The 259475-nt window shown below is 35.0% G+C and overlaps 1 protein-coding gene and 1 long non-coding RNA gene across 6 annotated transcripts; both read left to right on the top strand.

The window, feature by feature from the left end:
• Positions 1-14118: 14118 nt before the first annotated feature.
• LOC123383987 lies at positions 14119-73277 on the top strand. Its single transcript, XR_006594454.1, has 3 exons — positions 14119-14680; positions 20998-21085; positions 73057-73277. It is a non-coding gene; the product is annotated as an uncharacterized LOC123383987 (long non-coding RNA).
• A 9759-nt stretch (positions 73278-83036) lies between these two features.
• On the top strand, positions 83037-219879 carry TFEC (transcription factor EC). 5 transcript variants are annotated; one of them, XM_019825731.2, is made up of 9 exons: positions 83040-83170; positions 84119-84367; positions 169897-170145; positions 181996-182082; positions 200607-200721; positions 202889-202945; positions 206527-206602; positions 213015-213162; positions 214046-219879. In XM_019825731.2, exons 2-9 carry the CDS (start codon positions 84170-84172, stop codon positions 214424-214426), a joined length of 1311 nt encoding a protein of 436 aa, XP_019681290.1. In that variant the 5' UTR covers positions 83040-83170; positions 84119-84169; the 3' UTR covers positions 214427-219879. The 5 variants fall into 5 exon arrangements, with proteins under 5 accessions (XP_044908571.1, XP_019681290.1, XP_019681292.1 ...); XM_045052636.1 differs by lacking the exon at positions 202889-202945 and having other exon boundaries at positions 83037-83170; XM_019825733.2 differs by lacking the exon at positions 181996-182082.
• Positions 219880-259475: the final 39596 nt, after the last annotated feature.

Genomic DNA, 259475 nt, shown 5'->3' with positions numbered 1-259475 from the left:
GACTCATGATAAGACACTGCATTGAGGGAAATCAAAATTGAGTGGAACAGGGCAGAACAGATATAGGAAAGTAAAAGGCTAGAGGAGCACTCTCTAATATGGTAGCCAGTAACCACATGTGGTTTAATTAATTTAATTAACTAACATTAATTAAAATTTAAAATTCAGCTTCTTGGTCACACTAACCATATGTTAAGTGCCCAACATCCAGAGAGGGGAACAGAATCAAGAAATCCCAAAAGCACTGCTGTATTTTTTTAACACTTCATAAAAATGAGGAAAGATGGAGCTCTCTGAATTGGGACATAATTTTCTGAACCCTGCCTCATTGTAGAAGTTTAGGAAAATTAATATCACATAAAAACGAGCAACAGTAAATTATCAAGGTCGAATTCAATACAACGTTATCATAAGAAAAAAGAGAAAATGAAGCAGAATAACTTCCCTACCAATAATGAGAGAACATCAGAAAGATGTGTCCATGAAACAGAACACAACTGTAAGCTGTTATTTTAAAACAAGCTAAAAGACATTAAAAAGTTAACACATGTCGGGAAAGAGACACACAAAGGAGAATTAGAAAAACTCAGAAGAGAGGTGATTAGAACTCAGAAAGGAGTTAGAAATGAAGAAAATAATGTTACGTAAAGACTAAGCAGAAAAGAATACAAAGGCAAAACTGATGATACCTAAGAAAAATAGGTAAAAAAGAAGAATTTTTATTTCTAAAAAATCAAAAGGAAATGAAGAAAAAAAGAGAAAATATTCTAGAGACAGTAACAAACTGTAATTGAGAAAACTTTCCTAAATTAAGAAATATATATTTGGAACTGGATACTGACAGATCATACTGTACCCCTGAATTAACTCAAAATAACTGACACTAAGACATATTTTTGTAAAATTCCTAGACTTTGAAGAATAGTGAGAAAAAATTCCTTGGGATATGTAGATTTAAAAAGCACAGGACTTACAAGGAGAAGAAAATTATATTATCATCAGAATTCTTCTATAGAAATCTAGATCAGAAGAAACAGTAACATATTAAAGATATTCCAGAAAGATTGTGTGAGCCAAGGATTTTATATGAAGTGACTTTCAAGTTTAAAGGTCACAAACTTATTAACATAGAACCTAGGAAATGTAGTTCTCATGAACCCTTCCGGAGGAATCTTCACATGGCTATTTTCTGTGTGTGTGCGTGTGTGTGTGTGTGTGTGCGTGCGCACCTCACTCTTCTTTCTTTTGTGAAGGCATTGGATTTAGGGCCCACCCTGATCAAATATGACTTCATGTTGACTAATTACAGATGCAAAAATCTTATTTCCAAATAAGATCACATTCTGAGGTTTCAGGTGGATATGAATTTTGGAGGCACACTATTTGACCTACTAAGGTGGGGAACAAAAGCAACAGGCCACAATAAAACTCCTACTTGGAAAACAAACAAACAAAACCTATCTGTGGCCATTGTTCCACAGCAAACACTATTCCCGCAGAAGTGGGAATACAATGATTTTACTGTTAGCAACTTTAAGTTTACTTGCATTTCAGATACAGTGGATTATTGTTTCTGGGAGGCTCTTCCATATCCATTGTCCCCTAAGGTGAAATTCTTAAAAGGCATTGTTTAAGATATTCTTTCTGGAGAGCTGTCCTACCATAAGAGCACCTTTGTGGAGGATTGGAGTATTTAGGACAACATAAGGGAAGGAGTGATAGGGCCCTTTTGTCAGACTTATTTCAGGGGAACTTTAAATCAGTATTTCTCAATCATGATACCAATGACATTTGGGGCCAGATAATTCTTTGTTGAAGGGGGCTGTCCTGTGTATTGCAGAATGTTTAACACTATTCCAGGTCTTGACCTACTAGATGCTAGTACCACCCTGCCCCAGTTGTGACAACCAAAAATGTCTCCAGATACCGCCAAATGTCTTACGTGGAGCTAAATCATTCTCAGTTGAGAACCATTTCTTTCAGTGATTCCAGAAATCTATTATTTACTGTTGTACAACAAGCCACCCCAAAACTTACTGGCTTCAAACAATAAAAAACATTTATTTTGTTTACAAATCTACAGTTTGAGCAGGAAAGGCAAGGGTCCTTTGTCTCTGCTGCATATGACGTCAGCTGAGATGGCTGAACTGGGGCACTGCAAGATGGCTTCACACGACTGGCGTGTTGGTGCTGGCTGTCAGCTGGGACCTCAAAGACATTTGTTGGTGGGAGGCCCCAGTTCCTCTCTAGCTAGGCCTCTCTCAGCTGCTTGGATTTCTTTACAATCTATTGGCTGGGTTTCAAAAACTCATGTGTGGAATCTAAAAAACAAATAAATGAATAAAGAAGCAAAAGGGAGAATCAGAACAATAAATACAGAGGGAAGGAGGATGGAGGGTGGGTAAAATGGGTGAAGGGAGTGGGAGATACAGGCTTCCAGTTATGGAGTGAATAAGTCATGGAGATAAATGTACAGCATAGGGAATGTAGTCAGTGCTATTGCAATAGTGGTGTATGATGACAGATGGTACCTACACTTGTGGTTAGCACAGCATAGTATATAAAAAAGTTGAACCACTTTGTTGTATATCTGAAATGAATGTAATGCTACGTGTCAACTATACTCAAATTAAAAAATTAAAAATAAATCAACAGCAACAAAAGCACCACCAACAACAAAAGCAAGTGTTCTAGGAGAGTGAAGTGGAATTTACAGCTTTTTAATGATCTGGCTTGGAAAGTCATACAGTATCATTTCCATCATGTTCTATTGTTTGAGATAGTTGCAAAGATCTGCCTTTAGTTTAATGGCAGGAGACATAGACCCCACCTTGATAAGAGGAGTGTCAAAATCACAATTTAAGAAGAGTATGTGGGATGGGAAATCTTGTTGCAATCTTTGGAAAATATAATCTTCTACCACCTGCCCTATTGTCACAAAAATTCACATCCCTTCCACATGCCAAATATAATTATTTCACCATCTAAGATCTTCAAGGCTCCTCAGTTCGAAGTCCAATATCTGGTTTAGTCTAAACCAAGTCCAGGTGTGGATGATGCTCTGCAGGTGTGGTTAAATGATTATAGCTCTTTGAATACTATTCTTGTTCTGAAAGACTCTGGATTAAAGAAACAAGTTATCTGTCTCTCACACATATGCAATATATAGTTGGGCAGTCCTAGAATATCTGCTATAGACAATTCTTTTAAAAAATGGTTAAAACAGAAAGCACATAAACAGGCCCTGTTCCATAGCAATTCTGAAATTCAGCTAGTCATGTGTTGTTACTTTCTTGATTAGGACTCATTTCTACTTGTTATTCTTCGCAGATCTTGACTCCAACTTCTGAGATCTTGGTCCCGCTCGCTAAATCATTCTTCCTTTTCATTAAAACTAATTCATGTTTGCTTCTGTGTCATTTTCACAACCTGCTCCCTACATGCAAAAGTTGGAAGTCCAAAGCCTTCTTTACATTTTGTACTCACACTGTCCCTTTCAGCCCAGGCTTTTATAACTTGGAAACCAAGGGTTTAGGGATTCTCTCCTAGCATCCAGTTAGAGTCAGTCTTATTTTTGGAATGTGCAGGGCTTGAACAACTCAGGTCTGCTGGATTATCCCTCTACTCAGCACAAGGCTAGTTCAGAGAGATGTCATGCATTTCCACTTTGTTCTTTGCCATCTTAGAATTCAGCTATCATGCTGTGCGGAAGTTCAAACTGGCCCTGAAGAAAAAACACATGGACAGCACATACATAGATATTTTTAATGATAGTTCTGCTCAAAGCTATCATCAACCAAACACACTGAAGCATTTCCAGAGGGTTTTGACCCCAAGCCATTTTGTAACTCCCAACCTTCAATGCTTCCAGCTAAAGCCCCGGGTATCATGGAACAAGAGTCTCCCATTATTATCTTTCCAAATTCCTGGCCCACACGATTTCTAAACCTACTAAAATGACAGTTTTATGCCAATAGCTGTGGGGTGGTGTGTTATTAAACAACAAATACTACATCTGCTTTTGAGTAGGGTGCTGCTAAAAAATCAATAACAACAACAAACAATAAAAACCCAAACTATGTGGCGTTGGCTTTGGGCAGAAGTGAGAAGAAATTCAAAGGGACTTGAGGATACTACTTGAAAATCTAATGGGCTTCTAGGAGACAGTAGAAATTAAAGGACTTTAAGAAGGCCATCAGCAAGGGCTTAAAGAAAAGTTTGCAAATCTTACTAGAAGCTGGAGAAGAGGGAGAAATTGTTAAGTAGTAATAGACAATTTGCCAAAACTGTTGTCTGAAGTAATGCATAAAATAGAAAATACCTAGAACTTGGTGACTGCAGAATACTGAAAGTGCCACCTGGCTTCTTTTTACTGCCTACGGTAAAATATGAGAGGGGAGATGAACTAAAGAGACACTGATGCTTTAAAAAGGACTGGTACTTCCTAGGTTAAAAAGTAAAACTGTTTCTTGTATCCAGCATTTCCATATGGCAAATGATTTTTAAATTGAGAATTAAGAGAAGACTTCTAGAAAAAAGATCAAATCCACAATGGTGTGTAGGAACCTTTGTTAAGACCTGGCAGAGTGATTCAAATATAACCTTTTACAGAAGAAGGCCCCCTAAGGATCTTAAGATTATGCTTCATAAATCTTCTGTTCCATTATGTGTGGAGCTTCTGCTGGAAGACCTGAAAACCTCGGGGTGACTCAATGGTTGGGAGCTACAATCATCTGAAGTTACCTTCATCTGTCTGGTTGGTGATGGCCATTGACCAGAACTATCAGCAGGAGCATCTACAAATGGCTTCTCCATGTATTCTTTCAGCATAGGTTAGTTTGAAAGGCTTCACATATGGAATCTGGGTTCCAAGAATAAATATCCCAAGAGAACAGGGTGGAAGTGAATAGCATTTTCTGGACTAGCCTCATAAGTCTCATGGCATAACTATGATTAAATTCTGTTGGTTAAGGTAGTCACAAAGGTCCACTCAGGATCAAGGGGCCATAGACCTCACTATGCAATAGGAAGAATACCAATATCACATAGTAAGAATGTAGCATGGAAGATACTTTTGTGGCCATCTTTGGAAAATACAATCTGCTATATTTGTCATGTAAAATCTTTGTATCTCTAGCCTATCGGCACAGATTTTAATCCTTAGCAACCAGTTTGAGTCTTTACCCACTCTATCCTCAATTTAATTGCCCTTTCTGGGCCACTGTCTTAGAATAGCCAGAGATAGTAAAACCTTCACCCTGTCGCTGGGCTGATTTCAGGTTACTGTATTTTGAAATGAACATTTTGGGGGCACATGGGTGGTGCAGTTGGTTAAACATCTAACTCTTGATCTTGGCTCAGGTCATGATCTCACGGTTTGTGGCTTCGAGGCCTGCATTGGGCTCTGCGCTGATGGTGTGGAACCTACTTGGGATTCTGTCTCTCCTTCTCACTGCCCCTCCCCCATTTGTTCCCTCTCTTTCTCCCTCTCTCTCTCCCTCTCTCTCAAAATAAATACATAAACTTAAAAACATTAAAAAAAAGAAAAAGAAATGAGCAGGCAGTCAGGCAGGGAGTACACAGCAGATCATTTGGTGAATCGTGGGAGATTAAACCTCCCCCTTTTCTCTGACTCCTCTAAAAGCACCACTCCAAGCCAACAAACTATTTAGTAAAAGACAAAATGTTCAGTCTTCATAATCCGCAAAACATGATTTTTTGACCTTCTAGTACATTAGATTTCTGGCCACTGGTGGAAAGGGCTTCTCTTAACAAAACTGTTGCTTGATCCCAGTGAACCTTTTTCCTGTCAGATGAGCCAGCTTGAATCTTAGCTTGTTTCTGTCTTGTAACTTATTGGAGGCTGTAAGAAGTCACCAACACCCTCCAATACCCTGACATTTGCTATGAAATCCTCCTAAGTAACAGCTTTGGTGTACATGGCCTGTGTCCTAACAGAAAACTGGAAAGAAGAATTTAACGAAATCTCTCTTTTTTAAAAGTTTATTTAAAGTTTGAGAGAGAGAGAGAGAGAGAGAGAGAGAGAGAGAGAGAGAGAGAGAGAAAGAGAGAGAGAGAGAGAAAGCAGGGAAAGGGCAGAGAGAGAGGGAGAGAGAATCCCAAGCAGGTTCCTCACTGTCAGGGCAGAGCACAAAGTCAGGGATCATGACATGAGCTGAAATCAAGAGTTGAATGCTTAGCAGACTGAGCCACCCAGGCGCCCCTAACTAAGCCTCTTAATATCATTTTCAAAGGATTGCTATCTCATCATAGCATCCCTTGTCCAGCAGAATCACATTTTAAGGTTTTCCTTTGCGATACCACACTTTTGGATAGTAGCTTCTCAGTGTCTTGTCATTTTCTGGTTGCATATGACAGAGACACAATCTGACTAGTTTAAGCCAATTGGGTTTATTGACTTTATTAGAATCCTCCTCTCTCTCTCTCTCTCTCCTCTCTCCCTGTTTCTCTCTGTCTCTTCCCTTCCACATTCTCTCCACTCTCTCTTTCTCTTCTCTCTCTTTCTCTTTCTCAAGACTTCAGATTCATTCTCTCGGACCACTTTCTCCATGTCATGGAGGACATGGCTACAGACAGTTCCAGGTCACATCTTTCATAACCAAATAAAAGCAGGTTCTTCTTTACAAATTCAAGTTTGGAAAACCCTGGAGTGATCTGTGATCAATTGAGTTTTCTCTTTTTATTAAAATGAGGAGTCATAGGTATCATTATTTCTGTTCTTTATAATATAAACTGAATACCGACACAAAAACACTCATTTTCATAGTCTAGGAACAAAACTTTTGTTGTTATTTTGATTGAGAAAGCTCCATAATAATGCAGGAAATATAGTAAGATTTATTTTCAACCTAAATCTAGATCACTGAATAATCCTTTTTGAATTGCTGGATGAATTTAGAAATGACGTAAATAGTAGAAAGGAAAGATACGGTCTGTTTTTCCCACAAGTCACTGTGAAATGTTAACAATAATGGTAAGTATGCTCTAACTACTTTCCTAGGCAAACAAGGAAAATGTGATGTAAAAAATAGCATTGTAAAATAAAAGTATGAGACTTTATAGCATTGCAGTTTATTGAGGTAATTGGCTAGGAATCTCTGTGTGTCTTGGGATGGAGAATTTCACATCATTTTTAAAACAAATATTTCCTTGTGGGCAAATGCAGGGAGTGCTGAGTGATATTTTTGGAATGATTGTCATTGCAGCCTGCTCCCTGGGTAGAATGATACCTTTTAGGAATAAGCAATTAGGACTTTTTTGGGGTTGCTCATTAATCAAAACAGCTATAGAAACATTCTGTGGACAAAGAATCATGAGCACTGCCACAGATTGAATGTTTGTGTCCCCCTAAAATTCATATGTGGATACCTAATCTCAGTGTGATGGTATTAGAGGGTGGGCCTTTGGGAGGTGATTAGGTCATGAGGGCAGAGCTCTCATGAATGGGATTAATGTCCTTAAAAAAGAGAGCCCAAAGAGCTCCTTTGCTGCTTCCACCATGTGAGGACACAGAGGAAAAACTATTTTTTTTTTAATTTTTTTTTTCCAACGTTTATTTATTTTTGGGACAGAGAGAGACAGAGCATGAACGGGGGAGGGGCAGAGAGAGAGGGAGACACAGAATCGGAAACAGCCTCCAGTCTCTGAGCCATCAGCCCAGAGCCTGACGCAGGGCTCGAACTCCCAGACTGCAAGATCGTGACCTGGCTGAAGTCGGACGCTTAACCGATTGTGCCACCCAGGCGCCCCAGAGGAAAAACTATTAACTACGAAACAGAAAGCAGGCTCTCACCAGACACCTAATCTGCCAGTGCCTTGATCTTAGGCTTCCCAGTATCCAGAACTGTGAGAAATAAATTGTTGTTTAAGCCACCCAGTGTATGGTATTTTTGTCACAGCAGCCAGAAACAACTAAGATAAGCACCAGGAAAAAATTAAGCAAATATCACTCTCTTAAATTCTTTTAGCTATTGTAGCAATTTGTTTTCTAAACAATGCAATTAATGTTTTTTTCTAGTAAGTAGCTGGTGCAGTGTTGTAGTATAGAAAAAGAGAAACTGGGACACCTGGGTGGCTCAGTTGGTTAAGTGCTTGACTTTTAATTTCCGCTCAGGTCATGATCTCGCTGTTCCTGAGATCAAACCCCATGTTGGGTTCTGTGCTGACCACATGGAGCCTGCTTGGGATTCTCTCTCTCCCTCTTTCTCTTTCCCTCCCCCATTCATGCTCACTCTTTCTCTCAAAATAGATAAATAAGCATTTTTAAAAAAAGAAAAAGAAACTGACTTGAATGCGAGACACAGTGCTATGTACCGTTCCTACAGACTCCAAATTCATAGACATTTTTTAAAAGTTTATTTATTTATTTTGAGAGAAGACAGAGAAAGAGCTCTGTCAAGGCAGCTCTGTTCTTGCTCTGTCAAGGCAGAGTACAACACGGGGCTTGACCTCACAGACATGAGATTATGACCTGAGCAGAAATCAAGAGTAGGACGCTTAACCCACTGAGCCCCCCAGGTGCCCCAAAGTTCATAGACATTTTAATTTCACATTAATTATAACATAACGCCTTACTTTAATTACTACTTAATAGTAAAACTGTAATTTTACTTTATAGTAAAACATTCTTCTATCCATTATCTTGTCATTTAATTAAATTTACCTTAAAAAATTTAAACAAGATCTCATTTTTTAAACTGCTTTTTCTTGGGTATACCATTTCCTGAGAGCTTGGTATGTTACAGCTAATAGAAATGTTGCACTTTGAAGATTGCCTCTTAACTGTAATGTAAATATGAGTCTCTGGTAAGTCTCAGTGTGGACAAAAGGTACTAATTTATTTTTCATAAGTTGAATCAGTCCTAAAAAGGGATGGTACCAGCCTTTTGGTGACTATTTTAGTGTAGTGCTTAGTATAAGAGCTGGGTAAAGAGGAAAATCAATTATAACTCTGAAAGAGATGTAGATTTTGTTCACTTAAAACACAGCCTTTTAATCCTTGGATTAAAACCTAGTCTGGAATTTGTCTGAAAGGCATTTGCTTCTACCATAAGGGGATGTAGTAACTCCAGGCACCTATCATTTAAACAAATGGATTAGTCAAAATAACGGTGTGAGAGATACTCCGAATAAGGCCAACATGTTCTTTTTGGATATGTGAAAAGTAAATTGTGCAATAGAATTTCTATCATATTTTATCTGTTTTCAATAGGTCACACAAGTTGTATCAGTATTCATATGCACATGAAAAATTCTAAGAGTATCAAAGGCAAATGAATTAATTGACTGTACCACTTTTTAAGATTTAATTTCTCTGTAACCTTAAAAAGTAAAGGCCTATACATATCCAAAATATGTATACGGTTAATTTTATGCTGTTGCTTCTGCATTTGGTAAAGTAATGGGAAATAAACTGTTTATTTCATGTTACATTTCACTGCCGGCAGCCAACTACTAACTCCATTCAATTTAGCTCAGCTCAATTTATTCCATCTAAGAGCTGATTTCCCTCCTACTCAATATTGTATATAACCCAAAGATGTAACATTATTTTCTATCGGGTCCTACTGTGAAAAGAGTAAGTAGTGGAAAATAGTTAAATAGCAACTTATTTATTCAAGTAATCCAAGTTAAAACTGATAGGCAGTAAGTGCTAGAGACTTTAAAAATAAGATGTATATAAACATGTTTACAATAGCTCTCTTCATAATTGCAAAAACACTGGAAATAACCAAAATGCTCATTTTCATTAGAGAAGATAAAGAAGTTGTTTATATTCACTCAGTAAAATGCAACCTTTAAGAGGCATGAACTGTAGGTATATGCATCAACATTGATGGATCTTTTATATAACGTTGGGTTGGAACAATTAGGTAGCTGCATTTAAAAAAAGATAAAGTTAGGTCCAGTCATACTATACACTGATATGAACTCAAAGATTTAAATGAAATCATTTAGGTACTGGAAGAAAACTTAGAAAAATTTCTTTATAAAATTAGATTAGGAAAGTACTTTCTAATTTTGAAAATCCAGAGTGATTTTAAAACATATAAAACTAATCATATTGAAAGAAAAACTTCTTTGTGGCCAAATTTGCCAAATTTGTCAAAAGACAAATTACAAATAGAGAAAAATTCCTACTCATATAATTAGAATAATTAATATGCTAGGAATTGTTTTTTTAATGTCAATAATCTGAGTGGAAAAATTCAAAGGACATGAAAAACTAGCTCACAGAAAAGGCAAATGACCTTAAACACAAAAACATACACAACCTCACTTATAATGATAGTACAACGAGATGCATTTTCCATCTATTAGATTAGCAAAAATCTAAGTTTAATGAGGCAGGGGGAAACAGGTACTTATATCATCATGAATATCAAATAGTGTATCCTTTCTGAAGCGCAATTTGGTAACACCATCAAAATTACAGTCATATTTCCCCTTTAGTCCCCAGAAGGGGACTTCCCCAGAAGTCCTACTCATAAGAATTTATCCTGCAGAAACACATGCACACAGAAAAATGACATATGCTATTTTCTGCAACATTATATTAATAAAAGATGAGAGGAAGCCAATTGTCCACTAATAGAGGACTGGTTGTAGAAACTATGGTAGATGCACACCTTGGAATGTTATGCAATTTTCAAAAAGAATGAGAAGGTACTTTGTGTGTATAGACATGGAAAGATCTATATGTGATGTTAGGTTTTTTTTTTAATGAAAAATGGGGAAGAGAATAAGAATACATAATATAGTTGTGTTTGCTTATATTGGAAAGATACAAAAGAAACTAATGAATGATTACCCATGGGGGAAAAAGTAGAGGGGGACATAGGGTGGTTACAACAGGGGAAGAAGTGAGACTTTTCAGTATGTTGTATCACATCATTGTATTGTTTTGATTTTGGAACCATGTACATAATACTTACTCACATCAACTAACAGACCCATGATAATAGAAGGAACAAGGTACAGAAGAATAAATACAGTGTGGTTGCTTTTATGTGAGGTTTAGAAAAAGACAAAATATAATAGTTTATTATTTTAGGTTATATACATGGATGGTAAATACTGTGAAATAAAGTAGGGAATGAATAATACAAAATTCAGACCAGTGATTACCAGGTATTGGGAGTGGGGAATGGAGGTATAGAGCAAGGAAGACACAACTTTAGAAGGAAGGGAGGGAGGGATGGAGGTAGGTAGGCAGAAATACAGAAAAGAAAAGAAGAAAGATATCAGTGAAGGCTATGGGAATTCAGCAAGCCTTCCTGGAAGGAGAGGGACTTAAAGTGATTCTTGAAGGGTGTGAATTCCAGTAAATGCAGTTCACATTTATGTATTGTTTTCTAGCTTACAGAATGTGGGGTCTACGTGATGTGATATTGAGTCTGGATAGGCAGGGAGAGATGAGAGCAGGCATTCAAAATGAGGAAAATACCATAGCCAAGGCATAGAGAGTGAGAAGGCACATTTTGTGTTACAAGGCTTTGAGGGATCAACCTGGCTGGGCAGTTGGATTGGGCTATAATGAGTAATAGACTAATAGATTAGTAAAGTTTGATTGTAGTGGGATTGGGAGCTTATCCGAGAAGCCATCAAATGTGTGTCTGTTTGCTTATAAAGGAGATCCAAGATATTTGAGAGTTGAACACAGCAACACTTTTGTAGGCCCTGTCTGACATCTGCTCTAGTCTTGAGGCTCATCACTAAATATCATCTACAGCATGAACACTGAACATTCCAGCTGCCCAGCTAGGTATATTCGTTGATTACTTAGGAGGGTGTTGTTTAATTTCTACATATTTATGAATTTCCCAAATTTCCTTCTCTTATCATTTTGTAATTTCATTCCATTGAAGTCGTCTCTTTGACAACATTACATCATAGAGGAAAAAGGAAGAGGGAGTGGGAATTGTTTCGGATTCAGGGAGACATGACAACCAAGAACAACACATGCTCATTGCTTAGATCTCTGGGAAACAGATGGCATTAGGAAGTTTTCTAACTTTGTTGGATGTGTTGACAAGCTGTCAACAGGTGGGAAATGCTCTTATTTTCTGGAAATGCAAGCTAAAGTAGGTGGGTTGAAGCAAATAATGTTTATTATTTATTTTATAATGGCTCAGGAAAAACATACATTAAAGAAACAAATATGGCAAAATGTTAATTATGTAGGGGAGTCTCTGGGTGATATTGTGCTATCTCTACTTTTCTATATTATTGAACATTTTCAATAATGTTATTAAAAAATTTTAAATCCAATATAAAATTATATATATGCTTAACTTAATTGCAGTGTAGCCTATTGGAGATAATGAAGTCATTACAGAAGGCATGTCTGCAGAAATAATTAGAAAAAGGCAAAAGTTTAAGAAATAAACATTTTTTTTCAGCTTCATTTAGTTTTATCTTTTCTCATTTTAGGAGACAGACTTATTTTTCTTTTCATCTTTTTTTAGAAGAAAGATCATTTTTAGAGTCACTAACATGATGGAATGTTTAAAAAGAATATTCAGTTCTTTTCAGTCTTCTGGAGGGGCTTACTAAACCTTATACAATCTATATATTGGGCTCTAGTGTCCTAGGCAGGTACCCAGTCCCAAATCTTGAAAAAGGGAATATGTGTCATTTATGTATCATGGGACAATGTTGCCAATACAAGAGACTACATGGAGGTCAGTAAACCACAGACCATGAGTTACTTGAAGGACTGGTCTGAACTTCAGGTCAATCAAGAGTGTCAGACATCCAACAAGCCTCTGCTGTCATGAGGCACCTGGTCTTTTGGCTCAAGGGATGTCACTGCTACAAGAACTCTTGAAATGGCAGCTCAACTACATTTGTTGGGGCGCCTGGGTGGCCCAGTCAGTTAGATGTCCAACTCTTGATTTCGGCTCAGGTCAGGATCTCACAGGTCCTGAGATCGCGCCCCATGTCAGACTCTGCACTGACAATGTGGAGCCTGCTTGGAATTCTCTCCCTCCCTCTCTCTGTGCCCCTCTCCCCCTCACATAACCTCTCTCTTTCTTTCAAAATAAAAAAATAAACATTAAAAAAAAAAAAAAAGAACTTGTTGAGGGCACTACCGGACAGACATTGCAGAAGTTATGGGAGACCCCTGGTGGTGACTAAAGGAAAAGCAGCTCACCACAAAATTCCAGTCTTTCTAGTATGTAAAACAGAGTTTAAAGGAAACAGCCATAAAAAAGAATGAAATCTTGCCATTTGCAATCACATGGATGGAGCTAGAGAGTATAATGCTAAGTGAAATAAGTCAATCAGAGAAAGACAACTACCGTATGATTTCACTCATATGTAGAATTAAAAAAAAAAAAACAAGCAAAGGGAAAAAGAGAGACTAAGAAACAGACTCTTAACTATAGAGAACAAACTGGTGGTTTGGGTGCAAATGGGTAAAATGAGTGATGGGGTTAAGGAGTGCACTTGTCGTGATGAGTACAAGGTGATGTAATGAAGTGGTGAATCATTATATTGTATACCTGAAACTAATATAACATTGTATGTTAACTAACAGAAATTAAAATAAAAATTTAACAAAAACATAAAGGAAACTAAAGCTATCATCTCTGAGACTCCTTTACTTCTCTGACATTTTCATTTAATTTTTCTTTCTCCTGGTCTTTAATAACTCTGTCATTCCTTAAAGGTTTTTCCATGCTACATTTTCATTTACATGTTCTCCCTAAATGACCACATCCATTCACCAAATCATACCTTTAGCATGGTATTCCCTGTTGATCCTATGCTCGTATTTCCAATTCCCTACTAGATATTTCCATTTAGATTGCACTTAAACTCAACATGCAAAAAGAGTTATTGCCAAAATTTGCTAATCCTATATTTCTTATGTTAGTAATTGGTGTCACAATACAGCCAAGCCAGAGGACTTATATTTCAATAAAGCATAGAGGTACAAAGAGTCTTTCACACTTAGCATGTACCAAGAACAGGGATAGGTGCTGGGATAAGGAAAATAGACACATCTTAGAGTAAGTAGAGTGAGGAAAACAGACCCTTTATTGTGACAGAGGAATGTATATTCTGCTTTGGGAATTTTGAGCAGGGAGACTTAACCCAGCCTAAGCAGGAAAGATTCAAGATGAAGGATTTATAGAAGAAATTACTATCTAGATAGGTATTATACACACTAAGAATTTGCCTGTGTTATGAGCTGAATTGTGTCCCCACTAACACTCAAAAGTTGAAGTCCTACCAGTTCTTCAGAATGTGCCCATATTGTAGAGATCTTTTTTAAAGACATACTTAAGTTAAAATGTGGTCATTTGGGTGAGCCCTAATCCAATATGACTTGTGTTCTTGTAAGAAATGGGAATTTGGACACCAAAGGATACGCAAGGAAGATGATGTGAAGATACAGGGAGAAGACAGCCCTCTACAATCCATCAACCCTGTCAATACCTTGATCTTGGATTTCTAGCCTCTAGAACAGTGAAGCCATAAACTGGTGTTGTTTATTTAATCTACCCAATCTGTAGTACTTTGTTATGGCAGTCCTTGCAAACATATATTCTGATTTCTTTTTCAGGATAAAGCTCAGATCTTTCTAAGTAGAGACAAGAGAATATGTAAAACAACTAATGATGAAAGATCACAACTTATTTGGGAAACTGTAAGTAGTTCAGTATGACCAGATTACTGGGAATTCAGTGGAGAAGAGACATGGGGAATTTTGAGGAATGAGGCTAGAGAGACAGGAAGAGGCCAGTTTATGAGAAGAACTTTTGTGTCAAATTGCATAGTGGAAATTGGGGTGAAGATATTATGGAATTAAAGGAAGTAGCATTAAATGAGATCTCATTTTGTAGTTAGCTCCCACAAATCAAAGTTAATCATTGGTGTACAACTCTTAGGGCTTCATTTAATCCTGCTTTCTATGTTAATTACCATTATTTCATGATGACAATTACCAGTTGTCCACTAGATAAGCATTTTCTTAAAATGTTTATTTATTTGAGAGAGAGAGAGCAAGGGAGGGGCAGGGAGAGAGGAGAGAGAGAGAGAGAGAGAGAGAGAGAGAGAGAGAGAGAGAGAGAATCCCAAGCAGGTGCCACGCTGTCAGCACAGAGCTGGATGTGAGGCTTGAACCCACGAACTATGGGATCATGATCTGAGAAGAAATCAAGAGTCAGATGCTTAACTGACTGAGCCACCCAGGTGCCCCAATAGAGAAACATTTTTAAGAGCTACATTAATCCTTTTCACTCACAAGATGTTTATCCCTCCCAGAGCAATCTAAATATTTCTTTACTGAATTTTATGCCAATATTCTTTCCTCACTCCTTTATTCCAAGATTCAGTGATTTATTCTCTCCAGTGTTTATGTTTTAACAATATCTGGAATTTGTTATAGCGAGTCTGTTGGGTTGGTGCTTATATAAATTCGATTTAGCTAGAATATTATTACTTTTTAAAGTTAGTATCTCTATTTCTCAAGTCTTAGTATTTATTTTGCTTCTTTTTAAAAAAAAATTTTTAATGTTTATTTATTTTTGAGACAGAGAGAGACAGAGCATGAACGGGGGAGGGGCAGAGAGAGAGGGAGACACAGAATCGGAAGCAGGCTCCAGGCTCTGAGCCATCAGCCCAGAGCCTGACGCGGGGCTCGAACTCACGAACCGTGAGATCGTGACCTGAGCTGAAGTCGGACGCTCAACCAACTGAGCCACCCAGGCGCCCCTATTTTGCTTCTTTTTAATTAAGATTAATTTTCCTAATATCTAAGGCATGGGTGGTAATTTATATTTGTTATCCTATCTCCAATCTCCCTATTACCTTCTAAGTTTTTACTCTCCCATGGATAGAACAGAATTGTTATGCTATTGTAAAATAAGGTGTAAGCTCCATGGAAGCAATGGCCATGACACACTTTTTCATCAATATGTTACCAGTGTCTGATATAGTGATATATCATCAATTACATATAATTGATAAAAAATGTATTTTGAGGGAAAAATGCAATTTGCCCTCAGCCATCTATAAACAAATCTTTATGAGATAGTTGTTCTTGAATTAGAGCCATACTTCAGAATCCCCTGGGGAACTTTTAAAATATACATTTATGTATGCTAGTTCCTTCCTACACCAAATCTCGATTTGGGAGAAGGAGGATGGAGTGATCTAGTCATAAGTATAGTGAAAAAGCTTCCAATATTACTTTGATATCCACTGCTAACTGATGAGGGCAGAAGTTGTTATTCCTTTCATCTCAGTTAAATTCCTCTGACCTGATTACAAGGATGAGGAAACACGTTAGGTAGTGGGAGAAATATTTTGGAGAAGAGGATTTTGACTAGAGCTTTTCAACACATTCTTTAGCTGGTTGTATTCATACGGCTGGTCTCCACTGAAAATGCACTGTGTAGTTGTATCTTAAAAATGGGAGCTCTGTAAGGATGGGAAAACCACTAGACTTGAATCAAAAACCAGGGTCTTATTGCTAGTTTATTAGGGTTTTATTAATAGCTTATTGCACAATTATTAGGTTTGAGATCTCAAGCAAAATAGATAGGTCTCTGGGCTTGAGTTTTCTCACCTGTAAAATAAGAGTAATAATGTCTATTTGAAAAATACAAGCATTTGAGGCATGAACTGTTTTGACTAACTGTTGCACTTGAAGAGTACCACTTACCACTCTGATCTTGAAGGCATGTGTTTTCCTTTAAAGGAATAAACCAAGTGCTATTTATGGGGAAAAGAGGTGTGAAGTTCTTAGTAAGAGACTTCCAGAGTCATAACTAAAAAATAAAACCAGTCCTCGTAACTAAAATTACTGCAAATTGATTTCTTTTCCTATAACTCAAATCAAGGACAGCTGCAATGGCTTTAGGCAATAGTGAACTGCCCCTTTATGGCCCCTTTAGGACATGGCAAGTGTCTGCCACGTCTTTTAAAGCCTTCATATTAGCAATTTTGTAGTTTTTAACCACTAGAGATTTTTTTCTGTGTCTTTCTTAGGGAGCTTTTTTGTTTCAAATAATGAAACCACTTAAGCTAGTTTGCTCTAAATATGAGAAAACGATAGGATTTGTTGGGAATATCACAGGGCCCAAGGAAAAAAGGTGCTGTTGGGCCTCTTAAGGGTCCTGGATCACGAGCTGGAAAGCCGCAGGAGCTGAGGAATGCCATAAAACACCAATATCCTACATGTTTGGGGTGCTTTGTAATGATGACTCCCATTTAAAATAGGGAATATGAGACAGAAAGAGAAGTTGATCCATAAAAACCAAAAAGAACATATAAAGTTTTGAATATTTGGCTGTCAAGCCATGGGCATTACTATTCTTTAAATTTTTATTTTACAATTTACTGTGAAGTTTTTATTTTAAAATTAATGAATATATTACTTAAATATTAGAAAATAAGAAAAAGTAAATAAAATCTCCCATATTTCTATCATCATAACACAAAATAGCCTGTCTTTTGGAACATGTTTTCTTATGCATTTCCTACCCCCTACCCCAAAGATATAAACATGAGGGTAGGTAACCTTGGTTAGGGGTTGGAGTTTGGATACCCACAGGAATTCCTTCCTTATGAAGGCCTGCATCTTTGAATTCCTTCCTTTGTGGCATTCCTTCCTTTGTGGCATTCCTTCTAGGGAAGCTGCTAGAATTTAAACCTGATTTGTTTCTGAGACTGCTCTGATCTATCAATGAAGAAAGGCATTGGTGTTTGGCTGGTGTGGCCTGAATTCTTATGGAGGATGAAAAATGGTCTCTTAGGATCCAATGCAGAAAAAGTGTCAGCCTACGGTGGCAAGTACTCCAGGGTCCCAGATGGCACTAGGTAGTGCCAGAGAGTGTCCATGGGATGGCTGGCAGTGAAATTTCCCAGGGCCTTAGAGAAATCCTCATGAGAAACAGTGTCACCAACTATTGAAGAGACATAGGGTGAATTCTTTTCGATATTTATGTAAAAAATCAGAGAAAAAAACCCTGAGATATAAAGGTTAAATCCAACAGACCCAGTAGATGATAGAAGTTCTGAAACAAAGAAACAAACAAACACCAAAAGACATGTCAGGATGAAAATTATCAGACATAATAGAAGAAAGCATCTCAAATTAGAAGAGACACAAGTATGAAGGTAGAAAGAATACAAAGAGTTCAAAAGAGGATACAAGAAAAAAATGACCAATACCTACACACCTTCCAGGGGATTCAGTTACTCCCATAAAGAAAAGAAAATTCCAATATCAATAATTTTCTTAAAACATGGATCTATATCATCTGGGCAATTCAAGTTGCCAGAATAACTTATCTAAGCTCCAATAATAGATGGAAAACAATTGAGGGATGTTTTATCAGATCTTGGAAATATGTTCTATGTGGTACAAATTATTTATGCTTGCTTCTCTATGATACAGAGGATGAACCTCTGTCTCTTTGTCTGCTGCTCCTAAGGCCAGTGGTAAGGGATGTGGCAGGTAGGGATGTGGGAGGTGGGGTGCTTTTCATTTTTCAAAACTAAATAAAAAGAACCTCACCATCAAAGCAGAAAATAAATGGGACTTTATTGAACAAAATCCAAACAAACCTTTTGACTAACATTTCTTTCTTAGAGTCGCAGAACATTCTACACACTGCCCTGCAAAAAGAACTAATTAACTAAAAGCCCAAGAAGAAGCCCTCAAAATGGAAAACAGGTGCTCACATAAGTACTTGCACACACATACATGTTCACTGCAGTTTTGGTTGTAAACAGCCAAAAGGTGGAAAGAGTACAAGTGTCCGTCAGCAAATAAATGGAAGAACAAATTATACACACACACTGGAATATCAATCAGCCTTAGAAAGGAATAAAGCACTGATACATGCTGCAGAGTGTATGAAACTTGAAAACATTATGCTAAGTGAAAGAGGTCAGTGACCAAAGTCACATATTGTATTCTACTTATACAAATATCCAGAATGGATAAATCTATAGAGACAGGATGCAAATTTCCACGGCCTGGTGAGAGAGGAGAACAGGGAGAAATTGCTTCATGGGTATGGGGTTTTACTTTGAAGTGATGGAAGTGTTTGGAACTAGATCGAAGTGATAGTTGCATGACAATATGAATGTATTAAATGTCACCAAGTTGTCACTTCAAAGAATTAATCTTATGTTATGTGAATTTCACTTCAATAAATTATTAAGAAAATGAATGAATGAATCAAGAACACACTTGAGACAGGCTTTAGGCAGTTTTTTCTCTACTCTTGGGAAGCTGTATTTCATCAGAAGATTCCACAGGAACATTTAATCCATTTTGCCTGATCATGATAACAAAACTTCTCTTTCCAAGGACAGATGTATTACCTGTTCTAATCACTTTGCACTAAACATAGTCTCTGTGGTAGTAGAAATCCTATCAGTGGTTGGCTGGGGGGCAGAGGTTTGATTGGATACGGCATTAGAAAACTTTTCAGGAGATGGAATGTTCTATATCTTGACTATAATAGTGGATACATAGATGTACACATTTGTCAAAATCCATCAAAGCATACTGTCAAAATTAATGTAATTTTCATTAAATGAAAATTATATTTCAATAACTTTGATGAAATAAAAAAATAAAAAAAGGAAATAAAATAAACATGTAATACATTATTATCAGTGATAGTTATCAAGAAAATAAAACTCAGAGATACTGGGGCGCCTGGGTGGCTCAGTCAGTTGAGCGTCCGATTTTGGCTCAGGTCATGATCTCACGGTTCATGGTTTTGAGACCCGCATCAGGCTCTGTGCTGACAGCTCAGAGGCTAGAGCCTGCTTCAGATTCTGTGCCTCCCTCTATCTCTCTGCCCCTCCCCTGCTCCCACTCTGTCCCTCTCTCAAAAACAAGTAAACTTTTTTTTTTTTTTTTTTTTTTTTAAAAACCTCAGAGATACTAAAACGGTCTATCTCTGATGAGGGGGATTTGGGAAGCAGTGCTGGGTGGGAGTTTTACTTTATATATCAGTCATTGTGTTTACTGTGTGCAGATATCAGGGTTGGTTTTTGTTTGTTTTGGTATCTTAAAGCCAAGGGAGGGACTCATGGTGGGAGTGGGGTGGTGAGGAGGAAGGGCTCAGATACAAAATTTAGTTGTCTGAGTATCATCCTTGGCTCTTGCTGTTGAATTGAAAAAGCATTTGGGAAGGACACCATTTAAAAGCCTAGGAACTCTCTTTGTCCGTGACCCACCACAAACAGTGCAGAATGGGGCAGCCTGCTCCTCTGATCAACAGTCCTCCTCTGTTTTACATACTGAGTCCAGCCACTGTGGGAGGGAGACCATCACATTGTCTGTGTTTGAGAATCTCTCCCACCACACAGGAACAATCACTCAGTAGGTACTTCAAATCCTTGTACTTGGTATCATTCTATCCTTGTTTGGACCCTTTTCCGCTACACTTCAGGATATTGATGAAGATAGGGGCAAGATGAACTTTGGGGATAGGAGTGGGACCTCTAGAACACCCAAATTTGGTGGTTAAGGAAGGATATTCTTGTTTTATATAGGAAATTTTAGATACGTAGGGTAATTTTGATGGTGTGTGGAATTATGATTTTTCAAAGTTGAATTTCTAGTCAAGAGGTAAATTTTTAGAATGGTGGAGTTTTAACCCAGATGGCAGGAGACGGGTCAGGGAGGAGGTGAAGGTTACAACCTGATGTTTTTGATGTTGCTGGTGTTTATTGATTGTCGAGCGCTATTCATGGGAGCCAACTTCACAGAAATTAAAAAAAAAAAAGACACTCCTAGAATACTATTGGTACGTATATTTGACACTAAGTCAAATAAAATAAATAAATAAATAAAAATGTTTGCTTCGTTTTAAAATTCAAAGACAATCTACTATAACCACTAAGCCTTTAAATTTGATATACTATGTATCTTGATGTCTATGAAGCCCCTTTCTCTAAGAGGTAACAACTGAAGTTTTCTTCCTCTCTGTGTAGTTTAACATGTGAAACCTGGTATGAAGGCACTGAAGACAGACTGTAACTTTAACAGTATGAAAGAGTTTTGCTGCCACCTAATGGAAAGGTATCATATTTTTCATTATTGCGATAGGTTTTTTTTTTTTACCTCATTGAATATTCATGTTAAATTGTAGTCATTATTTTAACAAATATACTTGAGTTGGAAATGATTTTTTTCTTTTCTATTCAATTTAACATTATTGGGGGGTGTGTGCTGTGTATGTGTGCTGTCGTGGTGGTAACACAGGGGGTACGATAGAATGTAAAATTAGTTTAACTAGGATTTAATATAAGCATCATAATTCATTTTTTATATTTTTGTTTAAGTGACATTTACTAAAACTTTAAGTATATAATATGTGGGTTCTGAATATTGAGCTTTTCTGTTCAATGAACTTTAGGCAATTAGAGTAATCCTATGAGTGAAATAGATTTATCCATAGTATGAAAGGATGTTAGGGAAATAAACAGGTAAAACTTATATATGTATATGTACATTGATAGATAGATAGACAAATTTAGCTAGTAAGCTAAAAATATTCAAAGTTGTACTTTTCTTCTTATAATCTACTTTTACACGGTACTTATTTAAAATACAGGCAGAAATTGCTTTTTGCCTCTTTTTCTCACTGATGGTGAATGTCAGGTGCATTGTAAGTGTTAATAAATATTTGTTGGATAAATAGTATTTATGTGATTACATAAATTATGGAAAATAGAGGAAAGAAAAAAGTCACCATAACCCTAACGTACTAGGGTTGCAAAAGTTTGGTTGCAAAATATCTCATCTACATATTATTCTGGAATATTCTTCAAATTCTAAGGGTCTTCTCCCATTGCCAGTTTCCCTTTGGGCTCTAGTATTTCTATTCATCCTCTGGGATTCTGAGGTATACGTGCCTGATACATAAACAGCCTTTTCCCAATGGATCCATAGAAATTTTTGGCCACCCTATTCTTTTATCTTCCACAAAATCATAACACCAAATTTTCTAAGAATATGTGATTTTGAACAAAATATCTTTCCTTCTCATTTTGAAGAGACAGATGTTGAGGTTGTATGATTCCTGAAAGACATTGATTAGGAAGTTTACCTTAGTTTTTAGTTTTTAGTCTACCACTTTCCCTGATAATTCTTCATACTTTTTTTTTTAATGCAGTCTTTTCTTTATTTGTTCTAATTAGACTAAAAGGAGGAAAGCATGGGGCATGTCTCAAGACTTATATTTTTATGTCAAAAATACAGTAGTTTTAGATGTTGTTGAAAAACTAAAAATGTCATAAATTTGTATGATAATTACCTATCTTGAAAATTCTGATTTCCATAGAACAAGTAAGACCTTTCTTTCTTTCTTTCTTTTTTTAATTGAGATGTAATTGACACATAACATTGTATTAATCTCAGGTATTTGACTCCATTACTTTAGTTTGAGGGCAATTTTACAAAGGAATTGCAAGGTTGAAAGGAACAAAGTTAGGTTCCAGTTAGCTTGGTGCTTCTCTTGAATCCCCAATGTTAAGGAACCTAAAGCAAAGGTGAGAGTGGGAACATCCTGCCCCCGTGCATGTAGACCACTTTCTCTGCCTTTGCTGCTCTACTGTTCCCTGAGGTGTGAGTAGAGTACTAGCTAAATTGTTCTCAGCTTATTTGGAGTTTCAAAATTCCTGTTAAACACTGGATTGAGGGGTTTTTAGGTACTTGGAATTTTCTTTTCTTGGAGTTGTCTTATCTAATTTTTTCTTCTTCTTCCCTCCACCTTCCATCCCACCTTCCCACCCTTATCCACAACACTCTCCTTCCCAGTCATCTATTCAAAACCAATAGGTTCATATGAACTTCAGGATTATGTGATAATCTAAATTTCTGCCTATATCTTTTAAAAAATTTTTTCACTTTATTTTAGAGAGAGAGAGCGAGCACAAGGTGAGGGAGAGGGGCAGAGGGAGAGAGAGAATCCCAAGCAGGCTCCACGCTGAGGGGCTTGACCCCATGCCCCTGGGATGGTGACCTAAGCCAAAATTAAGAGTCAGATACTTAACCCACTGAGCCACCTAGGTGTCCCTCTGCCTATATCTATAGGAAAATGTTACATTCAGACCTCCGAGCTTGATATGCATAGGCAGAATTTAGATTTTAGAATATTTTTTTCTCTTGCAATAAAATCTGACTTTCAAGAGTATTTTCTTGCTGTGGACTCAAAAGTTTAAACTTTGAGCTTTAGCAAGAAACAATGATCTCTTTCTTCTAGGCTCTTACCATTCTCTTTTTTTGTAGGACATTGAACCTATGCCTTAGCCTTAGTTGGGGAAGAAATGGTCTTTAAAGAAAGGAGAAAAATTGATTAATACAAGGGAAAAATATGATGTGAGATATTTCAAAATGCTTTCATTTTCAAACTTTTATTTATTTATTTCTTAGACCACAGAAGAAACCATATTGGGGAAGGATATGTTCCACATTACCAAGGTTTTGGGGTGCCTTTGATATAATAGGTCCCTGATATAATAGGTGATATGAAGAAGAGATGGGCAAAATCACAGAAAAAGATCTGTTTGCAGTGGTCGCCACTGCTGCTACATGGGGAATGGCAAGGCCTGGATTACATTGTTTTGCTTCTGAATCACATTTAGATAGAAGATATGGATTGGGGATAAAAGAGTATGAATGTGCATCTAATTATTCTTGCTTCTGTTACCATATAACATAAACACAATTTTGAATTGAAATGTAAATAAATTTAGTGATAATATATTAATAATAGCAATTTTTATTTGTATAGTAGTTGACAAAATATTTTCATTTCATTATGTCATAGAAAAGCTTCAAAACCTTTTCAGTTAGGAGTTATAAGTCCTATTTCACAGACGAGAAAGAGAATCCAGGGGGATTAAGTGCCTTTCTCACATGTGTAACTAATCAATGTCAGCTAGTGACATTATTTATTATTATATTATATATATAATATATAATTATTGTTGTTTAAATAATCCCATACTAATAAATGATATAGTTAATAATCATAATAATAGCCTTATCTCTTTTCTATAATGACAACCCTTTACCTATTTGAAGGTTCTTATTATGTATCTCCATCTTCTCTGGTTGTTTTATCTATCTTAGTTTTGATAAGAAAGAAAGTAGATTAAAAAATCTGGTAGGGAGAGGATATCCAATATGGGTTAAAGAATAATCATCAAAGGAAGAAGAATATTGGAGTGTGCAACACCAGGAAGCTGAGTCCAAAAGTTCCACTTGGAATGTATTTTAACTGCATTTAGTTACTTATCTTGATTTTTACCTCCACCAGACCAAGTCAGATAGAATCTTCGACTCATAGAATTGGAAGTAATATGGCAAAGGTAGAACTATTCAGTGCTGAAATTCTATAACATCCATTGGCATGATGGTAATATTTAACCACCAGGTCTCAGTGGACAATAAAGGCCCTTGAATTTAGTGTTTCCTGATTTTGGTGGTGTAAATACTCCCATGATGGCCAGTTTCGATCTACTGAAATGATGTTAGTGAACATGGATTTTGTAAGAGATGCTAACAGTTGTGTCTTGTGAGCTGGTACAAGCCAATTTAACAAACCATTGGTAGATTGATCACAACTCTAAAATGCTAGCCTTAGCTTTGAATATTTTTAATGTCCAACATTACCATTCCACTATGTGATAGTTCTAATTATTATATTTCTTTTCCTGATCTTGCTTCTAAAAGCACCTTTGATCCACTTTAACTCACTGGACTAGTTCTCTTTGCTTACTATCATCTTAAATCTTTTCTTCTTCAGGATATGTATTCTATGCTCAGTAAGTCAATACATATTATGACATTTTCCAGATGTCAAACCACCCTGACAACCAGTTTGACAATATTCTTCATTGTTACTGTTCCTTCATGAATTTAATATTTATAAATGACCATATGACAAGCTCAGCAGAACTCTTATCTCTCTTTAAATATATATTTATAATATAGAACAAACCTATATTGTTTTTTCTTTATTTTCAAATAAATAAATAAATAAATAAATAAATAAATAAATAAATACTTTTTAGCAGTCACATGACATAATTTGGTTTTACTTTTGGTCTTGTGATCAACTGTCAAAAATCCCCTTGGTCTTTTTCATGAGGATGCCTGTTTTTACACATCTTCTCTGTCCTAATCAAGAAAATTATGGAAAGTTAGCTTGTAGGTTGTCTAGCCCAAGCTCCTCATTTTAAGGATCACTTAATTTATTTAAATAAGACCGCACAGCTTTTGGTGACAAAGTCAGGTCTAGACCAAGATCTTATGGTTCCTAAATCTATACTCATTTTCTTGTACTCTATTATTTCCTCTTACTCTTAGAATACTGTGAGATAGGAAGAGAAAGGTCTATTAATTCTATTTGACACATGATGAAACTTGGAGACAGGAATACCAAGTGATTTCTCTAGGATTACATGGGAATTATGGCAACTGATTTTTTTTTAATATATGAAATTTATTGTCAAATTGGTTTCCATACAACACCCAGTCCTCATCCCAAAAGGTGCCCTCCTCAATACCCATCACCCAACCTTCCCTCCCTCCCACCCCCCATCAACCCTCAGTTTGTTCTCAGTTTTTAAGAGTCTCTTATGCTTTGGCTCTCTCCCACTCTAACCTCTTTTTTTCTTCCTTCCCCTCCCCCATGGGTTCCTGTTAAGTTTCTCAAGATCCACATAGAGTGAACACATATGGTATCTGTCTTTCTCTGTATGGCTTATTTCACTTAGTATCACACTCTCCAATTCCATCCACATTGCTACAAAGGGCCATATTTCATTCTTTCTCATTGCCACGTAGTACTCCATTGTGTATATAAACCACAATTTCTTTATCCATTCATCAGTGGATGGACATTTAGGCTCTTTCCATAATTTGGCTATTGTTGAGAGTGCTGCTATAAACATTGGGGTACAAGTGCCCCTATGCATCAGTACTCCTGTATCCCTTGGGTAAATTCCTAGCAGTGCTACTGTTGGGTCATAGGGTAGGTCTATTTTTAATTTTTTGAGGAAGCTCCACACTGTTTTCCAGAGCGGCTGCACCAGTTTGCATTCCCACCAACAGTGCAAGAGGGTTCCTGATTCTCCACATCCTCTCCAGCATCTATAGTCTCCTGATTTGTTCATTTTGGCCACTCTGAAAACATGAATAGACACTTCTCTAAAGATGGCAACTGAATTTTTGAACCTAAGTCCTGCCAGGACTCAGGGCTCTGAACAGGTAGAGAACAGTAAGGAAACACTCTAACCACTTACTTCTTTCAGTCTCCAATCTCCTTCAGATTATTCCATTTAGCCACATCCAACTAGAAGACAAGTATATTAGTTTCCTGTCATTGCTGTAAAAGTCACACAAACTTGGTGGCTTAAAACAAAGCAAATTTATTATCTTACAGTTTTATAGGTTGGAAGTTCTACAGAGGTCTCACTGGTTTGAAATTGAGGTGTCAGCAGGGATTGTTTCTTTCTGGAGGCTCTAGGAGAGAATCCATTTCCTTGCCTTTTCTAGCATATATTTATATTCCCTTGTCCATAGCCCCTTCCTCCATCTTCAAGCCTGCAGTGGTGCTCACATAATATCACTCTGACCTCTTTTGCTATGTAAAGTAATATATTCACTCAGTCCAGGGCTTAGGATGTGGACATGACTAGGAGGAGCCATTCTTTTGCCTCTCATATCAGTTGATAGTCAGTAGGATTGAACTTCCTGGGTAAGGTTGGATCCAGATTATGGGGAGATGAAGCTTATACAGTTAGGAGGCCATCTACAAGAAAAATAACTCAAAATTAACTTAGGCCCAAGGATTGGAAAGGGCAACAGCTGAGGATCCCTGAAGCTGAAACTTCATTAGCTCCCAAGTAAATCAGCCTCTAGTTCTGGGAACAGAGCAGGGCAAAGCAGGGCAGAGAAAGACCTGTGGTGAGGATGGGGCAAATGGGCAAGAATAAGAACAGCATGCCTTGTAAGTTCCTCCAAATAACTGGTTAAAAGTTTGACTTGTTTGGAATCTGTGGACATTTCACCACCAGTGCTTGTACTTCAGGGTGGTATTAATCTTCTTCAACCAGTCGTAAATCAGCTGATGTTTGATCATTTTGTTCAGGGGGATAGCATGAGAGAGGGCCAACAGCTCTGTGAAATTGATTTTTACCATGCCTTCATAGAACTTGGGCTTCACCCATTTTTTCCTGTTCTTGCATTTAGGCAAATGTGTGGTAATGCTATTCGGTTTGGTGCATTCCCACTCAACACTGTTCTTTAGCCTTCGAAGGCAGTGTTGATTTTACTGACACATTTCCCTCCAGTCTTCCCCTCAGATGACCTCTAATAGGTTGTTCACTCATTAACCCAGAGAAGATACCCCTGAACCTTTGACTTTATAATCAGAAGTTCAGGCTTACTGTGTTGCCAATGGAAATCCCATCTAGCCATGGTCTATTCAATTCTAAATTTGCTTTTATTTTTTCTTGTAACTATGTAATGAATTTGATACCGAATTTTCCTTCTAGACCCCCTCAGTTCTAGGACTTTACAATGTAGTCATATGACAGCGAGTCAGCAGTTTAATTCCAATATCTGCCCCAACACTAACCAGGGACTTTCTAACAAGAACTAAGACTGTTATTAGTTGTATTATTACCCAAGTAGAATAAAGAGGAACTACATTAATAAGAATAGAGAAGTGAAGAATACCAATTGCCCATGTCTTGGTAGTTTAAAAAAGGAGGGGGGTAGTAAACTCCACTGTAGAGTTTACTTTATGAAAAATAGAACTACTTCCTGAAGAAAGTTTTGTTTTCAGGGTATTTTCTTGCTTTATTTGTTTTATCTCTGTAAGTTTAGATGAACTCCCTAATTATCAGAATTGTACCAGTGTTCCATATAGGAGTTGCATTGAAAACAGAAAAAGTAAGGGAATTAATCATACTGATAGATTGAAGAGGTTAGCATGTGCAATCCAATGATGGGCATTCTGGCTAATGTTCTTTCCCAGTTTAGGTCCATCAAATGAGCAAGTCACAAATAATGATAACGAAGTTAGGTATGGGTCATTTAAAAAATTTTGTTAACGTTTATTTATTTTTGAGAGACAGAGCATGAGTGGGGGAGGGGCAGAGAGAGAGGGAGACACAGAATCCTAAACAGACTCCAAGCTCTGAGCTGTCAGCAGAGAGCTCGACGTGGGGCTTGAACTCATGGACCACGAGATCATGACCTGATCCGAGGTCAAATGCTTAACCAACTGAGCCACCCAGGTGCCCCAGGTATGGGTCATTTCTGAATTCACAGTATGACTTCTGTTTCTTTTAATCTATCAGCCAATAGCTTCACTTGATATTAATATCTTAAAAAAGAGAAATTTCTAATTTTGTAGCAAACATTTCTTAGATCTTTTTCTCCAGACATCTAAACAAATATGAACATAAATGGGTGGCAATGGAGTAAAAATCAAAGGAAACTCAAGGACAGGGACTTAAAATGATAATGAGGTTTATTTGAAGTGTTGGAACCTTCCAGAAGTTCATTGCCTGACTTGATCTAGTCTATGAAACACAACTTAATCTTTGATTCACCAGCGGCATCAACATAAAATGCTACCTTAATATGTCCTATGCAAATCTTAAATACTGAAAGACCTTTATTGGCCTTTGGACTCTGTCACTTACTAGCTGTACAATCTTGGGTAAGATACTTAAATTCTTTAAGCTTGTATTTTCTAAGATTTAAAATGGAGATCATATTATCTTCTTGAAAGTGCTGTAAGAATTAGAGGTAATGTGTGTAAAATGTCTATCACTAGCACAGGCAGTTATGGTACAGTATTAAAATATTACACATGGCATAGAAATTCATAATTATCTTGTGTAACTCTTTTATTTACTTTTAAATAAAAGTAAAAATCTTTCTTTTATTTACTTTAAATAAGAATGAAACTCTTTCTTTTATTTACTTTTAAATAAGAATGAAAATTTAAAAATAATCTCTAGCTGGGGAATTATATGCATTTGCTTCTTAATGAAAGTGATAATTTTGGGTGAAATAGACAACATACATCTTTTTCAATCTTTCTCAGTCAAAGGGGTTTTCCTTTGAGGATATGGTCTGAAGATGGTTATTAAAATGTCTCTTCATTAGTAGAAGAAATAGAGGGCTGCATTATAGCTATGTTTTACATGGCATGTTCTATAATTCTTAGTCTTCAAATTCCTGGACCACTGATAATTTTTAGAGTATTGTGTGGAAGAAAAAAACTATTTCTAGCAATATTTTGTATAAATACAAAGGGTATAAATACTTAAGGGAAATAAGTATATGAACATGGAATCTTTATAGCGAATGATAATAGCAAGGAATGTCACTCGTTGACTTTCCAGAGTTTTCTAAATAAGTTAGAAGATATCATAAAACTGTGTTTTAGTATCTTCAGCTATAAAAAAGGAGGGGGTGTAAATCTCTTCCTTTCAGGTTTCACATTTATAGTACTTTGTCAAGTTCCCTGTGACAGAGTCTCCTAGATGTCACCAAGATCAATTCTTTCCTTCTTTATTAAAAGTAATCCTGAGTTTCAGCAGGGTGCATAGCTCCCTGGCTAGCCATTATGTTTCCCAGGTTCCTTTACAGACTCTGGTCCATCCTTTGGACCAAAAGGATGGAAGAAAAAGTAATGTTAGGTCAGTAGAATCTGACTGAATTGGGACAGGGACAGGCACATTGGCTAAGAGAGGAAGTCCTCTGTTGAAAGTGGCAGATATGGTTCACACCAGTTCTTAGACCTCTTTTCTCTGTATAATTATAGATATAGTTATATAGATATGGAAATAAAGATAAACACCTTTGTTTCAGCCACTGTATTTTAGGTCTCTATTATGGAAGCTTCATCTATACCCTATTCATTCAACCCATCAGAGGAACACAGTGCTAACCTAGAGAAAAATTAGGCAGGTTCTACATAAACATTGTTGTGGGGTCTTTACTACCTTGAGTATACACTACTGACAGCCAGTGGTGGCAGTCAGAAAGGTCAGAGATCTCTAAACTTTCCAGAGATTTGTATTGAGCAGCAGTTTCCAGTTCTGATCTGTGCCAACATTAACCATCTCAATTGTTAGCAGCTATCGGAGCAACAGCTGTCTCCTGTTGCTTTGACTTCAAGATGTAGACTGACAGCAGTATTAACATTTCTTCTTTAGTCCTGGACTTTGCCCTGTGGCTTCTGTGGCATGGGCTGCCCAGAATTATGCCTCTCTGCCCTCTTCCTGTTTGCCTGGTGCATGATCTCCCAAACAACTTGAATTGCTGACTTTGTAATTGTGTTTTGGAACTGACTGGGAGTGTAGGTCCTTGTCTGTTTTCTCTGGTATTAAATATTAGGCTATATTATAGGGGTCACTTTTTGATTGGCTCAAATTTCATTGAAATGTAGAAAAATGTCTTCTGTAGAGAGTTTGAGATTTCTGAGCCTGGACACTGGTAATAGTCTTGTTGATCATGTGCAACAAAGGGAAATTTTCTTGCAACAATAGAAACCAGCAACTATTGGGTATTTTGCAAAATGATATGTCACAGTAGTGCCATATGTGGCAGTTTGTTTTCCATGTTTTGAGTAATGTTTTCCATTAATTATAAGTCTTACAGAGGATTTGATTGGTTCAGAGGCTCATCTTAGATTTCTAGGCTGATGTGCCTGTTGTACTTCAAATGTTCTTCCTGACTGTGCTTTCCAAATAGCTCTTCCGATCTCTGGTATCTCCAGAAATAGGTCTATGGGTCTTCCTCCCTCCTTTCCTTTTCTTTCTTTCTTTCTTTCTTTCTTTCTTTCTTTCTTTCTTTTCTATGTGTTGCCTCCATGGCCCATGGTTTTCTCTTTATCTATATTGTCTTGATTCCCTAACTTCTCATCAAAGATAACTTTTTGAAAATTACCAACCTTTAGCAAGTAAAATCTCTCCTCCTCCTTTACCATATTTGTCTTGTTATTTTTCTACAGACATGGAGTCTGTAGAAAAAGAAGCAAATTTGTGAATCTTGTGTATCTCTTAAGGCAGAGCCCTCCTTTCCTCCCTCCTCATAACAGGAAGCTTTGGTCCTGATATATATATATATATATATATATATATATATATATATATATCCTGCATATGCAACAATTCCCTGGCTCTCCACTTGATGTGATGAGCTTTGGGTGATATATAGAATTAATGAATCACATATTATACACTGAAACTAATACAATGCTGTATGTTCACTATACTGGGATTAAGAAAAAAATTCCTTGGCTCTCCAGTTTGACTCTTGTCATGGTATCATAGCTCTGAGAATGGATACAGAAAAGAAACTCTGATAAATGTATATGCAAATGAGATAAATATAGCAGAATATAAAGTTATGTAAATGTAAATATAAATATAGTATAGATATATTTCAAACTACTTGGAACCAATTGTCTCACGTGGACTATTTCAATAACCTTCCAACGTATCTTCCTGCTTCCATAATTCGCTCTCCTACAATCTGTTCTCCACCAAGCAGCTTGGGTAATCCTTTGGAAATGTAAGTCAAATCATGTTTCTCCTCTGCTCAAAATCTTCTAATGCTTTATTTCTCATTAAGAATAAAATTCATTGCCCTCCTTATAGCCTATAAGGGACTTTGCTTCCTCCTCTACTTTCTTTGCCTCATCCCTACATTCATTTTCTTGCTCATGTTGCTTCATTCTAAATGGCTTTCCTGCTATTCTTCAAACACATAAGAACACCCCTGCTTCAGGGCGCTTGTACATGCTATGCTTACTGCCTGGAATGCTAGTCCTTCAAGTATCTACATAGTTTATATTCCTCCATTGAATTCCTGCTTAAATGTCTTCTTTTTTTTTTTTTTTTAATTTTTTTTTCAACGTTTATTTATTTTTGGGACAGAGAGAGACAGAGCATGAACGGGGGAGGGGCAGAGAGAGAGGGAGACACAGAATCGGAGACAGGCTCCAGGCTCTGAGCCATCAGCCCAGAGCCTGACGCGGGGCTCGAACTCAGGGACCGCGAGATCGTGACCTGGCTGAAGTCGGACGCTTAACCGACTGCGCCACCCAGGCGCCCCAAATGTCTTAACAAGGAAGCCTACACAAAGAGGCCTTTCTGACCACTTATCAAGTCCCCCTTTCCTCCTTCTCCTCTCACACACAGCCTTTGCTTGTCAGTGTCTGTTTCTCTCCATCACAGCAGCAAATTTGTCTAATTTTCTCAGTTATTCACTCTTCCAATGTCTAGAACGGTACCTGACATGTGGTTAATGATTAATACATACTTACCACATTAAAAATAATTAAACTATTTTTAAATAATTAAAAATAATTGAAGACTAGCAAAGTATTTCCTGAAAGACATGTACTTAGTCTACAAAGAGATAGACATTAATTAAAGGCTTAAAGACTTGTTGGAAAAGAATTTGCCTTCAATTATTAAACATTTATCTGGTACCCACCATGACATAAGATACTTTACTAAGTGATTGGGGATTTTAACAAGAATAGAATATATTTCTATCCTCTAGTAAGGGCAACGCATAAAACTTGTGTATTATTTTATTTGATACTCAACATTGTTATATGGACAGATAAGCTATCATTGTCCCCATTTTACAAATAGGAAACTTAAATTTAGATTGCTTAAGTGACTCATCTGAAGTAATACAAGTTAGTGAGAGGTCCAAGCTTTGCTTCTATAACCAGTTTGCATTACTTGAGTCACTCTTCGGAGCTCCAAGACTTGTCTTTCCACCCTACCACACTGTGATTCTGAACATTCACTAGAGAGGCATGAAAGCTCACAGGAGTGAGGAAAGTTTTATTATAGATATGGGTAGTTAATGGTACACTTCTGAAAATAGAGTAAGTATAATTTCATCCCCTAATTCAGTCAGAATTGGCTAGGTTAAACACATAACCTCCAGATCTCAGTAGTTAATAAAATTGTTTATTTTCTTCTATGTTATAAACTCGACATAGGTTGTAGGAGAGCTTTGTCCAATCGAATTACTTGCAACCTGGGTTGATGGAAGCTCTGTTTAGACACCTGCATGATCAGAGGCAGCCAGAAAGGAGGGTTATAGAGCCAGGTACCAGCAAGTGGATGTTTCAAAGCCTCCCATTTTGCTGACCAGAAGTAGTCCCATGGTCACTCCGAATTCTGGTGAGAATGGAATATGCATGAAAATGGTGAACATTGGTAATGATCATCATGCCCACCCACTGACAAATACAAATACACACACAGACACAGACACACAGATGCCTATTGTGTTGCTTTTTTTTCTGGGAAAAATAACTCATTTGTCCTCCCAAATCTTTGTGGCAAGCCTAGTGTTTCCTACTCATGTTTACTTGTTGACTTCTGTGGAAGGGGTTTGTAAAATCCAGGGAAACTGAATGCAGATGATGATGACAGAGAAACCATTTATCTTCTTCTGGGAGACTTTACCTATTGGCAGCAATTTTGTCTTCTTATGACACATTGCAATTGGTGTTCGCTTCACAGTTTTTAAATTGATCACTTCTAACTTTTATTTCTATACACACAGTTGCTGATAAAATAATAAAATATTTGATATAGGGAAAAAAGAAAAGAATTGGGCTGTTTTATTTTTAATGAAAATTGTTCAAGTCATGATCTGTTAAATATTACTCATTCTCTTTAGCATTATAGTCAGGGATATGAGAAATGAATGTAATGACAAAAAGAGGAACCAAATCATGGTTTATGTAGCTTGGCCTCACTTAGAAATAGAAAATGTAGAGAAGTAGGAGTACACAGAATGGTAATGCTTATGGTACAGAGAAAGCTAATGGAGAGATTGACTCCTACAGATCATGTTCCCGAGCCATTACCAAAGGTAATTTTTTTCTCTACATTATTTAATTAGAACAATAAAAGATAAAATTACTTATATCCAGGGCTCAAGAGCCCATACTATAAATTTCAACTTAATTTTAAATGCTCAAGTATTATAAACATTTAAACATCAACTTACATTTTATTGTATCAGGTAGAAAGAGATAAAATTTTTAATGCTATTTTTAAAATTACTAGTAACATTTCATTATAATCTTCAGTATGAATTTGATAGAAGAAAAAAAGAAATGGGGAATTGAAGATTTGGTACGTGAGACTTCTAAACATTATTCTTTATTGACCATCCCGAAATGGTTTCAAATTTTGCTAAAATTCATACAGAATTGGAGAGACTATGATTTCTCATTTTATGAAATATGTGTGTTACAAAGAATTGGTTGAAGAAATAATTATTAAACATATAAGAAATAGAACCTATTTATATATCTATCATTTGTCAATCATCTAATTTTTCAAAAAAGCACAGACAAGAAAGTTATTTTACTGATATATTTTTGATAAAAATGTATGCATTGTAAATGTGAAATTTTGAAAATTATATTTCCTTAAAGTGAGGCATAAATATATTTGACTTTTATAATCTAATGTGAGCCATTTATGTCTTTCTCATTATCCACTGCAGTTGATATACTTGCAACTTAGTGTCCATTTCATTTATCACACTGAAAACAATTCAGATAGCCCTTGCATGGGGAGAAAAGAGGTATTTAAAAATGAAAACTATTAAAGGAAATAAATCACTTGAATTAGATATGAATGATATTGAATATAAATTATTCAAATTCATACTTGTAAGGTTGACTTTCAATATTGTTAAAACATGGTAAATAATAAGATAAATAAGTTAGTACAACATTTTATTCTATTTTAAGAACAAAAATTGAAAGAATATTTGATTATTACCCTTTGCTACTTGATATTTTTAATATGAGCAAATATCAAAAATAAAAGCAAGTACGATTAAGCACAGACCTTCTTCAACTCACATAATATGAATGGGGATTTGTGAAACACTATAAAATAGAATCAATGTTGTTATAGTATGACATTAGTATAGTTTTATAGGTGTATGCTATCACAAAAGAAAGGAAAAATGTAAATGCTTATGATTATTGCCTATTTTAAACAAAGCACAGAACTTCACAAAATATTTTTATAGCTGACAACTTAATTTTTTTCCCTTTGAATGTTATTAAAATTTCCTTTAGCATAACTTTTACTTTTGGGGGGAATTATTTCAGAACTTTTAAAAAATAGAAAATAAATTGCTTAGAGAGTGTTATTTGGATATGAATTTGTTAAACTCGGCTAGAGATATATTTAGTTACTTAAATTGCATGAAGTCAAGAGGAAGAGGGAACACATATTTCAGAAGTTTGCATAATTTTTCATAAACTAAATAATTTGACTTTCTTACTTTAGATATTTCTTTTCTTGTCCATAATGCTCATTCAAAGCTACAGAGTTTTAGCTTACATTTCTTGTTGAAAATATATAAGAAAGTAAAGAAATAATCATTTAAAAAATGTAGGCTGTGAAATGGGTCAGAAAGATCTTTTCGTAGCATTATATTGGAGACGATCAGGTGACAGATGTAGCATTGCATTTTAGAAATACTTCTCTGTTGATTTGCTTATTACCTTTACTCATTCATAGACTTCATATAATTTTCTTTTTTGTATTGCTAGTCAAACATGTGACATTCAAATGGCGCTGTTGTTATTCCTTAGAAGAATGTCATAACACATATGGGGGTTGGGGAATGGTAATGAGTATTAGCCACACTCATTATTGGGAAGACAAATATGAATGTGGAAAACGGAAAAGAATTTTAAATGTGTGTGGAAAAGCATAGGAAAAGGGAATACTGAAACCATTGAAGTATCTGAATAATGAAGACTGTCTGAGATCTGCCATGGGTAGCTTACCCGAGGCACGGCTACTTCTAGAGAGTATGTTTTAAAAAGCTTTGGAAGTAATTTCCAAAATGTTAGCTGTTGATTAAATCCAACCCAAACTGTCTTCTGGTGACATTAGTGTATTCTTCCCCAGCTCTCAACAGAAATCACAGAGCTATTTTTCTAGTTAGAAAGGGCTGCTCTTCTGAAAAAGCGCCTCCTGTGCAGCTTCCCCCAAACAGCCAGTGGCCCTCTGTACTGTAATGCGCAAGCTCACACTGACGAGAAACCTCAGATCATGAGATTGTGTAAGACCATATGAATTGCTTGAAAATGATGGAAAGACAAGAGCTGTCATATTTCTCTGTAGGGGAAAATAAAGTTAAATTTATATCCCCACTCATGAAATCTATCATCCTTTGTGGCTCCTTCATCGTTCTTTTGGCTGTGTTTGGATGCTAGAATTTGCACAGTGCAGGGACAACATTGCAGAGACTTTGTTAGTCTGCAATGGTCCATTTGTAGGAAGTTGCTCTCAGTGCTCAGCTGTTTCCGGTCCCTGTGGGAGGCCTGTTGCCTCTGAGATTCAATCTCTGACACTGTACAACTTACTGCCCTCTTGTCCCACCAAACCTCAAGAATCCAGCTGCCAGGGATCAGGCAATTTGTTTCTTCATCAACCTTCAGAGGCTTTTCCTTCTCACAGAATCCAGTTTAGTATATTTTAAAATTTGAGGCTTTTAAAAACAAAAGCCTGGTTAATTTCTCAGTGCTTAAGGAAAGTTCAACCTTAGCTATTTCATTTTAATCCTGAGTTACTATTTTCCTTACTTTACAAATGAAGAGGTTGTGGCTCAGGAAAAAAAAAAAATTAAAATCTTGTGTGTGTTTATGTGAATAGTAAGCAGGGGAGTTAGAATTTGAAACTAGGTACCTGATATGTGCCAGACGAAGAATTCAAAGTTTGGTGATACAGACAAGTCCTCAAGGAGTCCTGTATTTGTGTGAAGCGGGACAACAGATATGCAAATGAATTAATGGCTTTCAGTGTGATAGAAATTAGTGTGTAATTATATTAGATACAAATGAGACAACAGGAGTGAATGGACAATTCAATACGGGGTGCTCAGATAAGGTTTCTAAAAGGAAGCAACAGTCTTGAGAATTGGGAGGAGCCAAACTTTCAAAAAGATGGGAGGGTATTTTGAATATCATTGCATCTGTCATCTCCTGGCCACTCCCAGCCCCACACTTACTGCCTCCTTTCTTGTTTTCTCTCTCTGTCCTGATTTCTTCCCCCCACCCCCAGAACCTGGCCAATCCCTATTAAATGTATTTTGTCACCACATATTGTGTATGGACACTAATCCATTTGAGTTATGGAACAGGTTTTCCTTAGTGCGCTATTCCACATGCACTGAATATAGCAGGTATTTATGTATACTATTGAAGAAATTCAATGTGGAATGTTACTTGTACTTGCTTGTTTCTCCTGAACATCTAGGATCTTCTCAACTGTCATAAGGGAAATTAATGAGAGAAAAAAAGAAGAGAAAATGGGGAAAGGGAGCCAAGGAAGAGAAAAGAAGAGAATGGAGAGAAAAAAATAGAGAGAGAAAGAAATGTTTGTTAACAAATGTGGACACCACTATGCTAACTCCTTTCACCTGCTGCAGAATCTTGTGTACGTGAAAGGAAACCATTCTGAGATGGGAAATTTTAGGGAATATGGCAAAAGAAGAATACAATTTAAAAATAGGACATAAGAAAGCATTGGAAAAATCATCTGAGGCATGGTGGAGGCATAATAGATGAAGTCAAAACACTTGCTTTGATTGGAAGACCCCCGAAAATAAGTCATTTTCTAAGTGACTAGTGTTAGTTCAATATATTTCAAAATACAGTTCGGTATTATACACAAAAGTGGAGAGGAAAAGAGGGTACCACTAAGGCCAATTTAAGCCAAGGCTTCCATATTGTCTAACATGTATATGTGGAGAATTATTTGATCATAGGATGTGAAAATAGCAAGATGTGTGAATGACCTTTTAGTCCAAAACCTTCATTTCGGACATGAGGAAATGGAGACCTAAATGCCTTTTCCAAGCACAAACAAGGAGCCACTAGAAACCCGCCTAGATTCCACATTCTGGATTCTTTTCCTATTAACCTGAAGCCTATTAACATGGATGTGGAAGATATCAGATTTGTGGGCTATACTCAGGAGACGTAAAAGTAAACACTTGAGAAATCAAGCAGAATTCTAGAGAATCATAATAAAGAGAGAGCGATAAATTCATGTGACCCATTTCTATGTGGCCAAATGGTTTCAAAGATTCAAGGCTGAGGATGGGTGCAGTTATGGGGAAGCACACATGAAATTAGATATTTCCCCGGCTTGTAATATTTCACTTTCTATGTTTTAAATGTCCTTTGCTAATTGTGGGTTGCTTGTAATTTTAGGATTATAATCTTAGGATTGACAAAAAGTTTAAGTAATTTTAAAAATAGATTCTTCTTCCTAAAATGTATCAGATATCCATGGCATTTTTTATAAATAAATAATGAGTTTCAGAAATGATAGTATCTAATATTCAAATTTTTTAATGCAAATGTGGGCAATGACCTGTCTTTGTTCTTTAAGAGAATTAATTCTTAAATTCTCTTTCTCCCTCTTGGCAGTTCTTGTCATCCCACCGAAGGGGACCCTCTGTGGTAGTGTAGACCAGAGATGTCCCACTCTGCTTCCAGCACAGGCTAATAGTCCTTCAGGGAGTAACAAGAGCTACAGGCTCTGGACTAGGTGAGGAGAGGGAGGCACTTGCATCAGGTGCAAAATTTAAGGGGGCACCAAAAACATCAGAAATCAAGACAAATAATAATTTAATTCAACCTTTTTAAAAAAACAGATCCTTTAACACAAAAAAACAACATAATGAACAAAGTATGACAGAATTAGTAACAGCATGGTGCCAGGCCATATCAGAGCCTGAAGCAAAAGAAAAAAATAAATCAATAATACTGATCTAAGAGTTGGGAATAACAGGGAGTTTTATTTTACTAGTTAGCCACATTTTAATTAGGCAGCCACGTCACAAGGAATGTAGATAAGAGAAAGATAGAAAAAGATAGAAAGATAGAAGCATTTATTCAGCCAGCCAACCACATCTTTTTGACATTTTAAGACTCCTGACTAAATGTGTGGCCTGAGGGTGGCAAGGTGGGGAACTTGCTTGGGAGATGCAAATGATAAGTTTTCAAAAGCTGGACATTTCTCATCGGAAATGTTTTTCTAATCCCGTGAAGACATTAGAGTTGGTAAAAGGCAAAATATCACCGGCTTTAATAGAATCACAATAAAGAACAAAGTAAAGCAAATCTTTGAGCTAGCCCTGTGAGGTAGACCCTGGCAGGCTTGCTGTAGGTTCAACGGCAGAGTAAGAAATGCCACATGGAAATGCGTCAACTATATAGCACAGAATTGCATTTTGTAGAATATAGTCCTTCTCTGGTATCTTAAATAATGTTATGTTTGACCATATGGCTGTGGTTGCTTCCCTTCACCTGGTTAAGTTTTATTCATATTCCAGTTCTTAATTTAAATGTTAATTCCTCAAGGAAACTGATTCCCCAGTATAGATTAGATCTCCAATTATATATGTTCCTTCAGCCACATATTTAGCATTAATCAAAATGATAAGCATAACAGTCAAAGAAAGAGAAATAATACTAGGTCTTTCAAATAGAGTGAATTCAATAGAAGGAACTAGTTAGGGGCACCTGGGTGGCTCAGTTGATTAAGCATCAGACTTTGGCTCAGGTCATGATCTCGCAGTTGGTGAGTTAGAGCCCCACGTCGGGCTCTGTGCTGACAGCTCAGAGCCTGGAACTTGCTTCGGATTCTGTGTCTCCCTTCTCTCTGCTCTTCCCCCACTCATTCTCTGTCTCTCTCTCCTTCAAAAATAAATAAAGATTAAAAAAAATAGAAGGAACTAGTTATACAAATGATGAAAGGTTGATTCCACACCCTGGGGTCTTTTTTATTTGAACTGGGGCCTATTAACATTGATATTGGAGATGTCATATTTGTGGGCTACACTTAGGAAATGTAAAAACAAGCAAGCAAGGTGAGGTAACCCAGACCGGGGGTGTGCTTGTGCCTCCTTACAGTGCCTAGCAAGGTGCTAGAACTGACAAAAAGGACAATTTGGCATGGGCTAGTACAGCTGAAGTGGGGCAATCAGGGCCAAAGATGGGACCTCTGAAGGGTCACAGCCACTTTCAGAGACACCACCACAAGGCAAAGAGAGAGGAATAAATATCCAAGAGGGAGAGGAAGACCCATGACTTCTCTCTTATCACCTTTCGATATTGAATCAATGCCTCTCATTGGCCAAACTTAACTGGAGGTCAGTTGGCAAAGGATTCTGGGAAATATAGTTTGTAGGGGTCTCTGGATCCCTATGATACAGTGCAGAATATGGAAGAAAGGGATGGAACTCAGGCAATCAGTGTTCGCATACTAAATAATTATATATTAAGTAATGCTGTTATCAGGGTAATGGTAGTCTTCCTAGGCAGTCTATATTTTCTATGGGTTAATGTTGTAGCGGCCTTATTAACTAATATATTACCAGTATATTTCATAGTGCCTGGCCCATTGAAGATTTTGAATGAATGAAAAAATATATGAATCAATATTGTCATTTCCACTGTACCTTCAAGAGTCATGATCTCTACCAAAAGTTAGTTATGTGTTCCTTCCAATACCAGTGTGAGTAGGAACTCCATGATTTACCAACAGAAATAAACCCTCTATCTAAAGAAAGTGGGGGATGGAGATAAGGGAGAGGAAGGAAAGGAAGTGTATTAGTGATGGTTTCAAAGCTTACAAATCTTCTTTCTGCCTGAGTCTTAACTGCTTTATCTCTCTTGCTCTCATACCTCATAGGACACTCCAGTGCATATATTAACTTGGGAAGATTTTTTTTTAGAAGAATACAAGCATTATGTGAAAAACGGTTACTGTAGCTCAATACTCATAACTAAGATTAAAGGTCAATATTTCTGGAGCGCCTGGGTGGCTCAATTGGTTGGGTGTCCAACTTTGGCTCAGGTCATGATCTTAGTTTGTGAGTTCGAGCCCCGCATAGGGCTCTGTGCTGACAGTGTGGAGCCTGGAGCCTGCTTCGAATTATGTGTCTCCCCCTCTCTGCCCCTCCCCTGCTCACAGTCTGTCTGTCTCTCTCTCTCAAAAATAAACATTGAAAAAATTTTAATAATAAAAAAAGGTCGATATTTCTAATGTTTATTTTAAGGCAAGGTTTAGTGGGCACTGTGTTCTTTACCATTTTGTTAGGGCAGGGCATTCTCTCCTTATCTCACAGCTCACTGATGTTCTCTTAATTTTTTCATACTTTTGCCATTAATTTGAACCTTTCCTACTGTTGTGTCTTTAAATTCACAAATCTTTTCTTAGGTAGTATTGAGTCTGCTGTTAATCCCATCTAGTGCATTTTTATTTTGGGAAGGGGTGGTGTGCAGAGAGAGGGAGGGAGAAAATCTCAAGCAGGTTCTACCTCCAGCACGGAGCCCTATGTGGGGCTCAATCTCATGACCCTGAGATCATGACCCGAGTTGAAATTAAGAGTGGTTCACTGATCCACCTTGATACCCAAGTGAATTTTTAAAAATTTTAGGGGCGCCTGGGTGGCTCAGTTGGCTGGGCGTCCGACTTCGGCTCAGGTCACTATCTCACAGCCCGTGAGTTCAAGCCCCGCGTCAGGCTCTGGGCTGATGGCTCAGAGCCTGGAGCCTGCTTCCGATTCTGTGTCTCCTTCTCTCTCTGCCCCTCCCCCATTCATGCTCTGTCTCTCTGTGTCTCAAAAATAAGTAAACGTTAAAAAAAAATTTAAAAATTTTACTTCATTATAAATTTTGTTTGGTTTGCTGAAACAGTGAAGAAACAGAGGGCTTGCCCAAATATTGCTAATCACTACTGACAAAGCAAATGATCAGAGTAAGAATGAAAAACACAAAACAAGTAACCACAACTGTGTCCTCACAGAAATAGAAAGCAACCAGATCATCATCATTGTCATTTACTTGAAAGATAAAGAATATCTGGGCTATTTATTCAGCTTGTTGGTTGGTGTCTACTGGGTGAAAGCTTCTGCAGTTCCCAGGCTAGGATTTGTATTATCCGGTGTAATTTTAATTTTAAACATATTTTCCTTCTCTAGAATTTAGATTTAGGTCTTTTAAAATATCTTTCATATCTCTCAACAGGTTTATGCTTTCCTCTACCTTCTTGAACATGCAGCATATGGTTATAGCAGCTGCTTTAATGTGCTTTTTCCTGTTGCTGTCATCTGTGTCATTTGTTGGTCAGTTTTTAATGAATGATTTTTTTCCATATTATTGATCATATTTTCCTACTGCTTTGTATGCCTAGTGATTTTTGACTGTTGGCACTTTTAGGAATTTTTAGAACATTTTTGAGCTTTGCTTTGAGATGCGGGTAAGTTGCTTGGAAACAGTTTGATCCTTTCACAACTAGCTTTAATCTTTGCCAGATGGAATTAGAGTAGTCTAGGGGATAAGGGTAATTTGTCCCTTTTCGTCAGGCAATACCCTCTGAGTACTCTTCTTGATGCATGTACTATGATGTTTCTCACCCCTGGCTCTTGGACATGTGAACCATTCCCAGCTTTGCGTGATTGCTGCACATCGTTCCTCCTACTGCTTTACAGAAGTTCATTGTCCAGCCAAAAAGTGGTTTGTTTACACACACGCTCTGATCAGTATTCTGTTGAGGACTCAGGGGGAACCCTCTGCAGATTTTAGAAGCTCCCTCTCTTTCTAGCTCTCTCTGCTCTGATACTCTGTCCTGCAAATTCTAACTGCCTTTGCCTCTCCAAATCCTCATCTATGTCTCCTCAATTCAGAGAGAACTCTGGGCTCTGGATTCCCTCTCTTTGTGCCACAGTTTGGAAATTCTTGGTAAACTGAAGCAATCATGGAGTTTACCTAATTTATTTCCCTTCTCTCAGGGAACATTGCTCTTTGCTGCCTGTTGTTCAATGTTTGAAAATACAGTGAAACCTTGGTTTGCAAGCATAATTCATTCTGGAAACAGGTTTATAATCCAGAGCACTCATATATCAAAGCGAATTGATGATCACAATGGCTCAGTTGTGATCGTATGACATTTGGCATGAAGAATTTACTCCTATTGCAAGACATCGCTCCTTTATCAGGTTAAAATTTATCAGAAATTTTTGCTCATCTTGTGGAACACTTGCAGAAAAAGTTACTCGCAATCTAAGGTTTTATTGTATATAGTTTCACTTTTTAGTTGTTTAAGGTATGAGTGTAAATCTGGTCCTTGGTCCTCTATCTTGGCTGGTGATGGAACTCCTTGACATTCTTACTGAACTAAAGCTCTTACACACAATGCTCCTAAATGCCATTTTTAAAAATGCTTATTTATTCTGAGAGAGAGTAAGCAGGGGAGGGGCCGAGCGAGGGGGAGAGAAAGAATTCCAAGCAGGCTCTATACTGTCAGTGCAGAGCCCAACTCGGCTCAGTCCCACGAACCATGAGATTGTGACCTGAGCTGGTATTAAGAGACGCTTAACTGACTGAACCACCCTGGCACCCCCTAAATGCCATTTTTTAAGTTCAAAGTTTAATCTAGGTGAACTTGGAGATCTGAATATTACTCTGCACTATCATTTAGAAAGGTTTTAATACATATTTTTGAGAAAATGATCCTAGATCTACATTTATGTTTGAATTATTCTACTTCCTACATTGAGTGAAAAAAGTTTCAGGAATTTAGTCTTTGTTGAAGTCAAACAAGATTAGCATGGATTAGCATGGCTGTCTCAGTGAACACAAATTTTAAAATCCAGTGAAACAAATCAATTCAGTTTTTGTTATTATCTTATGAACCAATTAAATTGGCCATTTCATATTATCTCACACTAGAGGTGTTCATTTACTATTTCATCCATTAAAAGTGTAAATCTTTCAATTGTGAAAAGTTGTCTAATGATGTATTTACCCTGCTGAATGAAAGAAAATTCCATTGTAATAAGTTTTCATTCTTGGAAAAAAAATACTATTAGGATAAGAAGAAAAATTTAATTGGAGAGCAAAAATTTCAAAACCTAATATCGAAGGAAAATATTCTCTGTTCAGATTAATGGTAGAAGAAATCCATTTTGCATTTAACTAAGATTGATCAATCAACCTCTCAAAAGAAATTCAGACTTTCTCAAACATTTATTCATTTTCAAAGATTACTGATAGTGCATATGCAATGCTGCATACAACTTGCTAACAGTCCGCTGCATTATTTTCAAAGGAGATCAAGGAAAATATTATGGTTTGAATAAAATTATACTTAGAATTTATAGTTTTTAAACTTCATATCTTGATTTTATACTATTTATTATACTCATCTAAAAGTGATGCTTACTAAAATGAATGTTTAGCAAATTAAGTTTTGAGTCAAAACAAAGCCATATATCACAAGGGCTTTATTTCTGTATGAACAAATATAATTTGAGTTTGAGTCACTCTCACATGCCTTCCAATCACTCTTACTTACCTCTGAAGGCTAATATAAGAACACAAAAAATTTCTCATGAATTTTTAAATGTTAGTTTCACTTCCACTTAACACAGTGTTAAAATAGTATTCCCCTAACTATACAGTCTGCAAGAAAGTACAATTACAACAATAAAACTGCAAACATACTCTATGAACATGTAGATGCCAGAGTTGTTGTGGTGGTGGTGGTGGTTGCTGTTGTTTTATTTAATATCCTTGACCATGTCATAAATTACCATGTGACTGTGGTGGTTTTGATGTTGAGCTATGGATTTTTTTTTTAAAGTCATTGAATCACAGTTCTAGTGACTCCAAAATAAAGTTGAAAGACAATGAGGCCCGGGATCATTGCTTGTATTCAATATTATTTCAGAGAACCCAGAAGGTATAATACAATTTATTTCCTCACTTTTAATTTATAACAGATTTAATTCTTTTTATTATAAAAAGAATTCATGCATATTATTGGAAATCTTGGAAACAGAGCAAAGTTAAGAATGGTGAGCCATAGTTTCACTACCCAAGGAGGAGGTGCCTTAACAGAAGAAAGTTTTTCTTTTTTTTTACTTTAAAAAAATTTTTTTAATGTTTATTTATTTTTGAGAGAGACAGAGCACAAACAGGGGAGTGGCAGAGAGAGAGAGAGAGAGAGAGAGAGAGAGAGAGAGAGAAAGAGAAAGAGTGGGAAACAGAGAATCTGAAACAGGCTCCAGGCTCTGAGCTGTCAGAACAGAGCCTGACACAGAGCTCGAACTCAGGATCGGCAAGATCATGACCCGAGCCAAAGTAGGACGCTTAACCAACTGAGCCGCCCAGGCACCCCAGAAGCACGTTTTTCTAATTAACATAAAGCAATTTGAAGTAAGAGACCAAAGACTAGTAGTAAAACTATAAAAATAAACAAAGTATAACAAAAAAGAAATTATAGGTTAAGTGTGAAAAATGTTTTGGTCTATTGAAATCGATAATAATGTCAATTTTAAAAGCCAGCAGAAACAAACTTCTACATTCCAAAATTAATTTACTTGGTGGGGAATCAAAATAGAAAGGAGGAAGTTTTTGGTTTGGTCTGATTTCTGTCAGGTTGTACCTTGGCTGTTGTAAAGGAGATTACAGTATGGATGCCCATTACCTAGAGGCAAGGCAAAATGCTTGAGGAGGTAATGATGAATCCCAGTAATGTTTCTTGAGTTCTTCTCTATTGTCTACAAGCTGAAAAGTTGTCTGAATTTTTGTTTCATTTAGCTGGATGTAGAATGCAAAGATTGGTATCATCAGAGAAAAGAGTGCATTTTTTTCTGTTGAAATTTGGAGGTATCACTAAATATTACATCAAATGAACTTTTATTTAGAAATAATTCTGGGCACCTGGTGGCTCAATCCATTAAGCATCTGACTTCAGCTCAGGTCATGATCTCACAGTCCATGAATTTGAGCCCTGCATTGGGCTCTCTGCTGTGAACAGAGAGCCTGCTTCGTATCTTTTATCCCCCTCTCTCTGCCCTCCCCCTGCTCTCTCTCTCTCTTTCTCTCTCAAAAATAAATAAACTTAAAAAGAAAAAAGAGATAATTCTAAATGTCTCTGTTGACCACTGCAACTTGAGAAATGGTGCTCAAACTTGTGTGTGTGTGTGTGTATACACACACACACATACACACTCACACATTTACTAATCATACCCACTCCTTCCTTGTGTACTATTCTTGCACAATATTACAATTAAGCATTATTGGTAGTCCTCCAAATTAGATATTATTGTTTTTGATTTATTTCAATGCTTGTTTAGATTTAACTGCTTGTTAACTACTTCTGTGCTCACCATTTAGTTTTAGCCCTTCAGACCTTTCTTCTCAGATCATTTTCTTCCTAATCCCTTTAGCGACAGTTTGTTGCAACTGAACTTACAATTTTTCTTTGTTTATCTGAAAAATGTGTTTAATTTCATCCTCATTCTGGAAAAATTCTTGAAAGGTCTTTTTTTTTTTTTTTTTTTTTTTTGGCAGGGGGGCTTCTCTTTTCAAACCTCTTACACTCTCTCTTCCAATTTAACTTTCAGCTGATGACCTTGCTTTCTCTTTCAATGAAAAATTTGAAGTCATTAGAAGACAACATGCTTGGGACGCCTAGGTAGCTCAGTCAGTTGAGTGTCTGACTTTGGCTCAGGTCATGATCTTGTGGTCTGTGAGTTCGAGCCCTGCGTTGGGCTCTGTGCTGACAGCTCAGAGCCTGGAACTTGCTTCGGACTCTGTGTCTCCCTCTCTCTCTGCCCCTCCCCCGCGCATGCTCTGTCTCTCTCTCTCTCTCTCTCTCTCTCTGTCAAAAGGAAATAAAAACATTTAAAAAAATTTAGAAGAGAACATGCATAGACTCCAAGCACCACCCTACCTCCCAGCATCACCTGCGTCTACATTCTGCTGTCCTGGCTGAAACTTGAGATGACCTCGCCATATCACACCTGAAGTCAAGTTTTCCACTGTGGACTGGACTCCATATTCTTTTGCCAACTCCTCCAGCAATTCTCTCCTCTCTCTTCTGCACAATTACTGTTTCTTTTCCAGTGGAAATTGTCATCAGCATACAGCATCTTATTTCTCCCATACATTTCTAAAAAGTTTTTTGCCCTTATTTGCATGGCCAACTACCACAATATTTCTCTGCTTCCCTTTGCACTAAAGCTCCTTGAAATAACTACCGTTCAAAGCCCGTTTCCATTTCTCTCAGTTATCTTATTCAACTATCCAATCAGATTTGTGCACCACCAATCACCCAATCATTGTTTTCAAGGTTACATGACTAAATTCAATGCTAAATTCACAGTGTCCATCATAATCCACTATCAGCAGCATTTGACACAATGACTCCTTCAATATATTTTCTTTACATGGGTCCACAATACCTCTTCTAGTTTTCCTTGTCACGTGGATCAGATTACTCTTTCTCAGTATTTTGTGTCCATTTTCCCTCATTTCCCTAACCAGTTGAAGTTCTGCTGGTCAGTCCTTGGTCCATTTCCTTGTTATATTTGCACTTCATCTCTTGGTCTTGTCCAGTGTTTTGCCTTTAATTACCATTCATGTGCCAATGACTCCCAAATGTACATCTCTAGTGAAGACCTTTCTCCTGAACTCCAGACTAACTTATCTAACTTCCTGTTCAACAGTTCCACATTGATATCTAATCAAGGTTTTAAACTCATTGTCCAAACCTAATTTTTGACCTCCTCCCTCTTTGTATCAAAGCTACCTCAACTGTAGCCCCAGTGCAGATTAATGACGCCTTCTTGTTTTTAGTAGTGCAGATAGAATGTTTTAGTCATCCTGATTCCTTTCTTGCCCAATCTATCAGGAAATTTGGTTGATTCTATCTTAACAATAAATCCAGAGTCTAGCCACTTCTTGCTACTCCCCTGCTCTCACTCAGGTCTGAATCATCCTTATCTTGAGCCTGGATTACTTCAAAGTCTCCTAACTGATTTTGTTACTTGCCACTGCCCCCTTCTCCATCTCTACCCCCCCCACCCCCCCACCCCCCACAGTATATTTTCACACAGTGGTCAGTGTGATTCTGTTAAAATCCATCATGCCACTCTTCACACACTCCTTGCCCTCCATTCTCCATTTCACTAAGTAAAAATCAAAGTTCTTAAAATGTCCCTCATTCACTGGGTTCCAGTCACATTGGTCTCCTATTTCTGGAGTTCTCCTACCATTGGGTTTTGTACAGTCTGTTCTCTTTCTTTGAAACTTCCCTGCCAGAGATCCCTTATCTCCTTCAAGTCTGCTTAAACCTCACCTTTTAAAAAAAAATGTTTCTTTATTTAATGTTTAATATACATTAAACATTATTTTATTTTATTTATAATAAAATTTAATTTAAACATTAGCATTTATTTAATGTTTAATTTAATAATGTTTACTATTTAATGTTTATATTTGAGAGAGAGTGAGAGAAAGAAAGGGGAAGGGACAGAGAAAAAAGAGAGAATCTCAAGCAAGCTCTTCACTGTCAGTGCAGAGCCCAATGTGGGGGCTCAAACTCAGAAACTGAGTGAGATCATGACCTGAAATCAAAGAGTCATATGCTTAACCGACTGAGCCATCCAGGTGCCCCAAACCTCACCTTTTTAATGAATTCTATTCTGACAGCCCATTTACATTTATAAACCTCTGCCTTTTTAATCCCAATCACCTTACCCTGGCCCATTGTTTTCACAGCACACTTTTCTTATTTATTATGATTATTATTTATGGACTCTTTCTCTCCATTGGAATATAAATTCCAGGAAAGTGTGAATTTTCTTTGTCCATTTTATTCACTGATGGATTCTAATCACTGTTTAACACATAGTAAATGCATAATACCTTTTTATTGAATAGAATGAATGATGGAATGGGGCATAATTTCATGGGCTATAGGATTCTAGATTGACAGCTGTTTTTTCTCAGCACTTTGAAGTTACCATTTACCAATCTTTTGGCTTCTATTATTATCATTAAGAAATCAGCCACCAGTTAAATTGTTCGTTTTAACAAATCTATCTTTATTTTTGGATATTTTAAGAACTTGTTTTTTGTCTTTGATATTTTTCAGTTTCATTATGATGCCTCAGTATGATTTTTTTTAATATTAATTCTGATTGGAACTTATTGAGCTTGCTCAATTTGAAGCTCTGTCCCTCATCACACCAGAAAAGATCTCAGCCATTGTCATATCAAGTATTTCCTGTATGTCCTTTCTCACATTCATTGCTGGAACGTTCCTGTATGTCCTTTCTCTAATTCATGGCTGGAACTCAGTGATAGTTGGCATATGTTAGACTCTCTGTTTTCATGTCTCTCAACTTCATTGATTTCCACTCTATTCTCTGAACTCCATTTTGAGTAATTTACCCATATAGGTCTCAGGATTCACAAATTTTCTTCACTTTTGTCTAATCTGTTGTATAATATAAACTTTGAGTCCTTAATTCTAACGATTATATTTCTTCATTTTTTAAAGTGTGATTTTTCCTTTTCACATCCCTCTGGTCATTTTCCATAATCTCTTCTTCTGCCATTGTACTTCACAAGAGTATCTTTCAGTTATTCCAGTCTGTCAAGTAAATTCATTTTGCAGGCTTTTTACGATTATTACAAGGGCAACCATCTGAAAGTGTTACTTGGTAGTTTCTTGATTTATATCTTGAATCTCACTTCTAGTTATTTAATCCTTCAGTGTTTGGTGACTTTTCAATGTGAGCCAGTTTTGAAGCATTAACTGAGAACTTTTTGAGGAATGTGTTAAATTGAGTTTCTTTCACTTTTGTCAGAAACTTATGTTTACTACTGGCCTTGGATCTCCTTAATCTACATGTTAACTTTAAGCAACCTGAACAGTTTTGCCTGTTCTAGTATTATCTTTTTTAATAAGTTGTCATGGGTATTTCTGAGACAATGTGGATAAGGAATTCAGGTCTGTTTGGGTATGAATTCAACCTATCATCTGGATCTAAATGAATCCAAAGTAGCTTTATTTCCTGAGAGTATTCCTGTAACTATTTGATACCTAATTTGAATGTTTGGGTCCTTTAACACATCAAAACTTGATTTTTGGCTTCTGAGTCTTGGTGTTTCTTATTGGAAATACTTTGGTTTCTAAGAATTGCCTGTAATTCATTGAGCTCAGAGCATTTGCTGGATGTGAGTCTAGCAATTATGATTCTCTACATGTGCACAGAAAAGGAAGTGGCCTCTGTGGTGTGATATGATGGGTGCTGCTAGGCCCATTTTGACTAAATGATTTCCTCCTCTCTTTAGCTGTGGCTCAGAGATGACTGTTTTAGCCATTTCATATCAGACAGCAAAAACAGGAGTCACTGTCTTCAGATAGCTCAGGGGAAGGGTGGGATTTATAGATATCAGTCTGCTTTCTCTTTAGTATGGATTTGATTATAAGATAAGGTGAATGTCACTTTGGAAGGTTAAGAGCAAAGGGAGAAGAGATTTAGGACTGGTTAATTTCCAGGGAAAGAAAGGAACCAGTCTGCAGTTGTTTGAACAGTTTAATGCCGTGAAAGAATAAGCATCAAGAATTTCCTAAGATCAAAGAAAAAAGTTGGGGTTATTATTAGAATACAGTTTTATCTGTGTTATTTTTACTTTTTTGCTACAGCTAGCCAGGATTGCATACAATCTCTATTAGTCAGATTTCTCCAGAGAGAGAGAAGGAGATTGATTTTAAGCAATTGGGTTACAGGACTGTGAGGGCTGGCGAGTCTGAAATCAGTAGGGTGTGCCAGCAGATTAGACATTAAGTTAAGAGCTGATGTTGTAGTCCTGAGTCTACAGGAGGCTACAGTCCTGCAGAGTTGGCCAGCAGATGGGAAACTCAGGCAGGGTTCCTATGTTGTAATTTTGAGGCATAATTGAATCTTCATTAGGGTAACCTATCTTGTCTCTTCAGGCCTTTAAATGATTAAAGGAGGCCCACTTACATTATGGAAATAATCTGCTTTCCTCAAAGTCTACTTATTTAAATACTAATCACATCTAAAATATACCTTCATAGCAACATCTAGGCTGGTGTTTGGCCAAATGACTGAGCACCATGGCAGAGCCAACTTGACACAAAAATTAATCATCACACAATCCTATAAAATTCTAGTGAGCCACCTGCCAGTTTCATTTAACATAATTCTATTTGTTAAAGCCTTATAACTTTTGTATCATGCCTTTTACCTACCCAGATTTAGTAACCCAAATACTCACATGAGTGATATTCATGGAGTTTTGTGCTGAGATGCTAACCTTTCCTAATTCTTGAGTATCAGTGAATCAGGAAATGTTTACAAAATACAAGGCTAAGGAAGAGTGTCTTAGAATCCTTGATCTCTAGTTTTCTCTGGGCTTTTTCCTCCTCCATAATATTGTGCTGAACTTTATAATTAGAGGCATTGTGGTATGTTTGTAGAAAGGGTAGAGACAGAGATGATATGTTCAAGGAATGTGGAGGTGGGTTTCCCGACTTCTCTGACCACTCCTGGATCCCATTTCCATGGTCGAGATCACACGGTTATCTAACAGAAACATCAATAACATACACCGCAAGGGATGATTTGCAAGATTCTGTTTGGCAAGACATTGATTCATTTCTTGATTTAGATTTCAGCAATTCCAGCTCGTTAAACATATTTTTCTCTGTTTGCTTCCAGCTGAGAAACTCTAGACTGGTGTTTTTCTCTTTCATGTTGTACTTTGTTGATTATCATAAAGAGTAGGCTTCATGTTTTGAAATTCTCACACTCTACAAAGAATTCTCCTAAAACATTGTCACCTTTGGTAAGAATATCATTTAAATTCCCAGAGACTACAAGAGGGAATTTAACCAACTACTTCAGTATCTCATAACGTGGACATTCATCTTTTCATTCTGAAATGAGAATTAATACTCCATATACCCTTTGCTCAGCTAGCTCTGCATTTTCTCTGAAGGTCTGTTCTGGCAAACTGTCTGTATTCATTAGTGGAGACTGGTCTTCTGTAGCAAAAAGAGCTCATGAGACAGAGGTATGCATGAGATAGAAGTTTATTCCTCTCTCATGTTGGTAGTCTAAAGTTAGGCAGGTACTCTGAAGATAATGGTAGAATGTTTTCTTCTAAAACCAAGGGCACCTTGGTTGGTGATTTGACTTTGTCATCAGGAATTTGTTTCTGTTTCTGGTCCAACACAGTTGTTCCAGTGGTCACGGTTTTCCAGCCAGTGAAAGAAGAGGCCATATCTGAGCAGGCTGCTAATCTAAAAGAGATAACCATAACATGTACCACATTCATCTCCTATTAGGCTGAACTCAGTCATATGGCTACACATAGCTAGCTGCAAAGGAAGCAGGGAAATTTAGTCTTTAGCTTGACAACCATGTACCCAGCTAAAAGCCAGGAGTTTTATAAAAGAAAAAAAAAAAAGGAGAAGCATAAATATTGGGTGACACTCAGCGGTCTATGCTACATTTGCACTTAGCATTAAATTGTTATTGTAGTTAAGGGTTTTTTTGTTAATATAAGTAATAGGAATATGTTTGAGTCGGCTTACATGAAAATAGAGAATGTGTTATAGAGCTATAGGGAATTGAGGATGGGAATGCAGCTAGGCCTCAGGAAGACACTAGAAACAGGAACTGAAAATTGTGAGGACCCTCCTTCTCTTTGCATCTCTGCTTCTCTCTGAAGTTCTGATTCGTTCTCTCTCCATTGCCTGGCTTTCTGTGATCCTAGGCCACAGAAGAAAAACAGCTACCAAGTTAACCTGTGATAATTCAGGCTGCATGAAGAATTTATTTGGCTTTTCTGAATCCCAATTTCAAGTTTCTGGGTGGGGATATCTGATTGGTCCAGCTAGGATCAGATGTCTAATTTTGTCCACTTAACTGTGGCAAAGGGTCAGGTAGCGTAATTATAGCTGGTAGGGCCCAACCGCATGTGGGAATACAATCGAAAAAATGGGGAGGGGTTACTTAAATGTGTCCACTATCTCCAGCCTTATCTTTATTCTTAGTAATCCACCACTTCAAATAGGATCCTTACCTTTTGTTTCCAGCTTTTCCAGTTTGTTGCTAAAGCAAACGTTCCAAGAGACCAACAGGATTCATAGCAAATTCTCATTAATTGTGAGTTATGAAGAAAATGCAGCATTCCTTCTGAAGTTTTACATCTTTTGCTTATAGTATGGATAATCTTCATTCCAGAAAATTGTACTTGAGAAAGAGAAAGAGCAGCTATTACAGCTGTCGGTTGGTAGCTGGCTTGCCACCGAACAAGTGAGGCATGGTGTTCTGCTTTTTGTACACAGCACCAGCATCTCATGAGGTTACCCTCTGATCACAGTAGAAAGACAAGGACAAAACCCTGTACAAACCACAAAAATGACCAAGCACCTTCCTCTCTGGCTAACATGAGTGACTGCTGCCTGTTTACCAATTAGAACTGTAGACTTCTTGTGTTTTTCCTGATGCCTAAATAATTGATACCCAACTGTGGAATCACTACCTTCACCTTCTGATAACATCCAGTCTAGTGCTAGGCTGGTCCTTTGTACCCTCCCTTAAAAAACACCTAATACAAGCCCAACTCCTATAACCAGTTGCCTGCAGCACCCCTGAACTGAGGTACTCTGTAGTTCCTCATGGGATGCGGTCGCCCTGCCTGTAGCAAGTAATCAATCCAACTTTGTTTGACTTCTGTGGTGCTGCCATGGTCCTTGGATGATGACACTTCTCTGAGGGATCTGACCGAAAGAAAAACAAAGCAAAATCAATAAAACAAAGCACTCTAAATACACATGTGCACACACACACACACACACAGACTCTCTTTGTCCTTTGGATCTTTTGTCCAGTTGTACTGAGCATGTTTTTAGGCTAGTGAGCTGCTTCATTTAGAAGATGATTAAAGATACTTGCTATAACTTGAGGAGCTCAATAGCTTGTTGCAAGGGAATGTTGTTACAGAAGCTCTTTTCTTCTTTTTTTTACATAGCTCGTAAAACTTATTAAAATATGGAAAAATCCCCATGAAAAGGTATTTATTATTCATTACATTAATATTAGGATGAGAACAAAATAGTTTGAACTGCTCCAGATCCTTTTCACAGTTCCACATATTTAAAATTACTCAAGTAATTTAAATTTGGAAATGGCAATTAGTCTTTTAATTTTTACTTTTTCTGGTTGCATCCTGCCTAACTGATATATCCTTCCTGTGAACTGTGCAATTCTTGCAGTACTTACTTATTTGGCATGCATTGTTAATTGGCATGTAATATATATACTTCTCTTAAGGTACTTGTATAATTTATTGATTGTAAATTTCCAGAGGTAATAGAGGTATTTTTTTTCCCAAGTGTCCTACCATGCTTGGTACTTTATTTAGAATAATTGTTTTATAAATAAGTGGCTGATATCTAGGTGGTGGGGGAAATTTGGTGACAGCCAGAAAGGACAGTAGATTCAAATACTTTGAGGGCATAGATTGTGTTGCATTCAATATTATGTCTTTAGTGAATAGTATAGTGCTAGCACATTATGCGATCCTAGGCACATTATGTGATTATGGCTGCCCTATAAATATTTGTTGAATGACGAAAAGACTGTAATGCTATGGCATCCAGAGTATGGAGAGACTGGTGAAGGTCACAAGTGGGAAGAGAGAGATTGAAGATAGCTTTCACTTGACGTATCATTTTGCCTCTAAGCCCAGGTCTGTGGACTGTGATATCCCTCTAGGCAATACATTTTAAATAGTAATTGACAAAAACAAAACAAAACAAAATAAAATACTAATTGACATTCATATGTTGTATGCTGCTATACGTACACTGCCAATATATCATAACTTTCATTTATACTATATATATATTCTTTTATTATTATTTGTTTTAATTATGTAAGACCTTCAGATTTTATAAAAGTTGTCTTCTACAGAAATTCAGGTTATTTGGGGGGATCTACTACTTATTCTAGGCTCCCTGAAAGAAGCTGAGATAGTGTCTTGGGACATAAAATATCTCTATATGGGATAAAGTTACTAAAAAAAGGCGTATATGTAGACATGTGTTGTTCATTCTCTACAATACTAAACAGAAAACGCAGTTTAAATTGGCTCAGCTCTTTGGTGAAAAATGTTAAATTGTACAATTTAAACAAAGAATAGGTTTTCTTCCTGTCTAAACCACACTTTTATTTCATTTATCTCATTTTTCACCAAGCTTTATTTGTCAGATTTGCCTTTTTCCCTATATTCAACAACAAGTCCTTAGTTTTGGCCCTTATTACCAAAAGCCCAGATTGTTTTGATGTGTTTCCTGACATTCCTTCTTGGTAAGGAAGTGACATTCCTGACACCTCTCTTGGTAAACTTTTCCAATTTGACAATCTAATCTGTTGTGACTGTATTTCTAGAACATTCCTTCTATTGCCTCATGTCCCAGCATAAGACACTGTAATGGCTCCCTTTGCTTTTTAAACCCGTGGACTTCTTTCTCCTGAACCTCTACAATCCAGCCTACTGGACCTAGTGTCTATATCCGTTTAAGAGCCTCTGGGTGCCTGGTCTAGCTGGCTTCTCTGTTTTCCGCTTATGTGATGGTCATTTTTGTATCTGTGTTCTTTCACTTGGTGATTTCTCCTCTGGTCTTTCCTTTTCCTCCAACTTTCTCTCAATTCCCTGAATCCTTTAGATTTAGTTCAAGATCCTACTCCTCTATAAACTTGTTTTTCCAGGACACAAATATAATCTTCTGTGAAATCCCGTAGTAATTCTTGACAGGATCCCATAGTTTATCACTAAATTGTTTTCCAATTGTTTCTTTTGATTTGGTTGACTTTCCTAACCTTGATCATAAATTAAATTACATCAAGGTTCAATGGTTTTAACTTTTTTTGATATTACCTCCATTCCTGGCATACTCCATAAATAATAACAATAAAATACCAAAGAGATGAAAGGTAAGCTTTAATCAAAGAAAGCACGATCAAGAAGTGGCTCTTGAATGGAGAAGGTTTGTTGAAAGGCTGGGGACGGGTTGGGAAGCGGTGAGAATGGCCCATTGTTCCGACACCGTGCAGGATGGAGTGCTGGGCAGAGAATGGAGGCTGTCAACTCTGGTTATACTTGGCCATTGTTCCTGGGAAGCCCGTGTTAGCTCTGAGTAAGAGATAATTCATCAGAACGCTCTTGTACTTTTTTTCTCTCTTGCTCCGGGGCAGAAACTGTTCTACTTCACAGGCTGAACTTTTTACCTCTTGCCCTGCGAGGCAGAAACACGCTGCCTGAGTGCTTCCATTTTGAGACACCTTGTAGGAATCCTTATTGAATTGCTTTAGAAGAGTAGATTCTCAGCCCTCTAGTGCAGCAATCTGCCACAGCAACCCCAGAGGGTGTTAGGTTTCAGTCAGAGGCAGAAGCCTCCTGTAATATGGGCTCACTGGGCTTTTGGGGAAAAAAAGAGCATTTTGCAAGCCTAGTTCTAATTGAACATCCCCACGTTGCAATTATTATTGTATTTCAGTCTCGTAGCCTTTGTTACGGAGGTTTTTGTGTGAGTTAGGAGGGGACGCTTTGGGTGACCGTTCAGGCTTTTACTTTTTTTCTTTAATTTATTAAAGTTCAAATTAAACAAGGCTCCTGCTGTTACCAAAGTTTTCTGAACTATTTTGTGTAAATGTTATTCACTCTTTGAAATCAATACAATTAAAAGTTGTGTTAAGAATCCTCTTTTTCAAGGCTGTGAACTTTTTCTCTAAGGATTTTGAACTTGTTTCAGGTCTTTGATTTCTTAAACGCATTTCAGAAAGAAGATATACATGTTCTTTAATTGCTTCTTAAATTGGCAAAGTTATATTCTGTCTCAGACAAAAAAACTTTAAATGATTGCATTTCTCTGTAGATTAGTAGCTTGTTAATTTTGAGGATGAAATGAATGCAGGAATAAAAATCATTTGACAAGGTATCTCAGGAACTCACTTCAAAAAGAAACAGTAGATGCAGATTCTAACAAGGCCCCATCTGAGATCAGAGCTTCTGTATGTCATACTGGAGACATCTAGTGGAGAAAAGTCAGAATGGAACATAAAACTGCACCCAGGCGGGATCTTTTCAGATAACCTTATGCTTTAAAAAAATCAAGAGGTACTTCCCTCCTGTACGAAAATGAACATACTTTCTCTGAAAATAAAATGTCATATACATTTATAAATCCAATTTTAACTTTGTTCTTCTGAACTCATTATGAATATAATGGCCTATCTTGCTTAACTTGGTACAGTTAACTATGGCAGCGTTAGATTTTAATTTAATACATCCCGTATGTAGAGGGAGATATCTCACTATCAGCCTTGGAGATGTACATTTACATAGAACAAATGAATGTTATAGTTGGCTAGTTATGTAATCTTGGAAATCCTGTCTGATCTCTTCTTTCACATGTAAAGTGTGAGGTTAAACAAATGTGTTTTTCTGGTTTGGAAATCTAGAATCTATTTGTATAGTATTATTTTTGTTTTCTATACCATTTGACACTTTTCAGGGGGGGTTGCAACCATCATATAAGCTAACTGTTAATAAAAATGTTCTAGTTATTTAGTTCAAATTTTGTTCAATGATACTGAGGAAGGTGAGGGTCTTATGACCTGAATAAAGAGTCCAAATTTCTTGACATTCATTCTGACACCCTTCTGGTAGATCCCACTATTGATGCAGGTCAAGTAAATTTCTTAATGTTTGGGGGAACCCAGCCCATCTGTCAACAGCTAGTAACTATGAGCTAGCATCTACAGTTACTATATCCTTTACATACACTATTTCTAACCATCTTAGTAACCTTCCAGAAAAGGATTATTGAAACCCATTTTAAAGTTACGACTCAAAAAAGTAAAGACTCAAGCTCACCAGAGGGTCTGTCACAGGGCCTATGTTGATAATCAGGTCTCTGGCTTTATTACACAAAGCTGAAAAGCATCCCTTGACAGATCCAGGGAACCCCTGAAAGCTGGTGCTGTGTGTGTTTATTTCCCCTGAGGATTGAGAAGCTGTGGAGAGGTATCCTAAAAGTCTCACACCGTACCTGTTAAAAATTGAAGGTAAATACAACTCTGCAATTGAATATCTCAGAAGATCTCTTAAAACTATTTTATTTTATTTTTTAGTTTTTTTAAATGTTTATTTATTTTTGAGAGAGACAGAGACAGAGAGAGTGTGAGTGGGGGAGGGGCAGAGAGAGAGGGAGACACAGAATCTGAAGCAAGCTCCAGGCTCTGAGCTGTCAGCACAGAGCCTGACTGGGGTGGGGGGGGGGGGTTCAAACTCCCCAACCACAAGGTCATGACCTGAGCCGAGGCTGGAGGCTTAACTGACTGAGCCACCCAGGTGCCCCCAAAATTATTTTTAAAGGAAAACAACTTGGTGAGTCTTTTATCTTGGGGAGAGAAGATCATTAAGAAAGTTTATGACTATTGTTGGTCACTATGAGGTGTGTATTGATGAAAAATTGATTGTTAAGACACAGCAGAGACAGGACAGGACATGTAAGATTTAAGTTAAATTAGCCAAAGACAAATTTATGGAATAATTCTAAACAGCAAAATTGATTAAATTTAGAGAAATAGTAGTACATGAAATTAACAATTTTACACATTCCAGTTTTGCCCTTGGTATGACAATGCAATGAAAACTAGTCATTAGGAAGCAATCTGGAATAGAGAGGGGGATCAATTAATTAGATGTGGTGACTTACAAACTCACATAATTTATTTTGATAACATTGATCCAATTAATTTTAGTTGGATAAAATTATTTTTAACAATGCCACTAAAATTAAATTTTGACTGGATCATTAGAAACAACACTTTTTTAGTATTTCATTTATTTTCATGCAAATGTTTAGTTTTACAAACAAATTGAAAAACTATTTGGGTGGATGAATTACATATTTATGTAAAACAGTACTCAGGAATAAATTGATATTTGAATTCTTGAAAGTCAGTGAGTCAACATTTTAAATAAATTGGTATTAATATTCGAATTTCTATTGAGTTTGGCAATACGGCATGATTCATTAATGGTGAAACGTTTACATTATTATCTTTGATATGTTTAAGAGAAATCCAATTACATTTTGAAAGAATAAATCTTTCATGATGAAAAAAGAATCCACTTATTAGTATATAATTATAGATTTTTCCTCAACTAAATCTGCAATCCTAGCACTGTGTCGTATTTACAGCTATACCATTGGCTTGATGACATCTGCTGTAATTTATTCAGCTGTTAGCACTTATCCGTATTTGAGTTTTATGTAACTCAGTACAGTTTTTAAAACAATGCTTTGCATTATTAAGTTATTTGGACTTGCTTTCATTAATAAAGTTCAAACTATTACTGTTTGGAAATTTGTATCTGCTAACGATGCCATTTAATTTTGTTCCCCCAACCCCTGTTTTGTTTTGTTTTCTGTTTTTTTTTTTTTTCTGAGTGAATTAAATGAATGGCTTAAAACCAATTTCCTACACAATACATACAGCAATCTCAATACCTTATTGGAATATAGAGAAACATACAGAAAAGATTGATGTAACCAAACCAAAGAAAGTGTAGGGGTATGTAAAATAAACACGTAAGTCGCATACATACTAATAAGCTTTAAGTAAAGCCTTCTTTTATTTACCGTGAGGAACCAATCAGTCTTGGCAGAGAACCCTAAAAACTAATTTTCTAAAGCAATTTTTTTCATGTTAGTTTTAGTGATCGTGCACATTCTAGAAAGGTGGTAACTAAATAAATATTATTTTAGTTTAATTGGATTAAAAATTAGAAATGCAAATTCTCCTTGTACTGTATCTGTAAGCCCTCATCTCTGTTTTTATGGTAATACTCTTTTAATGGTTTAAGCCTATGAAGAAAAAACACTGAAGATTTTTAACTAGCCGCTTTGCAGGGGGCAGAAAGGAGCAAAGAAGATTTAGTGGTGAAAAGAGCAAATAAATAGGTGCTCCAAGATTAAAAAGAGGGTAGAAGTGCATGCTGAGCTGTTGAAAGACCTCTCTGTGTTTAAAGAAAAATATTGTTTGGTGCTTTCACCAGTGCATGATCAAAATAAGAGGTACAAATTAGTTCATGGCTGCTGAAGCTACAAAACATCATGCAGAGCGCTGTCTTTGGGAACGTTTTAATGAGGAGAAGAGGTCATCAGACTGTGACATTGCTTTTCAGAATTCTTCAAGAACAACACAGACTTCCTGTTCCAAATGTGGTAGAGAATAAAACAACCTTAGTAGTAATCGTACAACTTTTGAACCATGTTCCTTGGAAATGCCGTACAGTGCTCATTTTGTAGCTTTAGTTAGCCATCTCAAAGGAAACGCTTCCGTATTTTCCATGTGCCCTTATTTCAAAAGTACAGTGAAACGGTGGAGCTTTAACATGGATTATATTTATAAAATAAAGTTTTATTCAGGCTTCTAAAGAGATTTTAATGTTTTCATTGCTCCAGGTGAAATGGTACACGGTGGCTCTGTTCATTAACATTTAGCATCAGTGCAAAAAATCAAGGATTACCACATACAGCATAAAAGGAGGGATAGTGTGACTTTGAAATTAAATTCACTACAATCTTAGTTTTGCCGCATTTCAAAACGTGATTTTAAAATGTATAAGTTGTTAATGACATTCTAGGTCAAATATTCATAGTCCAATATCAATCCTACAGAGACTGGCATTATTCAAATGTGTAACGTATTTGAACAGAAGCTGAAGAGGTTTTCCTGATGCTTAATAAATAAGACATTTATTTTGGTTTCAAAGAGCAGTATTGTAATATTTAATACTTCAAGTAAGGGTCGGTGCATTTTTGCCACTTCACCAGGAAGCTACAACATACCTTTTGTTTTCCATTAATATGACCACATTTGGAGGAAGTGTATAGATGGAGAAAGAAAATATTTATGTCCATATATTTAATGAAGGTATCAAAAATAAAAGACAAAAAAAGGACGGCTCATATTTTATATGGTAACGCTCACAATCTTATTAATCTCAAAGTTTTTTCATAATGCTTTTTCTTCCAAAATAAGGGATTCACAAATAATCACATTTTCTCTGATGTGTAAAATTAATTGTCAAATGTGTGAAAATAATGTCAGACCTAAAGGGAACAGTATGAGCTTGAGTTGAGATGGAAGACAGGCCATTTCTGTACATAGCAATATTTCTGATTAACTTGTAAGAGGTGATTCAATTTGTGTACAATTAATTGATTTAGAGGTAGCATCTTTTCCTTCCCTCTTCCCTTTTTATCTTTGTTTCTTTTTCATTTTCAGCATATAACAGAAGTCGAGCATAGACTCTCTGCTTTACATATGATAAAAATAAAATTGTTATTCTAGTTTTATAGCCTTTCAAATAGTTCATCGAAAAGTTTCTTAACTCACATAGATCATTTACCTGACTCCGTCTTTTATATTAATTTTATTTCTTTTAATGTAGGCAACATTTGTTCTTAAATATTATTACTCATAAATGAGACACATTTATGTTGACATTCTTAGCATGCAGAATTTCTACAAAGATCTGGTATGGTAGTTATTTTTAGTTTAAGCTTTTAGTCTGGTTTGCTTGGCCTGCTATCTTTTGGTTTGATCTGTACGCTTTTCCTGTCAATGATTACACATTACGAGCTCATGTCAGTCTGTTTTTTTGTTGTTGTTTTTTGCATTATCACCTTCCAGGACTTAAGTGTATTTTACCTGAACTACGGATTCAACAATATTCTACTTCATTGACACTGTTTTTAAATCTTAAAGATATCTTAGGCACCTAATAAGCTGCTATTCATGAGGTTTTAGTTAGCACTTATTACAGTAGCATAGGTGAAGCCCTGTAAAAATAACACAAGAAAAGTGAGAAATAAATAAGTAAAAATCTAAAATTTTCTTTTAAGTATTTCAAAGTACAGATCAGTCAAGAAAGAAAATGGTGAATTTTGGGGACATCAACAAGAGTGGCGTGAAAATCTTAAAGTAATTGAAGAATGTTATATTTTCCAGAAAACATTTATTAATTAGCAAAGGATCTTTTCTCATAAAGGATTCTTGTTACCAGGAATCCAAACATAAGGCGTTGTGATGTCAACAAAAATTAAATCACTATTAATCACTATATAATTTTTGAAAATTGACAAAAGCTTAAAAAGACTGTAAGCCCTTAAAAGTTTATGATAGCTTTTATTGCATACATTTATTTCCCTTTGAGGTACTGTATTAATGGATTTCTTCATCACCTAATCTAGGAGAAAACCATCTTGAAAAAACAATTTAAAATGCAACTCGGCAAAGCTAAAAAACTGACATTGTCCTAGAAAAAGGACAAATAAGGAATGTGATAAAAGACAAAAATGTAAGTGATTTAAAATTGGCACATATAATATTGCTTACATTTTTACGTAAATATTCATTATACAAGCATTCCCAATAAAAGAGATATTTTGCCATGCTGAGAAAAGGATTCTCACCTTTTTTCAGCTACCAATATTCTATAGTTTGTTTAAATGTTGACTAAATATTACAGTTCTCAAAGAGTATTCCACAATCCCCAGGGCAGCCCCAAGACCCTTTCAGGAGCCCACAATGTCAAACTTATTTTCATGTTAATTGTAAGATGTCATTTGCCATTTTCACGGTTTTGATATTTGTACTGATGGTGCAAAAGCAATGGTGAGTAAAACTGCTGGTGCCTTTTCATACCTGAAGGCAGTGGCACCAAACTGCTAGTAGTTACTGTGTTCTTTACTGCCATGTATTCATGGTTAAAGAAAAAAATGCCAGTTTTACTTATAAATGCCTTTCATCAGGCAGTAAATATTAACTTATTAAATTTTGACCCTTAAGCACATTCGGTTTTTCAAAATCTGTGCTTAATTGCTGATATTCTAAGTAACTCCTGGATATAGAGCTTTGATCTTTTTTGCATTTGTATTTTTTATTCAGTGTATACATAAGTGGCCAAGTACTTTATCTGATACACAACCAAAGAAGCAGCAATTTGTTCGAATCCTTAAGAAAACATTGAAAAATGCTGTTTTTGAACAGTGTTGTGTAAATAACACTGAAGGATACAGCTTATGATTGACTGAAAGGATTTCCATGAGTAATTCTGGGTATGTATGTTTTTTTGACACATAGGTCAACTGTAGGCACTAACTTTTAAAACCAATGCTGCCAGCTGTTCCACAGTACATCTCATCCCCTGGTGTGCATGTGGTGATGGAACATCATCTAGATCCAGAGAGAACAGCATTAATTTCTGATTAAAAAAAAAAAAAAAGCAACGATTCCCATCTTTCTATCAAATGCTCTCCACTTTGGGGGCGCCTGGGTGGCGCAGTCGGTTAAGCGTCCGACTTCAGCCAGGTCACGATCTCGCGGTCCGTGAGTTTGAGCCCCGCGTCAGGCTCTGGGCTGATGGCTCGGAGCCTGGAGCCTGTTTCCGATTCTGTGTCTCCCTCTCTCTCTCTGCCCCTCCCCCGTTCATGCTCTGTCTCTCTCTGTCCCAAAAATAAATAAAAAACGTTGAAAAAAAATTTAAAAAAAAAATGCTCTCCACTTTGGAGCATAAACTTAAGTATAATGACCTAATATGATTACAGGCAACAATAATTCAAACACCCGGATTCTACTATTTATTGCCATGTAGAAAAAGCTTTTCTGAAGCCACTTTACATTTAATATGTGTTAACATCTCAAGGGTACTAAATACTGTAAATCATCATTTGTATTGGGTCTTCTAGGGAAGGGGCTTCTCTGAATTTTTATCATTTCCTGGCAAACTCTTCCTTGATGGGTGGTGGAAATAATACAAGAGATAGAGAAAAGATATTTGAGGAAACAATTTTTGAAGTACTCTCATGTTCTCTAGAAAAATATGCTTAAATATAAAAAATAAGCATTGTTAATTAAAATCTTTCCTTTTTTCCCCTATTTATTTTTGAAGACTTTCTATGAGGCAGGTTTTTGTCTGTAATTAATAAGAATAATATAAAATAATAGGATTATATTTATTTTTACAATAGGTGTACAGTTACTAGACTGGTAAATGAGGAATCTATTCTAGATATATATTTCCATGATATCTTTGTGACCACAGTGAAAATATATATTCTAGATGATAATATTGTTAATTAACTATAACTGATTAACAGGCCAGTCTTGATTAGTGGGTCCATATTACCCCAGAAGGAAGTCTGTACTGGTGGATCTTTGTGCTCTGTTTTTGTTTTTATCCTATCCAAGATATTTATTAATTATTTGCATGAGGATGCAGATGACTTATTGATAGCATATTGACTCAGTTTCAGATGGTGTGAAATATGACATGGTCATGTGTTTACTATATGCATTGTATATTTAATAAATAAACCTACTTATAAATAAACTTATTTTAAAATTTGCTGCACAGAAGTAATACTATAAATGATATTGTAGGTCTTAATTTCCTGGGTACAGTTTTTTATTAATATGCATTAATACAAATTTGATTAATGTAAAAGGAAAATTCAACCAAATAATCATGTCATAGAGTTAAAAAAGAAGAATTGTTACCGAGAGGCACGAGGAAAACAAACATAATTTTTTTTTTCAATATATGAAATTTATTGTCAAATTGGTTTCCATACAACACCCAGTGCTCATCCCAAAAGGTGCCCTCCTCGATACCCATCACCCACCCTCCCCTCCCTCCCACCCCCCATCAACCCTCAGTTTGTTCGGTTTTTAAGAGTCTCTTATGCTTGGGCTCTCTCCCACTCTAACCTCTTTTTTTTTTCTTCCCCTCCCCCATGGGTTTCTGTTAAGTTTCTCAGGATCCATATAAGAGTGAAAACATATGGTATCTGTATTTCTCTATATGGCTTATTTCACTTAGCATCACACTCTCCAGTTCCATCCACGTTGCTACAAAGGGCCATATTTCGTTCTTTCTCATTGCCACGTAGGGGGCACTTGTACCCCAATGTTTATAGCAGCACTCTCAACAATAGCCAAATTATGGAAAGAACCTAAATGTCCATCAACTGATGAATGGATAAAGAAATTGTGGTTTATATACACAATGGAGTACTACATGGCAATGAGAAACATAAATTTTTATTTTCTTCCTCATATGTTGTCTTTATGTTGGCACAGCATATTTCAATAAGCATACAGAAACATTAAACATCATTTGTGTATTAAATGTAATATAATTGGTTTCTAAGACTCACCAATAAAGTGATAAAAGAACAAGATCTAGAACACTAACCTTTTTATATGGTGTTTCTCTTGTTACCCTTCTGGGTCCTAATATTAGATTTTAATAATTTCTAGAGCTAGTTTTTAACCAAACTGTGAAGGAGAGGCTACTGTCATTCCCCCAAATGTCTTTTCCTGATGTACTTTTTCCTCTTTGATGGTGGTTCCCTACCATATTCTACATCCAGTAGTCTCCTTGCCCTCACACTATAATGTTAATGATTCAATATTTTTCTCTGCATTCTTGTCTATATTACCATATTTCTGACACCATGAATGCAAGAATACACACACATAAGCGTATACACACACACACACACACACACACACACACACACATGCACATATTTGCTTGGCAAACTCCTTTCTGCTCACTTACAAATTTGAAGCCCTCTTCAATAAATATCTCCTCAGACTAATCAAGTATATGTTAGGTAAATTTATTTCTTTTTAAAAGAATATTTATATTTGAGAGAGAGAGAGAGAGCACATGTCGAGGGAGGGAGACAGAGGGTCCAAAGTGGGCTACGTACTGACAGCAGGGCTTGAACTCACAAACTGCAAGCTCATGACCCGAGCCAAAGTCAGATGCTTAGCTGACTGAATCACCCAGGCACCCTGGTATATTTATTTTTTTGTTGTCAGTTTGTGAGCATTTCACTAACATTGATCCTTATCAGAGTGATAGAAGTTTGTTTCCTTATCAATTTGCTAGCTAGACTATGAATTCCACGAAAGCTAAAACTTCATCTGTCTTTTTCACTGTTACCAATCTAGGACAGCATGACAAATATGTAAGCAAATGAAAGGAATTCTATCAAATACAGAGAGAAAGGAATGAAAATAATAATATGGTGACCCATAAGAAAAACCAGTACTATACATTTAAGGCTTGGAAAAAGTCCAGTGAAGAGACTGGCAAGGGACATGTTTTCTGAATACTGAGTTTAAAAGATGTGTAAATTTCCAGGTAACTATTCTAAATTTATCTCACGTTATTATTTAATTTCCTATCTAAGAGGACAAATCATAAAAAAGAAATTAAAAAGCAATAAATCCCCAAATATAGGAGACTAGGACAGGAAACATTAATTGGTAGAGCTTTTATCAAACTTACATAAGATAGAAGCAAGTATTAGGATTGTAAAAATCTTTGCTAGGAAATGTCCATATAGTCTATATTTTAATTTCAGAAAAAAACTCACTAATATAGAAGAAAGTAATGGAAAACCATGCAGAAGTAATAAACACATTTGAATCCAGAATAGAATCATAAATTTCTATGTTATCCATCCAATATTCCATGTTAGAAAGGACCTTAGTTTCCATCTCATATTTCATGCAATAAAAGATTTCTCCAAAGTGCTTGGAAACTGTCAAGATTGGAAAACTTACCTACTTTCACACAGCTCTCAGATGAATCAAGTCTCTATCACTTCACAATTCTTCATAATCATGAAGCAATCACCAAGTCTTATCTAAGTCTTCATTTCTTCATGCAGTTTACCCAGTTCCTCATATAGCGTAGCTTACCACAATATCTCTTCTGAAAAATCCCCTTACATAAAAATTACTGGAGTGCCAGAAACAGAATATAATACCCCAGACATAAGATGACCTATCTACTGTGGTGGAAGTGTACCTCTTCTATGTACCATATCTATGAATATAACCACTATTATTGTTTTGTCATTTCTCTCCCTCTCTCTGTCTCTCTTCTGTGACATCACATGGTTGATTTATACTGAGCCCTATTTAGAAAAGATCAAAGACCTCTATATTATACATCTGTATCATGTTATAGCTTATCTATGTTGCCCTCCCTAGCCCAGTCACACTCACACACTGATGCTATATTACTCTTTACCTACTTGCCTTTAAATAACATTTTTGTCAAGCTCCTTCCTTCCTCCCTTTTTGCCTTTCTTTCTTTCTTTCTTTCTTTCTTTCTTTCTTTCTTTCTTTCTTTCTTTCTTTCTTTCTTTCTTTCTTTCTTTTTTTTCTTTCTTTCTTTCTTCTTTCTACCAATCTGAGTATTTGTATAATCTTTGGGTTTATAAGGCTTTTCTAAATTTAAAACCAAAGCCAGAACTAACCCCCCCCCCCAAAAAAAAAGATCAATAGATGATCTACTAAAAAGGAAGTAAGCAAAAAGATGTATAGCTTCCCTAAAGCACAGACTAAAAGTTCTCTGAGGTAAAATTCAAAATAGTCAATAGAATTGAAGCTGTGAGCATACTAGCTTGAAGTTACACTCTCCATACCTAGTAAGTTAATCCAAGTTAAATGCATATCAAGCAGATTATCTATGAAGCAGCAATATTTAAAGCTAGTAGAAAGAAAAGAATGGTTATCTTAAAAAGGGTGAGAATTAGGGGTGCCTTGGTGGCTCAGTCAGTTAAGCATCTGACTCTTGAGTTTGGTTCAAGTCATGATCTCTATGTTTGTGGGATCAAGCCCAATATCAGGCTATGTGCTGACAGCTCAAGCCTGCTTGGGATTCTCTCTCCCTCTCTCTCTGCCCCTTCCCCACTCACACTCTCTCTTTCTTTCTCTCTCTCAAAATAAATAAATAAACCTTTTTTAGAAAGGGGTGAGAATTAGACAATTGAAGATTTCTCATCAGCAACAGGAGAGGCCAGAAGATAATGAAGTAGTGAAGGAAAAATAATTATAATCTAAAATTTTATACCTAGCTAAACTATTACTCTATGGTCAAGACAAAGTAAATCTATTTTTAGAAATACAGTTATTTTTAGAAAACAATTCTTTATCAAAAGTAAAACTGGTACCAGAGGGAAGGTGTCATTTATAAGAAACAATAATGAGCAAAGAAATGATGAAAATGCCAATGTATATATTTAATTATCGGCTATATGAAACAACTAATTTTTATTTTATAAATCAAAACTAAACTAAAACTATAGACCAGTACTACTCAAAGTATGGCCATAAGATCTGTGTTTATGCATGAATTACTTGTTATGGATCTATAGGAAGTACAAGAATTGAGAATTATTGCTTGAAATTCTTTTAGACATTTGACTGTGTCCAATTACGGATTGGGAAAATTACTCTCACCTACTAAAAGCAGAGATTATTATATTGGATAACAAAACCGAAGTCCAGACATAAACCATTTTTAAGAGTTCCATCTAAAACAAAACCACTCAGAAAGGTTGGTATAAGAACAAAGAACTATAAGCCATGAACCTAAAATAAAAAAATCTGATAGCAATACTTTAGATAAAACTTTCCATCTGAACTCTTCCAAACTTCTAAAATTAATATTTCTCTACATTTCTCTTCCCCACCATACAAGAGTTATCCTTTCAGGAGTTCTCTGTTCCCTTGTTCCACTTTGGACTGGTTGCTGTATAGACCCAGGGCATAGTGATCCTTTAGATGTCCTTTGTCTTCTCTGTTAGAGTCCCAGTTTTTAGTTTTTTGAATTCCACTTTTTGTTTTTTTTACTTCCACAATCGACTCACATAAATTATAAAGTAACAGATCAAAAGACTATGCAAGGGAAATGAAATTTCAAGATTTCACCTGTTTGTGAGATTTTTCCCCCACCCTTCCACCTGCCTAATAATTAGGTTGGTAAAGAATTCTAGACCAAAAGTCACTTTCTTTTGGATTTTGAATGCTTACCTCCATTGTGTTCTAGCTTCCTGGGTTACTGATATCAAATCCATCTGGAGTTGTGATCCTATTTTCCTTTTTCCCTAAAATTTCTTGAGAGTGTGAGTTTTGTCATTCCTTAGGCTAGTTGCTTGATGGCCTTTTCCATCTGGACATTAATGAGCTAGGAAATTGTATGTATTAATTTATTAATTCTTTGATTAACTAATTAATTAATTCCCCCATTCCTTTTTTCTTTCTGGATCCCTTAGTTGTTCACTTAATTACTTATTTCCTATTTTTTCCCTATCATTTCCATCACACTTTTATTTCTGCATCTTTGGGTAGTCTTTTATATGTTTTTATTTTGTTAGTCAAATCGATTTTTTCCATTTTTAGTGCATCCCAATTTTTATTTCATATGATACATTATTTTGTGATTCTGAGGCTATTAACTTTAAGCTGTCTTTTTATCTAATTGTCTCATTTTCTTTAAATTTCTTTACTATAGTGATCTTACTGGGGAATTTTTTTGCATGCTTGGTTTAATTCTCTAGTGTGTAACTCTCCCACCTTCCAACATGCTAGAAGAGGACTAAATGCAGGGTGAGGATATGGAGAACTAAATGCTCCTAGTCATCCTCTCTCACAATCTCTCTATTTTCGCTGGTGGGCTGCCGTGTTATCAGACAGGGTGCTCTTGCTGCCCTCTGTACAGGCTCTGAGATTTCAGTTTGCTCAGTTCTTATGTACACTCATTCTAGATAGTTTTCAAGTCTACAACTTTAGCTTTGATCTCAATTGTCCTATATTGTTATTCCCAACTGGATATTTCCTTTTGAAAGACACTTTAAGTTGAAAAATATGTCTTAACGAAGTCATCAACTCCCCATAGATACAAACCTTACTCCTCTTTTGTTCTTAGTTTATTTAAATGGCATCATCTTTGAGTTCATTCTCTCAGTTACCCTTCATATTTAATCAAATCAACCAAATCTCAGTCAACTTTATCTCTCTAAAATCTCTTGGAATTATCTTTTCCGTTTTGTCCTGGTCACTACAATACATACCACCAGCTTTACTTTTTCCCTGAAGTAATGTAATATAACGTCTAAATGGATCCCCCATGCTTTCACATTCAAGGTCATTGCTTGCACTGTCTCTGATTAATTGCCCCAAAGCACAACTGTGATTGTGTCACTCAGCTGCTCAAAATTTCAGTGACTTCTTGTTTCCTAGATCAAAGCCAAATTCCTCAGCCTAGAATTGAATAGCTTCCATATTATAGTTCCAACCTACCTTTCCAATATCATTTCTCATTGTTGCATGTCACATTTTCTATATATCCCAGTAAAAGAAATTAATGTTTCCAGATCCATCCCAGCTTTACCAGATCTGTGCCTTTGCACATGATAAAACCTCTGCCTGAAATACTTTCCCTAATATCCTTCAACGCTGCATATTTAAACTATACATGTACATTAAGAGAAATCACGAAGTCTACCTCTTCTATCAAGTAATCTCTCATCCCTCTTTACTGCACCTGCCATACATTTCTTATTAGACAGTGCTCTCAAGGGTCAGTTTAGTAACTAATTTACTTTTTACTCCCAAGATGCCTAGCATAGCATCTTGCCAACTGTGGGCCTTTAATATTTGTTGAAGTATGAAAATATAGACTTTATGCATAATATGTGGTATGCTTACTTAAAAGCTACCATGGAATTATTTACTGTCTATTGCATATATATTGGCCTTCTCACCCTAGGAAGATACTTGAGGACAGGGTCTCTGGCATTTTATTTTTTGTTTCCCTCTACAGTGTCTTGCATGATGCCTTGCATATGTATTACTCTTTTGTGGTAAAATAGCAATATATACAGCATATAAGTAATTGTCCTTCTGTGATGCCTTTGAAATGTCAGTTTGAGGAATTGGGGGGAAATTTACATAGAAGAAGCATTTTTTTTTTCTCTCCTCAAGATAGAATCAGCTGCTACCCCTTAAAATAGTCTAATTATTTTACTGGAGGCCTAGTTATAAAACTACTTGCAGTTGCACTAGAAATAGAATTCTGGTGTCACTTAATGAGATTTTTCAAGTTCACATTACTTATTCTGCAGACTTCTTCATTTGAGTAGATTGTTTAATATTTTATTTGTTTTATTATTCACATTTTGGGGGTAAAATATTTCCGCTCACATTCGAAGTTGGTTGAATTGTATGCCAGAGTTTGAGTGCAGAGAACTTTTTCTTGGTCCTGTTATTTCCAAGTGTGCAGCTGACTACTGTGTCTGTAATTCACATCCTGGGAGCAGGTTTTTGCTGCTGTCCAAGAAGTGAAACTTTGTCTTACCCTAGGATGCAAGTTAACATTTCCTTACCTGCTTAACAATGACTTCATTTTCCTCTTGTGTTTCCCTTCTCTTTATCTGTGAAGTGAGCTCCTCTCTGCACCCAAAGCAAGTACATTCTATAGCAAACTTTTCTGATTAAATTGTTATGAAATAGCGGCAGCTGGGAGGCTCAGTCGGTTAAGTGTCGGACTTCAGCTCAGGTCATAATCTCATGCTCATGAGTTCGAGTCCCCCATCGGGCTCTGTGCTGACAGCTCAGAGCCTGCAGCCTGCTTCAGATTCTGTCTCCATCTCTCTGCCCCTCCCCTGCTTGTGCACTCTCTCTTTCTCTCAAATATAAAATAAAACATAAAAAATTTTTTTTAAGTATCCTCACATTTGGAGTCTGATACTCCGCTATTTAATTTATCACTGCTATTTTACATGATAAAGGTGCATAGAATTAATTTTTTCCATTCATAGAATATAATTCCAGCATTCTTACCCCATTCTACACTCCCTCTTCTTCTCTTTTCCTCCACCACCAGACCATTGTTCCTTTCCAAGTCAGCCATTTAATTTTCTGCACTCTCATATTATGTTTAATACCATGCTGAGATTTGTGGGAGATGTATTGTAGCCTTGACATTTCCTTTGCAGACATAAAACACACAAAACAATTAGAAAACAATTAAAATAGTAAACTCAGTGGTAATAACTGTGAATGTAAGAAAGTAGAGAAAAAAGAAGTGAGCTTGGCAGGAGTAGTAGCTGAAAACTAATGGAAAAGGTGGAATTTGAATTGGCTCAGAGGACTCAGAGGTGGGTAAAAAGGGTGGTTGTGTTTGAGATTTGGGAGTGACGAAGCAACAGTGAAGAAAGTAGCCTAATGGGCAGGCAATATGTGTGCTAAGTGGAAAGTGGGGTTATGCAGGTTAGAGTAGGCTTGTTAAAGATCACAACGGGGTCCACTTAAGCATTCAAGCTTTTAATAGGGATGTGGTATGATAAAAATGATGTTTAAAGAAATTGGCTTCGGTTAAGATGCATGGGGGCTTATGGCATATAAAAAAAGGAAAGGTGCTTAAAATGTGATAAAGTAGACAGCTCATTGTACAGATTAAAATAACAGTAAATAAAATGCTTTAGAGACAATTTAGAACTATAAACTCAGGGGAACCAAGGCCAGAATGAAAGGAAAATGGGAGGTTGGAATCCAAGGGACAAAAGGAGAAGCTTCAGTGTTACCTTACATTCTCGTAACAAACCCTGATATTTTTTAATTTCACTGCACTTTGTGCAATTATCCTGTTGGGGCCACTAGGTGGTGATCTTTGTTAGTCGGTAATGTGATTCTTTAAAGAGTTCAGGTTTTTTTGCAAGAAAACCCGTGTTTTTGTTTTGAACAATTCCTGATTTATAGCATTCACACCTACGGATATACATCCATAAATATTTCCCCTTCTCCTTTATTCTTTTTAGTCTGTGCTGTCAGGTAAGACAAGGGAGATGAGAAAGAAGTAAATATTAGATCTCAATCCTCACGCTTGTTTGGTTTAACACTTTTCCTGGCATTTTCCAATCCTGGTCGCTGCTCTATGGAAGAGTAGAGCGGGCAAAGGCATCATTTATCTTGCTGGCCTTATTGGTATCATCTGTCAGGTGGTCTCTAGGATAAAGCCAGTATTGGCTATGGTGTGGTGGTGAACGGGGAGAGGTGCATAGGTGGCTTGACTGACAGCTCCCATGTCATCACCCTGTTTTACTGATTCCCAACCCTCATTATGTCTACTTTCCATACAGCCTCATCTTCTGCCCTTATGGAGACCCCACCATGATGGAGTTCATAAGCTAAACCACAAGGTACTTATTCCAGGTTGGAAAAAGCCTGTTATCTGGCAGGTAGAAAAGGAGACAAGTTATCAGAGGGCCTGGCAGCAGCAGGCACTGCCAATGCTTGTTGAACGAGTGATCAAATGATGAGTAAACGGATGAGCATCAGCAATACAGTGGACGAAAGGAGTGGTCCTAGAATGCTGAATGAACGTTTCCATGGAAATATTTTTACGTATGTGTTATGCTCTTTTGTACTTTTGGTGTGGGTGTTATGGATTACCTGGTCCACCGTTCCCTGCTGACATAGAGCCCAGCGCCAGGGTTAACATTGCTCTGTGGGGAAATGCTTTCTGAGTTCCAAACATTTAACTTACTAATGAACTTTTGTTAACCTGTGACTTTATAAGAAGTTCTTATTAAATTAAATAATAGCACAGTTCATAAAAGTGACTTTTGAAGTTCTCAGTCACAGCAACATGTAATTAACAGTAAAGGCTTAAAGTGCAAACAGGGGTCTTATCTATCCAAACACTTTTTAATGCTGAGTTTCTTGATGATCTTTAATAAACCCTTGTAATTGTAACAACAATTACAACTTCAATGGCTGCAGTAAGTCTGAAGTCTCCTCCTAATTTATTTCCAATGTTTCCCTGTAGAGAGGAAATTCTGGGCACCTAGCTACAGCTGTACATCTATCTGTTACCTGTTATGAAAATTAGGTTGTCAATTTTATCTTTAGTAGAAGAAAGGAAGGTTATTTTCTTTCCTCCCAATAGCTAAATTTTAATGAATTTCTTATTTTGCTGATTTATTCTTGACTGCTTTTTCCTTTCCATTTGACCTTTTGGGCCAATCAGGGCTTTTAGCCAAGAATCAAAGAAATCTGGTTCCTGGCTTAGGCAAATCCCAGACTCATTTCTTTTACCTTATTTCCCTGCCTTATCTCTGTCTGACAAAGATAATCAGCACATAATATTAATGATTTAGGACCTTGACCCTGGAAACAGTGAGGCTGTAACAAAAATATTCTTGATAGCAAGTCAATACATTTAAATGATGCCACATTTTAAAATTACAACTTACCTTTTATTTACTTTTTGATGTGAAGTTCACAAAACATAAAATTCACTTTAAAGTGTACAATTCAGTGACTTCCAGTACATTTACAAATGTGCAACCATTATTGCTTTCTAATTCTAGAACATTTTCATCCATCACCCCCAAAATAAATGCATTCCCATTAAGCAGACACTCCCCGTTCCCCACTCCCTCTTGCCCCTGACCACTACTAATCTGCTTTTTCTCTATATGCATTTGCCTAGTTTGGAATGGATTAAACATAAATGGAATTAAGTAGTATTTGGCGTTTTTGTATCTGGTTTCTTTTAATTAACATACTTTCAAAGTTCATCTACGTTGTAACATGTATCAGTACTTCATTCCTTTTTATGGCTGAATAGTATTTCGTTCTATGTATGTAACACATTTGTTTATCCATTTGGACCGTTTCCACTTTTTGGCTTAATGAACAATTCTGCTATTAGTATTCATGTCCAAGTTTTTGTTTGAACATCTATTTTCAAGTCACTTGAGTGTATACCTAAGAGTAGAATTACTGGGTCATATGGTAATTTTATGTTTAACGTTTTTAGGAACATACTTTTATTTTTATATATGCTAATATTGGTTATTTTTCAGAAAGTTATTGGATAGGATTTATTATGCAACCACAGATATTATTTACACAAGACACTTTGGGCTGAAATATCTACTAACTACTATCTATTAATCTACTAACTCCTGTCTCCATATTCAATGGTAAGGCTCCAAAGACAGAGTAACTTTGACAGGTAAGGAAACATGAAATGGTGTACCTTCAATCAAAATCACGGAGGCATCAATCTCCCCATCCTGTGCTTTCATTCAATAAAGACTCACTGTGTTTCCAGCCATGTATCAAGAATGATGTTAGGAACTTGTGATACACACAAAAAGACAAAAAAGATTTTGCCTTCATGGAACAGGGATGTTAAGAATGTGAGAAGGAAGAGAGAATTTTAGATATGGGTAAGAGCTATGGAAACAATTATGTAGGGAATTGGTATGAAGTTTCTATCATAGACTACTAAATCAGTGCTTCTCAAATTTTAGTGTGCTTGAGAACACCTTGGGATATTGTTGAAGTACTGATTTGAATATAGTGGCTCGTGGGTGAAATGTGAGAGTCTGTCTTTTCAACAAATTTCTAGGTGATGCTCATGCTTCTTTGGGTCAGGCAGAGAAGGCCTTACTGTTTAATGACTTTTCAGCGGGGACATGAATATGGAATATGCATCAATAGCCAGCCTAGTCAAAATGTGGGAGAAGAAAATTCCAGGGAGAGAAAACAGCTTTTACAAAGGCTCCATGGAGGGAAGTAGGCTTGGTGTATCTGAGGGAAAGTGCTATAGAGTAGTAATCCCTCCCTGACACATAGTTGGTTATACAAATACAGAACAAACCAGAATTCCTTGACCCCCTGCTATACTAGTTACAGCCTATTCCCCACCAACAAATGAAAGAATTCATTCCTAGATCCAAGTGCACCTTTGAATCGGCTTCCTTTATTTTGTGCAATCTATTTTTCCAAAAATATATCTTCTTGCTCACCATTTATTGCAGTTCTAATTTCTTTCTAACATTTAGTTTCTTTTTTCTTTTTCTTTTTTGTATCTTGCCCTTTGCACTTAACATTGTGAACATGTCCAACGAAATTAACTATTCCGAAACATGATTTTACATGCATGTATCAAGGTATATTTAGAAGTTCCTGGATTTTTGTAGCTTTTTTGTTTTAATTCTTTGGGGGGGGGCACCTATTATAAACAAGACTATGATGAATATTATTGTATATAAATCGAATGGCATGTCTCCAATTAGTTTCTTAGAATAAATTTTTAAAAAATATAATAGCTAGACTTCCAAAAAACAGCTTAATTGCCTCCAGAAAAAGAAAATGTTCTAGTTTACTTTCATACTGTCAGCGAATACTCCTTTTTTTACCCACTTTTTCCCTTATTAACTGGTAGTATAATAACTTTTTAAACTTTTTATTGACATACAATTTACATACCATAAAACTCAGTCTCGTAAATTATACAATTCAGTGGTTTTTAATGTATATTCACAAGTTTGTACATGTAATTTTTAAAAATTTTGTTGAATTTATTGTATTTATTGTTATTTAAAGTTGTTTTTTGTTGTTGTTTCTCTCAGGTTCTCTATATAGTTATTTGGGTAATTACAAATAATAATCATGTATTCTTTCGTTGGCTGGAACAATACTTTTCTTAATTATTGATATTTTGCTATATATCATAGGACTTTGGAAAGTCAAACTGATCTGGATTTAGTATTCCACTTACTAAATGTATAGTGTGGGGCAAATTACTTGTGATTGTTGAGTTTCAATTTCTCCATTTGATAACAATAAGGAGCATTCTTAAATAGGCTTATTGAAAATGTTGAAGGAAACAATGAATATAAAGTGCTTAACAAAGTGTTTCATATATGGTGATATTGATTTTTTTTCATGAATTTCTAAAGATCAATGCTGCCCAGGAAATAAAATGATGTGAAGATGATATACAAAAGAAGATTAGTGCCACTATTAAATTATATTCATATAAATATAGTTGTTGTTGAACAGTATCTTCTAGACATCCTTGAACTGGAATATATCTACCTTTTCTACATACATAGTTATTTTATTTTATTATGCTGCCTACCTATAACTAGGATCCCATTTATGCCAGCTCAGAAAAATAGCTGTTTATATCATTAAAAAATCTCCAGAGAATCTGCATTCTCTTTGCATGACTCACAGTGGTGCCTTACAGCCCTTACAGCCATAAATTCTTAATCTCCAAATTAGATACTTCCTACTGTACTTTTGGACTCTTCTCTTTGGTATAGTAATCTTTCATAACATGCAGCTATTGAGTTTGTTTTTGTTAGAGAAAGACTGTTAGACTGTACTAATCATGTCTAAATCCTTTAAATATACCTCATTTGTTACATTCAAAAATAATGGGATAGCCCTGAGCAATTGTATATAGGTGCAAGACTTATCTAGGAGTAAAAGAGGTACGAGAATGCCTTAAAGTTAATTTCCTCATTAGGAAAAGATTCCAGCAGGCAGTCAATTGATCAAGAGAAACTGTTTAAACTTTTTATGATGCAGACACAATCAGATGGTTATTTTTAATACATACTTGAGCACAAACATTTTAGATTATTTGCAGGTTATTTGGGAATTTGCAAACATTTTACACTTGTGAATGTATTTGAAATGGAGGAAATAAATAATTGAATAGAAAGTTTTAGTGTTTTGTAAATGCTGAGAAATGTTTTTTTCTTTGTTAGACTGACCATCAGCAGTGGTATGAAATGATGATTTAGAGACAGGGTGAGTGAAATGTCTATTCTTGTCCCAAGTCAAGGCATTCACTGAAAAAATCGCTTCAGGCCATAACTCTGGCATGCCATGGGTTAAATAAAGGTCAACTCCAAGTGAAAAATAAAAATCAGTTGATCTTTTGGTGTTAAAGGGGCAAAATAGTTATCATTTTAGATGCTTTTAGTGCTCTTATAATTCAAGGATTTTGGATTTCTTTTTCCCTCAACTGAGAATTTTTAGGCCAGTGGTGTCCATAATGTATATGAGTGCCTGGGGGCATTTTGAAGGGGAAGAGAAGAAAATTTACCATATTTTAAAAAATGTTCTCACCTATACAGGCTCTTGCATGATATTTAATAATGCAGTGATGTGGCTAGCCCTCAGGGGTTTGGAGTGCTTTTTATATTTAAATTAATCATAACCATTTGGAACACAGATATCTGGAAAACTATGTTCTAAGCCCATCGTTGGCTCACTGTTTACTTCTGTAAAAAATATCTAAATATGGACTTATAATTACTTTTCAATATTTCCTCTTATTTGTCTCTGTTAAGAAGGTTGTGGTGGCAGTTTGTCAGTCAATGGGAGCTCAAAACTCCATGTCTCTTTGGTTTTTAATCTTGGGCCCCATCACATTCTTTAGATAAGAGTGTTACCTGCCCACCAGGGTGTTGAAAAGATTGCCTATGCTGATTCATATGATGTAACTATCACATAGCAAAAGCTCATTAAAGGTCAACCTGTATTAGGGTTAATATTATCCCTGCTCTGTATCTTCTGCAAAGAAAATACTGAAAGCAGCAAAAATCAAAAGGAGGATTATCCAATTATTTGGTTAATTCTGATACATACTAACGGCTGTGTAATAAGCGTGTGGTGATGTGTCTTTTGGGAGGTATGGATACTGGATGCATTCTACTCACTGGTTGGAGTCTTTCTTGGATTACCTGTGCAACGCAGACAGTTGTCTAAAAATGATCTACCATAGCCAGGGAGATTAGGTAAGAGGTAGGCAGGTAGCATCTTTAATTCCCAGGACAAATCAGACTTGGTAGATTTCTACCATAATTAATTTGTTTGCAAGCTCAAAAGAATGGGTGAAGTTTCTGCATATCATTGCTGGAGACAATGACAAAGCACAGACTCTAACAAAAGTGGCACATGGTCCAGATTAAATGAGAAGAGTCCATCTTTCCCCCTTTTCTTGGTTAGAAGATGTTGATTGTTATTGTATCTGTTTGTATAGGCCAAAAAGAAAAACACCTAAGCTTGTGGGATAAAATTCTTTTCTTTTAAGTAAACTCTTCCTCTTAGAATGTAACACTGGTTGATTTTTTTCCTATTAAAAACTGATGCTTTACTGTGGGAAAAGTCTTCCTGTGACTGGTGATAAATGATTGTGAAAATAAAGGCTTATTGCAGATTACACTAGACCAGCCAGAGAGCCTTGGAGTTAAAGAATTAGTAGGCCCTTTCAATGAGAATCAGCCTGAAATTATGTCCATTTATGCGACATGTGTTCTTATTTGCTCATTCATAGAAGAGTAGATTCTATTATTTTTAAAGTCGTAAGGGGCCTTACAAGCACGGCACACAGAAGGTGGTCAGTCAATATTTGCTGAATAAATGCATGAATGTATTTTAATGTCCCTCTCATTGTTGAAACCCTTTCCATTTTTTATATACTACAGAGAGTCATTTAGCCTGTGCTTGAACATTCCAACAGACTAAAAGCTTACAAAATTCAGAAACAGCCCTTTTCATTGGTGGATCACTCTAATTATTAGATCTTTTTCTTTCTTACTTTTTTTTTTTTTTTGAGCCAGATTTTATCACCATGTAATTTCCACCCTTAGGTTTTAGTTTGGTTTTATGGGAGAACATTAAAATAAATCTACTTCCTCTTTCACATGAAAGTTCATCACATATTTCAAGACAGCTATCATGTCCCCATAATTCTCTTTTTCTCCAAACTAAACTACCATTTTTCAGTTGATAGTGTTTCCAATTCCCTAACCATCCTTACTCTTCTTTTCTGTTTTTTTTGTCAATGTGTTACATACTTATTTCTTATCATTTCTGCATAATGAGTACTTTTTTAAATCAACTGTGGTAGCTTTTATATTTGCATTATTTTATTTAATTCCCAAACCAATCACATAAAGTAGTTTTTTTTTCAATGAAAGCACTGTGTCAAGGCCATCTAGCTAAGAGACACGATTTCGAGTCACGCTGTCTTTAAATAACCACCAAATCATGTGCAAGTATCTTATCCTTAATTTGCCTTAATTTTCTCATCAGTGAAATGGGGAGTATAATCATCCCTGCCTCCTAGAGCTGTGAATTAATATTCATATTAATTATGAGTTAATATTCATAAATCACTTAAAACAGCATCTGGCCAATAAAAAGCATTGTAAATGTTTATAAAACAAGCAAAGCTAGTTTATGCTTTCGCACTGTTCGCAGTAAACCATACTCTCTCCCTATAATGTGTGTTTTTTTTAAGTGTGTTTGGTATGCACTTCAGTCTTAACTGAGAGGGTCTCTGGTATTTCTTACTGCTGGCCACAGTACATTTTGGAGGTACTGTACATCTACATCTTGGATGCTGCTTTGGTGAAGCATCATTTGTTTCTAGGGGGCAGAAGAAATGTCTTTCACTGAGATCTACTTCCTGTGGCACAGATTTGCATGTCATGGAACCCTACATCTTTTTATTTTCCTGAAGTTTATGAGAATGTGCAGAAACCCCTCATCTCATTTAGAACTCCACCTTCCTCATTCCACCATGTAGGCCATTGTTAAACTTAAAGAGGAGAACTGCTGCTTTTAGAGAAACAGACACTTCTTACCTTCCCTCTCTGTAAATTATCACAAATTCATCCCAAGTTCTCACCTTTGTTGTTTGCTTTGTTTTGTTTCTGTTGTAAAGGTCACAAAAAATGCTGTTTGGATACATTGAGTCTTTGGTCAACTGAAATCTCCAAATCTATTCTGTATAAATTATGGTGAACCTGGATATTTCCCAATTTACATCTATTTAAATTTTGAAAGCCAAAAAATATTGTGTATTTTCCACTTAAGTGAGTTTGGTCCATTATTCTAGCCTATCACACATTAATAACAATAGCAATTTATTGAGTCTATTATGTCTCCAGTACTGTTAGAGGTTTAAAGTATTAAATTGTTATTAATAATTTTTACTAAGTCAGTCAAAGATATCATATATTTTCACTCATATGTGGATCTTCAGAAACTTAACAGAAGACCATGGGGGAAAGGAAGGGGATAGAAAATAGTTACAAACAGAGAGGGAGGGAGGCAAACCACAAGAGACTCTTAAATACAGAGAACAACCTGAGGGTGGATGGGGCGGGGGAGGAAGGAAACTGGCTGATGGGCATTGAGGAAGGCATTTGTTGGGATGAGCACTGGGTGTTGTATGTAAACCAATTTGACAATAAATTATATTAAAAATATTATTAATAATTATTACTATATCATATTGTTATAAAATAATCAGGATAATAATAAGAGTTTTATTTTTAAATGCTGATTTTGCCATTCAATGAATGTTATTTCTCCCAACTTAGTTTTTTTCCCCATATTTGAGCAGCATCCATTCTATGTGTTTTTCTAAGTCAAATTAAATACGTTAAACAGCAATAGGGAATGAAGGTTCTGTGTCCACCATTACAAATGTTACTCAAGGTTGGTTTCCCAAGCTTCTGTGGTTTTGTCTTCAAAGGGCCCTGCAAAATAGATATCTGAGGACTGAGAGCTATTTTTAATATATCAATAAGTGAAAATTTGGGGAAAAATTAGGCTCATGTTGAATTATTAATCAGCTCTCTTTGGGATTGATAGTTTTAGCAACTTTGCCTCCCTAATAACTGAGCTCACATAGATTTATTTGATCAGTGAACACATTATAAAAGACTTTGTAAGATGCTTTGCTGAAATTAAGAACTGATATTATATTATAATCCTCCTGACAATCACCTTAGGAAGGTATGTCTCTAATTTTATTTTATAGAATGCTGTATTAGTTTCCTAGGGCTTTCATAACAAATTACCACACACACTGGGTGGCTTAAAACAACATAAATTTATTCTCTTACAGTTCTGGAGGCCAGAAGTCCAAAATGAAGGTGTGAACAGGAATGGCTCCTTCTTGGAGACTCAGCTGGAGATTTCCATGTTTCTTCTCTCCTGGCACCACTCCAGTCGTTGCCTCTGTCATCACATTGAAGTCTTCCCTCCGTGTCTGTCTTGTCTGTGTCTCTTCTCCTCTTTCTAAAAGGACTCCAGACATATGGATCAAGGCCTCACCCTACTCCAAGATGACCTCATCTTAATGTGCAATTTAATTATATCTGCAAAGACCCTATTTCCAAATTAGGTCATATTTATAGTACCAGGGGTTAGGACTTCACATACTTTTTGGGGGGGAAGAGGAGAGGGGACACAATTCAACTCACAACAAAAAGAGAAAAGGAGAAATTACTAAAGTGACCAGGGCACACATACAGAATATGAACCCAATGCTTTTGTCATCACACACTACTCTTTTGCTTCCAGCTCCCAGTCTCTTAGTGAATATTGCACTTTATTTTTTGTGTCTTCAAAGACTAGCTGCTTAATAATTTGCTGTAGAATTTCATGGGGACTAAAAATAAAGCTCGCTAATTCTTGGTGTCCAAATCTATTATTTCCCATTTTTATTAAGTTGTTCTCAACATTAACTTCGGTTCCTCAAATACTTTTCTTGTTTCCAAGCTCATATAATTGCTCTGGACAATTTATTTAGATTGGTTTGCTGATTTCTTATTACCCACTCTCCTATATTGGGCTTCAATTTCATTTTGATGATTGTTCTATATACTCTAGTTTAAAGCATAATTAGTTCTGCTTTTCTGTGTGCATATGCATTGTTCCTGGGCTGTAGTCTGTCATAGAAATCACTGGTCTTTTCTTATATCTACCTTCCCTTTACAGTTCTTCTGTTGCCTTCCAGTAAGGGTTGGCAGTTCCCTTTACGGTTCTTACTGTTCCAGTAAGGGTTGGCAGTTCCAAGCAGAGCACAAATTACCAAGTACACAGCCAAATTTAATCAGTTAACCAACCAGTCAATTAATAATTATTGGATTCCTATTATGTGCAAGAGCTGTGTGAGACTGGATGTTATAACAACGTAAGAAAGAACACAAAAGAAATCTTGCCTTTGAGGAGCTTGTAATCTAGTATGGGGAGTACAACAGAGTAAACAGGCAATTGCGATAGTATATGGTAACTGCTATGAAAATAATTGGGCAAAGATGTTCCCTGTGTGCAAGAGGAATACCTTACCCAGATTTGAAATAATTGCTAGCACCACACTTTTGTAATTAGTTATATTTTCTCATATATTGTTCTCTTATTATTCTAACTTACTATCTACTTTTACATATCTCCACTGTGCCTAGGATGAGAACTCACATTTTGCAGCCAATGTATTTTTTTTCCTTACGATAATGTGCAACATATTAATCCAATAAGAACAGTATTATTAGAGTTAACAACATTAACCTCTTTTTTTTTTTTTTTTGCAGATTCATATCAATGATATAATTCTCTAGAAAAAAAATCAGAAAAGAAAAGGTTGGTATGATATCTTACAAATGCTTAAACCGGAGTTTATCTCATAACGATTACTTAAAGATATGTTAGAGCATTAATTCTAAATTCCCTGGGGTGCATTTGTTTAATCCAGACACTTCACATTATTACAATGTCATATATGGTGCAAGATTTTATAGAGACTAGAAAAAAAAAGATGTTTTTCCAGATACATTGAACAGTAATATGGATGGCCATTAGCTACACATTCAGTTCCTCTAGCAGCTTCCTCGTTTTACTTTCATGGCTTTTTAAGAGGTTACTTCTAGGACAGCACTGCTCTTCAGTCTGCAATAGTTCAAGTCAGAAGCTGAGTGAGGGAAATGCGGTATCCATTGTGGTCTGTTTTTCTATGTGACAGTTGTTCCTATTTTGTGTTTGTTTCTCCTTTAATAAGGATACAACTTTCATCTAGGGAGATGTATGGATCACTTGTTAGTGCACTTAAATGCACTAAGGCACTCCATCAGCTGGAAATTGTGACTTGTAGTTGAATTATTTTTGCACAGCGAATGGTTTTCCTTTTGACATATTTTAATATACTTGCACACTGAGAGCAAGAGTGGGTGAACAGAAAACAGACTGTTTTATTAACCCAGCAGTCACCTTTGAGGTTTGTACATGTCCACTTTTTTTCTTGCCTTTGTACATAATCCCAAGAGGCTGGTACCTGGCTTTGCTCAGAATAACAAAGTCAGGCACAAATCTCCAAACACAATTGTTAGCTGAATGCCAACTGTTTCTTCTCATCTTTTTTTTTTTTTTTTTTAACTTGAGCATTAAGAATTGTATCTTTATGGGTGAACCTTAACCATTAAAGAATGAGTTTGTTTTTCTATTTCAGATGCTCTCCCTATCGTTTACTAGATTTATTTCACAATATGTAATCTTAGGTGATAAAAGAAAATATTTTTTGCATGTTTTTTGCAGAGATCCTCTTTTTCCCACATCCACTAATAGTGAGAAGAAAAGAAGACAAATATGTTACAAGCTCTAACGGGACTCCAATTTCAACAGAAAGAACAATTAGGAGAAAAGGAGAGGAGACTTCAACTCAGCCAGGAATCCAGGGCCCAGCGTACACAGTTCCACATGCAATTTTCATGCAAACCAATGTTTCAGAGACTTTTCTCAGTAAGACCAGAAATTTCTTCAAGTCAATTACCATCTTTTTCTAAGGTATGCATCTGTATATATATACATACATATATATATATGGCTATATAAATTATAATATAATTATATTATATATATATTATATATAATATTATATATGTATAATATTGTATATATATGTATATATATATTGTGTATATATGTATATATATAATATATATAATATGTATATATTATAATAATTGTGGCTATATAAATTATAGCCATAATATATATATATATAAATTATGGCTATAATTTCTAAGTAAATACAGTAGGTAATCACATCTAAAATCCATACATTTTAATTTTACTCAAAAGTAATAAAAATCCATACCCTTCTCCCAGCTCCCAGTAAGTGGCTCATTTAAAAGTATGTAAATATTAGAGCGACAAAGCATTCAAGTGCATAATTTTCTTTCATATCATCATCATTATCAATATCATCATCATGATAATAAGACCAGTTGATATCTTTGAGTCTTTGATATGTTACAAAGAAGTTTCATATCATCTCATTTGATATGAAACCAAACCAATCAATGAGGTGTGCCTTATGAATAGAAACATTACCAAGAATGATAAGCCTTTGTGAGGCACCTGGGTGGCTTAGTCGGTTAAGTGTCTGACTCTGGGTTTCGGCTCAGGTCACGATCTCACACTTCATGAGTTCAAGCCCTGCATCTGGCTCTGCATTGACAGTGCAGAGCCTGCTTGAGATTCTCTCTCTCCCTCTCTCTCTGCCCACCCCCGCTTGCTTGCTATCTCTCAAAAATAAATAAATAAACTTAAAAAAAAAGAATGATAAACTCTCTAAAAGCATTCCAAGACTTCTAAAATACAACTGAGTGGTATGGTAGAGAGAAAGCATGACATCTTTGAGTTAGAATTCTGAGTCTGCATTGTTAATTCTCTGATATTGGGCTTCTAAAGCATTGCTTTGTTTAATTGTTCATTATGAGAGATAATAATTTTGCAAAAAGTGGTTATGGAGTTTGACTGAAGATTACTTTAGTAATGAAGATTACTAAATTTTAGTGTGTAAAGGTAGCAAATGTATTATAGATGGGATTTTTTTGCCGGGGAGTAGGTTAGAGAACATAACTTTGAAGGTTAACACCATGAGTGTATGACCCTAGGCTAGGAACCCATTCAAGGGAAAACACCTAGTAGATGGCAGAGGCAAGATTGGAATCCATTTGTTTTTCTGCGTGCCAGTACATATCTAGAATTCAGTTTCATTTAAATAGCATATTTTGAGCCACTACCTTTGACCAAGTTCTTGATCTATAATTACAAGATACAAATAAGAGATCTTACTATAAAAATTTTATAATGTAGAAGGGTAAATAAATAAACACATTTGAAAAAATACTGTACATACATGTGGTGCATTTGTACTTGTACATGGGTTCAGTGGTTTCATGGAAGGCTTTATTATTGTGAGGCATTTAAGTTAGACCTAGAAGAATTGCTGCATCCATTTTTGGGGAATACCTATATTGACTATATTTGCTTTAGCTTTCATACTAAGCCTATTCTTTAGAAAATATGACTATCCCATGAACCTCTTGTAAACTTTCAACCATGAATTCTTATTTATTGTAAATTAAGCTTTCAAAAGTCATTGCTTTTTGGGGTCATGGATATCTTTTGTTTATACTTATTTCTGACTTTATTACATTTTTTATAGTCCTTCTAACTTTATTTAGTAAAATGTGTTTAGGCAGGAATGCCTTTTTAAATTTTTTGCTTAAGTTTTAATTTTTTTAATTGAAGTATAGTTGACACACAATATTACATTAGTTTCAGGTGTGCAGCATAGTGATTTAACAAGACTATATGCCATGCTATGCTCACTACAAATATATCTGCCATCTGTCACAATACAATGCTATTATACTACCAGTGGCTATATTCCCTATACTGTACCTTAAAAAAATTTTTTTTATGTTTTTATTTTAGTTTTGAGAGACACAGAGTCAAGCAGGGGAGGGGCAGAGAGAGAGGGAAACACAGAATCTGAAGCAGGCTCCAGGCTCTGAGCTGTCAGTACAGAGCCTGACATGGGGCTCGAACTCAGAAGCAGTGAGATCATGACCTGAGCTGAATGGAGTCGGAGGCTTAGCCTACTGAGCCACCCAGGTGCTTCCCTATGCTGTACCTTTTATCCCTGTGACTTACTCATTCCATATGTGGAAGCCTGTATATTCTATACCACCTTTACCCATTTTGCCCATGCCCCCACATCTCTCATCTCTCTTCCTAAGCAGGCATACTTTTCATGGAAAAATCACTTAACAGTGAGTGCTACAATCTTTGTCTTCTTAGAATCATCATCATTATCCTCCTTACATCCTCATTATCAGAACAATAAAATCTTAGTACTTTTTAAGCAAGTGCTATGGGGACAGCCATCATGATAAGCACTTCAAGTACATTATTCCTAGTTTCTTAATAATCCAGTAGAGTAGTTGTAAGCCCCATTGTGCAGAAAATGAACTGAAGCTCAGAGATTTTTAAGAAGTTAGTTCAGAAGATCACAATCAGCAAGAATGTTTTTGTTCTGTGACCATGGCAATGTTGACACTTATTATTTGTCCACCTAGTTGGAGTTTATCAGTTTCTCACTAGCTTTATTAGTGAGAATTCAGATGATTTCCAGTATGAATAGCCCATTTGGAAGCAGATTAAGCCGCCAAAAGAATTTGTTGGTTTCTAATACTAGGAAGGACAGCTGATATCAGGGGTGACTGGAACCAGGACTTCAAATATGTTAAGAATGTATTTATCTCTCTGTGCTTTTCTCTGCATATTGTCTTTGTTCTCAGACCAGCGCCTTCTTGCAGCAGACTGGGTAGGCTTCATTCCCTCCAGGCTCACACTCTCACAACTTGCTACCCAGGAAAAGGGGGGCTTATGTTAATTAGCTCCAGTGTGAAAATTTCAGATAAAGACTGGGATCGCAGCTCCATCCCTTGGTCTGGTCATTTAGGGGGTAGTGAGTGCTATGCTCAGTTTCTATTAGGCAGGTGTTCACTTCTGTGGCTGTGGGGAAAGATAGAAGTGATAGTGCTTTATTTCAATATCAGCACTCTGGGGGTACTCTACAGATATGACCTCCAGAAAACTATTTGGAGGTAGTCCCAATTTTTGCCTCTTAACACAGGCCATCATGGTATCTGCTCTCAGTGTCTTAATTAATTTTCTACCAGTAACACCCCAAACTGATATGACATAATAAATCATACCTGCAGGATGGAAAGTTTTTGTCCAATTTTGCCCATTAAGCTAAAGTATGTCAAGTTTGTTATGAACATTTGAAATTGGTTTTAATGTTTTTCTAGATCGTAATATTTTGTTATTTATCTAAGGTAGAAAATTTTGTCTCTGACTGGGAACTGGATCAGCCTCTAAAATTAAAAGAAATGAAAATCAGTACATAATGGATAGTTTCCAGACTCTGCAGAAGTGATATGTGGACAGACATGCCTTATCCAATGGGACCATTTGGTCAACTCTGTCTTTGGTTAGCATATGCCAGCATCTCAGAACCTGATCAGTACTATGTGATATGGTAAAAATTAAATTTCTGGGTTGAAAAAGCTGAGGATCAGAATATGGTTTGACTTTATGAAGGATGCCCCCTCTGAAACTCTGTTTGAAATCATCAGCCCCCTCATTCTTTTGACTCAGGCAGGGTGCTACTGTAAAAGATTATAAACTTTAGAGACACATAGTGTGCTAAATACATTTTAGATACTATGTTATGAGACTTCTTAACACATTGTAAGATACGTTTCAATAAATATTTATTAATTTATTTTTAAGAATGAAATTTGGCCGTTTTAGAGTATGTAAAATAGGAATCTTCTTTAAAATGGAAAAATATTTCTTTCTAAGCACTATCATGTGCCAGCCCTGTGTGGAATGTTAATGGACAGACTCTATGTGGAAGCTCTATCCTCTTGAAGTATCTAATTTCATTCTGTTGATAAAATGTAGAAGGGATAAAAATTATGAGAAAAATGTAGTCCGTTTCTTTTCTATAACAGTTTCAAATTTTTCTTGAATTCCCCACTGCCCTCCCAATACTCATACCTTACTGGGAGACAAGTAGATAAGAGATGGGTCAGAGGAGATGGAGATGGCAATTAGGGAGTGGAAAATAGGAGAACAATTTAACTTTTTAGTTAAATGTATTTCAAACCTTTTAGTTTAAAATGATTGCTTTCAGGTTAAATCTGCCTGTTTTTGGCAAATACTGTCTTTCATGGGTATGAAGCTTATGTGTCTATATGTCCTCTGACCATGCTTCCTGTTGGCTTCCACTGCTAGGTCTGTGGCTAATGGGATTCATGACCTGTCCCCTTGGCAGAGGCAGGGTCAATGGTTAACACCAGTCGACCTTAACCGCAGTCACAGAGCCCAAGCTGGACCACCTCATATCACTTCTTAACCACTGGGGGCTTGCAGGAATATTTGTTAAGTCACCATTTCTGATATGCTGAGGTCACTGAACACTCAGAGTTCTAAATGGAAAACAGACCAAAAGCTCCTCTCGTTCATGTTTCTTCTTCTCCCTTTTGGGGCTTCTGTTCTTTGCAGACCCTCCAGTACATACACACTAACGACTTTGAGCCAGAACAGGGAATTAGGACCTTCATGTCTAGACAGACTTGTTTCCCTTTGTCTTCTTTCTACATTTTTCTCTTTTTTTCTTTTTTTTTTTTTTTTGGAGGAAACATTACTTCTCCCTGCTATGAACTTCAAAAGTTCCTTTTTCAAGTTGACATTTACCTTTACTTTTCTCTGGGACCATGAGCAGAAGGGCAAGGAGTTGGAATGCAGAAAAGGAAAATATACAAGAGGTATATATCAAGGATATTAATCCTGAGATGGGGGTAAAATTTACAGAACAAGAGAAGGTAATAAAAAAAAAGAAAACAATCACAGAATCAATTGCTAAATATTCTATGCTTAGATAAAATTTTCTAGTTGTACTTCGGGTGTTCTAAATTTGTCAGATAACCTGTAGAATTTGGGTATCTCCTCTAGATAAATCTCATTTACATTTATGCTGAAAAACCTTTTGAAGTTATCTATTTCAAAGACCTCTTAACAACACTAGCTTCAAAAAAAAAAGCAAAGACTTACAAAGGAAATAATGTCAAGTGTCCTTTGTATTACAACTTATATACTTTAAAAGTCTCTCTGTCTCTAGTGTTGATAAAAGGGAAATTACAGAAGCTATAGAGCTAATACACATAAAGTGACAACTATGCATTGTCTAGAAAAGTTTTTTTAATCAGAATAAAGACATTTTCCTCCTAAAGTTCCATTTTGTTATAAATATGAGGAAAGCATGGTTCAGACCTGAGCAAATGTAGCTACTACTATCTGATAATGAGTGATGGATGAATGAAATAGTAGCAGGGGCTTAACTTTCATCCAAGTTATGATCATCTTCATGATCAAGAAGCCTAAAGAAGACACCTAATCCCCATTGTGTTTTCTGAGTAATACATTATTCATTATTATACATCTGAGACTCATAGCATCTAATACCCTGTGAAATAGCTTTATAGCCCAAGAGTTTACTAATGGAGGAAAATGGCTCACTGAAACCAAAGGGTGCAAGAGTGGGAATCATCTGTTTCCTTACAGTCTTCAAGTATAAGACAGTCTTTCACTGTGACTCTTATTAATCAATACCCACTTTTCAGGTTCTGTCTTGATTTTAGGTAATGAAGCAGAGAGAATTATACACCCTTTGGGGTTACATATTGTGGCCTCCAAAGATGTTATAATATTAATGTTCTTCTTCACTGATTGGCTTATAATTTTAGCATAATTTCTTTTTACCTATCTTGAAAATTGGTCGCCTTTAACTTTATAATCTTCCTCCATAAATGTGAAGACTGTTGTCGTTTTCAATTTTTCCTTGTCTCTTTTTTTTGAGGCTTTTAATAAATTATTATGACTAACAGCCACCTTTTCAAAGTTCTCATGGTTACTTGAAAAGACATCATGGGAATTGACCAAAATAAATCATTAAAGGTCAAAAATAACATACACCCAGCAGATAACTTTGTTTTGCTAATTTTTAGTGGCAATGCTACTGTCTTCATTTTCAATTATTTTTTAAAATATGTAGGTGGAGATATATACATGCTAATTATTTCTATTAGCTTCCAGTAGTTGAATAATGGTATCTTTTTGTGTTAACTGATCCTATGGGTGAAATTTCAAACATAAATAACTGAGAAAGGCAGAAATAGTATACGTCTCCACTTCCAATTACATTTAAAATATTAATCTATAACCATACAAGCTGAGATTCAGTGCAAGATTTAAGGAGATGTCTTGGGGTTTTGTTAATTGTTTTATCTCTCTAGATTCAATAGTTCTCAATCTCTCTGGCTTTTCTTTCAACTTTCTTCTGTTTAAATTCAAGGGACTGTCTGTCCACAACTTTTTTGAGACTTCTCCAGTCTGATTACACACTGTGTAAGCAGCAGTTTGGGCAGACACACTTTTCACTTGCTAGTGGAGATAAAACTAGCTTTCCTTCTCTTGTTTGGCTCCTAGTTACAACATTTTCCCTTAGTCCATTGGAGACCCATCTATTCCCTTGGGGCTCCAAATGTTCCCTCCTGCTTTCTTAGACATGTTCTATCTTGTCACCCTCCCTTAAATTGTTCCACCACATTCCAGGCACTTGTTCTCACCATATGCTGTTTTATTTTCTATACAGCTTTTCAAAGTATCTGAAAATAACTAACCTATCGTGTTGAAGGGTTTGGGTGTTGTTTACTTGTTTACTGATTGTTTGGCTCAACCACTGAAAATGTAAGCTTCATGGGAGAAAGGATCTTGTCTATCTTGTAGATGCAGCTCTGAGGACTAGAACTGAGTAGGTGCTTATCAATATATTTGTTTGATAAAGGATTTTCCTTAAAACTCTGCTTTGGGGGTTACTTTTGGGGGGAGGATGACTTTTCACACTATCCCCAGGCTAATTAATCCACTACCATGGTTTCAATAAATGTAAATGCTTTAATCTACACAGTTTATAGCTGACATCCTCTGAGCCTACAACCAAATATCCTGCCTCTTTTACCTGGATGTCTTTCAAACTCAATATGGCCCAAATTAGATTAGTAATCTAGTGGCTCCCAGTGCCTTCACAAATAAAACAAAACAAAGACCCTGCTCATCACTCAGTGTTTTGTACTTCATAACTGGAATACTTATTCATGCTCTTGCTCAATCCTTAAAACTGGGCTCATCTTGGGGTGCCTGGGTGGCTCAGTCGGTTAAGTGTCCGACTTCTGCTCAGGTCATGATCTCATGGTTTGTGAGTCTAAGCCCTGTGTCGGGCTCTGTGCTGAAGGCTCGGAGCCTGGAGCCTGTTTCAGATTCTGTGTCTCCTTCTTTCTCTGCCCCTCCCCCATTTGTGAACTGTCTCTCTATCAAAAATAAATAAATGTAAAAAGGAAAAACAAAAAGCAAAACAAAAACAAAAACAGGGTTCATCCTTTCAACCCAGTTGTCTCTGTTATTGCAAATTCTTATTGAGTTTCCCTCATACTGTTGAGTTTACCTTATAAATAGTTCTCAAATCTATCCACTTTACTGCTGCTGCCAATACCCTAGTCAAGTTAATTATCTTTTCTCATGTATTTGACTATAATGCTCCCTACTGATGTCCTAACTGCCTGTCTTGTTTCCATCCAATCTTTCCAGCCATGTATCCCTAAGGATCTTTCACCCTGTAAATGTGACTGTAGTATCCTTTTCCCAAATAAGCAAACACACCAACAAAAGCTTTTCAGTGGATTCCCATTCCCTTTCAGATAAAGTTTAACCTACTTAAGTTGCTTAGAGCAGGTTGTGTCCTGACTCCTCATGTCTTTCTTTGAGTACTCAGAAAAGTGAATGATTGATCTTTAGGCAATTTCCCTTACATTATACTTTCCTCAGCTGGACTATAGCTAGAAGCAAATTTAAGATTATATTCTCCAATAAGAACTTTGTGCCCTGTTTTTCCATATTAATGATTGAGAATGGAATATTAAACTTTGAAACAGAGGAATGTGTTAGGATTAACATCTAAAGATCAAAAATATATTCCTTAAGATTAAAATACACAAAAAGTATTACTAGCAACAAAGCTTAGAATTTTCTTTGGGAATCATCTTTGGATCTGCTCCAACACATGAACAAATGTTTCATTGAATCACAGTTTTCAGACATTGCTGAATGGCCAAATTATTTTGGTCTAGAAAATTTTCAAAGCACTTATTACTTGTGTCCAATTATAGCCATAGAAATGTATCAATAACACCCTCAAGCATTTTCTAATTCTGAGGTATCATCTATTTCCTGTGAATAATTTACAATATATTCATATTGTCCCCCATCCCCACCCCCAAGCTTTTTTCTGCAATGAATGCTATTTTAAAAGTAAACATTCCTTTGCTGGTTCTTGTGAACAAAAACACTCCTCCTCTTTCTTTAACCAATTATTTGTATAGTCAGTCAGGTCTGCCATTGGGGCAAATAGTTTAAATATTTTAAAAACTGTAATCCCTGAATTGTGTAAAATGTGAAAGATACATAGTGTATGTTAAACTTATTTAAAATGGTTACTTTCTAATTCTACTTTCCTTTTTTTTCTTCCATTACAGTTGGAGCATATTGCAATTGCCTTCTTTCACTGTTATTAACTTTTTCCCTTTCATCAGAAAAAAGATCTTGCTTTCTTCGATTCCCTTAACTGATATTTTATTTTTTTAAATTTTTTTTTTCAACGTTTATTTATTTTTGGGACAGAGAGAGACAGAGCATGAACGGGGGAGGGGCAGAGAGAGAGGGAGACACAGAATCGGAAACAGGCTCCAGGCTCCGAGCCATCAGCCCAGAGCCTGACGCGGGGCTCGAACTCACGGCCATCAGCCCAGAGCCTGACGCGGGGCTCGAACTCACGGACCGCGAGATCGTGACCTGGCTGAAGTCGGACGCTTAACCGACTGCGCCACCCAGGCGCCCCTCCCTTAACTGATATTTCAAAAGAACTCTTCCCTCTCTTGCTGTCTCTCAGGCAAGTCCCATCTCAATTGTACTTTGTCATTCATTATCAGTCTTTGTGTCCATTCTCTTATCCCAGCTTAGTTTTTTTCTTTTCCTTTTTCTTTTTCTTTTCCTTTTTTTTGGGGGGGGGGGATGTGGGAGAGGTAGAAGTAGGGGGCACTGGTGTTGGGAGTCTCCTATCATTTCAGGCCTTAAGCAAATGGATTCATTTCAAATGGAAATTGCATTTTACATCAAAAAGTTAAAGTTTCTTTGTCTTAATAAATTAGAGCCTTCTATAACACATACTCACCTAAAGAAATTTTAGAATAGGACTTCCAAGTAACTAATAACTGGAAAATTCTGATCTTGGGCTGTAGTCACTGAAGATAAGGAAAGACATCTGTTTCAGTACCCCAGCTGGCTTTTACACAGACATTTCAGACTCAGTGTGCTCCTGCTCTTTCTTTTATCTATGCCCATCTGCTTGTATGGTGTGTTCCCACCCTAACATATTTTCAGACCCTTGCCATAGGGCAGAAGTGCCTAGCAATTATTTGTTGAGATAGATAGCCCACATAATACTGTAAGTGACATCTGTTCTGTAGGAAATCCTTCCCTTGTGGCAGCAGTGTCATATTGGCAGCTCATAGGAATATCAAAATTGACATACAGGAACAATTGAATGTTTCATCTTATCCTGAATTCTCACTCAGAGAGCATCCAATACCAGATGCTTTAGAGGGCCCTGTAACCCCCTGACTCTTTCTCTTGTTCTCTCTACACCTATGGTAATTGGCAATACTACACTATGGGGAAAATTTCTTCCTGACCCCAGCTGGTAACCAAATTATGCCCTAAAGCGTGAAGATTGGCATATTTTAAGTTTATTGTAGCTAAGATGGTGAAAAAAGAGATGTTTTTCATATTAATGTGCTTACCAGATTGACCTAAATAATAGCTTGAATAGTAAACTCCACAAATCACTCTTAATAACTTATTATTTGGCAAAATTACAATGACAGATGAACATTTTAATCTTTTAAGAGTGTTGATCCCCATGTTTGGCAATTGGTTCTTCTTCTTTACATTATTTCAAACTGTTGCTAAGAAAATTCCATAATGGTTCAAGATTTGAATCTTCGTATAAAAGTGTATTTGGTAAAATATTAATTCATTCTGAGTAAACTCTGAATTTGTTGCTTTTTAGCTGTTTGATGGTAAGAAGGCAGGCAGAATTTAGAGCCAAAAATTGGGAGCAATAATGGCTGTATTCATTATTAGAGCCATCGTTGGCAAGTTGAAAATGCAATATGCAAGGTAGGTTCTGAATAAATTCACACTTAATTCAATTTCCCAAACAATCTCCATTGGTGGTGTTACCCTCTTCAGTGATTTCAGAATACCATGACAAACTCAGATTGAAAAAAGTTAGAATGGTATAATTGTGAAAGTCTTTTAAAATTAGAATTAAAATTAATCTACTCAATTACATAATTGGGGCAACCCATTTAATTATGTTTAAGTAAGACTTAAACATTTGGTATAAGTAGTAAACTACTCTTTTACCTCTTTATAATTCTGTAGGTTAGCAATATAGGCTAGATTCATTTTAGTGGTTCTTCTTTTGCTGTTCAGTTGACTTACTATCGTGATTATCCTGGGGATTGATGGTCTAATATAGCCTCCCCCAGAAGTCTGGTTTTGGTGTTGACTGTCTGCTGGCCATTTGTCTGTAGAATAACTTGATTTCTTCATATGTAGCAGTATTCTAAAAGCAAGAAGAAAGGGGGCTAGCCTTCATGAGGAAATTATTTTATACTTCTGCTTGCATGTTGTCCTATTGGGCCAGACTCATGGTTAAGTCCAGAGTCGATGTAGAAGACCACAAAATGGAGCAGATACAGAGAGGTTTTTCTTCTCTTTCTTTCTTTCTTTCTCTCTTTTTTTTTTTTTGGGTGCTTCAACTGTAATAATCTACCACATATTGCTGCCATATTGCTGGTAGAAACTTATCTTTCTGATTCCTTAACACAATACATCCATTACTGGAATATTGTGCTAAATTCTGTAAATCTGCAAGAGAATTGTGTAAATAATGTAAAGATCAATAAAACTAATTCCTCTTTCTATACATTTTATTTTTTTATTTTTATTTAAAAAAATTTTTTTTTCAACGTTTATTTATTTTTGGGACAGAGAGAGACAGAGCATGAACGGGGAAGGGGCAGAGAGAGAGGGAGACACAGAATCGGAAACAGGCTCCAGGCTCTGAGCCATCAGCCCAGAGCCTGACACGGGGTTCGAACTCACAGACCGCGAGATCGTGACCTGGCCGAAGTCGGACGCTTAACCAACTGCGCCACCCAGGCGCCCCTCTATACATTTTAAATACAAGTCCTTTGTCAAATTTTATCCCAGCCTATAGTTTGTCTTTTATCTTTTTAAAAAGATCTTTGACAGAGCAAACTTTTTTAATTTGGACAGCATCCAATTTATTAATCATTCCCTTTATGGATTGTGTTTTTGCTGTCATGTTTAAGAACTCTGTTTGTATATTGCTATGTATACTCTGTTTATTCAATTCACTGATATTTTGTTGAGGACTTTTGCATTTAAGCCCTTGAAAGATATTGACCTATGTTTTTTTTTTCTTTCCATTTTTTTTGTATTTTTTTTGTGTGACTTTGATATTAGGATAACACTGACCTCACACAGTGAATTGGAAAATGTTAGTTTCTCTTCTATTTTCTGGTAGAGATTATGTTGAGGTGGTGTCAACCCTTATTTAAAAATGTTTGGTAGATTCCACCATTGAATCCATCTGGGCCTAGAGATTTTCGTTTTTCTTTTATTCTTAGTTTCACTAGAGGTTTATTGATTTTATCGATATTTTCAAAGAGCAAGATTTTGGTTTTGTTGTTTTTCTGTATTAATTTCTTGTTTTAAAGTTCATTGATTTCTGATTTAATTTTTATTATTTGTTTTCTTTTGTTTACTTTGGATTTAATTTTGTCTTCTTTTTCTAATTTCCTAATGTGGAACCTTAGATTACTGCTTTTAGATCTTTCTTCTTTTCTAATATATGAATGCAGTGCTATAAATATCCCTCTAAGCACTTAATTTTCATTTCATTTGTTGTATGTTAATTTTCATTTAGTTCAAAATATTTTTAAATTTCTATTGATTTTTTTTCTTTGACCTATTGTTATTTACAAGTATGTTGAATCTCTAAATATTTTGAGATTTCATGCTATCTTCTATTATTGATTTCTAGTCTAAATCTGTGGTCTGAGGGCATACAATATATGATTTCTATTCTTTTAAATTTATTAAGATGTGTTTTATGGTCCAGAGTGTGGTCTATGTTGGTGAATATTCCATAAGAACTTTAAAAAATATGCATTTTGTTGTTTTTGGATGAAGTAGCCTATAGATGTCAATTATATCCAGTTGATGAATGATATTGAATTCAAGTGTGTCCTTAGTTATTTTCTGCCTGCTGCATCTGTCCATTTTTGATATATAGGTGTTGAAGTCTCCAAGTCTAATAGTGGATTCATCTATTTCTCCTTGAAATTGTATCACATCTTATTTCATGTATTCTATAGTTAAATCCATACATATTAAGGATTATTATGTTTTCTTATAGAATTGACCTCCTTATCATTATGTAATGGCTCTCTTTATCCCTGATAATTTTCTTTGCTCATAGATGTACTATGTCTGAAATCGGTGTAGCTATTCCTACTTTCTGTTAATTAGTGTTAGTATGGTATATCTTATATTTTTTGTCTTTCATTTACTTTTAATCCATATATTATATAATACATAAATATATGTATATAATTATAATCTTTGTATTTAAAGTGAGTTTCTTGTAAACAACATGTAGTTGGGTATTGTTCTTTGATCTACTCTGACAATCTCTTTTGATTGGTACATATAGACCACCGATATTCAAAATGATTACTGATATAGTTGGATTAGTATCTACCATATTTGGTACTGTTTTCTCTTTGTTTTCCTTGTTCTTTGTTTCTATCTTTTTCTTCCACTCTTCTTCTGCATTTTGTAGTTTTCACTAAACATTTTGTGTGATTCCATTTTCTCTTCTTAGCATATCCATTATATAATAAAAAACTTTTTTATTATTTTCCCTAGAGTTTACAATATACTTTAACAACAAATCCAAGTCCACTTTGAAATACCACTATATCACTTCATGATAGGGAATGTACTTTATAATAACAAAATAATCTTAATTTTCTCCCTTTTGTTCTTTTATGATTGCTGTCATCCATTTCACTTGTACATAAGCATTCTCTCTCTCTCTCTCTCTCTCTCTCTTTCTCTCTCTCTCTCTCTCTCACACACACACACACACACACACACACACACACACACAAGTGTACATAATCAAGTTCATTGCTACTATTATTCTGAATAAACTGTTTTTCTGTTAGATCAATTAAGAATAAGAAAACTACAAGCTTTTATTTTATCTTCACTTATTTATTCTTCTATGCTTTTCCTTTCTTTATGTAGATCCAAGTATCATTTTCTTTCTCTCTAAAGAACTTCTATTAATAATTCTTTTAAGACAGGTCTACTGGCAACAAATTCCTTTATTTTTTGCTTGTTCGAAATAGTCTTTATTTTTCCTCAATTTTCAAGGATAATTTTGCAGGTTGCTAGGTTGTTGTTTTTTTCTTTGAACACTTTAAATATTTCACTCTACTCTCTTTTTGTTTGCATGTTTGCTTTTGCCCTTGGATAGATAAGGTGTTTTTTTTCCCCGTTGTGGCCTCTTTCAACATTTTTTCTTTATCTTTGGGTTTTTAAAGTTTGAATATAATATGCCTAGTGTAATCTTTGAAGCATTTCCCTGTTTGGTGTTCTCTAAGCTTCCTGGATCTATGGTTTGGTGTCTGACATTGATTTGGGGGAAATTCTCGGTCATTATTGCTTCAAATATTTCTTCTGTTCCTCTCTCTCTGCTTTCTTCTGGTGTTCCCATTACGTGTATGTTATACCTCATGTAGTTGTCCCACAGTTCTTTAATATTCTGTTCTTCCTTTTCCAATCTTTTTCTCTTTCCTTTTCAGCTTTGAAATTTTCTAATTGTCATATCATTAAACTCGGAATTTCTTTCCTCAATCACGTCCGGTCTATCAATGAGTCTGTCAAAGGTATTCCTCACTACTGTAACAGTATTTTTGATCTTTAGCATTTCTTTCTAATTCTATTTTAAGATTATGTTAGTCATCTGTTCTCGCATGTTGTATACTTTTTCTACTAAACCCCTTAGCATGTTAATCATCCGTGCCATATCTGACTCAGGTGTTATATGTTACTCTCCTCAAACTGTGGATTTTTTTGCCTTTTAGTATGCCTTGTAATCTTTTTGTTGAAAAGTGGACATGATGTATTGGGTGAAAGAAGCTGCTATAAATAGGCCTTTAGTAATATACTGGTAAGTTATGGGGGGGGGGGGAGGGAAACATTCTATAATCCTGATTAGGTCCCAGTCTTTCGGTGAGCCCATCCATGCCTTTGGACTGTGAACTTCACATCTTCTCAATTCCCATTTTCCCATACCATAGGTGGGACAAGATGTCTACATGGGGCTGACATTGAGTATTTCCATTTCCCAAGTAGGGTAGGATCTGGTAAAATAGTTTCTCCTGAGAGAAGGTCTTGTTAAGAAAAACAGTGCTCTGGTGTATTTCAAATGGTTATTTTCCCCTACCTTTTGTTAGAAATAGAAGGGAATTTTTCTCTGATTATTCATTGTGAGAGCCTGGTAGAACTCCTGGAGATAAAACTGATAAAAGTGGGAGGCTCCATATGTCTGGGTACTTCTAGATCTCTTAACTCTTAGTCTTGTCCTCACTGGGCCTCCAGCAATTTATCATTACAGTTTAGGTTTTCCTCCCATGCTACTGGTTCCCAAGAAGTTTTCTGCTTCTGGATTTCTGCTTGGGTAAGTTGTGATTCTCTGTATCTGTTTGTCTGTCTCTCCAGTTTGGAAGGGGGCAACAATTTTCCCTGTGACCTCACTATTCTGACAGATCTCAGAAGAGTTGTTGAGTTTTTAGTTTGTTTAGTTTTTAACTTGATTGTAGGATGAAGTAGCTACTTTTAAGCTCTTTACATTCTGGACCAGAAACCAGAAGTCACACATTTACTTTAGTTTTGTTTTTGCAGTTGGTATAGTAGCATGAGTGAAATGTTTTCCATTTTCAATAAAGCAGAAGCACTTCATAGAGAAAGTAGGTTTTAAGGTGAGCTAAGGCAACAAAGTTTTGAAAATTCACTGGTTTTATGGCCAAATATTAGACAGCATTTTGAAAAGGTCAAACTCTAAAAGGAATAAGTAACAAACTCTGTATTATAAATTCTGTAAATCTTGGATACCATTTTAATGATATCTTTGCAAGTGGGTATTACACCTGTTAATTAAAGTTGAAAAAATAACCAACATCCTCATTATTAGTATCTATAAGTAGCAATTCATCTGCTGGGTATCTCAGCCATATATATTTAAAGCACAATGTGCTACATAAAATCAGTGATAGTTTAATTAGCATCTGATGGGAGTTAGCAATTTAACTTCAATTTACAGCATAAAGGTTAGGTGTGGTGAGCTCATTCTATAATACTGTGCTATTGTAATAATGAACAGTAGATTGACCACAGAATAAAAAAAATAAGAGTAGAGTAAAACCAAACACAAGTTTGGTAATCTGTAAAGGTACTATGTTCCAACAAAAACTGTACTCTAATTTTTAATTTTTAAATACTTTTGTTATTATGTGTTAGTGCTTATGGGAAGCTAAAACCTGAAGTCTAGTCTAGACCTAGACATAATGAGAAAAAGTAATCATATTAACAGCAGTTGGTCTTACCCACCTGACTTCAAACTAGTTCTGATTTTTATAAAACTTCTCAGGTTACCAGATGCTAGGGGCAAATTCTTTGTAGTGTTTATGATTTCACACTCAGAAATCAAGATTATTTATGTCCTTTTCTACCTTCTTAATGTATTAAAACTACCTTACATATTATTTTCTTGGTCTTCAACCTGTCTCAGTGGTTTTGATATTTGTCCCTAATGCTTTTAAAGCGTTCTTGTGGTGTTTGTTTTTATAAACTCAACTCACTTTTATAATAAAGTCTATCAATTTGTACAGCCTGGGGAAAAATAGAAAATGAAACAAAACAACAACAAAACCCTATGTACAATGTTTTTGCAAACTGCCTTTGAAAAGTTCTATCTCAGGAATACAAGAAAAGTGAACATAACCAAATTTCTGATACTGATTTTTTTCTGGGGGGGGGGTTATATCTATACAAACTTTTAAAGCTTGCATTTTCTCTAAGGTATATCCACCTATGAATATATTTTTCTAACATCCTCTTAGATCTTTTTTCACTACCAAGGCATCAGAAATCAATGAAGTCATATAGTTGGAAAGGAAGCAGAAATATTTCTATAAAAGCAAGAGATTATTTTAGCCATAAACAGATGTGAGAAAAAAAAGTATGGGCCTCGAAGTTACAAAGGCAATATGCATTTGGTAAGAGCACAATGACAAAGTAATAAAATGAAACAAAAAAAAAAAAGCAAAACAAGAGCAAATTCCATCTAAAACTATCTAACAGGGTAAGTCATATATTATACTGTAAATTAGGTAAAGTTAATCTTTAGAATTTAAAACCTCAAATTCTGCATTTTTAATTTTTTTGTCCTAAAGCCCTATCTTGCCCATTTTGTTGCCCTGTGCCTTTATAATCTCTCTTCCTCATTGTGTGTCCCTGGGAAATTTTTTTTTTTTGCTTTAAACACAACACTGATGGCCTCATCTATGAGCTGTACCTGTAGGTTTTTCTACTTTCTGCTTTTCAAGCATATACTTCTGTAGACGACACTGCAGACTTCATGTGTCTTACCATGGTTTCATGGATGTCACGTCTTGCCTCTTACTAGGAAACTTTCCCTTGAGGACAAGGCCCAAGACCACTGCTTTCTTTGAAACTTCAAAGTATTCAGTCTGCTGATGTGTTAACTCAATAGATACTCAGTAAATGTTAATTGGTTGAATACAGGAGCCAATGAAAGGAATGCAAATTCTATTACCTTTGCTAGGAATGGTTAATCTATTCTATTTTAGGAAAGGCTTAAATTTCTGTAGGGGCATTTGTTGGAGCTGTTTATTAATTCAACTTGTTTTGTTGTTGTAGAGCCAAAAGACATTGACTGGCTTTCTGGTAATGATCATATTCATTCTATAGTATACTTTTTGACACAAGATTAGAGATCTGACAATTAGAGTATCTGACAATTACTCACTGACTTCTGAGGTGACCTATATTTTCTACATTAAAAAAAAAAAAAGTGAGGGTGGGCTGCCGTAAGGGAGCAGTAGTGATGATCACAGACATCTATCTTGCGTTCTTGGTGGAGATTTTCCAACTTAAACAAATTAATTAAATTTATTAATGTGGTGATTATTTTGCCTCAGGTAACATATTTATTTTAGAAATGATAAGATACATGGAAGATGTATTTGTCAAGATTTTTGTCTGTTTAAATTTGCAGTTCCAAGGCAGTGTTTTAATCCTATTAAAGCTAATTGAATGGAGTCTGCAGGCTTTGTCAGTTAGGTGAAGTTCAAGTTGTAACTACTATTAAGAAAAGAAAAATATAAGAACCAAACAGTAACGCCTAACTTCTGCCATTTATTCTTTCCACTTGAACCTTAGGGCAATGTGAAAGAATGCTTTCTGAATTCACAGGGCAATTCATTGGAGACATTGGGATGAGATCTGATCTCTGAAAGGACAATTAGCCGGTTTAAAAAAAAAAAAAAAGGGCCCCTGTGTTTAGGAGTTTAAATATTTCTTTATGGGGCATCCAGTAGCTCTACTGGAGATTGAGGTTTTACAGTGTTTCCATTAAAATACCACTTTCCAGAGCAAACACTGTCAATAAAAAAATTTGCTCCAGGCTAAAGTTGGCATCAAGATTCTAGTCTAGAAGCTATTTTGTTTTAGAAATTCATTTGGACCAGTTTAGCTTAATGGTTAAGGGTATGAATAAATGTGTCCAATTGCTTTTTTTTTCTTTTTTTTTTCAGCGTAGTTATGAAATTCTTTTTTCAATGTTCTTTCCAACTGGACAATTTTTTCTCTACGCATCTAAAACAGGCACGTGTTTATACAAAGAGCAGTTTGGAACTTGGCACAGTTTCAATTTTGGATGATTTTGTAAATTGGGTTAAGTGATTAGTTCTTATTTATTATTATTTCAAAATTTCATGTCTAAAATGTTTAGAGTGCAACCTAATTTTGATATTTATTGAAAGCCAAATATCTTTGTTTATGTAGGGTCTTGAGTCTCTGTTCTTATTCTCCCATAGGAAGATTTTATAAATAAAGAATGATGAATTTTTAATGGCAGTGATACTATAAATGTTTATGAATTGTTTATATTAAAAATCTATTTGTGATGACCTAATGGGGGAAAAATCCTAAATTTTTATGTGAAAGACAACAACAACTTATTTCACCATTTACACAATATTTGCTTTTTAGGATCTTACATTATTTAATAAGTTTTCAACAATTAAAAGTTCTGTCTAGTCTAACCATGAGATTTCAGAAAAGATACCACTCTTGATTCTAGTTTAGATCTCCAGAACAGCTTCTCCAGTGTTTAACATGGCATGATTCTATTGGTAAAACATTTTTGAGCACCTGCAAATTATGTATGCCTATTACATTTAGAAATTTATACTCATGATATTGTACTAATATATTTTCTGATAAAAATAGTTTTGTATTTGTGAAAAAATAAGCAATAGTAAAATTCTAGTATTTCCTACTTTCACCCCACTGGTAAGACCTCACTTAGAGACCAATATCCTAGATAGCAGCTGTCAGTTTGTATCTGGGAGAAGTCATGCTGGATCTCTGTGGTTGGGGACCTCTTCTCAAACTTTGACACCCTTGGCTTCTGGACAGAGGAGAAATTCCAGGGATACTGGCAGAAGGACAATTTATCCCTTATTTTAAAATCAGCTTCTTCAAAATTTCCTATTTGTGTGCATTTTACTCCCATAGCTAATGATTGACATCTACCTGTTCTTAAGGCCCAACTTCAATGATCCTTCCTCAGAGATAATTTTCTTAGTCTTTCCACCCTCAGTGGGAATTAATATCTCTTTTCCTAAATCATTATTCAAATTTATGTTTTAAGACTAGTCATAGCTACCTTTATCAGAGTTTAAAAATATATATTTATATATTTTAATTCACTTATTTATGTTTTTTAGCCTATGAGACTATTGAATATTTCATCATTGTACCCCCATCAGTGCCGATGATTATTTGTGCATCATGGTCATTCAGTAAGCACTTTTGGCTAACCTCTTGCTCATGCCACTGTAAAAATTTTTAAATGGTCCTCTTGCTCAAGGGTCAACCCCTTCCCATCATTTTGCATATTCTAACACATTACATTTCTGAAGTAGAGCTCCACTTGTGTCATTCTTGCACTAAAAAGCATTCATTGGCTACCTTTCCAATTAAATATATACTCTTCATCCTTACATTCAAGGCCTTAAATGATCTGGTCTATTTCCACTTTTTCATTGTTAGTTCTTTACTATTTTTTATGCACCATATTTTCAGGTCCAAGCATTATGCTCATTATTCATCAAATGTTTCTTATGATAAATAATATGGAGTAATTATAGGTCATAAGATAGATATTGTTTCCAGTTACTATAGATTTAAGCAAATACATGCCAACGTTATAGTGAAATATTGACTTAGTGACAATGCATTGTGGTGAATTTATAGTTGGCGAAATATTTACAGATGAAGAGATTTTTAAAAAATATACAATGTTATATTACTTTCAGGTGTACAACATATTTATTCAACAATTCTATACACTGCTCAGTGCTCACCATTATAAGTGTAGTCACCAACTATAGTGTTATTATAATATTATTGACTATATTTCCTATGCCGTACTTTTAATCTCTGTGACTTACTTTTTTTATAACTGGAAGTCTATACATTTTAATACCCTTTATTTAATTCAATTATCCCCTCATTCATGTCCCCATTGGCAACCACCAGTTCGCTGTATTTGAGTCTGTTTGTTTTGCTTTTTAGATTCCACAGGTTAGTATACATGAAAAGATTAAAATATAAAACAGTGAACAACTTTTTCAAATTTGTACAATCATTACGTAAAAGAACTGATACTTGGACCCATGATTGACTATGTCCAAAGTTCTTGTATTTAATTAATACATTTCCCTCTCTATATGTCCTATTTTGTCCCTGTCTTCCCACACCCACCTCTGTCTCTCTGTCTCTGTTTTTGTGTATGTATATGTATAATATGTATATATATATATATATATATATATATATATATATATATATATACTTCATACATATAAAGATTATATATTATATATACATACACTATATATACATATATATGTATGTCTATTATTTATATCCTTGATGGTGATGTTAAATGGATATATATTTCAGTTATCTGGAACAATTGACAAGCAATAAATTGTTCCAGCTATCTGGAACAATTGAAAAGTAATAAATATAAATGTTAAACTCTTCATTTATATTTAAAAAATCAACACTGTAAGTACAAAATTGCATAGACATAGTTTAACATTAGCTTATGTGAAAAAGTAAGGGTTTTAGTTGACACAAAAAATAATGATCAAGTTTATTGACACCTTCCTATATACTAAGGACTTTTCCTAGATTTTCATATATACTGAGTAAGTTGATATTTAAAAACATTTTTTTAACGTTTATTCATTTTTGAGAGACAGAGAGAGAGAGATCATGAGCAGTGGAGGGGCAGAGAGAGAGGGAGACACAGAATTCAAAGCAGTCTCCAGGATCTGAGCTGTCAGCACAGAGCCTGACTTGGGACTCAAACCCATGAACTGTGAGATCATGACCTGAGCCAAGGTCAGATGCTTAACCGACTGAGCCACCTAGGCGCCCCATCAGTTGATATTTATAGTAACCTCAAGAGGTGGATACCATTCTCTTTTGCATTTTATGTATAAAGAAACTGAGGAACACAGATGTTCATCATCTTGCCACATTCTTTGGTTTTCCAATTATTTCACAAATATTTAGCTGACTTCTACTATGTGCTCAGTTTTGGAGATGTATCAGTGATTAAGGGAGTTCATGTTGAAAGAGAGCTGTCAGTGGAATTGGAAACACAGAGGAAAAATAAGTAGAATTACAACACACTATGAAATGTCCCATAGTGGGTCAGCACACATTTCTATAGCAACACTAAAGGTGGAGGGGTGTGGTTATCTAACCCATTCTTTGAGTGTTTAGAGAAAGCTCCTGGAAGAAAGTTACTCCTAGGTTAAGATCTGATGAATGAATGAGAAACAGATAGCCTGGATTAGTAAGGGGTCAGGAAATTGTGGTCCAAGTAGAAGGAACAGCAGGTGTAAGAGCTCTGAAATGTGAGAGATCATGAAGAGCTTGACAACGAAGTCATACAAAGAAGGATGAAGAAGTATGTTACATGTTTATCTCAGAGACTGGATTTCAGGGAATTGTGATAGTATTTTCTGAAGGATTGTTATATGGAGAAATAATCTTAGTCCACGTTATTCCAGAAAGAAGAATGACCTACAGAAATTAACATGTAGGAGTTAGAATGTGGTGATTTACAGTTTAAGATAAAAAATAAACACTTAAGCTTCTAGATTGATCCGACAGCAGAATGGGTTTGGAATTCCTGTTACTGGAGGCATTTAATTACAAGTTGGAAAATCTTTTTTTCATGAATACTGAAAGGTTATTTTTTTCTTTCATTGGGAAGAAACTTAAATTGTTCTCAAAGATACTTTCTACCTTACCCACCACTGAAACCATTACTAGATTATAAAGGGTGATGTTAAGAAAAGATAAACAGTGCAAGGTAGCATTCCAATTTGCTGAGTACAGAATTTGTAGAAAAGGAGATATATCTGATAATATTTGAAGTTCAATTTGTGAGCAATCTTATAGCTCTTGTGTTAAAACCTTATGTGCTTTGGAGAAGTAGTAAAGGAATATAAAATGATGGTCTTTTATTATATACATTTTCAATTTAGATATGGAAAGTAAGGCAGATATATCCCAGGCAATACTAGTCAATATATCCTAGTATCCTAGACATTCTATTTTGGTAGGTTACATGTTTTAGGAACCCAAATATTAAATGCAGCAAATTTTATTTTTTAATTTTCACCTGAAACACTTTCTTGAAAGAGAAATAATTTTGTTGAATCTATGAAATGGTCTAGTAAAATATTTAACACCATTTTTAATATCATGTATTCAAAATAGATGTATTTTAAGCAGAGTTTCTTTGGAATAAAGTTTTGGACCCAAGTTTGTGAATTGGTGGCATGTGAGCTTAGTTGGAAGTTTTTAATATTGGCTGAGATATCTTTTATTCCTTGACCTCCAACTAATTGTGGGTCATGTTTCAAACAATTTTGCCATAAAAGTCCCAGTAACAGTCCAGATAGTGGCAGATTAAGTCAGAGAGTTAATAAATTTACTAAAGGAAAACATCTCACTTATTACTGTTGCTGCTTTAAGGATGTCACTACGCAACTTTGACAAATTTGGCAGATTTAGAACTATCTCACCTATAGATCCAGAAGGGAATATTTTAGAAGAATAATTTTGTGAGATATGGTGAAACAAATGTGGGAGCAGAAATTACATAATTGTGTAATTTCCATTCTGTTTTAGTGCAAGCAGTTTACTAGTAGCACAGATAAGGGAGGGAAGTTTAAAATCATGAATGGCAGAACATTCTACTTTTTCTCTTTCCTGTTAAATGCCAAGTAACCATTATTCTAGGATCTGATTCCTAACAGTAAGATCCAACTGTCTCAAAGTATAGTGCCACTTTGCATTTGGTGCAAAATAAGCAATTCATTGAGAGAAATGCCATATCTTGGAGCATTATAATTTGGGAAACAGTGGGGAAAGTAATGGTAAAGAAATATTCAAGATTCTAAAAAATTAGTACAAGAACAATTGAATGGTCATTTGGAGTGGCTCTTCTCAGATTCCCTGGTCCTCAATATAGTGTCATTATTTTAGGAAAGTGCCCATTGTTTGATAGCTAGAAATAGAGACAGATAAATATTTAGTTTGACAAACTGGGCTGGGGGAATGAAGGGGATTGTAATAAAGCAAATAAGTCTTTTGAATCCTTGGGCAGGGGGCTAACATCAATCCAGAGCACTCCTCATTAATGGTGGAATTTGAGTTAAGAGAGGAAAATTATTAGAATCAAGCTACTTTTTTAAACTATCATTTACCTTTAATTTTTATTAAGGAAAATAGCTTAATATCTTAATAAATCATGTGTGAAAGAAGTTAAATTTAAAAAAGAATAATTGTCATTCTAAAAATGAGGAATAGGCAAGCTACAGGCTTTGCAAGATGTATTTTTGCAGATGTTATGTAAGAGTCAATTAATTCATGGGACTATTTTTGCCATCTGAATGTTAATGTTAGAGCATCTTATGAAAGAGAGGTTAAAAGGATACATTTAATAACTTTGGAATCATGGTTGGTTATTTTTGTGTTAGCTTTATCAAAAGGTCAATCTGAAAAGTTCTGTCATCGATAACACTGTGAATGAACTAACCAAATACGTTTAATACACAGTTTCAGCTAAAGGTGATATCTATGTAACTTTGAATGAATGATTGGTCTAACTTCACTGGAACTAATTATTTCATTTTAGCTTCATCTTGGGTTTATTTTATTCTTGTGACATTTAATGAAATCTATAAACAAACTTTTAAAAAATCTTATTCAACAATGACATACTTTGGGATTTGAAACATATTTTTTATTTAAACCAAGAAGTTATGGGCCTGTTCCTTTGATATAATTACTTTGTGGAGTATAGCATTCTATCATCTGCTTAATAGAGAGTAATAAATGCATTCCACGTGGTCAAAGTAGTTCTATAATTAGACTTTTAAGTAAAGTTTCATCAGCATATGCAAAAAACTCTCTCTACCACAGAAGTAATTAGAAGATTTATGAAATTTCTACTTAGAAACTGATCCCTGGTTTCATTTCTCTCTGATTTTAAACCTCTTTGGTGTATTCTTCTCAGTAGTGCAAAAATCAGCCACATTCTAAAACACCCTGTGTGATGTGGTTGTTATCTTCTTCATCTAGTTTTAAGCCATTCTTTCCCTCTCCCTATACTGCAAACTGGGCTTATATCAGTTCCTCAAATCATCCAGGCTTACTTCCTATGAGGAGTTTTTGCATATGCTGTTCCTTCTGCCCTACTCTTTGTATGCCTGCCTTCTCTTTCTTCTTGAAGTTAATGATCCTGTTTGTTAATGAGTCTCTTCCTTCTTCAAGTTAGCCTCTGTTTATTAGAATTTATACTAGAGTTTATGTGTTGATCTTTTGACAGCACCATTAGACTAAGCTTCTGTGAAGGCAGAGACCCTGGATGATTAATTCACCCTCTATCCACAGCAGCCAGAGAATGCTTGATATTTAGTAGCTGCTCAATAATTACTAATCAATGAAAGCACAACTGCAATAACTGAAAAGAAGTCAAGTACTTAATTATTGGAAAACTCTTGATGTAGATACTTTCAAACAACTGTCAAATGCTTCTTAAAACTGAAATATATTGAAAGCAATGGATTCTTGAAGATCTTTTAAAAACACAAGGAAGTATTAGGCATGATATACCTTATACATCCCAGGAAGCACTGTGAGGCATGATTATTTATTTTTGGAATTGTACTTCAGAAATATAATCATGGCCAAGTATTGAAAATTTCCAGAAAGTCTGGAGACTCACCAGTTGATTCCATTAAATATCCCTGATACTATTGGGCTACAATTTAGTTCATATATTATAGAAACCTTACTAACATGCCATATAAAAACTGAATCTTCTCATTTCAGATCTTAGCTGACAAAAGGGTAAAAAAGTCATTTTTATTAACATGGGCTATGGCTCAGTGTAGGAGAATGGAAGAATAATTTAATATTATTAAATGTTCAGCAACTGACCGGTTAAAATAATTTTATTTGTTATAAATAATATTGTGCTTATGACATAATTAGTACAGAAGAAAATTTAACTGTACTATCTTTAGAAGTTCAGGAAAGATATTATCATGAAGTAAAGCTTTAATCACATCTTAAAGTTGCCTTGGTTTATTGTGTAGGCAACCTAGTGAAAATATTTTAGGCAAAATTTGAAAAGATGCTGGAAGGACAAGCAAAAATGCCAAGAATTGGGTTAATTGGCATAATACAAGGTGGTTGGGCACAGTTGGGGAAAGTGTCAGAGTAGGGAGAATCCCTACCAAGAAAGACGGTTTGTGCAATTAGCTCTCTGAACTTTAACCCTTCGAGAATAATTAATGAGTAACAGAGGGGATCAAGACAAAGACACAAAGTGATATGGTGGGTGCTAGCAAGTAATACATCAAAGAATGCTCGTAATTGGCCCTGTGGCTTTCATTCTTTGCCCTATTTCTTTCAATTCATTGACTCAAAATAATGGGTTCAGGTTCATTATCAACAGGTTTTTAGCTGTAAGACTACAACATTACAACAAAGCTTGCATTGTGGCAGTGTTGATGGCAAAGTAAGAAGTTGTGTTTGGTAACCACTCCTTGAGAAGAGAAAATAGCAGATTCTTTCTGAATGAATCAACAGCATTTAGACACATATTCAGAATCTTGAAAGCCTTATATTTTCAACACTACAATGCTGGAATATGGTTGGTGTGGGCAGGTATGTATATTTCCATTTGAATGATGTGTGAAGCTGTGGTGAAGGTTTATGTTCCCTGTATTATCTTAAATGAAACTAAGTTATTGGCACATGACACATAAAGACACCAAGGATTTTGGCTCTCCAAGCATGTAACTCTGGATTCTTTCTTATATTTTTTAATTATACAGTTGGCAGAAGTTTTGATTCTTTTTATTTACTTTAGATCCTAACGAGGGAAAAAGTGGAAAGTTTCTCAGGAAATTTCTAAGACAAGTGTTCTGAATTCTTCTAATTTAGTAAGCCAAATTTGTTTCATATATGGATATGTTTTAATAACAGCTTATATTTTTGTGCACAAGATATGGAAATATTTTAAAGATTTGTCCTTTGTTATTTAATTTTGTGTGGATATTCCATAAGACAGGGTAAATTTTATTTTTTGCACTTGGATACTTGAAAAATATCTTTCTTGGCTGATCACTCCTAAGTCTCTAGAGGAAGTTATCATTGTAGTTATTAATTTACCTTATTTAGTTAGTACAACTAATTTCAATTTTAGAAAATAGACACCATGATGTAATTGAAATTTTATAATTGCAAATATCAGTCTAAAACTAATTAATGCATGATTATTTAAAATTTCATATATTTTCATCATACTTAGTATTATCATTTTATCTAAAAAGTTTGTTATATATTTTAAACTAGAATTTTATCAAAAGCTTCTATATTCTTATTATATTCAAAAAAGCATACTGCATATTGGTAAATATACCATATATTTGTTGTTAATATTTCAATCAAATTTATCTCAAACTTTAAAGACAAATGGAAGTCAAATACCAAATATGAGATTGAGTTAGGTCTTCAGTTTTGTGATTTCCATTAATTAAACATCTATTAAAATGTATTGAAAATGATTGATGGGTATGAGGCTGACTGGAAACATATAATTTCATTATCTCACAATAATGAAATCTGTACTAATTACCTAGGATGTATCTGCCAACAAAAAAATTTATGACATCATCACTAATTAATATGAGCATATTGTTGGAAAATTATTATGATTCACTATAATTAATCCATGAATCTACAAATTTAGCTTTTACATTTCCTGGTGGACAGTTTTTAACTTAGCATATTTTCTTTTGTTTTAGATCACAATAATATATTAGATTTTAAATGAAGAAGATACTCTTTTTTTTCCTCATAAGTAACAGAAAGTCCCCTTTATATTTGTTAATAAGTGATTTGTTAATGCATAATATCAGCCAAGTATTTCCTGTGGTGAGTTAAATTTTTTCTGGATTTATAATTTTAGAGTTAAGAGTACTTAGAGAACATGTTCTGACTTCAGTTTACCAACTTGAACTAGCAAAAGGTTCTCCTAATTCTAATATGCTGTGACAAATCTGGGTGAAGCAGTAAATTTAAGAATGAGGCTTTTGAAGGATTTGCCTCTCAGTGTTAATGTCTCCACTTACCCTGAAGCAAATGGGTATGTAGACACACAGTTTTTAAAAATTTCTGTATACATTCCAAACTTTAATAAATATTAGCTAAACATTTCCTGGTATAACAAGAATTGTAACAGATACATTGGAATATCAACGATGATAAAAGCATCATCACTAATCTCATAGTCTCTTGGAGGAGACAGATGTGTAAACAAATAATAACAATATTAGTGTTTAATACCATAATGAAGATATGAATATAATTCTTCCCAGCAGAAGAAAGGCATCACTAAATATGCCTGATGAGTCTCCTAAAGGACTTCAGAGAAAAGGTAGCATTTAAACATGAGTCTTAATTGATAAATAAACATTAATCAGGCAGGAAAGGTGAAAGGTGGAGGGGATGTATTATATGAAGTTACCAAGGCTCAAAGAACATACCGTGTTCAAAAAGCGCAACAAGTTAATTTGCTTGAAAGATTATCTTGAGTACTGAGTACTAGTTGGAAATTTGCAGGGCATCTGGTTAATCTATTGTGTGGGGTCAGGCTGAAAAGTACCTTGCATCTCTGCTAAAGGTTTTGGACTTAATTTTGGGAGCTATGGGGAACTTGGAATTAAGAATAGGTACTTTAGGAAGACATGTGTGGAGGCAGTGAGTGAGTAGATGGTCTGAACAGAGTAGAGACTGGTGGCTTGCAGGAAGAACTCTGGGGAAGAACTGTGACTCTTTCTAAAATAAACTATTACATACTCAGCTGAGGCAGGGGCAAGTGAGCATGGAGGAGAATAGAGCTGATTCAAAGAAGATGGCTGAGATAGATTCCACTGGATTTGATAGTGCCAAGTGAAGAAGTTGGTGGGAAGGAGTTGAGGGGAAGTCCCAAATTTTAATATTTTTGGTGTTTGGGACGATGTAAGTGTATTAGTTCTTTGTAAGGAGATAATAAGATGAATATTAAAAAGAACAGCATCACTGAGATATCATCCATATACCATTTACCTCACCCACTTAAAATGTACAATTCAATAGTTTTTGGATATTCACAGAGTTGAGCAAACATCACCACAGTCTAATTTTAGAATGTTTTCATCATTCCCCAGAGAAAAAACATCACACCTATAAGCAGTCACTCCCTTTTATCCCATTTTCTCAACTCTGGGCAACCAGTACTCTGTTTCTGTTCTTGCATATTCTGGCCATTTCATGTAAATGGAATTACACAACATACAGCTTTTTGTGACTGGTTTCTTTTGGTTAGCATAATGTTTTCAAGGTCCATCCATATTGAGCATGTGTAAGAACTTTATTCCTTAAGCTTTTCTGTTGGCAAGTAATATTAAATTGCATGGATGTACTAATTTTATTTATCCATGTATCAGTTGATGGACATTTGAGTTGCTTTTACTTTTTATCAAATGTAAATAATGCTATTATAATATACATGTATAAGAGTTTGTATGGATATATGTTTTCATTTCACTTGTGTGTGTATACATCTAGGTGTGGAATTACTGGGTCATACAGTAACTCTACGTTTAACAGTTTAAGGAACTGCCAAATTATTTTCCAAAGTGGCTGCACAATTTTATGTTCCCACCAGAAATATGTGAAGGTTCCAATTTCTCCACATCCTTACCAATACTTGTTATTATTTTGTTATGGCCATCTGAGTGTGGTTGAAGTCATTGTGGTTCTGATTTATATTTCTCTAATGAATAATGACGCTGAGTATCTTTTTGTGTGCTAATTGGCTACTTTTATATCTTTTCTAGAGAAATATCTGTTCATATCCTATGCCTATTTTTAAATTGAATTCTATATTTTTTTATTTTTGAGTTATAAGAATTCCCTATATATTTTAGATAAAAATTATTTGTCAAGTATATGGTTTGCAAGTACTTTTCTCCCAGTATGTGGGTTATCTTGTCACATTCTTCATGGTGTCCTTTGTTTTAAAGTTTATTTATTTTTGAGAGAGACAGAGAGCGAGTGGAGGAGGGGCAGAGAGAGGGGGAGACAGAATCTTTTTAAAAAAAAATTTTAGGGGCACCTGCGTGGCTCAGTTGGTTAAGGGTCCGACTTCGGCTCAGGTCATGATCTCACGGTCCGTGAGTTTGAGCCCCATGTCGGGCTCTGTGCTGACAGCTCGGAGCCTGGAGCCTGTTTCAGATTCTGTGTCTCCCTCTCTCTCTGCCCCTCCTCTGTTCATGCTCTGCCTCTCTCTGTCTCAAAAATAAATAAACGTTAAATAAATAAATAAATAAGTAAAAATTTTTTAAATGTTTATTTATTTTTTGAGAGAGAGAGAGACACAGTGTGAGCACGGGATGGGCAGAGAGAGAGAGGGAGAGACAGAAACTGAAGCAGGCTCCTGGCTCTGAGCTCCGAGCTGTCAGCACAGAGCCTGATGTGGGGCTCGAACTCACAAGCTGTGAGATCATGACCTGAGCTGAAGTCAGACACTTAACCGACTGAGCCACCCAGGCGCCCCTTGATGGTGTCCTTTGAAGGACAAACATTTTTAATTTTTAAAGTCTAGTTTACATGTATTTTCTTTTGTCCCTTGAGCTTTCAGTGTCATATCCAAGAAACCATTGCCTAAACCAAAGCGATAAATATTTCTCCCTATGTTTTCTTCTAGGAATTTTATAGTTTTAATTCTTATGTTTAGGTCTATGATCCATTTTAAGCCAACTTTGTGTTTGGTGTGAGGAAGGGGTTCAGCTTGATTCTTCTGTGTGTGGATATCCAGTTGTCTCAGCACTCTTTATTGAAAAGATTATTCTTTCCTGTTTTATTGTCTGAGAACCCTTGTTGAAAATCAATTGACCATAAAGGTGAGGGTTTATTTCTGGACTTTCAATTCTATTCTATTAATCTATGTCTATCCGTGGCCAGTGCCACCTGTATTGATTATTGTACTTTTTAAATAAGTTATGAAATTGATAATTATTAGTTCTTCCAACTTAGCTTTTTTTTTTTTTTTAAAGACTTGTTTTAGCTATTCTGGGTCTATTAAATTTCCATATGAATTTAAGTATCAGCTTGTCAATTTCTGCAAAAACAGCCTGCCAGGATTTTGATAGGGATTTCACTGAATGTGTAGATCAATTGACGTGTAGACCAATTCAATTTTATTGAATCTGTATAGCAATCTTAACAGAATTGAATATTCCAATCTATAACCATGGGATATCTCATCAAATATTTGGATCATTATTTTCTTTCAACAATATTTTGTAGGTTAGGATGAATGTCTTGCATTTTGTTAAATTTATTCCTAAGATTTTATTCTTTTTGATGCTGCTGTAAATGGAATTAGTTTTTTAATTTCATTTTACAGATTGCTCATTATGGTTCATGGAAATACAAATTTTTATTTATCAATCTTGTATTCTGCAATCTTGCTAAATTATTTCATTCATTTTAATGGTTTTTCAGTGGATTTCTTATAATGTTCTTTGTACAAGATTATGTCACTTGCAAATAGAGACAGTTTTTCTTTCTTTCCAATCTGGATGCCCTTTATTTTTCTTGCTAATTCCCTTCGCTGGCCTCTCTAGTACAATGTTGAATAGAGGTGGTAAGAGTAGACATCCTTGCCTTTTTCCCAATCTTAAGGGGAAAACATCCAGCCATCCAGCCGTTCTTCATTAACTATCAGCTTATCTGCGTTTCCCCCTCCAAAGATAACCTTCATCAAATTGAAGAAATGCCCTTCTATTTCTAGTTTATTGACTTTTTTTTTTAATCATGAAAATGTGTTGGATTTTTGTCAGATGTTTTCTCTACATTTATTGAGATGATCATGTGGTTTGATTAAATGGAATTAAAATTTTTTAAATTTAACAGCCAATGGATATGTATCATTACAACATTTATAAGGCTGCTTAAATATTTTTGTAACAAACCTTTATTTTTAAAAATATGTATCTTTAAGAAAAACCTTTGGGACCAACTTCAAAAGCATGTGGTGTATCCCATACTTCAATATCCCATACTCAGTATATATTTTTGTGTGTAAGACTTTAAATATATTCACTCTATAAAGTAAAAATAACTGAAGTTATCTCATACGCACACACAAGTATGCCCCCCTCAGCTGTATTTTTATGCAGTTTCAAGAAAGATAAGAATAGGGGATAATCTTTGAGAAAGAAATAAACAATGAATAAATTCACTTCTTAGAGTCATATATATTTCTATTATGAGAAATACACATTTTCTAGTTTAAGTAATACTATATATTTTACTAAAAATGGTGGCATACATGACTAAAAATGGATTTCACATTTGATACGGGTTATTTAAACTTGGGAAAATCTGAGCACATATTGTAGACAGTGAAAATCATAAGCAGATGTTTACACCAGAATAGGAAGTTATTAGCATTCATAAGAGAATTATTTAAAATAAGATTTGTGTATGATGTGGCAACTACAGAATTTCTGTCACTGTATCCTTTACATAAATATAGCAATCAATATAAATAGACTAAAGAAATCTCTTTATATCTAGCCAAATGGACTTTTTAGGAAAAGGAAGGAAGGATATTTTTCAAATTCAGCAGTTTTTCTTAAAATTATGTTATTTCTTAAAAATACTTTTGATTATGTAGTATATTAAAATCTCAGTTCAAGATAAATATTTCTGTATTGCTGCATACCTGAGTTGCCCTTTAAATGCCTAATACTTTGATTCATATTCAGTTTTTTTTTAAACTTTAGTCCGCCTGCTGTGATGAAAGAGTCATCTCATCTTGTATTAATTTCATTTGATATATAGAATATCATTATGTCACAGCTGTTGGGAAGCTTAAATTTCTGAAAATCTCTAAACTCTAAAAGTAATATTTAAACTTTTTTGTGTTGGGAGTGTTTTTCTTTTCATTAAATTGACTATTTTAGCATCCCCTACATATAGTAAAAATGTTAGCTTGTTGATCATAAAAATATATTATTTAAAAAATTCCCTTTCTTATACAATAACCAAATAAAGTAGCTTAAAATGTGTGTGAATGTATTTTATCATTTGAATCTTTGTCTTTTTTCTTTAATCATTCTGCATAAAGAATTGAGATCATGTTCAGGTCTCAGCTTAGAGGAATATTTTAAATGAATTTCATTATGCATTACTTGAGTATGTGTGTGTCTATGTGTTATTTGGGGGTTTGTGCCCTCACTTTTTTTCTGTCTTGTTCTTCTTAGGGATTATTTCTTCAAATACATTTCTGAAAAAATATTTTTTTTATTCTTCTCTGATAAAGGTAATATAGATAGTTACATTATTAAATTTGACTTTAACTATATGATAAAGGTATTTAACTGTTCCATAATTTGGTCATAGGGAAACTTCATTACTTTAAAACCGAGTTTTGTCATTGAAACTTCAATTTAGATCTAATAGAACATGGTGTTTATTGTGATATGTATTAAAAGATGACATTTTAACCAATTACCAAAAAGAATGTTTACATTGAATGTGGTTTTCTTTTTCATATCCAAATGAAGGTAAATGTAAAATAATATAATATAATATAAAACAATGTAATATTACATTATATTTGTTATATACTATAATACTATAAAATATAATATAAAATAAATATATATTTATATGTATGTTTTTTGTTTAGATTTACATTATAACTCAAAGATTCTCCTTTCTAAGGGTATAATATTTATTCTTAAGTACCAAAATACAAAAACATCTAACACTGTGGTTCTACATTAGTTGGTCTGAGAGAATTTATTAGTTCAACATTTGTTAATAGTTATTAGATTTATAAATATTCTTATTTTTCAAATAATTACATCACAGATAATTGTATAAATAAACATGATCCATTTGTGTTAAGGATTAATGGATCTCTTGCTTTGTTTGGTGACAGAGAAATAATAAATGAATATACTTGACATTTTGCTATAAGAAAGCATATTGAATTTTATAGATTTTGCTAAGAATTAACAAGTTTGGATTTCTTTGGAGATTTTGAAAATGTCTATATCCTCACACACCTATTTATACTGCTTTATATATGCATATTTTTATGTTTATAAATAAATATATGTATATTTATATTGCTTTAATATGATTATATACATGTTTATATATATTTATATTTTTTTAAGAGGAGGAGAGCTGATGATAGTCAGAGTACATATCATCACTGGAGGCTAAAAATGGTCATGTATCTTAACAGATTAAAATTAGACCATTAATCTGAGATAAATTTCTAAAAGTATTTTAAAGTTTATTCGTAGAAAGATTAATCATGATTGTCAAAAAAAAACATTTTGGAAGCTTTCATAATTTTTGATACAAGAAATCATTAACCTATCAACTCAGGCAGGGGCAGTGAGAAGGAGAGAGATTTTTAACTACTGATTAACACGTTAGTGGTATAGGATTAATCATTAATTATGACCTCTGGAAAAGGAAGCAGTTCTTGCTAAAAACCTACAAGAATAAATCATGTCAATCTAAAATTATTGCTAAGAATCATGACAGACATCTGTTACATTGTTAATTAATAGTGTTCTCTTAACCTGAAGGTGAGGTTCTAGCAGCATTTCCGAGAACAGAGTATTTGAACTTTTCCTCTTCAACATTTTTATCATTAACATGAAGACGGAATACGTAGCAAATATGTGTTTAAGATTACTCAAGATCTTCATTTCTAACTGGGTCAATTCTGATGAGACGTATTTTTTTGTAATTTGTAAATTTTGCTTTCAAAATCATTGCCATATAGGTACTAATTTTAATCTCTTATCTTTTTAGTCTATTCTTTACCTCTTTTATCACATTGTTTATGTCTTCTCTGTTGTTTTGATGAATTTTGCCAGAGATTTGTCTGTTTTGTTAGGCTTTTTTTCTTCAAATAACCAAATTCAACTTTGTTGATCTTCTCTAGAGTACTCTGGTTATTATTTTATTGAATTTGAAAAATTACTACTCTTTCTTGTATGTGAGCTCAGCATGTTAGCCAAGAATCAAGTATGGAAAAATGTAATGTATACAAAGCCCAATTTTAACACATGTTAACAAATTATATTTATTTTTTTTAAGAGAGAAAGAGAGAGAGAGGGCTCAAGTGAGTGAGGGACAGAGAGAGAGAGAGAGAGAGAGAGAGAGAGAGAGAGAATTCTAGGAGAAGCAGACAGAAAGAAAGAGAGGGAGAGAGAGAGGAGAGAGAAGTAGGGCTCATCCAAAGAGGACCTTGTGTTTTTACCTGAAGCAGGATATTTTTCCTGTTTGTAAAAGTTGTGTTCTTATTTCTATTGTTTCTTTGTGTTCAGCATTTGCTTTCATTTTTATTACTTCAATGTGTTCAAGTTCATTATATTCTATTTTTGGAAATATTGTTGAAAAATATAAATGTTGTAGTAAAAATGAGAGAGTGAGCCTGTGTAAAATAGCCTTCATATAAATTGAAGAACTAGATATATCTAATAGATTTTTTTGCAGTTGTTTTATGACCTTGGGATATATTTTTTATCTTTTACTTTTAGATTTATTATTTATATTAAGACTTTTGAAGGCTAAGCATTCTTTTCTGGTAGTGTTAAAAACTATTAAAATTTTATTTCATAGAGAAATTGTTTATATACAAGTCAACTTTTCTCTCACTTTGTTAATTATTTCAAGAATCTCCAGTCAAATTACTCAAAGAATTATAACTAAAATGTATTGTACATATTGTTTGGACTATTAGAACTTTTTAGGGCCAGGAACTCAGACATAGATGTTTTTCAGCTTTATGCTTTTGTGTTTACTTAACATGTACAAATCTAATTTTATCCACCCAAAAATTACTCTCCTGTCTTTTTAGTTATTTAAAGTCAGGTTCCCTGAAAGCTTGTTTTCAGGTTGCACATAATGTAATACTTAAACTATTTCTAGACTTAGCAAAGTTGAAATAGTTATTTGCCCAGGTTCAGGGAGATCAGGGCTGGGCTTATAGAAAAAGAAGTAATTCTGTCTTACAGTGTAAGGGAAACAGTGATCTCCAAGTCTCCTCAATCTCTTCAAAAATACAAAAAAGAAATTACTTCCATCTTGCTTGAAATCCTAATTTTATTTTGCAAGACTCCCTGAAATTCTACCAGTTAAACATTCATTTGAGATACTAAGTATTCCCTTTCAAAACAAACAAGAAAAAAAAATCTTCAAATGATGAATGTTTATGTGCATTTGTTCTTCTTAAAATATCTTAGATACATTGGAGAGATAGAGTTGAACTTCTGAGGAGAAAATGGCGAGACAATTCTAAGTCACGATTTCCAGTGAAGTACCAGATTTTTGGTGACTACCGTACTTTACGTTAGAAATGAGACAAGAGCTCCTCCATTTCCCTTCTCCCTCAGGAATCTGATTTACTGAAGATCAGACTGACAGCACTGAATGCTGCAGGTTAATGGCCAAACATTATTAGAGAGAGAGTGAATGTAGAGTAAGTGGAAGAGAGACTTTAGTCAAGGACACAGTCCACTTTGACTAAAGATGGATTATTTTAAACTGATTTTGGGAGTAATAGCTATAATTAGCACATAGACATTAACAAATATTTGCTAAATTAACAATAAATACATGATCAAAGAGGGTAGAAGCAGGTGTCAATATTCAAAGCAATTAAGGCAGGACAATATGCCATTAATTGCCCTGTGCACCTGGTCTAAGCAAAATAAGGTGAAATTCAGTCAGGCTGAGGGCTTGCAGTCATGGATATCCAAACTTTTGGTCAATTGCCTACAGGTGTCTCCACATTACTCTTGTCCTCATTTCTTGTTTTGCCTTCTATTCCATGATTCAGAGCCAATAATGATCAGTATCTTCCTGGAGATGCCATTTTGTTTTTGCTGAAATCAGAGACATTAGAAACATTCTCAGATTTGCATTTGAAAATTATTGATTCATCTCTGTCTTATACATGAAACCATCCATGAAAAATAGGTCTTCCCTAAGCATCTGAAAATGAGTAAATCAAAGTTTGTGAAAAATCAGGGAATCTTTAGTACTATAAACTATGAAAGATAAAATTTTTCCCAGGTCCTGCCTCATGTTTTATGGCTTTATCCTTCTGGGCTACAGGGGTTGTTGCAAGGATCTTTGTAACTCTCCCCTTATAAAATTCCATATGCAATAATTAGAATCTAAAAAATTTTAGTAGAAATATCAGAAATTAAATGTTAAGATGTGCTTTACATTTTACACAAACTAATTTCAAAGCTCATGATACCATTTAAAAATTTTTTTAACTGTATTTTTTTTTTACAGATTTAAAAAAAAATTTTTTTTAACGTTTATTTATTTCTGAGAGAGAGAGAGAGAGACAGAGCATGAACGGGGGAGGGGCAGAGAGAGAGGGAGACACAGAATCGGAAGCAGGCTCCAGGCTCTGAGCCATCAGCCCAGAGCCCGACGCGGGGCTCGAACTCACGGACCGTGAGATCGTGACCTGAGCTGAAGTCGGAGGCTTAACCGACTGAGCCACCCAGGCGCCCCTAACTGTATTTTTTAAAATATAAACAATTCTTAGGTGAGATGATGAATGAATTCACAATGTTTAACTTGAAATCACCTTTTGGACAAGATGGATTATTGTCTTTACATAAATTGTACTTTGATTTTAATGGGTCATATACTCCTACTGTGTAAACTGCCTAGGGAATAATTTAGTAAATTGTAAATTGCATTATCTTCTCAAGACTACCAGGGTGCTATTGAACTTACTAAATATGCAATTTTACAGTAGACATAATCCATGTTATATATTCAGGTCCAAATATTTTTTTAATAACATTTTTTTAACGTGTATTTTGAGAGAGACAGAGAGAGAGAGAGAGAGAGAGAGAGAGAGAGAGAGAGAGAGAGCAGGGGAGGGGCAGAGAGGGAGACACAGGATCTGAAATAGGCTACAGGTTCTGACCTGTCAGCACAGAGCCTGACGCGGGGTTCAAACTCACAAATCGCGAGATCATAACCTGAGCTGAAGTGGGGCACTTAACCGACTGAGTCACCCAGGCATCTTTAGATATATTTTTTTTATTTGTAAGTCTGTTTGATGTATTCTTTATGTAAGATAATAACCTCAATCAGGTTGCATCCATTTTCTTTTTTTTTTTTTTAGCTAACTGGGAAGCCCTTTTCTCACTTTAGGATGACACTGTGTAACTTTAATGTGATGTTATGTCTCAGTTCTGCTGCAGAGGGCCATCTAATGTCCCTAGCGGAACATCATCCATTCAAATCCATATGTAAGTGTGCAGATATGTAGAGACACCTGTATTTTAGCCACCATCATACAATGGGTGATGACTGCCACAAGTTCAAATGGTAAAATATTCGTTGCTTTAAGAATCAATTTATAATCAATTTAAAATTCATGACATAGTAAGTTAATGTACTATAATTAAAAGTCTGTCCTTAATATAAATCCTTTTGTTTGTGTCCATTTTTATCAAAGTTATACATACTCAGGTAGCTCAACAAAGCTCTTATAAAAGTCAGTATTCTACCCCTTTCCCCTTTCCTCCATTGTCTCTATCCCAGAAGCATCTCCATTCATGATTTTAGGTTATTTGTTTCATACTAGTCAAGTCTCTAAATAGTGTATTCATAGGATGAACTCCAATAAGTCATGATTACTTTTTCCATTTGATATCTTGCTGGATTCAATTTGCAAAATTTTTCTTTAATGTCCTTGCATTTATGTTCATAGAAGGTATTGATTTGTACTTCTCTTGTTTTGTACAATCTGGTTTTGGTTCAGACTTTATAGAATGAATAGGGAAGGATTCCCTCCTTTTCAATTTTCTGGAAGAGTTTGCATAGTACTAGTATTTTATCCTTACCAGTGAAGTTATCTGAGGTTGGAATTTCCTTTTTGGGAAAATTTTTAACTTCATTTTTTTTCTTTAATAGATAAAGGCTATTCAAGTTATTTCTTCTTAAAATCTTGTTTCTGTCTTTTAAAAAATTTACCCATTTAATTTTTTTAAATGTTTATTTATTTTGAGAGAGGGGAAGAGAGAGAGAGCACAAAGGGTGGAGGAACAGAGAGAGGGAGAGGGAGAATCCCAAGCAGCGTCCGTGCTGTCAGTGCGGAGCCCAATGTGAGGTTCAGTCTCCTGAACCATGAGATCATGGCCTTAACTGAAATCAAGAGTCGAACACTTAACTGACTGAGCCACCCAGGCACCCCTCCATTTAATTTCCTTAAAGTTTTTATTTTTTTGCCATAAAGTGTAATCATCCTTTTACTACTTTTAGTATCTGTAGTGATGCCACCTCTTTCATTTTTTCTTTCTTTCTTTCTTTCTTTCTTTCTTTCTTTCTTTCTTTCTTTCTTTCTTTCTTTCTTTCTTCTTTTCTTTCTTTCTAATCTTTATTTATTTTTGAAGGAGAGAGAGAGAGACAGGGTGAATGTGGAAGGGGAGAGAGAGAGAGACACACACAGAATCTGAAGCAGGCTCCAGACTCTGAGCTGTCAGCACAGAGCCCAATGTGGGCCTTGAACTCATAAGCCATGGAGACAAAGTTGGATGCTTAACCAACTGAGCCACCCAGGTGCCCCTTTCATTTCTTTTCGATGGTTTTTATTTTCTCTCTCTTTTTTCTGTTCTGCCTCATTAGGATATTGTCAACTTTACTAATTTTCTCAAATAACCAGTTTTTGTTTTCATTGATTTATTTCTATTGCATTAATTTTCACTCTGATCTTTAATATTTCTTTAATATTTAATTTTTACTTACTTTGGGCTTAATTTGCCTTCTTTTTCTAGTTTCTTAAAGTAGAATCTGAGCTACCTGATATGACATGTTTCTCCTTTTTTAATATAGGAATGTGCTAGTAAAAATTCCTCCCTAAGCACTACTTTGCCAGAATCTCATATATTTAGCTGTTTTATTTTTATTTTCATTTAGTCCAAAATACCCACTTTCTCTTTTGATTTCTTTTTTGATGATGGGTTATTTAGAAGTATATTATTTTGTTCCAAATGTTTGGTGATTTTCCAGAGGTCTTTCTGTTTTGATTCTGTTTTGATTACAGAGAACATACTTGGTATGACTTTTTTTTTAATGTATCGATATTTGTTTTGTTGCTAATACTATGTTCTATCTTGGTAAAATTTTCATCTACACCTGAAAACTGTGAATTTGTTGTGGTTGGTGGAATGTTCTATAGACAGCAACTAGATCAAGATGGCTGATAATGTTATTTAAGACTTCTATATTCTTCATGATTTTCTGTCTTCTACCAATTATTGAGAAAGAGCTATTAAAATCCCCAAGATTTCAATATTTTCCATTTCTTATTGTAGTTCTGTCAGTTTTTGCTTCACATATTTTGAATTTGTCATTAGTTGCATGACTGTTTAAAATCATTATGTCCTCGGGGAGCCTACGTGGCTCAGTTGGTTAAACATCAGACTTTGGCTCAGGTCATGATCTCCTTCCTGGTCTGTGAGTTCAAGCCCTGCATTGGGCTCTGTGCTGACAGCTCAGAGACTGGAGCCTGCTTCAGATTCTGTGTCTCCCTCTCCCACTTGCACTCTCTCTCTCTCTGTCTCTCAAAAAATAAACATTAAAAAAAAAGGAACTGCTTAAAATCATTATGTCCTTGAAACTTTCCTTATTGTGAAATAGACTTCTTTATAGTTGCTAATATTTGCTCAGAAACCTACTTCAACTGGTATTAATTTTCTTTTGACTAGTGTCAGTATAATATGGCTTTTTCCATTCTCTCATTTTTAAAAGATTTTGCTTTATATTTAAAAGGTATTTCTTGTAAGGAGCATACACTTAGATCTTACTTTTTTTTAATTAAAAATTTTTTTGATGTTTTTTATTTTTGAGGGAGAGAGAGAGAAAGAGAGAGAGAGGGTGAGGGACAGAGAGAGAGGGAGACACAGAATCCAAAGTTAGGTCCAGGCTCTAGCTGTCAGCACAGAGTCCCACGTGGGGCCAGAACTCACAAACTGGGAGATCATGACTCAAGCCGAAGCTGGATGCTTAACCGACAGAGCCACCCAGGCGCCCGGGTCTTAAATATTGCAATCTTATAATCTTTGACTGTGAATCTAGGTAATAAGATCATTTACATTTAATGTAGATTAGTAATTATTAATTTGCATCATTTAAATCTATCATCTTAATATTTGTTTTCTTTTTTCCATCCATTTTTTTGTTCTCCTTTTCCTCTTTTTCTGACTTTTTTTTAGAATAAATTATACAAATAGTGTTTATGACTTCATTTTATCTTTTTTATTGACTTACTCATTATAATTCTGTTTAGTTATTTTAATTGTTACTTTAGGGTTTATGGTTTATATCTTTGACTTATCAGAGTTCAGTTGATACACCATTTTATATGTACTAATAGAAACTTATAATGGTAGATTTCTATTTCTTCTCTTCCCATTCTTGTGCTGTTTTTCATTAATTTTACTTTTATATATTATACACCTTGCTTTGTATGTTATAATTTTTGTTTAAATAGTCAATTATCTTTTAGAGAAATTTAAATAGAAAAACAAATCTTATATATTTGCCCATAAAATACTGTTTGTAGTCCCCTTTTTCCTTTAACATTTCTTAAACTATGGATTTTCTGGTGATGAATTCTTTCAGATTTTGTGTCTGGAACAGTATTTCACCTTAATTTTCAAAAGATATTTTTGTTGAGTTTAGAAATCTAGGTTTATCATTTTTATCTTTTGATACCTTAATGATGCTATTTTACTGACTTCAGTGACAGAAATCTGCTGTCATCTGTATCTTTGTTCCTCTGTATACATAACACGTTTTTCTTTTCTATTTTTAAGATTTTGTCTTTAGCACTGACTTTGAACAATTTAGTAATGATATGCCATGGTATTTAGGGCTTGGGGTTAATTGAGATTCTTGGATCCATGGGTTTACAGTGTTTATCATATTTGAAAAGTTTGGGGTCATTATTTTTCCCAATATTTTTTTCTATTCTCTCTCTCTTCTTAACCTTGGGGACTACAATTGCACATATTTCAGTCTACTTGAAGTTGTCACGCAGCTAACTGACATTGTGTTCATTTTTATTATTGTTGTCATTCTTGTTTTACTCTGTGTCTCCTTTTAGATTGTTTCGTTAGGACTTTAAGCTTCCTAACCTCTTTTTCTCAGCAGTGTCTAATCTGCTGTGATTCTAACCAGCACGGTTTGCATCTCGCAGACTGTTGTTTTTATCTCTAGAAGTTCATTTTGAGTCTTTTTTATGTCTTCTACAACTTTACATAATTTTTCAAACTTACAATACAGTTATAATAATGTTTTAATGAGACTTTCTTCTAATTCTTGAAGATTGATTTTTCTTGATTGATTTTTCTCTCATGGGTTGTATTTTCCTGATCTTCGCATCTTTTTTTTTTTTTTTCAACGTTTATTTATTTTTGGGACAGAGAGAGACAGAGCATGAACGGGCGAGGGGCAGAGAGAGAGGGAGACACAGAATCGGAAACAGGCTCCAGGCTCTGAGCCATCAGCCCAGAGCCCGACGCGGGGCTCGAACTCACGGACCTCGAGATCATGACCTGGCTGAAGTCGGACGCTTAACCGACTGCGCCACCCAGGCGCCCTGATCTTCGCATCTTTGATAATTTTTTAACAGATGCCAGACATTGTCAATTTTACCTTATTGGATGCTGAATATTTTTGTATTCTTTTTTTTAATGCTTGTTTATTTTTGAGAGAGAGAGAGAGAGAGAGAAGGGCAGAGAGAGAGGGAAATGCAGAATCTGAAGCAGGCTCCAGGCTCTGAGCTGTCAGCACAGAGCCTGAGGCGGGACTGGAACCCATGAACCCTGAAATAGTGACCTGAGCTGAAGTCGCACGTTTAAACAACTGAGTCACTCAGGCGCCCCGATAGTTTTGTATTCTTATAAATATTTTTAAACTTTTTCTGGGACACAATTTAGGGACTTGGAAAGAAATTGAAAATTTTGGGTTGTTTCAAAGTTTTCTTTTGGGTAGGACCAGAGCAGTGCTAGACCCAGGGTTAAGTATCCTCATAATTGAGGCAGGATCTTTCTGGGTTCTCTACCCAAAGCCTGTGAATCATGCTTTCCAGAATGGCTGCTATCTCTAATCACTTCAGGTGGGTTTGTTTTTGCTTTGGTTTGGTTTGGGTTGGGTTGGGTTATTTTTCTGACATAAATGCACAGATCAGTACTTAGCTGAATACTTTGAGAGGGATACCTGCAGATACCTGGAGTTCTTTCTCTGTATAGCTCGTTTCTCCCCAGATATTGTCTTGAGAACTCTAGCCACCTATGCCTCCCCCTATCCTCATTTCTGTTTTCTCCACTCATTGAGTCTGCCAGCGTGTACCTGGGTTGACTTTCTCTGCACCACAACCTGGGAACTCTCATAGCAGTAAATTAGGGAAACGAACTTACTTTTTTCTTAAATGTCTCCTGTCTCTCAGGGATCATTCTCTTACTGACTCATGTCCAGTCTCCTGAAAGTTGTTTTATCAAAATTTTTTTTTTTTTTTTGGTCATTTTTTGGTTGTTTCTGTTAGGAGGCTAAGTCCAGTGCCTGTTTCTTTGTCTTTGTCAGCTGCAGGAACATTCAGTTTATACTTTCCTAACAATATTTCTACTACTGTTTTAATGAGGTTTAGCAATGTGCTAGCAATAATTATAAAGTAATCTAGGGGCACCTGGGTGGCTCAGTCGGTTGAGCGTTCGACTTCGACTCAGGTCATGATCTCACAGTCTGTGAGTTCGAGCCCCGCATCGGGCTGTGTGCTGATGGCTCAGAACCTGGAGCCTGCTTCCAATTCTGTGTCTCCCCTCTCTCTCTGCCCCTTCCCTGCTCATGCTCTGTCTCTCTCTGTCTCAAAAATAAATAAAAACATTAAGAAAAAAAATTAAAAAAAATAATTATAAAGTAATCTTTAATAGCTGTTAATTAGAATATCAATGAAAACAGAAACAATATGGTACCATATGTACTGAATAGAAGCACCTAGGAATGTAGGTTATGTAGTAAAAAGATCATAGAAACAATAATAGAAATATCTGGTCCTTGAATGAAACTTCCAATTGATTAGTTTGTCATATTTTAGGCTTTCTGTTTATTATTGGTATTCTTATTTGCAAAACAGATATTACTACAGCTGTTCTATATTCTTCACAGAATGGTGAAATCTTTGGGATATCATGTATATAATATTACTTTGAAAAATCAACATTTTGTATAAGATCTCTTTAAGAGTTTTACATTTTATTTTATAAAATATTACAAATGGTTTTGCAGTATTTAGTCCATGTATATTTCCTATGTTACTTACATATTTTGCAGGAGAAGCTCGTAATATGAAAACACTAAAGAAGTCTGAATAGACTATAAAATCTATTACAAAATATTTGTATGTTTAATTCATTTGGAATTATATTTCTATTTTTTTATACATACATATTTCTATCTTTTTTGATAATATCTTCATAATTAAATAAGGATTAAAATTAAAGATGAAATAGCATGAAATAGCATTGGGAAAAAAAAGCCATATTTAAATGACAGACATTACTGTAGCATTGATTCCAAACTGTGGGGCCTATTGCTTTTAAAAGCACAACTTCAAACACAACGCTAAATTTGTTTTAAATGTAACTATGGAATTGCGGAGAGGAATCTTTTCCCATTTATGTCAGAGATGAAAGATGATTTGTGATAATGCATAGCTATTTTCCTGTCATCATAATTGGACTTACTCGGTAAACTGAATTAACAACATAGATGATCAGGGAGCCTGCCCATTGATATCTAATTACACATATAACTAGTGAGAAAAAATTTTAGATCGCAGTTTGTGCTTTTAAAATATAAATACTTTTCTTTCATAAAATGTCATATACATTTATATATTCACATGAATATAATATTGTAAGATCATAGAATGAAATTTACTCTAATTTGGCAAACTAGGAATATAATTTTGACTTGGTAAAACTTATTTATTACTTTATTTGCTTAAATTTATACTAATGATAAAGATATATTATATCAAGTTTAGGAACTTAATCTGTGAATAGGACAAATCTGCATTCAGATGCTGGCTCCATTAGTAGGCTTGCCAGATAAAATATATGATGTCCGACTATATTTGAGTGTCAGATGAACAATACATTTTTTTTTTCCGGCATATGTACGACCCACACATACATACATTTGGGACATGCTCACACTAAAAAAAAACATCAGTTTTGTCTGAAATTAAAATGTATCTGGGCATCCTGTATTTTTATTTGCTACATCAGGCAGCCCCATCCACTAATCATCACCTAAGTATTGATCCTCTTCATTCTCAGGTCCAGATCTGTCTCATTCTTTCTAAAACTGATTTTGTCTTGGTCATTTCAATACCTGTATGGGTAATATCTTTAATACTTTGGTGTTCTAATTTCTTGATCTGTTTTCCTCCAAGGAGTCTTGGACTTTATTATGTTAACCATCCTTTTACATGATTATATTCTAGACATCATTCCAAATACAGGCACATCTTTCATGATCTTTAATTCCATGAATTTCATCACCAACTGACACATCTTTTTTTTTAAAATTTCATATCATTGAAGACCCCCAAATACAGTATTATTATTATTATTATTATTATTATTATTATTATTTACTCCACTGGGACCTACACCCCATTGATCCTTCCACCATTTCATTGTCTTTATCCTTTATGACCGTAATTCTCTCCTTATTCAATAGATTCCACAGTTCTTCATGGCAGTATAGAATTACCGTTATGTAGAGCTGGACTACCTGGAATAAAAAGGCTTAAACCCTGCCTTCACCATTTATTAGCTATAACCTCCAATGATTTACTTAATTTTCTGCTTCTGTTTCAGGTATTTATCTATAAAAGAGAAATGATAACAGTTATACATGCAACAGAAGGTTATTGTGAAGAAAAAATAATTTATATAATTTACTCAGAACACTTCCTTCTTGGTACATAGTCTACACTGTAGAGTTAGTTTTTGTTGTTATTGTCACCATTATTAACGTTATCATCATCGGCAATGTCAAAATGCCTTTGTTCACACTCTCAAATTCTTTGTCCATCTATTCCTTCACTTTTCTTGTCTACCAAAACGTCAATTCTATTTAAATCCAACTGTATTCTGGACATGCCCATAGAAAGTAAACAGGAAAAAACCCAAACAGGCTGTCTGGTTTCACTTTAAGTTAATAACTGTGAATTTCAATTTTTTTCCTGGTTGTCCAGAAATCCAATTACATGTCCAATATTCATTCCATCTCTGCTTCAAATCTCTCCTTTCTCACCTACCTTGAATGACTCTCCCCACTCTTATATTCTACTTCACCAAAGAAATGTGAACCATCAGAAGAGAACTTCCCCAAACTCTCACACCCATGTTTCCAAGCTCTCTGAGTCTGTTCACACCCTCTGGCTTCTCTCCCTCCACTATGAATGGACTCTTGGTGCCCCTACCATGACCAGGCCTCCCATTTATGCACTGCATCTACTCTCCTCCTGTATGTTTGCATTTATTATCTAATAGGCACCTCAAAGTTAACATGTCCCAAAACACACTGCTAATTTCTCTAGCAGATTAATCCATCTCAGGAAATGGCAACCCCATCCTCAGGACAGTTCCTTAGGACACAGCACTTGGTTCCTCCCTTCCTCTCACAGCCCACATACTTTGCATGAGGCTCTAAAGAGCACCTGACATACCAAAAGGTTAATTTTCCTAGTCCTAGTTGTATAATATGGATTAAATAGATGATACATAGTAGCAAATACCCAAAATTTGGGGAAGAATTAAACCAATAATGCATGAAAAATGCTAATCACAGTGTCTAGTAAATATTCAGTAAGGGTATCAATTATTTTTACTATCATTAATATGGTTCCTTTTTCTGTTCCTTCTTATCCAGACTATACTAATGTAGATCAATATACATACACATGCACCTGAATATAAAATACCATGGATGTAACTGTTATCAGATGTGTATTAATACAAAATAATACTATTTGCTCCAGTTCTGTAGAAGAGCAATTCCTTTTGGACTACTTATATGAGTTTAGTCTGAGAAGTACCTAAAATATCTCATCACTAGGGGTAATGTTTTATGATGTTAGGAGTTCAACTTGAGCCAGACCTCCTGAACTTAAATTTTGCCTCCAGTGTGACTTTCTTACTTGAACTCTATGCCTCAATTTTCTCATCTGTCTTATGGGCATTATTAGTACCTCCTCATAGGATTGTTCAATTTTTTTCCATATTTGTGTAGTTTTTAATATGATTACTGAGATACTATAAGCACTTTATAAGTGTTCATTTTTGTTTTTATTATAATGAAGTGGTTTTCTCCATATGAAGGTTCAAGGCATAAATTCAAAAGATTATATAATCCTTTGATTATATAGGATTTCACAACTTCAAAATGTAAATCACAGTGTGATTTTGCCCCAGATCCTTTGTCTCTCTCTCTCTTTTTTTTTTTTTTTTGTATTTACATCTTTCTGGAACAAGACAGGATGATTGTAGCTGCACTTAAAGTGCAGGGAATATCATCAATATGTTTGTCAATTTAATTTAGTCATTAGAGAGCTATTAAGCACTAATTGTATGTTGTGCACTAAGTTTTGTTGGTAGTGTTCAATGGTGATTAAGCTGAAAAGGATTTCCATTCTCTTTGAACTTATGAAACAAGGAAGAGATATTTTCACAGAAATTACTAGAAGCTCAACTATTCCTTTTATTTTTGATTCCTGTGTTAGATTAAAGATCCAGCCAGATTCATGGCATCATATGGTGCCAATTTTTAGGCAGCGCTACAACAACACTGGGATACATTGGCTAAAGAGTGCTAATTTGCTCAGGTTTCTTCCATGCAGTTCCTTACATAACTGGTAAAATCTAATTTGGTTTCTCTTCCGCTGAAGTAGCCACTGTTGCTCAGTGGAAATGAATTTGAAAAAGAGAAACCCTGGGCCACCTGGGTGGCTCAGTCGGTTAAGCGTCTGATCGGCTCACGTCATGATCTCACGGCTGGTGAGTTCGAGCCCCGCATCGGGCTCTGTGCTGACATCTCAGAGCATGGAGCCTGCTTTGGATTCTGTGTTTCCTTCTCTCTCTGCTGCTCCCCCACTTGTGCTCTGTCTCTCTCTATCAAAAATAAATATAAAAAAAAACTTAGGAAAAGAGAAACCCTTCACGGATGCTGGGGCGTCCCAGTTGGGTGTTTGGCATCTTATGTCGGCAGGTTCCAAGTGGAACTCTAGATTATGCCTCCAAGCCTGAGACCAGGCAGCTGTCAGAGGTCTGAAGTCAGCAGGTGTAGGCAGTCACAAGGCTGAAGGAGAGAATGCCACTCAGCATCTGGCTGTTTACCAGAAGCCAATGATTCACTTTATTACCTACTGTTAAATATGCTTCCCACATGTTGTTGCTCAAAAAACTGAGGAAAACCCAACAACTAAAGAAATTTAAGAACATTTGGTTGATAGAGTAGGCAGAAGAAAATAAACTTACATTCTGATAAGATTTTGTAACAAAATAAGTGTAGGTTAGTTACATCTATTCTTAGAGTCTATAGTACTGTGAAAGGCAAGAATATTCCAAATAATTGAATTTGATGTTTAGAACATGTAGTAAATCTCTTATTTTGAGTATAAAGAAGATACTACTCATACTAATTAAAAGAAAATGCTTATTTTCATTAAATAGATTTTGTACAAGTCCCTTAACATATTAGTTAGGAAGGGGTAATGCATTATTGGCCTGTGGGGTAGCCCATAAGACCAGCTCTGGCCATAATAGAAAATATGCATAGAAAAACCTTACAATATTTTAAAAATCCACTCCTGTCTTCTTTGGAGCGACACACTTCTATGTTTCATATTTAGAGGCCTGAGTTCGTAACTTCTGAGGAAAACTTTGTATTATTCTCATTGGAAGACTTAGGTGCTAATTCTTCCATAAATCTAAATGATCTAATTTTAGAGAGTGGATTACCTTTTTATTTTTAAGCAAATAATTATGCATTATATGGCAGCTGAGAGTCCCAGAAGTTGGGTAGTAGCAGCTTTGTAGTTCTTATTCACAGGAAGACCCCATATGGAAGCCAGAAGAGGCGTTTCATAGTATTAGCATTCCCACCCATATGTTCTCCTTCAGTAGTCAAAGAACTCAGTAGTGTTTGGTTATTTTTATGACCCCCACAGAGACCAAATATGCATGAAAAGTTGACCTTGGGTTTGTCAGTGTATGAGTAAACCCACTGGTGACCTCCCATGACTTTTCTCAGTAGTAGCATCTCAAATGGTCGCACTCTCAAATAGTTAGACATGCATTTTCATATGGGTTTCTTTTCCGTTTTCTATTTAACTATTATTTGCAGGTAAAATTATGTTTGTTTTTAATACTTTTTCTTTGAAAATAAGAAATGTTTTATTTTTAACACATTTTTATAAATGTAGATAGTTTTCTCAAATTTGATCATAGTTTGCTGGGCCAGATTTCCTAGATAAGAACTGCCTATTTTTACTTAAATCCTCATGTACTGTTACTCGGTTTTAACAATTCATGTTTTAGCCTACCATTTTCTCATAAGAATTCGATGAGGGATTTTTTAATGACTTTTCCATTCATAAGCATATTCCCCTTTGTATAACCTTCACTTACAGTGCATATAGTTTTTCAAAAACTTTGGTCCTCTGTTTGTGGAGTGTAGGCATCTATTATTAATAAAATATTGGTAGATTTTTTTTCTGAATTATCTTGAGAGAATAATGTTCTATTACTCCGAAAAGAAGTGCTTCAGAATGAGGTATTCTTACAGAAAAATCATTATATACACATATGTTCATAAGATACACTATTAAATTTAGTAGTCCCATCACATGTAAGCTTCAGATATTGTTGCTTTAATGCATTCCCTTACTACTTTGATAAAAGCCTTAAGATGTTGCCACTAGTTCTTTGATGATTTCCTCTGATGTTACAGTACCTTTCTTTTTTCCTCCAAAAAATCTGTTTTGCATAAACATGAGAAGTCAAGGCAGTTTGAGTTAACGAGTAAAGAGATTCAAGTTTTAGCAACAAATGTACATATATTTGTGATCAGTTCTCTCACACATTATGGCCTTCTATTCAAAGTAAAGGAAGTTTATTTTAGATTTCTGAAAAATATAACCATTATCTTTAAAAGAAGCCCAAATAAGCTATTTAATTTTATAATTTTGGAGTTTATTCAGCCTTTTTTGCATTGAACTAATGAGATTTATTAATAAAATTTAGAGAGAAGAGTCATATTGACCTAGATATTGGCTTATTCTTATTCATTTCCTCCATCATTCCTGCCTGACTTCTGAATGTGTCCTGCATTCTGTTGGATTCAGGAATGGATGGGTTTCTTTTAAATGTTTACTTCTAGCTTCTAAATCGGTTTGTGGCAATTACCTTTAACAAAACCCATTGCAGATTACTTATTATGTCCCTAATTAGGTTTCATGTTCCTGTAGCGATGCACTATTAGCAAATTAATAATGAGCTTTACTTTGTTCATTTAACTATGAAGTTCTGCTTTCAATTAGACTAGAGTTAATGATATGGTATTGTGTACTTGAAATTTGATGACAGAGGGTAGCATCAGTGTTTTCACTATAAAAAAAAGGAGTTGACTATGTAAGGTGATGGATGTGTTAACTATCTTGATCATGGTAATTATTTCACACTATATAAGTACATCAAACCATTACATTGTACACTTAAATGTATACAATTATATTAGCCCATTATTCATCAATAATGCTGGAAAAAATAAAATAAAATAAACTAATATTCAGAATTAAATAATACTAGTCAAACAACTCCAGATTTACTTTTGATACCAGGTGGTGTCCATCTTATATCACTTCTTTTTATCAACATCTTGTCAAGGTTATAGGTTGTGAATGTTTCCCTGAGCCCATGTAAACCATTTAGTTGTTTCTTCTTCATATGTAATGCAATCCTTCTAATGCTTATGCTGTATTATATATATATTTTTTGTAACCAAGCATGTTCTTCTGTGGCTCTATTCTAGAAAAGAATGCCATTCTACCAACTCTCAGTGGTACCTGTGGGATTGCATTTATCTCATTGTGCTAAAATGTCATTTTCACTTTGCTACCTCTACTCTGTGAATTGATAATATAGACATCTAAAACCTAACTATTGTGCCTGATACTTTTACCTGTTTTTCCTTTTCTCTAAAATTAAGGTTACAGGTACCACTTTCAGTATTGTTCCTTCTTGTCATCCTATTGTGTCTCTCTAATACTTGATTTATAGCTTTATATCAGATTGCGAGCTGAAGGTGAACAGTTGTAGGTCTGCATATTGTGTGAGAGATACATCTCTTGCCCCTTGTTTTGTGAAACATCTGATGTGATCATGAAGCTCTGTCTTGTAGGAGTTAGAGTCACCAACAGCCATACTAGTGTGTGTGTGTGTGTGTGTGTGTGTGTGTTCTCTTTGTTTCAGAGCTGTTATCCAAAACAGGAGAGCCTAACAGAGAACACAAAACCTGTGAAATTCCTGGCTTTTTAAAAGCTCAGCTTTGCCTGCTTTGAATTGAAGCCAGACAATGAAGTACAGTTTTCTCCCTGATTAGCAAGATCTATACACAGGAGAAAAGAATCACTTCTGAGCACACCATTACTTGTCACAGATTTTCAGATATACCAACATGGTTACTGACATTTGCCAACTCTTTTTTTTCTCTTACTTAACATAAGGAGTTCTCAAAGGGTTGAAGTTTACAATATTCTAACTTTTTAATTTCTGAAGTGTATTACCTTTTTTTTTTAAACCACAATATTCCATTATATATGCAAGCAAAAGCACCTAGCACAGCTTCTGGTGCTCAGTACATATGCCCGAAATTACTTGAATCTAGAACTGATATTTGAGGAGAGTTTTGCTTAGATTTTATGATAGTTTACCCACCTTTGCTAGCATTTTCATTGTTTATATTTTCATTTCTTTTTTTTCCCTTTGGATATCTTCCTCCCTTTTCCTCATTAGTTTATCAAAGAAATGAAAGGAAGCACAATCGTATGGGAAATGTAACACATACAAATGTTATATGGAAAGATAAGGCAATTCGCATAGCTTATACCCAGTGCAATAGTGTTTTTACATGCTAGTCTAGACACACCGTTATCTGCATCTTGGGAAATATTCCAGTTAGCAGATTTAACAGATTCTTCTTGTTTAAATCTCACAACAGGAGATAGATGCTCAAGCTACATATACTAAGTATCTTGGGAAATTGTTAACATTCCCTTTAGGGAAGCCTCCACAAAATAAGAACATATTTCATTCTAAATTTCCTAAGCCATAGCAATGTATCTAATCTCTTTTGTCATTTAAACTCTGTCAAAATAAAAGTGAATAACCCGATGTTAATTCTTTAACCATTTGACATAATAATATTCTCACAAACGCAAAGGCCATGCATGGAGTATGGCGAATGTGGGTTAATCTAAATTGTATGGGTTCCAAATGGCAATAGTGAGGTTGGGAAGGTGGTTTGGAAAGTGTAGGATGGTTTTTGTTGGCTATGATATTAGTGGATAGATGTTGTGAATGTGACTTCATGTTTGTACTTGCTGAGTTCAGTGCCATTGACCCAGGCACTCAAGGCTGACTATCACAACACTGTGCAATTTCTGCATTAGAATAGATTCTTAATCTGGAGTAAGAAAAGAAATAAAAATGGAGTGTTTGAAATGTGATTGTAAAACAAAAATACGATTAAAGTATCAATCTTTCTATTTATAATTTCTGATTTATATGTCCTTGTAAAAATTTAAGGGAAAGGACTTTGCAAATGATGATTTGGGTATTTATTTTGGCTTCTCTCTTCGGCACCCATGTGAACAAACATATAGGTATGTATATACATATTTATTTTTTAATTAGGAAATAGGAACAAATCATGTTGGCTATTTCCTAATATACTATCCATTAAAAAAACACTAGTCCTGCCAAAGCAATCATTTTATTGGGATTTGTTGACATCCTTACTGAAGTTTTATGAGCCGCATTTTCCTTTCCTTTCCCACAACATGAAGTATCTATTGACCGAAGTGAATTTAGATAACATTGATATTTCTTGTTACCATGAGTATGAGATAAAAGTCTAACAGAACATTTATACTTTGTTTATTCTACTCTTCTCGTTCAGTTCATATCTAGATCTTTCCCCCTTCCATTTCTTCTTATTTTACTTTGTCAGAATATAGTTTTATATAGTTAAAAATGTCAATGAAAAATTATAATTAAAACAAGAAATGTGCATTGATGAGTCCTTTGTATGCATGGGATTTTTTTTAAACCTCTAAAGGAATTTTAAAAATACCTCAAAATGGAAACACAGAAAAATATTTCCACAAAATCTTCTTCCACATCTCTGATCTTATTACCCTTTCCAAATTTTCTTCCTTTAAACATAAGTGTATTGTCAATTATTACAGTTTTGGGGTGCCTGGATGGGCTCAGTCAGCTAATTGTCTCCCTCTGCCCCTTCCCTTCTCATGCACATGTGCACATTCTCTCTCCCTCTCTTTCTCTCTCTCTCTCTCTCTCTCTCTCTCTCTCTCAAAAAAAGCATGATTATTATAGTTTCCTCAGGAAAACTTTGTTTACTTGCAGTGAAATATATATTTGTAAAATGTCTCTCTCATATTTTTATGTTTCTCTGAAAGATGACTATTTCCCCCTTGTAGATAGATTCTGGAAGGTGTTTTTTGCATAGATCTTAAGAACAAACATCATAATACTGACAAACGTACATACATTCATACATAGAGTTTGTCTTTATTTTAGTTCTTATCTCTCCAAATCATGATGATCAGAATTATCATCTTCAACTACTCTGTCTGTCTGTTCCCCCTCCTATTCTTGTACCTATTCTCTCTTCTTATTTGTATTTATAGTGAAATGGCTCAGAATAAAGCTCACAGCTCTTTACTGGTGGACTGAATTTGTTTCTTAGGTGACATTATGGAAAAACAAACCTTCATTAAAGAGTTATTCCTTGGAAAAAGTTGATATGTTAAAGAATATTAGGAGGATGATACAGTTTTCGCCCTAATAGCAAAAATCCCTGTTCTATCTTATCAACATATGAGAGAATTGCAGGTTAATTTCCTTTAAATTAACTGTTGATAGCTTTAGTCAGTGAATGATAAACAGAAGTGATGAGTGTCACTTCTTGCAGAAGCTTTAAGAACCTCTATCCACATCTTGTTTCCCTGCCTCAGTGGTATTGGAAGCTTGTATGGAATTGGAGTCTCCATTGTCAAGGATCCTTTAGAAACTGTGTGGAACAGAGCTCTCCACTTTTCCACACTGGTCACGCAGAGTTTAAACAGCATTTTGTTTTTAACATTCTGGTTCTTTTTGGAATTGTTTGTTTCAACAAAATACCTTATCCTCCCCTGTCAGACAGAGATCAACTGTACGACTTTGGCAGACTGTAAAGGCTTGTCACTTTTCCCAATCTCTAGGGAGTTGCAATGTCAATCATGGGACATGCCATCTCATTTGGAACATCCTAACATTACAAAGAAAGAAGCTTTATGCTTTTATTTATTTTATGGATAATACATCGTTCAGTCTAACAGTGCTCAGATAGATGACAGCCTCCATGGAATATTATTGATTTCTGGAATCTTATTTGTAATAATTCCTTCACAAATTTGAATATATCTTCCCTCTTTACCTTAAAATTCATTACATTCCAAATGCAAATGCTTTGGGGAAGGAGAATATTTTAAGTGTTATCACTCATTTATACCTTAGTGAATAAAGTATGTAATGAATTAATTAGACAGTCTTCTAAAACTAGTTTTAGTAGCAAAGTGGGCAAGATAATAAGGAATCACGGCACCTATCGGCAAAAGGGGAAAGGACATAGAGAGTTCATGTTAAAGACAAGTGTTGCCTACTTCATAATTTTCGGAAGGGCTGGTTCTTGTTGAATACTCTAGTGTATGCCAAGATCAAGATCAGACATAAACACTAGGGAAATCTTAAAGCCTTTAGCGTCATAGAAGAATTAAATTATATTAATGCCTTAAAGGTTTCTAGAGACTTCTTATTCTTCAAAACTGAATTGTTGGGGACAGAAAAACTTGAAAAAGTCATTCGATTCTTTTGATAGAGTTTACCCATTTTCATTCAACAATAAGTCCATGCACTTCTGCTGGTACTGGTGGATTAATGACTTGATATTTCTGAAAGTTAACTGAGGTAGATGAATAGTATTTTTTAAATTATGTTTAATTATTTTTAATGTTTATTTTTGAGAGAGAAAGAGGAGGGGAGGGGCAGAGAGCAAGGAAGACACAGAATCCGAAGCAGGCTCCAGGCTTGGAGCTGTCAGCAAGGAGCCCGATGCGGGGCTCACACCCAAGGACCACGAGATTAGGACGTGAACTGAAGTCAGGCGCTCAACCAAATGAGCCACCCAGGCGCCCTGGTGAAGAGTATTTTAGAAGAAAGAACTAATACTTCAATTGTATAATGGTATGCACATTTTGCAGGTGTTCCATGGCCCTTGTGCCTGGTTGCCTTTTGTTAAGGACATAATAACTTTGATAGAATAAAACTTAAGTTCAATTTTATATTTTAAAAGTTTACAAATATTATAACTGCTAGTGTGCTAATGAAAGAGTAGAAATAAAAATAAGTTTCAACGTTCATATTTTAGTGGGATTGACTCCTAAATGTTAAATAGTCTGTAGTTCTTAAATGATATCAGAATTCAAGATCAGATTTTATATTTGGTGTTTGTTAAAGTGCTACTCAGTCAAAGTCTGGGGTTCTGATATAAAAACATGGAATAGTCACTTTCTGACTTTCGCACTTCGGCAAACTGAAGTGAAATCAGAATTTTAAATAATCAATGCCAATTATTTGCCAAGTGACTTAATTATAAAATTAATCTCTTTAAAAGCATGATTCCTCCTCATGAGTGACATATAAATTTCAGTTCTGCATACTCGCAATTGATTTTGTTTGCTTATTTTCTATGGTAATATTGATCTTGGGCTTTATTTCCAAACTTCTTAGGAGAAATAGATCTTTCCTTTGATTTATTTGATTCCTTTCTAAGAGAGAAGCTGGGTTTCTTCAGTGTTTTTCAAATTGGAAAATTTCCATAGAGTAATGATTGTCTTTAACTAGGCTTCTTGTTGGTAAGAAAAAAGTCATATTTATGGGCATAAATATCTTCAACATCCCCAGTGTATAGGTGTAAAATCAATTTCCATTAAAATTTTTTATTTTATGGAATAAGATAAATGTTTTTCTTTTTTTGAAGGGCTAATATACTATCTTCTACTCTGCTTTTTACCTATCTGTAGAATTATTTTCCAAGTCCCTTTCCAAGAGTGTGTTAGCTGCCATTTGGCAAGAGACAGTTTTTCCCTATATGATCTGTTAATATATTTTAATGTTTAATCATTTATTTTGAGAGAGACACAGAGTGTGAGTGGGGGAGGGGCAGTGTGTGTGTGTGTGTGTGTGTGTGAGAGAGAGAGAGAGAGAGAGAGAGAGAGAGAGATTGAGAATCTAAAGCAGGCTTTGCACTGTCAGCCTAGAACTAGGAGGACTAGATCCTACAAATGTGAGATCATGACTTGAGCCGAAATCAAGAGCTAGATGCTTACCCAACTGAGCCCCAGGCGCCCCTGATCTGCTAATATTTTTTAATGCAAACATTATTTAACTTAGATATTACCTGTTATTGATTACCTTGGTGCCCCCAAATGTGTTTGACTTTAGACACCAAACAATCTCTACTTTCATGGTATTTCTTATTGAAATATCCTATTTCTTATGAAAATCAGATGTAAAAAAAATCCTTTTATTCCTTACATCATTTTTGTTATTTTAAATACTCCTCCATTAAATTAATTTTTCTGTCTTTAGCTATTTTATTTGAAAGAGAGAGAGCGTAGGAGCACAAGAAGGGGAGGGGGCAGAGAGCAAAAGAGAGAATACTAAGGGCTCCACACTCAGCAGGGTTTTATCCCACGACCCTGGGATCATGACCTGAGCCGAAATCAAGAGTTGGATGCCCAACCTCCTGAGCCACCCAGACGTCCTATTTTTAACTGTTTTAAACCATGGGTAATTTATCTTCCAAATTCTACTAGACTGTAATTTTGAGGGTTAAGAACCATAAGTGTGTATCTTTTTATCCTAGTGCCTGATCAACTGAAGGCATTCAATAAAAGCTTATTAACAAATGAATGAATAAATAAATATGGTATTACTTTTGATGGGAAGATTAATGTAAAGAACATTAAAACTTAGTACTTAATATAGACTGTATGCTGTGTGACAGGACCAGTTCTAAAACGTTGGAGCGGATGCTGTTGGTGTTGTCTATACTTCCATATACCCCTTACCATTTCAGCAAATTACAGCTTGTCTTCCAACAGCCTGCACTGGAGATTTTGTCAGAGGGGTGCCCTCGCTGTGACAGAATCCACTTTGCTTATGTGAAACTTGGGCAGGATGTGTCTGGGAATTAATTTTCCTTGGAGGCAGACTGAAAACAGTGATTGATAGATTTGGGGGAGTATAACTATCCTAGATCCTTACTCCCTGCCAAGGATAAGTCAGAGATATGTATTTTATATAACTTTCAGCATCATAAACTAAGACAGAATATTACTACTAATAAAAGAAGAAATTCTTATGATCCAATCCAACAATACACACATTTTCAGGTAAGAAGACAAAAAAATAATCAAACATTTGTAACACAGTGTGACAATTAACTATATACTATATGCTTTGAAGCTATAGGGGGGGAAAGCATTTTACCAGTTTTTATTTTGTCAAATTACAAAAAATGCTTCTTTTCTTAGAGAGGTTTTAATATTTATGTGATCAAATATGCAATATTATTCTTTGTTGACATATTACTCTGTGGGTTATAAAATAACCACTCATGTTTTTCTAAACGATGTTTTGAAATTTTTATATTTAAATCTTTAAGATTTTAAAATTGAATTTTTGGTGTTGTAGAGGTATGGGTCTCTCTCTACTTTTATTTCCCTCTTTTTCTCTCAACACAGTGTTAGTCCCTTACCCCTAAAGTATTCATTTAGAAATGCATCAATTTCCTACTAATGTGAAGTACAATTTTCAACATATACTAAATTTCTAAAAATGTAGAAGATTTGAGTTTTCTATTATATACCAGAAATAAACTGTTTTGATTAGTGTAGTTTTATAATGTGTTCATTATCTTATATTTCAAGTATTTCCTTACTATTTTTTATTTTAAAAATATTTTGCCTATGCTTTTCATTTGTTATTCTTAGCAAATAATAGAAGAAATACCCAGTAGAAGGTAACTAGAATTTTGATAAATATTAATATTGAATTTATAAATTTATTTGATATTAAAATATATTGGTATTCACACTTAAACTAGAAATATGTGTAAATTCCATCTGTTCACACATACACACAAGTACATGTAATTCTTTCTTTCTTTTTTCTTTTTTTGGGGGGCTCCTTATCTTTCAAGGAAGATTCAAGGAAAGGTCAGATATGATCTAGACTTTGAAAAAAGGAGAGTCTTGCAGCAAGACATTCTAAGCAGAAGGAAAGGAGGCTGTTTCTAATAAAGCTTGAAGTCCAGATGCAGATTTGGTTGTGAAGACTTTTGTAAGCTATTCTAGAGAATTTGGAATCAAAGTGTAGGCAGTAGGAAGTTTCTGATTGTTATAAACAAGGAGAATAAAATGATAAAATCTGTGACTTAGAAAGATCACCTTCTAATCACATGGTTGGTTCCTCTGGCAACCAGCCCCCATCCTGAAGCTGCTTAGGGGCCTAGCAAGTTACCTCATTAACATAAAGCCATATGTGGTTGAGAGGGACTCTATGAATTAAAAAAAAAAAAATGCTTCTCTCACCCTGATCAGCAATCAGGAACCAGGGTTGAAGACCAAACATGTATTTCTTATAATACAGTATTACATAAGTAGTATGCTATCCCTAAGTGTTTTGATGTATAACCTACTTTTTAAAATTAAAACTATATTTTAGCCCAAATAACATACATGTTTATTATATTAAGTATAGAAACTCTAGGTAAATAATTTTTTTTGATCATAATTATTTTGTTGGACCACTTTAAGAGATAAGCACTGTAAACACATAGATGCCTATTTCTTTAGGTCTATGTAGCCATGTGTGTATTTACAACTTTTCAAAGCCAACATGTATGCCCATATAGTAATACAGCTTCAAAACTTACCTTCTGAATCAAAAAAATGTATTTTAAACTGTAATTCAGTCTGAAGTAGTTTCCAATATGAGTTAAAATCCCAAATGTTTCTCTTTCTTAACAGTGTTTCTTGTTAATCTTGTTTCTTTATTTCTTCTATTCATCTAAGTGACTTTTACTCTCAATTAAATATTTACTCCTTCCTATCACCTTAGCAGATTTAAATGTATGACAACATCATTAGAAAATGTAAAATGACTCAAAAATTTGCTATTGACAATGAGAACTTTTTTTCTTAATAATTTTACCATTCTTGAAGCAACATATAAAGTGCTGAGATATTTTCACATAACTTCCACTCCTTGAAAAACATAAATGTCAATTTAATTGCATGACTTTTCTTTTTTTTTTAATATTTATTTATTTTTGAGAGAGAGAGGCAGACTGCAAGCAGGGGAGGGGCAGAGAGAGACGGAGACACAGAATCTGAAGCAGGCTCCAGGCTCTGAGCTGTCAGCATAGAGCCTGATGCGGAGCTCAAATTCACAGACCACCAGATTATGACCTGAACCAAAGTTGGATGCTTAACCGACTGAGCCACCCAGGCGCCCCAACTGCATGAATTTTCGAAGCACAGTAACCTTTGCATTAAACCTCAGTAATTAATGGGAATGCTTTGCTTCATATATTGTTTTAAAATATAGATTTAGATAGAGTAAGCAAATGGTGTTACTGTTATATAATAAATGCAGATTTTCTCTTTACAGATTATAGTGTGGGAAAAAAGTTGCATCTTTAGATTTTTCAGTTCAAGCAGATAACTAATATATAAAGTGAAATCTTTTCAAAAGTTTCATTTGTAAGGGCAGTAAATAAGTAACCAGTGCTTCTGTTGCTTAAAACTACAGATCCACAGTAGAATATGAAAAATAATAATTATTATATTATTGTTAGAAATCTTATAAGCTGAACTGTGTATCTTCCATCTACATAGGAAGATAAAATATTCTTGAACAAGATGAAAATCATCCTGGAGTCATTTTGAGAACAAAATCATATGTAAGGTAAATGTGACTATATGAAATATGGGGCATTTGATTGCCTTAAGCAAAAACTCAAAATCTATTAATACTCTAAACAAAACTGCAATTTTTAAAATATGAACATTGGTGCAGGTTGGTTTGTTGAAGACATGTTAAATATGAGACTTTACATGTTGCAATAAATATGGGATCTTAGTCCATTTTGATAACAACCATGTACTGCTTGTGTATATTCTGGGAAGAAATGTTAATTACCGGGCAATAACGGGATCAACGAGAGCTTTTACTGTGGCCACATTACTGTGGAGTACTTTTGTTGGAGTGCTGTTTCTCAAATTGGTAGCATATTTCAGATAAAGAAAGGAAGTCCCCCTACTTGAAACTGCTGTGTCATTTCTTCTTCCTTAACTGAAATTCCAACCAAGTTTCAGGAAATGCCCTAATGAGCCACTTCTCTTTTCTCTTTCCTCAACTAAGTGGATTCCAACCAGCCCTAACTATTCATTATTCATGATCAGATCATTTACTTTGGTTGTCTCTTTTGGCATGGTGCTTATGTTATGGGAAGAGGGATTATAATTTGGTGCTGTTTATAGAGGTGATAACACTGATAGAATCCAATCATTGCTGGTAGGTAACTAAATTGGCAGGTTAATTTTCTGTACTTTAAACAAACTGAAGACAAGTCTAATCAATACTTATTTTACTTTGATATGTGTGGCTTGCTTATAATTATGGTTTCATCTCGCATGATCATTAGATATCAGGATGTTAGGGTAGTTGCACTGTGATTTGCTATAATTTGGGTAAAATATATCTGAAACTTTATTAATGTCTTATTTTAATCAAGATTTAGAAATTACCACTTTTGTTCATGATAACTGAAGCAATTTCCTCTTCCAGTTTAATATTCTTGGATATTTACTAAATTGGACTGATTTAACATTTTATTGCATTTTATAAGTTATTTTATGAATAAATGTTAATTTCTGTTTACATCTTAGCAATATATATGTTATCGGCTTTTAAAGGTAAGAAAATATGAGTTCTGTTCATAGCTGAATTAACACCAGATAGTACTTTAGTGTATGTTATTTTTCCAGCACTAATTATTCTGGTTTTTTTTTTAAATAAAGATTTGGATTTGAAAAGTTTGTGTAGGAGATGTCAAATATCCAGCAATAAATTTTTATAGTAATAGTTTTCAATTGTAATAACTAATAGAGTTGTAGTAGAGACTTGGATTATCTATACATCTGTATACATACACTCATATGTACACATCTATTTTTTATATATTTGTGTATGTGAATTATATTCCCATACTGTCTTAAAATGTTTCACTGGGAATAGACATTTTGAGAAAAAAAACATGAAGTAATCTTGAATTCATCTTGGGTAGCTTATTAGTAACTTATTTACTAGAAACTTTATTTAACATTGATACCAAAATAACCTTCACAATTCTTCCCTATTCAGAGACAGTGTCAACAAAGCAAAGTGAAACAGAATGTGGGGTGTATTATCAAGATATTCAGACCATTTTGCTTTGCTACTATTTTAGATGAATCTGAGTGTAGCTTTACATTTTCAAGTCGCTTTTGAATGAATAGTAAATCTTTTACCTTTTTTTGGTAGAAACTATCTTGAATATGCCGACTTTGTGATCTCCATTTTGAGAATAAAAAGTCTTTTTTAGCTATCAAACAAGTGGAGTGTATATAGTTTCCATGTTGTTTATTCCTTTGGTGTTGATTATTATTGTTATTTAAAAATTTTTCAGTTTCATTACAAAACAGTAGAACAGTTAAGTGCATGAGTATATTTTATTGAACTGAAACTTGGAGCTGATGTCAAAAATGAAACAAGCTGAAAAATGTTTCTTAAGCGTCAACTTAATTTTAATGACTATGGCACAAGGTTTGTTATAAGTTCTAGATAACCAAAATAATTATGAGACATTTAAATATGATGCAAATATATAGCATAAGTGAAGTTTTCAGAAACTGTAGTAATTGACACCGTGGAAGTAGGGAACAATTTTGAAAACAGTGGTTTGAATAGTCGAAAAGGAGAAATAAGGAAAGGAGAAACTGAAAGAAATATTCTTACACAATGGTTTCAAATGAATTAATAAAACATGATTCAAAGGGGATAATGATGGATACTGATAAAACAATAATCATATTATACATGTGGAAATGCAATCATTAAACTCTTTGTAAATCAACGTACAAATAAAATTATCCAAAGTTTATTAGACATGCCATACTCTTCAAGGAGATGTTTAATTAACTCTTTTAGCATAAAATATTGAATTAAGCAGTAGAATGATGGCAGATCTTGAAAGATAATGTTTACAAATAGCACAGTGCAAATTTTACACTCTTCGGCAAACAAAATAAAACAAAACAAATGTAGAGTGCAAATTATAGTTTCTGCTCAGATTTTGCTGAGTGGGTTTACTAAGATCAGGAAGAGTCTGTGAGGCACAGAGCTGAGGAAAGCATTAAGAACCACCAGTGTCTTACAAAGCATGAGCCAATCTTAAGAGGAGAGCTTAACAATAGTCTTATAGAAAAAGACTATTTCTTTATCAAGAAACTAATGTATAAAAATATTCCTTATTTTGTTGTGAGCTACCAGCCAGTTAAGGAGTCTGTGGGTTGGGGTGCAGGTGTTTGGAGACATATCAAGATTTGGCAGACATCACTTTGAGAGCTTAGTGGATAGATAATTATGTGATTCCATTAAATTGTACTTATTGGAGCATGGGAAGTCTGGATGCTTACTCATTAGCAAAAAAAAAAAAAAAGAAGAATGGTATGAGAATGTATTACAGGTGGTTTATGTTAAACATCAGAAAAATTGAGGGGATCTGTATTATTAAAAAGTGAAATAGTAAGGTTGTGGAATTTCCTCAGGTGACCAGTTACAGGAATAGGTTGGTCAAGGAGAGAAAGCCCTTGCTACGGATTTTGTAATTGCTCTCAGGATATAATAGGAGGTTGGGCCTAATGATCTTAAAGATCCATTAGGTTGCTGTTTTTCTTTCTATCTCTGCAGATTTGAAAGAGTAGGTAAGAAGTAAAAAAAAAAAAGGAATCTAGGAAGTAGAGGTTTAGTTTTAATAAGGATTCCCATGCTCCCTTGTGTTCATTCCTAACAGTTACCATGGAAGAGTATTTGCACATCGTCTCTTGCCTTTCCTGAAACACTCTCCTCCACCAGCGTACTAAAACAGATTGTGATTCACTTTCTGTGTTTTTCTACTGGGCCAGAGAATCCTTCTATCCCTCCCTTTCTTTCTGTATTTCTTATTTTGTGACCAAGTTCCCAATACAGAGGTTCATATGCACATTAACAAATGAAAGATACTCAGCTTCCTTAGATGTATTTCCATACAAATAAGAATTTGAGCCAGGACTCTCTATCTGTTCAGTCAGATATTTCACTTTTATCTCCCCTTTGCCAAAAACTCATTCTATCTAACATCTTTCCCCACTCCCCCCCAAAACTAGACCAGTACCTACTACTTTGAAAATCTGTCTATAGGCAGGTAATGATCTCAGCTAGTGTCTGCAAGGAATATCTCAGCAGCTAAGATGTTTATAATGTCTGCTCCCTTTGATCCTGTGCAGACTTAAAAGGATTTGAACCTACTGAACAATCTGAGGTCTGCAATAGAAATTTTGTCAGCAGCACTTTTTACCATCAAACTTTAAGTTCTGGCCAACTTTTAGGTTTCTCCTTAATTAATTTTAGGTCAAAAGGCATTGATCTTTTGGTCATATTCTCAAAAGTTTCTCTGTTTCCATTTAGACAATCACTTTTTCTCTTCTGTAGCTTATGATTGTCCTTCACGTGTACAAGGATCTTTTCACATGATGTATGATTTGCTTTTTCCATCAGAATTATACCTACCATTAAAGATATTTCCCCTAAGTGTATTCTACCGTGTTTACATTCTCTATGCTCCCAAATTGTAGAACATCTATTGTTTTTATTGCAAACAACCATTTTTTTTGTCTTAGTGACCTTTAGGACATTTATTGTGGACATGTAGGGACATAGTGTTTGGAAAACTCTGAGCGTATCCACTCTTAGGGTAGGAACAAACCAGTGGTGAGTCTTCCCAGTGAGGTGACTGATGACACCTTCTGGAGAAGGTAGAAAATGTGTAGTTTTGTCTTGAGCAATGACTTAGTTAATATCTATGTAAGTTGGGTAAGTTGAAGGTATATAAGTAGAGGAGTGTACCAGGCATAGCACTAAGTTTTAAGGATGCTAAGATGCCAAAGATAGCATACCTGCCAATGAGCAGGTGAGGCATTTCAACAATTAAACACACTGGCAAGTTATAAAAGTATATATCAATTCCCTATGAGTCTGGGGGTTTGGGAAGGGTTCAAAGAACGCTTGAAAAATAATTAGCTATTCTTTAGGCAGGCAAAGGATAGGAGAAAAGCATCAGACCAAAGACTAGCATGTGCAGAGTTGTGAAAAGCATGGCACATTCAGGGGTCTTTGATTAGAGCTTGCGATCATTGTGGGGAATAACATAAAGTAGGGCTGGAGAGTTAAGATGGGGGCAGACCATAACTATGCTTTTAAGGTTTTAGGATTTTAACAAGAGGAGTAGCTTGATCTAATTGTGTTTTAGCTGGATATCTCTGGCCATTTGGAACACAGTTTGGGGGGATGAAAGACTAGAGCCATTAGTTTTAGATTTTGTTTATAGAGCACTCCTGTATCTGCTTTAAGAGAACAAGGACAAGTGTGTGCCTCTGGGTAATACTTTGCAAAGCGGTTGTACCTCTGGCAAGAACAGAAGGCAAGTGCTTTGCTAAAAATATGATAGAACCTACTTCATAAGAAAATCAAAGGTGGTGGACGATGTCATTTTCCACTGTAGAAATAACCACTGAAAATGAACATGGGTTAGCTCCCAAACTAGTGGGCCAAGCAAATATTTGCAAGTGATTCAGTGATTTCTTTGTGGTTGCTTGGTTTAGTGCTGAGAGAACACACTGAAATGGGAAGTCAGAAGTTTAGCGTTTTTAGCTTGCTACTAACTTGCCATGTGACTTTGAATAAGTGTGTGTGTGTGTGTGTGTGTGCGCGTGTGTGTGTGTGTGTGTTTGCTGAATATTCTGAGTTGAAGTAATATCTGGTGTGGAGAGTGAAAGGCTAGGGCTGGGACTGAGTGTGAAGGATGGGGGTCTGGTGGTGTTAAAGTTTAGGTCTCCTGTGCCTGAAAAGTAGTTCTGAATTCATGCCTGGGATATCAAACTTAGACTGGATGTGGGAACTCTAAGATTGGAAATCTAGGTCAGAGCCCAAAGGGAGGACCTCTGTCCTTCTCCCTATGAGATCCTTGATCTCACATTTCTGACAGATTTTCAGAGCATGAAATGGGCTACTATATCATATATCTGGCTTTCTCCTCCCCCCCGCTTCGATATCCTCTCCTAAATACAGCCTCAGAGGAGGCCTAGGACAGAGCTCTCAGAGCAAAATGAAGTAGAGAACAAAGCAACTCTTTGTGTAATTCAGGAGGTAACTTTTAATTTGCCTTTCTTCATAGGTCATGTCGATGTACTGCCAATTTATTCACATTTCTATTTGTTTCAAAATGAAATACTGGTTGTACTAAGTAGTATCTAAATTCACCTATATTCAGTCTTACTGAGCATGTCCAATGAAATACATGACAAAACTTTTGACCAGTTGCTTAAAATGTATTTCTCTAAATACAAAACACATGAACAGCAACAAAATAGCAAGCAAAGATATTCCAGAATATGCTAGAAGGAAAGAATTTATAAAATAAATGCATAAGCCAAACTCATATTCTACTTGGGGATAAAAAGGAGACTGACTGTTAACTACTTCTGCTTGAGTAGCAGTCATCTTGGAAGAGTTTGAATGAATATCAAATGCAGCTCTGTTGCATGAAGTCTTCTCTTCTCCAGTTGATAATAGCTAACATTGATTGGGCTCTCATCAGGTGCTAAAAACTTTGCATGTATCACCTCATTTGAGGCTGACAATACCCTTGAGGCTCTTATCTCCATTGTTCACTAGAGAAAAGTGAGATTTTTGAAAGATAGGTAAATTTCCAAAGGTAATCAGTGAGTAAGTGATGGGGCAAGGAGTTGGTTCTAGGTCTGGATGGTGCTTAGACCTAGATGAATTATACAATCTTTTTTTTTTTTTTGGTCACTTTCAAATTTAAATTGTATCTTTGTTGTTCTAGTTCATTCATTTTGAACAAGATCCCATCTTTATTTTAGAGAAGGGGAAACAGTTCAAGGGAGAAAGGTTGGGGAAATCAGAAACCACAGCTATACTAAAAATGGTTTCCAGGCTTACACATGGATAACGAGGTCTTTGACTGTATTCGATTTGCAAAAATAGCAGTTGCAGAGGTAACAAGGGACCAGAATAGATGGCTCTATTTCATAAAAGAAAGGGGCAAAGTGAAAAGACTCATTAATGTTGAAGCAGTAGATGGATAACCAGTGACAAATATCAAGTAGATTTTCTTCAGTTTGGTCAGAGAAAGGTCATTGATTATTTTTGGTTAAACTGGTTCACAGAGGCCAGGTCTCTACTAAAAAAGGGAATTAATTGCTTCCATTTCCCACTAATTGCCTCAACATTTCCCTTTGCTTTGTCATTGGAGATTTGGTCAGAGAGGCAAAAAGTCAAAAGTCAGAGTGTGATGGAATCTACATAAAAAGGGAATCTGAGGAGACCAAATTATGGCATTTGGTGTAATAATTATAATGATATTTAGCATTTTTCCCTGGGAGTGCTGTGGATTTTTAGAGACCTTTTCAATCTTTAATCAGACCATAGGGCACATTTAAGAGAGTTCACTGTTTTTATTTCCATCTAGAGGATAAGGCATCACAGAGAGATGAACTGACCTCGGGCAAGTCTCATGAGATGTTAATCCTATATGTTGGATTGCACCCTCCAATGTTGAGTTTTAGCTAGAAGCCTAGGCTCTTCCCAGAAGTATCATTCATTCATGCTCCTTCAGAGTCTTTAGGCTTTTTTTGCATGTTATAATCTGAGATTACTACCTCTATCAATGACAGAAAAATCACCCAAGGAAACCAGTATGAAATGGTCTTGATGTCACAACAGCTGCTTAGTTTTCAGTCAGTGGGTGCCATCTTCAATTAACAAGACCTTCTACTTTTGTTTTTGTTGACTGAACCGTCTTTGAAATCCTGTCTAGTTCTAAATCCTTTAGAATATATGAATTTTGTGTTCCAGGCATTTTTTTTTATTGTTTTGAAACCCAAAGTGGTAATAAAGGAAGTTGAAAGAACATGAGCTCTGAATATGATAGGTCAGGGTTTACTTGTAATACCTTCAGAAGCCCAATAGACAAATGTTTCTCTTTAGGAAGTCCCAAATCTTCAATATCAACTACTCTTCTTTGCTAGAAGAATGTTATTCTTTATTAGATATTTATTACATTATAGGCTCTTAGAAACATGGTGTATTAGAATGAGTGTAGGTTTTAAAGATGGTTAGGTTTTAAAACCAGCTCTGTTAAAACCAGTTGTTTGATGCCAGACAGATCATGTGATTTGACTGAAACTCAATTTCATGTGTAAACCTAATATACCTCATTGGGTTTCAAGATTATTAAATGAGAAAGTGACTAAGCTGGTGTTAAGCATAGAATGAGGACCTAGAAACTTCAGCCTATGCTTATTAGTGTTGTTATTAGAAATTATAAATATATCAAATGATAAAACTATTATTTGGGGCAAGACTCAAAACAAACATAAGGGGCAAATATAAAAGAAGTCTAGTACTCTATAGAAATACTTTATTTGAGCAAGATGTTCTCACAGTTATGGTGAGCTTGAGCTGGACCATCTTCCTCTGGTGGGATGCCTGTTCATGGCAAGTCTTCCTTACTTTATCCTATTGAAAGTGCTTTGCTACCATTGTTATTTGGTAATCAGAACAATCCTGAGAATTGAGTAGTAGTATTGTGCCCATTGTATAGATAAGGTTATTTTACATACTGGGAAAAAAACTAGCTGGCCAGAAGGTGCACAGCTTGTCAGTGAAGAGCCCAGGTTTGAAGCTAGGTGGGCAGATTCCAAAACCTGTAATCCCAACTGCTGCTCTAACAGTGCTTTTGAAATATCAGCCTTCAATTTAAAGTTGTCATTTGTGCAAGCTGAGAAATAAAATTGCCGTCACCCCCATTTTTAAATTGATTAAGGGGATTCTTATCATTTTTAATGTTTATGTATTTACTTTGAGGGAGAGAGAGTGCAAGCAGAGGAGGGGAAGCGAGTGAGGGAGAGAGAGAATCCCAAGCAGGCTCCTCACTGTCAGCACAGAGCCCAATATAGGGCTCCATCTCATGAACCACAAGATCATGTCCTGAGCTGAAATCAAGAGTTGGGGGTTGAACTGACTGAGCCATTCAGGCGCCCCTAATTAAGGGGGTTCTTAAAGCTTATCCTTCTTCTGACAAAAATGGCTGTTCACACTAAAATGGAAAACCATTGTCAAGAGTGACATCTATGTCACTAACCCTACACTGGGTTCTTTTTAAGGGTTTTCATTTAATCTCAAAAAGTGTAACTAGCCTAATCCCTTGTCAGGACACGTGTCAGTCCTCTAACCAAACAATATTAGGAGCTGGGAATATGGGTCCTTATAGCTTCCATGATGCTTGTCTGTTGTCTGGCTCTCCCCCTGTCCCCTACTGTAGCTATCAGGCAGGCCCAATGAGCCTTTTCTCCCTGGTACTGAAGCAGAGGACCAACTCTGAAGAGAGCCCTAATTGTCAAACTAGTTAGTCACATTTTTGACTTGTTTCTATTAAACAGTGTAACTTAATAAAACTCCTTTAAAATATATAAACAAGGCACACCTACTAACACAGGAAGAGCTAAGACTGTGTATACATGGGAAATCTGGTTTGACTGTTTTGATTAACGTGACTGCTCAAGTCAGTCAGAAAGTAATCAGCAGTTAAGCAAACCATTTTGACAGATTTTTGGCCCACTGTGACTGCTTATTTGACTGGCTTGCCTGTCAGGTTGAAGTGGTCAGATTGACTGGAGACAGTCTAACTGGGAAATTTAACTTTGGAGGACGTGGGTGTCTGTATACCAGAATCTACTTTAAATAACTTTATTTGAAATATGTACCTATTTTCCTGGGACCAGTGAGAGAAGTTTGAAAGTGACACATTGCAGCATTTGACTTTCTAGAGTGAGATGTCTTGTCGCTTGCTAGAGCTGGCAATATATTTATAGGCTACAAAACAATCCCATTTTTCCCTATGCACATATAGAGTTCAATAAGATTGAAATTCTACCCTAACTTGGCCAAGTCTTAATAAGACATTGTACTCTTACTCTTCTGAAGGGTTGGTGATAGATATGTGACAGCAAATGACTTCTCAGATATCAGGATGCCAATTTAGTCATTAGTGACTTGTGGTAAGACCACATTGACCTTGCCACTGATGATAGTTGTTCTAAGAATTATAAGAGAAAGAAAAAAATCAAAATAAAACACCAAACAAAACCCTTAATGAGATGCAAGAGAATCTGGTCGACATTATTATTTGAGCTGCTTTTTGAAAGCAAGCCCCTTTATACATCTATGCTTGTGTTACTTTTAGAAATTTACTTTGAAATGAGCTCCCAGGTTTGGGCAAGACAATACCGTAAGGATGGAAAGAATAATTTATTCTCACATGATAATGTTGGATTTTTTTTTCAATATATGAAGTTTATTGTCAAATTGGCTTCCATACAACACCCAGTGCTCATCCCAAAAGGTGCCCTCCTTAATACCCATCACCCACCCTCCCCTCCCTCCCACCCCCCATCAACCCTCAGTTTGTTCTCAGTTTTTAAGAGTCTCTTATACTTTGGCTCTCTTCCACTCTAACCTCTTTTTTTTTTCCTTCCCCTCCCCCTTGGGTTTCTGTTAAGTTTCTCAGGATCCACATAAGAGTGAAAACACATGGTATCTGTCTTTCTCTGTATGGCTTATTTCACTTAGCATCACACTCTCCAGTTCCATCCACGTTGCTACAAAGGGCCATATTTCATTCTTTCTCATTGCCACATAGTACTCCACTGTGTATATAAACCACAATTTCTTTATCCATTCATCAGTTGATGGACATTTAGGCTCTTTCCATAATTTGACTATTGTTGAGAGTGCTGCTATAAACATTGGGGTACAAGTGCCCCTATGCATCAGTTCTCCTGTATCCCTTGGGTAAATTCCTAGCAGTGCTATTGCTGGGTCATAGGGTAGGTCTATTTTTAATTTTTTGAGGAACCTCCACACTGTTTTCCAGAGTGGCTGCACCAATTTGCATTCCCACCAACAGTGCAAGAGGGTTCCCGTTTCTCCACATCCTTGCCAGCATCTATAGTCTCCTGATTTGTTCATTTTGGACACTCTGACTGGCGTGAGGTGATATCTGAGTGTTGTTTTGATTTGTATTTCCCTGATCAGGAGGGACGTTGAGCATCTTTTCATGTGCCTGTTGGCTATCTGGATGTCTTCTTTAGAGAAGTGTCTATTCATGTTTTCTGCCCATTTCTTCACTGGATTATTTGTTTTTCGGGTGTGGAGTTTGGTGAGCTCTTTATAGATTTTGGATACTAGCCCTTTGTCCGATATGTCATTTGCAAATATCTTTTCCCATTCCGTTGGTTGCCTTTTAGTTTTGTTGGTTGTTTCTTTTGCTGTGCAGAAGCTTTTTATCTTCATAAGGTCCCAGTAGTTCATTTTTGCTTTTAATTCCCTTGCCTTTGGGGATGTGTCAAGTAAGAAATTGCTACGGCTGAGGTCAGAGAGGTCTTTTCCTGCTTTCTCCTCTAGGGTTTTGATGGTTTCCTGTCTCACATTCAGGTCCTTTATCCATTTTGAGTTTATTTTTGTGAATGGTGTGAGAAAGTGGTCTAGTTTCAACCTTCTGCATGTTTCTGTCCAGTTCTCCCGGCACCATTTGTTAAAGAGGCTGTCTTTTTTCCATTGGATATTCTTTCCTCCTTTGTCAAAGATTAGTTGGCCATAATTTTGTGGGTCTAGTTCTGGGGTTTCTATTCTATTCCATTGGTCTATGTGTCTGTTTTTGTGCCAATACCATAATGTTGGATTTTATGGGGAGAATGCATTGAGGTTATTGTCTGCTGTAAGCATATTTTTTTATGATCTGTTTTATGTTGGTCGAGTATCCTAATGTGTTTAACACTGAGAATTTGAAATATCCTGTTATTGTTTGAAAGACTTATTCACATGCTGCTCTTTAACCCTCCTAAAATTCTAACTTTTCCCATGGAAACGGAAATGTTTAGTAAATGTTCAGAACTTTGTTGCTACCTTATGTACTTCTATTAAATATATTCAATTATAAGATTAGATAGAAGTTAGAGCTACAATATTAGTAATGACATTAAAGTTATGGCACTTTTCTTAAAATAGCTTGCTTAATAGTCATATTTTCCCTTGTATGTCACCTGATGTATCATTCTGTTTTTTTTAAATTTTGTGATTAATGTAGGGAAAGGAAACTACTTTAGTTTTGTTTTCAAAGTTAATACTTTCTAGTCATTTTATGATTAACTGTTTTTAGCAATAAAGCCCTTTGATCTGAGTAAAAGAGAGAGCTAAATCAAATCTCAGAGTTGAAAGCATGCTATAGAGACACCATTGGGATATATATTTAAATTTGAGATTTTCTCTGTATTATAGAATCATTATTAATAATGTTTCAATGATCAGCTTGATGCTTCAGAGTTTTTACACATTTAGGATTATTTCCTTAAGCTATATAAATGTGTTGCACAAATTTACCTCCTTGGTAGCAACTCATGCGAGTATCTGTTGTGTTGCTCCCTCCTCAGCACTAGGTATTAAGAATTAAGACATATTTGTCAATTTTAAAGGCAAAAAGCTTTGCTTTAATAATTACTTCTTATGAGGAACAGAGACTCAGTAGTGATGCCAGTGAGGATTTGAACTTTTGTTTTGCCTCAAAGCTCCTAAACTTATCCTCTATTTTTACTTTCTCCTACGGAGAGAATTAGGCAGCTCACCTCAGTGGCTTGCTATGAAGATTACCCGAGACAAGGAAAAGCAAGCTCTGTGCCTGACACAAAGCAATACTTACTATACTTACTAGAATTTATACCATTATTATGATAATTATTAGTATAATTTTTAACTTTGAAGAGAGTATAATGTAAGCAGATCTAGATTGATTTTTTTAACTGTGCTGCTTCTATAACTTGGTTGACCCCTCTGAGCATTAGTTCATCAGTAAAATGCATGAAATAAGAGATTAGAATCATAAGGGACGAAATATGAAATCATAAAAGGGTTAAGTAGGTAAGAAAGTGCTCTGGTGATAGTAAAATACTGTATAAATGTAGTATACTGTGTCCTATTCATTCTATTTATTATTGTCTTTGGATTCCATGGCAGTTGTCTGCTTACCTTACAATCTTGTGGCTGCTTACCTTATAATAGTGGGGGCTGGAGTTCATTTTTATTATCCTTGTGAACTGATAATAAATACCTTGTAGTTGAATCTTGTTGTCTGCTTACCTTATATCTTGTGGCTGAATCTTAAAAATTCAGTTTCAATGACAAGGAAGACTCCATAAACTGTGACAATAAGTTATTAAATTATAATAAGTTATTAAATGGTAGAAACACTTAGAAACCAAATTAGCTATGCAATGTATCACTGTACTTTGTTTAGTCTCATGGAAACATCATACTTAAAGTGAACAAATGTCCACCATTTAGTCGTTGTAAGATTTTCTCCAGGCAGTAAGGAGGAAAATTAAAACCATGTCTGATGTTGCAGTTTTGGAAATGATTTCTCACTGATAAGAAGAAGCATGGTTGATAGACAGTATACTTTACCAATAAATCTTTTATGGTAGAATTTTTGCCACCACCAAGCAAGTGACCTGTAGTAACGATCAGGGAGGGACATTTATGGAAGTGTTGGCTGGTTTCCTTCAGTTTAGGGGCAGTGAGCAACGACAGGAAAAATGAAAACAGAAAAGTTGACGGGGGCAGATTATGGAGTACCTTGTTTAGGGGATTTCAGAGGATGATCCAGGGTCCTAAGCTCAGGCCCCAGCCTTCCAGCTTTCTTGCATTCTTACTCTTTGTACTTTCTCTTTGGTGTAACTGAGTCTTTTAATCCATTGGTTACTCCATCTTCTCACCTTTAGGCCTTTGTTCCCTTCCCTATGCAGCCCTTACTCTACCTATTTCAGTCAGCTCACACTGTGAGAGTCACTTCTTGCCCATCATTCTGTTATCCCTGAGCATCCTTGACCAGCGCAGCCTCTCAGCTGCACCTTAATCCTTAATTTAATCACACTTTCAAAATCTCCTTGTAACGTAGGGTAACATATCATAGGTTCTGGGGATCAGGGTATGGACATCTTTGGTGAGGGAAGCATTGGTTTATTTACCATGGAATAATTTAAAATAATTGGTAAAAGATTAAAAAGACTAAAATAATATATTTTTTAATTATGTATTTTTTTCTTTTAAATTTCAATGAAAAAGTTTTATTTTAGTTGGTTTGTCTGCTCAAATTACAACGGAAAGAGAATCCTAGATCTTCATCTCTGAAGTTACAGTAAATATTTTCCACATTTTCCAAAGTTACAATACTGACTAGAATTCTAGAATGCTCAAGATTTTTATTCAGAATAAGCCAAGCTGAAAATAGTATTTTCTGCCTTCCTCACCTCCTCCCTCTCCATCTACCTGTTCTGTCTCATGAAAAGGAGTTAGAGGTTTTCAGGAAAGAAACATTTTAGTAACAGTAAAGATGATATAAGGAAACTAAATCTTCTCCTGGGAAAAAGGACTAAGACTCTTCAGAATTGTGTACCTTTAATACACAGATCTAGAGACCAAAGTGGAACAAAGAATCTTAAAAAAAAAAAGGAAACATTCATCTAAAGTTAATATTTTCTGATGATAGATATCAATTGCAGCATCGCTCCATACTGGATAGAGAACCCAGATCTTGCACCATGTGATGGTTACAAGACAGGCAAAGCAAAACACAAAAACAAAATCATGAGCGAGCCGAGTCAAAGTTAACTAATCATGGGGAAGCAACTCCAAAGATTTTTCCACCAGAGTGGAATCAGCTGATTGATACTTGTATACAGATATAGGACACAATTTGTTTTCTAATAGTGGAGGCTGGAGTTCATTTTTATTATCCTTGTGAACTGATAATAAATACCTTGTAGTTGAAAGAATACCCTACTTGCAATCAGAAGACAAGAAGCAGAGTTCACTTTTTTTTTGCCTGTGTGATTGTGACCAAGTCCGATAACCTGTTTGAGCTTTAGTTTCTTCATCTATGGAATGAGGACAAAAGTCCCTACTTCAATCATTGGAATGTTTGATTCTATGTGTGACAGTGACTACTATTATTCGGCATTCTGGAGCTTTCAATTAGTCCATGAGGTTCTGTGATCAGTCTTCTCAATGAATTCATGTTTCATGGCTATGTACTTTCTATAACTCCAAAAAATTTAAGATGGGAGTGTGTTTCTTTGATTCTAAAGAAACATTGTTCTTCTGTGACAAGGAGAGGTGAATCTACACCTATGTACCGGAAGGCCTTTCCTACATGAAGGCATGATTACTTGAAAAATTTGATTAATGTAGATAAAGTAATAACACATGCATTTAAAACACAAAGAGCCAGAGATCATCATATTTACTAGTTAAGTAAAACAAAGACAATGCAAATTTTACCTTTTTTTCCCCAGAAATATGAATAATAACTGTAAAAATTAAGTGATAGAAATGTATGTATGAAACAAAGCCATTTTCTGCAGTTTGTCAATCAAAATGAATAATCTCATAGTCTCATTTTCAATTAGATTATTTTAATATTTAACTACCTAAAATGCCCCAATCATATTCTTTAGAAAGTGGTTAGACTGGAATACTGCAGTTCTAATGATGACATTTTATTATGATAAAAATGACTTCATTAATTGATGATCATATATCAACTCATAAAGTAGATAAAGGATATAAAAAGTTTTCAAACCCGAGATAGGATAAAACCACTTGAATTGTTTAGAATTTTTTTTCCAGGAATAAACCTTTATGATCTTTTTAATCTCACAAAATACACAAATTTCTTTGTTATAAATTCGACTACCTTATGTGGCCTGTGACTTTCTTCTTCAAGGTCTGTATAAGTTGATGATATATTAATATTATCACAAATCTAACCATTAGATATATTAAAGATGAAAAATATAATGCATTTGTAACAGAATGATGCAAGCAACGACAAGAATTAATAGGGAGATTTGGATTTTGGTCCCAGGTATTCTTATTTATGGTTTTGAATCTATTTTAGAACATGTAAAATTAAAAATAAATGCACTGATGACTTTCCAAGGTATTTGAAATAAGACCTTTTAAAGAAGTCAGTCTTGTTTCTCCTTTATTCTGTGAATCCTTGAAAGAACATTTACAACTTCATAATGAAAATGATTTAAGGTCACTATACTGAGGATGAAAAAAATTACATTTAACTATTACATTAGAGCTTTGTTTTAAGTTGAAAGTAACTGTGAAGTATAAAATATCATCTAAGCCCAATTGTTGACTTCTGAAGCAAAATGTCTTTTGCTTTATAAAAGTCCTCTTATTAAATATTAATGTTTAAGTTTAAATGCAGTCATATAAACTTTTTAAAAAAGAAATTTAAGACATTTTAATGAATCTAGCTTAAATAACTAACTTGTATATTTCTACATTTACGGAAGGCAAGTTAATTGTATGAGAAACTTCTGAAGCTTCCAAGAGTAGTATCAACTCATTTAAACACAGCTATAGGCACTACATATAAATATGTCTAATAATATCAAAAATATAATGTTACACCTGAACAATTCCTTCTTATTAAAGGAAAAACACATCTTTCATTCATTCAGTTTGTCTGTTGAATCAGAAAGCACATTTCTTCATCGCATTTCTTCCCCAAGAGATAGTATATGCTCAACTTGAATTTTGATTATTGATACATTATAATTTCAGAAAATAAAATAGAATTAAATATTGTGCTGAAGTTTTAAAAAATAATAGTGCAGGCCTATTTGAATTTTTAATTTATGATGTTATAAGATTAAATAAAATAATTTATGCAAAGTCTATAGCATAGTCTTTTCTACAGGATGTTCACTCAATAAACAAAAAGAGTACAAAATCTATTATCCAGAAAACTAGGGCTAGGTGTGTTTTAGAATTCTTAGTACTTCAGATATTGAAAGGTAATGTGGTACATTACTACTCATACCTTGACAACCTCAGAGGGGCCCAAGACTGCATCCCATATTCAAACACATTAATATATCTGCAGAAATTCCTATGAATATCTACCATAAGTGAGATAAAGAAAGATTATAAATAGCCTTACTTTATTCCAGATCGGATTTTGTCACCAAATGGGTTTGCACCAGACTTAAAAAAGCAAACAAAACAGCAACAACCACAAAACTACTTCTGGTTTTCAGAGCTTTCTGGATTTTAAAATTGCTATTAAAAGGTTGAGAACTGATCATGAGAGTTGTGATGCAATTGGATTAAGAAATAAGTCTGTATCTATATCAATGGGTTGAATGCATGACTTTGGAAATATAAAGAACTAATAATTATTTAATTTAGGAGGATTTACTCCCATATAACCCATACAAACTTTGAGTGAACATTTTGTAAAATATGTGAAAGAAATCCATAGGACCTAGGGGAAAAATACAAAATTGATTGCTCCACGTGTAATTAGAGCTTGGGAGTCCACCATGTTTAGTTCTAGGCCCTCTTCTAGTTCTGTACATCCTCCACAAATCATCTCATCAGTTACCATCTAAGTGTAAATGTCAAATTAGTTGTATCCATGGTCCATACTTGACTTCTGAGTTCCAGAACCATTTGTCTAGCTGTCTACTTCATATACCCTTGGATATCTTCAAAACTTCACAAACTCAATGTGTTCAAAACCAAACTTAGGATTCTCTGTCCCTCCCAAAACTCCAGTCTTCTCTGGGAAGGGCATCACTATTCATTCAGTTACTTAAGCCACAAACTCAGGGGTCATTTCTTAATCTATTTCGGAACATCTCTTAAATCCAGCTACTTGTTTCCATGTGACTACCTCACCCTTGTCACCTGATCTTAGCTCAAACCACCCTTTTTTATTTCCTGCACTCTCCTTTTACCCCCTAGAACTCATCTGGCTGAACTACTACTCTCCCCTTTGCTGTGATAAAGAGAATAAGACACATTTATATACCTGCAGGATTGCATGGACTGGTTGTGCTGGCCTCTTCTGTCCCATACCACACTGTCAGCTCTCTGCTCCAGTTCTTTAATTCCTCCCAATCATTTTTCTCATCTTGCTTCCTCCCATCAAGGTCTTTGCACATGCTGTTCCATCTCCCTGGAATTCTTTCTCGGAATTCTTTCTCTATACTCTTGCTCTAGTTACTTCCTTGTCGTCTTCCAGATTCAGTCCTATCATCCCTTCCTCTAAGCCATCCCTAACTTCTGTCTAAATAATTTCTGTCCACAGGCTCATAGTCTTAGGTATCTCTCCTTCCTATTACAGAGCTTGAGAATTTACAGTCATTTGTGCGATAGTTTGATTAACATCTGTCCCTTTTGCCTGTCCAAAAGCTGCATGAGGAGAAAGACCATGTTTCACTTTGCTCACCACTGTTATCTACATAAGTATCCAGGCACACACGTTCATTTGAATAACTTGCTTCCCTTCTGTCTGGGTCATTCTGCTTGCTTTTGTGATACCTTTTACTTTCACATAGTTTATCACATTGTGTTACAATTGTGTGTTTAGTTATCTATCTTTCCTAATAAACTGTGAACTCTTTGAAGACTGGATTGTCTCTTTTGTTCATAACTATATCCCCAGAACTTATTATAGTTGAATAAAATCTGATCTGTAGTAGGCACTCAAAAATATTTGTAGAATCAGTAAATGCTAAACCTCTGAGTACAGATGTTCAAATATATTTTGAAGTATTATGGCTCAAGTTATCTCCATGTTTCATATGAACATATTTTAGTCATTGATGTTGTTGCCAGTTGACTTGAGTGTGTGCAGGTCCTTTTGTGTTGTTCTGAAGCCAACATGAGGTGGTTAGACTCTGGATGTGATTCTTAATTGATGTTTGTGGCTCAACAACTCCAAATACACATGCTCTTAAAAACCGATCAACACAAGTAAGCCACGATTATTGCTGATATTTGTTCTAATTCTTTTAAAGGTATAATATAGTAATTATCCTGAGATGCTAGCATCAACAAAACAAATCAGTGCAAGTATAGATGGAGCTAGATTGAGTTATGAGGGAAGCTTAGACTTTATAGTGTAAATACAAGTGTACATGGAGTACAAGCATTTTTACTGATAGAACACTACTGAATTAAACAAACTCTGCTTAATAATATTAATGCCTCTTTAAAGTCTTCTAAGTGGAGGTCTCTCCTGAAAGACATACCATTGGAATTATCCAAATTCAGATGATTGTGACTGAAGGAATATGTTACAATCATATTTTACATTATTATCCATTAAATGGCTTTGGATTATATAATACTCAGCTGAAATATGCTGACAGTTATTCAGAAACCTAAGTAAAACTTTTGATGAACCGGGCCCTACTTTGTTCAATAGTTATATCTCAATCAGACAAGCTCGACTGTATAATTTTAGGTTTAGTCAAGATGAGATTTATGGATATATCATATCCAAAGACTGCTATGAAGAAAGTAAGATTTGAAGAAATGAGTTATTAATCTTTACTGTATAACATTAACAAATGTCATGTGGCATTTATGAGTAGGTACCTAGAGGTAGTAGATTCATAAGCCCCCCAAAATAGATTTCTTCTTATATACCTCTGATGCTAGGAACATAATGAATAGTTACCTATTACTCACTTGTGAAGTCCAAGCTTTTGCTTCATTTATTAAATTCAAGCTTAGTACAAAATTAACAAAATTAAATAAGGACTGTCATGTTGTAGTGAATGGTATTATCTGTGCTGCTTTTTCATAGGGGTGTGTGAGTGTGTACATGCATGCAAATGCGTGTGTTTGGTGGCAGTGTATATGTTTTTATTTACTATCACAGAGTACTATATTTACTCTAAATCTATTTCTTGCTGAATAGATTTCTGTTTCTCTCCTTTCAGACAGTCTAAACATGCTTATTAGGTAGGTGTCCATGTTTGCTTGATTGATTTGTTTGGCTAGTCAAATTAATGGTGATAAAAAGTCTTGTTATTGAGATAATTGCTCATGTGATGTTTGCCATCACTTTTTAGTTTTGAGTTTCAAAAGGCCAGTACCCAGAAGGTGTTTTATCTCCTCCCAGGTCCTGTGCCCTCAGTTTAGATAAGTGGTCTCCAGGTGGATAGTGACACGTGGGTCATAGACCTGCTTTCTAGAGAGGAATGACTTTCCCTTGGGACTGGCTTTAACAAAGAGCAAACTCTCATTAAATGTTAAACTCTCAGTAAATGTTGAAAGAATTAGCTGAGGGCTTTTATCATTATCTTATGGTTTCTCTATAAAAAGATAACATTTTAAAAGAACCTTATATATGTGAATGGATCATATTTATAAGTATTTATATGATGGATGGCAGTATTAAGGAGGTAAGATACAACTATGTATAGATGGAGAATCACAGGGTTGGTGGAGTCCTTCAAAGATTTTTTTGGTGCAACTACCTACTTCTAAAATTTCTTTGTACAATATACTCTCTCTGTTGTTATCCACTGATGGGATATGAAACCCATACAAGAACTAGGTCAAAAGACTACAGTGTAGAACACTGAAAAGTAAATTGGAGCAATGAACTCATGTATCTAGGAGCATAATTTGAAAACCACTGTGTGAAAGTAAGAATGACTCCACATGGGGGCATAGAGAGTCCTTCTAGCCAGCACTGCATGGCTGGCCCACATTACTCCACAGTCTTCTACCTACCAAGAGATCTTACACCCAAATGCAAATAAGGTCAATTAATAACATTTTGTTGACATTATTTAATTTCTAATGAAATCTTTGCTGATTTGTAAATTTGAACCCTCACAAGCTTGATCTAAATTCTGAGACTTAAAAATTTTTTTATTAGATTATCAGTTACCCTAAATCATCTTTTGTTTCACCTACTATTGTCAGAGAATGATAGCTGACTTTTTTTTTTATGACATTAGGCTGCTTTCTCGTGGACCTCCATCAATTCTCTCGGTAATAAGGATTCCTTCATCTATTCTAGTCTAAAAACAAATAGAAAGAGGAAAACAACAACAACAACACAGATACATACATCTTGCCTTTGTGAGGTGATTTTCCAATCATGTTTCCTGAAACCAGGAGTACGCATTTTTTGCTTCCTGACCAACTCCTTCCCTTTAGTTTATTGTATTTGCAGGAGTTTGTGTGATTCTGATTTTTTTAAAAATTGTTTACCCATTAAGCACATTGCTCTAGTTCTCACATTAGTGGTTCTAAACATTTGTGTAGCTCACTAATATGTTATTTCTAACTTCTTAAAAGATCATATCCCTTTATAAGAACATGGGAATCTAAACTGCATTTGAAATCTTAAAAAAAAATAGACTTTTAAGCTAGCCTTTTAGTTTTTTAACTCCAAATAATGGAACTTCTTGTTAACACCATAATTTCTATCTAAAGGTTAGTTTGAGAGAATTGATATCAGGATGATGATCGTATCAGGTGACCCTCTGGATCAGTGTATCTGAACATGGAGTCTGCAGTGTAAGTTGCCCTGGAGGCTGGAAGTGTTTATCTAAGTGTCCAGTCACATTTGTACAAGTTAATGTATTTTGGACGTTTCACTTGCACTGATGCATGTTATGCTTTGGGCCTTTGATCCGAAATAAACATAGTGGATGTGATGGTGCATCGCCTAGATGGTCAACTTCGCAACTGAGCCACTCTTCCCTGTGCCTGATCCTGCTTTCCTCACCCTACTGTGGCTCAGGTTCTGAAATCACCCACCACCCCCCGCCCCATGAAACCTCCCCTAGGCAAGTCTTAGGCTGTATTTCCTGGATGACCCAAATTAAGAAAATATTTTTTTAATATGGGGATATGAAGAATTTCATTGCATATTTTACAAAAACTGCTTATTGGAATTTTGTTCAATATTTTGTTAAAGTCATCCATGAAAATATGCAGCTTATAAATTCTCAGGTCTTATTCATAAAAATATTTGTCTCTCCTCAGAACTGGTATGATCTAATTACTTAATAAGAAATATATATTAGGTTGACCCACATGGGGCAAACACTACAGATCAAAAATGCTCAAATGTCTGCAATATCACAAGGTTCCACCTTATATAATATATATACATATATTAAACTTCCCATTTTCCCTTGGCTGCCAGGATGCTCATGGATAAATTTTTGTACTCAATTGAAATATTAATCTTCAGCCTACACTTCCTGGTATAAGTATCTCTTACCACATTCACACTTTATATTTATTTATAACAGTTTGGAAAATACAGAGACTATAAGTACATACATTCTTTTAAATGGAATAAAATAGACTTCTGCGTATAGACAGAAGCTTGGATTTGACCATCGTTACGTTTAGTTTGCAATAGCAGCGTGTCAGAGTGATAGTGTTCAAACATAGTACAGAGTTCTGGGGATATGATTTACTTACTGCTTTTGTAAGCGAAATTTCCTTACATTTGGATGGTCTCAATCTCTTTGAAAGTCCAATGAACTAAATCACAGTCTACAGCTGCTGCAGCTTTCTAGGTATAGACTTTGATATTCTGGTCATGGTTTACCAGCTCTTTTAGTGGATTCCCAAAGCTCTCCATGGTACTATGAAAGTTATTCAAACACTCTACTTTAATGACTCATTCATTCATTCATTGAACACATGCAAACACAATTTTAATCACCTGCTGTGTGCCATTCTCTGGGTTATGTACAGGAGGAATGGCAGTAAAGCAGCCAGCAAGGTAAACACAGTTCTTGCCCTTAGATATCTCATATTTTTCTTCTCTTTCTTCTCATATCTTTCTTTTTCACTAATTTTTTTAATGTTTATTTAGTTTTAAGAGAGAGTGAGAGAGAGGGACAGAATGTGAGCAGGGGAGGGACAGAGAGAGAGAGGGAGACACAGAAGCTGAAGTAGGTTCCAGGCTCTGAGCTGTCAGCACAGAGCCCGATGTGGGGCTTGAACCCACTGACCATGAGATCATGACCTGAGTTGAAGTCGGACACTTAACCGACAGAGCCACCCAGGAGCCCCTCTCCTCCTATCTTTCTAAACTTGGACTAGACCACAACTCTATGAAGGCAGACACTGTGGTTAGTTCCCTTCTACCTTCAGTGTACCACTCAGTGCATATGCATTTGGCCCTCAAAAAATATTCTTAAATAAGTGGATAAATGAAGAATGGCGACCTATCATTTCATCTACTTTATCTCACAAAATACTGGGGCCTTCAGGAAAGAAATCCAATAGCTGTGTGGCTGTGACTTCGGGCCAGGCAATTTAAAAATATTTTAAAATAGGTTGCATGTGGTTTAGTTGCTGCTTTACACTTACCTGTCTCATTGTTCTGGTATCAGTTCATTATTGAAGGAGATGGAGATTTTCTGGGCAGTAGTTTTTTTCACATCCTATTATTATCTTTCTCTGCTCCACTAAGCTTTAATCCCTTATGCTTACCCTATGGATGTTCTATAACTGTTCTCTGACTGTCCCAGACAGTCTTCACTTTTGCCTACTAACCCATTGTAATTCTCTGTAAAAAACAAAAAAACAGAGAAACAAAAAAAAAACTCCACAATAATTTAGGCATAATTAGGGTTAATCCCATTTTATATTTTATTCTGTATCTGTATAGAATGGTCTAAAGAGGAGATGGTAGTCTTGCTTTGAGAAAGGAAACATACTCATGTGAGTTCTTCTCGACAACTAACATTTGTGACCATCTCCCAACTTCTTGTCTTCTTTCTTGTTTGCTTTGATCTTTTGTATTTGAGATTTCCTTCCCTTTGCCGCATGTACAGGGCCATTTCCTTCCAATACCTGATTTATAACCACTTTCTCTTATAATTCATTTTAAAAAGCCACTGCTTTTTGTGGCATTTTTAATTCATTGTACGCAACCCTAAGCTTTGGCTTTGCACTTTAGTCACTTCAATTATTTATTCAAGGGCCAAGATTGCATAGTGTTTAAGAAGGCAGGTTCTGTATTCCAGCTCCATCCCTTACTAGCAGAGTGAGAGGAGGCATGTTATTACATCTCTCTGTCTCAGTGGCTTCATCTACCTAGTGCAGTGAGGATACTAATGATACTTCCCTCCTAAGGCTGTAACAAAGATTAAATGAAATAATGAATGTAAATAGCTTAGCACAGTGCCTGATACCTGTTGCATATTATTAGTATTAGTATTAGTATTTTTACTGTAATTGTATATTAATACTACCCACCTAGATCATAAGCTTGTAGAGCCCTGGGATCACATTTACGACTTCTCTTGTACTCTTGATGTAACACCAAATTCAATAAGTACTCTAATGAAGGCTCTTAGAGTCAATGGATGCAAAGTGAAAAATGAATTAGTTAATGAACGTTGTAAATTCTGATTCAACATACTTTTCTCAGAATGGGAGGTATTTTTCATTTGTAGGTATACAATGTTCTTTAGTCTTCTGTCACATTGTATGATTTGTAAATCTGAAGATGCTATTTATAATGTATATTTTGTGTGTATATGCAGATTAAGAAGGATTAACTAAAACTGTAAAATAATCTAAATAGCTACCCTAAAAAAATTACCACTGGCATTTTAATGAAATGTTATTTTACAACTTTAAAGCTCATAGCAATATAATTAGTAATATGTGTAATCTTTATTACCAATCTTAATCTTTTTTATATGACTGAAAAATTATTTTATGGAGGTACAATTAAAATAATGCTAAAAATGTCAGCATAACAGAATTAAACTAAAGTAACTACTACAATATTGTACCCCAAACCAGCTAATTTAAATGCAAAATACTTTGTAAAGGCTATTTATCTGAGCTAATGCATGTTAAGGGATTTAAGGAGTAGTTTGTGTCGCTGAAATAAAAGGAAAAATAAGCACTGTACCGCAGTCTTTACTATTGTTTAACATGAGGGAAATATTAAATAGGTTTATATATAGGCCACTTGAGGAAAATGTATTAGAAGCCACATCACAGCATAGTAAATATAAAGAGGACAGGCAGGCAATACTACTTTCAGAGTCTTTTACAGGAAAAGCTTGAAATGCTTACAATTGCCCTTGTGCAATTAATGTTAAATCGTTAACTGTGATAACTAACAGAATTTTAAGGCTGTGTTTTGAAAAGGGCTTTCAAAATACTGGATAGTTGTTTAGTTGACACATGACACTGGTTAGATTTTTCTCTGAATGGTTCCTTCAATTCATAGTACTCTACATGATTATTATTGAGAATATGGAAAGGTTTAAAAATAAGATGTTATTTGTTAATTAATTAATTAATTAATTAATGTATGGAACTCCCTACTGGGGCTTGAACTCATGACCCTAAGATCAAGATCGAATCAGATGCCCCTAAAAATAAGATTTTTAAAAATAAAAATAAGTCTAGCACAGAAACTTTAAAAAATATGGAAAAGTAAAAAAAAAAATCACCTACATATTCGCCACCCATAAAGAATCACATTTCATATTTAGTATATATATTTCTAGTTCTGCTCCATCTTGGATAATTTTTTAAAATATTTAATAATGAGGCACCTGAGGGGCACCTGGGTGGCTCAGTTGGTTAAACCTCCGACTGGCTCAGGTCACGATCTCACAGCTTGTGAGTTCAAGCCCTGCGTAGGGCTCTGTGGAGACAGCTCAGAGCCTGGAGCCTGCTTCAGACTCTGTTTCTCCCTCTCGCTGCCCTTCCCCCACTCACGCTCTGTCTCTCTCTGTCTCTCAAGAGTAAATAATAAAATATTAAAAAAAAATAATGAGGCGCCTGGGTGGCTCACTCGGTTAAAGGTCTTGGCTCAGGTCATGATCTCACCGCTTGTGAGTTCGACCCCGCATCGACAGTGCAGAGCCTGCTTGGGATTTTCTCTCTGTCCCCCTCGCTCTCTGCCCCTCCCCCATTGCTCTCTCTTTCTCAAAATAAACAAACGTAAATAAATATATATATATATTTAATAAAAAATAGTTGTGATTACGTCCCATAGAATATTTTTTGTAATATAAAAAATCCAGGAAATACATATTATATGAAAATTACTAATAATAGTGAATCAGCTATATTTTCCTTGTATTATTTTAGGCTTTCTTTTCTGGAACCTCAAAAAGTATTGGGGCTTATGTGTTTATTCCAAATTTTGGTTCGGCTGCATATTATTTTGAGGGCTATTCTTTAAAAAATGAATTAGCACTAAAATTATTTTAATAAGTTTAAATTACTTCTTAAAAACTATCACCTACTAGTATCTTGTATAAATTATGACAGAAGCACGAATCATAAATTTGAGAGAAGCAGATATTGTGGTGTGTCTGTCATAATTCAGTTGTTGAAGGTGGAACTCGAATTCACCAAATGTTACCACACGTTTGTTCTGTTTCTATTTTGTAGGTCTCAGCACACCTGGAAAGTCCTGCGAAGTCCCAGCTACAGAAAGTGCAGAGACAAGTAAAACCCTTCATGACCCTTGACTACCAAATCGTCAACCAGACTCTTAAACGGTCACAGCCTCCAACGCCAAGCAGTGCGCTTCTGCTACAGCATGGGCACCCTTCTCCCGAGAGTGACACTGGCCTTACTGGAAATCCACTCACCAAGTTACTAACTCTTGGGAAAGAAGATGACAATGTGGAATGGCATGTATGTCTGATAGCTACTTATGAAAACCTATAATCAGGTTTTGAGGAAAAATGTAAAGAAATTGAAGTCTACATTTTTCTAGTAAACATTCCAAATTCAAATGCATTTAACACAAGGGATGTCTTCATGGATTCATATATAATAGTTAGTTATGCACATCTTAATTACTATGCATAATAAAATATAACAACTCATTTTTCAATACTCGTTTCAGTTATGTATCAGTGTGAGTCAAACTAAGCTCTAACAGTAATTTATATTAGAGAGATTCAGCTTTGTAAAGATTTCCTGGTATATTTAGTTAAAATATTTATCAATAGTTATATTACCTTAAATACCCATTAAAATAAAATAGGAAGAAGTTTTTTAAACAGCAGTCAATATGTGCTCCGAAATAAGACTAAAAAGCTTATTGCACTTAACATTTTATGGAATCGTATCTGGATTTCTTACTATTAATTATTTACTCATTTATAGTTTTCACAAATACATGTCTACCATTTACTAAATTACAGGAATTTAGAGGTGCCTGGGATACAAAATGAATAAAAATGTGTGACGTCATGGGGTTTATATTTATTGTGACCTGCTTATGAATGAATCTTCAAATAGTACTGAAGAATGAATTGAACTGACAAACCACTAGACCTGGGGAAAAAGACTTCTTTTAATATCTCAGTGCAGGAAACTACATTCATAGCTGAAATTTCTATTCCTTTCTTTTTCTTTTTTTCCATTTGATTTGTTAGATGGAGCCATGATCCTATGATCTCCCACGTTTAATCTCCCAATCTACATTCCTGATGATTACTGATTTCAGGTTGCTGCTTTTTAGCTATTAAGTCTGTAGCCTCCAGTCACCAAAGAGTAATGCTCAGTATCCCATTATGTGAATTACAAGTGACAGAGGAAGATTTCATTTTTTGCCAATTTTACTTTAATCTGGAAAAGGGAAAATAATACGGATCTGGTAGACTGTTTAATAAATATAAAACAACCATAAAACAGGAGTCTTTGAAATCCAAAACTGAGCATAAATATTTACATGTATATTTACTTAAACTTCTCAGTAGTGGATATCTAAGGAATTTTGTTTAAAAAAGTGAATGTAGAGGTAGGTTTTCTATTCACTCTAAGATCATAAAAATATATGTAGGATGAAAATCATCTGTATAGTAAATATTAGAACTCAACCAATACAATTTATCTTATAACCCCCTTCTTCCCAAGTTCATTTCATGGTGCAGAAGATTGATTTCTAAAGGAAAAAAAAATCCCAAAGATACGCATGTGCCAGTCCTAGGCAAAACCCAGAAAATTATCTTATCATGTATCTTATGAAATATGTTTTCTAAAAAATAAGAAAGGATAAGTAACATATATCAGTGTTCTCAGTTTTTCTTAGTAAATGTTTTTATTCTCTAGACACACAGGTTACTTTTTCTTTTATAATTTTTCACGTTTTAAAGGAAATTTATTTGATCGGGGTGGTCTTTTCGATGGTGTCAAAGTTGCATGTCTGAGAATGGTTGAAAGCCTCAAGAGGTGTGGAGTTCTAGGGGCGATGTGCATATTGGCTACAGAAGATTTTTTCCTATTTTTTTAAACCGTTGTATTTTCAACTAGGTATATAAAGTTTCTTCTATCATTAATGTCTAATCATAATGTTATCCAGTGTGTTATAGTTTTAATCAGTGTGTGTTCTCTTTGATTCGGCTTATCAAGTGCGCATTTTCACATCTGGCCACCATTCACGGTCTTGTTATCTTTCATAGCTAAGATGTATCCTATGTTGTTGCAATTTCCTAATATTCTTTGATTCGTGCTAGGCGTCCATGTCACAAAGCAGCAAGTGTGCAGTCTTTAGAGTCAGACCGTATGGGGTTAGAGCTACCACTTACTAGCCGCGTGGTCTCAATCCTTAACCTTCCCAGCATTTCTACGACTTGAAGAGTTGTTTTGATGCTTGCATTTTTAAAGTTCCAAACACAAAGGCAGAGTGGGGGCTCGGGAGAGAGTGGCTGTTGCCATCCTTTGGTGTTTCTTTCTCCTAAGCTTGTCTTCCTATGACCTCAGAGAGCAGTTCATTAATTCAGAGAAGACCTCAGAAAATATAGCTACTACAGAATAAGTCTGTGTAGAGCATCCTTAGATTCAGGATTTGGGGGTTGGTATTAGGAGTAACTTGATGATGATGAATGGTTTCTGAGACAATGAAATAGAAAATCAAAAGAAGTTTTTTTTTTTTTTCCTGGGCCTTTCCAGGATAAAATCCAAATTTGTACTCGTGGCGCACAGGACCCTTCCACACTTAACCCTTGCCTCCTGATCCAGATTTATCATTCGGCGGCCGCATGCCACTCTGTGCTTCAGTCATATGGGTTCACTAGTGATTCTCACTAGTGGCCCAAGTTCTCTCCTCTCCTGTCCTTTCTTTACCAACTACTCATTCAGTCTCCAGCATTTGGCTAGATAATTGTAACTCTTCAAAATCCATTTCAGGTTTCTTCTCTAAGGTGCTTTTACTGGTGGTTCTCTGTGTAGAAGAATGCTTATTCTCTGCCTTTTCATGGCAATACCTATATCATATGGACAAAAATTGCACTAATCATAGCATTTTCACAGCACATGCTACATTTTAATTATTCATTGTCTTGTTTTCTTATCTGTTGTATCTCGTAGGAAGTATAAGTTGAAGGGGAGAGAAAAAAAACATTAGCAAACAATTATGATATTATGTAGAAAGGACAATGGTATAAATAGGAGCATGAAAGTGCTGTTCTTATTCAGAAATGTCAGTAGTAAAACTTAGTCAGAGAAAGTGGCCAGTGGGGCATTTAGCTAGATGAGATAGCACTAGTGAAGAATAAAGATGGGGGACAGAAGAAAATGAGGTGAGCAGAAAAAGAGTAGGCAGATTGTGGCAAAAGGTGACACCAGAGATAAAGGCAATGGACAAATCACGGAAAGGTTGGCACTCTATGTTCAGCATAGAGTGAAAGGTTTAAATGTGGGGTTTGGGGTGACATAATTGGATTTGACTTTAATATCATTGTCAGCTATGTAGGGGAGGGGTCCTGGAGGGAGAAAACCAGTTGGGAGGTTATTTCTATGATGCAGTGAGAGGGATGAGACCCTCTATTAGAACATGTTAGAGTTGAGGTATCTGGGAGACCACCATGTGGAGATGCTAGTGACAGCTAGAGATCCCAGTTTTCTCCGAGGAGAGTAGTCTAGACTGGAGGAAAATAGTTGAGACTTGTCAGCATGTGGGGAGTACTTGAAAGCTGAAATGAGAAAGAAAGCTCACGAGAGCTGTGAAGAAAGGATGGGATTGAGCCATCAACAATATTTAAGGGGTGGTCAGAGAAGAGGGGCTGTAAAGGTAAAATAAAAAGATAGCGAGTGTAGTGTCCTCGAAGCCAAAGAGTTAGTTTAAAGAAGGAAGGAATGGGGGCGCCTGGGTGGCGCAGTCGGTTAAGCGTCCGACTTCAGCCAGGTCACGATCTCGCGGTCCGTGAGTTCGAGCCCCGCGTCAGGCTCTGGGCTGATGGCTCGGAGCCTGGAGCCTGTTTCCGATTCTGTGTCTCCCTCTCTCTCTGCCCCTCCCCCGTTCATGCTCTGTCTCTCTCTGTCCCCAAAATAAATAAATAAACGTTGAAAAAAAAATAAAAAAAAAAGAAGGAAGGAATGATCTAAATGCTCTAGTAGCTGAGTCTAGTAAAACAAAAGCTGGTAAATATCTATTGAATTTGGCAATCAAGCAGTCAAGAAAATGGCAACAAAAGGAATGTCAGTAGGATGGTGGGCAGAAATCATTCTACCACCTTGAATTCAGAGTTGACAGAAGATGGAAATGTTTAGGATGGCTAGGCAGAAAGATAACAAGGCAAAGACATAGACAGTCCTAAACTGAAAATTGTTTAGTTGATTTGCAACAGGGTCTAGATTGCATCTAAAAGGAAGATTGCATTTTGATGAGTGAGATAATGGAACTTAAGGTTTTAGAAATGAGTGGTTTAGAGGATGACAAGACTCAAGGCCTGTCCTAAAGAGTAGGTGAAGAGAAGACTAAATTCAAATTTGTGATTTTGAGAGAAGTGAGTTCAAATATTTAACTGCAATTATTGCTTTATTTTTCTGTAGAATTCTGACAAATTGTTGCTGTGGATATTTTCAGGTGTAAATGAATTTATGATCATTTGGTATTATTTTTCTTTTAAAATTTTATCAAATTTTATATGGTCTTATATTAACATTGCTGCTGTAGTTTCCTTTTAGTCATATTTGTGGGACATCTTTTCACTTTACTTTCAGCTTTATCTCTTACATTAATTAAATATTACAATACCTCTTACAATTTGAGAGAGAGTTTCTTGAACAGTGTGTTAAACCATTTACATTCTTGTTATTACTATTAGGTTTTATTTTTTTCATATTTTTAAATTACTATACTTTGATTATTTGTCATCTTTTTTTCTATCCTCCATTGAACAAGTTACGTTTTTCTTTTTTTCTTTGTTTTGTTACTCTAACTTTTCAAAATGCATAGTTATATTTTTTCTATATCTATCTCATTGTTCACAAAGATTTATGTTGTATCCTTAAGTAAAAATCTTCCTGAGTATGGTCTTACCTTATCCTTCTTGTTCTCACCTATCTTCCTGTACTGACATTTTATAGTATCTCTCTCTCTTTCTTTATCATCTCTCTGTCTATCCATATTCTTTTTGTTTAGACCACGAAAAAGTTACTGTTACTCACTCATTTTTCTTATATTTTGTATAGATTTCATACTTTTATTTGTAATCTAACCGGAGTATTTCTTGGAAGAGTGTTTTTCTTTTTTTTTAAATGTAAATTCAAGTTAGTTAACATACAGAGTAGTATTGGTTTCAGGAGTAAAATTTAGTGATTCATCACTTGCATATAACACCCAGTGTTCATCATAAAAAAGTGCCTTCTTTGATGCCCATCACCCATCTAGTCCATCCCCCCCGCCCACCTCCCCTCCATCAGCTCTCAGTTTGTTCTCTATACTAAAGTCTCCTATGGTTTGCCTCTGTCTTTATCTTATTTTATTTTTCCTTCCCTTCCCCTATATTCATCTGTTTTGTTTCTTAAATTTCACATATGAATGAAATCATATGATATTTGTCTTTCTCTGATTGACTTATTTCATTTATCATAGTATACTCTAGTTCCATCCACATTGTTGCAAATGGCAAGATTTCATTCTTTTTGATTGCCCAGTAATATTCCATAATATATAAATATATATTATATATATATTTTATATATTTATATATTTATATATATTATAATATATAAATATATATTATATATATAATATATATTTATATATTATAATATATATATATATATGCCATTACTTCTTTATCCATTCATCAGTTGATTGAAATTAGGGCTCTTTTTTTAATGTTTATGTATTTATTTATTTTTACAGGGGAGAGAGGGAGACAGAGAGAGAGAGAGAGAGAGAGAGAGAGAGAGAGAGAGAATGAGCAGCAGAAGGGCAGAGAGATAGGGAGACACAGAATCCAAAGTAGGCTCCAGGCTGTGAGCTGTCAGCACAGAGCCCAATGTGGGGCTTGAACCTATGGACCAAGAGAGCTAAAGTCAGACACTTAACCGACTGAGCCACCCAGGCTCCCCTCAACCTTTTTTTTAATGTTTATTTTTTTTGAGGGAGTGGGATCTTTACATAATTTGATTATTGTTGATAATGCTGCTAGTAACATTGGAGTGCATGGCCCCTTCAAATCAGCATTTTTATATCCTTTGGAAAAATACCTAGTAGTGCAATTGCTGGGTCATTGGGTAGTTCTATTTTTAACTTTTTGAGGAAGCTCCATACTATTTTCTAGAATGGCTGAACTAGTTTGCAGTGCAAAAGGGTTCCCCTTTCTCCCCATCCTTGCCAACATCTGTTGTTTCTTGAGTTATGAATTTTAGCCATTCTGACAGGTGTGAGGTGGTATCTCATTGTGGTTTTGATTTGTATTTCCCTGATGATGAGTGTTATTGAATATCTTTTCATGTGTCTGTTAGCCATCTGGATGTCTTCTTCAGAAAAGTATCTATTCATGTCTTCTGCTCATTTCTTAACTGAATTATTTGGTTTTTTAGGGGTATTGAGTTTGATAAGTTTTTTTACAGATTTTGGATACTAACCCTTTATCTGATATGTCATTTGAAAATATATTTTTCCATTCCATTGGTTGCCTTTTAGTTTTTTTGACTGTTTCTTTTGCTGTGCAGAAGCTTTTTATCTTGATGAGGTCCCAATTTCATGTTTGCTTATTTTTCCCTTGCCTCTAGACATGTCTAGTAAGAACTTGCTGTGGTCAAGGTCAAAGAGGTTGATTCCTGTTCTTTCCATTAGCATTTTGGTGGTTTTCTATCTTACATTTAGGTCTTTCATCCATTTTGAGTTTATTTTTGTGTCTGGTGTAAGAAAGTGGTTCAGGTTCATTCTTCTGCATGTCGCTGTTCAGTTTTCCCAACACCATTTGTTGAAGAGACTTTTTTCCTTGGATATTCTTCCCTGCTTTGTCGAAGATTATTTTTGGGACCATACATTTTTGGGTCCATTTCTGGGTTCTCTATTCTGTTCCATCGATCTATGTGTCTGTTTTTGTGCCAGTACCGTACTGTCTTGATGATTACAGCTTTGTAATACTGTAATACAGGTTGAAGTCCAGATTGTGATGCTTCCAGCTTTTTTTTCTTTTCAACATTACTTTGAGTATTTGGGGTCTTTTCTGCTTCTATGCAGATTTTATAATTGTTTGATCTAGCTCTGTAAATAATGCTGGTGTTATTTTGATAGAGATTGCATTGAATGTGTAGATTGCCTTGGGTAATATAGATATTTTAACAGTATTTGTTCTTTTAATCCATAAGCATGGAATGTTTTTCCATTTCTTTCCGTCTTCAATTTCTTTCATAAGCATTCTATAGTTTTCAGTGTACATATCTTTGACCTCTTTATTTAGGTTTATTCCTAGGTACCTTACAGTCTTTGGTGCAATTATAAATGGGATCCATTCCTTTATTTCATTTTCTGATGCTTCATTATTGGTGTATAGAAATGTAACAGATATCTGTACATTGATTTTATATCCTACAACTTTGCTGAATTCATGTATAAGTTCTACCAAATTTTTGGTGGAGTCTTTCATGTTTTTTACATAGGAGTATCATGTTGTCTGCAAAGAATTAAAGTTTGACTACTTCTTTGCTGATTTGGATGCCTTTTATTCCATTTTGTTGTCTGATTGCTGAGGCTAGGACTTCCAGTATTATGTTGAACAGCAGTTGTGAGAGTGGACATCCCTCCTGTGTTCCTGACCTTAGGGGAAAAGCTCTCAGTTTTTCTCCATTGAGGAGGTTATTAGCTATAGGTCTTTTGTATATGGTTTTTATGATGTTGAGGTTATGTTACTTCTATCCCTACTTTCTTGAGGGTTTTTATCAAGAAAGGATGCTGTTTTTGTCAAATGATTTTTCTGCATCTATTGAGAGGATCATGTGGTTCTTATCCACTCTTTTATTAATGTGGTATAGCACGTTGATTGATTTGTGGATATTGAACCACCCCTGCAGTGCATAAATAAATCCCACTTGATCATGGTGAATAATTCTTTTTTTTTTAAATTTTTTAATGTTTATTTTTGACACAGAGAGAGAGACAGAGCATGAGTGGGGGAGGGGCAGAGAGAGAGGGAGACATAGAATCTGAAACAGGCTCCAGGCTCTGAGCTGTCAGCACAGAGCCCAATGCGGGGCTCGAACTCACAGACCGCGAGATCATGACCTGAGCCAAAGTCGGACTCTCAACTGACTGAGCCACCCAGGAGCCCCTGAATAATTCTTTTAATGTATTGTTGGATTCGATTTGCTAGTATCTTGTTGAGAATTTTTGCATCAATGTTCATCAGGGAAACTGGCCTGTGTTTCTTCTTTTTAGTGGGGTCTTTGTCTCGTTTTGGGAAGAGTGTTTTTCAAAGGTCTTTTTGCCTTAAAACCTCTGAGTTTTTATGCCTAAGAACAATTTTATTTCACCCACTTACTTATAGGATATTTTATTAGTTATAAATGTCTAGGCTCAAAGTTCTTTAACTTTAATACTTCAATTATCATCCCATTGTCTTCTTGTACCCAGTGTTGTTGAAAATTTTCATTCTAGTCTTTTGTAGATCTTTATTTTTAAACTTCTCAAACTTTATAAATGTTCTTCCTTTGTCCCCAAACCTCGTGCTTTCCATACCTATTATCCCCATTTTGATTGAGTCAAAATAATTTGTTCTTTCTTGCATTTCATTATCTTCATTTATCATTTTGAGGATGCTTATTCTGCTGATTTGTAATTCTTTTTTCTCTTTTTTTTTGCCTCCTATGTTATTTCTGTTTCATCTGATCACAATTTTGCGTTTATTGTCTTTTTAAAAATAACAACTGAATTCTTGTGATTAATTATAGAGTTTCCTAGAAGCTGTGGAGCGAAGTGTTTGAATGGATTTTAGATCTCAAAATCAATTTACATAATGGAGGAATCAACGTCATCAATAAATTAGGGAAAAAAGACTGTGATGTAGGTGGATGGCAGAAATGAAGGTAGAGATGTTAGAGAAGCAAAGAAGAGCCTCCTAGGAGGGTGAACTTTCACACGTAAGAAAGAAAGGTTTTCTATTGAAATAGGAGAAACCTAAGCATATTTACAGGCAACAGGGAAAAATTAAAGATGCAAGAGAGTGGGTCATTTGTGATGTAAGTTTCCAGAAAGAGAAGAGATAAATGATATATATAATTTTTGGTGAAAATACTAGAAGTTCCCAATAGAAAAGCATTTACCATGAATTGTGTTTAACATCCTTCTTTCCTCTGGTCTTCTTTACATCTGTTCAGTACAAATTTGCTGTCCATGAAACGGTAAACATGAATGAGAGAAATATCATGAAATTAAATTTTGAGTTTAGTTACAATCAAGAATATATTTTAAAGCTTTCACAGAATGTACTAAACAAAAGAAATAAAATATGCATATTTATTATCCTAGGTCCTTTAAAGATCTCTTGATGCACATGGAATAAAATGTTAAGTGCAGACCATATGTGAAATCTAAAAACAAAACAAACAAATAAACAAACAAACAGCAGAATCAGACTTATAAATACAGAAAACAAACTGATGGGTGCCAGAGGAAATGGGAGTGGGGGATGGGTAAAATGGGTGAAGGAGAGTGCAAGGTATAGGCTTTCAGTTTTGGAATGAATAAGTCACAGGAGTAAAAGGCAGAGTGTAGGGAATACTGTCAATGGCATTGTAATAGTGTTGTATGGTGACAGATGGTAGCTGTACTTGTAGTGAGCATAGCCTACCATATAGACTCATCGAATCACTGTGTTGTACACCTGAAACTAATGTAACAGTGTGTGTGTCAACTATACTCAAATTAAAAAAAAAAATAAATAGATAAATGAAATCTAGACCATAGTCAAAAGCTGCACTCTTGAATATGGTACTCACTAGCCACATGTGGCTATTTAAATTTAATTTTCAATTAATTCAAATTCAATAAAATCTTTAAAAATTAAATCAAATTAAGTATTTAATTCCTGAACTTAAATGTTCATTGAGACAAATGAATGGATACAGAAGATGTGCTATAGATCTATATCAATGTCTATATCCTCTATTTCAATACAATGGAATATTACTCAGCCATAAAAAATAATGAAATCTTGCCATTTGCAGTAATGTGGATGGAGCTAGAGAGTATTATGCAAAATGAAACAAGTCAGTCAGTGAAAGAAAACTACCAGATGATTTCACTCACATGTGGAGTTTAAGAAACAAAACAGATGAACATAGGAGGAAAAAAAAAGAGGGTCAAACCATAAAACAGACTCTTAATGATAGAGAACAAACAGGTATGCTGGAGGGGAGGGAGGGTGGATGAGTTAAATGAGTGAGGGGTATTGAGGGCACTTGTTGGGATGAGCACTGGGTGTTATATGTAAGTGATGAATCACTAAATTCTACTCCTGAAACTAATATTACACTTCATGTTAACTAAGTAAAATTTAAATTAAAACTTGAGAAAAAAAGATTTAATTCCTCAGTTAAACTAGCTACATTTCAAGTGCTCAGTAGCCATTATATGGAGGATATTCCTATACTTGCAGAAATTTTTGATGGAGACCACTGGCCAACCTAGAGGGCTGAATTTTCAACTTCATCTCAAACCTGACTCCTGCTCCATTCCCACTGACCAACATTCTTTCTGAACATATATGTTCCTATCTCAGGGTCTTTGTATTTTTTGCTTCCTTTCCAAGGACTGTCCTTCCCCACACTCTTCATGTCCTTGTTCAAATATCCCTAAATCCTCCTCTGACCATTTTCTAAAATAACATTCATTCCCATCAAGCTCTCTCCCCACCTGCATTAATTTCTTCAGGCCACTGTTTGTTATGAAGCTGTTTATTGTCTGTTTTCTCATTAGAGTTAGGGCTCCAGGAGGGCAGAGACTCTGTGCTGTTTCCTTTTACAGCTCCTGTGCTTACAACAGGGTATTGCAATAAGTATCGCTCAACAAATCTTTGTTAAATTAAGATTAAATAGTATTCTGATTTTTTGGCATATCAACTTTAAGGTATCTTAGTAGAAGTCTGAATATTTAATTCTCTAAGGTTCTCAGAAATCACGCTTTGATGATAAAATTAACAGAATCATAAAATATTTTTATACATCTCACCAAGTTTAGTTCTGGTTGTTTCTGCACAAGTTTTTGGAAATTAAGGGCACTACAGTGTATAAATTCAGCATTCTCATTATCTTTGAGTTTACATCATATTTTGAAATGTCACTAAAGAGAATATAGTGGGAGAGAGGAGAACTACAGCTAGAGAGAAAAGTAGGGGGCAAGCATGGTATTTTTGATATACAAGCTTTTACAATCTTCTCTGGCTAAAGTAGAGAAGGGAGGGAAGATATTTTAGAATGGAATTGAGAAAGGAGTGAAAAACTGATTTAAGTTAGGACTTTAGGGCCAGATTTCCAGGATTTCAATCCTGTCTTTGTCACTCACTAGCTTTGTATCATGGAACAATTTATTGTCCTTTTTATCCTCTCCCAGTTTCCTCATCTGTACAATGGAGGTAAGGATAGCATCCACTTCTCAGAGTTTTTGTGAAGATTAAATGGGCTGATGTATGCAAAGCACACAGAACAGTGCCTGGCATGTCTCCCACTCAATATGTGTTTGCCATTGTTACGATTTAAGATGTCGGTGATTATTATTGTTGTCGTTATTGCTGTTATGGTTATTAGCCATTAGGGAGAGTTAGGTAACATTTTTCCATATATTCTGTATCCATGTGGACCAATTGGCTGGCATGACCACTGATATTTGAATATCCACCTGTAAGATGCAATCAAAACATTTCAAAAGGAAAGTAAAGTTATAGGAAGTCATCTCTCTACATGTTAAGTACATGGGCTCTGGCTTGAGGCACTTCATGATAACCAGTCTATTTATATAGATACTGATTTCCAAGGGACTAGCCCAGGGTGATTTGCCCAGCCATCACCTGCCAGCTGGTAGTAGAAGCAAATTCATGGGAAAGCAACACAGATCAAAGAGTGTCAGGATCACTTCATTTTAAGTTCTAAAATATTCTCGGTTTTGATATACATATAACCTTAATTTAAATATTCTTAAAAACTTTAAAAGATTGCTAATTTTTTTCTTTCTGAATTCAGGCTGAAGCACAACTCTTCTCATTATGCACAGTATTCTAAATGTATTATATATTTTGCTAGATGGAAGACGTTATTGAGGATATAATCGGTATGGAATCAAGTTTTAAAGAGGAAGGAACAGACTCTCCTCTGCTAATGCAAAGAACAGTAAGTGTTTCCAGACTTGAGGAGGTCAGTGAGACCAAAATAAATAGTAGCATCTGATAATATAAAAAATAAATTTAATTTGATTAGTAAATGTTTTTTTCCTACGCTTTTGAAACAGACATAAGATAACAGATGAATAGTAGAAAATATCTATTGGTGCAGAAAAAAAGATTATATAATGTTACTTAGGAATAACATTGTGATATTCCATCTACCTATCTATCTATCTAATCCCTATAAATATCCATCTAATTATATATGTAATCTATTACAGCATTTTCAATGAGTGATTTAATCTTCAGATTTCCTGAAACACAGCATATAATCAAAACACTCTCATAAGCTAATGGCTAAATTTGGACTATTTTACCATGACTAACAACTGTCAGATTCAGAAGGCTCTACACCTTGTAGAGACAAGAAAAATATTATAACTATAAAAAATCTGACTTTGCTTCAGACCTAATAACTAGAGATCAAAGATGAACTTACGAAAAGTAGAACAGGCCTCACCCTACTTTAAGGCATGTAGACAGATGTCTATGTTGCAATCAGCACAAATTCCTGGAATGATATGTAATGAAGGGATGGTATCTTATCTCCTGGTTTGATTGCTGTTGCCTTCTCGTCTCTTATTTATTAATCACTAAAAATGTTATTTGTAAAGGGTGTGCAAGGTTTTTCCACATACTTTGAAGGGTTATTGTTGGTTTGTTTTCTTATGATTTTAGACCGTTTAGAAAAATGAGACAAAATATGAGAGATTGTGACTGAGATGTTATTTTAAACATTTCATTTAAAGAAAGTGAATTCTGACTATATTGTGTAGTATGATTTTTTGTCAGTAAATAAATGAGCTGGGATATGTTAGTGATGAACATTTAAATTTAAAATCATAAAAGAAAATTGAGAAAGCACCCCGTTTTTATTTTCTGTTTTTTCTTTCCCAGATAGACTACCCAAAGACAGTAGTATCTCTTTCCTCCTTTTCTGTGGTATGCAGGACCTCCACTTTAAAACAGGTCACTAATACTGGCATTGTCTGACAAAGGTCAAATGAGGTTTAAAACCTTGTATTTTTGCAGTTTTAATTTTTATTTTATTATTTATTATTATTTTTTGTTTATTTATTTATTTTGGGAAGTCAGGGGCGGGGCAAGGGGAAGGGGCAGAGAGAGGGACAGGTTCCACACTGTCAGCACAGAGCTGGACACAGGGCTCGAAGTCACAAACCATGAGATCATGACCTGAGCCGAAATCAAGAGTCAGAGGCTTAATTGATTGTGCCACCCTGGCGCCCCTATTTTATTTTATTTTTTTTTTTTTTGGATGGACTGACAAGTCTATCACTTCTCTCTTCAGATTTCAAGCAGCACAGTTACATGAAATCTGACTAATTCTCTAGATAAATATATTATTAATGCTAATTTCTCCCTGTCTAATTTCACAGCATGAACATGCTATTTTCTTAACCAGTATTCAACTTCTGGGTTTCAGAAAATGATATTAATTTCCTACAGTCTTTTCTTTGTATGTGGTACTCATTAAAATTGTATACTGCAGCATTCTCTTTGTCAAATTATCTTATGTGTTTTGTAGAGGCTGCACAAAATGGCTTACTCAGTACAAATTGGTGGCAATAACTATCTGGAATTTGCTTTTGATATCCAGAATGCACTTTTAAAAAGATAGATACTACTGGTCTACCTATACTTATACAAAGAAATATCTCTGTTGACCAATCAGCAATCATTGATAAATCTAGATCTACACATAAAACCAGAGTTCAATTAACCAAATCTCTTTATTCAATACATATTATGTGCAAAGTGTAATACATTTACCATAGGCAATTCAGTTGAATAAGACACAATTCACATGTCAAGGAGTCACATGATAATAGGGGAGTGGAGTGAATTGTACCTGAGAGACAGGGAGGGAGAGTGTGGATCTCAGTGTTAAACTCAGGGTCTAATCTAGACTTTGTGCAGGTTACTTAGCCTCTCTTTGCTTTCTTCTGAATTACAAGAAAAATTAAAAATATTTATCTCCAAGGCTGTTTTTTATATTAAATCTTACTTAGTAGCCTACATGCGTACATTTGAAATGCTAGTGAGAGAGTGGCTCTGCAGTTCAAGTGAAGGAGAAACCATAAAAATCGAGATTTTTTTGGAAATGCTTTAGGAAAAGATGATGTTTGAAATATAGTTATGAAGGATAGTTAAGATTTTAAGAGGTATCTGTGAATGCAGAAAAGTAACAGGTTAAGAGAACAACATAAGAAAAGGCAAGAGGTGAGAAAAAGAGAACGTATAAGAATAGCTGGTATAACAGAGATAGGAAACTCTAAAGGACTTTTATAGTTCATGCGAATGAAAATACAGACCTGATGGATCCAGAAGAATGCTTTGAGTAAGCGTTGTTATTAGCCAGTGAACTTTTGGTGCAGATGGTAGAACATGGCTCATCTGGGGCTTAAGCATGAAAGAAATTCGTTGGTTCATGTCATGTGTAAATTCCTAAGGACTATCACATGTGGGCAGCCCTCCATAACTTTGCCTTTGTTTTCTTCTGTGCTGGCTTTATTCCCAGCCGTTGAGCAAACACTACCATAAACTATCCCTAGGTACGCACCTAGTTCCTTCTTGCTAACCCAATTTTTTTTGCAGACAACTACTTCTTCAAGGAAGAGAAGTTTCTGATTAACTTCAGCCGATCCTGGTGGCCCCGTTTCCTCTGCCAGAGACAGTTTTAAGAATAGGCTTGTGTTGCAATTCTGACATGTTGAGCAGCTTTCTGGGAATTTTCGTAAGTCTTTAAAGTAGACCCAAGAAAGAGGTTTTTGCTTCTCCATGATGTTGTAGGACAATGTGACTTATATAGTCATTTTATTGCCCGGAAGGTAAATAAACTAAGAAAAAACAAAACAAACAAACAAAAGGGAGAAGAAAAGCCAAGAGAAATACAAAAAAATGCTGTTTTATATGCCCGCTGGAGAATTTTTGACCTGTGGATTTCACATTATGTAAGATTTACTCCCTTTATTTTATAAGCCAAGTATGTTGGGATTTTCTGATTATTATAACCAAATTCATCCTAAAGGATACATTCAGTTAGGCTTGGCAACCTTTTCCCCTTGGTTCCAGCTAAATCTCTGGGATAATTCTTATTGGAACAATTTCTGACATGTATCTCTTCCTGAGCCAACTTCTCTGGGTCTTGGGCCCATGCTAGAGCTGTGTGAGCAGCTCACACAACAAATTACCTGGACTAAGAGTAAGAACGAGAGCAGGAGTTGTCACGAAAATAAATGTAAGTGAATTCTACTGAGGCTAAAACAATAGATGTCTATTATGGTAAGCTTCAAAAGTGAGATATTTATCAACTAAAAATAATTATTATTAATTTCTCACCTATTATGTGAAGGTCACTTTTCCATGTATTTTCTTTAGTCTCATAGAAATATGCAGAATCTCAGGGGCAGTCTATTGAGTGTGCTGTTGGCCATTTTACCAATCCTTTGCTGTGGCATAGGCAGAAAACCTCGGATCTCACTCAGCTATGATTTTTCTCAGGACCACTGCATATAGGCTTAACTAAAAGTCATGCTATAACTTCTGTTGATGGGAAACTTGGAATCTGCTGAGGGGAATCTTGGACCACTTGTGGTGGTCCTTCACATTTATCCAGCTTGAATGATGTACTTCAGGGTCTTCACAGATCAATTTAGCCCAGGTTTTTCTTATCCAGAAATGAATGGGGACTGATTAGTGACTAGAGTCAGTATTTCTTTTTTTTTTAATTTTTAAATGTTATTTATTTTTGAGAGAGAGACAGACAGACAGAATTCAAGTGGGGGGCGGGGAGCAGAGAGAGAGGGAGACACAGAATCTGAAGCAGGCTCCAGGTTTGAGTTGAAAGCCCAACGCAGGGCTCGAACTCACACACTGTGAGATCATGACCTGGGCCGAGGTTGGATGCTTAACTGAATGAGCCGCCTAAGCGCCCGCCTGTCAGTTACTTCTTAGTTCAACAACTGTGTAAACTACATTGGAAAAGAGACAAAGTGCAAGAAACATTCAGCCAAGTCAGTCATGATTTTTGTCAACACTCTAACCTGTCAGTTTCTCATTCTCTTTAGAGTCACTGTATTTATTTTCTTCCCTGCTTAGCCCTCCCCTCACATGATGATACCCCAAATCTTGTCATTACCATTTTTTCTATCCCATCACATTTTCTTGTTTCACACTTTTTGACCATTACGTTCTATTTTTTCACTGCATCTACTGTAGTGTTCTTATTTCACCAATTTTTCAAGCTTGAAATCAATGGACTCTATCACTAATATTTTCAATACCTACTACTTCACACTTGCAGTGAAAATTTCCTTAACCTGTCTAGAGTCTGATCAAGCACTATAACCAATCCTCTTGCAAACACTCCTAACATATCCCCATTTGTTCCTCAGTTTACTTCCTTGGCAAAACCCCAACCCTGATTAAACTTCTCTCTCATCCTACCCCATGTCTCAACCTGAGCAGCTTAATGGATAAAATTTCACCACGTTGCTCATAGTCCTCATCTCAGATACATCACCAAAATTCCACAGGGGTTTTCACCACCACCAGATGATACACAGCTATTCCCTGGTTAATGAAACCATTTTTTATACCTTCTTTTCTCTCTTCAAATCTCCAGAATTCATTGCCATTTCTTTATTTCTCAGCTGATTTCTCTCTTACAACGTATTTCAAAGAGCAAATATATGAGAACTCATTCATTAGCTTGGCATCACCAATTCTACTAAACCACCTGTATCTGTTTTCATTTCTACTGTCATCTTTTCTGTTAGAATAATTACTCCAGTTCAAAATCTAAAGCCATTCCACCGCCTGTGCCCTGGATCTTCTTCTTACCTTCTCAAGGACTTTCCTTCTCTAAATAGTGACTCCTTCTCCTATACAATCTGTCTGTTCTGATCTATTGGATTATAAATATCAGCAATTACACTAATCTTTAATAACACTCCCTAAAAATAAAACCAAACCAAAAAACTCCCTTTGAACACATTTTTTCCTCTGGCTGCCACACTATTTTCATGATTTACTTACTCATAATTTTCATTAAATGTTTATTTATTTTGAGAGAGAGAGAGAGAGAGAGAGAGAGAGAGAGAGAGAGAGAGAGAGAGAACGAGCAGGAGAAGGGCAGCAACATGGGGCTGAAACTCAAGGAACTGTGAGATCATGACCTGAGCCAAAGTCGGACACTTAACCAACTGAGCCACCCAGTAATCCCCTTGATTTACTCACACATTAAAAAAAAAACTTACTGCGTCAATTTTCACCCTTTATCCATATACTCACCTCCTGTTTTCTAGGTCCAACAGAGCTGTTGTTCTCACAATCCACAAAGATCTCTTAAAACCAACCAAAGCAGAAGCCAATAGTAAGTTCTCCTTACTTGTCTTGGCTTCTCAGTGGTATTTGCCATGGTTCACCACTTTCCCTTCTTGAAGTACTATCTGGGATTCTGTGGCACCACATTTTCTGGTTTTCCACCCACCTTGATTGTGCTTTCTCTTCTAACAGATGTCTAAATGCTAATGTGTTCCAAGACTCACAATTCAGCCCTCTTTTCTCATGTATCTATACATCCTACAGGTGATCTCAACCCTTGCCCAGCCTAGATCTCTCCCCTAGATGTTAGACTTGTATATCCTACTGCTTACGTCTCATCTTTTCTGCTTCTAACAGACATCTCAAACTTAACATGACTAACAGAAAGCTTTTGTCCACCCCCCACCCCACCCATCCAAATCTGCTTTTGGTTCATCTAGAACCCTCATTCCAAAAGAGTCATTTTTCTTCTCTCTCTTACTCCCACACCTCCACATCTATTGGTATGTCCTGATTAACACCCGAGATTTCCTGAACTTCACAGCTTCTTATCAGCGCCTCTGCTAAATCACTTTTCCAGTCTCTCTTGGACATCAGAGACAGACTCCAGCCTAACTTCCCTGCTAATTCTTGCCCCTTTACAGCTGTTCACACAGTAGTCAGAATGATTTGCACAAAGCAAAACTCAGATTCTGTTTCTCCTTGTTTAACATTCTGTCAACTTCCTGAAATCCTCAGAAAATAAGCCAGACATTTTACCATTGTCAGCACTTCCCTTTAACTTTAGGCTCTGGCCTCAATGGCCTTCTTCCTGCTCCTTGAACATGACATGCATACTAACATTTTAGGACCATTGAACTTCCTTTTTTTTTTTTTTTTTTTTGCTTAGAATACATTTGTCCCAGATCTTCACATGGCTACCCTTTATGCTCCCAATGTTTAGTCAATATCACCTTGTAGAGAGGCCTTCCACAATCAGCCTAGCTAAAAGACCCCATTTCATCACTCCCTAAATCAATATCTTATTTTGATGCCCTCTGACACTTATGATTAGAATTATTATTTTATTCACTTATTTATTGTGTGCTCTCACCCCTAGAATGTGAACTCCTTGAAGATAACAATTTTGTCTGTCTTGCTCACTGCTGTGTCCCTGTAGACACAGAGCAGTAACCTGTTTATTATTTTATCAGGTTACCTAGAGCAGTAACCTGTTTATTATTTTATCCTCAGCACCTAATGCAATATCTAACACATCACAGGTGTTCAGCAAATGCATGTGAAATAAATACTTTAAAATCTGCACATGGTATTGAAAAGATTGTTCCCATTATACATTAGTATTTCAGAATTTTTAATGGAGAAAAATCAGTAGCAGCAAGGATAACAACAATAATAATAGCCACTGTGATTTGGGTGCTTGCTATGTGACAAGAATTGTGCAAAATGCTTTTGTGTGTGTGTGAAAAATTACCTTGATCACCACAACAAACCTATGGGATAGAGACTAGTATCTAGTATTACCTGTTATCACTTTATAAATGAGAAAAGAGGCTTAGAGAAGTTCAGTAATTTGCTCAAGTTATACACTAAGTGAATGGCAGGGTAGGGTTTGAATCCAGTCCTGTATGATACCAGATGCAGTAGCAATCCTACCCACCTTGCTGTGCCAGCAGCCTCAGAAGGAAGCGAGGTGTTTCCTAGAACTGCAGAATCATAAGATTTGAAGGGACCTTAGGCTGATCTGATTCTCTGTCACACTCCAGGATTGATTTTTTAGTCTGTGAGTTTAGATCTGTCTCCCTATAATTTCTACCCATTGGTCTTAGTTTCACCCCTTGTCTTCAGAGACGTGGTTGTGCATAGTAACTCATTTATTTTATCATATATAGCTATTTTTTCAATCATGTGTCTGTAAATGCTGGTGGCATTTGGCAATCTCAGTAAACTGTTATAGTTCAAGACCATTCCAGAGATGAGAACTGAGTAAATATTAACAACCCTTTGTGCTTCGTTGGAACTTGAAAGAACTGCATAACATCAACAAGCAAGCTTTTGTCAATCACAGTCTAGACCAGATTAGTCTTAAAGTCCAAGGAAGAGCCAAAGTTCACCTTGGCACAGAGTTTTCTGCACAGTTCTCTCAGCTATTGTTTGCAAGTTTTTAAGGAAAAGAAAATGATGAAGTAGAAAGAGAAAACCATTGCTATTGTGAAGGTTATAGACACTTCAGAATTAAAACTGGTGAGCAAGTGCATTTTGGAGTTCTTTCAACGTTTGGGGATGAAACCACCTTAAATACTGAATATAAACTTTATAAACTAATAGTAAAATAAGGTATGTAGAAATTGAGCTTTGAAATGTGTATTATATAATCTGCTGTATTGACAAGCTTGTTTACTTACAGGATAGTTTTTGTGTTCTGGATACAGTACAAATATTTTTGTCTCTTTAATAAAAAAAGTTGTTAAAATGTTTAATTATGATTTTTCTATCAAAAAGTGAGGGTTCCAGTGATTATTTATTACAGTGTTTACATTAAATCAATAACTATTTTTATTAATTTAGTACTAAATAGATTATATGAATATAAAGTATATGATGCAAAAGTATTTATAAGTTACCATCTCTGTTTTGTGTTTTATCTTTTCTACTTGAGTTATAGCCAGCTGGCCAAGGACAAGGGATCTTCTACTCCCGCCCAACACATTATTTGTATTCACTCATAATAGAAGAAAAATAATAATAACTCAGTGGGACTTCCCTATTCAATGTTTGTCATTCAAACCTCATAGCCTACTTTCACAAATAATATAAAGCAGGATATTCAATGGTGTGTGTCTTAAAACTGGAAAAATCTAGTTTACTACATTTAAATGAATAAATATCCAAAAGAAAGAAAATAATCTTTTAAATGCCAGTTTTTTATGTATGCAGACATTGTGTGGTATATACTCCCCTACAGCGTTCTTTCTTTATGTCTGATGTTTATCTTCTTTTTATGTCTACAGTTATTCTGATAATCTCATGCCCACTTTTACCATTTTAGTGAATGTCTTCACAGAAAAGAAAAATAGATGATCCAAACAACTCCGAGTATTCCCTCAGTTTCCCATGAAACTTACACTAAATATGTGATATAGACATAGATCTACAGATATCACACACACACACACACACACACACACACACAGGTGTGTATAAATAGGCGTATGGTGGGTTTTTTTTGGCTTTTAGTGTTTATACTGAAAAACTACCTGAAAATATCATATATAATGATATGTATACACTATTTTCTTTCCTATTTTGTATTTATAATGAGATTATCTGGGAGATAGACATATCACACACACAGACCACGCACACACATACACACATATACACACACACACACCCCCTCAGAAAATTCTCAGGGTTTTAGATAAATAATCAATTTTCACAAACGTGGTAAGTAGTATATATTATTGTGCTGTCCTTGCTGAGTAAATATAAATGAAGAGGGGTAAAACAATAAATATAAACTAAATTATTAATTTTATGGTTGAGTTTATTAGGCCTATAGTGTTTTGGTGAAGAGAAAAATAAATCAGGCTGCCTTGAAGGAGCACGCTGGGGAAGGTTTGGCCTGTTGGCTGCCCCTAGAGCGTAGGTTGGATTTTGATACTTGAATAAAACTGAGAAAAAAATAGTTCAATGGCTTCCAACTTTTTACATATTCAATTCACTTCTTACTATTAAAAGTGTTAAGGCAAGGACCTACCCAGAATGGGGTAGGTACGAATCCAGCCTTTGTTTCAGATAGAACAAGGATTAAAACCCAAGCCCTCTATTTATACAACTGCATGATCTTGAGGTAGTGATTTAATTTTTCAGTTTTAATTATTTTATATTTAAAATGGGAAGCATCAAGCTCATAGAGTTGTTATAAAGATTACTTGAGATAATGTTATTTGTTATTGTTATGAAACATACTAGCTTAATATCTGGCACATAATATATACTCAATTATCTATGACGTAGTATATGTTAGGATAATGCTTGTATTTTACAATCTTTTTTTTTTTTAATTACCAATATATAGATTCATATGGTCCTTGTGGCAACACTCTTTCCCTCCACCCCCTCTCTCCCACTGGAGTCTGAAATCTATTTTTGGAAAGCATGCCATATATATACATGGTATATAGGGGCAAATAATGTTGACTAGATAATGTGGGGCCACTTAATTAGATTTTCAAAAGCTAGACACAAGAGTTTGACCTTAATGTGGAAGATAGAAGGGAGAGAGATTTTTGATTTTTGATTTTTGAGCTGGGAGAGATCAGAAGGAAGTTGTATTTTTAAAACATAAGTTGGTCTGAGAGGGGAAGTTGGGAATTAATTGAGAGGGATGAAGGGATACTAGATGGTAGGACATAATTTATGTTTAGGATCCTGAAGAATTTATACATGAGAACAGAGAAGAAAATATAAACGATAAATGATTTAAAGAAAAAAATCATACTGGTTGGTAAATCGGACATGGTATATGAAGAAGGAAGAAGCCAAAACAGTCAGAAAAACATATATGGAATTTAGGTCAGATTATTTATGTTGTCCTTTATTATATGTAGCCTAATAAGAATAAATAGATATATGAATATTTTCATAGCTTATTTAGATTTTCTACAATATGCTTGGATCCAGATTTTATTTCCTTAAAGGGCAGCATGATTTTAAACATAGGCAAATCTATATTTTTCTAGGGTTATGGAAATTCATGATGTTTTCAAACACTTAGAATTTTATCATAAGTAGGATTGAATTTTATCAGATATTTTTTCTGAACCTATTGATATGATCATAGATGTCTTTTTTCCTTTTTGACATCATAAAATATATTTATGAGAAGCCCAACTTTATTATGACAAAATATCTTATTTATATTGTCTGGGATTCCTATTGCTATTGTACGTTTTTATTTAGGTACAGTTGACACACAGTGTTACATTAGTTTTAGGTGTACAACATAGTGATTGGACAACTCTATATGTTAGGCTATGCTCACCATAAGTGTAGCTACCATCTGTCACCATACAACACCATTATAATACCATTGACTGTATCCCCTATGCTATGCCTTTCATCCCCATGACTTATTCATTGCATCACTGGAAGCCTGTACCTCCCTTCATTTAGCTAGTAATATTTTGCCTCAGGATTTATAGTCATGAGTGAAATTTTCCTTTCTCATAATGTCTTTGTATGGTTTCAGACTGAATGATTTAGTGCATATTCCCTCTTGTCTCTATTTTCTGGAAATGTGTGTTCAAAATTAGGATGATATGTTTCTTGAAAATGTAACACTTTTGCCCATAAAACCATCTAGTCCAGATATTTTCTTGTGCAAGATGTTCAAAGTCTGTTTTGATTTCTTCAGTAATTATGAGACTGTTCAAGCTATTGATTACTTTTTCAGTCAGTTCTACTAAACAATATTTTTCTAGAAATTGATGCATTTTGCCTAAGTATTCAAAATCATTGGCAAATTATTATAGGTAATATAATTTGTTATCTTCTTATTGTGAAATGTACATAAAAAAATTTGCCACAGTAACCACTTTAAGTGTGCAATTCAGTGGCATTAAGCAGATTCATAATGTTGTGCAACCAGCACAATATCCATTTCCAGAGCTTTTCCATCATCTCAAACAGAAATTCTGCACCCATTAAGCAATACATATTCCTTTCCTTCTGTCCCAAGTCCCTAGTAAACTTCTATTCTACTTTTTGTCTGCATGAATTTGACTATTAAAAGGTAACTTTCATAAATGGAATTATACAATATTTGCCCATTTTTAAATGTTTATTTTAATTTTGAGAGAGAGAGAGAGAGAGAACGAGCAAGGGAGGGTTAGAGAGAGAGGGGTACAGAGGATCCAAAGCAGGCTCTGTGCTGATAGCAGTGATCCTGATCCAGGGCTCCAACTCATAAACCACAGGAACATGACCTGAGCCGAAGTCTCAATGCTCAACTGACTGAGCCACCAAGGCACCCCCCATATTTGCCCTTTTCTGTCTGGCCTATTTCACTTAGCATGATATTTTCAAGATTCATCCATGCTGTAGCATATATCCGAATTTTATTCTTTTTAAAGCTTTATGGTATTCCATTATATGTATATACCACATTTTATTTATTCCTTCATCTGTTGACAGTCATTAGCTTGTTTCCACCTTTTGGCTTCCTTGAATAATGCTTCTATGAACATGAGTGTCAAACAGACACAACAGCTGCATCATTCCTAGAAGCAATACACAAAGGTTCTAATTTTCACATCCTTACCAACCCTTGTTATTTTCCTTTCTCTTGATAACAGTCGTCTTAATGAATGTGAAGTGGTATTGCATTGTGGTTTTGATTTATATTTCCCTGATGTCTAGTGATGTTGAGCATCTTTTCATGTGCTTATCAGACTTTTGTAGATCTTCTTTGGAGAAATGTCTATTCAAATCCTTTGTCCATTTTTTTTTAATTGGGTGGTTTGTTGTTGCTGCCATAGTTGTTGAGTTGTTGGAATTTTTAACAATCTAATCTGGCTATTAATCTCTTAGTTATATGATTTGTAAATAGCTTCTCCCATTCTATGGATTATCTTTCACTATTTTGATAGTGTGCTTTGATGTACAAAATTTTAAATTTTGGTGAACTCTAAATTCTGGTTTTTTTGGTTGCCTGTGATTTTGGTATCATATTCAAAAATATCATCACCAAACTCATTATCGTGAAGATTTTTCCTTTATCTTTTTTCTAGAACTTTCACAGTTTTAGTTCTTATGTTTGGGTCTTTGATCCATTTTGAGTTAAATTTTGTATGTCATGTAAGATAAAGGCCAACTTTGTTCTTTGCATGTGGGTATTCACTTTCCCCGATACCATTTGTTAAAAGACTGTCCTTTCCCTATTGAATGATCTTGACACCTTTGTCAAAATCATTGACCGTATATTTGAGGGTTTATTTCTGCACTCTATTTCACTCCATTGGTCTCTGCCTGTCTTTATGCCAGTACCACACTGCTTTGATTATTGTCATTTTGTTTAACACTTTAAAATCTGGAAGTATGAGTCTTCCAACTTTGCTCTTTTTCAAGATTGTTTTTGCTATTTGGGGACCCTCGAGATTGTATATGAATTTTAGAATGGGTTTTTCTTTTTCTGCAAAAAATGCTTTAGTATTTCACTTGAATCTGTAGATCACTTTGGGTACTGTTGTCATGTTAACAATATTACATCTTCTGATCACTGAATATAGGATGTCTTTCCATTTATTCATGTCTTCTTTAATTTCATTTAGCAATATTCTTTAGTTTTCAGTGTACAAGTCTTTTGGCTCCTTGGGTAAATGTTATTACTAAATATGTTATTCTTTTTGATGTTATTGTAAATAGGATTGGTTTCTTAATTTTCTTTTCAGATTGTTCATTGTTAGTGTATAAAGATACAACTGAATTTTGTATGTTGATTTTGTATCAGTCAACTTTGCTGAATTCCTTGTTTAGCTCTAAGAGCTGTGTGTGTGTGTGTGCACGTGTGTGTTTAATCTCAGGTTTTTCTAAATATAAATTCATGTCACCCATGAGCAAAGATCATTTTACTCATAACTTTTCCATTTTGGATGACTTTTAATTCTATTTCTTGCCTAATTTCTCTGGCTAGAATTTCCAATATTATGTTGAATACAAGTGGTGAAAGCAGACATTCTTGTCTTGCCTGTTCCTTATCTCAGGGAGAAAATCTTATTTTTATTTTATTTATTTATTTAATTAAAAAAATTTTTAAACATTTATTTATTATTGAGAGACAGAGACAGACAGAGCGTGAGCATGGTAGGGGCAGAGAGAGGGGAGACACAGAATCTGAAGCAGGCTCCAAGCTCTGAGCTGTCAGCACAGAGCCCGATGTGGGGCTTGAACTCACAAACCAGGAGATCATGGCCTGAGTGGAAGTTGGACCCTTTACCGACTGAGCCACCCAGGCGCCCCCAAAATCTTATTTTTAAATACAACTTGTACTCTTAGTTATATCCTCCTTTTTGAAATATTATTTACTTATTCTCCATTCTTTTTAATAAATCTTGCAGGAAACATGTCATTCTTGTTAATTCAATAACTTATGTTTTTATTTTATTATCTATCCTACTTTATTTGGGCTTATTTGGTTATTTTTCTAGCTTCTTGAAGATGTTATTTAATTTATCAAATTTCAAAATTGTATCTTTTTTTCTCATATTACTTTTTAAAGGCATAACTTTCCTTGAAAGCATTGTTTTGTTATATCCCAGAAGTTTCTTTATGTGTATTTATATTATCTTTTATTTATTTCTAAATTCCAGCATGATTTTGTCTTTACCCTTGAGTTATTTCAAAATTTCCAAGCATTTTAGAAATCCAGGTCTCCATGAAATACATTGAAAGTTTTTTCTTAACTGAGTTCATAATCTATATTTTTATATGTTCCATATGTACTCAAGAAAATTGTGTATTCTCTACTTTTTGGATATAGAAGTGTACATATGTCTATTAGGCCAAGATTTTAGTTTTATCATTCAATAATTCCATAACATGACTATCGTTATCTGTTTGACTTTTCAAAAATGAGGAGAAATGTCAAAATTTCCGAATGCATTAGTGGATTCATTAATTTTGCCTTGTAGTTCAAAACATTCTGTTTCACATATTTTGAGGTTATTTTACTACATGCATGAATACTTATAATTACAATGCCTTTTTGGGGAACTGAACTCACTATTATATATAGAATCTCTCAATCCCTCATAATTTTTCTAATTTTAAAACCTATTTTCTCTAATATTAATATAACTACATAAGCTTTCTATGGTTATCATTTGCTGGCTGTATCGTCTTCCATCCTTTAATTTTAAATCCTTTGTGTGTCCTTTTACTATGTAGGTGTGTCTCTTGTACTGTATTACCCAAACTGTCAGCCTTTTTGCTTTGACCTATTTATGTTGATATATTTCCACCTGTTTCTCTCAAATTATTATTTAAGTGTGCCCATATTTCTCCTCAGTACTTTTTAATTACATTTACACCCTTTGGTTTCTTTTACTCCACCTCAATCATACAGATATTATTTAAATTTTAATACTGAGTTACATGGTTATATATTTCACTTTATTTTTGACCTGGTTCTCTTCATCATTTTTGGCCTACAACCACTTACTAAGGTATTTGATAATTTTTATTTCATATTCTTAAAGCATATATTTTAAATTTATTTTATTTAGGTACTTCATCCAAAATTGTTTTCAATGTTAGTCTTTCTGGGAAAACATTCTTAAGTATTTTATGCCTCTAGGAATATTTTTATCATGGCCTCATTTGTGAATGACACTTGGGCTGGATATAAAAACTCATGTTTTAAGTTCTTTTCTTTCAACATTTAAAAAATACTGATTCGGGGCGCCTGGGTGGCGCAGTCGGTTAAGCGTCCGACTTCAGCCAGGTCACGATCTCGCGGTCCCTGAGTTCGAGCCCCGCGTCGGGCTCTGGGCCGATGGCTCAGAGCCTGGAGCCTGTTTCCGATTCTGTGTCTCCCTCTCTCTCTGCCCCTCCCCCGTTCATGCTCTGTCTCTCTCTGTCCCCAAAATAAATAAACGTTGAAAAAAAAATTAAAAAAAAATACTGATTCACTTTCCTCTTTCATTCAATTTTGCTATTGAAAAGTCTTATGTTAATCAGATTCTTATTCCTTTGGACATACTCTTCTTTTTTCTTCTTAGGCTTTTAGATTTTACTTTTTATCATTGTATATTCTAAAATTTGACTATAATATGTTCGGGTGTAGGTTTTTTCTATCTGTCTTTGGCATTCTATGGGCCCTTTGAATTTTAAATCAAAATAAAATAATAATAAAATAAGATACAATAAAATAATAGATTTTGTCTATTAGAAATGTATCAGAAATGTTTCTCCATTATTTCTTAATATATTTTCTTTCTTCCAGTTTTATTTCTCTTTCTCTCTGAAACTTCTAATATCTGTATTATATTTCTAATAAATCTATCCTCCAAACTGATTAGGTTTTTTTCTCATATGTTCTATTTCTGGATCCCTTTCCTCATCCTCCTGAAAGATTACTTCAATTTGATTTTGTAGTTTACAAATTCCATTATTCCTTTCTCAGTGTGTTCATTATGCTACTTTTCCATTCCATAATTTTTATAACACTTTTTTCAAATACTATATTTTCAAACCTCCTGTTATTCACTTTGCCCATTTGTACATTTGTTTGTTCTCATATTATAAATTATTATGAACATCTTTTTTTAAGAATGTACATTAGACTAATTTAAGAAACTTGGTTTAATGTGATCTTTTTATTTTTTAATGTTTTCTTCTTATATTATTTCTCACACTGCATGTTGTTTTACTTTTGAAATAGTCATTTTTCTCAAATGTTTTGATATTTTGACTGGTTTGCTTATTTTCTTCAGGGAATATTGGCTACTGTGAAGGGCAGTATATATGAGGGAAGGTCAGAGCACAGTCCACTTCAGTCTCTTTGATCTCAGTAGTGGAGATGTGAGTAAAATCTAGAATGGAGAACCTTAGATAACAGGAACCACTGGCAATTGCTCCTCACCTCAAAGAAACTTCTGAGATCAGGAGTTCATGTTTCTTAACCAGAAATTAAGTATTGTCTGGAGGAATATGTTCTGCCTCATTGAAAAGATTTTATGATAAATTCTTTATTATATGTCTTTCAAATTTGTGATGTTATTAATATAATATGTTTCCCTATTGCCATGTCAAAGGTTTTGCTTTACTGAAAAAGTAATTTTTTAAAAACCAGAATGATAAATATTTCTTCATAAAATATCTATCCAATTTCCTACTAATCTACAAAATACTTAGCACATTAGTTAAGTATCGTATACCTTTGAGAAAAGTACATATAATTTGGCTTTGTAAGCCTTTTCAAATGTGTATGTAATTTTTAAATATTCACTAACATTGTATTCTTATATATTTTAATGGAGAAAAGGCACTATAGGTAACATGAAGTATAGTACATACTTTGAAATTGAACCCAATTGTCTAATGATATTCACAAAGTGATCAGCCATACCTACAGCATAAAATTAAATAGGATATTAATCATTATGCTTTAGGGTATAAATTAGACTATAATCAAGGTCAAGAGTTGATGTAATATACCTATACTTAAGCAGGGTTATATTCATTATCAGATTTGCAGCCCCATTTCTATTTTAGGTATAGTCTGACCAGGTAATATGGACCCAGAGTAATGCTATAGTTAGGAACCTATCACTTTATTGTTGCAGTGTATATGTAATATGGCTCCTTTTCTTCTTAAACATTTTTGCAATTTGCCACTGCTGCATTGAAATCCATCTGAATTCAGACTCTTCAGAGAAAAGTGCCCTTTCCCTAGTTCCTTCCCTCTTCCTTCCCCCTTACTCCCTATCTTTTTTGTTCAGCACATCCATTATGCTTCTCAAAGGCACAGCGGAAATGTACAATTCAGGTTGGTGATGGCCTCAGCTTATAACCAAAAGATTTTCAAAATGGTCTTGGAAACTTAACTTTTACAATATGACTAAGTGACTCACATGTTAGGGAAATATATGCTTTTATTATTTCTTCCTAATTGTATTGTTGTGATATAAGCACTCATCATCTATCCAATTTGATGAACTTCATTCCTATTTTTCAGATGAGGCAATGAGAAGGAATAAATACCCAACTTAAGTATTCCCTTCCAATATTTATGAATTAAAAATATATTTTAAAACAATGAGTTTATATAAAATAAAGATGAGTCTTAATAGAGAAAATAATGAAAAGAATCAGTATATAAAAATATATATCAGAATACCACATGCCGTCTATGATGTCCTTATTGAAACACACATTCACTTATATTAGCCTGATTTCCACTGTATTTTCCAACTTCTTTTCCCTCAGAAATACACAACATTTATTACATATAGTTTAACAGGTTGTTATGTCAGAATTAATTTTGGTGTTAAAATGTTCTTTCTTCACATTTATTTTCATCTCATTTTATAAGTATCAAAAAATTTCCCTCCGTTTGAATTGGAGTTTTACAGAAAATAGGAATAAGGAGTTACGGTCTCTGTAATAATCTGGTTATAGCTTTATTTGGTTACTTGTATTGCTTCTAGTCCTTAAGGAAAGGAAAAAGTGACTACTTATTCAGTTCTTAGTTTACTGCCCCGAAATGAAATACTTAGAATGGAAATATTTTAAATATTCAAATCCTACATTTTAAATGTGGCTTGCCCTGGAATAATGAGCATTAACTTGAATTATGAATATTATTTAAATTAAATTTTCTTGGGAAGTCAAATCAATAAGCACATTTTAAATAATAAATTGGTACAATTTTCAATTGTGTTATAAAGCATCTTAGTTTTCTGAAAAATTGTTCTCAAGAAGCACATTAAGAATTGCAGTGTTTCTATAATTAGATGTACCCTATATCCACTAGAGGCAAAAGTAGTTTTAGACTACTTTGGGTTACCAGCTGGGATATTTATAATAATCTAGAACATTAAGTGTGCAATGAGAAAAAGTATGCCTTCCAGGAAGGAAAGAAAGTTTCTCACTTAATTACCAGTGTAAAACACCTCTTGACTGTGAGTTGCTGGTAGCACTGATGGTATTAAGAAGGCTTCCAAAATGTTCAACCATTATACCTAATTTATGGTATGCAACGAACTTTCCAGCTTTGCTAATATGTATATTGATTTTGTCAAAATGATTTTTAAAATCTTATTCACTTATAACAAGGTAATGTGCAGGTCAAACTTCTATAACTTTGTAAATATTAATCAGAATTTCCTTTTGTGAATGAACTAATTTCTCTTTTTGCTTAAATACAGATAGCTTTTTTCAACATATCCATAAGCATCCCATAATGATTTTAAAAAGTCAATGTATACTCACTCTTGTTTAAAATGAAAATGTTATTTACAACAAATTATTATTAATTAAGTGGAAAATTTTAAATATGCACCTAAATATATCAATGTCCACATATGGTTTGATTCATCTTTTCTTTCCTTTCCTCCAAAGTTATCTGGAAGTATTTTGGATGTGTATAGTGGTGATCAGGGAATTTCTCCAGTTAATATGGGCCTTACAAGTGCTTCCTGTCCAAGTAGTCTGCCAATGAAAAGAGAAATTACAGGTAATGTTGCTTTTATAGTTTTATCCCTTTTTAAGTCAACTACTTAAGTTATAAGTGACACATATTACCAAGCTGAATACGATTTTTAAAATATTATCAAAATAGTTAAAATGGGATAGTTAAATGTAGATAGTAAATTCACCTTTTTTTTCCAATGACAACCAAACAGCACGTTAATATAACTTATAATCCAATTGAATTGACTATTTTAGGAATTGGGGAAATATACACATATGCTCTGTGTATATATGTGTATATACCAACTTGACTAAGTTGTTCACTTAAAGTTGGTTCATTTTGATATTGAATACATGCAATTTATTAACATGGTTGCAAAACAATTGATTAGGGGAAAAAGTTTTTTCTGTATGTAGATTTGATATAAAACAATTAGATTGCCCCCTTTTTACCCTGTTTTATGAATTTCATGATAGACTCACATTTAATTTTCTCAAGTAGGTAAAAAAAAAAAACTCTCAGTTTTCAATAGTACATTTCAAATTTGCTACAACTCAAAAGAATTGTAGGGGAACTGTCAAGTTCCTCCAATATATGGATGAAGAAATCAAGGGTCAGAAGAGTTATTTTCACAGTCATACAGCTGATTTGAAGCAGATGTGCATCAAAATAAGAATTTCCTGACTTAACAATGTCCAGTGTTAGTTCCTCCATAAAAATAAAATAAAAAGTAAGTTGAAATTTCTGTAATAAGTTTTTAGTTTGCAGCCCAACCATTGATCTTTAATAAGTTTTTCAGAGTTAATATTAACAAATTTAGTAAGTGTAATATGTCTATTCTTGGGGTCTAGCCAATATCTCAAAAATTTCTATGCATACAAATTATTTAGATTAAAATGAATTAATATAGTTTTAAATAAATTAATTTAAATAATCATATTCTTATGTTACCTGTTTTAAAAACTAGGGTAATGCAAGAAACACTGCATTAATTATTCACGCTATATAACAAATTATCCCAAAATTTAACAGATTGAACTAATAAACATTTATTATTTCGTATAATCTCTATGGGTCAGAAATCCAGAGGTGACTTAGAAGATTGGTTTTCGGAGCACCTTGGTGGCTCAGTCGTTTAAGCACCTGACTTCAGCTCAAGTCATGATCTTGTGGTTTGGGAGTTCCAGCCCTGCATCGGGCTCTGTGCTGACAGCTCAGAGCCTGGAGCGTGCTTTGGATTCTGCGTCTCTGTCTCTCTTTCTGCCCCTTCTCCTGCTTGCACTCTCTCAAAAATAAGCATTAAAACATTAAAAAAGAAAAAAAGAAAATTTGTTCTCCTTCAGTCTTTCATAAGGTTGCAGTCAAGATGTCATCCAGAGGTACAGACATGTGATGCTAGGTGGACTAGAGATTGTGCTCCTAAGACAGTTCACTCATGTGTCTTGCCAGTTAGTCCAACTAGTGATCCACGACACACGAAAGCAGAGGCTGGACATACCTTTTATGACCTAGTCTTGGTCCACACTGGTCTTTTCCACAATATTCTGCTGGTGTCACAGGTCATCCCTGTTCAATGTGCAAAGGAACCACTAAAGGTGTGAATGTCATGATAATCATTGTAGGCCATGTTGGAGACTATCACAAATGCTTAAAACCATGTAGCACATAAAGTATCATTTCTTGGAAGTGTGGAGTTATTTGATAGGAATATCTGAGAAGTATAGCTAGTTCTAGCTCCAGGGATATAGAAATCATAATTATTTATGAAAAATGTAGCTTGTAAAAATTTAGGTTGGAATAATTTTGAATAATCTTAAAATTCTTAAAATAATAATGATTGAGCAGTTTAACATTTGCTATGCACTGTACCTCTTTTCATCACGACAATGATAATCAAATAGGTATTAAATTATACCAATTTTGCAGATGAGGAGTTGAGACACAGAGAATTTAGGTAATAGATTTCATATCTATGAAATGGGAGGCCAGAATATAGATCTAGGTTTTACTACTTAAAGTTTAAAATGCTCACTATTACCTCTTACTTCAAGAGTACTTGCTCCAAATTTCTAAATATTTGCATAAAAATATTATTATGGCACTTGGAGTAGGTAATATAGTATTTTCACCTACTATTTCTGAATTATGTTGACTAGAGAGGTTGTAAAGTATAACTAAGTACTCTCTGAATTATCTTCTTTTTGATCAGAAACAGATACACGAGCTTTGGCAAAAGAGAGACAAAAAAAGGACAACCACAATCTCAGTGAGTATATTTTCCTTTTTTCTAAAATTAATAATAATAATAATAAAGGAGGAAATGCATAGAGATTAAAATATGTGGTCTTTTATTGTCACTCCATAAGTATTTTGAGATCACATAACCAAAATTAATAGTATATTCTCACTGGTTGAGCTATTTTAGGAAATTTAAATGATGTGAACTCTCAGAAAAGCTACATATTTTACGAAGTGAAACATCTCAAATGTCTCCTTGATCACTCTGTCTGTCAAGCAGGCTGGGTGTGACAGAGACTAGTGCATTTAGTTACATTTGAACTCTAGTGTGACTCATTGACTGAAGGAGATTAAAGTGGCTTTAACAAAATGTACATCACTTAAAAATCAAGAAACAACTCCATGTTCTCATCTTTCTGTGTCAATCTGCTCCTCCCTTCCTAATGATAAGTTTTCTGAAAGGTATTGCTTATGTTGTACTGCTGAATTCTACCTCTGCAAAAAATGTCTCTGATGCCTTCCTGGGGGTCAGTTTGACTCTGATAAGGGGTCACTTGAGATGGAGAAATATAAGCAAGGGAAGTAGTTTAGCAGCAATGTTGAGCTTGATAGTGTTTGGTCATGTCTTAAGTACCTAACTGTGTCAAGTGAGCTTGACTAATTGAGTGTGAAGCCTTTCTGTTTTGGAAGCCAAATAAAAAAATGACAAGAGAATAAGAATAAAAATAAATAAACACATTAAAGCTCTAAAACAAACCACGAATGTTCTTACATGTGGTTAGCTGAAATTAATTCTGCATGTACCTGTGAACCCTGCATCATATTGCACTGCCTGCATCACAGAGCGATCAGAGTCTTCTGACTATGAGATTGTGAGGAAAGAGCTGACAAGTGGTTCTAACTGTCCTCAGGGTCGTTGTGGAATGACCTGATTCTGATAGCCCTTAGTGGCAAAGCAGATAAGCTTTGGTCCATATTATGAGACAAGTAGAACATGAGTAGGGGTGGCTAGTTGTTGATAGAAGGGATTCATGCAGCAAGGAACTATGGGCTTCTCTCTCAGTTTTAAACCTGTTAACTCATTATTGCTCTCCTGTTCTTTGCTTCTCTTCTCTACATCTGCAGTTTAAATAACATAAAGTATGATAGGCATGTGGTATGTCCATTGTCAAGTGTTTTCTAATCTGGATTCCCTTACCAGGATATGTTGCTTTTTGGAGATATCAATGCTAAAAAATTGTAATATCATATTTTGAATATGATGAATCTAGAACAATCCCTAAATTTGTGAGGATCATGTCAAGAGGACAAATGAAAACACACTTAGCAGAAATCTAAATTTTAAAAGTTGTAGGTCAAGCTCGATTAAAATATGCTCTGTGCTTTCTAAAGACTGGAAGTCCAGGTGTGAATTCTCAGATCATCAGAACTCTGAGGGAAGATGTCAGGGTGAGGCAAAGCCAGCCTTCAGCCATCAGCCCATCTCACTTCTCTCCCCACTCCTTGTTCCATTCTGTGCCGCCAGTGGCCTCAGACATGAACGTGAACACTCATTTTCTACATTTTAGCTCCACACCCACCTGTTTAAATAACTTCCCCTTGTCCACATCTTGAGCCTAGAGGTGAGCACACTGGTGTCATGGTCCTCACTCAGAAGGGTGGACTAAGAAGTGGCCTGCACAGGCTCTGGAAGTGGGCTCAGGGCATTGGGAGGATATTCCTGGAGCAAGTTACCCAATGTTAGTTTGACTCTGTGGCTGACTTGCTCACTGGGGAAGGATGTGGTGAGTATGGGTCCAGGATAGGGGCCTCTCTCACCCTGACCTAAGGACAGGAATGAATGAATATATCAAAAGTGTGAAGAGTGAAACCACACATGGCATAGAGTAACTTGGTAATTTCCTAAAACTTGACTGCTTTACAAATAACTACTACTGGGTATGAAAACATTGAGGAACCAAAGTTCTCATTATAATTAGCCATTAAAAATTTATCAAGCACAATCTAAGAAGAGTAGAGGAGGAACTTCTGATATTTTACATAAGGTGCATTTAAATAATAGATTTGGGAGAAATATTCTAAAACTAAACCAGTTCCCTATTTTGAGGTAAAACTGTGAACATCCTTCATAGCTATTCTTCATCTTATATTTAACAGTCTGTTTTATAATATAGAAGTGAGTATGTGTGAACATAGAATTATTAATAATTCTTACTGTGAAATATGTATGTATTTCTATCAGCTGTACCTTTGTTTATTTTCTTTTCTTGTTTTTTAATGTGGTATCATTGTTTTTTGAATCACATGCATAGGGAAAACAGGATCAGCAAAGAGGGAAAACAAACTCTCTCAAGAATCAATTATATTCTAATTTTAGAGTAATCCCAATATATTATTACTGAAGGTCAAATCCATTCATGGTGAATTGCTTTGTACAGACAATTGTTATTCTTTCATGACTTTCCTTGTTTCTGGTAGCAGATCTTAATTTTTAGCATGTATAAAGCATTTTCAAATATTTTTGATATATAATTTTCTTCTTCTTCATGACCTTCTTCTTCCTTCATTTCCTGGAAAACTTTTAAAATGTTACTTTTAGAAGAAAATATTATATAGAAGTATATGTTGTAGTTCTTGATTCTAGGAATATAGCGTAGACTATAAGACTACACTATACTCTGTGAAACTGCTTTTGATAGGGGTCAATATAGGAAACGCTCTACTTATTTGTATATCTGACATTTATTGAACATTTATTAGATGCATACAATTCCAAAAGTAATGAATTCATGGAAATGCAAACAGAGAAAACAGTCTCTGAATAAGAATTTATACCAGTAGTTCTCAAAATGTAGGCCCTAAACAAATAGCATCAACATCACCTGGGAGTTTGTTAGAAATGGAAATCCTTGGGCCCCAACCCAGACATACTAATAGGTTTGGGATATAAATCCATTTTAACAATCCTTCCACATATGTCTCATGCCTGCCAAAGTCTGAAAACCACTATTCTATATATTATTGAAAATTTTTAGATTAGAAAAATATATTTACAGTCTTATCAGCATTTGTTTAGCACCTCCTATATGCCAAGCCCTCTGAAGACAGAAAAATGAGGAGTAAATTGCCCCTGCCTTCAAGGAAGTTACAGTCTAGTTGGGCACACATGCCTACCATGTGCTAAACTTTGTGTCAGGCCTTCAGGTATTGTATGAGAAGAGTAGGCATGATGTAGACCTCAAAAGATTATGATCCTAATAGGCTAATCTGTATGTGAAGTGACGATCCAATAGGATAAATATATATATACATGCAAATATTTTTTTCAATATGGATAAGTATTACAGCATTTCAAAAAAGTGAAAAAAATTGTTTTTGAGAGAAAATGTTTTGAAAACATTGTAAACAATAGAATCACAATTCTAATATTGTTATCTTTATTTTTAGAATTAAATATATTTGAATTTTTATTTTATTTTTGAATACTGTTTTGACTATATGGAAATTATTTTGCTAAATGTTTTTTCAAGATTATTAAGAAAGTTTACAGCTGACCAAAAGTGAATTGTGCTTTAATGAGAATAATCAATGATATTTCTTTTTTAATAGTTGAAAGAAGAAGAAGGTATAACATTAATTACCGAATCAAGGAGCTTGGCACTCTTATTCCAAAGTCTAATGATCCGTGAGTTCGACAGTAATTTCTATAATAATGTTATGGTATGAATAACTCCCCCCCCCCAAATGGATCGGAGGGAGCAGGGGGACGGGAGAACCAATTACTAGGAAACTAAGCAGCTTATGGTGAAAGTAAGACTACTGCTGGTCTACTTGTTAAGTATCTATTCGAGACTGATGGTTATTAGACGTCAAGGTTGTTACTAACATTTGTCCTTCTGAGACGTAGGAAATAGTGAAATTATTTCTTCTCAGTTCATAGCAGGTCTTTCTATATGACATCAATATTGGCAAATTTAGTGGCAGTATCAAATGTTGTTTACGACACTGGTATACTCAATTTATGGTTATAGCAATCCTTCCAGCGTAAAATTTATATGCACATGGACATTGAATTGTTGGGTTTTCAGTGGTCTGAACGTTCTGGAGGCAGGCAAGTAAAAAAAAAAAGAATTGTAAAAACATGCTGATTGATGCCAACCAATAATTGGTTATTGTCATTAAATTTTCAGCCATGTTTTGGTGTCATCTACACTCAAAGTTAATAAACAAGACATTTGAGGTTGCAGGAACTACCTAATTAATCAAAGCATCAAGTTAGAATGTTAAACGTTTCTCTAAAATATAGAAATATGTTGTATTACATTAATAATGACTTGAAAATGTTTCATTCAAACCGAGAACTGTTCTCTCCTGATACTGGAGATCATCAATTATTCAGAAACAATGATGTTCGATATGGTGATATTAGTGAAATTTGTAAATACCCTTTCCCTGAATCCAAATGTGCCAATTCATTTAGACAATTCAATAATTTGTAATAGAAAGAAGTGCAATATTTATCCTTACGGGCATATTAGATAGAGAAGGCATCATGTGGAATGACAGAAAGGCTCTGGATGGAGAATCTGAAGAGCTTGGTCACAGTGTAGGCCCTACTGGTAACTCTTCAAATCTTTTAAAGTCCCTAAGCATGCAACTCTTTCTATTAGTAGAAGAGAACACCCATTTTCCTGATGGGTCTTATTTTTTTTAACACGTAACATATAAATGCACACTTATTCATCAAAAATTTAATCCAAGGCCAAGCTTTTTTGTTTGAATATGTGTTGTAGCTTTTCTTTCTTACATAAACTGCACTAAAATGTATAGTCTATTTTAATTTCTTTAAAATAAAACAAACACGTACACAACCTAAGTACAGATGGACTTTTAAAAATGCTTATGCTTTTTGTGATGGCATATTTTTAAGCAAGCAAAGTTTACTGACATTTTAATTGAGTTTTTCTAAGGCTTTTAATATAATCTTCCTAAAACAATAACTATTTTAAAAAATGTCTTCTTTTATCAGCATTCATATTTCATTAGCTAATGTACCTATAATTTAATTATATTATCATCATAATAAATACAATAGGCATTAATTTAATAACTTATCAGTAAGTACACAGCACCACAATGATAACAGAAATACTTGGACATATCAGAGGGTGGCCTATTGCCCTCTATTACCTACTTTGTCCTAACAACAGTCAGTGAGTGTCACAAAGGAAATGGAGAACATTAATTAATCTTGAAAGTGATTGGATAAAAGTCAATTAAGAAAGGTTCTAACTGGTGGAGCTAACCCACAGTGCCAGGGAATAGTTATATGCAGAAAGCACATGAGACTTTAAGACTGGATTTGGAACCCTAACTGACCATCTTTAGATGTCACCATGCCTGTAAGGCACCAATTGTATGATTGGGTTTTTATAAACATAAAACCAAATAGTATATATGAGAATATCATACACATTATAAATCTTGTGTGAGGGATTATTATTCTATATATTTATAGAAAATTTGGTTATAAAAAGGCTTCTTTCTACTTCTAATTCACTGTCTAGAACCGAAAAGGCAAGCTTTTCCTGTAAAGGGCCAGATATTTCTAGCATAGAAATAAATATTTCTAGCTTTGTTGGCCATATAGTCTGTGGCAACTTTCTAACTCTGTTATTGTAGCATGAAAGCATACAGAGACAATATGTATGTGAATGAACATGGCTGTTCCCACTGAAACTTTATTGACAAAAATAGACTGTAGGTTGTAGTTTGTCTACCCATGATCTAGAATATAGAAGATCAATTTACCATAGAACCATATCTGAAAGAGATTATCATTGGGAAAAGTTTATTGTAAGCATTCTTAAGTGTTTTTCTCTTCTTTATGGATCTCAGAAAGAGGTATGATTATTTGTTTTAATTGTATTATGTTATATGTATGGAAATGATATTTATTTTGGGTCTAATTGAAAACACATTAATTGATCAGATGGTAATGATATCTATATGTGGCTCTGCACACATAGCATAGACAGAAGAGATGCTTAACTGTTAGCTCTGTTATTCCAGACATCCGATACCATTTCTGTTTCAATGCATCTTATCCCTTGGCTTTTGGTGGCCTCGCCTAATACCCTAGTTCTTCTTTTTAGGGTCTGCCAACGTGAGTCCCATGGTTGAATCCAGAACATAGCCTCTTTAAAACTTGGATCTATGGGCCTAAGGAGTAGTCACTTGTTCTATGAAACTATTTTGGATTCATTTGTTGAATTTTCAGACACTACTATGGATAATCTAACAAGTTATAGAAAATTAATTAGTGGAGATAGAGTGTGGGGATAAAATAGAGGAGGCAAGTTTCATTTTGAAGAAATGTTATTACTATGTTGTGACAATTCTGAAATTAACAAGAAGCTGATCAAAAAAAATAAAACAAGATTTCAGTTTGAGTTTAATACGTTTCATACTAATTTGTTGTACCATTTCAAACCATTTGTTTGTAACCATTACAATTCATAAGAATTTTTAGGGGTGTTTGGGTAGCTCAGTTGGTTGAGCATCTGACTCTTAATTTCAGCTCAGGTCTCAATCTCATGATTCTTGAACCCAGAGTCAAACTCATGCTGACAGCATGGAGCCTGCTTGGGATTCTTTTTCTCCCTCTTTGTCTGCCCCTCCCCAGCCCATGCTCTTTCTCTCCCTCAAAAAAAAAAAAAACTTAAAAAATGAAATTCATAAGAATTTTTAAAAACAAGAAATATATCAGATTACACAATTATCTAATATGGGATTTTTCAGATGTGTGCTATAACCTATTAATGGATCACAAAATCAATCACATGAGAAAGATTCAGCATTTTTAAGAAAAGAAGGAAGAATAGTATTGGTAATATTAGAGTATTACATATTACACCTAAAGGGAATAGTAATATGTGGTAAAACATTTTTTTTTGCAGATTTATGCACTGAGAATACACTGGTTCATGGTAGAAAACAGTTTTTATGGGAGACACATTTGAGAAAGTGTGAAATCCACGGATTTTCAAAAAGAGCATTGAATTAAGTGAGGAAAACTGGGTCTCATCTTCTAAACACCACGTGCTCTTGGGCAAATAGCAGAAACCATGAAGTGGTTGACCTCTGAGGACCTTTCCAGCTCATGATTAGAATAAACTTAGTGGTTGGCTTAGGGAATCGGAGCCAACACCTAGAGACATTTTGAATTCTATGAAGTTGCCATTTTTATGTATAAAAAACATTTGGAAATTTGTATTTCATTGCTAGGTCAGAAGGGTAAGGTCAGAAGGGAAAATAATATAGTGAACAGCTATAGTTGAAAAAAGTTATATGCTGAAAAAAAATAAATGAGAAAACAAACAACCAAGGAACGACAATCTCTTGATCATTGATTGGAAAAGAAACGAAAACCAAATGAAATTAACAAACATGAAAAGTAAGAGCTTCCACAGATGTGTGGTAGTGGTCCACCTCATATATGCCTTATATAATCATATTTATAAAAACTCATATTAGTGGAGATAAAATATACTGTCAGAGCATGAATTATTCTATTGGTGCTAGCAAATTACTCTTGTTTTTCTGCTTTGTTATTTATAAACTGGATGACAGTTTTTTAACTAAATTGATCTGTTTTTTTTCCTCTGTTGTCAGAACTTGCTCCTGCTTTTGTATAAGAATGGTGGTTGAAGCAGTAAATGAGACTTAGGAAGACTTTCTAAATTAGAAGTGTAAAACGTTGATTGAAGGAAAAAAAATATCAAACTTGTTATGGTGTCTTCTTTCTTTCTTCTTTATTTTTTAGTGCTTTTAGGTGGATATGCTCTCCTAAAATGACAACAGACTGTATTCTCCATAGTTTACCCTGGCCACATTCCTAATCTAATGTGTGCATTAGAATGCATAGCTTTTAACTCCTAAAAGTTTTAAGTTCTTCAAGGAGAATCATTTTGTAGAAAATGAAAAGCCAGTATCTACATTTATTCCTTAGGCATGCCTTTATGTGTATTAACGTTGCTGTCATAATCAATGTTTTTAATGCCTAGCTGCTTGAAATTATCTTGAGAGAAAAAAGTCTCCTTAATAAATTTGGAAGTCATAATCAATGTTTTTAATGCCTAGCTGCTTGAAATTATCTTGAGAGAAAAAAATCTCCTTAATAAATTTGGAAAGCAAACATATTTTTTAATGTTTATTTATTTTTGAGAGAGACAGAGAGACAGAGCACCAGTGCAGGAGGGCAGAGAGAGAGGGAGACAGAATCCTAAGCAGGCTCCAAGCTCCGAGCTGCCAGCACAGAGCCCAATGCAGGGCTTGAACCCACGAACCACAAGATCATGATTTGAGCCAAAGTCAGATGCTCAACCAACTGAGCCACCCAGGCACCCCAAAAACATTTTTAAAAGAAACCTCATACATTAAAATGGTTTTAAAATAGAGTGAACTTGAACTTGAAAAAAAAATAATGCAAATGGTATCAGGTAGTAATTGTTGGAAGACCCATTGTGTGACTTCTACAAGCATTTTGAAGGTTTATTTTGGACCTAGATAAACATCACCTTAAACTTCAAAGTTGACCAGAGGTATCCTTTTCCTGTTATTTCTTCTGTTCTTCAAGTTTTTCCTCCAATGAGAAGAAATGAAACAAAATTAGTACCATAAGCCTTCTGCTGATGCTTAGAGTTTTAATTCAGGAATCCAATACCTTTTTGAGTTACAGGTACTTTTTTAGTTTAATGACAAAAGTAGCCTCTTTCTGCATAACCTTCCCATCACCTGCTAAGTCACTGTGAGTGGATGAGACCAGCAGCTCTTAGACAACTGGCAAAGCATTTGCACGCTTTAGACAGACTCTGGTAATGGGTTGGTGCCTTCTAACAGAAGATAGCTTAACCAGGCCCTAGTAAGCGTTTTCACCTGCTGGTAGAAAAATGCATCTTCCTTTAATTTGTTATGGCTAATGGAATTATCATCTAACCTGAACATGCAAGGAGGCATGTACAAGTCAGATTTTTCATAAACTATATCTTCCCACTTCTGATCACTTAATGAATACATATTAATTTCAATATGTCTCATATAGATCATAGAAACCAAAAGTACATGCAGTATAATATCATCTTAAAATTTTCCTACATGCTCACTGTATGTTGTATTAAAAATAATCTCATGACTCTAAACTAAAACTGCATCAAGGTTTACAACAGCTCTGGTGAACTTTTAGCGATTAGCTTGGCCTCATTCTCCACATGTATTCTTAATTCTCATATAGGATCAAATTCTTCGATGCATTTTTTTTCAGATGTTAAGATCGGTAGCCTATTTTGTGATTCCAGATTTATCATTTCTCCTGTCTTAAAAATAAGTTTTAATAAAATATTTTTTCTATGCTATAACCTGAAAGGTTATCTGGTTGTATTTAATTATATTTACTTATCTTAAACTTATTTAAAACTAGTCATCCGGTTTTGTAAAAAAGTATTGATGGCTTTTGTGCAGAAAAATTTGCCCAACGATTCTAGAAAGTTTTGCTCTATTGCTTAAAGTGATGTTGCCAAACTCTGATTTGTTTCACAATCACTCAGGATCACTATTCAGAAGAAACCTTTTTTTTTTCTTAGAAGCATAAAAGCAACCTTATTAGAAAGTAGGTTAAAAGATTGGTACATTTGAAATGATCTTAAAAAATTTAGGCTTAAGTCCTCAGTAATGTACATTTCCTAGTTCATTAATGCAGAAATACCGCACATAGATTTTAATCTCGGAGTTAATAATAAAAGCAATTTTCACTAAAAATATAAAAACTGTAATGGTAGAATCATGATATTGCATTTAGCTCTCCCACAAAAAGTCACTTTATTACTTTCTTTTGACACTTATTTTCATTCTGGGATTAATTTTACTATATAAGGGCTTCTTAACTATTCTATTAAAATTTCTATTCAGAAGCAATAATATCTAAGAGTGAATAATAGTCATGTAAATCATTATTTCATATTAATGTAAAAGATTTTGTAAGTTCTTATGAATTCTGCTGACATGCACAATTGTGAAAAGGTTATCTCTCCGTTCTGTAGTGATACGCGCTGGAACAAAGGAACCATTCTGAAAGCATCAGTGGAGTACATCAAGTGGCTACAAAAAGAACAACAGAGAGCTCGAGAATTAGAACATAGACAGAAGAAATTAGAGCAGGCTAACAGGCGGCTTCTACTCCGAATTCAGGTTTTTATAAAAATGTTGCCATGAACCACATAGCTTATGTATGACTTATCCATCATTGGTTTTATTCATTGCCTCATTTATTTTTTTCTTATTAACAATTATTTTTCCTTCTGAAGGATTATTTTATTGCCTTTTAGAAGCTCATGAATTGGGTTGTTTCAATTAGATTTTGATTAAAAGTCCAGGATCAAGGTGGCTTTGGAAATAAGTGAATGACAACAGCTAATTGCAAAATGCAGAAAATAGAACAAATTTTATAAACACACAGTACTATCCCAGCTGAAAAATAATAAGTAAAACATTTGTATCTCTAGATAAAATTGGACACTAAGGACTAAATTCTTCTCTCTCCCTTTTATTTCTTTAGTAACATTGCTATGGATTTCATTGCCCCAAGGCATATTGTGCCAGTATATATTAAGTCACTCCTCATCTGTTCATGTGACACAAAATATCAAAATATGGGTTTTCATAACTCCCAATATTTTTTATGTGAGCATGCTTATTGCCAGGTAAAGCACTACTCTGTTTCCATGAAATGGTCTTATAGTGAGAAATTAATCAGGAAGTATAAGTGAAATATTTTCCACTATCTCCAAATGGCTGTATTGTAATCTGAGCCACTATGAACCATTATATGTTATGTATTACTTAGACAGCAATGGGAGGAGAATTTTTTTTAATCTGTATAGTTTTCTCAGGGTTATTTTTCAGGTACTAGAAATATACTAGATTCCATTACTTTGCAAAGAATATTATAGTATGTATTACTCTTCATTTTGAATGCTTGTTAGTATTTTGTTTCTATTTCTGCTTTTCTGGTTTTCTAGAGTCAAGTCAACCTTCAAAGTCATTATTTAATTATTCTCATTTGAAATTGCAGGAACTAGAAATACAGGCTCGTGCTCATGGTCTGCCAGCCCTGGCTTCACTTGGCACAGTTGATTTAGGTGCTCATGTCACCAAACAACAGACCCATCTTGAGCAGAATTCAGTAGACTATTGCCAACAACTGACTCTGTCTCAGGGGACCAGCCCTGAGCTCTGTGATCAAGCTATGGCCTTCTCTGATCCTTTGTCACACTTCACAGATTTATCATTTAGTGCCTCTTTGAAAGAGGAACAAAGATTGAATGACATGCTACTGGATGACACAGTATCTCCATTTGGAACAGATCCTCTGCTGTCTGCCACTTCCCCTGCAGTTTCCAAAGAAAGCAGTAGGAGAAGTAGTCTTAGCTCAGATGATGGCGATGAGTTATAAAAAACAGACAGGCTCGATTCATCAACTGGGAAGCAATTCTATGCAGGTGCTATGCAATTACGTTCTGTTTCATATATTGCTTTGGCTTAATTTTTCCAAAAGGAATATACCGTTCAAGAGAAACTGATTATAGACGACAGAAGAATTCACAGGAAGAAGAAACATGGTGTTGAAGATTATTGAGAACAAAAAAGGAATTTTTCCTCTTTGACTAAGATGTCCAAATCTGCTTAAATTTTGTTTTCCTGGAAAGAGGTACAACATAAGAAATAGCTCTCTACTGATGTTTTAAAAGTAGCAATGGAGTGATGTACCATTGGAACTAACACACTGCAGGGAGTAAACCTACTGAAATATACAAACCTTTTCTCATTCACTTCTAACTCCTTCCTAGTCCAGTCTTACCTTAGTTTTCAAGTATCAAGCTCAACAGACTTGGTAGTTCATTGCCTTTCTCCACTATCTAATGGGATGTGTTGGTTAAAGTTCAAATTTGATAGAGGAAATAGTTAAAAGACACTGTTATCTGTCACTTCTAATTGAAAAGTGAATCTATAACGAACATTAGAATTTTCTGCAATAAAATACCAAAAATATATAAAAACTTTGCTTTCTAAAATTAGGCCCTAATTCCTTTAGTCAGTTCAATTATAGTAATTCTAAGAATATCTTTGCATATTTATGGAGACATTCTATGTTCAAAGAAGGAACACACTGAATACTTTCCTTAAGAATCTGCACTGAAAATTTACCACTTCACACAAACATACACTTACACACAGGCAAACAATGTAGGTAGTATATTTCCTTTTTGTTTTCCTTCACTTTTGTGATTTTCTAATCAGCATCAGAAACCACAGTCCAAATCCTCTCTTTTTCAACAAAAAGAGATGTTGGATAATCAATTTCAGTAAGTAAAATACACACACACACACACACACACACACACCTACTAGGAGAATTCCTCAGCTATCTAAAATTTATCGCTGTCTCTAAAAATGCATGTACATTAATTAGGTGATACTGTTTTGCTCCAAATTGACAACATGGAAAATTAGTTTTCCAACTGACAAAATTATTTGTAAAACAGACTCTTCGTTATTACGTTGAGCTCTGACTGGAGGACAAATCTCCATTCCCATAAGTACTTAGAGCACCCTCTGACTTTGCTAGCTATGTTAGTATTTGTTAAAAATTGTGTGACTATAATGCTTTATTCAAAATTTTCTCTTTTGAGCTTGGGATTGGGGTTGACCTACCAAGGCTGTTGCTCAGTGCTGGACTTCTATGATTGCTCATCTGATCAATGAGTATTTTACGGAGAGATACTCAAACTGCAATGCATCCTGTGAAAATGTAGAACACATGAGCAAGATATGGTCTTACTCCTCAGAGAGTAATAAGACTGCATGAGAAACAACAGCAGAGGATAGAAGACACACGAATTAAACTCTACATGGTACAGTATAAGCTGTAAATATAGAAAGTCAGAGAAAATGAAAACGAATAAAGGTTGGAGAATCACAAACCTCTATGGGAAGGTAGAATGTAACTTATTTTAAAATCATAAATTTGGATAAGGGGAAAGCATATTAGAGAATAATATCAACCAAATGGTAAAAGTGAGAACAAGTTGAGGATGTGTCTTCATGGGACATTCGTTAGAAAGTTCCGGCCACCCTAGAAGATGCCAGCTTGAAAGTCCTGGAAAATAATATTGGCAACATGTTGTACAAGACCTTGAATACGAGAATGAAATGATATGGTATAAATCGATTTTTTTTTTTACTGGAAGAGATAAGCCTAAAAATTAAAATGCTACTGTACATTACTAAAGTAATTTGGAGATAATCTTTCTTGACTATTAACTTTGGGATAAATTTTTGAAAGGGTGCTTTAGGTATTACATATAGGGAACTATGTCATCATGAAATTTGAGACATAATGCTAATGAAAGCGGGAACATATTAAATTCTTATGGTCTAATAATTACCTCAGGCTTAGCTTACAACATTAGTCCAGAGTTTGGAGAATTAAAATGATTTTTATTGTTTGACATGGAAAAATAATTCTAAATTTATGGGAATAGTCATTAGAGCCAGATAGATAAATTCATCTGAAATATGCCATGTGAAAAGAACAATAAGATACACTTCCTCAAGAATTTTCAAGATAACATAATATACTTCTCACTTTATGGTAAAATCCCCTTTAATTATCTGGGTCAATAGTTTACTATTACAATATGAATCATAGAAAAGGGATATATTTTTGAGTCCATGTAAAACACATTCCAGATAGAGGCTGATCTCTATTTTCATTTTATCCAGTATTCTCATTTCTTCATATTCTGAGAAGACTTGCATTCATGATGTCATTACTCCGTCATTATTTTCCATTTTGTTAAAATACTACTGCGCAACCCTGAAACACATTCCTCATAATCTTAGCTAATGGAAGAGCTTGCCACAGGTGGTAGAGCCTGGACAAACGAGATCTGGAAAGGGTACGACTAATATTTGCTGCTACTTTCAGATTGTAATAGCTACCAGGGGACTGTAGAATAGGTAATGGATTTTTAAAAACTGAGTAAAGAGTGGTGCTCTGTCACACTTAACTGAAATAGATTAAAAAATTAATTTTAGTCAGTAGTTCTTAACTTTTTAATGTGTTGAGAATCTAATGAAAGTTATCGACTCCCCAGAAAAATACAGAGTTGTATATACAGCCGAAAATTTGCATGTGCCTGAAGGTTTTACGAACCTCCTGAATGTCTCATTGAATGCCAGGTAAAGAATTCCTCTATCAGTTCTGTTACTTTAATGGATAGAATTGTAGCTATGTATCTTTCAAGAGCTAAGTGAGTAGTTAATGTTATATACAGTGATGGAGGAGGGAGCCCTAGTTATCTGTATATCACTCTCTCAACCCCCGAAGTGATGAGGTTGCCTAGGAAAGTGAAAGTATACCAAACACTAGACTATTCACAAAGGAAGTAGACCCCTTCTTATAAAGACCCCTACTTATAAAGTAGACCCCTTCCCCTGTTGTTTATATACCTCCTGTTGTTATATACTCATGTTATATATTCATAGGCTAGTTTCTCTATGATTATTGGATATAGTAAACATCTGATGTTAACATTTTAAAATGAGCATATAAATATCAAATATATATATAAATCAAAAGCAAATTATTTGAGTACCTAAGAATCAAGAGAGATCCTGGGGAAACTGATGGATGTCTAGAATATTTTTGTAGAAATGAGACTTACTACAGTAAAACAAGTATATTGTTTATCAAACAATTTTGTTACAAAAAGCATCGGCTATCGCTGGACTCTAATATACAATTAACCAAGCTTTGTTCATTCAAAGAATCAATGCATAATTGTAATTATAATAAAGTTTGTTTAAAATAAGATAAAAGTTTTATTTTAATTACTTTTTGTTATCTTTTCAAGATAGTGTCTCATTCAATCTTTTGTCTCTACTTATTATAAAATATTGGCTATCATCTTTTCATGGATTCACATTAAGCAGCCTTTCTAATTCCAAATTATCTTGAAATAACAAGTGCCTCCTATGAGTACCTCTTCATATTGTTTTCTTTATTAGTGTCCTTTCCCATAACTGCAGGATTTATACATACAGACTAACTTTTCTCAGTTTACGGACATGATATCAGTGACTATAGCCTTCTTTCTGTGGGTACAAAAGCTCTAAATAATAAATACCCAGATGAGCTAGGGACATTGAGAAATAGCCTTCCTCGTTTTTTTTAACTCATTTTTTTCCACTCACATGACTGTAAATAAAATATTTAATAGCTCTTACTTTAAAAAAATTAGGCATGAGTTTCTTGATTTGGCATGCTCATTTACCTTTATGTCAGGGGAGAAGTTAGATTTCTCAACGTTAAGAAGAATGTATTTTTTCTTTGTTTTGCTAGATTGAGTCATATTTGAATTTTATTATACTTCAAAGTGTCATGAAAATACTTTTTTGCGGTTCTGATATTGTGGAATTTTGATGTTTAAATTAATAAATGTCATAACTATAAGTGTTTTAATGTTTTTACAATATCCTTAGGCTGATATTTAGTGATCTTATAATATCTAAGATGTAGATGAAAACTGGAATCAATTAATCATATGCTGTGTTATCAGCACTAGATCAACCATCTGGGTTTCTTGAAAACACCTGAAGGATTGAATTTTGCTTCAGTATTGATAATGACACAGCCCATATACGCTAGATGGAATGACATCATTTGCCCTTCCAGTGTCCCGCATGTTGATAAGTATAAGATGTCAACTTGAGTTAGTGTGAGTTACATATACAGAGATTTCATTAAATGTGCTTAACAAATACTAAACACATTTAGAGTGTTGCTGATCTAATGTGTCATATGACCTTCCTATAATCATTAGCCTTTGCATATACCAATATTTTTCATTTGTATAATATTTAATTTGTAAACAAGGAAATGATTAAAAAACTGATAAAAATAGTTATCTTAAAATTTTTGTGTTACCTTTTTTTCTGTGAAGTTCATAGAGAATTTGAGTGTATAAGAGATTATCAGAAAATACTTATTTTGATTAAAAAAAAACAACCTCCCACTGGATTCAACTAATTGAATCATGAAATGCTACTATTCATTGTTGTATACATAAAAGGGAATGTTTTGTCTTCTTCTTGTGGAAGGATTTGTGTATGTATTTCTACATATCCAAATTGTTTCTCTTAACCCTCAGTAAAATGTGTTTTTCCTACGTTTATTTAATAGGCTTCAAGAATAAAGCTGAAGACTTTTGTGTTTGCAATGCTACCTCCCCCATTCCTGCACTACCATTTTTTTTCAAAAATTCTGTATTGTCAACTTTATTTTTTCCAAAGAAATAAATTTTATCTCTGTGTTATTTAAAACTGGTGGTTATATGTAACAAACAAATGAGAAAATATGCAAAAGAAATGGTAGATTATTATTTTGCTGAAAGAATTATATACGATCAGAAAGTTACATGTTATATTAATCTTTAATATACTAAAGTTTAAAAACTAACTAAATTCAAGGATCTTATCTAACAGCACTGCAGTTGCTGATGGCATACAAGGCTAAAACTAATTTAGGTATTTAATCTTAATAATAACAATGTAGTTAAAAATCTTTGACTTTAATAGTGTTCTATATATATGAATAGCTAAAGTAACGTTCCTATAACTGTAATCTAACATTGCTTAGATCAAGAAAACATTGCTAGTGTAATGAGACCATAGAATTTGTAATTATTGCTATTTTTCATTTTTAATAACAAAGTATGTGTCTTATTTTATAGGAAAATGAAGAAAATTGGTGTATACTCTAATACATACATAAATCTTTGTGCACACACTTTAAAAAATGTACCAATATTTTCTTCGTATATATTAAATGAACACATACACTTATTAAATGCTTTAATGTACTTTTTACTCTGCCTTTGTCTATAGACTGCACTGGAAAATGCAGAATGTGGGTTAATCATCTGAAAGGATACTTAACAGCCCCGAGACTTCACAACTGACAACTGCTCACTACACAGTCCATGCTGAAAACAGTGATCCAATATTTCGCTATTAATGAAAATAATTGTTACATTCTTTATTTTAGTCTCCTGCCATCTGCCTTTCCATGCTGTTATGGTTTTGATTTATGGGAAATATTTATCAAACTCTTGCAAATTTGCTAACAGGCATAATTGTAAGTGAAATCACTAAGAAACTCTGCAAAATATTTTAATATACTAGATGGTCCCCAGACAATCTAAGATAAATAGAATACTGTATTTTAATATGTAAAACATTTTAAAGCTGCTAATTGGTATTGACTAGACCTATCCCTTGATAATGAAATTAATAAGGATTTCAGTTAAATGTTAAGACACTGTGATATTTAATACCATGTTTATGAATTTTCTTCTACATACCTGCTTTAAAAATAATAAAACAGGATACCTCTGAGTTGACTATAGAAAATAATATTTTATATTCAAATACAGGTGCATTCCTTTTTTTAATTTTATTTTTTATTTTTTAAAATTTACATCCAAATTAGTTAGCATATAGTGAAACAATGATTTCAGGAGAAGTTATATCATATAAATATTTTTAAAGCATTAATCAATGCCAAAAAATATTGATCAATATAATAATTTATGTGTGGGAAGAAATAACCAATCTAATATAGATTTAAAAAGTCAGGATAACTTTTTGGCCCCATACAGACTGAAAATTTGGATGACTAAATGGATTTTATACCTGACTGTTTATTGTGTATGTACGTACATGTGTGACGTGCTTGGGTATGGATATATGTGTGCCCACGTGGGAGCTTATAACAAAATTTTCTAATGTCAGGATATTGGAAATGACGCTACATATAAGAATATATTATCTTATGTTATTATTTATTGGAACCTACATATAGGCAACATTGGAAGCCGTCCCCAAATCTTGCATATTGGAAACACACACACACACACACACACACACACACCCCTTGCTCGGAATTGGGTCAAAAAGCTGGAAAAGATGAAGACAGCTGTAACAGGTTTTACGATTTTTCGTTAAAATAAGTGATACATGTAGGTATCAACCATTTAGTATAACATAAGCATTGGGTTTATTGACCACCAATATTATTTATCACCTGCAGAATTCTAGCTATGGGGTGGTTAAGTGGTAAAATACAACAAGGCTTATTGGTTAAGTAGTGGATACCCTTCATGTAAAATATATATCAGTTTCATTAATTGGCAACTAGAAGACAAGAATACAACATTCTAGATGGTGATGATTTTGATAGGTCCGACCACATTGCGGTTAAGTATATGATTCACGTAATAAGAAAAAGGTGCCTGCAGGCTATTGTTCCTAGCATGGATTAAAATTTACATATTGCTTCTCCTTATGTCAAAACATCTGGTGCCTGCAAATGCTAACATTTCGTTAAAAAGTTTCACAAGCCAGGAAAAGTGGATTGGAAACATTCACGGGAATCATTCAAGCATTATAATAGAATAAGAGCTATGTTCGGAAAAAATTAAATTGCTGCAAACAATACTATAGTCAAGATTGTAATTTATTTGCTTACGCAAGTGAAAGGTGATGCTGTGTGTCTGTGGAGAAAAATAGTGTTTGAGTTATATGGTTATCTCTTCAAAAATACTTATTTCATATAATTACATGGAGCAAGTAGGTTTCTAAGTCCTTCAAGATTTTACAATGACTCTTAACAATTTTAGAAGCCGTATATAGTTCTATGAAAGCCATTCTGATATACCTGAGTACAGCAAGAGGGGGATATCTGAGACTTTACACATTTTGGCATTAAATTTTTATTCATTGGTAAATATAAAAGGTAGATTTAAGGTGTAGATGGATTACCTTTTCTACACAGGTCCCCAGATCAATAAAAATAAACATCCTTGCACCTTCCATCATAGTCCAGCCTTCTGTTCTGTCATCTAACAAGCCCACTTCAAGATTTTCCTAGTTTTAAAGATTTCTTCACCACCCCAGTCCACATTTATCCTTATTATTATGGTCCTTGCTGGCTATACTAGCTGGCTGCTACTTAAAATCTTTGTAATGCTATTTATTATACCTAAGCATAGATTACCCTCCTCATCAAATGGATGAGCATTGCAAATAGAACTTATGCCTTAGCTTTGTCTGTATCCCACATTACTTAACACTGCATCTTACCTGACATGTTATTTCCTTAATAAATCAATAAGTTATGGTTAATTTTAAGTAAGGGAGGTGTGCAAGTGTCAAATAATTCAGATAATGACATGATCTTCACTCAAGGCTGTGACAATTCATTGAAATGAATTTCTTCCAATCTCTCAATTCTTAAAATTGCAGTAAAATAAGTGTTTGTTTCTTTTGACTCATCCAAAATATGAGTTCCAGATATGAAAATAGTATCAAATGTTGCAACAATGGATTTAGAGAAATCTTATACTCTAGAATTCATCAATTTATTCATTCACTGTTCCTTTAATAAGCATCCCCCAAGGAATAATGGTTGTTGCTGAGGGGAATGTATAAGACAAAAGTAACTGAGATCTTTTGATAAAGTGTAGCAAAGGCTATTCTGGCAGAATTAAGGGTGCTATGGAAGCACAAATCAGGCATCTGTACCAGTATCAGGGAAACTGAGGTCTAGAGGCAGACTAGGAGCTGAGCCTGATGGAAGAGGGAGTGGTGAGGGAGAGAAGACATCTTTAAGTAGAGGCTACCAGTCAGATTACTGTTACTAATTCACAGGGCTCATCAATGCTTTCAGTACATGGAATGTTTGAAACTGTGTGGGGTCAGAAATTTTAGACTTATTTGGAGTAATTGGTCTTAGATTCTTATTTATCACACAAGATCTGGGTTATTCAGGTACTTGGTCAGAGGACCCTTGTGTTACTTCTCCTAGGCCCAGAGTAAGAAAGCATATATTATATATTTCAGTGTGTGTGTGTGTGTGTGTGTGTGTACGTGTGTGTGCATGTAGGAAGAGCTGGAGGAAGTATACTGATATGGTGCACCAAGGTATAATTTCTCACATAGCTTTACCACTGCTCCCTTCTCCTGAGACAGGTGATGAGCTAGTTTTTTCTTATTAGTATGAAGCATGTAGTAAATTCTATGCTTACAGCAGTAGTTCTGCCTCTAAGTACCTCTCCCATACCGTGTATGGATGCCCAGCACTACCCTATAACACCTTGTCCCTGTCCATTAATATTATATATATATTATTTAAGAAATCTATTGTGAAGAGAGGCTGCAAAAGTAGAAAGGCATACTATATCTTAGGTAGGAAAACCCAATATAATGACAATTTCAATTCTCCTTAAATTAATTTATAAAATGTTTTCAATACCAATACATTTTTGTAAACCAGACAAGGTGATATTAAATATTATAATATAAATAAAATATAATAAAATATACAAATATAATATAAATAAAATATATAAATATATATAAATAAAATATAATAATAAGAGGGGTGCCTGGGTAGCTCAGTCAGTTACGTGGCTGACTTCAGCTCAGGTCATGACCTCACGGTTTGTGAGTTTGAGCCTCATGTCAGGCTCCAGACTGGCAGTGCAGAGCCTGCTTGGGATTCTCTCTCTCTCTCCTCTTTCTCTGCTCCTCCCCCACTTGAGCTTTCTCTCTCTCTCTCTCTCTCTCTCAAAATAAATAAATAAATAAATACACTTAAAAAAATTAACAAATAAGAGAAAAGGAAATTGCTCAAAACGAAGAGCAATGAGTAAAGACAAGGGCTACTAGATATTAAAACATACCCTGAAGTCTCACTTCACAATTAAAAATCTGTGGTATAGGACATGAATAAACAGACTGTCCAAAGGACAGAAATAACGCTAAGTATATACTGGAATTAAACATAAGGAAGCATTTCAAATCAGCAGAAACAAAACGATTCTATGAATGGTGTTGAAATTATACCAGTGCCCATCTATATGAGAATTACAGAGTGTCCGTGTAATGGAATACTGTGCCCCTGCAATGAGAAATAAAGAAAAAAAAACCCACTCTGAGTTCTGATATGGAAAGTTCTCTATGAAAAGTTTTTTACTTAGTAATATATAGTATTGAATTGCATGCATAGGCTAGTCTCTTGGGTGATAAGGAAATATAGGAATGTGTGTTTATATTTGCTGTGTATGCAAAAATGAACTTGACAGATATACAAGAAATTAATAACTGTTAAAGAGGGAGTAGACACGGAAATATTTTCACTCAGAATCTTTTAAAAAAAATTTTGAAGCAGCGGTATAATTTTGGTAGAATTGATTCCATCCTGAGTTTCAAGTGTGGGTTCTTGCAGTAGGGATTTGTTCAGATAACCCAGGCATACGATTGGTTCATGACTTTTCCTTGGCAACATAACTGGTTCAAGGGTGGTAAAGTTTGGGAAGCTCAGAACTTTTGTTTAATGGTTTTGCAATGTGATTTGCTTGCAGTGTCCCCACGTTTGTGAACAGGACAGCATGTGGGACCAGTTAATGCTGGCAGCCGTCTCGTCTTCGGGAGGAAAGTCAGCTTGAGGACAAAGCAGACATATGTGGGGAGGGAGAAGCTTTGAGAATTCTGGAGGAACAACTGAAGCACTAATTGAATCCCACCCAAATCCTGCCCTATCACATGTCTTTTTAAGTTCTGTGGTTAAAAAAAAAAAGTCTCCTTTAATGTTTTAGCCAGTTTGGGTGGGAATTTCTGTTACTGGCAAACGAAAACATGCTAATAGATACACCAGAACTAAGACAACATTGCCTAATCTTCTGACAGACTTGGCCATGTGTGTGAGACAGGGTCACCTGCAGAGCATTAGAGCATGACTCCCATGTGTTGATGTTTAAGACAGGAGCAGGAGATTGAGAGCCTCCATCTGAGCTCTTTGCAGGCAGCATGGAATTGCTCACATCTTGAAACCACCAATGGCCATGTTTAGGACACCTATCCAAAGTGCTAAGTTCCTCTAGCTTGAAATCTGTGTGGGAGGACATTTAGGTGTGGGAAAGGGCTCTTTTCCTTCTCAAACAGAGCAGAACTTGGTCACAATTCTTTTTTGCATCACCCATAATGTAACTGGTACCTCTCATTGCTGAAAATAAGTTAATTTATATCACTTGAAAACTTTATGTTTACCGAAGTGCAAGTAATTCTGAATGCAAAATGGACGGGATCACCATGAAAATGTAGTTTCTGCCTTTCACCCATTTATCCACTTATCGAATGCTTGATTTCCTGCCAGGTGTCCCTTATTTTACATCTGTCAGTGGTTGACAGAAATTAGGTTTCCCTGGTTCCCATCCTTAAAAACTCATTGGTGGAGAAGAAGAACCAGTATTCCCACGATTAAACACAGAATCACATAAGAGGCGCAAATATCCAGACTTACGGGGGTCAGGAAAGGATTCCTGAAAGAAAACACTTCTGCCCTGAGTTTGTGGTGAGTGTTGCTATTCCAAGTCACTGCAAGAAGATTGCTTAAATTTTTTAAGTAAATTAGTTTTTTAAAATAAATTAATATTTTTAAAGAAATAGTTAATAGCTAAATAGTCCCAATATATAAAATAGAATAAACAGTATGATATATAAAGATAAGCTATACAATTGTATATAATAGCCCAAACTTCTAAAATAACATACAAGTATGATCTGTTCATCAATACGTACAAAATAAAATTCATATACGATCACTCGTATTCCCACACTGTAAAGAAATATTTGTATCAATATTTTCTTATGTTCTTCAAGTCTGTGGATGTGTTTTTTTGTGCATGTGTGTGCATGTGTATGTATGTGTCTCAGTGTACGACATGTGTAAGGTTTGTTTTTGAAAAAACAAGATCATATTAAGTTTACTTTTTGACTCATCTTCTTGGGGATATCTTTCTTGTCATGGAATATTTTCTACATTGTTACAAATACTTCATTGCAAAGATGTAACCAATTTGATTTAACCATCCCGTTGATGAACTTCAGCTTTTCGCTTTTATAGAAGGTGAAGGAATCTATATGTGCATGTCTCCCAATATGCATGCAGAACTTTTTCACTGGGGTACATATCTGGACAATTAATTGCTAGAGGATGAGGTAGTGTCTTCAAAAATAGGGGTATGTATATCCCACTTGAAGCGTTTGATCATTCTTTATGGCCACAACTGGGTCACACTTGATTTTGTCTTCTATTTTATTTTTATCCATTTTATGGGATAAAATGTTACTGTTTTGCCTCATTTTACATGTCATTACTCCTACTAAGAATTCATTTCGCTTGGCCATTTGTGGTTTTTGCATGTGTATTCTCCCTATCCTTTGCCTCTTTTCCTGTTTTGTTGTTTGTCATCTGAAACTATTTTTTAATTGTAAGAATTCTAAGTATATTCTGGATGCCAATTCTTTGTTGCTTATACCTTTGCAGATCTGTTTTGTTAGTCTGTGGCTTTTTTTTTTAATTTTAACTTTGTTGTTGATACATCCTTTGTAATGGAAATGTTAAACTTTGACGTAGTCAAATTTTTCAATCACTCAATCACTGAGTCGTATTTCATATACTTACTTAGGAAATTTTTCTGTACTTTGTTAATTGTATATATTACCTTATAATATTACCTTATAATAGTTAAAAATCATTATTTTCTGCATTTGAATCGAATTCTTTTGGAGTTATTCTTGTATATGTTGTAAGGCAGTGATCAAATATTTTTTATTCCAAGACTCCAATATCATTTTTTCAGTCATGTCTCCTTTATAAAATGTACATATACCATATACTGTGTTATATGTGGGTATTTTCTTGTATTCTTTTATCCATTTCACTTTTCTATTACATATCTTTTGTCAGTTCCATCCTTGTTTAATATTGCTTTAATGTAATCAGTAATATACAGGAGAATATGTTCCCATACTCCTTCAGAATTGTCTTTGCTGTTTACATTGTCATGCGGTTTGCATGTGAATATGAAACATATTTTTCTAGTTTTGTAAATTATGGGCCTATATTTTTAAATTGCATTCCATTTAAAGATTAATTTGGGGCAATTTATATCTTCAATATGTCAAACCTTTCCCTCTGTGGCAAGTTTTATGTGCCTAACACTGTAATTTTTTTCTAAGGACTTGCACATCTTTAATTATGTTTTTACCTCTGTTTTTAATTTTTCTTCTATTACAGATCCAGTTTTTTTACATTAGAAGTTTTCTGTGCTTATATTTGCAGTAGAGGAAAGTTATTAATTTTTATGTTTCTAGGAATTTGTCCATTTCATCTAAGTTTTCTAATTTCTTAGTACAAATTAGTAGTTATTTGTAATATTCTCTTATAACCCATTTTATTTTTGTAAGATTGGTGGTATTCTCTTTTAGTTCTAATTTTAGTAATTTGAGTCTTCTCTCTCCCTCTTTTTTTTTTCTTGGTCAGCCTAAGCTATTTTTCTTTGTATGTTGACATGTAATCCAGAATTTTTGCTGGATTTCTTTTTTAGTTATAATACTATGTTTGTAGATGTCCTTGAATTTTCTATACAGTCTTCCTTAGTAATGCATATATCTTTTAGTTCATTTTAAAAGTGTTAATTCATTGACTTCTGTTACTAGGACAGTGTTAAATTAGCAATGATAGGGGCTTCCTGACTTCAGTGGTGTCAATAAAAATTATCCTTTCAAGAAAAGCTATTCAAAATTGGAAAAATGTGAAAGAGAACATGGAGTACTTTTTCAGTGCTTGTAACTTTGACTTTTTATTTACTAAATGATTTTATGATTCTGAAGGGGTAGGTATGAACTTGCAGACAATTGATTGCAATGTGTTTGTATGACAGTTATGTTTTAACTTCTTAAAACTATGCTTCAGCAATGAAAACGTTTATATATATTTTTAGCAATAAATACTAAGTTTGCCATAAGTTTTTACTAGATTGTTTTTATCAGTCTAAAGAAGTTCAATCTACTCATATTTGTGTGTGTGTGTATTTCTTTATTTTATCAGTTCAGTTTTTTCTTCTATCTTTATTTCCTTCTTTTATTTTAATTTATTTTATATGGATATCAAGTTTTTCCAGTACCATTTGTTAAAAAGACTCTTTTCTTCCACTGCATTGTCCTTTGTTGAAAACCTGCTGTCCATATAATTGTAGGTATATTTCTGGACTCTCTATTTTGTCTTATTGACTTTGACTAATTTGTGCCAATAGCACATTCTCTGGATTACTGTACATTTTTAACATAACTTGACCACACATAGTGTAGGTTCAGGATTTTTTTTTTTTATTTCTTTACATTTGCATATGAATTGCAGAATCAACTTGTCAATTTTTGTAAATAGGTGAAATTTTATTTTATTTTTTTCAAGTTTACTTATTTTGAAAGAGAGAAAGAGACAGAGTGCACATGGAAGGGATAGAGAGAGGGAGAGAGAGAATCCCCAGCAGGCACCTCACCATCAGCACAGAGCCTGACATGGGGCTCACACTCAAGAACCGCAAGATCATGACCTGAGCTGAAGGTGGACGCTTAACCAACTGACCCACTCAGGCACCCTGACAGCTGAAATTTTTTTTTAAAATTTTTTTTCAACGTTTTTTAAATTTATTTTTGGGACAGAGAGAGACAGGGCATAAACGGGGGAGGGGCAGAGAGAGAGGGAGACACAGAGTCGGAAACAGGCTCCAGGCTCTGAGCCATCAACCCAGAGCCTGACGTGGGGCTCGAACTCAGGGACCGCGAGATCGTGACCTGGCTGAAGCCGGACGCTTAACCCACTGCGCCACCCAGGCGCCCCAGACAGCTGAAATTTTAATTGAGATTGTTTTAAATCTGTAAATCAACTTTGGGAGAAATGGTGAATGGTATTTTTTTATTTCCACTTCTAATTTTTTTGTTTCCAATACATAGAAATACAATGTTTATAAGTTTATCTTATAGTGTGCAATCTTTCTAGTCTTACTTATTAATCCTAGTAACTTATTTTTTAGACTCCATCAGACTTTCTACATAAATAATCATGTTGTCTGTGAGTAAGGACTGTTTTACTAATTCTTTTCCATTACAAATCCCTTTTATTTCTTTTCCTTGTCTTACTGGTTCAGTGTCTAGAACCTAAGGTACAAAGTGAACAGAGGTAGTGCAAGCAAACATTCTTGTATGTTTCTGATCTTTGGGGAAGAAAATATTCAGTATTTCATCATTAAATATGTTTGCTGTAGGTGTTAAATAAGACCCTTTATCAGGTTATGGAAGTTTCCTTTTGTACATTATCTATTACTACATTAAAAATGACAGTAACATGTATTGTCCTGTACATGGCTTGAAACAACAACAAAACTTAGTGGTTTGAACAACAACATGTATTATCCTATAGCTTCTGTGGGTCAGGAATGCAGATACCCACTGTGACAACATCTTACAAGTACTCTACACAAACATTGTGACAAATGAGTTTTTTCCAATCTGCTTCAGAAGGTAGTGCCATAAAGAAATTAAAGTTCATACCCTATTAAAGTGGAGAGTCATTGGTAAACATCTTAGGTTTATAGTTGAGAAAGTCTAGAATAAGGATTACACCCTAAGAGTAATGGCTCTGCCCTTGGAGTAATAACAAAGCTATATCACACTCTCTTTAACAAAGCCTAAAAGTGTGTCTTGTCAGCTGCAATTCACCTTCCAATAGTTTAACACTTTGCCAAAAGAAAGTTTTACACTCTCCAGAGGAAAATAACATAATCCAGAGTTTACTTACTATAATTTTTACAATGCTTAGAACATAATATAATAACATCACTAGGCATGTGAAGAAGCAGGAAAAAGTTACTGATAAACAAGAGGGTCTTTGGGGTATTTTTAAGTTAACAGGAGAAAGCCCAGGAATAATCCAGATTTTGGATTTAGCAGAAAATTACTTCAAAAATAACTTCACTTTCCAAATATTTTTACTTTGCAAAAAAAATTGTATTTTGGGGCGCCTGGGTGGCTTAGTCGGTTAAGCGGCTGACTTTGGCTCAGGTCATGATCTCATGGTCCGTGGGTTCAAGCCCCGCGTCGGGCTCTGTGCTGACAGCTCAGAGCCTGGAGCCTGTTTCGGATTCTATGTCTCCCTCTCTCTGACCCTCCCCCGTTCATGCTCTGTCTCTCTCTGTCTCAAAAATAAATAAACGTTAAAAAAATCATATTTTGGATTTAGAAGCTATATAAGGACCATTCTCTTTTTATTTCTGTGGTAACACATTCATTTTTCATTATTATTCATTACTATTTCTGTGGTAACACATCCATCGGTAAATGAATGGCCTTGTGAGAGTAGGAAGATCAGTGTAAGGAAATAAAAAGGAGAAATTTCATAAATAAAGTTAAATAATAAATTACCCTTATTGGAATTGCAATTTTAAGGATAAATTGAATTCAATTTGTGCTTATCAAATTAAGAAAACTTAAAATAAGTATCAATATAACACTTCCTTACTGCTTAGAGGGTTTAAATTATATATACTCAAGCAACACGGCATTATATATCAGAAATCTTAAAATCCTTAACATATTTGATACTAATTTCATTTCTAGGAATATATCTTAAGAACAAAATTTCAAGTACAGGCAAAGATTTCTATGTAAGTGTGTTTATTCTAACCTTATTAACAATAGCGAAGTATCAGGAGCATATATATTTCTCATAGAGTTGAATGATTAGTTAATTATTCACCCTTTTCAAAAAGCATGAAGTCTTTTAAAATATTTAATTATTAAAAATAATATATAGGGGCGCCTGGGTGGCGCAGTCGGTTAAGCGTCCGACTTCAGCCAGGTCACGATCTCGCGGTCTGTGAGTTCGAGCCCCGTGTCAGGCTCTGGGCTGATGGCTCAGAGCCTGGAGCCTGTTTCCGATTCTGTGTCTTCCTCTCTCTCTGCCCCTCCCCCGTTCATGCTCTGTCTCTCTCTGTCCCAAAAATAAAAACGTTGAAAAAAAAATTAAAAAAAAAATAATATATAAATCATATATGTATATGACATATATACACATATGCATGTATGTCTGTAATAACATATAATCATATATATAATATAGACAGTACACTCTAAATTAAAATTATGGGCATAAAACAACTAGAAAATATATAATAATATTAGTATTTATTATTTTTGGCTGCAAGACTTTAATTCAAAGTTATCATTTTCTTATATACATACTTCTGTATTTCCCAGCATTCCCACAGTGATTGAGGGTCTCATACTTCTCTTTCGAATATTCAGAATTTCTCACTTTCCTACCCTTTGGACCTTGAATAAACTCCTCTAGAATGGTCATCATTTTTATCTCTTTATGCTGATTAATCTTCATGGATCAAGTTCAAATTTTATCTCCTTCAAGAAGCTTCCCATAGGACCTCTAGCTGGAAGTCATTTTTATCATTTCTGAAGTATCATAGCACATTATCTTTACCTTCTTTATCTATCACATTCCATCTTGGATTGTAACTATTTATGTATATATTATGATCTGATGGGTAACAGAATTTAAGTTTGCTGAGAAAAAGAATTTTTAAAAACTTTTTTGTGTATTTCATAACATCTAGCTTAGTGCATTGAATGTAGGTGTTTAAAAAATCTGTTGAATGAATAAATTTAGGAAAAGATAGATAACAATCAAAGCCAATAATTCAGTAATTCAGCTTACTATGTAAATATTTGTGTACATCCTTCAGGATATGGTTAAATAAGCTCTTTCTTCAAAAACAGTTTACTATCTGAATGACAAACATACCTATGATGCTGCTTTCTGGTTAGTCATTGCTGTGGACACTTAATATAAATTAAATTACTAAATTTTCTTAATTATCCTATGAAGATACTTTGATATGGAGATGTTAAGAAACTTGGCCAAAGTCATATATAGCTAGTAAGGACTGGAACCGAGGTAGTCTGATTCACAAAATCTTAGTCATATTATAGTGTGCTAAGTTTTCCTTGAGTCTTCTGATATATTGTATGCCTCTGCAAATCAGTGGTTATGAAAATCCTTTCATCTGAGTGGCATCAAGTTTTGTGGATAAATTATAAACATATACACGTTTATATTTATTGTAATTATATGGGTATGTGTGTATATGTACAGGATGAATATACTTCATTGCCAAACAATTCAAATTAAATGCTCTCCTTGGCTTGCCATGGTACCAATTGCCCATTCTACTTGCCTTTATATTTAATCCTTGGATTAATTGACTCTAGAGTTTTTCCCCAGAGACTCACTTGAAAACAGTCTACATATAGCAACTGCTGTCTTTGCAAATGAATGCAGATAGTCTATTAGGCAATTGTTAACTTTGTCCGGAAGGATAAGGTTAGAAGAAATTTGTTTCTGTGGAAAGAGATATATGGCAGGAACAAGTCTAAAATGATGGGACTTGGTTCTGACAGGTGATAATCCAGATGAATGATTCTGGAGGCCCTATTTGATTCTTAGGAAACTAGGGATAAACTTGGGGGTTGATGGCCATTGCTGGTCAATATATGAGAGAGAAAGGTATGAGATGCTTGAGTCTTAACCTATTTTAGAATATTTCTTGGGATTGACTGCATTTGGATAAATTAATCTGGAGAACACAAAGACCTACCTAGAATATTCTAAAATTACTTGTGATATCCCACTATATGTTATTTTAGTTTCTTTGAGAAAAAAATTGTAAAATAGCAGATGGAAGAATTGTTTGGCATCAATCCAGGCCATCTGGTTTAGCCACAGAGACACATTCACTAGGACAATTTACTCATAGTAACAGAAGGATACAGCTAAACAGGATAGAAGACTGGAATTTCTCTCCATCATCAAAGACATGCCCAGAATAGTTGAAGAACTGCCATTGTAATTTTATCTTCCTAGAAAAGAGACTGGTAAATACAGATTATTTGGAAACTTAGAATGGCTGTGTGTCTACCAAAACCAGTCAGTGCAGTGGAAAAATAAGTCCATCATAATTGTAACCTTCTTACAGAGAGCACTAGCAGGTTGACAGATCTTTTATACTTTTCAACACCCTTTTTAGAGCATCACACTATCATGGCCATTGTGATATTATGTCTTTGTGTACTAATACACCTTATCAAATTTGCTGGTAGCCCATATGTAGATAGTCTTTTGTGCTTCTAGCAATTGGGTTATGTATGACCTGTCAGAATATGTTCTAACCATTATGGTCTACTCTGAGAGCCCACAAATGCTTTCTCCAGAATGACAGGTATTCTAAAACCTTGGATTTCTTATTTTATCCCAAAACATATCTTGTATAAAAGAAGTCTGTAAATAGCAAGAAAAATGACATTTCCATATACGTGTTTTGTAATACTTTATCCCCAATTACAAATAATAATACATGTATGTAATACATAATACTAATGATATAATCCAGTCTTAGTGTTTTACTGCCATTCATAAACTGCTTCAGCAGAACTACTTGTGATTTACAGCATCAATAGAACCCTTTAAATTACATCCTATATTATGTTGTAGGGCATGTATTGCCCTATGGTCTCACAAGCAATGTCAGAGACAGAGGGAACAAGAAATGGAGAATTGTGATTTCACTATAAATCAAAAGCTAAGTGTTGTTTATGAGCACTGGGTTTTAGCACCTGATATCATTTCACCTTTTTTTTCTTATAGCAGTTAACCTAATGTGAGCCAAAAACTTAAATCAACAATTATTTATACTTTAACGTCTTTGGCATCATTATGTAAAGGCAAATAATAAACATATAATTAATTCTCCTAAAATTACTGTTATTTTAAAAATTGGCTGGATTTTTACTGTAAGAATGAAAAGAATATTGAAAAGGGTGTATGTTTACCCCAATGCTTATAAATACATTGTTAGGTACTCTATAAACATTTGTTGACTTTTCCATTAGTTATGAAAATGAAATTTCCAAATTAAATTAATTTATTAATTTTTATATAACTGATAATGTAAAACAAGATTATTTTGAGAAGCCATCTACAATTACCAATAAATTTGTTTATTTTTAAATTTAGATGATATGCTTTAACAAGTGAAGTCACAGTCTACCAAACACAAAAGTTAGATTCAGAGGAGACACTAAATTCATTTCATGGCCAAATACTTGAAGTTTCATATCATCTTTAGTGATTTATTTTGAGACTTATGATGACAACTGTGATTTTTTTTAAAGCACTTCAGGGTAGCTTCACCTTGACGTTTTACAGAAAAATATGTCTTTTGACCTCCGATTTCCCCACAAAATCTGATCCTAGCAATAAGTAGTTAGAGATAAAAGCAGTAATAATTTGTAATTAATGCAAGCATTTCATCTGAGCATAACCAGATTTACTTACCTGGGAATATAACAGTATAAATAAAACCACAGTGAAAGGGCAGAAAAAACAAAGACTTTTCTTTCATCTTATAACCATTATTTAGCCCTAACCCATACGTGGGGAGGTATGCTTGCTTCCAAATGAATGTATTTCGTCTCTTCCATTTGTGATTTGATGTCTCCAAGTCCTGTTCAAACCATAGGCAGCAACTCCGAAATTTCAGTCAACAAAAGATGAGTATACAGATGAGAAAGAGTAATTTAAAAAATAGATTCTCAAGCCCATTAGGATTCAGTTAATTTCTAAAGAGACTGGTTAAGAAATCAAAGAAGTAGACGGGGTTATTTCTATATTCTATGTGTCTAATATTTACCTGCAGGCAGATATGAAATAATTCTTAGATAACTGTGGCTACTTAAAATTTACAGAATTGAACCTATGCAGGGAGTAGTTGATCTTAAACTGACACAAACCAGATAGTCTCTTAATGTTACTCTAAGGAATTTTAAACTGACTCTGTTAAAGCTGAGGTTATTTGCCTTGGGGATGCCTAATGGAAGGGTTATTATAACACTGTCCACAAATAGGGGCCTTGAGAGAGTCAGGCCACAGCACTCCATTGACAGCTAATACATTGGACCATTGCCATGTCATAGGGATCTCCAAGGCCAAAGGTCATATCTCTTCCTTAATATTTAAATAAAGATACTTGACAAAGCAAAAAACACCTTATTGTCTGTGATGGCTGCTGCTCAATTTATAAGAACCTTTACAAAGCCATGCTAATTCTTGGCCTCCTTAGAATGCATGGTAACCTTTCATAAATCCATCTTTTCCAGATGTCCTTGGAAATGACAGTTATAAAACTACAAATGATTTGTGATGCAAAATGGGACTGACAGACTTGAAGATTAGGACTCCATGTACTAAAATGACTAAGATTATGGCTAACAAAAGGCATAAAATGCATCGATAAATAGCTGCTGAAGGAGCTCAAGATTATTTTAAACATCCTTAATAAATGCTAGAAAAAAGAGAGAGAGAGAGAGAGAGAGAGAGAGAGAGAGAGAGAGAGAGAGAAAACTTGTGCTTATAATGTTAGAAGTAGCACTTTACTTCATGAAGATAGAGAAACAGAATTTCTCTGTGCAGGTCAGCTGGAAGACAGAGAGCAAAGCAGTTATACTTTTTTTTCTAGGCAGTAGAATTTTTTTCCTCTTATGTCACTTTTTTACTTGTAAACATATGAACTTGATTTTTAAGATCGTTCAGGAATACTGGACTAGTTGAACTTAATTATTTATTCTCTTTTCTTTAACTTCTAAAAGACGAATCAACCAAACGCCTTATCCTCTTAACATATCTAAGATGAATCACGAATTAAAACCTAATGAAAAACAATTTTTGTACTTCATCTTTATGCTGAGATGACTTACTCAGCAGGAAGTTGGATAAGTTCGGGCTACATATTTAAGCGGCACGTATCAATAGATGTTTTCAATTGCCTGTTTTCAGGGAAACTGAAAGTCAGGAAATAATTTGAAGCAAAACTAGAATGTTGTAACCTGAGCTTTTGAATAATACTTGAGGAAGTGACTAAATACTACTTTTCGTATAATTTTGAATAACCTATATGATAACCCACCTGCCCTGTTGCACTTTCAAATACCAAGGGTCAGGTCTGCCTCTGAAGCCATCAGGACAGTATTAAGAGCTTCGACTCAACACGACCTTCTACCTTCTGGAGAGGAAACTTACAACTGACCCATTTTCAATGTTTTGGTTCTGTTTGATTCTTATCCCTCTTTTCTCCACGGTCCTCTACTTGAATTTAATTTATTCCATGTTAGTCTAACTTCTCCTCTTCCTAAAGACTGTTCAATAAAAATAAGACTGAGTCCAAGGCTGTGATTCTGCTAGGAAAGGGGGGAGAAACCTTAAAAATTAGTTGCAACTTTCAGAATTCAGTCCTTTATTTGCATTCAGAGAGCTTGAAAGTGAACTATAGCCTTCTAGTACTAGTGACCTAGAACTAGAATTCTAGTAAAGACTTTTTGTAGGGGAGCTAATATATCTTTGAAACAGGAAATAATACATTTTCAAGGAATCTCTAAGTTTTCGATGAATAGTTGCATTCATTAGTCAAATTTTCTCAAAAGAGTAAGTTCATTTCTAAACATTTCTGGAAACCGTATGTGTGCTAAGTTTAGTTAACTATAAAATATATTTGACCAAAGCATGGAGAAAGGATATTTCCTCTTCTTGCTTATTTTTCCAGTGCCATAAAATATGCTATCATGTTTACAGTATGTCAGGGTGATGTCATATGCAGAACACTAAAACAGATGATGCTTTCAGTATGTGGGTAGAAAAACTCTCAGAGCTCACTAGGAGCCCTAAAACCAAAACATTATATTGAGACTAGGTGGACTATACTGGAAAGGCTGGGCCCCTGAGAAAACCAAGGCATGCCTTACTCGTCACAAGGTCGACTTATTCTCCTTTCTCACCCAGTTCATCTTATGAAATGCTAGGTTGCCGGGTGAAAAAAGCGATGCATTGTGGGGTTCAGCTACGGAGCCAAGAAAACTGGCCTTTTCTGGATGGTTTGAGAATTAGACCTACACCGTTAATACCATTCATTCACCATTAGCTTAACATTTATTTATTCACTGGAGCCAGGAGAACACTGTTTTTTGGATTCTTTGAGAATCTGGCCTGCAATTTTCATTTCACTCACTCATTCATTAATTCATTCATTCACTCACTTGACATTTATTGTCTTCCATGTATCAGCAACTCTTCTAGACACTGCAGGGCATAAAGAAGTGAGTGCCTCCTTCTTTAAAGGCCTGATAATCATTTTGGCATTATACCATCTCAAATGACTTGACCTTCTTCATCTTTGTTCTGACTCTCTTCTTCAATATTAACTGATATACTTTCACTGAAAGAGATAATTGCATTTGTCTTTCTTAACTCACTAAGATGTGGATTTCTACGGAGAAAGAGCTAGGCTTCATCATTTTTATAAGCCCAGGGTAAATGTTCAGTAAAAAAAAAAAAGAGAACGAATGAATGAATGAACAGAATATATAGCAGCAGAATTATACTTTGTGATCTTCAGCTAGCTAGTCTTCAGTCTAGGATACGCAATGTTTTCAATCACCTTAAAGACTATTTGATACCAAATCTTGGTTTGGGAAAACTGAAAATAAAAAAAGCAGAAGGGGAAGCTTATGACTGAAACATGGGCCGGAGGTGCCCCTATTTACTCTGTGGTTTATACTTGAGAATAAAAGAGACCCAAAGTCAACATGAGATCCACAAAGCTTTCTACATCTATTACCAATCAAGCTGTATCATATTGATATTTACAACATGTAGCACTGTTAAAATGATTCCTCAATTGATAATTCCTCATGCAATATCTATTTGTTTACTCTAACATGCATATCATAAGGTCTGACTGTCTTAAATGATTTGTTATAGTATTTCCTTAGTACACACAAGATGCTATCATCACCCTAACCCCCTGACACACCACCTCTGTTTGCAAGACAGAAGCTTTTTTTTTTTTTTTTGAGTAACATGTTATTCTTTTTTCTCTTTTTAATACAAATTCAGGCTGGCAGGCACAGTGCTCTGTGTAGAATGGATTGAATCAAAGCAGCATTCTCCTACTTTTCCTGTGCATAGGAAGTGATACTAACAAGAATCAGATTTTCCTGGACCTGTAACAGAGTAACAGAGGAAACAACTTCTGGCACAGTAATTCTTTGAACTGGAACCATGAGGGCAAGTACTAACCTATCCTTGTATTGCACGCAATGCTTTATGCACAAAAGCGGTTTTTTGGTTGTTGAAATGGACAATCAGATTTGCGGCACTAAATTTTTTAGGGTATGAGAACATTTTGATTTATTTTGAAAGATTCTATGTTCACAATTCATCTGGTCAGATGAGGGTTTCAGTTTTGATTTCATGTAATTTACTTATGGAATGGATTTGGGACAGATGTTTAGGAAGATGTTTTATAAATATTTTCATTTGATCAGAAGAGGAAGCAAGACAACTGGTAATCCAACAATATTAATGCAATTAATACAATCTTGTGTTGTTGGATTATTGTTAGTATATATTAGGCACTCATAGTATTTGTAATAAGAAGCTGGGAGCCTATGATCTGCCAATGATTAGTTGAGTGACCTAAAGCAACATAATTAACCTCTATGAAACTCACTTTCCTCATCTGCAAAAATGGGGCTAATTACACCAACCTCACATGGTTGTTAGGTTCAAAGGATATCATGGAAGTAAATGTGTTTTTCAAACTGTATATTTACTAAAGTTATATAATATTTTATTTCCATTAGAATGTGAGCTGTATTAGGACTAGGGTCATCTTCATAAAAATTTCTACACTTAACACTATTCCTGGCACATAGCAGGTACTCAATAAATGTTGAATGCATACACAAATAAATTGATTAAGGATACCAGAGCTATAAAGATTAATATAAGTTTTCTTGCCCTCAGAAAACTTATAATCTAGTAGAGGGAAGGATATATGTACAATATACTATGACACAATTTAAAGTTATATTTGTACAACCTCACCAGCATTAGAGTGATCTCCTGTTTGGTAATTTATCTGTTTCTTATTTTGTATGCAAACATCTGCAAAACAATATTCAAGAACACATTCAAGCTCATACTGACATATACTATTTTTAAATTCCTATGAATTTTACTGTACGAACAAAGAAAAAGTTTTTAGAACTGGAAGAGGTACTTTAGATAACATATCTAGTGAGGAAGGTAAGCCCATATTATACAGCTACTGTTTTTTTAGAGAACGTAAATGAACACCCCCATTTTCTATTTCCCTGTGTTTGATGTAGGAAGAGTGGACTTACAGAAAACCGATAATGACCAAACTTGGTGATTTCTCATGAGGGAGGGAAAGTAAGCCTAATGTTTAACTCTAGTGAAAAAATGTTGAAAAATGTTTCAATTAAGATGTTGGTTATAGGAACTTAAGTCTCAAGGATATTTTGTACCAGAAATATTTTTGTTGACAAGCCAAAGAAAGTTCTGCTTACTTAGTAGGTACTTAAATAATTCCTGTTGTGAGAATGGACCAGATGACCTCACAGGTCTTTTTTTCCTTCTGAAATTCCTTGAAGAGGAAAAGCCTAGAACAGACAGAGGTTAGCCACTCTAGCCCTCTTTGGTGCAATTACACCTGGAACCTGAAGTCACTTATCAGCTGGAAAATAGTGTTGAACACTAATTGGTCACAGCTGCTTTATTGGCAAAGGGAAGGAAACACAACAGGTCAATTCAAAGTTGGGCTTAGTCTCACCCATAATTTACTGTCAGTCATCTGTGTGGCCATACTAAGATCTCAAAACAACGAATGCAGGATTTAAGCTAGGGGGATTTCAAGTATGGCCATCAATTCTGTTAAGCAGAATTCTTCTAATGGCATCTTACAGATAGTGTCTCCATTTTCCCTTGCATAATGTTACTTTGTATTTCTTTAAGACATTTTGTCTTTATATCAACATTTGGATGGGAAATAGTGATATCTTTATGTTGCAGATAGAGAAACCAAAGCACAGCAGAGTTAGGGACCTAGTAAGGTGACCTATTTATTGGTCGAGCAGAGACAATAATCCAGTGTTGCAGAAATTAAGAATGGTCATGTCAGTGGAGCACCGGTCCACTGGTGCATGCTTGGTTTTTGCCAGAATGCTTCTTTGTAATGGCACATCTCGTGCCTATTTGGTGGCTCGGGCTATTGGAATGTGGATGAGGATGACGCTGAATGATGATGACAGTGATGATACATTTTGAATTAATTTGTTGCATCCTGAAAGAAGAGTATATAAAAACACAGCCCCAAACCAGAAGTGAAATAAAAATAATTCACATATTTAATACAGAAAGGACGCTTACTCTCTTCCTTTTTTTCTTTATTTTATCCTCATCATTTGCATACAAAAGAGAAGAAAAAGAGGCAGTGGTAGATGTAGATCCATTAATAATTAAGACAGGGGTCTGCAACATACCTAAAATAAGAATGAAACGTATTCGCAGAGTTCTTTCCTCTTGTTAATGGGTGTGTGTGTGTGTGTGTGTGTGTGTGTGTGTGTGTTTATGAGGCCTGAATGCTGTTTCCATTTCAGCCCTTTGGTCAGACCCAATTGTGGCTCTTCCACTGAGAATTCTGGCACACTTGGGAGACTTTTGTTTCCATCTTTACTCTTTCTCAGAACATCCTAAGATGCTTATGGAAATTAAATTTTGTGGAGCCTGAATGGTGAGACCTATTAAGATCAGAAAGAGCCCAAGGAAACCATTCAAGAAATGCACGTGCGGATAGAGACAGGGCTCAACGTTGTTGGGGGAAGTGGTTACAAACTGAAATGTGCAGTTTTATTTAAAGAAGACATGGCAACTTAAGAATGTGATTCCTTTTTTAAGGAAGAAAGAATCTGAAAGGAGGCCATATGAATATAATGCTTTATGCATTTCGATCTTTCAAATTTTTCTCTTAGCTATTACATGATCTTTAAATATAAACAAAAAAAAATCTCACTCAAAGCCTCCTATTTTTCTTTCAAGCTCCATTCTAAACTGGAAACAAAGTCAGGGAAATGACATTTGTGTGACACTCTCTAGCACCCCCATACCTCCTGCCCCCATACACAGCACTACCGATTTTCATTTAGGGGGCTGCCAGCCACCAGCCCAAATTTGAAGAGATTCATGAACCACGCTTCTTCAGAATTATGATGTTGTGTTTTATGGGATGTTCAGACTTTGGTAAGAATGGAAAGACACATCCTCTTCAGTATTAATTGAGATGTATTAGTATGAGGAATATAAGGGCTGTGAATTACCTGCCCCGCAAACAGGCTCTAAAATTCCATCGTCCTGAGGAAAAATTGAAGAGCGTTTTACTAAAGACAATAGGCAGAATTAAAGCTGGATAAGAAAGCTAGGGGCTGACACTGAAAACAAAAATAGTGCATGGACCATTCCTGTCCAGTTTGGATGAACATCTGAACAATAATAAAAACTAAAACTCTCTTGTGGTTAATTTTTTAAAAGATAGTTGTAACAATTATTTTTATAGGAGAGAATTTCAGCAATTGTTATTGCATGCAACTGGTTCTATAGCTATAATACTTTTCTTAAAAATTGTGACAATATTTCAGTGCCAAGTTAAAACTACTCCTTTGGATTATCAACTTCTTTCGCTTTCTTCCTTACTCCTTGAGCACTTTGTTAAATTCTGTAGCTCTGGGTCGCAGGGTCTTCCTGACTTAAAGAGGATGTCCCAATTTAAATTAGAAGTTATATTACCACCCAGTTGGTAACTATAGTGAGTAGACCCAGATTTGGGGGGTATTTAATGCTCTCTCTCTAAGCAGAAAACATATCCTGCTTTTTATATCTATCATTAATATTGTATAAAGTAGAAAAATTGGTTAAGTAGTTAAATTAGTTATACATCAGAGGGTGAATTAAACGCAATTGTATGGAGAAAGGGGACAAATAATCTTAAGACCGAGGAGCCTTAGCTGAACGAGATACTCTAATCTAGAGGCAACTACTTTCTTCAAATAAGCTGCCCTTGGGTGCCTCCTTATGCTAAATATCACCAACCTTTGACCTTTTCCTAGAAACTAACTTTCAGTTATTTATTGTTAGAAGTTATGATTTATGAAAAACTGGAAAATCCCCCAATCCCTGCCTCGCCCTCCACACATAGAAAAGTGCTTTGGTATTTTTATATGTCAAAATATTACCTAAAAATAAAGAATTAATTCCATAAGGAAATGAACCTGTAGTTCCTAGATTCTGCAGTGCCTCCAAATCTGGTTGCCCGCTCACAAATACTGTCTTTCTTCATAGATATCTGCAACTTGTTTTTCAAAACCTTATATCTAAGAAGTAAGTCTCCCTCAAGCACTGCATTGGCTCTGCTCTAAAAAGCATTATTTGCTTGAACAAATTGCAGATCCTAAGCCTTGAAGAGGAATTTAGTTTGCTGTTTTGTGGACACTGCCTTAACAGCATATGCAAGGTCCGTTTTTTTCAGATGAAGCATAAACAATAAAACCCTTGTCCAAGGCACTTGCATTTTTTTCCACTAGAGGTCTCTCTCGTAACAGCTTTCCTTTTGTTGGAAATCATTAATTATTTTACTCAAAGGAACAATTCTACCTTTTAGATTGGAATGCTGTACTTAACATGTTATGCTAGAGAAAGATATAATACCTCTTTAGCTTTTCTCCTCCTTGATGGGTAGATATTAGGTTGACTGAATGAATCATCTTGGGTAGTTTATTACACAATTGGATGCACTTTAGAAAAGAAGTCTGAACTTTCACCCACGTTTCCAAAAGTCTCAAAATTTGACCAGTTAAAACAATATGCTACAATAAATATATAAGTGCTTAATCAATGAGCATAATGCTTATCAATGAGCATTAAACAGTCAGGCTTTGAATTCTCCTAAGTACATCCAAGATCTTGTGCCAACTTAGATCAGGTAATTGCGAGCCTGAATCATTTTCCATTCCACTTCGGCAAGGGGGAAAAAAAAAGCATGTTTTCTCATTCGTGTAGGGATATTCAGGTTTTGCTATTTCCTTGTATGTTCTTTTTACAGAAAATAAGCTATGAACTTCAAAAAAATCCATATTATATCATGGAGGTTTTTTTGTTTTTAAAATATGTTTTCTGGAGAAATAATAATTAGGAACTTTGTTTTTACCAAACGTCTCCTACCATTAACTGATGCGAAAAGACCAGTAAGTTTCAATAATGTTATAACAGAAAGAATCCAAAATGCAAACAAGCACTGAATACGCTCAAGGAAAATTGCATCGAACAAAGTACTACCGCATAAAACACACTGACATCAGTCACAAAGCCATTTAAATATTCAGAAAACCCAAAGAGTGTGCAGATTTCTGAGGATGGAAGTAGAAAGACAGTGCTGTGCTCCTGACACAAGAAATTCAATGGGAAGATGTGAAATGTGGAGAAGCAGAGGAGCGCTTAGCAAATCAATTTCAGTGTTATACTGAAGGTAGAATATGTCTGCATGAACGGATACAGTGGCTAAGCACAGAGCAACACTGTATAATGAAAAAGGGCGCAAGGAAATTTGACAAGCTGGAAAATGTACCACCACCTGGCCAGGAGAACACAGACCTGTCAGACAACAGTTTTGAGAATCAGAAACTGTACTATAACAGAAGCAGAAAATAGATAATGCATTATTTACATTATTGAAATTTTATTCTGCTACCCAAAGGGTTTACCTAATACCTCTTCCTCCAACTGTAATTTATTAAGCAGTTAAGTACTTGCTTTCTTTCGACACCGATTCAAACATTCCACTGCATTTGGTGACTGAAGCTAAATCCACACTTGCCACGGCTTCAACTACTGTAATTGACGACGTACTGGTCAAGTAACAACAACAGCCAAAACCCATCCGTGGAATTGAAGAGGAGATTGGCACATTTTTAAACTCGAGTGACTAGATTAAACAGACATTTTGACAAAGTTTCAGCCTGCGTGTTAGTGACAGGCACACCCCCACCACCCCCAGTCCCACCCCACCACCCCCATAAAAAAGCACATGCCGGTGATCTGGTTGGGCTGTTCAGATGGCTGAAATAATAGCACAGACATGACAGACTCCTGGGATTTTAGTCCAGAAGGAGTCTTGGAGACCAGTTTTTTTCATTTTACAGTTGAAGAGACTGTTCAAGAAGGTTAAGTGACTATGGTAGGACTCCTCTCCGACTGGATTATTCTGAGAAAAGAGTTGAGAAAAAGGCCCACTTGTTTAAGGACAAACGAGCCGCGTTGTGGCATCATAGAATGTATACACCACAGGGACATATAGATTCTAAAAGCTGTGAGTGTTAAGAACATGTTAACAGCATTTCATTATGGAAAAACTTATTTTTGAATATTAATTGGCTCATTTTAATGGAATGTAAAATAAGCACTATCTTTAAGAAAGATGGTTTTTCAGGATATGCATTCAATGCAGGAGGTTTTTTTTTTTTTTATCTATCAGAGGACACTGTGCCCCTAAAGGTATGTTTCCTTCATGTCTCTGTTCCTAAGTTATGAACTATTATCTCTGGTTTCAGGCAGTTCTTATTATTTTTTATTTAATCTGGAATATTCTAATTAATAAGAGGATAGATTGACCCAGTCAGCCTTAGCCAATCAGAGCAACAACAAGATTATCCAAATTAGAGTAACGAATAAGGGTTTTCTTTCAGTGGTAAGGTTTTTCCCTCCTTTCTTTCTTTTTTTTTTTTTTTTTCAGTGTTTATTTTTGAGAGAGAGAGAGAGCAGGAGCGGGGGAGGGACAGAGAGGGGGAAACAGAGGATCTGAAGCAGGCTCTGCGCTGGCAGCAGCCAGCTGGATGAGGGGTTCAAGTTGAGGAACGGACCCATGAGATCAGACCTGAGCTGAAAGTCGGGAGGCTCAACCTACTGAGCCACCCAGGCGCCCCCTTTCTTTCTTAGTATAGCAGTTTGTTGCTGAAATTAGTCCATAGTCAAACTTGTGCATTATAAAGTACACTTTTGAAAAAAGGATGGTAAAATGTCATTAAAATATGGAAGCTAAGAATCTCTATAAGGGAAATTAGAAATGAAGGAACAAATCTGGCTTCTTCCTTGGAAAGAATATAATGTTGCATCTTTATGAGATCTTTTTTCTACATACCTACATAAACAGGGTAGTAAATGTGTGTTTATCACATTACCTTTATTCAGACAAATTATTGACATTCTGTTGTTGAACACATTATGGGAAAAGAGTATTCTATGCAATTTCCAGACTTTAAAGGTCACATTACACTTTCTTTCTTAGTAACCCTTTAGGTAAAAAATAATATGTTTATTCTATTAGTTACTAGGGAATTATGAAGGAATACAATATGTTTGCATCTGATTGGTTCTTAATAACCAAAAGGCTTTACTTTTAATATGTTTTGGAGTGAGGGGAAAACAACCTGGATCTCCCCTAAAAGTTGTTTTTTTTCATTTCTTCCCCCTTTTTAATTATTTCTGCCTGTGTCTTTTAATCCTTTTTTAAAACCCCCTTCTTCATTCTCCAGTGACATTTTAGAAAGATAGCTCCTCAGCTTTTGTTCCCACCTCCACTTTAAACCCTGGACGCATTTCCTGAGGTCACTGAAAACCGTTTGGAAGACAATGTAAGCTCATTTTGGTGATTTTTAAAAGATACGCTTCTTAGTTCGTATGTATATATAGGTTATTTCTTCCTTTTAAAGTGCACCATGAGAATAGAACTATTCTGTATGCCCTCAATATTGAAGTATAGATTGTAGTAGTCCCCAATCAGAGATAAAAATGCCAAGATGGTATGGATCAAGTATGTTCTTCCACTGAGAAGATTGGGTTTATTGTCTGAGCAAAAGCTGACCCTTCTTCCTGTGTGGCCAAGCAGGGTGTGGGCGCAATTTATGAGACAACCCTTGAAATAGGCTCTTGTTTTCCTTTTGGAAGTTTGCATGTTTTTTTTCTCTGGCCATTAAGCTTTTAACAAGTGTTTCCCTAGATGGAGTGTTTTACAGCTGGTTGTAAAGGTAAAATAGCACATTACCCTACCTGTGTAGTGACTGTTCACCAATTAGATCATGCAGAAGTTTGAGCATGAACGAATAACAGGCACTTGGATTGAGCTCTGATTTTGGTGAACTTAAAAAAAATGGCTTTTCTTTCTTTAACGAACTTTTCCTTAATGGGGGAAGATTATTTCTCTGAAGCAGATGTTCAAACCCCGTTGTTGATAGTTCTTTCATTTTGGCAGACAATTAAAATGGCACGGGAAACATATAATGGAATGTCATTGGCTTTTATTTTACTTTTAAAAGGACCTACTTTATTTTCATAGGACTTTGACATATTTATGTGATTGTTTTTCCATTAAAGTATAAGTGAGTAGCTTTTAAAACATCTTTGTCAGTAGCCATCTGATATATCATTTCAATTGGCTTTGTTTACAACAAAATTTTGACATAAATAAATATGGATATTGAACCAGTACAAATGCCTTGAGCAGTAAGCACAGTGATCGTACATCAGCTGTCATTGTGAGTTGAAACACGCTACATATCGAGTAGCATGTTATGGTGTACCTAATCAGAACAGTATGTAATCTGTGAGTACATATGAGGACTTGCCAAGCCAAAATTATTGACAAGTTGCATTTTGTGTCCTAGAAAGTTTCATAAATGAAGAAAAAGATATCTGAAAAAAAAAACTAAAAAAAATAAAAATAAAAACAACACACAAATAATAATTTTAAAAAATTGCAAGTATTGTATTCAGTAGATGTAATCAAAGAGACAGTTTTATAGCTCAATTCTTTTTTTTTTTTTTTTTTAGTATAGTTGAGACACAATGTTACATTAGTTTCAGGTGTACAACATAGTGATTCCACAAGTTTATACATTGTGCTATTTTACCACAAGTGTATATATAGCTCAAATCTGATGAAACTATTTTCATTAAAATTGTTTGCATTATTGTTTATACTGATCCTCTATTCCTGGTTCCCTAGGGATCTGATATCAGAGACTCCCTTTTTAGTTAGTTGTCTCTTTTTCAGTTTTCAACTCAAAATGCCAAAGCAAGATTGGTTGACAACAGACCCACATAAGAGAGTATGGCTATGGTTGTGTATTCCATGTACTTTGAGATAAGCTATGTTTGTAGAAGGTAAATGGGTATGTGCAGTGTCAGGAAGGCTATACGTGGATTCTTGAAGGAGAAGGAAGGAGACAATCAAATCTAGAAAGACCTTAGAATGAACAAAAATTTATTTATTTTCAAGGACCTCAGATTCCTCTTCTATACCCTTCTTTCAACTTCAGACTCTAAGTGTTCTTACACTCTCTTTCCCTTGTTACATAATTTCCTCCCACCCTGCCCACTCTTTCCACCTTGTTCTCAAAGCATTTTAATGGCTATTAAACTGTTCAATAAAATGAGACAAGGATGCATCATTGACACTTTAGAAAAATTTTACCTATCTTGTGTTCCTAAATTCACACCACAGATAATTCACCCACACATTAGCTTGGCTTTGATCTCACTTTGCAGGTTTAAAAAAAAAAAATTAAGTTTATTTATTTATTTATTTATTTTGAGAGAGAAAGAGAGCACAAGCAGGGGAGGGGCAGAGAGAGGGAGAGACAGAATCCCAAGCAGGCTCTGCACCATCAATAAAGAGCCTGATGCGGAGCTCAAACTCACAAACTATGAGATCATGACCTGGGCGGAGATCAAGAGTTGGATGCTTAACCGACTGGGCCACCCATGCACCCCTGCAGGGTTTTTCTTCAAATAAATATAGTACAAAAGCTAGACCTCTGAGTTATTTGATTCCAAATTTCTTAAATAATCAATAATAACTATATGTAGTATGGTATCTTTAAATGCAACTTTGAAACAAATAGCTAATAGCTGATAAATGAGTAATAATTTTATATTTAGATTTCAAGTCACTTTTCCTTCTATTAATGATTATAGGTAGTTGGCATTCTTAGATACAAAAACGTTGTAGTATATTTTGAGTGTCTTTTTTCTTAGAAGAAAAGATTTTTACTTGTGATAGATTTTTCACTGAGTCTTTTTTATTTATGTGTGATAAATTGGGCACACACAAGGCACAGCCAGATAGAAGACATAGGGATTGGGGCATTTTGTGGTAAAATAGTTAATTCGTTACTTATTATATGTATATGGGGTTTTCTTTTTTTTTAATTTTTTTTTAATGTTTATTTATTTTTGGGACAGAGAGAGACAGAGCATGAACGGGGGAGGGGCAGAGAGAGGGGGAGGCACAGAATTGGAAACAGGCTCCAGGCTCTGAGCCATCAGCCCAGAGCCTGACGCGGGGCTCGAACTCACGGACCGTGAGATCGTGACCTGGCTGAAGTCGGACGCTTAACTGACTGCGCCACCCAGGCGCCCCTTTTTAGTTTTACAACTTATCTAAAACAGTTTTTCCTTTAAAAGAGACTTGCTATTTTGTATGTCCCACACTACTTTATTGTCATGACCTTAAAAATGTCAGTAAATAGGTCTATGTGAACTTTAAGAATTTTGACTGTTAGCCCTTCTTACCTTCTAATATTTCAATCTGTTAAAACCTAAAATGTTAGTGCTTTTTTTGTCCATAAGACTACAAGACTCCAAAGGTTTTCATGTAATTTTTAAAAAAGCCTTAAAATCTGCACTTGTAAGAGAGGAGAAAAAAAGCAGAAATAGATCTCTTTCCTGCCCAGTAAGAAATTAACTTATAGAAATGAGGGGGGCAATATTGGATAGTGATGTTCTTTGTAGGAAACTACTATCTAAGAAACTGCTATATCTATATGATATTTGATGATAATCGTAAAATAAAGTCTTGATAATTAGAAATTTCAAGACATAAGGCATTATATAGGAACTAATCTTGATTTGGTTTTATCTTATCTAAATGCTTACTTGTGTGTATACCATACATTGACCATAATATTTCAGTCTGTTACAGTAAAAATGGATGAATGTTCTCAAACAGGTCCTTATTTTTTGCCTTGAACGTGACTGAGATTTAATTTTTTGTAATAAATAAGGAAAAATACATAAAGGTATAAATGGATAGTTAGAGACGTAAATTTTTACAACTCAGTGCGTTTGTTCCCTAAGAAAGCTTCTATATCAGTTCTTGTTTTCAAGTATTTCTAATAATCCACAGCCTTGCTAATAATAGGTGCTGATCCTAGAAAACATAGAAGAAAATTTATTTTGAAAATCCCCATTTTCCAGAAAATATGTGATGATATCTATGAAACAAGAAATTTTGTGACTTATTTAAAGATGAAAGGAACTTAAAAACATACAGATCTTCAAATAAAAGGAAATTATTAAATATATGCTCCCCATGACAATAAATAAGAGTAAATGAAAAAATGAGGATACTAATATTAGTTATTCCATTTGGAGATGAACATATTTCTTGTCACAGTCTGTTCCACAAGCATTTTTCTAGTGGTCACTCAGATTGTGAATCAGACCTAAATAGTCCTTAACCATTTTAACACTGAGGCTTTTGAAGTACCCAGGCAGAATTAGTACTATGATAATAAGAGAATTATTTTAAATGCTATGTAGGAAAATGTTCCTTGTGCAGAAAAAAAAAATCAGTTGCTACAACAGGGTAAACAATATATTATCTGGTGCTGTGCTTTAATGTGCTTTAAGTATGGAAGTGTGACAACGTTTCTAACACTGTGGGGGTGTGCAGAAAGCCATGGCATGTGCCTCTTGAATATAAGGGCTCACCTCTACTTGAAGAGGCTTTATATCCTCACACAAGGAGTTAGGAAAGCAATCCTGGCTGGGGATCCAAATACGTGGCACCTGTGGGTAGGTGTGTGCAGGGCTGCTGTGTGTGCAGCAGTCAGGACCATAGAATCTTGGAGAATGCGAATATGTTGTAAAGAGGCAGGAACCTCTTAGAAGAAACCAGTTGGTAGAGTGAAACTCTAAAAGATTGGGATATTGGTTGTTGTTCATTGTCACTGATGATACATTGCACTTACGTGTTTAAAAAATTCAATGTTCTGCTGTATCAAATATTTCTCATTGCTCACTGAAGTAGCGAAGTTATCCGTCAGGTGAATATATCAAAGCTGATGATGTCTCTTGTGGTAAGAGCTTACCACAATAATTTTAACTCTGAAATTTGTCTACTGAACCACTCAATGCTAACCATATAATTACTAATAATTCTGATGTTCTGATGGCTGACCAATTAAATACAGAAAGCAAGGAAGCAGGTGGAATTTTATTTGAAAATATACCTTATGTGAATTTTCATTTTGAACCAGATATTTTGGTGTTGCATGAGCACAGCATAGGTATGGTTTGTGAGCTATAAACTTAACTCAGTTTATCATGTGTTGGCACTATGCAAGATTTACCCTAGGTGCTTTCTTAGTTGCAGTGAAACTTATTTGCACCTTCTATTTGAAATATAATTTATAGTTTCTAAAGAATTTTTCACGTAAACTATGATTCTCAAAATAATCATGGTCATGTGCATACATAATAAGTCTGATTTTATAAACATGGAAATCAAGGCTCAGAGAGATGAAATGACTTTTCCAAGGCTAAACTGCTATTTAAAAAATAGAACTAGGATCAGACAGTTGGATATTTGAACCAGCACTCTTTTCTGTCCCCAATACTGCCTCTTACATCAGAAGGTGTATTTGAATTGCCTACCATCACCTTCATTTAAATATACATATACTTAAAATTAAGTCATTAAAAATAATTGAACTCTGTACTTGTAGGGAAAGAGGGAATAGGAAACGTATTGGCTCCTCGCAGGAGGTTGTCCCAAGTAAAAGAGCCAGGGGGTCCTCTATCAGAAACTCCAGAAAGTATTTGTACAATGCGTCACAGGAAAAACATCACTAGATTCAGATAGTATCTTTATCGGTTTCAGTCCAGAATTCACTCAGAGGAAACAAAAAATGAAAGGGAAAAATAAAAGGCATCTGCCTAAACGCCTGTAAGAGAAGCTGCATTACTCTGAAAAAATAAATACACATTTGATTCCTTCAGAGGGATGCTGTTCAGAGTTTGTACAACACAGTTAATAATGTAACTGTGAAGATAGTTGCCTCAATGCTTCTTTAGAAATATTCATTAAAATGCTTGAAATTTCAAAAAATGACTTGATGAAAATTTCAAAGTATCCTTCAGAACTTTACATGAATGCTAAAAGCTAAGGAATGCCGAAATTTAAGAATACAAAAAATACCCCTGATGGTGATTGGTCTTCAACGTGGTTCCTAGAGATCCCTAGTTGCTATTATACTATTTGCCTCGTCTAAAAAAATACGGTGAGGCTTTCGTTTCCATGGTGACACAACTCTTTTCATACATATTTATCATCGAAATGCCAGAAACCCACCCCGTTCTATCAAAGAATGCTACTTTAGCACTTAATAATTGAAGTTAAAGCTGATTTATTTTTTATGTCAGAGTGTTTTAAACAGATCCCTCTATCACTGAAAACTGAGGCAGCATTACAGTCATTTTCTCATAAGCAGTTTATTTCATACATGACTTCTGAAAAATACTTCTGGTTTTTAAAAACTGGAGAAGACTTTGACTCCTTTTTTCCTTCAGTCAGCACCCCAGGGATTCCCAGCTAAGCTTTCAAAATGTTGCAGAACATACATTGCATAAAGCACACAACCTTCAATTTCATTAATACAGTGTTCAAAAGGAGAACATGAACATCTTGCCTGTGCCAATAATCAGAGAGCAATGAAGTTATGACCTATTGCTAAATTAACATTTTGGAAAGTGAAATGCTTCATTTTTACTCCATTTACTCTCTTTTTAGAGTTGCCTAATTTTTCTTCAGGTCTGAATAGAGATTCTGGTTTTTCTACTACTGAGGTCCTTTTCTTAAAAGTAGAGCCCATAATTGGGCATATGCTTATTTCATCTTAAATAGTTCCCCAATTGTTACTATAACATTTATTAGTTCTGCTTAAGAGTGCTCTCATTTTGGGGCACCTGGGTAGCTCAGTTGGTTGGGCGACCAACTTTGGCTCAGGTCATGATCTTGCGGTTTGTGAGTTCGAGCCCCATGTTGGGCTCTGTGCTGACAGCTCAGAGCCTGGAACCTGCTTTGGATTCTGTGTCCCCCCTCTCTCTCTGCTGCTCCCCCACTTGTGCTCTGTCTTGCTCCATCTCTCAAAAATAAATGTTAAATTTTTTTTAAATGCTCTCATTTTGAGGCCTAAATCATAGTCAGTTTATTATTTAACTGATTTTGCATATTAAAACCACCAGAAAAGGGAAGAAATACAATTAAAGGAGTTGTTATTAACCTGTCTGTTGAAACACAAGTACAGTAATGTATTTAAGAAATTAACGAAAACATGATGAGTTGAATAAGTTGCATCTACAAAGAAGACCTGTTTAATAGCCCTTAGAGTGCATCCAAGAAAGGAAGATGAATGAAAGTTAAAGGTCTAAGTTGCCACTCAAAAAAAAATTGGACATAGAGGTGTTAAAATACTTCTATCTCCTATTAGGGTACAATGTTCAGTTGCATTTACTTATCTTCCATAGAGGAGAAGTGAATGAGCCCCAGAGAGTGGTACAGTGGAGTGGTTTGGGTCCATTTCCTTAGCATCACCTTAGGCATTTACCCATGGGAATGCCAGCTCAATGTCACAACATATTTTGATTTTTGTTTTATATGAATAAGGTTTCTTTATGACTAAAATTCAAGGATGAAAAAGAAAAATTTTTAGAATCCTGCTTTTACAAGAGGGTGTCTTATTCCAATTTAGATTGTTCTCTCATTATCACATTCTTTGGAGAACATTTTCTTCTTGACAAGATGCAGCAGTTTTCTTTTAGGAGAGTAAATTCTTTGGCTGGTATGATAACAAATGATGAAATTTTTGTGGTGTCCAGTGCACATTCCAATATGGCCCAGAGACACTGCAGTTTCTATTGATATTTCTGAAGTTAAGTGAGCAGAATGTGATATTCAGAGAAAATTGAAAAAGCATTAGACAAAGGATTAAGCCACTTTGGAATCTGCATGTTAAAGTACATTTATTTGTTACAGAATGATGTATATTCATTTTATAGAAATTAGGAAAAAATTAAAGTAAATAATAAAAATTAGAAATTGGGAAAACATTAATGTGAATAATAAAATGTTGAATTTAGAAAAAAACATTTAAGTAAACAATAAAAAGAAATAAATGTAATTAAAAAGACTTTAAAATTGTTATAACTTAGAAATAACAGTGATTGACATTTTGACACATTTTATTCCAACTTATCTTATCCACAAATACCATAACATTAAGGGCATTAAATAATCCAAGCATAAGGCAGAAATTATCAGTTTGGATTAAAAACAAAAAACAAGATTTAACTACATGCTATCTACATGAGACATACTAGCTTCAAAAATACAAATAGATTAAATGGAAAAGGATGAAAAAATACATAAATAAAAGTAGCAGCCATAATTGAGCTGTGGTAGCTCAGCTAGTATCAGACAAAATGACTTTAAAAACAAAATGAATTTTACTAGAGATAAAGAGGATAAAAGTCTCAATCTATCAGGAAGCTATAACAAGTATAAACATATATGCATCGTACAACACAGCTCCAAACATGAAGCTAACACTGGCAGAACAGAAAGGAAAAAAGAAACAATTCAACAGTAATAGTTGGAGATTTCATTACCCCTTTTTTAAGGGGTATCAACAAGAATAGAGTAGACATGAAGAACATTATCAACCAACTAGACCTGGCGACATCTATTGAACATTCCATTCAAGCACAGTAAAATACATGGGACATTCTCTGGAATGGACCACATGTTAAGTAATACACAAGCCTCAATCAATTTAAAAGGATTAAAATCGTACAAAGCATGTTCTCAGAAAGTAATGGAATTAAATTAGAAATCAATAACACAACAGAAACATCTCCAGGGGCCCATAGGGACAACTTGGCAGGCCACAGGTGCATGACTGAGAATTGATAAAGATAAAATGGGTGGCATAGGCACAAAGGGGAGGGATCCCATCTGTGGAGAGACAAAAGGAAGAAAAAGAGAGAACCAATTTCTAACAACTAACCAATCCGAGGGTTGTAGGATTTTCTCTGGACTGGGGCCTGCCACCTTGTACACATGCCTGGAGAGGAGGGGGAGCCAGCCCTGGACTTGGTAGTGAGCTCAGAGGCACAGCTGGACAGCAGTTCCTCCTTTGACTGTTGTGGGATGAAGGTGCAAAGCTGCTCCAAGGACAAAAGACCTTGCAGGTGCCAGACAGCCAGAGGCCCTTTGTCACCTGGATGGAGTGGCACCACCCTGGAATGGGAGTGTGCAAGCAGGATCCTTTAAGATACTGGGTTTGAATCCCAGCCGAGTGCCTGAGAGGCATGGAGCACTGTGGAGTGGGACAAACTAGTCCACTCATGCCCACACAGCACTGTGAAGATGGCCTGAACAGAGTTATCTGGAACACCCAGTCTGGGGGGGCGGGGAAGAGACAGGGGTGTCACCATTTTTCTCCCCATCACCAACAAGGTGGGGCTTCAGGGAATGGACAATGCGCACACAGTGGACGCAGGACCCACCTACACCAAACCACTTCCCTCCGTGCCTGGTAACTTCATATCTTCTGGAGCAAGATTGACACTGACCAAACCAGATGGCCCCTCGTTGAGACCAGCATAGCCACCAGCTCCAAGACACTATATGTATCTATATGTGTATATATATATATATATATATATATATATATATATAGTTTTTCTTTCTTTTATTCTTATTTCTTCCCTTCTCTGTTCTGGTTGTTGGTATGTTTAAGCAGACATTTTTAAACAATTCTTTTTACATGTCTTCTGAATCTCCTTTATTTCTCTCTCTCTCTCTCTCTCTCTCTGGATTAAGCCATATAGTTTCTCTGATTCTTTTCCTGGTCATATTTTTTTTTCTTTTTTCCCTGCCCCTGTCATTTCTCTCTTGTATGGGATAAAGCTTCTTCCACCACTACCTTCCTTTTAAAATTTTTTCTTGGGTTACTTCAACGAACAAATCAAAGCACACCAAGTAGAAGGTCCAAACCACCACTACGAGTAGGGAGATAAAGCAACCGGAGTCACAACAACCCAGAGCACACAACACAGTCCAAAAACACCTCCTGAAGGGCCAGGCCCTGGACAGTATATGATCCCTTTTTAATATAGTAGTGCTTCCAGGTGCAGGACATATAACAAGCCATCAAAACACATAAGGGACGTAAAAGTAGCCAAAATGATGAAACAGAAGAATTCTCCTCAAAAGAAATTTCAGAAAGAAATGATAGCTAGAGAATTACTCAAAACAGAAATAAACAATATATCTGAGCAAGAATTTAGAATAATAGTCATAAGATTAATATCTGGGCTTGAAAAAGCATAGAAGACAGCAGAGAATCTATTGCTGCAGAGATCAAGGAACTAAAAAATAGTTACGACAAATTAAGAAATGCTATAAATGAGATGTGAAATAAACTAGATGCAGTGACAGCAAGGATGGAGGAAGCAGAGGGGAGAATAAGTGAAATAGAAGAGAAAATTATGGAAAATGATGAAGATGAGAAAAAGAAAGATAAGAAAATACTAGACCACAAAGGGAGAATTAGAGAACTAAGTGTTTCAATGAAATGTAATAATATCCATATCTTAGGAGTTCCAGAAGAAGAAGAGACAAGTGGAAAAAGGTTTATTGGAACAAATTATAGCTGAGAACTTTCCTAATCTGGGGAAGGAGGAAGATCCAAATCCAGGAGGCGCAGAGAACTCCCTTCAGATTCAACAGGAATAGGCCTCCACCATGGTATATCATAGTGAAACTGGCAAAATACAAAGATAAAGAGAAAATTCTGAAAGCAACTAGGGACAAACAGGCCTTAATCTACAAAGGCAGACACATAAGGGTAGTAGCAGACCTGTCCACTGAAATTTGGCAAGCCAGAAAGGAGTGGCAGGACATATTCCATGTGCTGATTAGGAAAAATATGCAGCCAAGAATCCTTTATCCAGCAAGACTGTCATTCAGAATAGAAGGAGAGATAAAGGCTTTCCATACAAACAAAAACTGAAGGAGCTCGTGATCTCATGATCATTAACCCAGCCCTGTAAGAGATCCTAAGGGGAACTCTATGACTGGAATGTTGCAAAGACTGCAAAGGACCAGAGACATCACCTGAAGCATGAAACCTACAGATAACACAATGGCACTAAATCCATATCTTTCAATAATAACTCTGAATGTAAATGGACTAAATGCCCCAATAAAAAGACATAGGGTAGCAGAATGGATAAAAAAAAAAACAAACAAGATCAATCTATATGCTGTCTACAAGAGACTCATTTTAGACCTGAGGACACCTCTAGATTGAAAGTGAAGGTATGGAGAACCATCTATCATGCTACTGGAAGTCAAAAGAAAGCTGGAGTAGCCATACTTATATCAGACAAACTAAACTTTAAAGGCTGTAACAAGAAATGATGAAGGGCATTATATCATGATTATGGGGTCTATCCATCATGAAGGCTAACAGTTATAAATGTTTATGCCCCTAATTTGAAAGAACCCATATATAAATCAGTTAATCATAAACATAAACAATCTTATTGATAAAAATACAGTAATTGCAGGGGACTTTAATACTCCACTTAAAACAATAGACAAATCATCTAGGCAGAAAATCAATAAAGAAACAATGGTCTTAAATGATATATTGGATTAGATGGACTTGACACATCTATTCAGAACTTTTTATCCAAAAGCAGCAGATACACATTCTTCTCAAGGGCACATACTGGGTAACAAAATAGCCTTCAATAAATATAAAAGAATTGAGATCATACCATGAATATTTTCAGTCACAATGCCATGAAACTTGAAATCAACCACAAGAAAAAATTTGGAAAGCCTCCAAATGCACACAGGTTAAAGAACAACCTACTAAAGAATGAATGGGTCAACCAGGCAATTGAAGAAGAAATTAAAAAAAAAATATGGAAGCAAATGAAGATGAAAACATGACAGTCCAAACCCTTTGGATGCTATAAAGGCAGTCATAAGATACATTGCAATCCAGGCATATCTCAAGAAACAAGAAAAATCCCAAATATAAAACTTAACCTCACATCTAAAGGAACTAGAGGCAAAACAGCAAAGACACACCAAAGCAGAAGAGAAATATTAAAGATTAGAGCAGAAATAAACAATACAGAGTCCACAAAAAAAATGCAGTAGAATGGATCAATGACTCTAAGAGCTGACTTTTTTGAAGGAATAAACAAAATTGATAACCCCGTAGCCATACTTCTCAAAAAGAAAAGAGAAAGAACCCAAATAGATAAAATCACGTATTAAAGACGAGAAATCACAACCAACACCACAGAAGTACAAACAACTATTAAAGAATACTATAAAAAATTATATGCCAACAAACAGGACAACCTGGATAAAATGGACAAACTCCTAGACACCCACACATTACCAAAACTCAAATGGAAAGAAATGAAAAATTGGAAAAGACCCATAACCAGTGAAGAAATGGAATCAGTTATCAAAAATCTCCCAACAAATAAGAGTCCTGGACCAGATGGCTTCCCAGGAGAATTCTACAAGACATTTAAAGCAGAGTTAAGACCTATCCTTCTTAGGCTGTTCCAAAAAAAGTAGAAATAGAAGGAAAGCTTCTGGACTCATTCTATGAAGCCAGCATTACCTTGATTCCCAAATCAGATAAAGACTCCCCTCCCCTATAAAGGAGAATTACAGGTGAATGTTCTTGATGAACATGGATGCAAACATTCTCAACAAGATACTAGCAAATAGATTTCAACAGTATATTAAAAGAATTATTCACCATAATCAAGTGGGGTTCATTCCTGGGCTGCAGAGATGGTTCAGTATTCACAAATTAATCAATCATTAATAGAAGATTAATAGAATGATTAATCAATAATTAATAGAAGAAAGAATAAGAACCATATGATCCTGTCAATAGATGCAGAAAACGCATTTGACAAAATATAGTATCTTTTCTTAATAAAAACCCTCAAGAGAGGTGCCTGGGTGGCTCAGTCAGTTAAGACTCCAACTTTGGCTCAGGTCATGATCTCATGGTTCATGGGTTCAAGTCCTGCATCGGATTCTGTGCTGAAAGCTCAGAGCATGGAGCCTGCTTCAGATTCTGTGTCTCTTTCTCTCTCTGCTCCTCCCTCTGCTTGCGTTCTGTCTCTCTCTCAAGAATAAACATTAAATTTTTTTTCCGATAAATAAAAGCCCTCAAGAAAGTCAGGATAGAAGGAACATACCTTAACATCCTAAAGGTCATATATGAAAAGCCCAGAGCTAATATCATCCTCAATGGAGAAAAACTGAGAGCTATCCCTCTGAGATCAGGAACACGCCAGGGATGTCCACTCTCACCACTGTTGTTTATCATAGTGTTGGAAGTCCTAGCTTCAGCAATCAGATGGCAAAATGAAATAAAAGGGATCCAAATTGACAAAGAAGAAGTCAAACTTTCAGTTTTCGCAGATGACATGATACTCTGCAAGGAAAACTTTAAAGACTCCACCCAAAAGTTGCTATAACGGATACACAAATTCAGCAAAGTTGCAGGATATAAAATCAATGTACAGGAATCGGTTGCATTTCTACACACCAATAATGAAGCAACAGAAAGAGAAATCAAGAAATTCATCTCGTCTACAATTGCACCAAGAACCGTAAAATACCTGGGAATAAACCTAAGCAAATATGCAAAAGATCTGTATGCTGAAAACTATAGAAAACTTATGAAAAAAATTGAAGAAGACACAAAGAAATGGGAAAACATTCCATGCTCATGGATGGGAAGAATAAATATTGTTCAAATGTCAATACTACCCAAAGCAATGTACACATTCAATGTAATCCCAGTCAAAATTGCCCTGGCATTCTTCTCTCAGCCAAACAAAGATCCTAAAATTTGTATGGAACCACAAAAGACCCCGAATAGCCAAAGTAATCTTCAAAAAGAAAACCTAAGTGGGAAGCATCACAATCCCAGATGTTAGCCTATAATACAAAGCTGTAATCATCCAGCCAGTTTGGTATTGGCACAAAAACAGACAAATAGACCAATGGAATAGAATAGGGAACTCAGAATTGTACCCACAAATGTATGACCAACTAATCTTTGACAAAGCAGGAAAGAGTATCGAATGGAAAAAAATACAGTCTCTTCAGCAAATGGTGCTGGGAGAACTGGACAGCAACATGCAGAAGAATGACCACTTTCTTACACCGTACACAAAAATAACCTCAAAATAGATGAAAGACCTAAATGTGAGATAGGAAACCATCAAAACCCTAGAGGAGAAAACAGCCTCTTTGACTTCAGCTGCAGTAACTTCTTACTCAGCACATCTCTTAAGGCAAGGGAAATAAAAGCAAAAATGAACTATTGGG

The sequence above is a fragment of the Felis catus genome, chromosome A2 (assembly GCF_018350175.1).
Source record: "Felis catus isolate Fca126 chromosome A2, F.catus_Fca126_mat1.0, whole genome shotgun sequence".
Lineage (NCBI taxonomy): Eukaryota > Metazoa > Chordata > Mammalia > Carnivora > Felidae > Felis > Felis catus.
This window is presented reverse-complemented; position numbering and strand designations above follow the sequence as displayed.

Excerpts from the sequence above, each read along its gene's own strand:
- TFEC (XM_019825731.2), top strand. The coding sequence starts at position 84,170 with ATGTTACAAGCTCTAACGGGACTCCAATTTCAACAGAAAGAACAATTA. Across the intron at positions 84,368-169,896 it reads AATTACCATCTTTTTCTAAG|GTCTCAGCACACCTGGAAAG; the intron begins GTATGCATCTGT and ends TCTATTTTGTAG. Across the intron at positions 213,163-214,045 it reads GGCTTCTACTCCGAATTCAG|GAACTAGAAATACAGGCTCG; the intron begins GTTTTTATAAAA and ends TTGAAATTGCAG.